Here is a 258,155-nt window from a genome sequence, read left to right on the forward strand (position 1 = left end):
ACATTCAAAAGAATATTCCAGCAATCTAAAACACTGTTCTAACTTCAAGATGCATGATATTTACCTATGAGATATTTGGGTCTTATTTCCATGGTCTCTATGAAAAAAACTTATTGTTCCTCTCCTCTATGCCAAGAGTTTAATCTCAGAGGGTCCTGGGAAGTGGGGTCATTACTCTCACCTAGCAAGTGGTGTACCTGTGAGGAGGCTAAAAGGCTAATTCCAATGTAACCCTGATATTTGGGGTGGGGGAAGGGGAGTTAGCAATCTGAATCCATGCCAGCAAGCCCAGTGTACATTCTTGAAAACCTATAATTAAGTCACTACCTCTTTCCCAGAAACTGGTCTTGCAGAACCTGTTACAGAGGTCATAAAACTGTGAACAGTCCACTGCCCCGGAGGGAGGGTTATTAACGCTGGCGCCAGGCCAGACCATCAGATATGGCCTGGAGACCCCCAACACCTGGGGGCCTTCTTGCAAGGCCTGCAAAAAGGACTGGAAGCATAATCCATATTTGTGGGTCAAAGACCACAGGGAGATATAAAAGAGAAGCCCCCTTCATGTTACTTTACTCAGATTTGGAAAGTTATTCCTCTGGGTCTGCCGGTGTAAATAAACAGTGTAACTCCCAGCCCTGGCCGGCTTGGCTCAGTGGAGAGAGCATCAGCCTGCAGACTGAAGGGTCCCAGGTTCGATTCCGGCCAAGGGCACATGCCTGGGTTGCGGGCTTGATCCCCAGTGGGGGGTGTGCAGGAGGCGGCCAATCAATGAGTCTCTCTCACCATTGATGTTTCTATCTCTCCTTCTCCCTTCCTCTCTGAAATCAATAAAGAAATATATTTAAAAAAACAAAAACAAACAAACTGTGTAACTCCTTTTCTCTAAAAGCATTGCTTGGTTTTTCTTTGGTCTTCTGCAACACCTGAAGCCCACAAAGGTTGAGATTTTTGCCTCATTTAATACAAAAATGCCGGGAGAATGATTAAACCTTGCTCTTCAAATCCCAAGTCCTTAGCAAATTATGTTTCTCCAAAATACAGGAGACAGTAAGTCAAACATCCAAGTGGTATCTAACCTCTCTGCATTTGCCTTATATCCCAAGTCCTCCAAAAACTACATCAGAAAAGGGAACATCGGGGCAATGGGACAATGACGTTACCTCTGCTGGCCTTCTGACGGCAAGGCCCCTGATTCATGTTCTTCCAGATAGTCAAGGGAGGGGCAGAAGTTTCTCTTGAGCCTGACACTAAAATTGCTTGTAGCTCAAAACAATCCATATACCACATGAGCACATCTAAGGGGTGTCTTATTCTGATACCCCTCAGTACCCAGTGCTCACTAACAAGAAATCTGCGTTCCAGTCCTGGTCTTCTGCTAATGAGCTCTATGTTCTTGGATGACTTGCTTCATCTTTCCAGACTGATTAAATCTCAGTCTGCTCTTTATCTATCACCACATGCTAGCAACTCTAAAAGATACCATTGATGAAATATTCCTCCTCTAAAAATCTTGTATTAGTCTATGTTCCAAACAAATGCTCAAGTTACTATTGAATTTTAATAATGCATATGTATACTTCCAATTAGTACATTTTTATTATTTATTTTAATAGATATTGTGTCCCGCATAGAACTTAATTCAGAGAATGTTTAGCTAAATAGTTAACCTTGGACAAGCGAGGACTCAGCTACACACATACACTTGAAAGTTAGTGTTCAGGCTCTAAAGGTAATGGTTCAGGCTCACTCTGGCACATTTGTTTCTCCAGTCTCTGTAATCCAGGATTTAAACAGTAGATTCAAAATAAGCATGGGGTTATAAAAATGAGAAAACAAAATTTGAATTTCATCAATTCTGTAATTTCCTGTGACCACGTGGAGTTTTCATTTGTATTTTAAATTTTTCATTGGAACAGACATATGAAAGATGTTAAACTCAATCCAAAAGAAACAAACATATATAGCATTGTTATTTCTGCAATTGACATAAAATGAGATTTTCTTTATGACTCTGACAAGCTTATTCTTAAGTTTAAGACTTCTCCTGACTATTTGTATATTTTTTTGCTCCATGTGAAAGAAACTTTTCAAAATTAAAATGAACAAAAATGTGCTTCAATTAACCATGACAAATTTTAACATGAATATACAAAGATCAATTATGATAGAGTTCTGGCTCAAAAACAAAAACTGTAACATTATTCGCTATTATGATAGGTTATTAGGGGGAATAAAGGTGTTTTTTCTCTTTTCAACATTAATGTAATATTCTCTTTTTTCTGCTTTTGTAAATAGTGTTATTGAAACACAGCCACATCCATCTGTATATGTATTGTCTATGCTTTCATGCGACAATGGAACAGCTGAATAGTTGCAACAGAGACCACCTACATGGCCACAAAGCCTAAAATATCTTTTTCTCTGGCCCTTTACCAGAAAAGTGTGCTGGCTCCTCTACTAGACTCCTTAAAAGTGAGAACCCTGTCTTATTTTGCTTTGAAATAAAAAAGGCAGATTAGCATAATGGTTATGATGCAGGCTTAAGGATAGACTAACAAGATTTACCTCTGGTTCTGCTATTTCCTTGCAAGTGACTATGGTCAAATCACATATTCAAATATCTGTTTTATTTTTTAATATATTTTATTGATTATTTTACAGAGAGGAAGGGAGAGGGATAGAGAGTTAGAAACATTGATGAGAGAGAAACATCAATCAGCTGCCTCCTGCACACCCCCTACTAGGGATGTGCCCGCAACCAAAGTACATGCCCTTAACCAGAATCGAACCTGGGACCCTTGAGTCTGCAGGCCGACGTTCTATCCACTGAGCCAAACCGGTTAGGGCTTTGTTTTATTTTTTATTTGTTTTCCTGGCATCATTAAATATAAAATATTCAGTAACTGACAATTTTTCTTACTGCATTTCTTTCATTTCTTAATTATAATTGAAAGGAGAAAGAGGATTTAAAAAAATGACTCACTCATGGGCCATATACATTAGGTTTGCTCTGGTCTCTGGTTTGGCACTTGGAAAGGGTGGCCCACAGATGAAATCTAACTAAAAGGCATGTTTTAGTTAAAGTGCATGGTGTCCACCCTATATAATAAAAGGCTAATATGCAAATCGTCCAAACAGCGAAACTACCAGTTGCTATGATGTGCACTGACCACCAGGGGCAGATGCTCAACACAGGAGCTGCCCCCTGGTGGTCAGCGTGCTCCCACAAGGGGAGCACTGCTGAGCCAGAAGCCAGGCTCATTGCTTGCGAGTACAGAGATGGTGGCGGGAGCCTCTCCAACCTCCGTGGCAGTGCTAAGGATGTCCAACTATGGCTTAGGCCCGCATAAGGCCAAAAATAATTGAATGCAGGAAGCAGGCCTAAGCCATCAGTCAGACATCCCCCAAGGGCTAACGGACTGCAAGAGGGTGCAGGCTGGGCTGAGGTACCCTCCCCCCCCCCCAGTGCATTAATTTCGTGCATCAGGCCTCCCATTTACTTATATTAGTTAAGACTTAAAAAATCGGGATTTTCATGTAGGTTTAAGATGTTCTGGCATCTCTGGAGAAACTAGAAAGTCAGGTGGCAATGAGCTGCAGCTGAGCAGCAGTCCCGCTGCTCGGATGCCTGGGGGCTCTCCAGTCCATGTAGTCACCAGTTCCCGTGGCACCATCCTAACCCTGAGGCTGAGTTTTGTTTGGCAGTTAACACTGTTTGGCAATGCACTACAAGTTGAAAGTGTCCTCATACAACATAATTTTTGAATATGTGCTGCCTCTTAACTTGAGGATCAAAGAGGTTAAGTAATTTCCCTACAGGTTAGTGGAACCAGCATGCCAGATCTCTTGACTAGAACTCCCAGGCTTTCTACAGTGTGCTACCTTCCGTGTGTGTGTGTGTGTGTGTGTGTGTGTGTGTGTGTGTGTGTGTGATGGGGCGGACTCCTTTTATGCAAGGAAGTAGGAAAATCTCCAAGACAGTGGAATTTGCTGCTAGAGGTTTGGAGAAGCAGGCAGGAGTAGTGGCACATGTGCAGGCGCACATAAGAGAAAGAATGCAGCATGGCAGGTGTCAATACAAGGGGCAGAAGGGGTCCAGAGAGGACTGTTTATAGAGGGTAATTTATTTCCAGGAGGACTAATTACTGGATCAAGTTCTGGGCCTTATTTCCTCTCTCCTTCCCTCAACAAGCACATGTCTGCAGCTGCACGTACTGAGCACCTGTGATGTCCCAGGCACTGCACTCACTATTACCTTCATCCCTCTAACATTTCTGCCCTTAAAGTCTCCCAACATTAGGGTTCCCAAACTTCATGTCAATGGACCTCAAGGTGCACAAGCGGACTCCAAGGAGAGTTTAACTTTTCCAGGGAGATGCAGTGACCCTTGACATTGTTTGGAGACTGCATGAAGTAGCAGCTCCAGCTAATTTTCAGTTTCACCATGAGATCGCGCTACCTTGCTACCTTCCTTTAGAGGTCATCAAACTTTGCAAAAATGGGTTTTCCACAATAGCTGTGAAAAAAGCAAGTGCTATATGAAAATTAATATGGATTGATTTTCAAAAACTGAGAAGTTGTGCAGTTTCCAACAGGTGCACACATTCCACTAGCAAGAAATCATGGTTATTTAAGAATAAAATTAAAATATCATTTTTTTCTTCCCATGTCTGTGTATTCTTTTCTCAAATAGCTTCTAAGTTGTTGGGAAATAAATAATTATTAAGGTGATTTGGACCTAACTCAAGTCCCTAAGGAAAAAGACTATCCCCTACACAAAATAACATGGATGGAGGTATGATGTCAGCTTAGGCCAGAATGAGGGCTGGACATGGGTTGTGGGAAATTCAGTGATGAAAAGAGAACTGGTGGAGTTTTATATTAACCAAGGGGAATGCCTTGGGAAATTCTCAGACTAGAATGACCAGGATAAGACATGATGCTAAAGTTACTTCCAAAGGATATAATAAAATTAGAGAAGTCTTTTTTTTTTAATATAAGTGAAAGCAGCTTCATGAAAACAAAGAAGTAGGCAAAAGAAAATCCTGATAGCAAAAGTATTGCATTTATTACCAAATGTCACTTTGCATTTAGTACCAAAAATAGTAGTGGCATGATTTCTAATTTAATCATGATTTACATCAAGAGAAAAAAAGGCCAAAAATAATTGAATGCAAATTATCAAAAAGCACCAGCTATTATACTTAAGGAAAGATCGGGGACTTTTCACATGCATTGTTGAGCCCCAAGGCCTACTTCTCTGCAGGTGCTTAATTGTGAGCTGGGTGAACTAAACCAAATTATTGGACATTCAACTAAATACCAGAGTAAGTTTGAAAATTCTACCATGAGCTAAAACAAAACTCTAAGACTTCTCTGTTTAAAAAAATAAAACTACAATTAACAGGTGAATTTTATGGTATGTAAATTATATCTCATTAATGCTGTGTTGTTTTTTTAAAACCTATAAGGCTCTCCTAAAAATTGTATAGGTGGTAGTTAAAAATTATTTCTTCATCTTGTAGGAAACTACTGATTTTCCATTCATATTTCTTACCACAGTTTTAATTTCTACAAGATACATAACTAGCATGTGCCTTCATATGCATACTTATAATAAATTCAATAATGCAGGAAAATTGAGAAGGCAGTTGGACTAAATAATTAAGAGCATAAGTTTTAGTGTCACACTAGCAAGTTACTTAAAACATCTGTGCCTCACTTGCCTCATCTGTAAAATGGAGGAGATGACGATGATGATGATGATGATGAGATGATGATGATGATGATAAAGCAATTTCATGAGTGATTACCATGTGTTAAGGGCTGTTCTAAAAACTTTATATTTATATCTCTTTTAATCCTCACAACATCCTTGTTATTTAGGTATCACTTTTATTTCCATTTTACAGATGAGGAAACTAAGGCACAGAGGATTTAAGTAATTTGTTTTAAGCTGACAGCCACACAGCTAGTCTGTTTCTAAGATGAGGGAAATAGTTTAAACTCTGAAATATCTATAAGCAGAAAGAGCCCATACTCTTAACCACCAGTGTCTTCCTCATGGGGATGTGATGAGTAAGTGAAATAAAACAGGAAAAGCTTTAGAACAGGGCCTGGAACATGCAATAAATGTTAGCTTTTATTAATTACTAGAGGCCCGGTGCACGAAATTCGTGCACTGGGGGAGGGTGTCCCTCAGCCCAACCTGCACAGTCTCCAATCTGGGACCCCTCGGGGGATGTCTGACTGCCTCTTTAGGCCCGACAGGGATCGGGCCTAAAGAGGCAGTCAGACATCCCTTTCACAATCCGGGACTGCTGGCTCCCAACTGCTCGCCTGCCTGCCTGATTGCCCCTAACCACTTCTGCCTGCCAGCCTGATCACCCCCTAACCCAGTGATGGGCAACCTTTAGAGCTTAGTGTGTCAAACTTTGCCAAAAAACTGAGCATAACTCGGGTAGTGTGTCACTTTGAGGAAAAAACTAACTCCAAGACTCTAGTCGCAAATGTTTCATCCTCAGGAGCAGCAAATGTTTCATCCTCGACATGCTGCCGCATGTCATCAGAAATGGCTACGTGTGTCAGTGCTGACACGCGTGTCATAGGTTCGCCATCACTGCCCTAACCACTCCCCTGCCAGCCTGATCGACACCTAACTGCTCCCCTGCCAGCCAGATCATCTCCAACTGTTCTCCCCTGACAGCCTGGTCACCCCCGAATGCCCTCCCCTGCATATTCTCTCTTTATTAGATAGGGTTTTTTCTTTAACATATTGGACTGCTCTAACTGGTTTGGCTCAGTGGATGGAGTGTCGGCCTGCAGACTCAGGGTCCCGGGTTCGATTCTGGTCAAGGGCATGTACCTTGGTTGGGGGCACATACTGCAGGAGGCAGCTGATCGATGTTTCTCTCTCATAGATGTTTCTAGTCTCTATCCTTTTCCCTTCCTCTCTGTAAAAAATCAATAAAATTTATTTAAAAAAAACATATTGGACAGTGTACCTGCTGTGGTCTTGACAAAAGAGTAAAAATGTAAACCCAAACTAAAAGAATCATAAAATAAACTCCTTAAACAGGAATTTCATGAGACTTGGAAAGGTGATATCCTGTGGTTGTTTCTTCCTTTTTTTCTTCTCTTTTTTTTTCTTGATGTTTCATCTTTTGTCCTTTCTTACTTTTCTCCTTCTATTCCTTTTCTATCCTCTCTTTCTCTAAACTTTTCCTTTGGAAGAATCATCAGTACTTGACTTGCTCCCTGGGGGGCGTGGGTGCCTCCCAGCCAGATACCTAGGGCTGCCTCTGGGAGGGGTTGGCGGGGTGGGGTTGAGGGCGCCTCCCATCCAGACACCCCGGGCTGCCTCTGGGAGGGGATGGCAGTGTGGGGTCCTGGGCGCCTCCTATCCAGACACCCCGTGCTGCCTCTGGGAGGGGATGGCAGTGTGGGATCATGGGCGCCTCCCATCCAGACACCCCGGGTTGCCTCCAGGAGGGGATGGCAGTGTGGGGTCCTGGGCGCCTCCTATCCAGACACCCCAGGCTGTCTCTGGGAGGCATTGGTGGTGTGGGGTCACGGACGCCTCCCAGCCAGACACACCCAGCTGCCTCCAGGAGGGGATGGCAGTGTGGGGTCCTGGGCGCCTCCTATCCAGACACCCCAGGCTGCCTATGGGAGGGGATGGCGGCATGGGGTCCTGGGCGCCTCCCAGCCGGACACCCCGGGTGGCCTCCGGGCGGCGATAGCGGCGTGGGGGCGTGGACGCCTCCCATCCGGACACCCCGGGCTGCCTCCCGGAGGGGTTGGCGGCGTGGGGGCGCGGACGCCTCCCATCCGGACACCCCGGGCTGCCTCCCGGAGGGGATGGCGGCGTGGGGGCGCGGACGCCTCCCATCCGGACACCCCGGGCTGCCTCCGGGAGGGGTTGGCGGCGTGGGGGCGCGGACGCCTCCCAGCCGGACACCCCGGGCGGCCTCCCGGAGGGGTTGGCGGCGTGGGGGCGCGGACACCTCCCATCCGGACACCCCGGGCGGCCTCCCGGAGGGGTTGGTGGCGTGGGGGCGCGGACGCCTCCCATCCGGACACCCCGGCGGCCTCCCAGGGGTTGGCGGCGTGGGGGCGCGGACGCCTCCCATCCGGACACCCCGGGCTGCCTCCCGGAGGGGTTGGCGGCGTGGGGGCGCGGACGCCTCCCATCCGGACACCCCGGGCTGCCTCCGGGAGGGGTTGGCGGCGTGGGGGCGTGGACGCCTCCCATCCGGACACCCCGGGCTGCCTCCCGGAGGGGTTGGCGGCGTGGGGGCGCGGACGCCTCCCATCCGGACACCCCGGGCGGCCTCCCGGAGGGGTTGGCGGCGTGGGGGCGCGGACGCCTCCCATCCGGACACCCCGGGCTGCCTCCGGGAGGGGTTGGCGGCGTGGGGGCGAGGACGCCTCCCATCCGGACACCCCGGGCGGCCTCCCGGAGGGGTTGGCGGCGTGGGGGCGCGGACGTCTCCCATCCGGACACCCCGGGCGGTCTCCGGGCTGCGATGGCGGCGTGGGGGCGCGGACACCTCCCATCCGGACACCCCGGGCGGCCTCCCGGAGGGGTTGGCGGCGTGGGGGCGCGGACGTCTCCCATCCGGACACCCCGGGCGGCCTCCGGGCTGCGATGGCGGCGTGGGGGCGCGGACGCCTCCCATCCGGACACCCTGGGCGGCCTCCCGGAGGGGTTGGCGGCATGGGGGGCGCGGACGCCTCCCAGCCGGACACCCCGAGCTGCCCGGCTCTCAGCGGCATTCCTCCCTGGAACTGGGGAACTCCGGCGGGATGAGCGTACTGGTCGCCGCCATCTTGTGGCTATGGGGGCCACCATTTTTGTCGCGGAGGTACGGTTAATTTGCATACTACTCTATTATTAGATAGGATTATAAAGTGAAAATTTCCCTTTATCTGTATTGTCCTGCCCTCCTCTCCCCCAAAAGATATCACCATTACCCATATATTTTACTTTTAAATATACATTCATGTAAATAGAATAATGTTAAGCATATTATTCAGATACTTGCTTTTAATTTGTCCATATGCCTTTGGATAGTTGGAGACATTTACATGACAGTGCATAAAGGTCATTTAATTTAGGGTAAAGTTGATGGTTAAATTAGGTGGGGAGGATGAATTAGTTAATTAATGGTATAGTATTACCTTATCTGTTTCCTTTTCTTCCGATGAATATTGGCTCCAATGGTCTGGGGCCTACAAAGTATCCTCTCCCAGGTGAAGGACAGCCTACTGCATCTTCTACCTCCCACCACTAAGAAATAGGCACAAGGATCCTAGACTATGGTGACGGCAGATATCATTCTGGCCTAGTTACTGAATTAATTACAAGGCTGCCAAATGTAAATAGGACCCTGATCCAGAGAGGTAATTTTATTGCAGGTTCAAACAATAAGCAAGCCCCAAAAAGAGTCACAAGGCACACAGATTCTAGATTCAGACCGCCCGGATTCTAGGATTCTGTAGCACAGAACTATTCACTGCATGAAAAACACACGTGCTGGAAAGGGTACATTCAGACCAGAGCTGGTCCCGAGAGTACGTGTTACTTGAATAGGTGGCCAAAACCTCTATGTCACCTACATATTTTGCACTGATGTCTCTCCCCCAGATCATAATTACCCTGTGGTGTTCTCTATGACTAGAGTAAAGGGGAAAGGAAAACATTTTTCCTCTACCCTCCTAGGTTCTCTAGCTGGGGCTCATAAATTAGACTGACAAAAGACAAATTAACAGAAGAAAAACAAACAGTTTTATTAACACACATGCATTGTGTTAATAGCTCAGTATCCTACACAGATAGTTAGAAGTTGGGTTTATATAGCATCTGAACAAAAGAACAATCATTTTTTAGACAGGTGACAAGACACAGGAAAAGAACTTTAAATTTCTAAGGAAGGCAAATATATTGGGGAACTGATGGAAGTTAAAGACTAGTTAGTAAAACTTTTTATATAAATTCCTCTGGTGGTATCTCTGGGCTGATACAGGTCTAGAGTTGTCTCTAGTAATGAACTTCTGTCCTTCCTAGTAGAAAGAGGAAGAAAAACACCTTTGCAAATTTATGTCCTGTTTTTAGGCAAACAGGGAGAGGGCAGAGAGTTTTTCTTGTCTCTATTTCTCCTCAATTGCCTTCAGCTCAAAATACTCTTTACATAAAAGTGGCATATTCTGCTCCTTCCCACTGATAAAGAGGGAAAATGCATGCCTCGCTCACTGCCTCTGAACTATAGCCTCACAGAGGGTAATGCTTCCAGTAAAGACAGTAGAGAGGGTAATGCTTCCAGTAAGGAGACATCAAACATCGAGTAGTACATTTTATGTTGATGGGGATGATGATAAGCAGTCATCAGCTCAGTCCGGAGAGGGAAGTAACCTTAAGTAAGAAGAATATGCAAAAATTCCTGGGTAATCACAAGTCACTTGACTGGTTTATCAGGGTCTGGAGGGAACAAGATGGGAAGATTATGAGGTCAGGGGAAGTAGCACCCGAATAAACTTGTGCAAATAAGCACGAAATGTGTGGATTTTTGTGTCTCAGATCAATTCCCAAAAGAAAACATCTGCTGAGGAGGCAGCACCGAATGCCTGTATGGATGGGATGATGCACATCCAATGATGGTCAGCCAGTCCCTGTCCTCACCTACCTCATGAACATAATGGGCCCATGAACAACATGGCATGATAATGGCCATGACGGCTATTCATGAGCCCAACTGCAGTTGATCTGCTGCTGCTGCTGCTGCTGCTGCTATGACTTGTCAGTATTAAGGACTGATTCTGAGTTCTCAAAAGGGTACCATTCCTCAAAGGGATCAACTAATCACTTATGAAAAGTTCATTAAATCAGATATTACATATATAAGGCTGTCTTCACTGCCATCAGTACATCAGCCTGCACCTCCTCTATAGTCCTCCATTACACAGCAAACACCTTTATCATTGCACAGACCATATTGCGCTCTAATTTGGTATGTCTATTTCAATCAAGCTGCCAACTTCTTGAAGGCAGATTCTCATGAGTTCCCTAGCCCTACCACAGGGCTGGACCACACACCATATGCGTATAAATATTTGGTAAGTAAATGGGAGGTAGAGAACTCATGCAAACAACCAAATGAGGGCTATAAAGAACCATAGTAGCGGTGGGTTTGGAGACTCTCTGCCCTTTGTCTCCGAGTGCATGCCCCTCTCACAGTCACCACACCACAATCAGCCTTTTATTACTATACTGGGATCAGGGTAAAGGAAGAATCAGACTAGACAGTAATTCAGTGAGTGAAAAACATTTTTATATTTTCATTATTAATAACCTTGATTATCACAATGACACAAAAACCTAGTATTATAAGTCAGTCACGTGTCTCTAAAGCCCTAGCATCTAGCATGTGTGTCTGTAGAATGAATGACTAAATGTCTGAATTAGCCTGCTCGATGTAATCCAGTTTGAGCATCACCCATAAACTAAGAGGTCACTGGTTTGATTTCTGGTCAGGGCACATGCCCAGGTTGTGGGCTCAATCCCCAGTAGAGGGCATGCAGGAGGCAGATGATGGATGTTTCTCTCTCATCCATGTTTCTATCTCTCTATCCCTCTCCTGTCCTCTCTCTCTAAAATCAATAAACATTTTAAATGTCTGAATCAATAAATGAGAGGTAGCTTGGAATATTGAAAGGACTATGGGCTTAATAGACACACTATATTATCTCTATTTTAGCTTCAAAGTTACCTAGGTAATAAGTGGCTGAGCTGGATTCTCAGCTCAGCCACTTATTACTTAGATAACTTTGAAGCTAAAATAGAGATAATAATACTTTTGTGAATTATTTAGTTGACAGGGTCAGAAAATTGGCCCAATTACAATAAAAAAAAACAAGCAAACAAACAAATATATGGGGAATTCTGTTGGCTTGCTTAATTGGAAAATCCAAGTACTTAGAATCCCTTCAGCTCTGGTGGAATCCAAGAAACAAATGATATGATTGGAAATCTGAAGACCTCTGCTTAGTTTTATTCTCGAACAACCTTTCTCCATGTGGTAGCAAGATGGCCACTAGATGCTCCAAGCTCACATGGTTCTTATAACTCATGTTCCAAAAAATGATCAAGACCTTCTCTCAGCAAACCCAGAAAAGGCGTCTGACTGGTACTTCTGGAGTCCCCCCGCCCACTCCTGGACTAATCACTGTATCCAAACACTGGCGAGGGGTGTGGGGGCCAGTGAAAGCACATGAAGAATTACTGAAGTTGGAGAGGGATGGTTCACAAAAGGAAAAATTGCCAAGCAAACAAAAAGTAACTACCTTTCAGCAATGATGTGATGAATAACTGTAAAATCACATATAAATCACTTAATAAACAGTAACAGGCTTTTAATAAATAGTAGCTATTATTACTAACAAAGCTTTTAAGGGGGGTGGAGCTCAATGTAATTATAAGAATTACACATTCAGTTAGATTTTTATTCATTCAAATTAAAGAACAACTATTTCTTCCCCAGCCGGTTTGGCTCAGTGAATAGAGCGTCAGCCTGCGGACCAAAGGGTCCCGGGTTTGATTCCAGTCAAGGGTAGGTACCTTGGTTGCAGGCTCCTCCCCGGCCCTGGCCCTGGTCAGGCCTCATGCAGGAGGCAACCAATCAATGTGTTTCTCTCACATTGATATTACATATAAAAGTCATATCAATATTACATATATAAGTCGATGTTTTTCTCTGTCTTTTCATCTCTCTTCCATTCTCCCTAAACATCAATGGAAAATATCCTCAGGTGAGGATTAACAAACAAACAAACAAAAAAAAACAGCAACAACTATTTTTTTTTTAAATGTTGGATTTTGTGTGTAATACTACCCTAATTTAAAGAATAGAAAATTACACTGGTATCACTAAAAACTAGAGAGGAGACCGGCCAGTGTTGCTCAGTGGTTGAGTGTCAACCAATAAACCAAGAGGTCACAAGATTGATTCCCAGTCAGGGCACATGCCTGGGTTGCAGTCTCAATCCCCAGTAGGTGTTGTGTAGGAGGCAGCTAATTCATGATTCTCTCTCATCATTGATGTTTCTCTCTCTCCCCCTTCCTCTCTCTAAAAATCAATTTAAATTTTTTTTAATTTTTTAAAAACTAAAGAGGAGAATCTGGATGTTACAAACTCTAAATTTTTACGGTTAGGCCATTATACCTTATGAAAATAGTCCCTGAGAAATTTGATATTATTATCAAATTGGCTCATATAGTTAGTTTTCTTCTTTTGCTTATTTTCTGCTTTTTTTTTTTATAATTTTTTAAAAAGGATACTGAATACAATTTGGTATATAGGTTTGGACCCAGGGCCAGAAAAGGACATTAGTACAAAAACTAGTGAAATCCAAAATGGCAAAACAATGGGGAAATTTTTGAGAAGTCTTGATGACTTCAAATGATAAGAAGAAAGAAAAAGTTAAGGAAACCTGCTGACCAAGTAAAGCGGGATGAGTGACACTCTACCCCCAATGGAGTTTCACCTTGTGAAAACTGAGAAAAAGAAATAGCCTTGGTCAGCAGGAAGTGTTCACACTTCCCCAAACTGTCTTCAGCGGATCATAATGTTCTGGATATGCCTAAATACTAAAAGGGTGTCCTGGGTCAAATAAGTTTGGGAAACACAAAAGAAAAAAATCTGAAATCACAGATTCTGAATATATATTTGCATACTGAAAGTGCTAAGACTTCCTGCAAAACTGAACACATTTTCCCCCAAAATTGTTTTGTCATATTGTGTTTCCATAAACATCCCTTCGTGTCTCACATCTTTATGTTCTTGGAAAATACGTATAGGTAAGGTTATAAGTTTGGTAGAAAGCTGTGGAAGCTTGGCAAGTATGTAACAAAATAATAAGGCATAAAATAAAGCATAAGGCACCAGAGAAATTTCCCCACCCATGGTGAGCTACTTTGGACCACACCTTTAGAATCCCAAAGGGTACCTGAAAAAAGAGGTTTGAGAAGCACAGTTATAGGCCATCAGAAACTAGTGACAAAACTCTTTCCAGTGATAAAGGCCCAGAAACAGACATTGACAAAGTAGGGAATGTGTGATGACGGCAGGGGCAGTGAAGAAGGGCTCCCTTCCCTCAAAAATGGCACTTACTTAATCACTGATGTCTGCAATTCCTTGAAAAGGGAAATGACTGTTCTCAGTTATAGACATGGGATTAAAATGACAGTAACCTTGGGGCTGCTGATGGAGGTTAAAGGTCATACTAATGGTCTACACTAATAAAAGAGAAACATGCAAATTGACCACCACTCTGCTACACCCACCAGCCAATCAGGAGCGAGTATGCAAATTAACCCAAGAAAAATGGCAGCAGCCATGGAGCTGGAATGAGCAGGAGGCTTGGGTTGCCCCCAGTGATGGAGGAAGCCAAGTTTCCTGCCGCCCTGGCCTGCCCTGGCCTCTGCTCAAGGCTACAAAGTTTCAAGTATAGAAGATAAATAAATCCCAGATACCTGCTTCCAGCCGGTCCTGCCCTCCGCTCAAGGAGGCGCTGAAAAAAAATTTTTAAAAAAGGAGAGGCTGGGAGCTTGGGTCACCGTGGTATGTGGTCAGCCTCCAAACAGCCATTAGCCCTTCACCCAGACTGGCCAGGCACCCCAGTGGGGACCTCCACCCTAAAGGGGGTGTGGCCAGCCTGAAAATAGTCCTCAGCCCTTCACCCAAGCTGGCCACACCCCCATGGGGTGAGGGTCCCTGCTGGAGGGCTTGGCCAGCCTGAAAACAGCCATCAGCCCCTCACCCAGGCTGGCCAGGCACCCCAGTGGGGACCTCCACCCTAAAGGGGGTGTGGCCAGCCTGAAAATAGTCCTCAGCCCTTCACCCAAGCTGGCCACACCCCCATGGGGTGAGGGTCCCTGCTGGAGGGCTTGGCCAGCCTGAAAACAGCCATCAGCCCCTCACCCAGGCTGGCCAAGCACCCCAGTGGGGACCCCCACCCTGAAGGGATTGTGGCCAACTTGCAAACAGCCATCAGCCCCTCACCCAGGCTGGCCACACCCCCATCGCCCAATCCCTGTAAAAGGGCAGTCAAACATCACTCGAGGGGTCCCAGATTGGAGAGGGTGCAGGCTGGGCTGAGGGACACTCCCCTGCCCCCATGCACGAATTTCATGCACCAGGCCTCTAGTATATATATATATAAAATCCTAAAAGTTGATGAAGGAAGAAGTGGTAGGGAGCTCTGTGGTTGAAGAGAATGGAGGTGGCGGCAATGAACTGGAGGGAAGGGGCTGAAAGAAGAGATAAACCCCCAGGTGATCATGGAACTGGCTCTAATCTGAATTGAGATTTAAAAGAACAAATTTCCTTAGCCCTAACTACAAGAGAAAACTGAGGGAAGATGCCACCCTTGGAGAGCCATAGATTTGGCCTCAAAATCATTAGAAGGTATGGTCCAGCCAGAACCCAGGTGCTGCCCAATGGGCAGAGTAGCCAAGGCAAGCTAATTCAGAGAGGTGGGTGTTGCCATCCCTCCTCTTGCTGGGGTCATTCTAAGCCCTAAGGTGCTTGGCTTTCTTCAAAAATTATTGCTGATTTATGTTTGCAAACTGCTTGAAACTATGGATATAAAACAATGCATGTTGTTTAGTAGCATATCCCAATAACTGTTCAGGCCCTAAGCGTCAATCTAATTAATTAACGTGGGTGGAGAGGGGTCTGAACAGGGCAAATATTCCCAGAGTAATCGATTAAAAACCAAAAATGTCCCCACCAAAAATTATATTTAGAGTAATTTATGCCATTGCAGTTATAGAAGCAATCTGAGGTCAATTCTTTGCTTCTATTTTTTAATCACAAAAATCCATATAAGCATAAATATCAATTACGTCTACAGAAACTCTAAGTGTAGTTCATGTTATTTATGATATAGTTGAGGAGGTAAGTTCTTGTTTTACCTGGTTCCTCTAGAGAAACTACTGTCTTTATTTAGACAAATACCTTGATGAGCCTCTTAATAACGGAAAGGGAGACCCTGAGAGCTTGGATTGTAAGGAGACAACCTGGAGATAACTAAGAGGCCCCCTAATTAAAAAATAATAATAAAACAAAAGTTTGGGGTTAGAAGTCAGTAGAGGTAGGAAAAGCCCCGCAGCAGGGCAGGAAGCAGATCTAGTTGTTGAGAGAGTTTTATTCAGAACTGGGAAGACTAGCACTAAATTTTAAATTATCTACAGTACAGTGCTAGGCTGTAACTCTTCCTCCGCTACCCCTTATTCTCCAGTCAAATCTGTTGTACAGTGCTACCCGGTAAGTCCACTAGGGGAGGTCAACCATGCCAAGCTATCTCCTGCCCCAGTTTTGGGCTGGGACGAGGACAACCACTGCCCTTTCTTTCTGATGTATACCTTGTAAAGATTGGCACTGGTGGGAATAATACCTAGCTCTGTTTAAGCATTCCCCTGCCCTTCCTTTTGCAAGTGGAACAGATGGGCTTGCTTCAGCGAGGTCCAGCCCTTACCAGTTAGGGTTTAAAGGGGAAGTAAGGGATAGACAAAAAGGAAGAGTAAATGGTGTTGGTTTTGCTTTCTCTCTTGGGTGGTGGAGGAAAAACACTTAAAGAAACATGGGACCTGAGCAGAGGCTATAGTCACTCCGCTCACCCTCTCTCACTGTCTTCTCACTCACCTTCCCTCTGTGTCCTCCTTCCTCCTCCCTCCCCGCACACCCCCCCCTCCCGCCCCCCACCTCCGCCGGGCCTACAGCTCCCCTCCCATTGGCTGGCGCGTGCTTCAGGAAAGTGTCAGCGGCACTGAGAGCCAACACTGCTGCACTGACTCAGATGTCAACAGCCTCTCACCCAGATGCAGAGGGAGGGCTGCTCAGAGCATCAGCTACATCCGCTGCCTTTTCTTTCCTCAGTACAAGCCCATCTCCTGAATGTAAAATGTTCCCATGCATTTAAAATTAAAGTTGTCCTAACATCTGATTTACCTGACTTCTATTTTGGAGACCTTTTCTTCTGTGGATATATTCTGTTGTTCATACTATCCACCCAAAGATCGTGTTGATAAGTACTACAAATGCTTTCCTTGTTCAAAGGTCAGTGGTGCCTATGATAAGATTTCCTTGGTTGATTATTATAACACACTACATTGTAATATTTAAGAGAGTTACTTCCTTCTTTTTCAGAGAGCATTGGCGTTATCAATACAATAATATTATTGGAACAAAACCATTTAAACCTCCTATTTTCTTTTATACTTAATTATCTGATTACCATGCTAGATTCATATAAGTGACAGAAAGGGACATTATAGTACATGAAAACTCCTAGCATATAATGACAATGACAATGATACAAACTAGCATTTATACAACTCTTACCATGCTCCAAAAACAATGATAAGACTTTGTTAAATTTAATTCTCTTATTTAATTCTCACTTCAACCTAAAGAGAAAGGTATTATCTCCATTTTTTCAGATAAGGAATCTGAAGTACAGAGAGGTTAAGTATTTTCTCTATGACTCAGAAGGTGACTGACCAGAGCTGAATGACTCCCCTTTAACATGATAACAAGTTAAATCACCATGGTTCAGAATACCAAAGCACAAAATCACACTGCAGCAAGGGAGAATCAAAAATAGAAAAAGAAAGCTATAAAAAATAAAGCATATTTAGTTCTTAAATATATGAACTAAAAATATAAAATTCTTAGAAGAAAACAGGCATAAATCTTGAAGACTTTGATTTGGCAGTGAATTCTTAGTATGACACCAAAAGCATGAACAACCAAAAAAAAAGAAAGAAAGAAATTGGACTTCATCAAAATTAGAAACTTCTGTATATCAAAGGACACTATCAAGAAAGTGAAAAGACAACCTAGAGAAAGGGAGAATATATTTGCATATCATACATCTGATAAGGGTCTAACATTCAGAATATATAAGGAACTCCTACAACTCAACAACAAAAAGCAAACAACCCAATTATAAATATGAGCTAAAGACTTGAATAGCCATTTCTCCAAAGAAGACTTACAAATGCTCAACATCATACATTAGTCATTAGAAATACAAATCAAACCCATAACAAAATACCCCTCACACCTACTAGAATGGTTATAAAAACATTTTTTAAACACAGAAAGTAACAAATGTTGACAAAAGATGTGGAGAAATTTAAACCTTCAGACATTGCTAGTGGAAATGCAAATGGTACAAGCTTTATGAAAGTTTGGTAGTTCTCGAATAAGTTAAATCTAGAGTTAATATGACCCAGCAAACCAACTCATAGGCATGCACCCAAAATAATTAAAAATGGGGATTCAAACAGATATTTGTATACTAATAATCACTGCACAATTATTCACAATAGCCAAAAAGTGAAAACAACCATGTCATTGACTGATAAGTGGATAAACAAAGTATAGTATATTTTATTGCATAGAATATTATTCAGCCATAAAAAAGAATGATGTTCTGCCGAAACCGGTTTGGCTCAGTGGATAGAGCATCAGCCTGCAGACTGAAAGGTCCCAGGTTTGATTCCAGTCAAGGGCATGTACATTGGTTGCGGGCACATCCCCAATAGGAGGTGCGCAGGAGGCAGCTGATCGATGTTTCTCTCTCATCGATGTTTCTAACTCTCTGTCCCTCTCCCTTCCTCTCTGTAAAAAATCAATAAAATGTATTTAAAAAAAAAAAGAATGATGTTCTGATACATGCTGCAATATGGATGACTCTTGAAACCATTATGCTAAGTGAAATACTTCATATACAAAAGGACAATTATTCTATGAATGCACTTAAGTGAAGTGCCTAGAATAGTCAAATTTATAGAGACAGGATGTAGACTAGAGATTATCATTGGTTAGTGGGAGGAGGAAGGCAAGAGTTATTTTTTAACTAGAGGCCCAGTGCACAAATTCATGCACAAGTGGGGTCCCTCGGCCTGCCCAGAGGCCCATTAGGGGGGACTAGCCGGCTGGGGAGAGGGGCCACAGGAGATTGGCTGTGGGAGTGCACTGACCACCAGGGGGCAGCTCCTGAAATAAGCGTCTGCCCCTTGGTGGTCAATGCACGTTATAGTGACTGGTCGACCAGTTGTTCTGGTCATTCTGGTCATTTGGTCATAACGGTTGCTTAGGCTTTTATATATATAGATGAGTACAGAGTTTCTGTTTGGGATGATGAAATAGTTCTGAAAACAGGTATTGGTGATGGTTGCACAACATTGTGAATGTACTTAATGCAACTGAATTGTACACTTAAAATTATTAAAATGGTAAGTTTTATATTATGCATATTTTACCACAATAAAAAAGCATGTTTTTTTCTTCTTTAGAAATAAGTTCCTCACGACCTAAATCTACAAATCAGATCACGCTGATAAGCTCCAGGTCTGATTTCCCAGCTGAAAATGTACAAACTCAATATTCAAAATTGATGTTATTGTTTAACCAAAACCAAATCCCTGTTTCCTCAAAAATTTATTTCTTGTTTCTTCTTCTATAAGCCTTGTCTCTGTAATAACTGCACTAAATCCATTAAATTTAGATCTTCTTTAATTCTCTCTTCCTCATTCCTGCAACCAATCAGCTCTTAAAGGTTTGTTTTGTTTTTATCAATCATAACTTCTATATAGATCTTTAATTTCCTTCCTCTTTTCTATCCCTCCAGTCAGCCTTAGCTGGGTTATAGTAATAACTTTTCCTTGATCTGCTGCCTCTCTAATATCCCTCTACAGAGAGTCTTCTCTACTTCTACAATCCATCTCTGAAATAGCCACCAAAATGTTCTTACAACATTTCAAATCTGATAAAGCTATGTCTTCCTTTAACACATTCCTTGATAACCCTTTAGGATCTAGTCCAAACTTCCTAACATACAAAGCTCACTTTTCACAACTTGACCATACCTGCTTTTCCAGACAATCACACATACCCACCAGCAACAGTGACTGCTCACTCTTCTCTACCCATGCTCCTATCTTCCCAGGCACTCTTGCTGTAATTGCTTATCCCAAGGGAATTCCTAGTTACCCTCCAAAATCCAGCTAAAACGCCACCTCCAATATAAATCATTCCTCAGTTCCCATTGGAAGGATTAGCTGTTCCCTTCTGCTTGGCAGCATTGCATATTATAAGCATTTGCCACATTGTTTTAAGAGCATTTGCATCCCTATATCCCCACCCCAGAGCATACATTTCTAAAGGCAGAGACTGAGGCTTGATCCCTCTGGCTTGCTTTCTGTGGGTTTGTTTGTTTGTTTGTTGTTTTGGCTAATTATAATTTAGATGAACAAGAGACAACTTCAAGAGAGTTACTAATTTATTTAAGCCCTGGCAGATGTAGCTCAGTGGTTAGAGTGTCGGCCCATGCACTTCAGGGTCTCAGATTCAATTCCCAGTCAAGGGCATATACCTGGATTGCAGGTTTGATGCCAGTGCCAGAGGCAACCAATCAATGCACCTCTCTCACATTGAGGTCTCTCTCTCCTCTCTTTCTCTCTCTCTCTCTTTCCCTCCCTCCCTTGTTCTTTTTCTGAAAAATCAATGGAAAAAATATCTTCACTTTCAACAATAAAGAATTTTTAAAAAGAAAAAGAAAGAATATCTTTGGATGAGGGTTTTAAAAAAGTATTTAAAATATTTGTAATGCTGAATGCTCTTTGAACTACTAGAAATAAACAAAAATATAAAACCTGGGAATTTCTTCTAACTTTAATTCAATGCAAAGATCATGGAAAACCTCATATAACTTCCAAATTAACTGATCCAAGTTCATAAATATTCATTTATTCTGTAAACACTTACTGTGCATCCATTACATACCAGACATTGACTAAAGGTAACAAGTCCTCAAGTATAGTTGAACTGCGATTAGGCAGAATTAAAGCAGCTATGTAAAGAAAGCAAATTTAATTAATTGATCTAGAAAATGTACCTTTGCTAACACATAGCACCCAATCACCGAATGGTTTCAAAGATGTCTGAATAATTAAATTTTGCAGCTCCAGCATATAGGTTGTATTTTCCATGATGCATTATAGTCCAGAGCCATGGTATAATATAATGACAAAATGTACAGGCGGTGTGATATGCTAGAAAAAGCACTGAATGGGAGTCAGGACCAATATTAACTAGCTGTGTGACCTTGGGGAATCAATTAATCTTGTCATCTTAGCTTCAATTTTATCTATGGTAAAAATGAAGTAGTTGGACTAGAATCTCCAGAACATGGTTCCTTAATTGCTGTACATAGCATAACCATTATGTGTATCAAAGACCAAACCAGCCCTCCCAATTGCTGGTTAGGAGCTACAGTCAGGGTGATTGGAAGAGAAAGTGTATAAAGTGATTTCCAAGTTGAAGGTTTAGCTTAGGATAAACTTGTTTCTATAGAATGTAAAGCATGTGAAGTATCCTATATAATAAAAGGCTAATATGCAAATTGTCCCCTTGACCGGGAGTTCCACTGGGAGTTCAACTAGGAGTTCGACGAGGGGGCGGGGCTGGCTAGCCAACCACCCATGGCCCCTCCCCCCTGGCCAGCCCCACTCCCAATCAGTCCCCCCACCCCAATCAGGGGCCAGGCCAGCTGGACCCCACCTATACATGAATTCATGCACTGGGCCTCTAGTAGTATATAAACAGTTAAGCCCGTGCATAAAGCTTTATTTATTTGATATTTTTCTCATGTAATTGAAGAGAATTTCTGGGTAACATTGACCACTAAGAAAAGAAATAATATGATTAAAAGGAAACTTAGAGAAGAGAATTCTCAGTGCTTCAGTGGGGTCCCTGGAAGGTGTGGGAATGGAGCATGGGCTCCATGGTGGCCACTGGCCCAGTCACACACACATCTCCACCCGCCACCTCTCCTCATGTACAGAACCGCAGGATGCTAGCCGTGTTCTATTTCTTTTCTTTTCTTTTCTTTTCTTTTTGTATAATTTTTTTAATCTTTATTGTTTAAAGTATTACATAGGTCCTCTTTTTACCCCCATTGGCCTCCTCCAGCCCACCCCCGCCCCCCACCCCATGACTGTTACAGAATGTTCAGTTAATAATTACTTGATTATTTGCATGTTTTACATTCTGTTCTATGCATTTCAATGTTTTTAATTCTTTTAAGATATGTGGTAATATCCTGAAGGATACTCCCCAAATTTTTAAATTAAGAAGATATGCCACATATGTAATACCTTAATCAATAAAGAAAAAATAAATAAAATAAATTTAAAAAAAAAAGAAGATATGCCTGAGTCACAATTGATTCTGGCAAATAAAATGTGTTTTCTCATGGATTAAATTTATACAGCAGAAAGGAGGGGGGGGGAATCCAAGGACAAATACATTGTGTGCTTCCTGCCAATAAAAATATAATACTTCCTCGTTGTCATTAATGAAAAATAGCACACACTTCAAAGTTCTGTAGACACCAAAAAAGAAAGAAAACACTCAAATGAGTCACCTGTTTTCACATTCAGGGCTGAGAAACTATATAAATCTCTCCAGCCTTTGAAAGAAAACACCAAACCAACCATAGGCCTGCAAACCATCCCTGGACCCAGCCATGCAGCTGGCCGTGCTGTGCACTGTGTGTCTGCTGCCCGGCAGCCTGGCTCTGCCACTTCCCCCCGAGGCAGGAGGCGTGAGCGAGCCACAGTGGGAACAGGCGCAGGTATGTCATTGGCCCACTCACCGGGGGCTCCACGGTCTTGTTATCAGCATTAGGGAGTATGCTCTTCAATTTGAGTCATGATTCTATTGTAAAGGCAATATATGTTTTAATCAAGTAGCTATTACAAGCAGGCTTTAGTGCCTCCCCAAACTGGGTTCAAGTCCCACCTCCACTCACTATGCAGAGGAATATTATTAGCATAGGAATGTTATTAAATTCCTCTGAGCTTCCGTTTACTAATTTGGAAATCGGATATTATAATGCTATCAACCAAATGGGGGTTTCGTGACGCACTTAGCACAGTACCTGAAACATTGTCCCTAGTCAAGAAATCGAAGTAATTATTTATTGTAACTTGAAATTCTTTTCATAAAGACCAGAGAGCTGCCTCTTACAATGAGGACTACTTGCAATGGAGAGACTTGAAATCAGAAAACACGGGTAGAAATGACAGCTCTAACACCTTCAAGCGTGATGATGGGCAAGATATAAACTTTTGACTTTGTTTTCTCATGTGTCTAATGGAAATAATTGTACTATGAATAGTCGTACTATGTGTTTTACAGCTCACAGGATTATTATAATGAATAAATGAAGTAATAACAATACCAACTATCATGTAACAATTACAAAGTGCTTCGTATATGTTATGTCATTTAATCCTTAGCTCACTCCTGGGAAAAGTAAGGAACCAAAGTTAAGTTGGTTCACATACTTGGTGAATACTGGTGAAGAATCAAAGATGAGTTTTGATAGGAGTCAAGGACAAGTTTTTCTGGTTCAAATCATGTTCTCTCCAATATACTACTACTTCATAAGCAGCCTCATAAGTGTAAATAATTATTATTTGGTAAAATAATGGGATGTTTACTCTTAAGTACTATTTACAAATTTAAGCCATAAGCATAAGAAACGTTAGGTTTTATTTCACATTAACTTTGACTTTTATAAGTCTCACTAATATGGTAGTTTGAACCATAAGAAATTACTGATATTTTATTGTGGTGGGTTTTTTTTTACTTCCAAAAGAGCCATTTCATATGGTTTCACCCAGTGGACTATTTAGAAGGTGTACATTTGCAAGTGTATTGAATCCCTAAGCTTTATTTAGTGTATAGATTACCAATAAACCAGAGTGGGGTTAGCTAGATTTAACAGAAGGCAGAAACATTCACATCAAGGATGCAGAGAAATTTCCTCCAGAGGGTGTCTTGGCAAAGCCTGTAGATCTGGAATGGATAAAATAAGTTGTTTGTTTTCAAACGAGATTAAATCCTAACTGTCATGGATGAACATGCAATCATTGGTAACAGGAAGAGAGAGTACAATATTGAATGACATGCAATCATTGGTAACAGGAAGAGAGAACACAATATTACTAAGGTTACTCACATAAAGTGTATACTCCTGAGAGATTCTGAGACAGGTAACCATTTCACCTACTCCAAATTAGACTGTCAATGAGTGAGCCAATGTTTAAATCATTTCAACAATACTTTCATGCATTAGAAAGCCCAGTGCCTTTTTCTAAGGAAGTGGGCTTTGGAATCAGGTCACAAGTTCAAATACTGGCTCCTTCAGTTACTCAAGGGGTGAACTTGCTTCTCTGAGACAGGATTCTTCATGTAAATTAGGAATAACAGTTCGGTACCTACTTCACAGGGTGGTTATGAGGTTTAAATGAGATAAGTATGTAAAGCTCCTAGGGTAGTCCCTGCCACTAGTAAGCACTTAATAAGCGTTCTTGTGAGGCCACAGCTGCCTCTGTTGTTATTGCATTCACTTTTTTATTTCTTCCTAGTTAGTCCAGCAGCTGTCCTCATATCCAGACACTAGGGTCCCTTAAGAAATGCCCAGAGACCAACTGTGTGTGGAATACACCGGGAGACCTGCTCAATCCTGCAGGCTCACCGTGGGTCTTACCGGAGATTTAACAGTGGAAAGGACACAGGACTGGCAGTCAGGAAACTCAGTGCCAGTTCTGCTACTAGTTGCTTTTTTAATTCTGCTGCTAATTCAATATGTGACGCCGAGCAAGTCATTTAGTTGCTATGAGCTTTTGATTTCTTCACCTGGAGAATATGTACATTAAACTAAATAATTTTACAATGTCCTTTCCCAGGATTAAAACTTTAATACCCTTTAACATAGTTGAGACCAAATCTCCAGAGAATCTTAGAAGGGGGTGGTTGACTTGGTCTCTGATGCTAGGGAAGGTACCTTGAGGACATAGTCACTCTTCCTGATTGGCTATTACAGACGAGTCTATGTTCTATAAAGTGTACAGAGGGCTTCCCTTCAGAGCAGTTTATGGGATGAAAGAGAAATGGAGGTACTTTTTCCTTTTGCTCATGAAATAGAATGACAATGCTTCATTATTGATATTAAATTTTATTTTCATTAATGCACAGTTATTTTACTTGGTGACTCTGTAACTATTGTGTTTTCAAACCACTGTTGGAGTCCATAGGTATCAAGGCAAAGACGTGCAGACTTCTAAGATAAAAGACAATAAACAAGAATTACAAATCAATTACTCTCTTTCCAACAGAACTATCTCAAGAGATTTTATCCATACGACTCAAAAACAAGGGATGCCAACAGTTTAAGAGCCAAACTCAAGGAGATGCAAAAATTCTTTCACCTGCCTATAACTGGGATGTTAAGCTCTGACATCATAAAAATCATTCAGAAGCCCAGATGTGGAGTGCCAGATGTTGCAGAATACTCACTATTCCCAAATAGGCCAAAATGGACTTCCAAAGTAGTCACCTACAGGTTAGTATTGCTTTGGTCATTTAAACGAAAACAGTAAAGCCCTTCCTAAGAGGTCAAACATTGTTTTCTTGTTTGCTACCAGGGTCATATCATATACTCGAGACTTACCCCATTTCAAAGTGAATCAGCTAGTGGAAAAGGCCTTTGAAATGTGGAGCAAAGAGATCCCTCTGCAATTCAGGAGAATTAGATTGGGAATTGCTGATATCATGATTGGCTTTGCAAGAGGAGGTAAGGAAGATTCCTGTAGCTAATCCGCAGTGCTATTTTACTCGTTATTTATACCAGTGTCCTCCTCTGTTCAGAATTAAAAATCTTTAAATAAGTAAATATATATATATATATATATATATATATATATATATAGAGAGAGAGAGAGAGAGAGAGAGAGAGAGAGAGAGAGAGAGAGAGAGAGAGAAGCTAGTACAGCTCTTTTGGTACATTTAAAGCCACTTGCTATGGCAGAGGAAGGTAAACTATGGCCCATGAGCCAAATCCAGCCCACCACCTACTTTTGTAAATACATTTTTATTACAACACAGCCATAATCCTTCATTGACCTTTTGTCTATGACTGCTTTGGGGCTACAATGGCAGAGTTTAGTAATTGTGACAGAGACCATCAATCCTAAATTACTGATTGTCTAGCCATCACAGAAAAAGTTTACCAACCCCGTTTTGTAGCATTAATCATCACACACACACACACACACACACACACACACACACACACACCCCACACATTTATGGAACAGTTTAAAACATATTGAAAGCTTACTGGAAATGGGAATTTAAATACATTCACATCTAATTTATGGTTGCTTCTAAGTTTTTTCACTTTGTTTGGCCAGATGGTAGCAGGATGACAAATGAGTGTGAGAACTACATTCAACAAGTAACTTGTGTACCTCTTAGTATAACTTTTCTTAAAAACCTAGCTTAATCTTTGTGTAAACCATTTCCTGGAGAACCATGCTCAAGGTGTCTTAAATGGATTTGAATGTGATGCAGATGTATTTATTTTCAAATTGGTATCGGGCCATATCCAGTTTATCTGTTCTTGAAAAAAATGGAATGCCATGATCAGTGCTTTCTGCACATTCTCTTCAGTGTTATCAGTATTGTGGCTGATGTTCAATGTCAGCTAAATTCACAGCAGCCAGGCATTTCAATAGTAGAACAGAATGAAAAGAGAAATATTTTGGGGAGGGGGGGACAGCCCAATGTGTTTCTCTCACATTGATGTTTCTCGTTCTCTCTCTCTCTCTCTCTCTCTCTCTCTCTCTCTCTCTCTCTCTCTCTCCCCCCCTTACCTCCCTCCTTCCTCCATCCCTTCCATGCTCTCTAAAAAATCAGTGGGAAAATATCCTCAGGTGAGAATTAAAAATAAATTAAATAAATAAACAAATAAAACGAGTGGAGATATATTCCGTCACTAAGGGCGATCGCTCTATTTTCTTTCAGCTCACGGGGACGCCTACCCATTTGATGGACCAGGAAACATACTGGCTCATGCCTTCTCACCTGGACTAGGCCTAGGAGGAGATGCCCACTTTGATGAGGATGAACGCTGGACTGATGGTACCAGTATAGGTACAGCATCCCATCCCTCTTCTACTACATCCTTTTTAAAATCCAGAACTTCTTATACTAACTTTAATTTAATATTTGCTTTGATTAGTAATAATTCTTGAGCCCTTGATAAATGCCAACCACTGTACTATGTGACTTAGATGTGTAATTTTATTTATTGTGCCCATAATGTTACATATACTAAAGACAGAAGCTCAGGCTATGAGTCAAGCAAATTGGGGTCACTTGACTGTACCTCTCCCAACAACTCTCTTGTGTCTATTGGCAAGTTATTCATTCCCTGAGCCTGTTTCCTCATCTATGAAATGGGACTATAAATAATTCCCATCTCACCGAATTTTAATTTGAATTAAGTGAGATAATGCTTATACACGGCTTGGGTAATATTAATAATTCAATAAATTATAGCTCTTTCTTTATGTTCCCTCCAAATTTAAGTTTTTTAACTGAAGGAAAAAGAGGAGCAGTGACTATGATATTTTAGAATTATATACAATTCTGAGTATTTGCTATGGTTTAGAAAGAACCCACACCATAACCCAGCCCATCATATTCATCATCTTACAAAATAGAAAATCAGACATATCAGAAAACTAATGGAGAGCAGCTCTGGCATAAATAATTCTAATTGGAGACAACTTTAAAAAAATATTCTACTAACTGGCTCTGAAAGGGAAATCACTACTTGTGTTTGGCAGTGGTAATTCACCACTTAAGTGATGCTTTGCTGTGGAAAGCTAACCTATGTGAAATTATGACTCTCTTCACTTCATATCTTGCATATCCTTTTCATTCTCCTTTCTTTCCACTCAAGGTAGGCTAAAGGCAGCTTCCTTCAATCTAATGCACCACAGTGGAACTATGGCCACTCACACTCTCAGGCTCACACACTCCCCCTTATTTGAAAAGCCTTTCTATGAGTCTGAGAGAGAGAAAAGCCTATATATAATACAATTTAATAAATAAAAGCAAAACCCAGCATTTCCTAGAGATCCTGCCTTCCAGTCTCGCTTTTGCAAAGCCAACTTTCTTTCTCCTGCTATTCAAAGCCACTACCACTTATTGAGTAGCCATTGTTTTTCAGATACTGGGAAACTCTAATTATTTTGATAAATCTACAAGGCAGGAATTATTATCTCTGTTCAAAAAAATGAGGAAGTGAGACTCAGTAATATCAATTAATGTGTCCAGAGTCGTCCTGCTAATAAGCAGCAGAGCTGGGTTGCAAAACCAAATCTTTTTTAAAAAATATATTTTATTGATTTTTTAGAGAGAGGAAGGGAGAGGGATAGACAGTTAGAAACATCAATGAGAGAGAAACATCAATCAGCTGCCTCCTGTACACCCCCTACTGGGGATGTGCCCACAACCAAGGTACATGCCCTTGACCAGAATCGAACTTGGGACCCTTGAGTCCGCAGGCCGACGCTCTATCCACTGAGCCAAACCAGTTAGGGCTCAAACCCAAATCTTAATGCTTCTAAAGCCTTTGCTTTCCTCTATAGAATACTGCCATTTGAGTAATGATATAAGAAGCAAATAGACAGAAAAACATTACTTTAAAAAAAAACACACACAGAAGTAGTGATGAGATTAAAACACTACTCTTCTATTCTTTTTCTAAACCCTCCCCCTCCTTATGAAAGCCTTGAAACAAATAAGTAAACTTTGGAGGTAGGTATTTTTATAACGGCCTTATTTATTATTACATATTATATTATATATCTAGTTATTTTCATAGTTATTGTTTGTTGCTCTTTGGTTGTAGGAATTAACTTCCTGTATGCTGTCACTCATGAACTTGGCCATTCTTTGGGCCTGGGTCATTCGTCTGATCCTAATGCCGTGATGTATCCAACCTATGAAGACAGAGATGCCAAGGATTTCAAACTTTCACAGGATGATATCGAAGGAATTCAGAAATTATATGGTAATATCTATGATTTCAAATAAGGAGGATTTCACATTGTCTCCTTAGAGTAGGCTTGAGTGAGAAAGACTGGGAAATGGGTATTTACTTGGTAAAACACACTGGAACTTACACTAAAAGCCCATTGAGGAAAGAAATTTGAGACCTTAGATACTCAAAATTTAACCAGACTGTTTTATACTATGAGGATATTGATTTTTAAGTTTTCAGTAATATTGTTTTGAGAGAGAGAAACAGCAATTTACTCTTCCACTTACTTATGCATTCAGTCATTACTTGCTTCTTATATGTGCCCTGACCAGGAGTGAAACCAGCAGCCTTGGCTTATGGGGACCATGCTCCAACCAAATGATTTACCTGGCCAGAGCTATTTAGTATGTTTCCAAAAGCAATTTGGAAAGAAGAATACAGAATGGTATATTTACAGATATAATCAAACCTTTCCAGAAAATATCACGATGATAAAAATACAGTGCAAAGAGTTCCCTAAGTATCTCTGAATGATCAGAAGAGCAATGAATGTGCTTCCACACAAGAATGTCCTTAGGGGAAAATTATTCCAATAAAATAATGGAGTAAGCTGTCCATTGACACTAGAATTTACTACCAACCAGCATTTCCCAATTTTTTTTTCCTAGAATGCTAGTCTACAAGACAATTTTTTTAAAAAAATGCTATTGAGAAACAAATTTAAAAACCCTACCTACTGTATTTAAGGTGCACAGGATATTAAAAGAGTACCTAACAAACTCTTGCTTAACACAGTGCTTCCTAAATTATAATCTTCTTTTACGGAACACCATTTGTGCCCTCACAGAATAGCATTTCAGAGAACATATTTTGAAAAATACCATGGAACTGTACCTTCAAGTTGTGACTCAAAGAGCTGCTGCTCTCTAAAAAGTTCATAAAACACTGACAATTGCTAGTAAGGTTATCGCCAACAAAACAGAATAAAGTACCTCCCCTTATATAAACCTCATGTGGAACTCATGGAATACTCTATGGCAGTGGTCGGCAAACTGTGGCTCGCGAGCCATGTGTGGCGCTTTGGCCCCTTGAGTGTGGCTCTTCCACAAAATACCACGTGCGGGCGCGCACATAGAGTGCGATTGAAACTTCGTGGCCCATGCGCAGAAGTCGGTTTTCGGCTCTCTAAAGAAATTTCAATCGTTGTACTGTTGATATTTGGCTCTGTTGACTAATCAGTTTGCCGACCACTGCTCTATGGCATGTATAACTGTTTTAGAACCCAAAGAAAATTAGAAAGGGACTTAAAAAGATTCTGAGGGGGGAGATCAACCAAAGGACTTGTGTGCAGGCATATGAGCCTAACCGGCGGTTAAGGACAACAGGGGGGTGGGGGCATGTGTGGGGAGAGGGGTGGGATGGGAATGGGGGGACGAGGACAAATATATGATACCTTAATCAATAAAGAAATTAAAAAAAAATAAAAGAAAGAAAAAGAAAAACTGGTAATAAAAATAAAAAAATAAAAATAAAAAGATTCTGAGGCAGACTAATTAGAAGAAAACAGACTAGTGCATTAAATCCTTAAGTATTAGAGACAATGAGGTGCCTGCCCCTAGGCAAAGTTGAGAAGCGGTAACTTGGTGAGTGAGGGGGGAGAGACAGGTGCAGGTTAGAGGGGGTCAATGGGGAGACGGGGACATCTGTAATACTTTCAATAATAAAGATAAATTTAAGCATAACTATTATTGCTTGTCTCACATTCAGTTCTTATAAGTATATATCTAGTGACATATGATCTCGCTCATCTAGGGGAAATGATGAACAACATAGACTGAGGAACAAGAACAGAACCAGAAACAAGGAGGCATCGATCAGACTATCGGGCCTCAGAGGGAGAATAAGGGAGGGTGGGGGGAGAGGGGAGAGATCAACCAAAGGACTTGTGTGCATGCATATGAGCCTATCCAATGGTTAAGTTCAACAGGGGGTTGGGGCATCCGTGGGGAGGGGTGTGGGATGGGAATGGGGGGATGAAGACAAATATGTGACACCTTAATCAATAAAGAAATTAAAAAAATAATAATAAAAAATAAAGATAAATTTAAAAAAAGAAAAGATGTAACTTCTGGACAAATGAAAGTAATATTTAATTATATAGGTTTTAAATTTAGGGAATTCATTAATTTAAAAAGTGATATAAACAGAAAATATAAATTCAAAAGTATGTGATTAAACTCATAAATGTTAAATTATCCAATGCTTTTCTCAGAATAGTGAAAATAATAGCTGAAATGCACCGAGTATTTACAGTGTACCAAGCACTCATGTGCATTAACTCATTTAATCCAAAAATTCAAGGAGTTGTTATAATCCTCATTTTACAGATTGGTAATCTAGCATTAAAGGAAGCTAAATAGTGATTTGCCCAACATTATACAGCTGGCAAAATCGCAGAGATACCTGACCCCCAGGCCTATATCCTACACAAAATTGCCTTTTTAGCCTTTGGGGGTTGTTCAAAACCTTTGTCCCAGGCACAGAAAACTGGGTTGGGTGAATGATAAATTATACACAATTATGACATTTCTTGAGTTTTTATAGTCTTAGGATGGTTTTTATGTGTTTTATACCATGTCAAAAATATTTTTATTTTCTCTCTTAACAGGTAAGAGAAGTGACTGAAGAATTAGAAACTTCAGGGAGAACACACATTCATTCATTGGATTCTATATCATTGTTCCTCAACCAGAATTAAGGACCACTGTTCCTGCACTCCATTTAGCACTTATTTCATCTTTCCTTCTATTGTGGTTGACTTTTGCATGTCTCTCTCCCTCTGGAGATAAGCTCTTTTATAGCACAATTGTATCTTATTTAGCTAAGCAACTTATACTTAGAAGATGTCAATGAATGTTAAAGAAACAAATAAATATAATTTTCATTTCATAGTAAAATGATTTATATTTGGGAGCACTGTTTCTATGTCAAGAGAAGACATGCTATGCAATGAAACCAAAGAATAAGACTAAAAAAATATCCCACCACATTATTGTGGGCGTTCAGCTGCACCTCACCCTATCACCAGGTAGGTAAGGAGAGAGCTCCAACCCTTTGTTGTTCTTTAGTGTAGCCCAAAGTTACACTCAGAGCCCCTTATCCTTAGGCCCAAGCTCTCACTCCAAGTATTCTGGAAAAACTAATTCTTCCCACAAAATGTATGTGAATTTCCAAGGTTTTACATTCCCACAGTCACTTCTGGCTCCATGTTCCTACCCCTGACCTCCTGATTTCATGGCCTCTCTCCTGCCACAGCTGCTCTGTGTTCCCTTTCCTCTGCCTCATACCAACCAAGATATCAGTTTCACCGTCTTCTCTTTAACTTTCTCCAAATAAGTCCCACAGGCTTTGTGAGACTACTGACATTGTTGGAGATTTGCATCAACAGTGATATTTTATATTGCACAAGTACAATTAATTTAATGAAAATAAAACCAGATATTATCCCCATCCTTCAAATCCCTTATCTATCCCAGCATCGGAAATCTCTCACTGGCCACGTACCTCTGCAGGCTCCAAAGTCCTACCACATCTCTCCCTAATCCTCAAGTCTCTGGACTCCATTCATTCTGACTTCCCCCACAAACTTGTTTTCCTAAGGTCCACTCCGCTCCAGCACCCCTTTCCATACACAGAGACTCACTAATGTGCTTCTCTGGAAGAATCACTCTCTATGCAGGGCTAAACTCTTTAGCAGGACACATAGCTAGCAAAGGTTTTGCCATTTCAGCCGTTCTTCCTCTTCTGCATTTCCCACACCCATGCATAGTTTTCTCTATAAGTAGAGGGATAAAGAACTGGAAATTACTTTCTTACTAATATAAATTACACACACACACACACACACACACACACACACACACACACACACTACCACCAAAGCCATTAGAAAACCATTCTAGGGATAGATCCAATGAAGGGGCAAGTCTATAATTTAGGCAAAATATGAAGTATATATAAATAGGAATTCAAAGACCCTTTGACAACCTAAGGTAGTAAGTCTATAATGGCAGAATGAAAAGGAAGTTGGAAGTCATTGAATTCAAGTTCCTCATTTTATAGATGTCAAAACAGATGAAGAGAGGTTAAATGATTCCAATCAGGTTTATGTAATCAAATGTAGAAGTGATTAAAGCATATTCTTTTGTTTGTTTGCCTGTTTGCACTTTGGTTTGGGGCAGCCTAAGGCACTATATATCTTGCAGTTGAAATGGATATTATTGTTTTTCCCTACCCAGCATCCTTTCATTCTACCTTGGAGGACAGGGACTGTATGCAGGGACATCACTTGGGATGCCACACGCTGCCTGGCCTGTTAGGGGAATACAGAACCCAAGTTTGGCCTATCAGACACTCCACTGAAAACATTGAAGCGAATCCATCCTGGCAGTGGGTTCTGGAGACACTACCTATTCATTCCTGCACCCAAATAGATCCCTGAAGCTGCCCTGGTGCTGTCCTACAGACAGCTTAGGTGCAAGGCATCTCTTCCAGATTTTGCAATGGACTGCATTACCTCCTAATACATTTTTCTCTTTTTAAGTTAGCCAGCATTTGTCTATGCCCATTGTTTACAGATCCCTAACATGGTAGCTAGACTGGCTCTCCTATGGTATCTGAGATATGAGCTCTGTGATATATCTCAGCCCATACTCCAATCTTAACAATGAGGTGAGCTCTAACTGAAGCAAAGACGTTACATTTTTATTTATATCAAAATAGTATAAAGTTGACTTGTAAATAGTACTTTTCCCTAGACTATCATGACCCATGTTATTTTTTTTTTAAAAAAGTGCTAAAATACACATATCATAGAATTTACCATCTTAATCATTTTTAACATACAGTACTGTACTGTTAAGTATGTGCACATTGTTATGCATAAGTAAAGGTTCTTACGCATAACACTGTTGGCATGACCAACTGGATAATTATTTACTAGAGGCTGTCCTGTGCATTTTTGAATACTAAGCAGTATCCCTGTCCTCTCCCCACCAGATACCAGTAGGACATCCTCAGTCGTGGCAACCAGAGACGTCTTCAGATATGCCAAATAAATGTCAGTGCCCCAATGTTCTAAATGACACTAATCCATGAAATCCCAACATCTGGAAACCACTTCAACAGGCTACAAAGACAGGGAAGGGTAAGGAACTCTCAAGATGAGATTTTTTTTCTAGGAAGTCAATTAAAATGTCAGTCTTATGAATTATGAATTCTCCCTTCAGAAAAGGACCGGAGGCCAGTACTAGTTGACAAGACTATAAAAAAATATTGACCAAGTTACCAAGGTAGGAATAGCAAAGTACAACCAGTGGTTAAGGACAACAGGGGGGTTGGGGCATGTGTGGGGAGGGGTGTGGGCTGGGAATGGGGTGATGAGGACAAATATGTGATACCTTAATCAATAAAGAAATTTTTTAAAAAAAGGAATAGCAAAGTACAAAAAGAAAAATTCCGAGGTTACATGGGTTTTTCTTTACCATGATTATCTGGAAGTGTATTTGAAACATATTTTTAAAAAGTAATAAGCATTCAGATATGTCATCAACAATGAATCTTTGTAAATAAGTCAGATAATTACAATTTATTCTTAGAACTACACAGAAAACATAATTTAACCACTTTTCTCAGTTAGCCACTCTACAATCATTCATTGAATCAGGAACTGGGGGAGTGAGAATGCAAAGGTGAAAGGTACATAGAACCCACCTTCAAGAACCTCAAAGTCTGATGAATAAAGCAGATACTCAAGAAGTTATTATAATACAACATTTTAATTGCTATAATAAAAATTATGCAATGTGAGGGGGAGAAAGCTCTAATATTGGGATTCTAAGTTAATGGGATTTTAATGAGTTTCTGAACTGCATTCTACAAATTCTAGAATACCACATATAACACACAAGTCCAAAACTCCAGCTTGATAGTTAAGTATTCTGGATGAGTAAGGACTCTCTAACAGGCTTGAGACGCCTATCTGCCTGTTCAAAACTTTCTCAGAGCTGTGATATATCCTAAGATTTCACAGTCTCCAGATCTGCACCGTGGTCTAGAGGCCCTCCCCACCTGCTCTACTCCTTCCCCTTATCGCCTTCTAGGTCTAGTGAAGGATCCTGAGGAATAAATTTCTCCTATGTCTAATCTCGTCGTGGCATCTGCTTTTTTTAGAGGACCTGAACTAACGCAAGGTGTGTTCCAATTATCTATCAATGCATTAGAAGCTACCCTAAATAGTGGCTTAACATAATCATTTTCTTAAATATCATTATTTTGTGGGTCAGAATGCAGGCAAGGCTTTTGTTTCATGGGGCAGGTAACTGGTTTGGAGGATCCAAGCTGGCTTCACTCACATCTGCCTCCTGGTGTAGATGGCTGGCAACCTAGGCTCAGCTGGGACTGTCAACCGTACTGCCTGCATGTGGTCCTTCCAGCATGGAGATCTTAAGGTGATCAGACTTCATACATGGTGACTCAGGGCTGCAAGAGCGTGTGTTACCACATGCAAGGAGAAGCAGTATAGCCTTTTCCAGCTGGCCTCAGAAGTCACAGAGCATCCCTTGTGCTGTACTCTACTGTCAGAGGAATCACAAGCCACCCAGAGTAAAGATCCTGAGGGGATACACAATCACCTCCATACAAGTGCCCAAGATTTTCCAGTCATGCTTTCAAACTGCCACAGGGGGTCACTCTTTCTCCTAAAAAAAAAAATCTACGTTTAAACTAGAGGACATATGTTCTAACTGAACATACAGTTGCTATAATAAAAATGTTGTTTGGATCAACAAAAATAAGTTCTAGTTTGCACCCTCTTTGCCATCACAAGCCCAGAAGTCAGTGCCCCAACCAACAGAACGGGAATTCAGAGTTAGTGCTGTACTGTTCAGGTGACAGGTGGAGTTATAGACCGTGACCCTGGTGACCACAGCTGTTATTTTGGGAGTAAATTTTATAATTTCTGCAAGAATAGAAAGCTGTCATGCATCATGAGCCCTGCCATCTTATTCATTGATCATTCTAGTGTGTGGAAGAGTAACTCAATTACTAGTGAGGATAAAGAGGATGGGAAATTGCACTTTGGCCTGACTTCCAGCTAAGGCGCAGCTATGATCGGCTGTTGCAGCTTTTACTGGTGAGGAAGAAACTCAGCCTTATGATTGGGCAGTGCATTAAACTTGAAGGAACGACACTTTCTTTTATATGTTATCTTTTGCTGAGAATTTTCCTAGGGTTACAGACTTTAGGACCAAGAACCTATGATTCTCCTTGATTACAAAGTAAGGGTACACTCATCTCCTTGGTGATTATCAAGTTCTTGTGTGTGTGCATATGTATGGGCTAAACATTTACTTAAAAAGAAAACTTGTGAACTACCTTGACATCATATAAATGCATCTGAGAGTCTTCTTTTCTTGACTCTCAAATTAGTAAATGCACCTAGCCCTGAATAAAAACAAACAACTATATTAGAGAAGTTTGGGAACCTTAAATAATAAATTGAAATTCTGTTCAAACTTAATACCTAATTCTATTTTCTCAGTCATCTATAACTAGATCACATTCAGGGAAGAATCTACCTCAGAGTAAGTAGATTGCAACCTCTTAATTGAAGGAATCATTCTGGTATAGAAAACATGATTGATCTGATACTTTTTTTAAAAAGCTTCTCTTCTGCTGTGATATTATTATAAAAAGTAGAGTTCTTAACAGAAAATGCAAAGTCTATGTCTGAATTGTTCAAAGTTAGACACAATGATTATCACAGTCACTGGCACATAAAAGATGCCCAATAAATATTTGTTGAATTATTGAATGAATAAATATTGGAGTTCACTTGCTCAATTAGAATTTTTGTTTCAGATATACTCTAGAAGATGATGGTATAAATCAAGAAAAATAGGTAATATAGAGGCTAATTTAATTTTCAAATAGTTAAATGGTTTCTATTCAGCTTGTTTAGGATTAATACTTAGAAAGATGCTAATTATAACTTGCTTAGAACAGATTTCCTTTTATGTTCATAGCAAACAATTAGGCCTTTTTAGTTAAACCCTAATATTCTGGTTATCTCAATACAAAGACTAGAGGGTATAATCTTAATTATTTCTAGACAGGGAATTTAGCTGTTTTGTACCTAGAAGATTATGTAACATAGAGTAGGCACCCATTTAATATTTGAAGAATAAAGGAATTAACTAACTGATGTATAAATTAGTAGCCTGGAAAAGCATTGACTAGAAATTGTCTTTTTCCTGAATGATTTTTCCATATGCTGGGCTCACTGGGATAATAATTGCTAGCATAAATGTTTGGAATAATTGCTTAGAATACTCTATATGCCAAGCACTCTGATGGTTGCTTAATGCACCCTTTGGTTGCCTATGGCTACACAGCAAATAAACATAAAACTTGGTGTCTTGAAACTATTGCAACCATTCTCATCACTCAATTCTGTGGGTTGACCAGGTGGTTCCTCTGTTGGTCTTGTTTAGGGTCTCTCATAAGCCTTCAGTCAGCTGGTGGCTGGGCTGAAGGTCAGGTTGACTTTACTCATATGTCTGGTGCCTTGGCATGGATGACTGGAGAGCTGGAACCCCCCCCTCTCTCTCTTCAAATGTTCTCTTCTTTACACGGTGGCTGAATCCCCAGACCTACTGTTTCCAAGAAGGAAGAAGCAGAAGTATCACTTCTTCCAAGCTCTATTGATTAAAGCAGACACAGTGCCAGTCAACCAGATTCAAAGAGAAGGAATATAAACTCCTTGTTTCTATGCCAGTGGTCGGCAAACTCATTAATCAACAGAGCCAAATATCAACAGTACAACAACTGTTGAAATTTCTTTTGAGAGCCGAATTTTTTAAACTTAAACTTCTTCCAACGCCACTTCTTCAAAATAGACTCGCCCAGGCCGTGGTATTTTGTGGAAGAGCCACACTCAAGGGGCCAAAGAGCCGCATATGGCTCGCGAGCCGCGGTTTGCCTACCACTGCTCTATGGGATAACATGACAAAGAATTAGTAACCACTGTCAGTCCACCCTATATACTTGCATTCTAATCATTAGCACAGTCCTGAAACGTGCGTATAATTTCATCTATTTCATTAAAGGAAATTCTCACAGCTTGTATGTGAGGGCAGTTGGATTTGAAGCCATGCCCATGTTTCCAGTCTTTTTTAGTACCTCCACAATAAGACAACATCAAGGTTATCTACAAAATAAAAACACAGAATATACAACTCCGTGTCTAGACTTGGTCATTTGCTTCATTTCGTCCTTGATATTGTTTATAGAAACACCAGGCAGAGCCTCATTCTGCTTTTCGGCTCCACATTCTGGCCCTTCAGTGTTCCCATCGTTGTTGTCAACACAAAAACCACTCATCCCCGGCTCAGTCTGGCCTTCCTTTCTTTTCACAGCCCTGACAATTGTTTGGCCACCAGGACATGGACAGTCCTTGGTTCTTTGAATGATACTATGCACACAGATATATATCAGCTCCAGGCTAACTTGCTTTTATAACACAATCACTTTCTCTGCTGGTGTGTCTTCTGAGAATGCAAAATAGTTTCATAATGGCCTAACAACCATAATTCTTCCCTCCACAAAGTCCTACAGATATTACATATTTTCTTCTAGAAATTTAAACTTTAATATTTACCAGTAGCTCTTTACTTATTTTTATATTTGGGGGTTTATTTTTGAATTTTGCCTGAGGTAGGAATCTAATTTATTTTTTTCCATGTAATGAACCAATTTTTCCTACAAAATGTTTCAATAACCCAAATGCTCATATGCCTCTTTCAGTGTTCTGTTCTGTTCCATGGCCCATCATCGTATGTTCCTATAATAGTACCACATTGTTTTACCTACTATGCCTAAGTGATATGTCTGAATATCTAGTACAGTGGTCGGCAAACTCATTAGTCAACAGAGCCAAATATCAACAGTACAACGATTGAAATTTCTTTTGAGAGCCAAATTTTTTAAATATAAACTTCTTCTAATGCCACTTCTTCAAAATAGACTCGCCCAGGCCATGGTATTTTGTGGAAGAGCCACACTCAAGGGGCCAAAGAGCCGCATATGGCTCGCGAGCCGCGGTTTGCCTACCACTGCTCTATGGGATAACATGACAAAGAATTAGTAACCACTGTCAGTCCACCCTATATACTTGCATTCTAATCATTAGCACAGTCCTGAAACGTGCGTATAATTTCATCTATTTCATTAAAGGAAATTCTCACAGCTTGTATGTGAGGGCAGTTGGATTTGAAGTCATGCCCATGTTTCCAGTCTTTTTTAGTACCTCCACAATAAGATAACATCAAGGTTATCTACAAAATAAAAACACAGAATATACAACTCCGTGTCTAGACTTGGTCATTTGCTTCATTTCGTCCTTGATATTGTTTATAGAAACACCAGGCAGAGCCTCATTCTGCTTTTCGGCTCCACATTCTGGCCCTTCAATATTCCCATCGTTGTTGTCAACACAAAAACCACTCATCCCCGGCTCAGTCTGGCCTTCCTTTCTTTTCACAGCCCTGACAATTGTTTGGCCACCAGGACATGGACAGTCCTTGGTTCTTTAAATAATACTATGCACACAGATATATATCAGCTCCAGGCTAACTTGCTTTTATAACACAATCATTTTCTCTGCTGGTGTGTCCTCTTAGAATGCAAAATAGTTTCATATTGGCCTAACAACCATAATTCTTCCCTTCTCAAAGTCCTATAGATATTACATATTTTCTTCTAGAAATTTAAACTTTAATATTTACTAGTAGCTCTTTACTTATTTTTATATTTGGGGGGTTATTTTTTAATTTTGCCTGAGGTAGGAATCTAATTTATTTATTTCCATGTAATGAACCAATTTTTCCTATAAAATGTTTCAATAACCCAAGTGCTCATCTGCCTCTTTCTGGGTTCTGTTCTGTTCCATGGCCCATCATCGTATGTTCCTATAACAGTAACACATTGTTTTACCTACTATGCCTAAGTGATATGTCTGAATATCTAGTAGATTAAGTCTGTCTCCTCTTTAATTTTCTTACTCATGATTGTCTTAATCAGGGACCAGGGAACTACAGCCCATAGGCCAAACCTTGCCCTTTGACTATTTTTGTAAAAAAAAGTTTTATTGGAATACAACCATGCCCATTTGCTTACATACTATCTATGGCTGCTTTTGAGCAATATAACAACAGAGTTGAGTAGTTGTAGCCAGCCACCAACGCCTAAAATGCTCAGTATCTGGCCTTTTACAGAAAAAGTTGGCTGACCCCTGGTCTTCATTACTCATAGACTTGTATTCTTCCACATAAATTTGAGACTCATTTTGGCAAGGTTCCCAGTTCCAAGTTCAAACTTGCAAGCAACAGAAACTAGTTATTTCTAATTTAATGCAGAAGTAAATGTATTGGAGAAGATAGAGCACTCATAGGAGTTCTCTTGAAGGGTCCTAAAGAAACAGGCTCAAAAAATGGGCAAAAACCAAGGAAATCTTAATAGCAGAACGAAAGGCAAGGTTACATTGCAGGTATCCCCTGGTAGGATGCCACCATGAATGCTGCCACAGTGAAAAGCCTTCCGAATTCTCCTTGCATCGCTGTATGACTACTCATTCAAGATTCAGAGTCATGGGAAAGACAACTCTATGTCCCAGTTAAGATCATACACTCATGTGCTGACTTGAGCAAGAAGGAGTGTCTGGCCTTTCTCCACTCCCACAGATGGAGGTAGGGCCCTGCCTTCTACCAAGACTCACTCAATGGAGGGTTCATACAAAGTATGAGGGAGGCAGGATTTCCCCCAAAGGTGGCTGTGACTTTGCTTAAAATTGCATTAAATTGGGGGGAAATCGTTATCTTTAAATACTGCATCCTCATTCAAAGATGATTTATCTCACTATTAATTCAGCTTTCTCTGTTTTGGGCAGAGTTTTAAAATGTTCTTCTATAATGGTCTTATGAAATTTTGTCTATTAAATCCTTGAGATTTTATAGTTCTGTTGGAAGGTGTCTTATTACCTGTTATCTTCTTGATTTTATTATTGCTACTAATTCTTGTATATTGATTTTATAATCAGCAAATTCTTGAATTTGTATATTGATTTTATAATTAGCAAACTCTTGAATTTTCTTATTCTGACTCTGTTGATTTTCTTTAATCTATTTAAGTCATACACACTTACAAACGAAAATTTAATCTGTTTACATCCAATTCTGCTATTTCTTAGTGTTCTTCCCTATCTTCTTACATTGGCCTGAACCTCCAATATTATGTAGAATACTAGGGGCCCGGTGCACATCAGCCTGGCCTGCATGGATTGGGAAAGGGGCCCTAGCTGGTTTGGCTCAGTGGATAGAGTGTCAGCCTGTGGACCGAAGGGTCCCAGGTTCAATTCCCATCAAGGGCATGTACCTTGTCAAGAGCATGTACCTTGGTTGCAGGTTCGATCCCCAGTAGGGGGCGTGCAGGAGGCAGCTGACTGATGTTTCTCTCTCATAGATGTTTCTAACTCTCTATCCCTCTCCCTCTCTGTAAAGTCAATAAAAACATATCTTTTAAAAAAGAAAGAAAGAAAAGGGAGAGGGGCCAGAAATAGAGTTAACACAAGATGGGGACACAAGGCTGCTAGAGTTAACGATTAATCATGCCTACTTGATGAAGCATCCCTAAAGTAAGGATTTGGAGAGGTTCTAGATTGAACGCATCCAAGTGGCAGGTGGTAATGAACCCCAACTCCACAGGGATAGAAACTGCTGCACTCGGATCCTTCCAGACCTTACCCTACATACCGCTTTATTTGGCTGTTCATCTGTATCCTTTAATAAACTGGTAAATGTGTTTCCCTGAGTTCTGTGAGCTGTTCTAGCAAATGACCTAATCCGAGGAGGAGGATCATGGGAACTTCTGATTTGTAGTCAAGTTTGACAAAAAGTATGGGTAACCTGGGGACTTACTATTTGTGATTGGCATCTAAAGTCTCCTGGGACTGAACTCTTAATCTGAGATCTGATACTATTTCTAGGTAGATAGTGTCAGAATTGAGTTAAATTGTAGGATACCCAGCAGGTGTTGCAGAGATTTGCTGGTTGTGGAAAAATCCCACACTTAACGTCTGGTGCCAGAAGTGTTGTGAGTGTGGTGTCAGTGTGAGAGTAAAGCAGAAACACAGGAGGGAGGTTAGGTGTTTTACCTACACAACCACCAATGCCCAGTGCCCCTTCCCTCTCCCCTTTCTGAACATCATCCCCATCACCTGCCCCACAATTGTCTCATTCACCCAGTCACTCAGAGCACTGGATTCTTCCTCAAACTTGCCAATCTCCTCTCCACCAACATGTGGCAGGATGTAAATGTTCACACTATTTAAATGCATAGTCTTACCTGGTTTTGTTTTTCTTCCTCTCCTTTGAGACACTAGAAAGTTAAATGCAAATATCTTTCCACATCTTTGGCAAAGTAAGCCCTTCCTTCCCTGGAGCAAAGAGAAACATGTTTTTCAAGTAATGGATTTAATAAACATAAGGTGTATGGTGAGAGAGCAAGAGGAAAGTATTTCCACCCAGACCAGAGATTACTTGGAGGTGGTAGGAAAAAGAGGTTTGCAGGTCTAAAAGCCGGGGAAGGATGGGCCAGGGGTTGGGGGCCAGACTTTGCTCCTAGTCAGCACCCTGAGAAGCAACAAGATTCCAGACAGGAGATATAGGGTTCATCTGGAGGAGCAGAGCCCTAGGCACTGGGTTTCAAAGCTTTGTCAGAGTCTAGTGTCCTCAGTGTGTCAGGGAAACTGCCAGAAGCTGCCAGACCTGACAGGATTGTGCTGACACAGGCAAGGGGTAGAAAGCAGTAACTGGAGTGGAGAGATGATGCAGGACTCAGAAAGGCCTCCTGAAGCTCTGGAACTGGTGCAGTGAGGAAGCATGGTTGGGTGGGGACACAAGGCTGCTAGAATGATTCACCGTCACCTTCCTACCAGCCCAGTGGAATAGCAGCCTGGAGTCAAAATTAGGCTGATTCGTGGGTCACAAGGATCCTGAATTCAAACCTGTTCCAATGCAGTAGATTCCCAACTTGGGGGATAAACCCAATAGCTGAAGGACTATCCCCTGGAGGAAAGATCTCTCTGTTGACCACTCCGAGCTCACACTTACTTTTGCCACATTCTAACACCACACTGCTCACCAGCCTCACCATCTATGGTCAGCCCCAGAAGCTGGGCCAGGTGTCCAGGGCGAGGCTTCAGTATCTTCTCTCCCTCCTTGTCTTGACATGGTTTATCTCAGAAAAGAGATACTTGTAGGATGGAAGGAGTTTCTCTTCTTCAATTTTACTTTGCAAATTTCTTTAGTTGGCCTTCTGTCCCTGGTGACTCCCAAATCTCTCCAGCCCTGTCCTCACTACAGAATAATAGCGTGTATGTGTGACAACCTGCTGGCTTCCCCTCCAGTACCCAACATAGAACTCAAGTTCCAGATGCTAAAAATAGAACCCATTAGTTCATGCCACCCCTGCCCTTTACCCTGCCACCCAGTTCCTATCTCAGTGATTACACCCCCATCCAGCTGCCTTAATCAGAAACCCAAAGTCGCCAAGTCTTTTAAAATATTCTGAATTCTTCACCCTCTCCAATGCCATTACTTTTGATTTCATTCAGGATTATCCATCCCTTGCTTGGATTATTACAACTGCCTCCTAGCTTGTCCAATTCCAGTATACTCTCCACAAAGCCAGACTGACCTTTCTAAAACAAAGTGACTGTCACTCCTCTCCAGTTACCATGTAAAGCTACCTTAGTAGAATGAATACACCATTGGAGCAAGAGTTTTTGTGTTTGTTCACTAACAAACCCCCAGAACCTAGATCAGTGCCCGGCACATAGTAGGTACTCAACAAATATTTGGTAATGCTTGAATGAAAAGCTGAAAAGTTTTTCCTGAAGTTGAACTAAAATTTCTCTCCCTGTCATTTCCACCTATTGATCTTGGAATACATGTCTGCCTTTGTCACATGATGGATTTCACATATTTTTCAGAGAAATCTTATATGCCTCCCACCCTGATATTCCTCTTTTCCAAGCTCAACTACCTCAGATCCTTCACCTCTCTCTAATGTCTTCTCAGACCCTTTGCCATATTCATACATGCCCTTATTGTCCACATTTGTTTAATATTGAAAAATTATTTAGAAAGAGTTGTGAAAGAGATGAGTACAACATAGTTAAAACTTACATCACCAGACCAAGTATAACAACCTGAACATTCAAGAGTTCAGAGACTCTTTAGAGATTACCTAGTCTACACTCTTCACTTCACAAATGGAGAAACTGAAATTAAATTACTCATCTGATCAAGACCTGTTCCTCATCCTGTAGCCAATCAGGGGTAGACCCACCTTAACCCAAGGTTAATCATTATATTCTATTTGAGTTCTTATTCTAATGCAAAACTGAAAAGCTCCTATTAGATTTGCAGAAACTAGCTCCCCACCAAAAACTATTCTCTCTAGAGCAGTGGTTCTCAACCTTTCTAATGCCGCGACCCTTTAATACAGTTCCTCATGTTGTGGTGACCCACAACCATAAAATTATTTTCGTTGCTACTTCATAACTGTAATTTTGCTACAGTTAATGAATCGTAAATATTTGTGTTTTCCGATGGTCTTAGGCGACCCTACTAGCCGTTCTCAAAATAAATATATATTTTATATATATAGATTATGTGTAACAGGATATTGTAAAAATTAAGTTACAAAAGTTTTATTAAAATGTTTCTTACACAAAAAGGGGGGAGAGTAGAAGAATATCATGTAAGGAAAAATATCCTGTAAATAAATTACACCTAGAAAATTTTTACTTTAGAAAATTAACTTTCATTTGTAATGCTAATAGCAAGACACCCAGGTAAAACGTACATGGTGTCAAAACAAGCCAAAGGAAAATCGTTTGGGCAAAAAAAATGAAAAAGGATCGCAAGTCAAATTTATAGAAAATATTCCTTTATTAACTTTTGGTCGAGAATATGTTTGTATATTTTCAGAAAACAACTCCGAGACCATGTGGATTCCTGCAACAGAGAGGAATTGACAGGAGTGCTCCAGCCATGAAGTCAGAAGAGAAGCAGTCCAGAGATGGAAGACGCTGACCATGCCTTGCCATACTAGCAGTCAGCAGATGTGCGTCACTGCAGATTGCCCAGGACCAAACCAGAGAGGGTCAGACCTGCATTACCACCATTTGTCCACCATCCAGAACTGAAATATCATTGCTGTTATGAACACATAAACAACTGTTGAACATAGAAACCGGGACTCAAAAGAACTGTTGGCCCAGAAAGAAACTCACTATAGACTGATTCATTTGCCTCTCAGCATAACTATTATTGTTTGTCTCATTTTCGGTTCCTATAAGTATATTCCTAGTATCACATGAGCTCACTCATCTAGGGGAAAAGATGAACAACATAGACTGAAGAACAAAAACAGCATTGATCAGACTGTCAGACCTCAGAGGGAAGGTAGGGGAGGGTGGGGACAAGGGAGATAGATCAACCAAAGGACTTATGTGCTTGCATATGAGCCTAACCAGTGATTACGGACAACAGGGGGAGGGGGACATGCATGTGGGGGGGTTTGGAAAGGGAATGGGGGGGGGTGATGACAAATATGTGATACCTTAATCAATAAAGTAATTTAAAAAAATGTTTCTTACATACCGTTATATTGGCTGGGCCACAAAAATATTCATTGTGGGCCACATGTGGCCTACGGGCCACGAGTTTGACATACTTGCTCTAGAGAGATGATGATATTATTTTTAAAATAAAGCTGAGTTTTCTACTTCTGTAGCAATGCTTTACAATCATTTGAGCTATCTTTTATGAATTACCAGTGTCTTGGTTGCCTTTTAAAGAGAGAGTTAATAAAATAGTTTATGTTGTTAAAAGAGGTACAGAAAACCATACCAATAAGTTCTTATGTAGATTCCTTATTCGATACTTTAAAATTTTTAGGTCAAGAATTAACTGAATCGTGGTATAAATTATAAGACAGTGACAATTCAGCTGAACAAGACTCATGTCAACTTTTCTCATCCTATATTCAGGCAAAAGTAGAGGAAATTAAATTAAAACCATTTTTTACAAAACAAGCAAGGATCACCCATCCCTTCCCTTATTTACCACTTCCTCTTTTCACCAAATGTCCCAGAAAATAAACAAAATCAAATAGAAAATGTCAAATGTTTAATAAAGACATTTAAATATTTCAAAATTGGAGGTAGTTACATACCTTTTAAGGTATTCTGTCTTAATATTGATGAAGTAAAATAAAAGGAGGATTGTAAGGGTTACTTTGCATTTACTAAGTACAATGTCTATTTGCAAATAAGCCAATTTTCAAATACAGTAAAACCTCAATATAACAGACTAATTCAGGTGAGGGGGTGTCTGTTAAAGCTGAAAGTCTGTTATATAATAAAGCAGTTTTCCAAATGCTTATGTTTAAAAATTGACAAATTAGTTTACCTGTTTTTACTTATGTAGACATGTTTGTGTAATTAAAATTAAGTATGGATGAAAAGTTTAATTTCACAGAAAAGTTTTCTGTGTGTATTACTGTAATTTTAAATTTATACCAAATAGGTCTAGTCAATACATGCATTCACCAGTTACCTCAAACAAATGCACATGGCTGGGGCGTGGCTTAGCGCATGTGGGAATATCTGGAGTTAAAACTGCTGCACAAAGTCACACCAGGCAACAGCAGCAAAATGAGGTGTGATCACATGTTACTTGAGTAACATGTGATCACACCGAATTGTGCTGGTAGTGACTCTATTTTTTTTTTTCTTTTTGGCTTTTAAGGTAACAGTTATCTTTTAAAGTTAACATATACATATATAGGAAACTGAAAAACACAAGCAAAAAACAAAGCCATCCATAATCACAAGCAGTTTACAGTCTGACGTGTCCTTCTAAGTCCTGTGTATCTACACAACTAAGCTTTCATTTTTATGTAATTAGGATGATACAGTTATGTATCATGCTTTCTCACACATCATGAATATTTACCATTTCGAAGTCCCAAAACTATGAATAATTTGATAACCAAGAATACCCTACATCAACTCAAACTGGAAGAAAATGTAAATCCTGCCTTACGTGGTGACAAAAATTTCATAAAGGACAAAAATAGCAACAGACCTCTAGATAAAAGATATTCACAAAGTTATAATGGTGGTGACTCTTATAATATTTATTTATGTCAGCGAAATTACCACAGTGTTTTTTCCAACATATGGCCTATTTGCTAAATTTTGTTAAAAATAATAATGAATTCACATTCGGTTCTTATAAGTATATTTCTAGTAACACATGATCTCACTCATCTAGGGGAAATGATGAACAACATAGACTGATGAACAAGAACAGAACCAGAAACAAGGAGGCATCGATCGGACTGTCGGGCCTCAGAGGGAGGGTAGGGGAGGGTGGGGGTAGGGGGGAGAGATCAACCAAAGGTCTTGTGTGCAAGCATATGAGCCTAACCAATGGTTAAGGACAACAGGGGGGTGGGGGCATCCGTGGGGAGGGGTGGGGGATGGGAATGGGGGGATGAGGACAAATATGTGACACCTTAATCAATAAAGAAATTTAAAAAAATAATGAATTAATAACAAAAAAAACACCTGTTGACTTAATTATAAGCAAATCTTGGTTAAAAGCATTTAAAATTAACAGTATTAATTTTCACATAGGACATACAGATCAGAAGTTTTGTCCATTAAATCCAAAGTCTACAAAATTGAGGGTTTACTATAACCCAGCTGAAGAGCTGTTTTTCTAACCAAATTTCCTAAAATGGATTTGCCTCTTTGTATTTGGGAACTTCCTGGAATGTGGACAATAAACACATAAATTGTATTTTATGTTAATTACAAACAATTTGTACAAATTATTTTGGAGAGAGTCTTCCTATGAGAACTTCCTCCTCCAAGACTGGTGGATGTAAAATGGGAAAATGCAGGGTGTCATCCAGTATTAGAATTGCATCCAAGTGTCACCAGAAGAATGCACTGGATTTTTTTTACCTTGGGAAGTGCAGCTAACTTTAATAGATCTTTCTTTCCCTGTAATCATCTGCACCTTTGATACCTCATTTAAGTCAATAGTATTCAAAGTGTGGCCTGACTGCCTCAGCAATACCTGGGAACTAGTTAGAAAGGCAAATTCTTCAGCCCCACCCAAGACCTAATGAATCAGAAACTTTGGGGGTGGGGCCCAGCACTCTGTGTCTTAATTAGCCAGTGAGGTGATTCTGCTGCACATTACAGTTTAAGGATAGACGCTGAATTGTGGGAGCAACTCACCACACCCTGTTTCTTTCTTTCAAATGTTTTTACCAAATGTTCTCACCTCTCTAAGGCCTGTGCCACCTTAGAGAGGTGAGAAAGAGAAAAGTGGCCTCAGATCTGGGAGCTGTTCTGGCATTCACAGCTCGGCTTGGTGTAGACCAGGCGTCCTCAAACTACGGCCCGTGGGCCACATGCGGGTGTTTTTTGCCGTTTTGTTTTTTTACTTCAAAATAAGATATGTGCAGTGTGCATAGGAATTTGTTCATAGTTTTTTTTTAAACTATAGTCCGGCCCTCCAACGGTCTGAGGGACAGTGAACTGGCCCCCTGTTTAAAAAGTTTGAGGACCCCTGGTAGACCATAATACCACAGAACATCCTCAGTCCAGGCCATTGTGCGATGACAAAAAAAACAAGACCACTCTGTAATCATGTCTGAACACAGACAAAAACAGGAACTTACCCAAACCACAAAAATAACCGAGATATTTTCCAACCTAGCTAATGAGTGAATGGCTATTGCTCTTTGCCAAATAAAACTTTACACTCCGTTTATTCCTGGCCGTTTCCAATAAGATTTATCAAAATACCCAACCGTAGAATTGCCCCGGCTTCTTGACAATATCCAATCCCAGAAAAAAAAGCCTCATGACTCAATATTTACCTGACGTAAGCTCAACTCCTAAAATAAGTCCTTTCTAATTAGTTCTTACTAAGATGTTGTAGGGTGTGCGGACTCCCTTGCTTCAGTGAGTAACAACCCAACTTGCTCAGGAACAGGTGTCCCTGGCGGTCATTGACACGGGAATTACTGCATACCCTCCCAGTCAGTGGGGACCAGTGCCTTTCCACAAAAAGCTTGTTCGCCATCCACCCCAGGAAAGTGCAGAAATTGAGAGTTATCATTTAGAAACATCTACAACAACTTGAGAGAGTAATTATGTTTGCTGGATATAAAAATAGACATTAGGCTTGTATTTTGTATACCAGTTGTTTAAATTTTATTTCTCTAGTGATTTGTAATTGTCTCTTACAAATTATCTGCAATGGATTTAAAAAAAAAAAAAGAAATTGCTTGAGATGCATCATCCTAAAGGACTTCTCTAATACTTTTCTTCTTCAACACTTCTCTCACATTAATCTTCTTAAAATTCTGCTTTCGATATATTATGTGCTTTCTCAAGTATCTTCAATATTACAACTCCTCTGTTTTCCAGTTCGAAGAGGGAGGAAACTTAACATATTTTGAGTGTCTACCATATGCTATTCATCGTGCAAATTTAAGTACACCAATACCCAGGAAATAATTTTAAATAAATATTAGCACCCTACTTCAAGACCAACTCCACAAAGAGTACAAGGTCCCAATGTTTCTGTGGGTGATTTTTTTAGTCATCAAGGAACATATATGTCAAATGTTATTTAGACAAGAATCAAATAGAGCAGGCTTCCTAATTAACTTTTTTAGAGGCCATCCTAGTAGAACAAACCTGGTCAACATAGCATTTGAAAATTAGAGTGCAATCTCATTAGTAAATATTGGTGCAGAGGTGCTATACTGGACACATTAGAATTTGTTCTTCGGTTAATATTTATCAGGTACAGTAGGTCCTTGAATAACGTCATTTCGTTCAACATCATTTCCTTATATTGATGAGATGCCATAGTAATTTAACTGATTAATATAAATTAGCCTATGGTAAAATTGGTTTTGTTATAAGTTGTTTCACTTAAAGTTGCAGACCCTATCGATGATGTTGAGTGAGGACTCACTGTACTTACTGTTATGTGTCAGTACTATTTATGGTCCTTTCAGTGGTCGAATTTGTGCCACTTCCCCTTGTTTTGATAATAGTCTTTGTCATGCTTGGCTATAGAAGAAGGTATATGACACAGGTGAAGCCAATCAGAACACCTTACCCCTTTGGCCTCAATGACAAATATACAAGTGTGCTCATGACCCATGTAGAATAAATCAGTTTTCCCCAAAGTTGTTCTATCTATCAGTACCAGGGAAGTTGCCCTTTTTCCTTTTTTGTGAGTCATTAGGGCATGGTACAGGCTGCCAGTAGCTGTATTCCTCAGTACATGGAGAAAAATCTATCTGACGTGGGGGGGAAAAAGCTATCCAAAACGCAAATAAGAATGAGAACAAGAGACGTCCAAGGAAGAAACTCTCAACACTGTGGGATTCCCTGGGACTAAGTCATCCCTGAAGCAAACACCTTCTCTTCCGTGTCTAGGACTTGCTTTCATAAACCAACAAAATTCTCTTTTTGGTTTAAGGTACTTTTTCTTTTCTATTATGTGCAACCCAAAAGCCCTCAAAAACACAAATCTTCAGTAAGTAGAAAGAGCATGGGCTAAAGATTGAGAGGAATGTAGTTTTTCCACTTAGTAATTGTCTGACCATTAGTTATTCAGCCTCTCTCAGCTTCATTTGCCTTGTTTGCAATCTGGGAATAAAAAAGGCCCACACTTAAGAGTTACACTATAAGCTTTGTAAGGAAAGGAAATATGTCTATCTTCCTTGTTATGTCTTCAGCACTTAGCCAATTATCACAAATGAAGCACTTAATAAACATGTATTGACTAAAATAACATATGAAAGAATGAATTGGAAGGTTAAATGGAATTGCTGTAATGTTCTTAGTACAACGGATAGCACATGGTTGGTGCTCACCTTTCTCTTTCATGGGAAGACAGAGAAGAATCTATCTCTATCCAGGATTTGTTTGTCAATTACCTCTATTAGAAACTGTCTTATTTACCATTTTTCCCACTAGCACAGTGCCTTGAATGAGGCTGCTTAATAAATAAACAATGAATATGTTAAGTCAAGGGAGATATCATGGAAGAGGAAACATTTGAGCTGAACTCTAAGGACAGAAGTGGTAAGATCGTCACAGGCAGGAGACTAACTAATACGGCCAGAGTTCTGGGAACATGGATGGCAGAGAGAGAGAGAGAGAGAGAGAGAGAGAGAGAGAGAGAGAGAGAAAAGAGAGAGAGAGAGAGAGAGAAAGAGAGAGAGAGAGAGAGAGAGAGAGAGAGAGAGAGAGAGAGAGAGAGAGAAGAGGCTGCTGCACGGAGTCAGCTAGAGGGAAGGAGAACCAAGGCTCTTAAAAGATTTGAGTGACTTGATTATTCGAGTGACAAAGTCAATGGCTGGAGGATTGAAGGCCAGGAGCAATGACTAGGATATAGAATGGATAGGACTTGGTGAATGATTGGCTTCCAGAAGGAAAGGAAGAAATCTAAGAAGGCATCAAGATTTCCAGCCCTTTGGTCTCCCAGATTTGACAGGAGTCTGCTATTAGCCTTTCACTGAGGTGAACCCTGGCACCTGGTCACCCAGGTCAAGGACTTGTGTAGGGGAGGAAAAAAAGTTTTCCTCAGCCTGCTTAGGGTCCCTTGTTGGATCTAGACATTAAACTGACCAACAGATTAACAGGAACAAAGCATACAAATTTATTTAATACAAGTTTTACATTACATGAGAGCTTTCATACAGAAATGAAGACCAGGAGACATGGTTGAACCTGAGTGTTTTTATGCCAGGTTGGATGAAGAGTGGACAGTCATGGAGAAGTCTGATAGGACAAAGGGAATGTGGTAAGTGTGGTGAACTGGAGGAAACTTAGCAAGACTTGCTTATTCGGAGTCTTCTCCTTCCATCCAGAAAATGAGGATGCTCCTCTCCTCAGGATATAGAGAGGGCACCTCTCAGGTCTCATGACCTGCTTCAGGGGAGAAGAGCCAGGCGAAGGCGAGAGACCTTCCTGCTTCTGCCATTTTCTCTAACTCCTTCAGCTGGAAATATTTGGTTTGGCAAATGTCTCCACGGTGAAAGCCAACTCTTTGACCTTTTTGTGATCACGCTTTCACTTACTTTTTAGCCTCTGAAAATTCCTAACTTCTTCATCAGTTATCAACATCTTGTTTTCTAAATGTCTTTTTCTCCTTTATCCAGCATTTTTATGTATGTTCACTGAGTAAACCAAGATATATAAGTTGCCAGAGATATAAGTCTGTGACCAGTAGTTCTATTTACTATACTTTTAATATTTTCATTATTTAATGTTTTCTTTGTTTTGTCTCTATCTATATTATTGTAGAATATTTTAATATTTTACTCTATTTGATATTTTTTATCATATTTCATAATTAAATTGTGTAAGGTTTCCCAGACTTTTTTAAACTTTCTAATCTTTTATTAGAGCAAAGGAGTATAGCAATTTTCACAAACTAATCAATAAAGCAGAGTAGTGAAGAGCATGAGTTCTGGACCCAAACTTTCTGGGTTCAAACACACATTGCTATTTAGCTGTGTGCCCTATTTCTTGAACTTCCTCATGTATAAAATGGGGGTGATAATAATAGTACCCTCCTCGTTAGGGACTGAATTCGTTAATATATGTAACATTCATAGAACACAGCCTACCACATAGTAAGTGCAATATTGTGTTTATACCATTACAATTATAATTGTGATTAAATTGTTAAAATGATTATTGCTACCTGGCATCTGTCACTGGCAACATTTATAAATCAGTAAGCCTTTCACATAATCCTAGCGGCTTGTGCTTCATTGGCTAGAGAAATGGTATGAAAGCCATGCCCATATGAACCTTCGGGAAACTAGACCTAAGAATTTTATATAAGAAGAGAATTAACACTGAACTTACTGTGCCAGGCACAACAGTAAGGATTTTCTATGAATTATCTGATTTCTTCTTTTAATGTCACTATGACATAGGTACTATCATTATCTTCACATTACAATAGAAGAAATGGAAGTTCTGAGAAGCTACGGGACTTACTTATGCTTGGAGATGGAGGAAAGAACACATTTAGTTGGTTGGGCTTCGTCCCATGCACCAAAAGTTTGCCAGTTTGATTCCCAGTCAGGGCACATGCCCAGGTAGTGGGCGTACAGGAGGCAGCTGATTGATGTATTGCTCTCACACTGAGGTTTCTCTGTCTTTCTACCTCTCACTTCCTCTCTCTCTCTCTCAAAAAAAAAATACAAAATCGTTTTTAAAATAGGAAGGAACACATTCAAAGTCAGGCTGTCAGGCGGCACAGTGAGTATGTTTAGCCAGAAAAGTGGGCAGTCATACGTCTCTGGGGTCAGCACATACTTGTGTCCCTTGACTTCATGGATTTCATTCCATGTTGCTGTTATTGTTTACTAGAGGCCAGGTGCACGAAAATTGTGCACTCGAGGGTGTGGGGGGGTCTCAGCCCGGCCTGTGCCCTCTCACAGTCCGGGAGCCCTTGGAGGATGTCTGACAGCCACCGAGGCAAGAGGCTCCGGCTACCGCCGCTACACTTGCCAACCGTGATCCCAGCTTCTGGTTGAGTGGTGCTCCCCCTGTGGGAGCACACTGACCACCAGGGGGCAGCTCCTGCATTGAGTGTCTGCCCCCTGGTGCTCAGTGCACGTCATAGCAACCAGTCATTCTGCTGTTCAGTCGATTTGCATATTAGCCTTTTATTATATAGGATGGCAGCTGTTGCTGTTATTGTTTATGGACATGAAAGACTCCTTTGTCAAATGAATGCTCCCCATTTTACCCAGGAGGAAACGGGCTATGTTTGTGACTAGGGCTCCACCGTTATAAATGGCAGAGATGAGGCCAGAAGACCTACCTTCTAACACTTAACAGTGTTCATTCACTGTATCTTCCTTAATCCTGAAGTCAGACTTTTTAAAATTTGGTGTTTTATAAATAAACTCTCTGAATTAATTGATATGGAGAAATGCAAATTGCTTTTTATTAATATATAGAAACCCAGTGAGTGGAAATGTTTTCACCTAGATAAGGTTGTTACAGTTACATGTCTAATTTGCAGCTAGTAATAAAACAAGGAAAAGCAACTCCAAGCAATTTGCACACAGGTAACTTCAAAGAAGTAACAGGTGTTGAACAGGTGTGGCTCTAGTGATGCCACCATCATTAGAGCCCACCACCTTTCTAATATGTTAGAGAATCGTGTGAGCCAACTGGTATTAAGAAGAAAAGGATATTGAAAGGCCAGTAAACTTCCGTCTGCTGCTGAAGCATAGTTATCTTCTGTAAACACATGGAGCAAAATACAATGTAAATCACAGCCAGCGCTGCCCTGAATGGGAATGTTAGTTACCACCTCGCCAGTCCCTGTCTCGGCACCAGTGGGCCGCTTGGCAGTCGCTCCCACAAGGCTAGACCTCGTTAACAAGAGTGAAGATCAGATCTGGACATGCTGTCTCTGACATTGGTATGCTCATGTGTTCTAGCCAGCTAAGTAACTAAGAACTTCCCTTATTCCAACCGTGATAAACTTGACGTTCTACAAGGAAGGGAACCGGGCATGTCACTCTGTGTCTCCCCAGCACCTAGCATGGTCCGAATGCACAGGGGTGGGCAATCCCTGTCTTTGGAATGTAGTAACAGTTAGGTGAATGAAGGAATCAATGAGTTAATGGATGTCACTGTGACTGAAAGTCAGGGACAGGATGGTTCAGATGAGGCATCTCCCTTCTGTGGTCACAGACGAGGTCTACGTGAAAATATCAGATTTAACTTCACCCCAACTCAATACAAACCAGAAGTGAGAATGTGGCTGATAAAAAGAATCATGATATAACCTTGAGACTGAGTTAACAGGAGTATGGTGTTCAGAAGAATTAAGATTAATATGGGATTTTCACTCCTGTGGTCACTCCCCAAGCATTCTGAATGTTGCGCTCAATCCAAAAGGAAATTATCTTCCTTTCCAAGATAGAATCTCACCCTTTTGTCCTGTCTCTTCACAGGGTTTTCTTCCACTCATAAAAACTCTTGCATCTCATTTTTCATTTCTCCATTATCCTTTTTGGAATTCTCTCCTGTTTCACACCAGTTTCCATTCTCCCAACTTATTTCTATTTCCTCCAAAAACCCCTATTACAGTTTATGTTCATGTGTTCTTTATCAAAGGATATAAACTTCAAAACACTGATCAAAGGCAAATGATTTTCATAATTTTTATTGTACATATAATATCTATTTGATTAAGATCTTCTAAAGGCCAGTAATAGACCCCTGCCATTTATTTTATTTTATTTCTTTTAAAATTGCATAGGACACCTAGCTAGCTAGTTGTTCTGAACAAAAAACAAATGTTGCTTGTTTGATGGTTGACTCAGATATCTATCTACAAGTCACAACAAGAAGAAGCTGACATACTAGCAAGGAACAAGAGCATACACCCACTCTGAGCAGGAGTTAGCTTTTGAAACATTGCTTCGTATTATAAATATGCAGATACGTTTTCTGATAACATATTTTCACTTACATAGCTCAAATAAGAGTTACGCAACTAAGGACGTGAACAGATAATTCCCAGAAGAGGAAATACAGATGGCTAATAAAGTAGGCAAAGATATGTCATCTCAGTTAATAAAAAGGGAAAATGAGACACCGCCATTTGCCTATCACATTAGCAAAAGCCAAAGAAAAATGTTCAGTGTCAACAATAGTGGGAATGTAAATTTTAAAGGGCACTTTATGATACTAATAAAAAATGTAAAACTCATACCCCTTGACTAAATAATTCCACTTCTAAGATTCTACTCTTCAGAATTACTTTTCTCCTATTGCCAGGAGCTTGGCTAAAGAATGCTCACAGTGCCATAAAATTATATTAGTAAAAGTTAGAAATAACCTAACCAGCTGTCAAAAGTGAAATATTTAAATAAATTACATATAAAAATGAAGCATATCTATATGTGCAGATATGAAAAATGGTCACAAGATATTGCCAAATTTTTTAAAAAGTTGCTCACATGGCCGTAAAAAAGAATGAAATCTTACCATTTGTAACAACATGAATGAACCTAGAGGGCATTATGCTGAGTGAAATAAGTCAGATAGAGAAAAACAAATACCATATAATTTCACTTATATGTGGAATCTAAAGAACAAACAAAATAAAAAGATTCACAGATACAGAGAACAAACAAAGGATTATCAGATGAGGGGGCGGTTAGGGAGTTGGGTGAAAAAGATGAAAGTATTAGGAAGTACAAATTGGTAGTTACAAAATAGTCAAGGGGATATAAAGTACAGAATAGGGAATATAGTGAATAATATTGTAATAAATATGTATGGTACCAGATGGGTACTAGAAATATTGAGGGAAACATTTTGTAAACTATATGATTGTCTAAACATTATGCTGTATACCAGAATCCTACCTAATAAAAGAGTAATATGCAAATTGACCCCAACTCCGCTAACTCACAAGCCACTCCCACAAGCCATGCCCACCAGCCAATCAGAGTGGGTATGCAAATTAACCCAATCATGATTTCTACAGCCACAGAGAAAGTAGGAGGGAGGCTTGGGTTTCCAAGGCGATAGAAGAAGCCAAGCTTTCTCCTGCCCTGGCTGGCCTAAGCCTCCACTCAAGGCTACAAAGTTTCAATTATAGAAGGTAAACAAATCCAAACAGAAATGGCTGCTGGCCACAGAGTGAGCAGGAGGCTTGGCTCCACTCCAGGATACAAAGTTTCAATTGTAGAAGGTAAATAAATTCCAGATACCAGGGCCTCCGCTTGGGTCGCCAGGGGGCGTGGCCCGCCTGCAAACCACCACAGGCCCCTCACTCAGGCCACCCCACACCCCAAGGCAACCCCCACCTGATCTGGGATGCCCTTCAGGGCAAACCAGCTGGCCCCCACCCCTGTATCAGGCCTCTATCCTATCTAATAAAAGAGTAATATGCAGATTGATCATCACTGCAACACACAATATAGCTGCCCCCATGTGATCAAAGATCCTGCCCCCATGTGGACACAAGATGGCCACTACAAGATGGCCAGCAGGAGAGGGCAGTTGGGAGGCACCCGGCCTGCAAGGGAGGGCAGTTGAGAAGGACCAGGCCTGCAAGGGAGGGCAGTTGGAGGTGATCAACCCTGCAGGAGAGGGTAGTTAGGGGTGACCAGGCCAGCAGAGGAGGGAAGTTGGGGGCAAACAGGCTGGCAGCAGAGTGGTTAGGGGGTGATCAGGCTGGCAGGCAGAAGCAGTTAGGGGCAACAAGGAAGGCAGGCAGGCAAGCAGTTGGGAGCCAGCAGTCCTGGATTGTGAGAGGGATCCCAGATTGGAGAGGGTACAGGCTGGGCTGAGGGACAACCCCCCTCCGTGCACGAATTTTGTGCACCAGGCCTCTAGTTTATTATAAATCACAATATTACAACATACAGTGGAATATTATTCAGCCAGAAACAGGAATGAAGTTCTGATACATGTTATGACATGGGTGAGCCTTGAAAACATTATGCTAAGTAAAATAAGCCAGACACAAAAGAAAAAATATTTTTCTATTTAATGTATACATAAGAGGTACCTAGAATAGACAAATCATAGAGTAAGAAAACATATTGGAGATTACTAGGGACTGGAGGAGGAAGGACTGGTAAGTTATTGTTTAATGAGTACAGAATTTCTGTTTTGGGTGATTAAAAAATTTTTGGAATTAGCTAGCGGTGATGTCTGTACAGCACTGTAAATGTAATGCCACTGATTGGTTAGCATGGCAAGTTTTATGTTATATATATTATACTGCGATACAAAATGAGAAATTTTAATGGGGTACTTTTAAAATGTCTTCAAACTCTAAAGTCCTGTATGGGCTAATGGAAGAAGAGGAAACTGATCTGGGTCCTGGAGGACGTGTTAGAATCAGTCCACTAGAACTCTAAGAAGACAGTAAAACCCAAAGATCAAAAATGGGAACCTCCGGGCCAAATCCAGCTGAGAGATGTGATTTGTCTGGTTTTTGTACTGTTTACAGCACTTAAGATTTTAAAAAATTAGTTGTTAAAATGTAAAATCTAGGGAATTGCTATGAAAAATTCTGATTTCTTAAAATATTGAAAGATCTAGTAACAGCAGCCCCATTCTGTCCTCTGGCTGCGGTTATGAAACAGCGGCTCCCTTCAGGCAGTCCACACTCTCCCCACAGGCCCTCTCGTCCCATGGTCTTATTCCTGGCTGACCTCCTTCACCTGTGTTCCCTGCCCCTCCTGGGCATTTGGGTTTGTGGCCCCTAGCATAAGTCAATGAGCAGGTGAATTCTTTCTGAGAGCTCTATGCCTCGGTTGTCAATTTCTATAGAGAAATTTGTTAAGGAAATTTAGTTTTCTTTTGGTTCCTTTCTTACCTCATTTACAACATGGAAATGACTATTCTAAGCTACCATGTAGGGTTTCTGTAGCCCACAGGAATATGTGTGAATAATGTGAACACAGAGTTCTAAAGAATACTTAAAACAAAGAGCTTGAAACTGGCATCTGAAGGGTGGGGTGGCTGTCTTACAGGACTGGACCCTTAACCCGGGAAATCCAGGTAGGAAGTGTCAGAATTGAATTAAATTGTAGGACACCCAGCTGGTGTCAGAGCATTGCTTGTTGGTGTGGGAAACCGCTACCTGGTGGTGGAAATGGGTGCAGAGCCTTTTATATGTGTGTACATATTATCCATCCCCCTATTGATGGACATTTGGGTTGTTTCTACCTTGTGGATATTGTCAATAATGCTGTTATGAACATTAGTGTAAAAATATCTGTTTGGGTCCAACTTTTATTCTTTTATTCTTCCCCTATACCTAGGAGTAGAATTGCTGGGTAATATGATAATTTTATCTTTGTTTACATTCCCACCAGTAATACATGTAAATCCCTCATTTTTAAGATGAAGAAATGAATGGTAAAACTGGTTAGATAGCTTGACTATATACCCATTCAGTCAATTGTCAAGCTGATGTCAGAAATAACTATCTTGACTCCCAATACAGCCCTCTTTCCAAGGTTAACTCCACTAAGGTTTAATTCAGATGATCAGGCAAATTGCAGCCATGTCTACACAAAGACGAGGCCATTGGAAATAGATCACTTGATATTTGGAAGAGAGAATATGAATAAGTTCTGGATTTTGCTCTCCATCATGGAGAAAATATTGCTTTATTTTTTTTTTCTTCCTCAGGTTTAAGCTCTAGAATATTAAGTCAGATTTGTTTTTAGCCTCATATTTAATTGTGGAATAATCATAGAATTTTTTAACCACTGTTCTAAAATTGGGGCTTTCAAAAAATATTTGAAAGGCAATAAATATTCATTTTAGAAAAACTGGAAAATTCAGAAAAGTGGAAAAGATAAAGGGAATTAGATCACCTAGAGAACTATCAACCAGAAAACTAACCGTTAATCTTCCAGTACGTTTTTCCCAGGCATTTTTTTTTCTAAGAATTGTGGTTTTGTTTGTTATATATCATTGGAATCATAGAATCATAAAGCTTAAGAAAATTATTACAATTTGGTGAGGCAAGCTTAAGACATAGTATAAGGAAAATAGACATTAACTTCTAGGAAAGCCCCTAACATACAGTTAGTGCTCCTTCGTACCAACTCACAGCCCACATAGTCTTATGACATCCCTTACCTGTCACATGGAAATGTTTTGCTTATATAAGAGCTTCAGTGGCTTGGCCACATATTATACTATTTGGTTTCTTCCTCCACGCCTCATAGATTGCTACAAACTCAGTAGGCACTCAGTAAAGACTTTTGGGTGATTTTTACTGATTTTATGTCATCTTCAAGGTTAACACTCCTCTGGGTCTCCATAAGGAGTAACCCAACCCAGGCCCTCCACGGTGGTCTTGGCTGGGCTTCATGTTCTAAGCAATTGGTTCCGTAACCAAAGGCAATTTAACAGTCATTTGAATCTTTATTTCCATTACTTGAAGAATAGGAAAGGAAATTCAACTTGTAACCCATAACAGCACTTCTTAAAACACCCCGTTTCTCTCACTTCAATATGTCTCAAGTTCACAGCTGACTCAAAGCCTCAGTCTCAAAATCATCACCAAAAATTCTCCCTAAACTTTGTTCTTTATGGTTCTTGGTTTTGCTTTTCTTTCCCTTCTTTTGCTTTTGCTTTTCTATTCCTACTAGAGGCCCAGTGCATAAAAATTCATGCACTGGAGGGGGGGTCCCTCAGCCCGGCCTGCCCCCTCTCACAGTCTGGGAGCCCTCAGGGGCGGGAGGCGACCCAGCGATCAGGGGAAGGCGATGCCCCATCACACCTCTGCTGCTGCCACTGACAGCAGCGCAAGCCTCAGGCGGCCCTGGTTACCTGAGCCTCGGGCGGCCCTGGGCGGCTGGGGGCTGAGGGGACTGGGGGACTCCAGAAGCAGGCGCACAGGGTGGGCCCGGCCTTGCTGCATGCCTGCCGCCCCAGCAGGGCTGAAGGGACTGGGCACCACCATCTTATGGCTGTGGGTGCTGCCATCTTTGAGGGCATGACAGTCAATTAGCATATTCCCTCCTTATTGGCTATGGGTGCTGCCATATTTGAGGGTGGGGCAGTCAATTAGCATATTCCCTCCTTATTGGCTGTGGGTGCTGCCATCTTTGAGGGTGAGGCAGTCAATTAGCATATTCCCTCCTTATTGGCTGTGGGCACCGCCATCTTTTCCAATGGCGTGAGGGTCAATTAGCATATTCCCTCTTTAGTAGATAGGATTCCTTCCAGCTAATAAATTACAGCCCTTTGCATCATCTTGGCATTCATTCTTACTTCTTCAGCTCACCCCCTCTCCTCAGTCTCTAATTCTGCATCATTTTCATTGATGAATGATGAATGGAGTTAGCACACTTAGCCCCTCTCTTGGAAGGGGACACAGGAGTTAGGACTGAGGGCAGAAGAGAAGGGAGGAGGCAGAAGAAATCACAAATGCTTGTAATGTATGGTCCTTTCTTTTATTGTTATTACACAATGAAATTCTCACATATTATTTATGCAGGGCTATGTGGAAGGTCTTTGGGAAAAAATATGTGACAAATTGTAAAGGTAAATTAATGAAAAAATTTTAAGGAAGGAGATCATTGCCTCTCTACCTTCTCCTCTTTATGGTGTCATCCTGAGGACATAAGAGGCCTGATATAAATGACCTTTGTTTTTAATACATATTTTTAATTGTGATTTTAGAGAGAGAGGAAGGGAAAAGGAGAGAAACATTGTTTGCTTCCTGTACACAAAGCTCGTAACCTGGGAATGTGCCCTGATTAGAATTGAATGGGGGAGCCACACTGGCCAGGGCAGTCTGACCTTTTGATCTTACAAAGTCATAGGCCTTCTGACCCTCGAAGCTGTAAACACTTAACTCGATTTAGCTCAGACATCTTTCATGGGTATAATGAGACAAACACAAAGTACATCCTCCTGTCTCTTATGGAGATAAGTTTTCATTGATCTCTTCTACCCTTTTGTATAAATTTGTGTGAAAATCTCTCCAGACTGTGTAGTCACTTTTGTGTTACCTTGCAGGCATGTTATCACTGATAATGCTTACCCAATTAAAATGATGTTCTTTCTCTCTTCTATATTGGTACAGAAGGATCTTTTGTTGGAGTCTTTCTATTTTATTTTCCCAACACTTAGGATCACCCTACAAAAATTGTTTCACTTATCTAACTAGTTTTGTTTTAACTAGCTCTCTCCCCTCAGCTCAGGTAATACACAAAGTGCACTACTCCTGGGTGACGGTAGCCTTAGGTAACACCTAGTACTGCTCGTTACCTCCTTACTCCATGTAGATACCAACAGATGATTATTGAAACGTGCTGTTCTACTTTGGCTATCTCTGTATGCATTCTTGATAGAGGCTACTAGAAGGGTCTCAGAAAATGACAGAAGGACAGTGGAACAGAGTTTGGAAAGTGTGTGAGTATTCCGTAATATGGGATGTGGAGTTGCCACTCATCCAGTTACTCAAGCCACAAACCTAGGAGTCAGCCTTAATATCACTTTCCTTCAACCATCACATCCAATAATTCCACACTCAATCCACATCTCAAATCCATTCACTTCTTCCATTCTCGCTACTTCTACCCAAGTTCAAGCCACTAAACAACAGCCTCCTAAATGGACTCTCTGTTTCTCTTCTTGTTCCTCACTATAGCCGCTGATGTAATCTTTTAACAATATATAAATCATAATATGTCACTCACTAACTCTTGAATGGCTTTCAATCATACTTAAATTAAATTCCAAACTCCTGACCTTAAAAGCCCCAGACTTCATTTTGTACTTCTCTGCCCTTAGTCACTAAGCCTCAGCCACACTGGCTGTCTTTCAGTTCCCACCAAGTGGTTGAAATGTACTTCCCCCTGGTTTTTACATGGCTCCTCTTAAAGACTCAGTTTATCTGTTACCTTCTTACAGAGGACTTCCTTGATTAGTTATGCTAAAGTAACTACTCAGCTGTTCTCCATCACCTTGCTGTTTTCCCTGCACAACATTTATTTCTAATTGTTTTTTACGTGTATATTTTCAATGACTCAATTGTTCAAAATTTTGTTAAATGAATAAATGGTAAGTTCTACTCCTTAATTCTAGATGGAAGATAAGAAATACTGAGTAGGCAAGGAGACTATAAGAACTTTATTTAGATTATTTTTTAACTTCCTCACAATAGCTGTTTTATCTTTTTTTAATTTCTCTGGCATGATTAGCCATGTAACTCTTTCTATAGAACGTACTTATGTTCTGAGGCAGCTAGGAAGAATGGCCTGAGGACTTGCAACATATATGAAGGCTTGAAGAAATATACCAAATGATGGAACTGGTGGTGGTGACTTTAAACAGGAAAGGAAGGTAGGCTGAATCCACGTAGCCTCCTACAGAAAAAAAAAAAAGAGTCAAAGTAGGTGATAAATATCCTGGGACTTAACAATGGAAAGGCCCATGGGGCTTCCCTGAGCCCACCCACAGCCTCTGAATCCATATTCATCTTCTTACCGTCTTCCTAGCACAACATAGTCCTGCCTTGGACTCATACTGAAAACTCACCATCACTACCTCTCTCCCAACCAGATCCTTGGGATTCAGACACAGCTCCCACTCCCTTTTGGAGACGTTATTCCTTAAAAACGTTAGTCTACTCAGGACCCTTTCTCCTCTGGTCTCCTTGATTCAGGAGAAAAATTGTGTAGGAGCTCATTGTTCTCTATTCACTTTTGTTTGTTTATCCTTTACTATTACTTGTTTTATTTTCACACTAGAGGCCTGGTACACGAAATTTGTGCACTGGATGGGGGTCCCTCAGCCCGGCCCGTGCCCTCTTGCAGTCCGGGAGCTCTCACTCCTCACCGCCCACCTGTTCGCTGCTCCTCAGCGCTGCCGTGAAGGCGGGAGAGGCTCCTGCCACCTCCGCTGCTCTCACCAGCCATGAGCCCGGCTTCTGGCTGAGCGGTGCTCCCCCTGTGGGAGCGCACTGACCACTAGGGGGAAGCTCCTGCATTGAGCGTCTGCCCCCTGGTAGTCAGTGCACATCATAGCGACCAGTCATTCTGGTCATTCCGCCATAATGGTCACTTAGGCTTTTATTATATAGAAGATTTGTTCTTGTCTTTTTTTTTTTTTTTACTAAATATTTGGTTTTTATATCAATAAAGGTCATAACCACTCTGCTGACATATAATACTGTTATGATACAACAGTTAAACTTGTGAGTCTACAACAGAAGTTGTTGGTATTTCAACAGGAAACACAGTTGAAAAGTCCATGTTAAAACAAAACTACTGCGACTAATGGGACTAACAGGTCAGAATTGGAAGTAGCAATAAACATATTCTCTCCACTCCTGCGTATTTCAAGTTTTACAGTACACATAAAGAATTATTTCTTCCAGCCCTAGCCTGTTTTGCTCAGTGTTTAGAGTGTCAGCTCTCAGACTGAAGAGTCTCAGGTTCAATTCCAGTCAAGGGCATGTACCTCGGTTGCAAGCTCGACCCGGGCCCCATTTGGGGTGCGTGGGGGAGGCAACCAATCTATGTGTCTCTCTTACATTTATGTTTCTCTCTCTGTCTCCCCCCCTCCCTTCCACTTTATTTAAAAATCAATGGAAAAAATATCCTTGGGCGAAGATTAACAACAGCAAAATGATTTCTTCCATCAACACTATAAATTCAAACTGTTGGATGTTTATGCATTTTTCAAGTTACACCTATTCGAATGCTTATATGGGAGTAGGGGTCGGAACGTCTCCCAATTTGAAGTTTACTTTTGCTTTTGTCTTGAGCTAAGAATCCTATATAGCATTGAACACAAAATAGATACTCCATAAATTTTTTTGACTAATTGAATAGATTCACACTCTGAGGGAAGAAACATGAAGTAAAAACTAAAAGGAGAGAGAAGAAGATGCAAGAAAAACGGGACCTAGCATGTAGGCAAAAGAAACAGAGATTGGAAGAGGGGCTGGGGGGAAAAAATCCAATAAATCAACTTTCATTGTAAAGACTAAATCACACTTCATAACACGTTGTTAATCAGCTAAAATGAAACTTGACAGGAAATGGGCAGAAACGAAAATGACCACAGGCCAACTTATGCTCGTGTGTTAAATCTTTCCACTGCCTTGCCCTATTTGCGGCTACCTCACAGGCTCAAAGTCAGCCAGGTTATGTTTTGTTCCTCATGCATATATTGAGTTATCAACAGACTAATTTATACCCAGCTGTGGACATCAAGCCAGATGGGCCTTCCTCTATCACCTCTTTCTTTCTAAATGAATCAAAATTTACTATGGGGTATAAGTAAGTGGGAAAAGATGAAACCTCAGTATCTTTTGTACAGTCCTATCGGAAGCCGCTTCTAACATTCTTCTCTAGAAACCAACTGATTTTTAAAACATTCACTGGGGGTCTGCCATTTTATGAGGCAAATAGATCTGTCTTATTCCCAGCACCTACCATAATACCTGGTACATGTCATGTGTTTAATAAATTTTTGGATATTGACTGGTTGAATGAATGAATGAATGAATGAATGAATGAATGAGTCATGGTTCTAACCTTTGATCTACCCTCAGTTGACCTTAAGTCAAAGACACAGACATATGGGAAATAGAGGACAGATGAAAAGAGAACATTGTTAAGGGAGTAGAGTACCAGAAGTTTTCTGTCTGTTTATCTCCATCCAAATTTATAGAAAATTATTTCAATATGATGGGAAGTGTAGACCCTCGAATACAAACACGAAGACCCAGATCCTGGCTCCAATGTGTGCTTTTCCATGATCACGTCTTAGCGTCTCTCACACTGGACTGTAAGTGTCTGTCTTGCCTCTAAACTGTGAGCTCTGTGAGGACATTTTCCACCACATAGTAAGCACTCAAGAATAGTAAATCGCCTAATGGAGATTGTAGCCTCCTGGAGGGAAAGACATAGTCAGCTGTATAAAGTCAGGATCCTTAGTTGTGAGAAAGAAGAGCTGACTCTTGCTGATGTAGTAGAAAAGGAGTATGTTGTAGCAGAAAAGATCCTGGGTAGCTCTTAGATTTGTTGGAGGGTGTAGAGAATCATGTTTAGCTAAACTTCCAAGAATAATGCAAAACAAACAAACAAACCACTGCAGAACGAGGCCAGTGGGGAAACTGTCTCCATTGCAGCTCCCTACCAATGCCACTTCTGCATCGGCAACCCAGCCTTGCAACCACAGAGAAACTGCCGGTGCTGCTGCCAGCGCCAGCCGACTCTGCTGTTATTCATTTCAGAAAAACTGGAAGTGCCGCACCGAGCCTGTTCCCTCTGGTTGCTCATACCTGCATTTAAGTTTCACATGAGGGAGCCTGACTGGCAGAACCTCAGTCACATTGTTTAGCCCAATTGCAAGGGAGGCTGGGGACTTGAGTTCTAAATAAAGGAAAGCTGTTCAAAAGATGATGGGTTATCCATAGATATGAGATGTCCACTGGCCCATAGCAATCTGTGATAGGAGCTAAACCTGAATTATGCATTCAGGCATAGGTTTTTGGGCTCATGGAACTTAAATCCTTGAAGGAGAGACAAACAATAAATATAAATGAGCATAATGATGGATAGCACTAGTTGCTACAAAGATAAATAAAGCTCTGAGGTAGGGTATTCAAGGAAAGCTTTTCTGAGATGAGCAGAGACCTAAATGATGCAAGGGAGCAGCAAGCACAAAGGCTCTGGGATGGAAACTGATCAGCAGCCGAGGACCATGTCCTGTAGGCCCGTGCAGGCCATGAAGACACAGACCCTGGCTTTGGACTTGGAAAGGTGGCAGGGGAATGGCCTGATCTGACGTTTGTAGAAGGATCACACTGGCTGCCGTGTGAAGAACAGATTAGAAGGGAAGCGGGTGGAAGCAGGGAGACCAAGCTGACCAAAGTATGAGCTGAGAGATTAGAGCACAAAAATCTGCCCAGGTATCCCGGCTGGTGTTGCTCAGTGGTTGAGCATCAGCCTATGAATCAGGAGGTCACAGTTGGATTCTTGGTCAGGGCACATGCCCAGGTTGCATGTAGGGAGTGGCTATAGGGTTAAGCCTCGGACCTGTTGGCAAAGCCACAAACAAGTCCCAGCTTAGAGGGCACAGCCCGCTTAGCATAATTATGTTTGACCTTATGACACTCCCTATCCTTCCTGGGTAGCTAATGGGCTGTGGGAGGTGCAGCAAGTGCTGCCAAAACAAGTGAAACTCACAAGAACATTGTAACTATGGTGACCACTACCTTGTTTACCTCTGACTATAAAATAAAGGCTCAGCTTGCCGCCTGGATCTTTTCTCTGTGGCCTCAGCCACGCACAGGAAGATCCACCTAGACCCGCGGTCGGCAAACTGCGGCTCGCGAGCCACATGCGGCTCTTTGGCCCCTTGAGTGTGGCTCTTCCACAAAATACCATGGCCTGGGCGAGTCTATTTTGAAGAAGTGGCGTTAGAAGAAGTTTAAGCTTAAAAAATTTGGCTCTCAAAAGAAATTTCAATCGTTGTACTGTTGATATTTGGCTCTGTTGACTAATGAGTTTGCCGACCACTGACCTAGACCCAGCTTGTTCTCTTTGTCTGTCTTTTCTACGTCCTTCGCTGCCCTCCCTCAGGCTCGCCGAACCCTTGGCTGTACTGGCACAGCACAGTTGCGGGATTGATCAGTGCGGGGCATGCAGGAGGCCGCCGATCAGTGATTCTCTCTCATCACTGATGTATCTGTCTCCCTCTCCCTTCTCTCTGAAATCAATTTTATATCTATATTAATCTGCCCAGGTGGGGAGAAGATAATATAAGAAAGAAGTCTTGGGAGATGAGTGAAAATTGCCCAGGAGAAGAGGTCAGAAGGCCTCTGGGACAAAGGGAGGAAGAGGAGCAAAGACACAGGAGCATGGAAAGACCTGGCATTTTTGCAGAACTTCCAGTAGCCTGGTGAGGTTACAGAGAGGGATCCAGACACGCGGCTGGAAAAGCAGGGGACAGCAGACTGCCAAGGGCTTCCATGCCACTTTTTTAGCCTTTCATGTCACCAAAGTAAAGTGTTGCTGCAGTGATGCGGGCAGAGCCTGAGACAAAACTGAGGCTAGGTTTTCCCTGGGGAGGTCAGACCTCTCACAGGAGTTCCTAAGAGGGCAGAAAGGACACAGCTCCTTGCCCTTTTCACCTCTCCTCAGACTTGAGCAAACACGGCCAACCCACAGGTCTATGCGATGATCAAAGTGAAGCTGGGCACACCCACTCCTATCTGAGGTACAGAAATCAGACAGCAGAGAAGGTCTGAGAGCTTCTCCGTAGCCATCAGTCCCAGGAGAAATTGTCAAGTAGACATCTTGTCCTCCATACTTTCTCATTTCTCTTCTGTGGGCATCTCATATTCCACTCCAGATCCCAGACAGATGTACACTGAGCCCTACAGGAAGTGTTAGATGTGGGTTGGTGAAGAGAATGGACGAGGAGGAGGGCTTTTCAGAAAGAGAGAACAATGCGTGCCAATGCCAGGAAGCACGGTTGTCCATGGGCAAACCAAGGCTGGACAGATCATTGGAGCCTGGATTGTGAAATGCTTGGACAATGCGGTAAGCAGTCACCAGGACAATTTATTCTTAAAGCAGACCCCCCAATGAAATGGGTGACCAAAAGTTAAATGTGCAGTACTTGCTTTTTGCCCAGGGTGGATGCCAGGGAGTATTTACAGGTTTGGTTGAATCAACAGGTGGAAGTTTATAAAGTTAGGATAAAATTAATTTATGCCCAAGTTAATCTCCATGACAGGTCATCTCCATATTGATAGACTTGCCTCAGAACAGAAAGTACTCTCTCTCATAACACATTTTTTGGGAATTGCAATGCAATGTGGCCTTTCTTTCATAAAATCTGGGTCAGATACCAAAGATCAGCAACATTTAGAGCTTTGCGGGTGAGGGGTTCTCCTTGATTTTAAGTGCCCTGGATCCTTCTGTCTTCCACCTCAGCTGAGTCCCAAACCAGGACTCAATCTTTGTCTTTCTCCTGTATCAGCCACGGTTGCTACAGGTCCATTCACAATTCTGAGCGGAAACAAGATGCAGATTTTAGAAGCATTGCAAGTCAAAACAAGGTGAGTAGAATTGGCACAAAGGGCTTAGCCAAAAACTATTCAAAGCATGTTATTCCATCTGAACCGGGACAGCTGACACCAAAGCGAGAAGACTAGGTTAGATTTGTGCAACCTCAGCCTTGGTGGCTATACTGGCCTGCGAAACGCTATCCACTCTTCTGTTCCCCTCATCCCTGCCCACTCCACTAATCACTTTTTGCACAAAATGTATCTTTATTGCAATGATACAGCAAATGCAGGGGACCTGTGGAAGAGGATGGGGTACAATTTGGGGTACAGAGATCATGTGTTTTACGTAGGAACTTAAGCAATGGATTTGTCCATCACCATCCCATCCCTTCCCCGCCCAACTTAGGCTGGGTCAAGAAAGAAAAGCGCTGATGGCCAGGACCTCGCAGAGGGAATCCCATCCACTCTGAGTCTCTCCCTTCACCTCCTGGCTTTGCTGCCCTCGCCTGCAACTGCCCGCCCCGCCCCCAACTCCCCCAACTCCCCCGTGCTTCACGCGAAAGCTGCTCTTCAAAGACATCCTTCCGGGCTCAGCGAAGCCCGGCGTGCTCTGCATCCGGAGGGGCCGCGGTGCTCGCTTTTATCGGGGAGAACAAAACTGCCATTTCCGAAAACAAAGGAAACTGCTCGAGCGTTTTCGGGCTCACTGGCGCACATCAGAGGGGGAGGTGGGAAGGAGTCCAGGCGCGGAGCACCGCAAACCCCGCCCCCCGTGCCGGCCCCGCCCCTGGCCCCGCCTCCCCCCCGGCCCCGCCCCTTCCCGCCGCCCGGGCTCCGTACGCAGCGCGCGCTCCAGCCCGGCTCCCGCGCCCGATTTGGTCTTTGGGGGGCAGGTGGCGGGAGGGAGGCGTGCGCCGCGGAAGAGGACGAGGAACGGGCTCGCGTGCGGAAGGGCCGTTCTCGCTCGTGCCGCCGCCACCTCGGCTGGGGACCCTCGAGGCCGTCCCGTCCCGCCCGGAGAACAATGGGGCTCGGCGCGCGCGGTGGCTGGGCCGTGTTCATCGTGGGGGCGCTGCTGGTGCTCGCGCTGCTGAAGACCGTCGTGGACAGCGACGTCCCGGCGGGTGAGTGGTTGCGGGGGTGCCGGCCGCGTCTCGGGGAAGGGGTGGGCGGAGGGGAAGGCGCGCTGCCCTTGCGGGAGTTTCCAAGTTGGGATCTGCTTGTGAGGAAAGTTCTGCGCGTCCGATGCCGAGCGCGCGAGGCCAGTCTGGAGGTGCCGGGAGGTGCCTGGCGAGGTCTCGGGGAAACTGAGGCCCCGGCCGGCTCCCACTTGGCCCGGGGCCGCCTGCTGAAGACATTGCCCGGTCCTCCCCCCGGGTTTTTGTGCGGGCGGCGCTGGCGCACCTGTAGGAGTGCGTGTAACCTGTTGAGCTACCCGAGGACGGGCCTTCAGCGGAGGGCTCAAGTTAGCTGTACCCGCCTTTCCCTGGAGTTCAGCTCCAGCCTCTCCCTTTATCTGAGGCTCCCTTTTTTGGGGGGGCAGGGGGGCTGACAATATGTCCACCGGTTCCTGCGGAAGCAGGTCCACGAGTTCGTTGGGGAACCTCTCAGGAGTCTCCCCGGCGTTTGATCGGCTGATGGTGTAGTAGCAAACAAATGATGGATATTCTCAAGGTCTCACGTTTCCAGTTAAGACTTTGGGGCTAATGGTGGGAGCTTTTGGGAAGCGCATCCGGCCCTCCCGGAGCAGGTGAGGCTTAGGCCCCCTCGGGAAGGGCGCCCCCTGCCCCTTGTGTGGCGTTAACCGGCCGAGGCGCGCATCAGCTAAGATCACAGCGGACGGTCGCCTGGAGCCCAGGACATGGTCACTAGGTCAGAACAAAATAAGTTTTACTTTCCTCTTTTTGAGAAAAGGGGGTTTTGCTTTAGGGACTTGAAAACGTCCTGTTTGGATAAGGCCAGGAAACTGGGATTTGCCATATATATATATATATATATATATATATATATATATATATATATTACATTTTATTTGTAAACTATTCTAGAAGTAGGGTAATGGTCAGTAAACTAGGATAAGTTGCTTTAAGGGACTAAAGTTTTTCATGGATTAAATTATATCCACCTGTTGTATATTTTAGCCTTAGATTCGTTTTATCCAGATAAAGAGGCACAACACCTGCTTTTGCTAGAATAATCTGAGTGAGACAATAACTTTTGTTTGTTTTGCTGAATTTTTTGTTTGTTTTGTTGAATTGCGCGTGTGACAAACTGGCTTTGCAGACCCAATTTTGAGATCATTTAACGAAAGGTTCAGTAAATCATGATCGTCATATTTTCAATATTATTAGATGTCTTATTGTAAAAGTGAACAATCTAGAATGAAACAGTGTGTGTTGGTGCTAATTTTATGCCAGTAATTTTTGTTTGTTACTTTGTGAGCGTGAACTTCTTTATTGATTCTCTAATGCATTGCTGATTAGAGAAATGGAGTGTCCTTGTTTTTTTTCCTTTTGCCTTCATAAAAGACTTTTTGCCCTATTTTAATATTTACTACATGTTTATTAATGTTTCACTAGAGGTTAGTGCTATTTGAAAAACTTAGGATGAATGCTCTACTATACAAAAGCCTTTTTCATGAACTATAAGCTGGAATCCATTTCGACAAGATGACAGTGTTACCTGGAAACTAAAGTAAAGGGAGACTCTATAGAGGATTTCTTTAAAAAGCAAGTAAAGGCCCTAGTCTTAATAGACAGTGTGTAATCTGTGTAAAGTGTCACTATGGCCCTAGCTGGTTTGGCTCAGTGGATCGTGCGTCGGCCTGAGGACTGAAAGGTCCCAGGTTCGATTCCAGTCAAGGGCATGTACCTTGGTTGCGGGCACATCCCCAGTAAGAGGTGTGCAAGAGGCAGCTGATCGATGTTTCTCTCTCATCGATGTTTCTAACTCTTTATCCCTCTCCCTTCCTCTCTGTAAAAAAAATCAATAAAATATATTTTAAAAAAATAAAGTGTCATTATGAAGTAGAGTGACATAGCTAATTTTTACTAGACATTTTTTCCTATTTACCTATGAAAATTGAGGTCCGTACCACATCCCATCAAATCCTCACAGTATTATCCCCATTATATAAATGAACGGAGGCTTAGAAATTACCTAACTTATTCTAAGTAGAACAGCTGATACATTTTTGATTTCAGAAACCAGAATCCAAACTCTCAGCCATTTTGCCTCATTGGGTGATGTTGGCTTTTCAAGTAGATAATGCTTAAAATCCACAATATGGCTATTGCCCAAAATATTGTGGGAGAAGATAAAAACATTGAAATTCCTCTTTTAAAATATCCTTCGCAGTCTGTTGCAAAGTTTCATAAATATCCTCAGTTGGAGGAGGTGGGGAGACTGAACAAGTTAGCCAGCTGATAGAATGTGGGAGTGCAATGAGAGACAAGGGAGGGCAGGAGGGAGAGGCTATTACTTAGGATTCTTTAAAAAAAAAAAATTTTTTTAATGTTTTTCATTTCTTTTATTTTTATTTCTTTATTGGTTATGGTATCACATAATTGTCCTCATCCCCCATTCCCATCCCAAACCCCTCCCCACGCATGCCCCCACCCCCCTGTTGTCCATGACCACTGGTTAGGCTTATATGCATGCATACAAGTCCTTTGGTTGATCTCTCCCCCTTTCCCCCACCCTCCCCTACCATCCCTCTGAGGTTTGACAGTCTGATCGATGCTTCCCTGTCTCCGGGTCTGTTTTTGTTCTTCAGTTTATGTTGTTCATCATTTCCCTTAGATGCGTGAGATCATGTGATAACAAGAAATGCACTTATAAGAACCGAAAATGAGAAAAGCCATAATGGTTATGCTGAGAGGCAAATGAATCAGTCTGTAGTGAGTTTCGCTGTGCGCCGCTGAAGGATGCCCAGGACCAAACCAGAGACGGTCGGACCTGCATCACTACCATTTGTCCACCACCCAGAACTGAAATATCATTGCTGACATGTACACATAAGGAACTGTTCGACATTGAAATTGGGACTCAAAAGAACTGTTGGCCCAAAAAGAAACTCACTACAGACTGATTTATTACTTAGGATTCTTGATGGCAAGTGACAGAAACCCACCTTGAACCAGCCTTAGGGCCAAGAAGGGACTTGATTAACTCTTCAACGAAAAAGCCCAAGCATTCAGGTGACTTCAGAAATGCTGTATTCAAGAGTTCACATAGGTTGCCAGGAGATGGCTCTTTCCAGTTCTTGATTACATTTATCAAATCTCAGGCAAACCCTAGTCCAGTGATGGCGAACCTATGACACGCGTGTCAGCACTGACACGCGTAGCCATTTCTCATGACACGCGGCCGCATGCCGAGGATGAAACATTTGCTACTCCTGAGGATGAAACATTTGCGAAATAATGTTTTTTTCCTCAAAGTGACACACTACCCGAGTTATGCTCAGTTTTTTGGCGAAGTTTGACACACCAAGCTCAAAAGGTTGCCCATCACTGCCCTAGTCAAACTGTCCTCAGACTGCTGGGGAGTGGGAGAACATGACACTTCACATAACGGGGACATTCTAAAGTGAGCCGCAGGTTTCACAGGCCACCATGATGGGTACCCAGTCAGGAAATGAAATAAATCCATACTGAGTCTATACCACTTCATGAACTTAAGTCCCCCCACTCCAGCACCTCCAGTTCAGTGTATTACTCAAGTGAATACTTGTTCTTTCTGTCAAGTCTTCAGCCTTCTTGTACTTATGGTTGTCCATGAGTCTCTCAGGATATAAAAAGAGTGCCTGCCCACGTAGATACTTCTTTTAAAAGTGGATTACCAGGAAATCATCCTTCCTAAGAGTGACAATAGCTGGGAGACAGAAACAGGAGATTCCTGCCGCAGTCCAGACAAAAGAGGGTGGCACCTGATAGTGGAGGTGAGTGGGTGGGTTCTAGGCCTTTTCAGGGGGTGGAACTGAAGTCATAATGGATTGGATGGAAGTGGATGGTGGGATGAGGAAGAGGGAGGAACCACATTGGGACCTCTTGGTTTGGGGTTGAACAACGGGTGATACATTGACTGGGAAGACTGGGGGAGAGCGGGTTTGTAGTAGAAAATCAACAGTTCCATTTTGGCACTCACACGCACAGGCTTTGGAATTCAACAGCCTGGTCCGCATCCAGACTCTGCCCCTTGTTAGCTGGGCGGCCTTTTCTGGGCCTCAGTTCCCGTCACTGCAAAACAGTATTCCTACCTCAGAATTGTTGGGAGGGGTGGATGAGCTAATGCACGTGACATGCTCCCCAGGAGGCCTGGCATGTACCAAGCTCTTCATAACATTGACATTTGTTTGATACCTACTGCTGAATACATCTGTATGGTCTACTGACCTTGATCTTTTTCAAGTTTAATCTTCACGCCAGATTTTTGTGTGTGTGGATTATAGTTCTATCAAGAGGAAGACATTTGCACATGCAATTAAGATAGATCCTTCAAACTTGTTATTGCCTACCTTTCGTTGTACTCTGAGTACTCTGAGGTTTTGTTTTGTGTGTTTTTTTGTGGGGGAAGGCTACCTTGGTGAAAAGTAGACAATAGCACACTTACTCTCTTCCCAGGTGGTATATATATATACTTACACAAAGACTCAAGATGAATAAACCAACTGAAAAAATGCGTAATGCTCGTTAAAAATTTAGAGTCATAACCCCCTGGCAGTGGACAAGGAGACACCTGATTGGTGGTGTTGCTCTTCTATTGGTCAAGGGCAAAGCAGACATGCAGTCCTTAGTTCATCCTAGCTTGATGCCTGTGTGTGTGGGTGGCCGGAGCTGTTTCATGCCTGGGGCACATAAAAAAAATTAAGAATCATACTGAGAAGGCTTTCAATTAAAAGTGAAGTTATCTTCTCTAAATTGTATGAAGTTAGGAGTGTTGGTGGTGCAAGGCCTTGGAGCACCCATGAATACAAAGGGACCCTCCCATGCTAGTCCACTCCACTCAGAAGAGCAGGGTTGTAGTGGCAGAAATCAGTTTCTCTCTCACCAGTCACGGTGTCCTCATGTGGGTGAATGAATTTTGGAAAAGCTATTACATAATTATCCAGTGGCTGGCACATACTGTTGTAAGTACTATGTAAGTGTTTGTTACATAAACTATATGTTTTCTTCTTGAAAAAAAACAATAATACAGTTACATATTTACTGACAGTATGTTTCATAGCAACAGTGGCAAAAGTAGACCTTAGAACTTCTTGTGGGATAATCGACCCTCCCCACACCTCCACCACAATATATTGCCAGTGTTCTTAGTTAACTATTGTATGCTCATTAATCACAAGCTATTTATTTTTATAGGCTCTTCAAGCAGACAACCTTCCACATTTTCCCATACCTCTACTACTGAGCCAACAGGTATGTGTAGAAAGGTTCAAGAAAGGGATTTTTTTCTGTCTAGAATACATAAAGTAGTATCAGCAGGAAAGTCTATGAAAGCCGGTATACTCACCTGTTTTAACCATCATTTATTCATGAATCCCTAAAGCCTATCCCAAGGGCTGCCCTTAGCAGGCATCAATAAATGATGTAGTCCACTGGATGAATCATCTTTCTCAGTCTAGCAAAGATGTGAATATAGTCTAAAACATATTAGAACTTCATACTGTGTTTTAAAGCACATTTTTAGGTGTGAAGGTTTTGCACTCTGCCTGTACACATGAAATATGAATATATATAAGGCTGCTGGTCTTGCTGGGGGAAAAGTCACTTTAAGCTGGCCGGCCATGACAGCCTTACGTTGCCTTGGCGGACTCTTAAGTAGACCCTGCTTACATTGCAACCATCGGACTTCAGTCCTCCCAACCCCCATCTTGCTTCCCTGTTGACACACTTGTTGAGACACTTTCCCTGTGCTTTTAGTTTGGGACAAATGGATTTCTCCTTGGAATTCTGAGTTCACTAGCTGGGAAGATGCTATAGGAACCAGGTTGATGTCTTAAGTATCAGTAGTAAACCAGCAGGGCATGTTTCTTGTAAGCAGTATTTAGGTTATCTTTTTATTATCCTTATTCTTCAAAGTTGACTGAGGTAGAAACTAGGAAAAAGGTAAACAGATCCTATTGCTAGACCCTAGTTTTATTCACCAAATATTTATTGAATGTCTCTAATGTGCTGACATGTTCTAGATGCTAAGAATACAAAATGGACCAAGCCCTGGATTGTTGTTGTTGTTGTTGGTTTGAGTGGGGGGGGGTTGTTTTCACTGTGGAAAAATTTATATAACAATATTTATGATGTCAGCCATTTTTAAGTATAGAATTCAGTGGCAATAGGTACATTCACATTGTTGTCAACTTTGTAGAGTTTTATTCTCGGGGATGTACAAGTGCTCCAGGGAGTTCATATTGTTAGTTTACCTCTGTGTTTTTTCATTATCTATGCCTTTTCCTACTGGTTGCTGGCTGAACATAGTCAGGGTATACTTTTATTTCCGTTTCAGTAATTCTACGGAGTCATTTTTATTGGAGGGGAAGACTAGATAGATTACCCCAAAATGTAATAATGGTTATTGTTGGGCAGCTGTGGGAGGGTTTTCTTAAAATAGTTTATTAAATTCTTAGGTGTCTTTTCCTGTTGACCTTTATTAACTCTAATTCTGTACTGCTGAATATCCTGAAAACTGTGGTGTGGCCTTAGCTCTAAAAAACACTTTTCAGCCAAGATAGACCACTGCTGACATCAGCTGTGAAGCTGTTAGTGATCCGCACAGTGCTGTGAGGACAGCTTCAGAGTTGGTGGGAGGATTTTGAATGTCCCTGTAGTTCAGGGAAATTTATTGAGGGGGGAAAAAAGAAAGCATAGCTTCAAATTACTTTTTCTAACAAGATCAGATAATACAGGTTTTATAAACAATTGTTGTGCAGTGTGTAACACTTCCCATAACTGTGATACTATAACAGTTATGGGGAAATGTTTGAATCTTCTTTGAATCTTGAAAACCCTTATGTAACAAGTTGAATTTGTGTAGGACATGATGCTTAATATTTTCTGTTAGAGTAGCACAGATGTTTCTAATTGTTGAAACACTGTTTTTTGAACATACTGTTTACCAGTTTGTTTGGTGCTATTTAGCCCAGTTTAATTGGCACCAATCCCAAAAGGAAAATAACAGCTTCCTTTGGCAAACTCCTGTATGATGTGTATTTCAGGGAGCAGTGGAGGCTGCCAGCAATATTACTTCCCACATGAGGTGCCTATCACTTTTATAGGACTTACCACATTGGATTCAGTATATCTTCCTTCTCTACTTTTTTTAGTCTCCATCTGAGTTCCTTGGAAGTGGTATAATGATTTATTCATCCTAGCTCCTAACACTGTGCCCGATACATGGCAGATATGCACACATGTTGGTTGAACTGAATTATGGAACCGAAGACATATTTTATAATTGCTGACTTAACTTTATTGAAGAACCGCTGCATGCATTTTGCAGACATGACTGGTCCATGCTCTAACCTTACCCATTATTATAGCGTGGTGGGGGTAGAGGGGGTTTCTTCTTGTTTATAGAGTAAGATAGATACCTGAGGTCAAAGAAACTGGAATTAAGGTTACTTTCCAATGATACCACTGAATTACATGTAGCAGTTCGTTTATTTTTTGAATGCCCTCATCGTTATTCGAGAACAGCCATACCTTTGACATTCTTTTCTGCAGGGACTTGTTCGTGTTTTCAGATTATGGAGAAAATGGTCTCCCCTGTTTCATCTAAAGTTAGGCGGTTTATATTTTAGAGTCTGTGGGTGGGTGAATGTATTCTTTATGGTGCAAGGAAGACACATGCCCAGATGATTTTCAGAAATGGGAGTTTGGGCAAGAATGCAAGAGAATGTGGCATGGTTCAGGATACCAGGTCTCATCTGTGGCCAGAACAACGGCTCACTGTCATTCAGGATACAGCCTTCTCTCATTACTTAGCACTGATGCTTCCCCAAAAAGAGGAATCTGAGGGGTTCAGGGTACTTACATCCAGTTTGAAGCTCCTTTCTTGGGCATAGTTTGTACCAAACCAGTTTCAAAGCAATTTCTCCCTTAATGTTCCATCTGTACATGATTGCCTTTGGCTTGGTAACCCATCCCAAGTTGGTTCAGTCACGTGGCCTATTCTAATAGGGTTGGCCTTCTCCAGAGACCTGGCAGGGCCATAACAGATTTGAGCAGATAAACATGGGTTGGGCTTAGATTTCTGCAGAAGAGGGCATTGGAAATTTGGGAACAACTTACTCAGATAATTTTGTAGTCCAATTTTTACCCCCAATGGAAACACTACAGGTCTTACTAAAGTGGAAAGAACCCATCATGTACATAACTCCATGTTTCATACTACCTTTTTCTACTTATTTTAGGTAAAATGTTTTGTGTATGAAAGAAATATTAGATGGAAACTTGCTGCTTGGTTGTAAGCTGCTATAACACAAGAACAGTGGCCTGATCGGTTGCTTTAGATGCAGGTGGTGATAGACAGACAGGGAAACAGTCAGACCTATAGATGCTGATATTTGTTTTTAACTGGAGATTGATAAAGGAGAACATTTAACATTTTAAGGGTTAGAGATACGGGGCTAAGGAACCAGCACTAGGAAAGAATTTCCCCAACTACTATGAAGAACTTGTTTGTACTTAACTGCCTCAGCTCCTCAAAGACTTGATTGTGTTCAGCTCATGTTTTTTGAGATTACATGTGAAAATTGCTAGTAATTTTTAACATCATCAGATGTTGTCTCAAGGAATGTAGAGCAGGGAAATCATGCAATATTATGTGCACTTATTCAGTGAGCCGATGTTTGTTTTGACTGCCCACACTGCCGGTCACTGTTTTAGGCAGAGGCATCTAGTCTAGTGACAAATAAGACGGATGAATCCCTGCTCGCATGAAGTTTATATCCAGGTGGGGAGATCCAGACTATAAGGAGAGAAGCAACAAAGGAAGATGGTTTGGGATCGTGATTTAAAAAAAAACAATGAACAGGCCGAAACCGGTTTGGCTCAGTGGATAGAGCGTCGGCCTGCGGACTCAAGGGTCCCAGGTTCGATTCCGGTCAAGGGCATGTACCTTGGTTGCGGGCACATCCCCAGTAGGGGGTGTGCAAGAGGCAGCTGATCGATGTTTCTCTCTCATCGATGTTTCTAACTCTCTATCCCTCTCTCTTCCTCTCTGTAACAAATCAATAAAATATATTAAAAAAAAAAAAAACAATGAACAGGATAAAATGAATAAATATACCGATACATGAATGTGGTAGAGAATTACCAGGGAGCAGAGGCAGGCGGGTCACTGCGGCTGGCACGCAGTGGTGCGTCTGTACTGTGTAGTTACGTGATTACATCGAGGGAGTTAGGAAACAGAATCAGTATTTAAGGTAGAAGATTTATATTTCGAAACAGTAGGAGAGGCTCCAGAAGAGAAGGCAGGAAATGTGGATTCTGGCAACTTTCATTGACTTCTCCGGGTCTTTTTTTTTTTTTTTTTCCTTTATTGGGGGAGGGTGTAGCCCTGAAAGCATTAAAATGCGATAGTGATTCTGAGCCACTGTGCGCCTTCATACTCTCCACATCCCCGGGGCAGCAGGTGTAATAATAAAATGGGCCAGTCCTGATGTGTTTTCCTGAAACATGCCCCTGTCCTAAAGCTGCAGTTAGGGGCCCAACAAAATGCTTCCAGTTCAGGCCAAGACCTGCTGCTGTGCTCAATCTGGTGAGGACTCTTAAAGGAGGACATTTAACCTGTTAACGGTTAGAGGGATAGGGCTGAGTAACCAGCCTGTTGAATGAGTTCTGGGAAAACCCAGGAAATGGTGAATGTTGGCTTGGGTTTGTGAGGGCGGGGAGGGGGAGGGGGAGGAGGTCTGATAAACCAGGGTTAGGAGAGATAGTGTAAGTGCTGCCGAAGCGAGCTCTCGGGTTCGGAGAGATAAACAGTGGGGGAAGTACGTGAACTGAGGAAACATGCAAAATTCCCAGAAATGCTGAAAAAGACTAAGCAGCCACAGAAATAAGAGGAAAATAAAAGCTTGAGCCATTCTTCAAATATTTTTTTTTTCAAAAGCAGGAAGAACTAAAGATGGTTATAGATGATGAAACATAGCCACCCCTCACTTCCCTCCCAAAAAGTGGGCCTGGGGCAGAAAAGCCCACCACCTGCCTCCTGCCTCCTTTGGTCTTCCGATGAAGCCTGTGCCGGGTCCGGCACACCCCGGCTGCACAGTAGGTCCTTGTGGAATCTGAATTCTGGTTTGCGTAGGAGAAGGGCCCAGCTGGGATTGAATGCGTGGCACTTCCTTTTGTATCTTTTCTGTTAGACTCTTTTTTCAGAGAAAGCTGGCAGGCTGGCTCTGCCCCCTCGTGACTTCTCTCAGACAAAACTTCAGGCTTACCCTCCGTGTTGAGTAATACATAAAGATTCCTCGAGTAACGTTCCCACGTGTATAAAGTTCTTTTTTTTATTATTATTAATTTTTTACAGAGAGGAAGGGAGAGGGAGAGAGATAGAAACATCGATGAGAGAGAAACATCGATCAGCTGCCTCCTGCACGCCCCCCACTGGGGATGTGCCCGCAACCAAGGCACATGCCCCTTGACCAGAATCGAACCTGGGACCTTTCAGTCCGAAGGCCAGTGCTCTAGTCTATCCACTGAGCCAGACTGGTTAGGGCATGTGTATCAAGTTCTTAAGAAGAGACTGTATGATGTACCGGTTAGAGTTCAGCAGTAATTGGTAGCAGACGTTAACTTTTTGGCTCCTCCTCTTTTTGCTTGTCTGTGTCTTTTTTTAATGTGTCGTTTTGCTTAAAATTTATTGTAGAATAAAACTAGGACATGTACATGATTTCTAAAAGTCTGAACATTATGTATATAATACTAGTCTTACTTTCCCCGTGGAGCCCAGCAGTCCTTTTCCCAAATGTACTTAACAGTCAAAAGCCAGACTCCTCCTTTCCACCCGAAGAGCTGATGTTGTGTTTCTCACCTCCCTTGGTGGGACAACCATTCGTCTAGTGTCTCAGACAGAAATGGTTACCAGGTTCACATGCTTCCTTCCAAAAAGTAACTTAAGCATAATCTGTATATAGCATGTAAGTTTTTTATTAGCATAAATGGAGGATGCTAAGCACTGTTCTCTACCTAGTTGGTCTCACACCTCGTCCTTCCTAATGGCCGCATAGCATTCCCCAATGCGGATGCAGCAGAACCCGTTCACCCAGATCTCTGTGGATGGACATTTAGGTTCTTTGCCGTCTGCTGTTTTCAAGCAGTGCTACAGTGAGCATCCTTCCGGGTCAGTCTTGGTATGCTTCTGTGGTGCTCTTTCCTAGTAGTGGAATCGCTGAGTGAGTGGTGTGTGCGTTTTAATTGGTGACATATTGCTAAATCGTCTTCCAAGAAGTTACACCAGTTTACTCCCACTGGCTGAGATGTGATTAATAACGTGTCGTCATTTAGACTTACATTCCTTTAACTATGAGTAAATTTGAGAATATTTTCATACTGATTTTGGGTGTGTGTGTTTTTTCTGAACAGCTTTATTGGCTATAATTCACATACCATACAATTCACTCCTTTCAGCTGTACAATTCAGTGGTTTTTAGTATAGTCACAGGTATGTGCACCCACTGTCAATTTTAGGACATTGTCATTACCCCATAAAGAAACCCAGTGCCCTTTAGCTGCCATCCCCTAATTCCCTACCCCACTTCCACCCTCAGCCCTAAGCAGTACTAATCTACTTTCTGACCCTGTAGATGTCCTTGTTCTGGACTTTGACATGAATGGAGTCATGTAGTATATTGTATTTTGTGACTGGCTTCTTTCACTTAATGTAATGTTTTCAATGTTCATCCAAGTTGTAGCTTGCACCAGTACTTCATTCATTCCCTCTTATGGCTGAATAATATTCCATACATTTTGGTTATCTACTCATCATTGAAGGACATTTGGGTTGTTTCCACCTCTTGGCCAGTTATAAATAATGCTGCAATAAACACTTATTTGGATGTATGTATTTATTTTCCTTGGGTATATACCTAGGAGTGGAATTGCTGGCTCATAGTAACTCTGTTTAATGAACTGCTGAAGACTGTTGGCTGCAGTTTTTCATTCCCGCAAGCAGTGTCTGAGCATCCTGATTTCTCCACATCCTTACCAGCACTTGTTATTATGTAACTTTTTAATTCCAGCCATCCTAGTGGGTGTGAAACAGTATCTCATTGTGGTTTTGATTTGCATTTCTTGGATGACTAAAGAAAGATGTTGAGCATCTTTGCATGATCATTTGTACGTCATCTTTTGAGAAATGTCTATTCAGGTCCTTTGCTCATTTTTGAATTAGGTTGTTGGTCACTTATTAGCTTATTTTGTTAGCTTGTCTGTGTCTTTATTCATTTATTTTCTGAGTATAAATATAGAAATTTTGGACACTGCAGCAAAGCATTTTTTAATCATTATTCAAATTACTTTCACCAACTATTTCTAAGTTGTTTTTAATCTCAAACTTGATTACATAGGTACAGTTTCTTAAGATGAGAACTGACCTACTCTTACAAAACATTTTCATTATGGTTACATCTTATGACATGAAAACAACTAGTTGAAAAGTGACAATTTTAAGTGTATCACCTGACTGTTCACTGAGAAACTCCACAGTGAATTTGATTCACTAGCTCTAGTAGCTTCCCTCCAGTAGTATATGTACTTGGTTGAGTTTGGGGGAAGATACAAAGGGGAGACGAATGGCCTTGCTGTTAAGTGAACTTGGGCGAGTTACTGAACCTCACTGTGCCTCACTGTTCCCTTGGTAAAACTGAGCTGATGAAAGCCATAGCTATCTTACAGGATAAATGAGATACACGTGAAGCACTTGGCTTTAAAATAGCATTTGGCGCAAATAAAAATCGAATGTGTTCCTCTTTGTTCTCCGGCCATAGCGCCCCTTTTTTGGATCGCCTCCAGTGGCCTCTCTGCTGCAGGGCCTTTGCACAGACAGGCGTACCTTGTTTTATTGTGCTTCACTTATTGTGCTTCACAGGTGTTACTTCATTTTACACATTGAAGGCCAAAGACCCTCCACCAGCAAAAGGATTATGACTCACTGTATTGCGGTCTGAACCTGAACCCCCCAGTATCTCCAAGACATGCCTGTACTGTGTCCCTAGACAGCTCTGTTTTCTTTTTATCTGTTCAGATAAAGCCCCTCCAGCCAGGCCTTAATGCCCGGGGTGGGGGGGGGGGGGGGGGGGGAGCTGTGGAAGGGGGTGAACAGGGCATTCAGATCTGAGAGGACACAGAGGACCTTGCCTGGCTCGCCAGGCCTGTGCTGTGGCCAGTCTTCCTGTTGAGGCGATGCCTGGGTGGTTTGGGCCACGTGACGTTTGGGTAAGGCGGGAACCTGTGTGCTCTGCAGGGACATAAAGAGGTAATGAAGGTCCGTGGAGAAAGGGGTGTTGGAGATTGCAGAAGTCCTTCAGTGAGTTTGGGTTTGATAGAAATGCAGTGGGAAGCCATGGAAGGTTTTAAATAAATCAGTCCACATGGACAGTGGGCCAAGCTGGTAGCCGTGGAGATAAAGAGAGATTTTGCTGGTGGACTGGGTGTGGCTGTGTATTTACGTTTGAACTCAAATGTTTTATTGTCCCAGTTAAAACTAGAGTCAGAGAAGCATCCATCAGACTGTCAAACCTCAGAGGGAAGGTAGGGGAGGGTGGGGGAAAGGGGGAGAGATCAACCAAAGGACTTGTATGCATGCATATAAGCCTAACCAATGGACACAGACAACAGGGGGGTGAGGGCATGAGTGGGGGTAAGGGGGTTAAGGGGATAATGGGGGGATAAGGACACATATGTAATACCTTAATCAATAAAGAAATTTAAAAAAATAACTAAATACCTGGCCACCCTATATCTGGAAGATTATTATTGGGGGGATAAGGGAGAAGTAAGAATGAGAACAGCTGAGAGCTCACAGCAGGCTGGAGGGAGAGAGTGGATTGATCTATATCTGAAGTGGGAAAGCCTCAGGAAAGACAAGAAAAGAGGAAGAACGAAGAAGTGGAGGTTAGATCAAAGTAGAGGGAGAAGAGAATCTCACTTTATATGCTTCCTTGTCTTTGAGAAAGATTGGGTTGGGGGAGCATTGAAATGCTAAAATTAGGTGGTTTTAACTTCCTGCATAATCCAGATATTAAAGGGGTTTCTTGTGGGATAAATCTTAGTAGTTACAGCATTCATTTTAATTTAAAAATTATTAAAGCCTTAGCACTGGGAGAAACCTTACAGCAATGTTTCTCAATTTGTTCAATTGATTTATTTCTGTTTCTAGTATCTTATGATGCTTTTCGTTTCTATGGTGTCAGCTATAATGACTTCTTTTTCATTTATAATTTGTTAATTTGGGTCCTCTCTCTCTTTTTTTTTTTATTAGTCTATTTAAAGGTTTGTCAAATTTGTTTATCCTTGCAAAGAACCAACTCTTAGTTTTGTTCATCTTTTTATTGTTTTCCTGTCCTCTATTTTATTTATTTCTGCTCTGGTCTTTATTACTGCTGTCCTCTGCTCATTTGGGGCTCAGAGTTCTTCTTTTCATAGTCACTGAAGGTGTAGACTTAAGTTGTTTATTTGAGATCTTGTTTCTTAATGAAAGCCTTTATTGCTATGAACTTCCATCCTGGTGCTCCTTTTGCTGCATCCTATACTTTGTGGGTATGTTGTGTTTCCATTTTCATTTGACTTAGATACTTTCACATTTCCCCTTCAGTTTGTTGTTTGACCCATTGGATGTTAAGGAGAGCAGTTGTTTAATTTCTATGTATTTTATGTATGTCATCTCCATGAATTTTTGAGTTTCACTCCAGTTATTGAATTCTCATTTCATAGCATTGCAGTCAGAGAAGATACTTGGTATGATGTCAGTCTTCTGGAATTTGCTAAGATTTGTTTTGTGGCCTAACATATGGTCTAATCTAGAAAAATGTTCTGTATATGTCTGAGAAGTTGTATTCGCTGTTGCTGATAGAATGTTCTCTTTTTTCCTTAAATCTTTATTGTTGAAAGTATTACAAGGATGTTCTTTATGTTGGAGTGTTCTGTGTATGTCTGTTACGTCTATTTGGTTTATTGTGTTTAAATCTGCTGTTGCCTTAATGATCCTCTCTGTCACGATGATCTATCCATGGTTGAGAGCAGGGGATATTGAAGTTTCCAACAAAATTGTATTGCTGTTTATTTCTTTATTTTGTTTTAGTTCTATATATTGGATGCTCCAAAGTTGAGTACATAAATACTTGCAATTACAATTTATTGATGAATTGAACCCTTTATTATTTTATGATGCCCTTGGTCTCTTTTTATCATTTTTAAAAGTTTAAAATCAATTTTGTCTGATATAAATTTGGCTACCCCTGGAGGTTTTTGGATACAATTTGCTTAAAACATATTTTCCCATTCCTTCACTCTCAGGTTGTGTGTCTTTGAGGCTAAAGTGAGTCTCTTGTGGGCATCATATCATTGGATCTTGTTTTTATACCTATTCAGCCATTCTACTGAAGAGAGAATTTGATTGGAGAATTTTGTCTATTTACATTTAAAATAATTATTAACAAGTAAGGACTTACTATTGCCATTTTGTTAATATTTTTCTGGCTTTTTTGTATACCCATTGTTCCTTGTTTTGCATCCTGCTGTGTTTCTCTGTGCGTGTGTGTGTGTGTGTGTGTGTGTGTGTGTGTGTGTGGTGTCTTTTGGTACAGCATGCTTTGACTTCTTTATCATATTCTTTTGTGTACTATAGGTTTTTCCCTTGTGGTTACCATGAGACTTAACATTATAACATCCTATTTGCAACTGGTAACAACTTAACTCCAAAAGAATTCTAAACTTTACACTTCTCTATTCTCTCTCACATTTCAGTCTGTTCATGTTACAGTTAACATATTTTTATATTGTTTAATTAAAAACAGATTATCATAGCTTGGGTTATTTTTACTATATCTGTTTTTTAACTTTTAAACTAGAGTTCTAAGTGAATTGTGCACCACCAGTACCATATTACAGAATCTTACTTTGACTATATATTTACCATTACCAGTGACTTTTATATTACCTTCTTAGGTTTTTACTAGTAGCCCATTTGCAGGAAGAATCCTGCAAGCGGCTGCTGCTGTTGCAGCCGATGCGCCTGCACCTGCGGGCCGCTGCTGCCCGTCCCGCTCCGCCCGGGCTTTCCCTCTGGCAGCCACCTTGCTTTCCGCTTTTCCTCCCTCTTCCTTCTAAGTTGTCTTCAGTCTTCACTCCTCCCTCCCTCAGTGTATGCAAATTAACCACCATCTTTGTTGGGTAATTTGCATACTCGCCCTGATTGGCTGGTGGGCGTGGCTTTGGCTGGTGGGCGTGGCTTGGGTGTAGCAAAGGTGCGGTCAATTTGCATATTACTATTTTATTAGGATGATGTTAATTAGCATTCTTTTACTCAAATAACTTCCTTTGGCATTTCTTATAAGGCAGGTCTACTGGTGACGAGCTCCTTCAGTTCCTGTTTGGGAAAGCCTATTTCTCTAAAGGACAGCTTTGCCACGTATAGAATTCGTGGTTGGCAGGTTTTGTTTTCCCCCAATATTTGGAGTATAACATCCCATTGTCTCCTGGCTTGAAACATTCCTGTTGAGAAATCCTTTGATAGTCTTATGAGGAGGGTTCCCTTGTAGGTAATTTTTCTCCTTTCTCTTACTGCTTTCGAAATTCTTTGTTTTTGACTTTTGAAAACTTAGACAGTTATACACCACATGATGACAACAGTGAACATGTAACAGTGAATAAAAACTTTATACTACTTTGCCCAACCATAAAATGGAATTAGAATAAAATATACTAACAAACTGATAAAAGGAACTCACATATTGGCAGTTTCTTTATAAGTGTATTGCAGGTATCAGCAGTTCGATCCTGCTTGTACACACGACTTTGGTGGACGCAGCTCACCCAGCTGCAGAATCTGGCTAGCTCTGACCAGTTCCCGTATGCTGGCACTAACAGTCCTTATTGGGGCCAGCAAGGACACTGCCTGCTCGCTCACAGCCCCTCCTCCTGATCTCTTTGTTCTGCTCTTCCTCTCCCTCCCTTTAAAAACCACTGCTTGCACTGAGATGCTAAGATGAGCTTTGGACAGTAGTCCCCCATCTTCTTGAGATGCTGGCACTCGAATAAACCTTTTTCACCAGCATCTGTCTCATGAGTTTGGTTTTCATGGTGATAGGCAGTCAAAGCCTGGTTCTGTCACAAATAGTATTTCCCTGATTTGGGTCCCCAAACAACAAGCTGTGCAGGCCCTGGGCCCATCCTGCTGCCCCACCAGGGCAGAGAAGCTAATTCCTAGCCCCGCCTACTGCCAAGTAGAGTACTCAGTCCCAGCCACCAGGAAACCCTGACCAAAGAACCCAACCAACCATAGAGCCCCTCCTACAGCCTCATGTAGCGCTGTGTTTCCTTTGGCGGCGTCATTGTTACCAGCTTTTTGGTGACCTGTGATTCCTTCTGTTGGTATCTGCACATCTGAATAAGCCGTCTCCTCTTCCAGACGTTATAGCCTTTGCTTTGGGGGAGAAAGTTCTTCATCGATCAGCTGAGTTTGGGTTTCTGAACATGTCTGCTGGTAACACCTTTGGGCAGGCGGGGCTTGCTCGCAGGGTCTGTTTTGGGTGAGGTCACTGTCTGGGCTTTGAAGTCCATGGAAGAAGAAGGGTACTGCTGGCTGGGAACAGTTGGTTAGGATTGCCCCGACTTGGATGTCCACCCTGGGCTCTCTCTCCCCCCTGAGTGAACTTTAGGCACAGGAGAGACCTCTCAGCCTGGTTCTGTGCCATCCTGGAGGAGAGCGACTTCCTGCTCTTCGTGTAGTCTGTCTTGGTCTCTGGGATGCAGGGAGTACTTCAGACACACACACACACACACACTCACACACACACACCACCCTCTTACCCCTGTGTTCTAGGATTCTCTCAGTGGTGTCTTGCGCATGAATACTTGTTAGTTGATCTTATGAGGGACCAAAGTCAGGAATGTCCTTTGTCACTGAAAAGGAATTTTTGGACTGGAACCCGGATTCTTTGTCCCCCGGAATCGAAGAACGAATCCACGGACAGAAGATGGTATAGCAAAGGTGGAAATTTATTGAAGAACAAGTTCAGACTCCCATGTGGGGAGAGGGAAAAGGGTCCCACAGAATGGATTCCCATGTGGGGAGGGGGAATAGGGTCCCACTGAGTTCTTTTTCCCTAGGGCTTATAAAGGCTTCAGATCCTGGTGCCTTGATATCCCTCCACTATTCCCTGAGACTGGTTACTATAGTAACTCCTGGGCTCAAAGGTCAAACACCACAGGGGACATGTGATGCCCTCCTCCCTCATTGTTTTTTCTTTCTGGCTTTCTTCCTTCTTCTTTATTTTGTAAATATAGACCTTTTTGGCTACTTCCAGCTCCCCTGTCTTAGGTAAATGCAACTGTTGCTGCTCCCTGCACCTGGCTTCCTTGTGTGATGGAGATGTACCTGTTGCTGCTTCCTTGTCTTATGGAAATGTAACTGCACCAGGCTTCCTTGTGTTGTGGAGATGTACCTTCTCCCAGTCTGTAGCCCTGTGTTTTTCCATGGACCCCAATCCTAAAAATTCCCTAAGCCTGCCTGTATTCCCCTAAAATTCCTGTTTCATCATCATTTGGTGACATCAGTCCCAATAACTTCTTAACATATGCAGATATGCAGTCAGTGCTTTTTAAATTACTTTTCATCACCAGACACCGGCATACCTTGGAGATATTGTGGGTTCAGTTCCAGACCACAGCAAAAGAGTGAGTCACATGAACTCACACTGACTATGGTCAGTACGTGTGCAATAAGCATTGTCTAAAAAAAAGTACCTACGTTCATTTAAAAATACTTCATTGCTTAAAAAAATGCCAACCATGCTGAAACCGGTTTGGCTCAGTGGATAGAGCGTCGGCCTGCGGACTCAAGGGTCCCAGGTTCGATTCCGGTCAAGGGCATGTACCTTGGTTGCGGGCACATCCCCAGTAGGGGGTGTGCAAGAGGCAGCTAATCGATGTTTCTCTCTCATCAATGTTTCTAACTCTCTATCCTCTCTTCCTCTCTGTAAAAAATCAATAAAATATATTTTTTTAAAAAAATGCCAGCCATCATCTGAGCCTTCAGCACATCGTAATCTTTTTCTGGTGGAGGGCCTTGCTCCAGTGTTGATGGCCCCTGGCTGATCCACGTGGTGGTTGCTGAAGGTTGGGGTGTAGCTGTGGTAATTTCTTAAAATAAGACAACAATGAGATGTGCCACGTCGGTTGACTCTTCCTTTCACAAATGATTTCTCTGTAGCATGAGTTGTTGTTTGACAGTAGAATTTATTCCAAAATTGGAGTCAGTGCTCTCAAACCCTGCCATTACTCTGTCAACTAAATTTATGTAATAATTCTACATCCTTTGTTGTCATTTCAACAGTCTTCACAGCCTCTACACCAGGAGGAGATTCCCTCTAAAGAAACCACTTTTTTTTTTTTTTGCTCACCCATAAGAAGTGTTAACCAGAGAATAGATTAGGTTTCCAGTGGTCGGCAAACTCATTAGTCAGCAGAGCCAAATATCAACAGTACGATTGAAATTTCTTTTGAGAGCCAAATTTTTTAAACTTAAACTATGTAGGTAGGTACATTGTTATTAACTTAATTAGGGTATTCCTAAGCTGGCTTTTGCTAAAAACTCAAGGGGCTAAAGAGCCGCATGTGGCTTGCGAGCCGCAGTTTGTCGACCACTGGTTTAGGCCTTACTGAAGAAAATAAAAAAGCATTTATTTGAGCAAAACGGATTGCAGTCCAGGAGGTGCAGATTTAGGTGGCAACCCAAATTGAACTCCAAAGAGAACAAAGGCAGCGTTTATAAAATCACAGGCGCAGTGCCATTCAGGTTCTTCATGCAAATGAAGGGTGCTGGCCAGGTGAGCGGGGATTGGTTAGTTCCAATATGCAAACGAGGGAGGTGAAAACTACAAGGAGGAAGAAAAGTCCCTATATGTCCACAAGGCAGTTGTTCCACAATGTTTTTGGCTCAGCCTTGAGCAAAGTTTAGCAACAGGTTAGCATCTTAGAAGCAGCTCTGAGAACCTAGGCCCCCCTTCCTCAGGGCCTCCCAGCTCCATATTAAGTGACTCTTAGCAATGCTAATTCTATTTTACTTTCTCCATTACCAGAAGCAAATCCTCACTCATTAACGTTTTATGCTGAGATTGTAGCAATGCGAAGTTCTTTGGGGATCTCACAGAATTCTAATCTGGGAGACGCATATTCAGGTAGGAACTCGATTTGCACTCCAGCGAGAACAAAGAAAGGCAGAGTTTATAAAGGCAAAACCACACATTTTGTAATACAGTAAAGAAAACTTTTCCTGTTGACTGTCTTAACGTGATGACTAGTTAAAAAGGATTGGTTAGGTTCAGGTAGTGAGGTCCTGAGGTGAGCAAGTTCCAGGATGTTCCTCTATGGCAGTGATTTTCAACCTTTTTCATCTCATGGCACACATGAACTAAAATTCTGTGGGACACCAAAAATACATATTTTTTGCCTATCTGACAAAAAATAGGGGTAATTTTGATTCATTTATACCAAGCAGTTATTGTGTTAGCTGTTTTCATCTTTTTCATTTGAAAGTCTTAAGGAAAAAGATGTCCGTGCCCCTGACTAAATAGTCAGATGTTGTAACTGGACAACCAAGGGGTCCGGGCTGCCTGTCACTACTTCAGCCAATGAAGCAGAGACGGGGTTGAGTCATATATGAGCGTTTATTCCAGTGATGCCGGCAGTTTGGGGGAGCAGCAGGTCATCCACAAAAATCTGCTCTGCACCCCACCAGAAGCCAGCTGCTTATATTGGGTAGAAGGATCAAGATTACTTGGGAAAGTAGGAATTACAGGCATGGGGAAGTGGGCATGTGATAATCATTACAGGTTACAAGTCATGTGGGCTTGAGGGGAGGGGGTGCGTCCCGGAGGGCAGGCGCCCCGGGACCAGATTATAGGTAATAGGGGCTGGGGGTCGTAAAGAGCAGGTGCCTCTAGGACTCGATTGTCTCAGCCATGAGTTTGTGAATCTTTCCGTAATGATAGGCAGTTCTCGGGACAGGAGGATGGACTGCACTCTGACATTAGCTCCCATGTCCCACGGCGTACAACTCCCAGCCAAGTGAAAACGTGCTTTCTAATCAGAACAGAACCGTCATGGTTAACAGAGCATGATTAATAGTTCTTATCATTAGTTTCCGATATTTTATTTCTGCCCCCAACAGTTGTGTTTTAAAAATTCTTGCAGCACAGCAGTGAAAATCACTGCTCTTTGTAAGTGTGGAAGTCCAAGAATTCAAACCTCATTTAGGTCCTCTGTGCAAATGAAAGATACAGAGATTGGATTGGCTCTTGACAGGATGGAGACTTTAGATGGTCTCGTTGCCATGGTGAAAAGGAAGTAATGTTCAGGATATGATCTCATACCTGGTTCAAAAGTTCATGGGAGGGATGAGCATAAGGCAACCTCTTCATGACCTCCTGGCTCCATTTTAGTTCCCATGATAAGTGACTCTCTCGTGACAATTTCCATTCACATTCCAATGACGTTGAGAATGGTGAATCCTTTCAGAAGGTTTTCAATTCACTTTGCCCAGATCCACCAGAGGAATCCATGGCGGCAATAGCCTTATGGGGTATATATTTCTTAATAAAACCTGAAAGACAAAATTACTCCTTGATCCATGGGCTGCAGATCCGTGTTAGCAGGCACGAAAACAGCATGGATCTCATTGTGCACCTCATCGGAGCTCTGGGGTAACCATGTGCTTTGTCAATGAACAGTAATATTTTGAAAGGAATCTTTTTTGCTGAGCAGTAGGTGTCAACAGGGGGTCTAAAGTACTCAGTAAACCATGTTGTTCACAGATGGGCTGTTACCCAGGCTTTGTTCCGTTTTTATGGATCACAGACAGAGTAGAGAGCGTCAGCCTGTCCTTGGAGGCTCTGAAGCCAGCCACTGGCTTCTCCTCTCTAGCTGTGAAAGTCCTTGAGGGCTGTTCCACCTGCACTGAATAGCTGTTGTTTAGTGTCGCCGCCTCCATTCATTATCTTGGCTAGATCTTCAGGATAACTTTCTGCAGCTTCTCCATCAGCCCTTGGCTTCACCTTGCACTTTTGTTTTGGAGATGGCTTCTTTCCTTAAAGCTCATGAACCAACTTCTAGCTTCCAACTTTGCCTTCTGCAGCTTCCTCACCTCTCTCTGCCTTCGTAGAACTGAAGAGAGTTAGGGTGTTGCACTCGATCAGGCTTCTGTCTGATTTGATCCTCTGTCCAGACCACTAAAACTTTGTCCATATCAGCAATAGTCTGTTTCAGTTTCTTATCATTTGTGTGCTCACTGGAGTAGCACTTTAATTTCCTTAAAGAACTTTTCCTTTGCAGTCACAATTAGGCTAACTAGTGCAAGAGGCCTAGTTTTTGGCCTGTCTCCGCTTTTGACATGCCTTCCTCACTAAGCTTAATCATATCTAGCTTTTGATTTAAAGTGACGTCCCTACTACAATAGAATATCCAATAACTGATGTATATGCCCAGATACAAAATTTTATCCACAACTGGCTATTCAGTTTTGTGTCAGGGCACTTACATCAGTTGGTTATTTCGATATTCTGTGGTAGTTGGGATGTCACCAAATCAAGTAGAAGTTTTCTAATTGTGAATGTAATAGCCAGTCATGGATTTTGAACAGTAAGTGGGGAATCAAACAGCCTTTTTAACATTAAGCCACATGCTTATTCAATCGTTATCTTTCATATTCTACTAAGTAAATTTGCTTTCACTGTTAATAGCAACGAAAGGCATACCAAAATCCTTGCATACCTTATTTGTTTGTAACCTTTCTGGGATTTTCTAGTATGAAGTCAAAGACAATTTTTATAACTTCCTCGAGATTGTTAAAACTTATATAGCAACCTCATTACGTGGAGATAAGTTACAGTAAAGAAATTGATCCCAGGTAATTTTCCACTCAAGGGTTTTATTTAGAAAATGTTTTATTTTAAAAACACTTGTTATACATGCTTTGTCAATCTACTGATTAGTTGCAATGCAGTTGACCTCCGGCAAAGTAAGTTCCTATGCAAATCTAAGGCTCCACAGTCAGGGAGATAATTCTACTTAACTTTTACACTAATTAGCTGAAGGTAACTAAGTGTTCCCGGAGAACGGTGGAAATTGATTATAGATGATAGATAGTAAAACTTCTTTTACTTTGGGGGAGAAAGCATAGACATTAATATCCACTAAAATATGAATAGGGAAAGAATGGAAAGTGAAACATACAACTGATTCCAACCCCCACAGGGTTTTGTGAAGACTGATTGAGGTAAACTGTGTAGAGTGTTGCAATGCTTAATCAATTTTTTTTGGCCATTATAACTTCTAAAAATTGTTGGCTCCTATTTTGACTGATTTGCATTTTCATTGGCCTTTCTTTCTCTTATACAGTTGGAGGGACTATGATGTGAATCTCTGTGCCTAGCCCTAGCTGGTTAGGCTCAGTGGATAGAGCGTCGGCCTGCAGACTGAAGGGTCCCGGGTTCGATTCTGATCAAGGGTACATGCCCGGGTTGCTGGCTCAATCCCCAGTAGGGGTGCGTGCAGGAGGCAGTTGATTAATGATTCTCTCTTATCATTGATTTTTCTATCTCTCCCCCTTCCTCTCTGAAATCAATAAAAATATATCTAAAAAATAATCTTTGTGCCTTAGTTTACTCCTAGTACTACTTTACAGCGTTGTGTGAGGATGCAATGAGTAAATATTAGTATATATAAAGAACTTAAAACAGTGCATGTCACATATTAAGTGCTATGTACATGTTAACTATTACTGTTAATAATGATCCAAGTACAGTAGTCAGAAGTGGAGAAATCAGAGTTCTAATAGGTTACTATAGTTAGATTCAAAGTTACAAAAACCCTGCTGATCTTCCTATTGAAGTTTAGTGATAATTCTGCTATATAAGCCTCTGATATTTTTTTGCTATATTCACTCAGCAAAGGTTCATTTTGAACTTAATGTGTTTTGGGAGTTTGCCAGGTACTACGGGAGTTGCGGAGAATTAGCTGGACATAGATACTGCCCTTAGGGTGCTTATAATTGAATTGGAAAGGTAATAAAAACAAAAACAGCTATTATGAAAGACCAGTATGCTAAGTGTAGTGATAAAAGTGCAAAAAAACATAAGTGAACACTCAAGAAGGAGAGGTTACTTTCATTTTGGGAAGTCTTAGAGGAACTAGCATGAACTAGGTCTGAGTGGATGTGACCTTCAGAGGTGGAGTGAGGAAAAACAGGCATGTCATTGGAGACGTGAAGAAAGGTGTGGGGGAAGGAACCGGTCTGTGCTGGAAAGAAGGCCCAGGCCATCTTTGCACGTTTACCCTGTTGTAAAATGATGGTAGTGGTGGTAACCATGGTAACCACTGCTGAACATAATGCTGTTGCCAAGCATTAAATAGGTGTTTCACCCTTGTTATTGAATTCCACAAAATAACCAAATGAATAAATTATTGTTTTCCCTATTTTAGAGATGAGGAAAAGTTGTACAGAAAGAAAGTGACTTTGTAACCATTTAAGGACAGGACTGGTTGACCCTGCCTTTCTTTTTTAAAATATATTTTTATTAATTTCAGAGAGAGGAAGGGAGAGCGAGAGAGGGATAAATGCATCAATGATGAGAGAAAATCATTGATTGTTTGCTTCCTTATGCCCCCTACTGGGGATCGAGCCTGCAATCTGGATGTGTGCCCTGACCTGGAATCGAATCGTGACCTCCTGGTTCGTGGGTGGACACTCAACCACTGAGCCATACGATTTGGGCATTTAAAAAAAAAATTTTATTTTGTTAATCCACACCCGAGGATATTTTTCCATTGACCTGTTTTTTAGAGAGAGTGCAAGGGACTGGGAGAGACAGAGAGAGAGAGAGAGAGAGAGAGAGAGACAGAGAGAGAGAGAGAGAGACAGAGAGACAGAGAGAGAGAGAGACAGAGAGAGAGAGAGAGAGACAGAGAGAGAGAGAGAGACATCGGTACGCACCCTGACGAGTTCCAGGAATTGAGCCTGCAACCAAGGTACATGACCTTGACTGGAATTGAACCCGGGACCCTTCAGTCCTCAGGCCAACATGCTATCCACTGAGCAAAACTGGCTAGGGCCCTGCCTTTCTTTCTAATGTACCTGGTGACCTCTTCAGAATCTCAAGTGATTGACAGATAATTAGACATATGCTGTTAACTGGAGAATAGAAATTGACACAAATTAGAATTTTCTGCATTCCCACTTCGACTTTTTCAACAATGACTTCCTGCCGCCTCCAGCATTTCCCTTAGCCCCCTGAGAAGAACATGTGTTTGCCTTGTACCAAGACTGTTTCTGGAAAGGTTGCTTCTGACCCTACAGTCACGCAGAGTTGGGTGTCGTGGAGGGAGCACTCATTCTGGCTGTAGCATGTCATGACCCACATCTATAAGCTTCACCCTCTCTCTTTTTGGTATCAGATAACTGGCGTTATTATATAATCAAGTTTGAATTTTTAGAATGGAATTCTGGGTGTTTTTGTGCCCTGGCTCCACTCCCTGGGTTTGTTTCCAAATCAGTAAAATGGCAGTAAAAATACTTCTATATACCTCAAGGTTTATTATGGGATAAAATAAAATTCTGTATGTGGAATACTTTGTAAACTACTTACTGCTATATAAATACTAGAGGCCCGGTGCACAAAATTTGTGCACACAGGAGAGCAGAGTCCCTCAGCCCGGCCTGTGCCCTCTCGCAGTCCGGTAGCCATCAGTAGGACATCCTTAGAAGTTCCCGCCATCGCCACTGCGCTCGCCAGCCATGAGCCCAGCTTAGGGCTTCTGGCTGAGCGACGCTCCCCCTGTGGGAGCACACTGACCACCAGGGGGCAGCTCATAGTCACCAGTCATTCCGCTGTTCAGTCGATTTGCATATTAGCCTTTTATATATAGGATTGCTTTTTATAATTATAGTCCTGTGAGGTAGTTACACCCTCAGAGGCTTCTAGATACATAGCAGTCGTTGTTTCTGCGCTTGAGTGGCTTCAGATGGTTTATTTTAGCTTCTGTCTCCTGTTTCTAACAGACTCAACTGTCATGTCTTTGTACTGGCAATATGCCTCCCTCTAATAGCTCACTCCTCCCTCAATTTACAGCTTTTAATCAGCAGTCAACTAGGAAACCACACAATAGAACTTGGTAGCAATGTGTCTAAAATTAAGGTAATTTTGTTCTTTGCTTTTACAAAGGGTGAGATATTTTTTTTAATCTTTATTGGTTTTTATCTTCATTGGAAGTTAATAATGGATGCACTTAATCTTTCAAGCAATGCAAAAACATATAAAACAAAATAAAAAGACTCTGTCCCCTCCCTTTCTCTTCCCCAAACTCCCTAGATATAATCACTGTTTGCTGGTATGAATATCCAAAATAGGCAGATGCCCAACGTTCTACAAGTTGACATTTTTGACTGGAATACGGACTATTGATCTTTTTGTCTTAGGACCTTATTGGTTATGCTACATAACAGAACTTAGTGGTTTATTTATTATCTCACTGTTCCTGTGGACTAGGAGTTAAGTAGTGACTCAGCTCAGGTCAGATTTGAGGTTGCAGTCATGAAGGCTTGAGCGAGGCTGAAGGGGACTCACTTCGGAGGTGAACTAACATAATGATAGGCTGGCTGTTGGCGGCTTCAGTTCCTCCCCTGATGTAGGATGCGGCTGCTTGCGTATCCTCACAGCATGGTGGCAGGCTTCCCCCAGAGCGAGCATTCCTGGAGATGCCTAGATGGTGGAGAGGCAGATAGAAGCTGGCTTTTTTATGACCTAGCCTCAGAAGTCACACACCATTACTTTTGCCGCATTCTGTTAAAAGCAAGATTCTAACTTACAAGGGAAGTGGAATTAGACTTCAGCTTTTGAAGGGAGGAATCTCAAAGAATTTGTGGGCATATTTTAAAACCCCCACAGTATGCATAGCTCTGTCTGATTCATTTCCATGTTTGTGTTATGTTTCCTAATATGGATGTGCATAATTTCCTTGACCGGGCCCCCCATTCGTGGATATTGTTACTCTTCTAAACAGTGCTGCAGTGAACGTACATACATACCTTTACCAACTTGAGCTAGCATTTAGCTAGATTCTTAGAAGTGGAATTGCTGGGTCAGTAGTTGCTAGGGTTTTGCATGAGGGCACAAGGGGATGGATCTCTTACAACTAAAGAGCCTGCGTGTAGACAGTGTTTTGCCTTTCAGCTGTGTTCTGGGTAGATTATTCAGAAAGGTATTTGAGCTAGTCATTGCATGCAATCGGTCTCATAGAAACAGAAAACATTTCCAAACATAATTCTCAGTATTGGAGAAATTTAAATACTATGAGGAATGAGTGAACATAAGTCTCAGTATTAAAGAAACTTAAAAACAATGAGGAATGAGTGAAATGCATAGAGGAGTCGATGTTAACATGAATGAAATTCGTTAATGTAATGTTGAGTACAAAAAGCAGGAACAGAAAAGTACCTATAACATGATGCTAGTTATATAAAATTTAAACATGTGACAAACAGGACTATACTGCTTAGAAATGGTGTGAAGTAAAAATAGAATGAATTTTATAATAAACTCAGGATAGTAGTTCTTCTTGACAGAATTACAATTGGGGAGGAGCACACCTTTTGGGGATTTCTTAATTGGCAAAGTTTGATTTCTTAATCACGTTGGTGAGAACACAGATGCTTGTATTATTCTTTGTACCTTTTGTAAGTCTTCAGTATTGCTTAATAAAAATTATATGAAGCTCTTGATTTTTAAATTTAAATTTTAAAAAATCTGCCCTGGCCATTGTTGCACAGTGGTTAGAGTGTTGGCCCATGCACCAAAGGGTTGCGGGTTCGATTCCTGGTCAAGGGCACGTACCTGGGTTGCAGGTTCATCCCCTGCCCCTGGTTGGGGCACATTTGGGAGGCAACCAGTCGATGTGTTTTCTCACATCCGTTTCTCTCTCTCTCTTACCCCCCTCCCATTTCTCCCTCCCTCCCTCCTTCATTTCTCTCTCTCTCTCTTCCACTCTCTCTGAAAAGCAATGGAAAAGTATCTTCAACAACAACAAAAAATCTAATAATCTCTTGTTTTAGCTTCAGCTTTTGGTATTATGTATGTACATTTGTTTATTGAAGGTGATTTTAGTGCAATGAAGAGAGTCAGTGATAAAATTAGTACCTAAAGTAAATGCAGCAGGCTCTGGAATTAGGATGGATTCTCATCAGGAAAAAGGACCAAAGCAGTGAAAAGATCGTCCGTTCCGGAGAAGTCGGATGGCCTGTGTTAAGGTCTGCTTCCACTCCATCTGACAGTGAGCAATGTAGGGCATTTACCTTACCTCCTGAGTCACAGTTGTGAGGAGCAAACCCCGTCTTGACTCTGGTCCCATTTCTAGCATTTAATAAAGTATATATTTTTAATATCAAAATTTATATTTTTCTTCTGCTGGGCAAGAAAAAATATGCAATGGTAAATATTACATTTCCTAGTGCCTCTACACAATGAATTGAAATTATGTACTAGTGGATACTAACCTGCACAGTTGTCCTTTCTAGGGATTTCTTTCTGCTGACATTGGAGCAGACTCTGTTTTTGCTGACTGAATATCCCTTTGTTGTGGTGCTTTGAGCTCGTTAATGACCAAATTCTTCTGTGGCAGCTGCACATTACGCACGCTTATTCTCCATGGCTGGGCCATGGATCTTCTGCCACCGACTGACAGCACCACCTGCACAGCCTTTGGAGGCTGCAGTTACAGTTCTAACGATGTTATTTCCAAATATTTCAGACCTGTTCTCTCACACGTTACAGCGCTGCCGGGGAAAAGGAAATCTTTCAGGAGATGAGAAGTTGTTCCTGTGTTATGTGTGTTTTACAATGCAGACGGACCGGTGGTGTTTTCTGTACGTAGGTCTGTGGAACATGGAACATGAAGAGTGTTTGTTACATGCCCAGCTGAGGTTTACTAAAGACTTAAGAGTAATTCTGAGAATGTTTATGTTGTTATTTTTTCTACCTAAAATCCATGACCAGCTTATTCTTAGTGAAGGTCAACGGTGGGGCAAGGACACACTCACTCACCCATCCCAACCAAAGCTTTTCAGCGTGGTGGCCAGACTGCCTAAGTTCAAATCTTGGCTCTTCCCCTTACTAGTTTGTGCTCAAGTTAACCGCTCCGTGACTCAGTTTCATCTGTAAAATGCAAGGGACCATAGCAGCTGCCTCCTAGGGTAATTATGAAAATTGGAGTATTTTTAAGACATTTAGAACAGTGTCTGGCTCAGAATGAAGACTGTTTAAATATTGATTAAATAAACAGCATGTGGACAGACGGATAGCTTTAGTGCACACAGGACTGGACTTGAGACTGTGAACTTGTTCCTGGTTGGATCTAATGCCGAACAGTAAAATACACCGTGTTTCCAGTTAAGTTAGTTATACAAGCTAATAAAAATGAGGAACATAAAGCATTAACAAATGATGCTTTCTCTTTGGCCGAACCAAACCAGAAGCCTAGGTGGCAAGGGAGCGTATCAGTGCAATTCGAAATGGCTCTTTCCCAGGTCAGAGAGCGGGCGGGACAAGAGAGGGAGGGATCTGGAGGGACCCACAGGAAGTGTCCATCACAGTTTCTAAGGTTTGTTGATGGTTTCCTTCACTGTGCAAAAACATTTTCGTTTGAGTAGTCCCATTTGCTTTTTTCTTTTGTTGCCCTTGGCCAAAGAGACCTATTTAAAAAGAAATTGCTAAGACGGATTGATCAAAGAGTTTACTCCTTATTTTTTCTTCTAGTTTTATGGTTTCAGGTCTTATATTTAAGACTTTAATCCATTTTTGTTGTTGTTTATTTTGGTACTAGAGGCCCGGTGCACGAAATTCATGTACGGGTAGGGTCCCTAGGCCTGGCTGGCGATCAGGGCCGATCTGTGGGGCGACAGGCAGGGGCACCCGCCTTGACTGGCCTGACGCTGCCCACTTACCGGCCCACCCCTTGCTGCCGTCGCTGCTGGTCACCTCCCTCTACAGGCGACCAGTGGGGTGATCAGGGGGGCCCCCGCTGGCACCTGCCTTGGCCGGCCTGGCGCCACCTGCTCGCCAGCCCCGCCACCCGCCGCCGCTGCCTGTCACCTCCCTCTGTGGGGCAATCGGGAGGCCCCCACTGGCACCCGCCTTGGCTGACCTGGGGGCAGCTCCTGCGTTGAGCATGGTCAGTGCACGTCATAGCGACCTGACGTTCCGCCATTCTGCCGGTCGGTCGATTTGCATATTACATATTAGGCTTTTATTATATAGGACTAGAGGCCCGGTGCATAAAAATTCATGCACTGAAGTGGGGGGTGTCCCTCAGCCTGGCCTGCCCCCTCTCACAGTCCAGGAGCCCTCACATGCGGGAGGCGACCTGGCGATCAGGGGAAGGCTATGCCCCCATCACACCTCTGCTGCTGCCACTGCTGGCAGCGCAAGCCTCAGCCAGCCCTGGTTACCTGAGCCTCAGGCAACCCTGGGTGGCTGGGCAGCCGCCATCCGAGGCTTGCCTGCACCTCGGGCCGACCCTGGGCAGCTGGGGGGCTGAGGGGACTGGGGGACTCTGGAGGTAGGTGCGCGGCAAGACTGGCGGGGCTGAGGGGACTGGGCGCCAACATCTTGTGGCTGTGGGTGCTGCCATCTTTGAGGGTGTGAAAGTCAATTAGCATATTCCCTCTTGATTGGCTGTGGGCACTGCCATCTTTGAGGGCGGGGCAGTAATTAGCATATTGGCTGTGGGCGCCACCATCTTTTCGATGGCATAAGGGTCAATTAGCATATTCCCTCTTTATTAGATAGGATGTGGTGTAAGAAAGTGATCCAGTTTCAATTTTTTGCATGTACCGTATTTTCCGGCATATAAGACGACTGGGTGTATAAGATTTTCCTGGGTTAAAAAGTCATTTTATACGCCGGAAAATACAGTAGTCCAATATATCTAATCCATTATATCTAATCCCATCAGTATAGTCCAATATACTGTATTTTCCGGCATATAAAATGACTTTTTAACCCAGGAAAATATTATACGCCCAGTCGTCTTATACGCCGGAAAATACGGTATCTGTACAGTTTTCCCACCACCACTTATTGAAAAGACTGTCGTTACCCAATTGTATATCCTCTGCCTACTTTGTCTCAGATTAACTGACCATATTTATTCTCTTTCATTGCTCTACACACCTGTTTCTATATATCTGTTTTTATGCCAGTGCTGTACTGTTTTGATTATTGTAGCTTTGTAGTATAGTGAGTGTAATATCTCCCACTTTGTTCTCTCTCAAGGTTTCTTTGGCTATTTAGGGTCTTCTGTGGTTCCATAAAAATTTTAGAATTACTTGTTCAAGTTCGGAGAAGAATGTCATTGGTATTTTGATAGGGATTGCGTTGAATCTGTATATTGCTTTAGGTAGTAAGAACATTTTAGCAATATTAATCTTTCCAATCTATGAGCATGGTATATCCTTTCATTTATTTGTACACTCTTCAATTTCTTTCTTCAGAGTTTTATCATTTTCAGAGTACCGGTCTTTCACCTCTATGGTTAAATTTCTAGGTATTTTTTGCTTTTTTATGCAATTGTAAATGGGATTGTTTTCTTAATTTCTCCTCATCATTCATTATTGGTGTATGGAAAGGCAACATATTTCTGTATATTGATTTTGTATCCTTCAACTTTACTGAATTAAATTGTTAGTTCTAATGTTCTTTTTCTGTTTTTTGTTTTTTGTTTGTTTATTTGTTAATCCTCACCTGAGGATATTTTTCCATTGATTTTTAGGGTGAGTGGAAGAGAGAGGGAAAGATAAAAACATCGATGTGAGAGAAACACATCGATTGGTTGCCTCCTGCACGAACCCTGACCAGGGCCCAGGTCGGGGAGGAGCCTGCAACCAAGGTATGTGCCCTTGACCGGAATTGAACCCAGGACCCTTCGGTCCACAGGCTGATGCTCTATCCACTGAGCAAACTGGCTAGGGCAGTTCTGATAGTTTTTTATCAGGTGCTGTGCAAATGGTGAGAGTTTTACTTCTTTTTCTTTGGTTGCTGTGGCTCGGGTTTACAATACTATGTTGAATAGAAATGGTGATAGTGGGCATCTTTTTGTATTATTGATCTTAGAGGAAAAGCTTTCAGCTTTTTACCATTCAGTATATTAGCTTTGGGTTTGTCATATGTATCCTTTATTATGTTGAGATATCTTCCTTCTATACCTATTTTGTTGAGAATTTTTATCATAAATTGAGGTTGAATTTTTTCCACCTATTGAGATGATCACGTGCTTTTAATCCTTCATTGTCTTAATGTAATATATAACATTGATTGATTTGTGGATGTTGAACCATTCTTACATCCTGGAATAAGTCCCACTTGATCATGGTGAATGATTCTTTTAATGTGCTGCTGAATTTGGTTTGCCAGTATTCTGTGGAAGTTCATGTGCATCAATGATATTTGCTGTAATTTTTCTTTTTTGGTGTGGTATTCTGTCTGGTTTTGATATCTGAGTAATGCTAGCCTCGTGAAATAAGTTCGGAGGCATTTCTTCCTCTTCAACTTTTGAAAGAGTTTGAGGAGCATTGACATTACTTCTTTGAATGTTTGGTATGCTCTATTTCCATTTTCATTTGCTTCAAGGTATTTTTTTATTTCTTTGTTGACCAATTGGCTGTTCAGGAGCATGTTGTTTAATCTCCACATACTGGTGGATTTTCCAGTTTTCTTCTTACAATTAATCTGTAGTTTCATAACATATACAGAAAATATGCTAGATATGATTTCAATCTTCTAAATTTAAGGCTTGTTTTGTGACCTAATATATCATCTAGCCTAAAGAATGTTCATGAATACTTGAGAAGAATGTGTATTTTGTTACTTTTGTATGAAATTTTTATATTTTAAGTCCATCATCTAACATGGTTTAAGGCCGATATTTCCTTATTGATTTTTTTTGGTCTGGGTGATCTATCCATTGATACAAGTGAGATATTAATTACCTTTACAGAGATTGTATTGCTGTCTATTTTTCTATTTAGGTCTGTTAATATTTGCTTTATATATTTAGGTGCTCCTATGTTGGGTGTATAAATATACACAAATGTTATATCTTTTTGTTAGATTGATCCCTTTATCATTATGTAATACCCATCTTTGTCTCTTATTACAGTCTTTGTTTTACAGTCTGTTTTGTCTGATATAAGTTTAGCTACTCTCTTCTTTTGGTTTCCATTTAATGTGGAATATCTTTTTCCATCCCCTTATTTTCAGTCTGTGTGTGTCCTTCCTTACATCTGAAGTAGGGAGAGTATGGATGGGCCTTTTTTTTTTTTTTCAATTCATTCAATCACTCTGATGAAAAAATTTAGTCGTTTACATTTAATGTAATTGTTGATGATTGCTATGGACTTTTTGCCATTATGTTGTTTTGTAATTCCTCTCTTCCTTTTTTTCTTCTCATGTTGCTGTGATTTGGTAACATTCTTTAATGGTATGCTTAGATTCCTTTATCTTTTATCTACTATAGGTTTTTGTTTTTTGGTTACTATGAGATTTACATATAACAACCTATATTTAAACCATCTATTCAAAGTTGATAACAAGTTAAGTTTGCATGTATTCTAAAGCTCTGCATTTTTTACTCTCCACTGCCCCCACATTTTGTTTTTGATGTTACATCTTTTTATCTTTTGTAATTCTCAACTAATTATTGTGTTTACATTTTTACTAGTTTTGTTTTCTAACTTTCATACTAGATTTATAAGTGATTAAACCATCACCTTTACAATATTAGGTTATTAGTGGATAGAGCATCAACCTGTGGACCGAAGGGTCCCAGGTTCGATTGCAGTCAAGGACACATGCCTGGATTTCGGTTTCAGTCCAACACGCAGGAGGTAGCCAATCAATGATTCCCTCTCATCATTGATGTTTCTCTCTCTCTCTTCCTCTCCCTTCCTCTCTGAAATCAATAAAAATATATTTAAAAAAAAGTCTTTGAACACTTCTTGTAAGGCCAGTCTAGTGGTAATGAACTCCTTTAGCTTATGCTTTTCTGGAAAACTATCTCTTCGTTAATTCTGAACAACTTTGCCAGGTAGAGTATTCTGGTTGGAAGTTTTTCTTTCAGCACTTTAAATGTATCATGCCATTTCTTTCTGGCCAGCAAAGTTTCTGCTGAAAAATCTGCTGATAGTATTACTGCCAGGGAAATGGGGAAGAGGGGAAAGTTTGTATAAAACAGGTTGTTTTTCTCTTGGTGCTTTTAAGTTTCTCTCCTTGTGTTTAACCTTTGACACATTAATTACATTGTGTCTTTGTGTAGGTCTCTCTGGGTTCATCTTTTTTGGAACTCTAAGCTTTCTGTATCTGGATGCCTGTTCCTCCCTGGGTAGGGAAGTTTTTAGCCATTATTTCTTCCAATAATTTTTCTGCCCCTTTCTTCTCTTTCTGAGATCCCTGTAATGCAAATGTTTGGTCCAGCTAGTTTTTGAGGGTTGTTTTTCCCCACAATTCACCATATTGTGGCTATAGATTTGGTGTATCAATGGAAGGAGGTGAGTGTAGTATCTTCCTACACCACCATCTCGAACCAGAACCACTCATCACCTTTTTCCAGATCAGTAATTTTGTCATATAACTTCTATATTTTTACTTTCAGTACTTTTCAGCTTTTCTGGATCTTATGTTTGAGATATATCACTTGTAAAAAGTTCATGTTTTCTTCTTAATCCAGTCTGATAATCTTTGTATTTTAAGTGACCTGTTTAGTACATTTAATAAAACTTTAATGTGACTTCTAGACGTGGCCTTGAACATTAATAGGATTTCACCAGACTGAGAATGTGTGGAAAACATTTCAGGCAGAGGAATTAATATGAAAAAGCAATAAAGAAACATAAAAATGAACTTCATGCCAGGATAAAGGTCAGTAGTTAGACCTCTTGGGGCAGACAGAAGTGGCAGAGCATTAAGCAGCCGAGGAGACATGGGCCGTTCTGTCATGGTGAAGAGTTTAGACAGGTCTTTGGTCTTCCCTGTAGTTCCTTACACAGTCTGGAACAAATGCAAAAAAAAAAAAATAAAAATAAAATTCTTCTAAAACTGCGCCTGGTACTTTTGTAGAGCAAAATGAAAATACAAGATTCAGTTGTTGCAGTTATTAACCAGGTAATGCCCTTGAAAAGATCAAGCAAGTTATCAGTTTTAATGGTAATAATGATACAATTAAGAGTACAGAAAAATGAAAAATAAATCGGCCTTCAGTAAAAAGGGAGATTCCTGAGGTGAAAATGGAACTGGTGTCTGACACAGCATATTGTAATGGTATTGTTTCCTGTCTTCCTTACTAGCCCATGACCTCCTTCAGGTAAGGATTGCATCTTTTCTGTGTCTTCAGAGCCTGCAAGCGTAGTTCTTGCAATGGAGTAGGTACTAAACAAGTGTTGGGAGGAGTGATCACGGCTGGTTCTTGAGTAGTGAGAAGCCAGGCTAACTGGAGTGTGTTTGTAAACATAGCAAATAGTGGATTCTGTTGCATGGAGAGTGAGGATGGTCAGGATGAGAGGCTTGGAAGGTTTTGAGCAGGAACAGAGAGAAAATAATACCGGCCATGCCCGATGCCCTTGTGACTGTGATTCATGTTCTTTTGGTAATTAGCCAGGGTTACTAAGTGTGGGTATGGAATAGAAGGAATGAAACCTATGGCAAAAACTTAACAAAGCCTGGACATTGTCTCATAGCCCCAGCCAACTCAGGCCTTGTCTCGTGGCCGTCTGACCGCCTTGAAAAGCCTTCCTGCTTTTGACCCTCGCTGCTCAGCCACTTTATTCCGTACAGCCCTGGGAATATCAGACTGAATTTCCTTTAACAAATCCGGACTGTGTCCCACAGTTTTTAGTTCTCACTGTCCTTAAGGCAGATAATTACTTTGAAAATACCTCTTTCAGTTCTTTCCAGAGTAAACAAACATCCTGTTTATATTAATAAGATTTAGTTTAAGCAAATAATAGTGTAACTAAAATGTGGAAATAAAATGCATTGCCGATATACTATAACTTATTTAAAGCACCCCAGTTATTTTTCTGTGTTCATATATAGTTATTTTTCCTTTGGGGGATATTAATTTTTTAATTTATAAATTTAGGAGCTTGTGCCTAAGCGCTTTGGCTTAGTGGATAGAGCGTCGGCCTGCGAACTCAAGGGTCCCGGGCTCGATTCCCGTCAAGGACATGTACCTTGGTTGCGGGCATATACCCAGTAGGGAGTGTGCGGGAGGCGGCTGATCGATGTTTCTCTCTGATCGATGTTTCTAGCTCTCTATCCCTCTCCCTTCCTCTCTGTAAAAAAGCAATAAAATATATATAAAAAATAAAATAAAATAAATTTAGGAGCTTGTAAAATATATTTGATTTTCAGAAAATGGACAGTTCTCTATAAGGATACTTTTTTCAAAAGCCTCGTTTCCTTATTCGGTTATTTTTTTTTAATCTGCAATTTTTTCAATTCTATAGATTTTTGGTCCTCAGGTAATTTGAATTCAGAAGAATTTTTGGAATGAGTCCATTGACATTGTGCAGTGGCCTCTTTGCTTTCTAAATAATGAACATTTTGGGGATTGCACTAGTGTTTAGTTTCTCTATAGGAACGAGGTTCTCAGTGTTTAAAAATATTCTCAGAGCCATGCACTGAGCTAGTTATTTTTTTAAATTTCCTCAAGCTGCAGACTGCTGTGCTTAGAATCACAGACTTTAAAATAACTCTGGCATCAGAAATTTATGGTCCGTGCCTTAAATAGCTCAGTATTTTTGACAACTGTAATAGGAAATATAAAGCTACTACTATGTCATTTTTAAATAACTGAAAAAATTTTTAAATTGGATATGTATTTTCAACTTTGAACTAAGTGTGTATTTGATGCCCTGCTGAAAACAAATTGTCATCCTTAAGTTTGAAACATTTAGGTTCAAGGGGAAAGTGACACTTAAATATTTTTGGACACGAGGTTATAAGAATAAGGAAAGTTATTTCAACACAGCAGAGTTATACAAAGACAGTTGGCATAAATTCACACTTTGGAAAGGATGAGTACTTTTACTTGGTACTAGGAAAAAAACAACAGGCTGCTTACAGAGTGCCCTGGCCTTGCTGTAAGAAGAAGGTGGCCAGCTGGCGTTAATAGGAAAAGTCCTGGGGTGGCACTTTTTTTCTTTTTGGATATTTACATCGATGAACTGAAAATATCCCCAACAGCATCCTCTTCAATATAATGTTATTCAGATATGATGTTATTCCAGTGATGACAACCATAGAAAGAGGAGATCTGACCATGCCTACTCTTCAGCTTTCTATAGGGAACTGTACAGTGTTGCTCTGTAAGAGAGATGTCCTATATAATAAAAGCCTAATACGCTAAGTGTCACGTGTCCAGTCATCCATTCAACCAATCAAAGCGTAATATGCTAAGGCTGCTCAACCGCTTGCTGTGACGTGCACTGACTGACCACCAGGGGGCTGACAGTTGACCGGTGGACCAGTCGCTATGATGTGCACTGACCACCAGGGGGCAGATGCTCTGGACCAGTAGGTTAGCTTGCTGCTGGGATCCGGCCAATCAGGACTGGGCGAGATGGGCCGGACACACCCTGGAACCCCTCCTTTGGTCCCTCCCCAGCCTCCTGCCCTGATCAGCCCCGATTCCTGACCAGGCGGAGGGACCCCACCCGTACACAAATTCATGCACTAGGCCTCTAGTATTTAACCCTTTGCACTCGCTTGCTTTTTTCTCGATTCCTTTATTCTAATGCTAACCGTGTTGAGTCACACTCGACATCCGAGTGCAAAAGGTTAATAAAACGGAACATTCATTGTTCATGTCCTCTAGCAGGCACTGTACTCAAGTGCTCAACACAAATGATCTCAGTTAATTCTTCCAAATATTTGTGACTTCCCTTTCCTAAGTAGATGGGGAAGGAGAGTGGATCTCAGGTTAAGTAACCTGTCTGTGGTAACCCAGCTGAGCTGATCCAGAGCTTGAGCTTGTACCCACCATGCCTGGAAAACATCACCAGCATTTGATAAAGAGAAGAGCTCAATAAATGGAAGCTCTCGTTCTACCATAGAAAATTGTGTACAGAGAATAGTTCTCATCACAAAACAGAAGTGGAGAGCTGATTGGACCGTTTTGAGTATTTTCACAGCAGCGACAAAACATCACTCAGGTCCAGGCGTACATTCTTTATCTTGTTCCTCTTTTCCTCCTGAACCCTGCACTATGGGGAAGGATGGTGCACAGATACTTCATTACAGCCCTTTCGTTTTCCTGTGATGGTTCGTTGAAACCAGGGGTTAAGATTGAGAAATTGTCTAACTGAAATCTATAGGTGACTTCAAGTTTTATCTAAACACATTTTGGCAATGATTTGGCAAGTATTGGCTGACTTACTTCATCTCACAGTGATTCGTTTCAAAGATCTGTAAAGGGAACCAGCTCAGCACAACCACTAGGGAGTACAGCTGCCGAGAGACATGTCTGTAAGAAATGAAAAACCGAACCTGAGCGGACTGGTTTCCTAGGGCTGCCACAGCAAAGGGCCACAAGCCAGGTGGCTTACACCACAGGAATGTGTTGTCTGCAGCGCTGGAGCTGGACTGTCGGCAGGGCGGCTTCCCCCGAGGGCCCTGAGAGAATCTCCTCTGTGCCCCTTGCCTAGTTCTGGTGGTTTGCTGGGCATCTTGGGTGTTCCTTGGCTTATGGAAGCATCCCCTGATCTCTGCCTTCATCATCACATGGTCTTCTTCCTGTGTGTGTGTCTACTTCCAGATTTCCCCATTTGATATGGGCACCAGTTTCTTAACCCCCACTTCCCCATTTATAAGGACCATCCTAATGACATCTTTTTAACTTGATTGCCTGGTAAAGATCCTGTCTCCAAATAAGGTCCGATCCTAAGGTTAGGACTTCAGCATATGAATTTGAGGGGGACACAGTTCAACCCATAACACTAAGCATCAACAACTATGTGTTGCATATGCCCCTTTCCTGGCAGCTCCACCCTCCACCTTACACTAGCCAAGGTATTATCCATAGTGTGTCCACTTTGCTGAATGAGTTGTATTCAGTAGCATGTCTCTCATTTCCAGAATAATACCAAACTAATAAAACTCTACACTGATTCAAAGTTGGAATTTCTTCTTTCTGCCAGCCCGGCCTACTTAAGGATTGGAAGCCTGCAGTGGGAAAGTTGACATCGTACGCTTCCTTCCTCGCTCTGCCTTTCTTCCCCTCCCTTCTGCTCTTTTAATGTTGTTTTTATATCCTTCCAGGGAATACTGCATTTGTGTCTCCCATCAATAAAAATGAGTCTTCCATCAGCACTGTGAAACCATCTACAAATCCAGTTTCCCCAGTGACAAACGCCACCTCGAAATCCTCAGCAAAGCCATCAACAACTCCAGTTTCAAAAAATGTGACAGCTGTCACCGTGAAACCCATAGCAACTTCTCAGATGACAACACAAGGGGTCTCAGCAAATATGACTTCCACCACCTTAAAGCCTACGCCCAAAATAACAAGTGTTTCACAACACACATCCCAGATGTCGACATCCACGATGGCCACAACCCACAATAGTTCAGCGACATCTGTTTCTTCATCGGTAACAAGTATGTATTAAAAATGATCTATTTCTCCTGCAAAAATAAATGCAGAAATTTAGACAATGATTTCCTATTAAATAAATTAGTTGTAGAGATCAGGAATAGAGTTGACTTAGTGCTCTTGTCCCTTTTTTTTTTTAAATGGGTTTCTAACATAATCATACCAAATAAGACCTATCTGTGAATAAGTAATTTATACTAATGATTTCATTTTATGATGTGAGAACTTATCATACCTTTAACTCTCTGCCTCATTGTAGGAAGGAATTAGGCAGGCTCAATCTACATGATTTCAAAATCATGGTGAACTTTGTTTTTAATTAATTTGTGCCAAAAAGTTATTTAAGATGGTATTAGATATAATCATGTATGTAGTATCAGAGTCTCAGCACACTTTAATTTTTGCCTTTTTTAAAAATATAATGCCTGTGAAACCGTGAATTCAAAAACCTTAAGAAGTTCCTCTTTTTAAGTTATCCAATGTTGAAGTTCTCTTTAAAAGCTAGTGATTACACTTATCGGAACAAATAGCAGGCTTTCTAGTTTCTTTTATGTGTTTTTATATATTTTATTTTCTTTATTACTACAATTTATGTATTGAAATCAACTTTAATATATTGGGCTCTTGTCATGATTAAAACAAAATAGTTTAGATTCCCAATTTATTTAAAGGAGAAATTTCACTTAGAAACATTTATTCAGATTGGATCCAGTTTCAGATTATAGCTGTGTTCCCCAGACATATTTTGTTAAGGCATGAACTCTTTAGAGCAGCGGTCGCCAACTGGTGGTCCGTGAGGTCCGAAAGGTTGGCGACCGCTGTTTTAGAGGATTCATAAAATAAAATAAAAACTCCCCAAGTCTTGCTGCTGCCACTGAGGTTTTGGTAGACCATCCAAGTCCAGTGCTATCAAAAACCTTAAGATACTGGGGTTGCAGGCACTAGGGGTTTTTCATTAAGAGACTAGAGGCCCAGTGCATGAAATTCATGCACTTGGGGGGGGGGGTGTCCCTCAGCCCAGCCTGCACCCTCTCTGATCTGGGACCCCTTGGGGGATGTCCTACTGCCGGTTTAGGCCGGATCCCAAACCAGCAGTCAGACATCCCTCTCACGATCGGGGACTGCTGGCTTCTAACCGCTCACCTGCCTGCTTGCCCCTAACCACTTCTGCCTGCCAGCCTGATCACCCCCTAACCGTTCCCCTGCCAGCCTGATTGATGCCTAACTGCTCCCCTGCTGGCCCAATCGCCCCCAACTGCCCACCCCTGCCGGCCTGATCACCCCCAACTGCCCTCCCCTGATCTTGTGATGACATGGGGGTGGCCACCTTGTGATGCCGTGAGGGTGAGACGCCTCCTAGGCTTTTAGTAGTATAGATGTGTTAGATAAAATGAAGAAAGCTAAAGCCAGGCAACTCGCTAGACACACTGGAAAGCAACGTTCTATGTTTAGATTCCCCCTTGTCCCCAATTCAGTGTTCAATTATATAGAGATTCAGAAAGTTTTAGTTTATTATGTTTTTTAAAAGCTCTAAAGCCTATTTTGTTTTGTTTTCTTCTAGTCACAGCAACTATAAATTCTAAAGAAAATAAAGGATCAAAATTTGATATTGGCAGCTTTGTTGGTGGTATTGCATTAACACTGGGACTTTTATCTATTCTTTACGTTGGATGCAGAATGTATTATTCAAGAAGAGGCATTCAGTATAGAACCATGTGAGTTTTGGTTGCCCAGGACTTTTTAATATTATTTCTGTATTTCTTTATTTAAATATCATGACAAAATGTCAGTAATAGGGGAATGTTCATCTCTGATATTAGAAATTCATAGTTTTATAAATTATATTCCCATTAATCCTCTATGCCCAAAGTAAATTATTTGTGTACAGCTTCTAATTACAATTTTTTTACCCCAACAAATGGATATATATACCTATAAAATATACTTTATTAATGTCATACATTTGTTATCAGAGACCCAAGTTAAGCCAACGCTTTCTATTTCCTTATAGCTCTAATTGTAAGAAGTCCTATATCAGGTTTCATATGACTGTTGACCTAGCATGTCTTGTGTTTGTCAGTAGCACTAAAATAACATACTTGATAAAAACATGGTTTTTGCTTTCAATGACAAAGGCAAAGCAACTGAAGAAATTCTTCTGACAGGCACATCTCCCCTGCTAAATTACTATATCAAATGAGTTGTTAGCATAATGTATTTTATCATTTTATCTGTAGTAAAACTATTTTCCAGGTGAGTTTTATCAAGTCCTGATCACGAAACCATGTTCACCCTTCATATAATTGTACAGGTCTTAGGATTTTTGGAGGTATTATCTCCCATCTTTCATTATGCCAACAAAGTCCTTCTGGTTTTTTCTTTTGAGTGTTATATGTGAAGTACCAATTCATTCTTCTGAAGTTAATGTATATAAATACCATAGAATAGATGATCATTTCCCAAAATTCGTTCTTCTTAAGTTGTAAGCATATGCATCCCACACAGACTTTCCACTTAAGAGACAGTTGGGAAATACGGATTGAGCCTTGAAATTTGCAATAATTTTTAAAAGCACTAAGTGTTTCTAGAAATATTTATCATGTTTTCTTGATAAATTTAAGCAGTTAAAGAGAAAGCACATTTGATGATAGCAAATCAAAAGCCACTTATTTTTATAGTATCAATATTTATTCATATAGTTGAGGTTAATAAAATAGTAAAGCAATTAAATTACAATGTACAGTTTCCCTTTTAAGTTGATTTAACTACAAAGTACACAATTTCGGCTTTATGGGCTAAATTTTCCTCACACATACATGACCACATGATGCTGCGTGCCCTGTGGAGTAAGTCAGAGTCCAGAATCCGCACTCCACAAAGGGCACTATGCTGGCAGGAGCAGAGCTGGACTCTAAAAGGGTCTTATCTTCGTGTAGGAACTAATAATGAAAATACCATATTTAGTTGAGTTCAAGTACACATTTCTTGTTTTTTTCCCCCCCACATTTTAACACCTCTGAAATTAGGCTATATCTTACAGTCTATGGCATGAGAAAGCATTGTGTTTTAGTTTAATGGGCTGTATTTTTCTTAGTGCTATGTAAAAAATAAATAAATAAATAGTGCATTTTAAAGCCAGTAATTCCTTTGAAGTTATAAAAAAAACAAAAAAACATTACATAAGGACTTCATGTTTGTCCCATTAAAGAAATTCTATGTCCAGTACTAATGAGCATTTCTAGTTTTCATTTATTGGGTAATAATTGATTAAAACACGGATTAAAGTGTTAGCTCCTATGTTTCTTAGAGTTGGGTGGCGAGACCGTGGAGTGAAATAGGGAGACATGGGGCTTGGGGCAGACAGCCTTCGTTTGCGTCTGGTTGACTGCGGACTAACAGGGTGCCTTCCCGTGCTTGTATAAAGGAGGCAGCCCAGTGCACAGTGGTCAAGACCAGTGTTCACGTGCCTGCTTAGCTACTGACCCCCTGCAGAATGGGGTAGTGAATAAAGTAAATAAAAGTATCCTCTGCACAGAGTTACTATGAGGATCAACTGAGTGATGGATGTAATGTCTGCAGTATAACATCTGGAACATAAATGCTCAAGAAATATGGTGGTTTCCTTTTCTAAAGAAGGCAGTAATAGCTAACTGGTGAAAAGGCACACAGCCCTAAGAGGCCGAGCAGAGATTTAAGTTTAGGCTTGTTTGACCACCTGAACCCCCGCTTGCATCCTTAAACACTACAGTACACCAGGTACTTTTACTTAAAGGAATCACAATTCACTTTGATTCTGAAACTTGAAATTGTTACTTTACTTAAAAATATGAATATATAAGTAGATTTGATACAAAACAAAGTAATTTTAACTTCTGATATATTACAGTGATGAACATGATGCCATCATTTAAGGAAATCTAAGGAGCAACGGAAAGAAGATTGATGCAACCCTATGGATTAGTTTAAGCCAATATTCTCTTTTTTAAAATAGTATAAACATGTCATGCACATAATGTACAATGTATCACATAAATATGTGAAAATTCCTCATGATTACTAAAGGTAAAAAAGGTTTGTTTGGGGTTTTTAATGAACATTGGGAGCGTACAGTTAGTTAATACAATGGTTATATTCACTTTTAGAAAATATGTAAGACAAGTCCTGTTGCATTTTCTTGTGGCATTGGTCACGTAGGGCCAGTACCTGGAAGACATATCAAATAGGAGCTTGTCACAACACTCAGGATGTTGACTGTCTTTATTGCTCACACAAAGAACTTAGTGCTACTCAGAGCTGGATATATCTCACTAATGCCACACAGCAGAAATGTTATGAGTAAACCAGGTCTTAAGCATGATTTTAGTTTATGTCTCTTTAGAAAGCATCAATATTTTATGTTTTAAAGCACAATACTTGGTTTAGAAACAAAACGCACACACACACACAGAAAAAAAAAATCAAATAAAAGCAGAAACCTTACTGGGGCTTAACCCTGTTAGCCTGTATATTTTTTAAAAAACTCCTTTTGAGTTTTCAATGGCAGTTGATATAATTACCTTTTTTCCCTCTGTGATTTCAGCAAACTGCAGTGTTTAACGTGATAGTGTTTTATAGACTTAATTGTGAGTATTAAATAAGTTAGATTATTTGCTACTGTGAGAATAGCCTCACCACTGGAAATTGCCTTTTTTCATATTCAGCTATTAATTATATGTTTAGTGAATATTTAAAGCTGCTTTCAATATATAGAAATGTTTAATGCAGCATAAACACACGTAACTTTAAAATAAAAGTCCCTTACATGATTTCCAAATAACATTTAGCACTCTGTCTAGTCAGAACTATAGATTAATCTGTTCCTCAAGTCAAGGATTGTAGAGCCCCACTGTAGCTATTAAACCTGTAAGATGAAAATATTATATTTTTCTGCACTGTAAAAAGTTTGGGAAAACTGCATTTTTATATTAAAACCAATGTATTTTGGAATAATTTTAAAACAGGAATTCCTTATTGGGGTATTTTTCCCACCACTCTTCTTTTGCTGAAGAGGAGGCACTTTTAGATGTATTGTTAATGGAGAGAAAAAGCATAGTACTGTGGGGACACTAATATTAGCCAACATTTTTTTGAGTGTTTTCACTTTTCCAGTTTTTTATATTTCCAGCACTCAAAACTCAGGGTCAAGACAAAAGAGGTATTTAGTCATACTAAGATAGTACTTCTATCTTAGATCAGTCAAAGTGAACCATACCAATTTCTAACAGTCTAAAAATGAGCTAAGATGTCCTAATAAACATGAACCTGCCTTTAATAGAAATTAAATATAACTTTTGTGGTCAGCTTTTGCTTTATGGAGAATGTCATATACAAATTTTTATACAAAAGGGTCATTTCTGCTCACTGCAGTACGGCCAGTTAATGTGATGAATGTGGATAAATATTATCCAAAGTATGGATATGACAGGATGTATGCAACACATGCAGTATGGAAGAAATATTATGAAAAGCATGTGTTTATATTAGTTTGAAAAAATATGGGCTGATAGGTAAGTTGTATGTGACTTGTATGTGACTAACTCATCTTTAATAGTAATAGGGGCCTTTTAGATTTAAGTTGTTTTGTCCCCTTTGTTCTTGATATTTCAGTACTGAAATCAGCCAGAACTTTGTAGACAGGCCTGGAATTTTCTTGAGTACTTCTTTCTTTAGCACTTTGAAGATATAAAACCACTTTTTAAGTACTAAATGTTACTAGTATATGCCTTTAGTTCCCTGTGCTTTGGGTTTGAAATAATTTAGTTGAATTTTCTCTGTATATAAGTTGTATAATTTGTTTTGTTACTTTTAAATACCAGTACTTCAGTACAGTCAGGTGTTGTTGTGTTTTGTTTTTTTTTTTTTGGTTATGTGCAAAAAATTGAAACGGTGATACAAGCCAATAGTTTGCTTTAGAGCACATTTCCTAATTATTTTCCTAATTACGTTTACTTAAAGCAAATGTTCAATTTTGTTTGCATTCTTTGAGAATGTATTTAATTTGAAAATAAAAGCAATCCAGATGTATATATTAGGCAGAATCCAGTCAATGATTTAAAAATTTCATTAGGTAATCCTTAAAATAAATAAATTCAAATACAGATAAATGAGAGTTGGCAGTATATTATAGTGATAATTTTGTATTTTTCAGAAGAAACATTTAAATTGAATTCCTCTTATTTCTTTTTATTATGATGACCAGCTTTGGGTATTTCATTGTTACTAAGATCTATTTTTAGAATAAAATTTTGTTCACTAAGAGTTTTATATGTGTGGTTTTGTTCATTTTATCAAACTCAAGAGAAATTAACAATAAGAAAAGCCCCAAGTAAAAAATCAGATTGTTGGGGCTAAACTGACACTGTAAGTGAAGTTATCTGGAGCAGCAGTCACCAACCAGTGGTCCACGGACCGAGGTCCGAAAGGTTGGCAACCGCTGGTTTAAGGAAACCTTTGGATTCTGGACCATCAGCATTGCCTGAAAACTTGTTAGGAGTGCCCGTTTTTGAGCCTCCACTGAAACTCGACTGAACCTCTGGGGTGGAGCCCAGCAGTCAATGGTTTAACAATCCGACCAGGTGATTCTGATGAACACCAAAGTTTGAGAAGCACTGCTCAAAGAACTTTCATTTGAAGCCACTTCTGTATTCTGCTGGGTAAATTCAAAAAGGTATGTTCCTATCAGAAATAAAAAACTACCATTCCCTATATAAATCAACTGCAAATGAATTAATGTAGAGTATTCAGGTCTTTATTTTTCCCTTTAAAATTGGATATAATTTAACTATCTGAGAATAACAAATGTTTGTTATAAGGTAATCAAGGGGAAAGGGTACAGTTCTCAGGAAATCCTTTAGCTAAAAAAAGTACCCTGTTATAATATTTGTACACAATTCCTCCTTCCTCCCTACCCTTGCTTGGTTCTGTCAGGCAAGAAGAAGAAATAAAAGTCATCAGACTTGGAAAGGAAGAAATAAAAATTGTTTCTGTTTGCAGATGACATGGTTTTACATATAGTATATCCTGAAGATTCCACCAAAAAACTGTTGGGTGGAACCAAATTCACTAAAGTTGCAGGATGCAAAATTAATGTACAAAAAGCAGTAGCATTTCTATGCACTAACAATTATCTGAAAAAAGATAATGGTTCCATTTATAATACCATCAAAAACAAAACGCATAGGAATAACATAAGAGGTGGATGACCTCTACTCTGAAAACCACAATCAATCCCAAATAGCCAAAGCAATCCCGAGAAAGGAACAGTGGGAGGTATCCCACTTCCTGATTTCAAGCTATTCTATAAAGCTATGTGGGCTTGCCAAAGGTGGTGGGGGGATGGTGAAAAGATCAATTTAACTCTAAATAAAATAGACACTATACTAATCAGAATTGTATGGTACTAGCATAAGAACAGATACACGGACCAATGGAAAAGAATCAAGAGCCCAGAAATAATGCATACAGAATCAACTAATATTTGACAAGTGTGTCAATACTCAATAGAGAAAAAAACAATCTCTTCGGTAAATAGTACTGAGAAAATTGGGTATTCACATATAAAATAATGAAACTAGGCCCCTATCCTACACCTCTCACAAAAATTAACTCTAAATGGACTAAAGACTTAAAAGTAAGAACAGAAACCATAAAACTCTTAGAGGAAAACAGGAAAAAAGTTCCTTGGCAGTAAATTTTTTGATATGACACCTCAAGCAACAAAATAAAAAGGACTACATTAAACAAATACACATAATAAGAAAATACAAACATGTCTACTCTTCTGTTATGTGATCTTACAAATTCATTGGCAGGTTGGTAGTAAAGAGAAAATAATTTAATAGACCTCTCTGGATATAAATAGCTAACAAGTAAGTAAAAAATTAGTTGGAGAGCTGAGATTAAGTCCTGTAAGATTTCTACAGTGAATAGAAAGTACTCAGCATTCTGGCTCTTTTCTGCCTTCCTATCGAGGAAGAGATGGGTGGGCTTCTGTCCCAAAATATCTAGATGTATCATTTCCAACTACTCAAGAGGCCTTGCCTATTATTATTAAAACATCATAATCATTTTTAACTATCACTTAAAAACTAACTGAAGTACCACCTCTTATGGAGAATTTTTCCTATGCCTCCAAGCTTGCTCTCTCCTATTTTGTGTTGCTGCTGTTGCTTCAAAAAGTTGAGAAAGGGGCACGTAAAAGGCTTCTCAGAACATGTCATCCTGTCCTAATAGCTATGGGATCAGGCAAGAAATTTCTGGGACCTGCATATGCTCTGTACCCAAAGGATATAAAAAACATATATATATCAACTGGGATGGAACACTTCTTTTTTTTTTTTTTCAATTTCTCAACTTTGTTCCTTTTAATCAAAGCTGCAAACAGGAGTCCCACTTTGTGGAGAGAAATCTCATTTGTGTCTCTGGGCACTGCTTTAAGAATCAGAATTTAGGTTCTTAAGATTCATGACTGACTGATGCTGTGAAATCAGTTGTTTCTGGCTGCAAATCATGAAATCAGCACCAAGTTGATCATAAAAAATGAAGGCTTTATGGTAAGTGGTTTAAGAAAAATGCAGAATATGAGTCCTTTGCGATGTATATGTTTTATAGCAGCAATTCCCTATTTTTAATTTTTTTGTTTTTTTGTTTTTTAATTTCTTTATTGATTAAGGTGTCACATATTTGTCCTCATCCCCCCATTCCCATCCCACCCCTCTCCCCACGCATGCCCCAACCCCCTGTTGAACTTAACCGTTGGATAGGCTCATATGCTTGCATACAGGTCCTTTGGTTGAATTCTCCCCCTCCCCCCCACCCTCCCCTATCCTCCCTCTGAGGCCCGATAGTCCGATCGATGCCTCCTTGCTTCTGGTTCTGTTCTTGTTCCTCAGTCTATGTTGTTCATCATTTCCCCTAGATGAGCGAGATCATATGTCACTAGATATATACTTATAAGAACTGAATGTGAGACGAGCAATAATAGTTATGCTGACAGGCAAATGAATCAGTCTGTAGCGAGCTTCCCCCTGGACCAACAGTTCTTTTGAGATGGAACACTTCTTAACTCACTCTGTGAGGCTAGCATTGCCCTGATACCAAAACCAAACACACCACAAGAAAACTGCAAGCTGCCCTTACCAGTTTGGCTCAGAGGATAGAGCATCGGCCTGCAGATTGAAGGGTCCCAGGTTTGATTCCTGTCAAGGGCATGTACCTTGGTTGCAGGCACATCCCAAGTGGGGGGTGTGCAGGAGGCAGCTGATCGATGTTTCTCTCTCGTTGATGTTTCTAACTCTATCCCTCTCCCTTACTCTCTGTAAAAAGCCAATAAAATATATTTTAAAAAAAAAAAACACTTAAAACATTTTTAAAATGCAAACCAATATCTCTTACGAATAAAAATGCAAAAATCCTCAAAACATTAGCAAACTGAATCCAATAACATTAAAAGCATTAGGAGGTGGGGGGGGGGGGGGTAGGGGGGTAAATGGGAAACATCTGTAATACTATCAACAATAAAAAAATATACATTAAAAAAATAAAAGCATTATACACCATAACAAAATGGGATCTATCCCAGGAATGCAAGGCAAGTTCATCATAGCAAAGATCAATGTATATAAAACAAAGGGGGATATGACCATCTTGGTGCAGAAAACGTATTTGGTATCCAACATCCTTTCATGGTAATACTCAAAAAAACTAGAAATAGAAGTGACTTCCCCACACTGGCAAATGGCATTTATTTAAAACACACACACACACACACACACACACACACACACACACACACACACCCCTGGCCAGTTTTGCTCAGTGGTTAGAGCATATGCCCGCAGACCAAAGGGTCACAGGTTTGATTGCTGGTCAAGGGCATTGTACCTCAGTTGCAGGTTCTATCCCCTGCCCTGGTCGAGGCACATGTGGGAAGCAACCAATTGATGTGTCTCATTAATGTTTCCTCTCTCTGTCTCTCCCCACCCCTTCCTTCCACTCTGAAAATCAATGGAAAAATTATCCTTGGGTAAGGATTAATAAAAAAAAAAGAAAAAGAAAAGATACAATGAATGTACTGGATGGTAAAAGACAAAGATTTCCCTCTAAGATCAGGCACATGACAAAGAAGCCCACTTCCATCATTGCTGTTCAACTTGCTTATTGTCCCACTTATTTTTACTTCTGTTGCCTAAACTTTGGGTGTTATATTGGTTAGGGTTAGGTGGTACAGAACTTTTCTCCTATTTCTTTTAGGAATTTTACAATTTCAGGTCTTATGTTTGCCTCTAATCCATTTTGAGTTATTTTCATATATGGTTTTTGATAAAGGTTTAATTTCATTTTTTTGCATGTTGCTGTCCAGTTTTCCCAACACTATTTCTTTCCATTATGTATTCTTTATTTTTAATTATTTTTTAAATCTTTATTGTTGAGAGTATTACAGGTGTCCCTCTTTTTTCTCCCCATGTCCCCTCCACCCAGTTCCTTCCCCACCCCAGGTCTTTGCCACCCTAATTGTGTCTATAGGTACATAAGATTTTGTTTAATCTCTTCCCACCCCCCACCTTCCCTCTGAGGTTCGAAAGTTTATGCCATGTGTCCATGCCTCTGATTCCATTTTATTCATCAGTTTATTTTGTTCATTAGATTCCTTGTTTGTATATTTTGATTTTTAAATTCAATTGTTGATATATATTTATTGTCATTTTATTGTTCACATTTTTTATCTTTTTTTTTCTTCACATTTATTGATTTGCAGATATTGTACCAAACTTGCATCTCCGGAATGAATTCCACTTGATCACAGTCTATGATCTTTTTAATGTTTTGCTGGATTCGGTTGCTAATATTTTGTTGAGGATTTTAGCATTTATGTTCATCAGGGATATTGGCCTATAATTTTCTTTCTTTGTAATTTCTTTTTCTGGTTTTAGAATTAGGATAATGCTGGTCTCATAAAATGAGCTTGGGAGTCTTCCCTCCTCTTGAATTTTCTGAATAATTGGAGGGTAGGTGTTAGTTCTTTGAATGTTTGGTAAAATTCGCCTGGGAAGTCCCTAGTGCGATTCCATCCTGCGCGTCTGTTCTGCAGCACAGAAGCCGTTTATCTCCATCTGCCTTCTCTCTCACCTAAGTGCGTGCTACCACCCCATGGAAGATTCTATGGACATGGACATGAGCCCTCTGAGGCCCCAGAACTACCTTTTTGGTTGTGGACTAAAGGCCGACAAAGATGATCTCTTTAAAGTGGATAATGATGAAAATGAGCACCAGTTATCTTTACAAACAGTCAGTCTAGGGGCTGGAGCAAAGGATGAGCTGCACACTGTCGAAGCAGAGGCAATGAATTACGAAGACAGTCCAACTAAAGTAACACTGGCAACTTTGAAAATGTCTGTACAGCCAACGGTTTCCCTTGGTGGCTTTGAAATAACACCACCTGTGGTCTTACGGTTGAAGTGTGGTTCAGGGCCTGTGCATATTAGTGGACAGCACTTAGTAGCTGTGGAGGAAGATGCAGTCAGAAGATTAGGAGGAGGAGGATGTGAAACTCCTAAGTATGTCTGGAAAGCGGTCAGCCCCTGGAGGTGGTAACAAGGTTCCGCAGAAAAAAGTAAAACTTACTGCTGATGAAGATGAAGAGGATGAGGATGAGGATGAAGATGATGATGATTTTGATGATGAAGCAGAAGAAAAAGCTCCAGTAAAGAAATCCATGTGAGATACTCCAGCCAAAAATGCACAAAAATCAAATCAGAATGGAAAAGACTCAAAACCATCAACAGCAAGATCAAAAGGTCAAGAATCCTTCAAAAAACAGGAAAAAACTCTGAAAACACGGAAAGGACGTAGTTCTGTAGGAGACATTAAAGCAAAAATGCAAGCAGGTATAGAAAGGCGCATTGAACAATCCTGGGCACTACTGGTAAATTAAGCCCAAAGATGGGGAAAAGGAAAAGGAGAGACAAATATAGTCCATACTGAGTATCATCAACAATCCAGACTGAAGTCTTCTATTTTAATCTCAATGCCCTTTCCTGGTTTATCACTCACCCAGGCCCCCTTCCAGTCTGGAAGCAATCTCACTTAGTCTCCTAATGCACCTTTCTTTTGCTGTGATTCAGTGAACTTTTCTTGACTTGTTCATTTATCTCTCCTCATTGACCATGTTTTAAATACCTTTGTATCTCCCTAGCTGCTCAATAAATATTTGAATGAATGAAAAAAAAAATTCGCCTGGGAAGCAATTCAGTCCAGGACTTTGGTTTGTTAGGTTTTTAAATTACTGCTTCAATTTCACTAGTTGTAATCTGTCTATTCAGAATAGATTCTGTGATTATTCCTGATTTGGTTTTGGAAGATTTTTGCTTCCAGGAATTTATTTCATCCAGATGTCCAATTTGTTGGCATATACTGTATTTGTTTGTAATATTTCCTTACAATCCTTTATATTTCTTTGGTGTCAGTTGTTACTTCTCTTTCATTTCTGATTTTATTTATTTGGGTCCTCTCTTTTTTCTTGATGAGTCTGGTTAAAGGTTTGTCAATCTTGTTTATCTTTTCAAAGAACCAGTTCTAGGGTTCATTGATCTTGAATTCCTCCTTTTTCACTGCAGCGTAGTATTCCATTGTGTAGATGTATCAGTTTTTTAATTTACTCATCTGCTGATGGGCACTTAGGCTGTTTCCCAATGCTGTAAGCTTTATTATTTCCTTTACTTGCTTTGGGCTTTGCTGTTCTTTTTCAAGTTCCTTTAAGTGTAAAGTTAGATTGTTTATTTGAGAATATTCTAGATGAAGCAGTAAAATTACTTTTAGTAAATCTGATCTTGGGTAGATAATTAGTTTAACAGTATGTAACAAAATTGCAAGTACACATATGGTGCTTACGCTACATACAAAAGTGCCATGTTTCAAACAAAAGCAATTTGTGTGATTGAACTGCAAGCTGAAATAGCTGCTTTGTTCATGAAATAGCAATTTTATTTAAAAGAATAACTGATAAAAAATAATACTGACAGATCCCATGTACGGTGCCAGGTGGATACTAAACTTATTGGGGACCACCTTCTTAGTTATATAAATGTCTAACCATTATGTTGTACACCTCAAAATAATATATTCAATGTCATCTGTAATTAAAAAAAAATTTAAGTATTTTAACTCGGATAAAATAATACTGACAGACTTAAGTATTTGGCAGTTATTCTGTTGAAATGAGTCTGAGAAAACAACTGACAGTGTTTGTAGCTGATGATAAAAATCAAGCTTTTCAGCAAAAATTAAAATTTTAGAAACTTGTATGTACCACTATCAGCTTGAGAGCGTCCCAATACCTGGACTTGCCCTAATGATATGAGAAGTAAGAACAAATGTGATTTTTAGATACTGAGTAATGAAATGTGTCAACATGTAGGAGCTCTTGCATAATTCAGTAAACAATTATTTTCCAAATGACCAACACATGTTACAAGATTATGCATGAATAAGACCCATTCCAAGTGAAAAATTCACCAGTGGATCCTACCTAATAAAAAGGTAATATGCAAATTGACCGTACCATCGACACACCCACAAGACACGCCCACAAGCCAATCAGAGCAATTATGCAAATTAACCCAACCAAGATGGCTACAGCCACAGAGAGCAAGGTTTCCTAGGTAACAGAGCAAGCCAAGCTTTCCGCAAGCCGTTGCAGGCCTAAGCCTCCACTCAAGCTACAAAGCTTCAATTATAGAAGGTAAACAAATTCAAACAGAAATGGCAGCAGAATGGAGCTTGAGAGAGCAAGCCAGGGTTGCCGGTGGCAACAGGGGAAGCAAAGCTTTCTGCACACCCTGTCCTGGCCCAGCCTCCGCTTAAGGCTACAAAGTTTCAATTGTAGAAGGTGAATTAACAGCCACAGAAATGGCTGCCGGCCACGGAGGGAGCAGCAGGCTTGGCTCTGCTCCAGGCTACAAAGTTTCAATTGTAGAAGGAAAATAAATTCCATATACCAGGGCCTCCGCTTGGGTTGCCAGGGGGCGTGGCTGGCCTGCAAACCACCACAGGCCCCTCACTCAGGCCACCCCACACCCCAAGGGAACCCCACCCTGATCAGGGACACCCTTCAGGGCAAAGCAGCTGGCCCCCACCCCTGTACCAGGCCTCTATCCTATCTAATAAAAGAGTAATATGCAGATTGACCATCACTCCAACACACAATATGTCTGCCCCCATGTAGTCAAAGATCCTGCCCCCATGTGGACACAAGATGGCCACTACAAGATGGCCAGCAGGAGAGGGCAGTTGGGAGGCACCCGGCCTGCAAGGGAGGGCAGTTGAGAGGGATCAGCCCGCAAGGGAGGGCAGTTGGAGGTGATCAACCCTGCAGGAGAGGGCAGTTAGGGGTGACCAGGCCGGCAGAGGAGGGAAGTTGGGGGCAAACAGGCTGGCAGGGGAGCAGTTAAGCATCAACCAGGCTGGCAGCGGAGTGGTTAGGGGGTGATCAGGCTGGCAGGCAGAAGCGGTTAGGGGCAATCAGGAAGGCAGGTAGGCAAGCAGTTGGGAGCCAGCAGTCCTGGATTGTGAGAGGGATGTCCGACTGCCCTCCAGGGGTCCCAGATTGGAGAGGGAACAGGCTGGGCTGAGGGACACCCCCCACCTTCCATGCACGAATTTCGTCACCGGGCCTCTAGTCTTAATATAACAGAAAACAAAGAGATCACTGAACAGTAAAAAGATCAGTGGTTACCAGGGCCTAGCTGGGAGGGAGGGATTAAAAGGAGGAGCATAAAGAATTTTTAGAGCAATGGAACTATTCTATATATTACAATGATGGATACATGTCATTATTATATATCTGTCAAAACACCAAGAGTGAACCCAAATGTAAGTTAACTGTGGGTTATAATGATGTGTCAATGAAGGTTCATCAACTGTAACAGATGTACTGTTCTGATGAAGGATGCTGACAGTGGGGGAGGTTGTGCATATGTAGGGGCAGAGGGTAGAGGGGAACTCTGTACTTTCCCCTCAATTTTGGTATGAACTTAAAATTATTCTAAACTATGAAATATAAAAATAAATTTTTAAGTTTTAATGTAAATTAAAAAAATTTAAAGACCATTAATATGATTTCACATTCCACATTCCAACTACCTTTAAGGAACTACCTGACACTTGTCAAGTTCTGGGGTAGCATCAATAAAGAATAATTTAAAAAAAAAAGAATACCCACAATTATCTGAAAAATTCTTCCTTTTCCAAATACATACACTGAAATTTTCTTCATATACTTCAACCAAAATAAAATACATATTACAAAAGATTACTAAGCCAGACATCAAAGAGCTTTGCCAAAATGTAAAATAAGGCCATTCTTCTCACTAAATATCTTATTTTTCATAAGAAGTGCTACCTTAACATGCAATGTGTAGTGCTTTATTTTAAAAATATGTAATGAATTTATTTTTAAATGAATTCATAAATATTTTTAAATTGTGTTTAATTTCTAATATGGTAAATATCAATATGTACAACTCACATAAACACAAGCTCTTTGGGGTCCTTCAAAATTTTTTAGGACTGTAAAAACCAGATCCGAGACGAGACCAAAACGTTTAAGAACTGCTACCATGCACAATAGATTTACTTTACATATAGTAGGGGATACTGGATGAAATGTTACACTTCTAGTAAAAAAACTTAGGTCTGTCTTCAAAGCAGACAGCCAGCTGTCCATTGTCTCAAGGAATGGCAATCAACAAGTAGAGGACCTCTATATACATACATATATATATTTTTATTGTTGACAGTATTACAGATGCCTACCGTTTTCTCCCCCTTTACCTACTTCCTCCAAGCCCCTACCCACCCACCATAGGTCTTCACCCCACTATTGCCTGTGTCCATGGGCCTCCTAATTGGTTAGTGGGGAACAGAAGAGAAAACTCTGTTCAGCCCCAGTCCCTGTGCTGCCTTCAGACAGAACATTGGAAACACCCAGGTGAAAATAAGAAGGCTAACAAATGATAAATTACTCAATTCCCCCAATTTATATTAAGAAGGTAAAGAAATAAAGACACATTATTTTCAAACATAAGTAGGAAAGTAAAAAACTTAAGTGTGGTTTAACAGACTAAAATTGTAAAAGGTAAAAGTTCTGGAGTCATTCCCACCTAGACCATATACAATTCACAGTCCACCATCTATTATCTCCATCAATCTACATCATTTCACTAATCCTAAATTCCTACATATACAAAAAAGGGATAACATGTTTCCTAGGATTTTAAGGATTAAATAAGGCAATAAATAAACCTAACAAAACATTCATCTATTTGTTCAACATAATGAATACCTGTTATGACACCGATTATTATGAGGGCAAAAAGATAAAGAATTCAAATCCTACATTCTAATCTAGATACAAAGAATTCAGCAAGTGGATAAAATATTACATTACCATTCACTTCTATTTTATGCTACACACACACATATAAAGAAATAATATGAGTAAGTTCTTGTACATTATTAAAACTTGAGTAGCTAAATAAAACTAAGATAAACTCTCAAATCCATAGAACTCACAGTTATAGTTCTTATGCTGGATAGCAGCCCACGCAATTTTTACAAATATTAGTACCGCTTAATAGGACAATTGTTCCAAAAGTACAAGCTAAGGAGTCAAGTAGATCCCTGTTCAAATTTGACTTTGCAACTGTTGAAAGTAGAATTAATACGCTCTGAAGTATCTAGCACCTTGTATTAGTTTGCTAAAGCTACCATAACAAAGTACCAGGTTAGGTGGCTTAAACAACAGAAATGTATTTTCTCACAGTTCTGGTGGCTAGAAGTCCAAGATCAAGATGTTGGAAGATTTGGGTCCTTCTGGTTTCTCACCTTGACTAGTTGATGGTCCTCTTCTTCCAGTATCTTCACATGGGCCTCTCTCTGAGTGCGTCTGTGTCCTAATTTCTTCTTATAAGGACAATTTATATTGGATTAGGGCTCATATAATCTTATTTTACCTTATTTATCTCTTTAAAGGCACAATCTCCAAATATAGTCACCTTCTGAGTTACCAGGAATTAGGGTTTCAACATAGGAATTTTGTGTGGGCACAATTCAGCCCCTAACACATCTTAATTGTTTAAAGAATCTATCACTATGCCTGGCACACAGCAAATCCTAATATACAGTAGCTATTATTAAGCAAAAGGTAGAACAGTTTCTAAAAGGATTTAATTCCCTCTGTATATTCCTTCTATAATGGCAAGAAGAAACTTTCCCTCACTGACATGAAATCGTATACCTATCAAGATGGAAATAAAGGCAAGAGAAGAGACTGAAGGATAAATGGTTGCTCTTTCCACTGCAGTCTTTATTTAAAGGGATCTAAAGTAGTTGTAGCCGGAACCAGTTTGGCTCAGTGGATGGAGCGTCGGCCTTCGGACTCAAGGGCCCTGGGTTCGATTCCTATCAAGGGCATGTACCTTGGTGGCGGACACATCCCCAGTAGGGGGTGTGCAGGAGGCAGCTGATTGGTGTTTCTCTCTCATCGTTGTTTCTGACTCTCTATCCCTCTCTTCCTCTCTGTAAAAAATCAATAAAAAAAAATATATATATATATATAAAAAAAGAAAAAATAAAGTAGTTGTAGGGTAAGAAGAAAAAAAAAAGTAGCTTTTAATATTATACCTCCTTTCTACTTGGCCTCAAGTCTGCTATAGACCCAGATCTGGGAAAGGTCAAATATGATTGGGCTCTAAAAGGAGATAGCTACTTACGATTATCTGTATTCCACCTCTTCATCCCACTAACACCTATGCAACAAAGCAACTACACTATTTTTTTAAAATCCATTGCAGATTGATCTAATTTTAGTTGAGAATTTTTATATACATTTTAATTCCAATTGTATCTATACTAGAAGCCCGATGCACGAAACTCATGCACGGGGCAGGGGAAGGGGTCACTCAGCCCGGCCTGTGCCCTCTTGCAATCCAGGACCCCTTGCTCCTAACCACCCGCCTGCTCACTCCTTACCTCTTGGCTCGCCACTCAGCACTGCCATGGAGGCGGAGAGGTTCCTGCCAGCTGTGAACCCAGCTTCTGGTTGAGCGGTGCTCCTGCTGTGGGAGTGCACTGACCACCAGGGGGCAGCAGCTCCTGTGTTGAGCATCTGTCCCCTGGTGGTCAGTGCGCATCATAGCAACCAGTTGTTCTGGTCGTTCCGCTGTAACAGTTGCTGGGCTTTTATAGAGATAGATTATACAAAACAACTAGACGAATAACTTTATCTAAAGAAATTTTAAATTATTTAAATTTTTAAAAATATATTTTATTGATTTTTTACAGAGAGGAAGGGAGAGGGATAGACAGCCAGAAACATCAATGAGAGAGAAACATCGACCAGCTGCCTCCTGCACACCCCCTACTGGGGATGTGCGCGCAACCAGGGTACATGCCCTTAACTGGAATCGAACCCGGGACCCCTCAGTCCGCAGGCCGAAGCTCTATCCACTGAGCCAGTGGTCGGCAAACTCATTAGTCAAAAGAGCCAAATATCAACAGTACAAGGATTGAAATTTCTTTTGAGAGCCAAATTTTTTAAACTTAGACTTCTTCTAACGCCACTTCTTCAAAATAGACTCGCCCAGGCCATGGTCTTTTGTGGAAGAGCCACACTCAAGGGGCCAAAGAGCCGCATGTGGCTCACGAGCCGCAGTTTGCTGACCACGGCACTGAGCCAAACCAGTTAGGGCTAAATTTTTCTTAGTAATTTCTTTCGTGAGTTCAACCTTTTATCTAATTTATCTAAATGCTAAGTTAGCATATGAGTGCTTACAATATGACAGGAACAATGTTTAGATATATTATCCCATTTAATCCTTATAACACTTTGAAGACATATAAAAATTATTTTTTAAGTCAAGAGAAAAAATTTTTGATCATGTAATCTTTTCAAAGAACTTTATTAGGATGTTTTTCACATATTAGGAAAAAGCTTATTTGCCAGTAAAAGAAATATATTTAACAACACAAATTAAAAACACCAAAGAGAATTTGGCATCATAACTTGGATAAACTCCAGAGTTCCTGGTTTCCAGTTCTTTTAAACTACACTCTCATGTAGTGCTCAAAGCTTTCAGAAATACCAAATTTAGTCACTCCTGAAATGATACATAATATCACTGAGACTACTTACTCCTTAATTTCTCCTATATGCACACTTATACACTAATAAAGTCCACCAAGCATAAATCTCCCTTTTGATATAAGAGAGATTAAATTAAATATGATATACAATACTTTATTTTTTTGGAAACCACATTACTGGTACCAAAGCAGGGGAGAACACATATGTTACTAATGAAAGAACCAGTAACTCCTTTTCTACTTCAGATGGCTTCAAATGTTCAACAATTATTTGAAGAATTTTACATACAGGCTAACATATAGCCCATATTTCTTTTATGAGAGAAATGTGCGAACAGTTCCCTTAATTATACCCCTGCAAATAGGGCATTTTCTTAGGGAAGGGGCACATTCCTGGCATACTACTAGATGACCACAAGGAATGAATACAATAGAAACTTCTTTGTCCATGCACACTTTACAAGTTCTTTCTTCTTGCAACCTCCTCAATTGTTCTTCCAGAGACAGACCTAGTAACGAAAAAAAAAACTTTAGCGAAATTGAATTTCTATTTTAGTTCCCATTAAATAAATGAGTAATAATTCATGTTGGTCTTAAGTCTTCATTTTGTTTTACCTGAAACATCTTCTGTTGGAATATACTTCATATTCTTTTCCACTAAGGAAAGAAAATATACAAAAAACATCATTACCAAATACAGCACTGCTTAACCTACTACCTATCTGTTTTACCTACTATCTAATGAATAACATAGATTCTAAATATATATTATCAGAAAAGATTTAGCCATACTACTTGGGCAGTAAAAGACCAGTTTTTTAGAACATGTTAAATTATGGAGCATAGTTTGCTAATTGGATTTGTTTACTTTTTTGTCAAATACAAAGATGAACATAATCCCAAGTATTTCTAAAACAATTTTACCAAAAAACTCACCAAATAAGTTCTTATATAATGTAGAGTCAATTTCTTTTAGACAGTTTTTGAAGATGTTGGCTGCAGCATTTCCTTTAACTAAAACAGTATCAATCAGTTCTCTTGCTTGTAAAGGTATCTGTGTTTTTTGTTTAATTATATCATGTTCTTGTTTATTAATTATATTGGCCTTTAGAAGATTATCCAGGATGGGAAGCACACAAGTCAACTGTTGAAAGAGAGCCATTCTATTCTTCCGAATTAATGACAAATCATCTTCATTTTAGAAAAAAGAAAGAAAAAAAATCCATTAGATTTTATACTGCTCCAACTAAACCTATACCAACCCTATAAGCAATTTAGGCACTAAATAAATAGGAACTTGAAAAAGAAGGGCAAATTTACTTGTTTGCACATTAATGTCTCTCCCTTGAAAAACTCCCAGAAGATGTTGCTAAGGCACATTATATAGTGTACACAGAGTCTTTGTTTGTGTCCCTTTCTTAAGTCAATACATTTATATGTTTAGAAGCCTGCTTTTCCTTTATTCTGTTGAAAGCAAGCAGAGAATGTGAGAGGATAGTAAAAATTTCCCACTTCTGTACTTTCCCACATGGAATTAATAATACACGCTAACTTCTACTTGTATTATATCACTTCACTTTTTTAAGTTTTTAAATTTTAAGAATAGTTGGTATATAATCTTATATTTGTTATATTAGTTTTAGGTGTACAACATAGTGATCTGACAGTTTTATACCTTAAAATGTGATTACCCCACTAAATATGGACAGAGAACATAAAAAGACATTTCTCCAGAGAAGACATAGAGATGGCCCTAAACATCACTAATCATCAGGGAAATGCAAGTCAAAACCACAACGAGATACCACCTCACACCAGTAGGATGGACATTCCAAAAAGTCAACAAAGAACACATGCTGGCGAGGATGTGAAGAAAAGGGAACCCTTCTGTCCTAGTGGTGGGACTGCAAATTGGTGTAGAACCCATGGAAAACAGTATGGAGAGTCCTCAAAAAATTAAAGATATTGCATTTGACCCAGTAATTCCACTTCTGGTATTTATGAAAACGAAAACACTAATTCAAAAAACATATATCACTTTTACAAGCACTTTTATATAAATTGTCTTATTTGATACAAAGATTCTGTCAATTAAACAATGTAGGTATGGTTGCTTCTCATTTTAAAATAGGAAGACTCAGAAAAAAATGAGAACCTGTCCAAGGTTACAGAAACAATCAGCTGCAGACCACGGTCTCCTAGTATTCTTTTCAACTCCATGCTTATGAAGCAGTACTGTAGACCTCCTTTATCTGTGGTCTCATTTGCCACTGTTTCAGTTACCCACAGTCAACCATGGTCCAAAAATAGTGAATGGGAAATTCCAAAAATAAAAAATTTTTAAGCTTTAAATTGTGCATCATTCTGAATAGTGTGATAAATCTCACTTTGTCTCAGCTGGGAGGTGAAAAATCCCTTTGTCCAGTATATCCACACTGTATTCTCTACCCACATGTCAGCCACGAGGTTACCAGGTTGACTGTCATGGTATTGCAGTGCTTTCAAGTAACCATTATTTTACTTAAAAATGGCCCCAAAGTCATTCACATAACTTTTATTATAGTATATTGTTATAATTGTTTTATTATATTATTAGCTAATGCTCTTAATCTCTTAAGTGCCTAATTTAAAAATTAGACTTTGTCATAAAAATTAGACTTTATGTATAGGAAAGAAACATAGTATATATGGTTCAGCACTATCTGCAGTTTCAGGCATCCACACTGGGGGTCTTCAAACATATAGCCTGCAGATAAGGCAGGGACTATTGTACTGCATTGTTAAAGAGTCTGAGCTGTAAAGTCAGGACAGATATAGATCCCAGTGCTGGCCTAGCCACTTACTAGCTATGTGCCCTAACCTCCAGATTCGTTGGTTTCCTTATCTGTAAAATATAACTGTACCTCCCTCAACAGGGTGTGAGAATTAAATGAGATAATATACATACAATATTCAGCATAATATCTGGTACATAGTTAGCTACCAACATCCTATCTAATAAAGAGGGAATATACTAATTGACCATCACACCCTCACAAAGATGACGACGCCCATAGCCAATAAGAAGGGAATATGCTAATTGACTGCCACACCCTCAAAGATAGCGGCACCCAGTCCCCTTAGCCCCACCGGGGCAACAGGTGTGCAGCACAGCCAGGCCCGCCCCCAGGAGTCCCTCCAGAGTCCTGCCACCAGAGTCCCCCAGTCCCCTCAGCGCCTCCAGGGCCAGCCCAAGGCACAGGCAAGCCTCGGATGGCGGCTGCCCAGCCGCCCAGGGCCACCCAAGGCTCAGGTAACCAGGGCCGGCCGAGGCTTGTGCTGCCAGCAGTGGCAGCAGCAGAGGTATGATGGGGGCATCGCCTTCCTCTGATCGCCGGGTCGCCTCCCACCCCTGAGGGCTCCTGGACTGTGAGAGGGGGCAGGCCGGGCTGAGGGAACCCCCTTCAGTGCATGAATTTTCATGCACTGGGCCTCTAGTTATTTTATAAATGTCTATATCAAGTTTTTAAAAACTGCATATGAACCAAGTCTAATCTTTTTGTTTAAATAATGTTTTCTCCTTTAACCTCAAATCAAATAAAATCCAGTTAAATTTTCTAAATTTATGGAATATGAGCATGAATTCCTGAGGTATTTTTCAAGAAGTTCCTTCTTCTAGTGTTCCAATCACCATATTTAACTGCCTATTTTCAGCCTTCAAAAAAAAAAAAAAATACATCTCTTCATTTATAAGTTTAATGAGAAATAAGTATGAAAAGTGAATTCTATTTTCCTTTCTTTAGAAATAAACAGAAAAAGGGTCTTCCAATCCAAATACCCCAAGTTATACTATATATGCAACCTTCACCTCTGCTAGCTCTTTAACCCTATTTTTTGCATCCTAGTCTCCACAGCTAGTCTATAAACTCCTTGAGAATGAGCACCATGACTCCTATAGGTGTTCATGTTCAAGAAGAATTTGTTGAAGAAATGATTACTCAAGACTTGTTTTGGGAGTCTGAGACTTAACATAATCTGATGAATACCAAAATCAGTTCCCTATCTTTGGGTTGGACAGGGGCTTCTCACCAAGCCCTAGGATTTTATCATCAGTTCTATTCGTTGTATAAGTATCGCTTACAGGATTACAGAGTCAAATATCATATAAGACTATGATTTGAAGGAACTTAAAAGAAGAGAAATAAGACCTGCATTCAACTTTAAAAATTTGCTTTTTCAGAACAACTTAAACTTGTTATAACAAGTAAATAGAACTGAAGAAGGGTTAAGCTAAAATCCTCTGATTAGCATATATCAAGGAATCTTACTGGAAAATAAACATAGAAAAAAGGTATAGTTGATAGTTGTTAAGTAGTGTAGTCCACAGTCCCCACTGGAGAAGGGGATGTGCAGTTTGGAAATGACTGGAGGCTGCTACCAGCAGGTAGTGGATAGATGAGGATACTAACTTTCCCGTGACATGTGAGACAATCCTGTGAGCCCCACTGGGAAATAATGCAGTTTTCTAGCATTCCCAAATACCTGATGCCATTTCTTCCGTTTGTCTTTCTTTTTCTTCTTGTCTGTTTTCATCTTCAGCATTAAGAAGTGCTGACACAATATCATTAACTGTTTTGTAATTCTCTCCAGTTGTTAGGATTTTACTCTGAACTGTCTGTTTTACCAAGCTTCTACTGAAGCCCATTTCCAAGGCAGCTTTCACCACTGGTGTATCCATCATGACTGCATCTTCTGAAGAACTTTCTCCAGGTCCAAAATGAACAACTATTTGAAATGACATGTACCAATGTTAAATTCCACAAATATAAAAGTATGTAGGAAAACGTCTATGACACAAACTTTACTCTCACATTACTTATATCCTGGTAAGAGAGATGAACTAGATGCACTCATTGCCTATAACTCCAACAAAAGTTTAACTTGATCAGGATCAAATGAGTGTATATGATATGCTGTACTTTTTAAGAAATACCACTTCCACTTCCCAGGCTACATTCCAGACCTACTTAAAGAGAAAATAGGGATGGGGCTTACAAATCTGTATGTTTTTAAAATTCCCCAAGTGATTCTGAGGTACAGTCATATTTAGAAACCAATATGCTACACAAATTTAGAAGTGAGAAATTATCTCACTTCACCCAGGGAAGTTGGGGAAATCAACGAAGACTTCATGGAAAAGTGGCATTAGAGCTCTGATTTAAAGAAACAGAATCTCAAGATATGAATAGATGAAGCAGAGAGAATAACAAGTGAAGACAGGAAGTATAGTAAAATGGAATGCTGGTTCACCCAAATTATGTCTAAAGACATAAGTAAATATGATAAAAGAAGTAAACAGTCATATGATTTCAGAAGTGACAGATGCTCTGAAGAAAAAGCAATGTAAGGTGATTAAAACAAACTAGGAGGCAGGAGGACACTTCAAATAAGGTAATCAGGGAAGCATTTTCTGATAACAGGATCAATGCTAGCCAACATGACACATTATGAAAATTACAGCCCTCGCCAGTTTGGCTCAGTGGATAGAGCGTTGGTTTGCAGACGGAAGGGTCCCAGGTTCAATTCCGGTCAAGGGCACATGCCTGGGTTGCGGGCTCGGTCCAACATGCAGGAGGCAGCCAATCAATGATTCCCTCACATCATTGATGTTTCTACCTCTCTCTTCCTCTCCCTTGCTCTCTGAAATCAATATAAATATATATATTTTTTAAATCTTAAAAAAAAAGAAAATTACAAAAACATTAATTCTTCAAGGTGCTTTACTGCCATCTGCTGGAAAACTGTTATAATATGCACTAGAGGCCTGGTGCACGAATTCGTGCACATTGAAAGGAAATTAGAAGGTGGCCGGCAGGGCAGGACTGGGCGAGACAGGCCAGACACACCCTGGAGCCAACATTCTTGGCCAGCCGCACTTGGGGCAGCGTTGGGGCTCAAAGGGCGTCTGTGGAGTGAGCAGGGTCCCTCCAGCAGGGGGGGGTCCCTCGGCCTGGCCTGGAGGGATCGGGGCAAAACCAGCAGTCTGACATCCCCTGAGGGCTCCTGGAGTGGAAGAGGGCACTCTGCAAAGTTGCTGTAGCTCGGCAGCTCCTGCATTAAGCATCTGCCCCTTGGTGGTCAGTGCGCGTCATACCTACCGGCCAGTTGGCCGGTCATTTGTTTAGCTTTTTATATATCCTATATAATAAAAGGGTAATATGCAAATTGACCTTAACGGCAGAACAACCACTGGACCAGTCACGATGAGGCACACTGACCACCTTTAGGTCCCTTTCCATGGCCTGCAGGCTCCGATCGCCTGGGGGTGGGGCCGGCAAGCAGGCGGGAACAGCTGACCTCTCAGTACTTTCCCCCAGGTTCCCGATCACATGCGATCGGGAACCTGGGGGTGGGTGGCGGTGGGGAGGCGGGGTTACTGCAGGCAGCTGGGGAAGATTGCCAGGCCTAGGGACCATACCCGCACATGAATTTCATGTGCCGGGCCTTTAGTATAGATATAAATATACAATGGCTACCATGTATGCTGTGCTCCCTTGCTCAAACATATGTGGAAGCCCTGTCTGAAGAGGTAACACCAGAACAAATACTTTAGTGATAAAAAGGAGTAAGCTATGGGAATATCTGAAGAAGTCTTCCAGGCAAAGAGAAAAGCAAGTATAAAACCTTAAGTCAAGAGTAAAGCTTGATACAAGGTATATTCAAGAAACAGAAAGAAGGTGGTGAAAGTCAAGGAGGAGGAGGAGGCCCAGATTATAGAGCCTTGTGAGAAGTTTATATTTTCTTCTATGTTTGCCAGAATATTCTAGAAGGGTTTTAAGCAGAGGAGTGATAAAACCTGATTATTTTTTTTCCCCAAAAGATAATTCTGGCAGTTTGGTGATAAACTTAAATGAGGTAAAATGGAATCAGGGAGATCTGTTTGGATATTATAAAAGAAGATGATGGCAGTCTGGATTAGGTTGATAGGGATGGAAATGGTGAAAAGTGGTAAGATTAGGGACATATTATAAAGGTAGAGATGAAAGGACTTCTAATTAAACATATAAGGTAAAGAGAAGAATCAGGAATAATGCCTAAGTTAACTTTTTTTAAATTTTCACCCCACAATTCGTTTTGCATTGATTTCAGAGAGAGAAAGGAAGGAAGAAGAAGGGAGGGAGGGAGAGAAAGGAGGGAAACATCAATGTGAGAAACATCGATCAGGAGCCTCCCATACACATCCTAATTAGGAATCGAACCTGAAACCTGGGTATGTGCCCTGAGCAGGAATCAAACCCAAGACCCTTCGGTACATGGGACGACACTCTAACCAATTGAGCCATACCAGTCAGGGCAGTTTTCTGAGTCAACTTTTGACCTTAGTAAATGGGTGCCGTTAACTGAGATGGAGACAACCAGAATAGGAGCAAATTCACAGGACGAAAGAAGGGAGCAAATGTTATAGCTGAGTAGAGATTTAAATACGTAGTTGGACAAAATAGCCTGAGTGTTGAGAGGTATTCCATCACTTGAAGGTTTGAAAAAGGAGTAGTTATCACAGGAGATTGTCCATGATCAACCAGGGAAAAACCAAGAATGTGGTGTCTGGGAAGTCAAGAGTCATGTCTTAAGGAAGATGAAGGACAGTGATGTTAGCAAGACTGCCAAATAAGATGTCTCTCACTCATATTCCCCCACCCCACCCCTACCCCATCAACAACAGGAATCCATCTATGAACTAGATGTGGGAGCTCTGAGATCCTGTTCCAGCCCCTCTCAGCTATGTTCCAGGGCCAGATTATGAAATCTTCTAATAGTCTAAGACCAAGGAGAACTGTTTTGAGAAAACAAGCTTGGACCAAGACAGCTGACTCACTGACCACTATCCCATCTACAGACTCAAAACCATTTTCATACTGCTCAGGACTTGGCTACAATCCAACTTAACTTGATCCTGTCCCCACCATACACCAAGAAAATGGAGAGGAGCCATGCCCACCGATGCTTTGGTCTCAGCTGTGGACACTGAAGCTGCCTATGAACCAGATCCAGCCATGGTCCAGGAACCACTGCAGGTAAGCCTGTCAAACTATAGATTCTGAAAGGGCCTTTCAACTAGGTACCAACCCATCCCAGCTGCAGTCCACAAATATTCCTGCTGCCACAGGGACCCAGCAAGCTACATTCCCAACTGAGCAGCTGGGGATACTCAAAGGGCCTGACACTCAGCTCCAGTCTCTCTCAGGCACAGTCCACAGCAGTACTGCTAGCGCAGGGACCTGGTGGGAGACACTCATGTCTGCATTCCAGGAGACCCTGAAACAACTCCCAACTCTCTACCTATGTTAGAGAGCAGTCTAATCCACCAAGGGACCTGGTAGGAGACAAGTCCATCTGTGCTTCCAGGACCAGGTCTACAGACCTCTATCTTCTTTGAGCCTGATAACAGCTCTCGGGCTCACTTCCAGCCCCTCTCAGCTATGTTCCAGAGCCAGTCTTGTCCATCAAGAGGCAAATCCAGTCACCAGACAAGAGCCCCTTCCTCCCTGCAAGGACCTGAAGGGAGCCACATTCAACTGTACATCTGATAACAGGCCCACTATCAACAGCCCAACTGTGGCACTGAAGCAGAACTTGTCCCAACAACATCCTACTAAACAATGTACTAGAGTCAGTCCTATCCACCAAGGGACCAGATAAGATCTACACCAGCCTTAGCCTGTAGCAACAAGTCCACCAACCATGGATAGCACCACAGAGCCAGCAACAGCCTCATAACAGCTCCAACCAAGCATGATCGCAATCCAGAGGCAATCCCATCAGCCAGGGGACCCTAGAGAAGAAAGTCTTTACCTGCCAAGAGCAGTCTATAAAGAGTTGTTTGCTCCTTCAAGTGCACAGACACCAAGGAAAGGTTATATGTATACCATCCTAATCAGGCAAGTATCACACCACCAAAGGAAACTAATAAAGTTCCACTAATCAACTCTAAGAAATGGAAAGCTATGGTTCATCTGACAATTATGATTTGCCTGACAATTAATTTAAAATAATCAATTAAAGAAAAAGAAATTCAAGAGAACAAAGACAGACAACTAAATGAAATGAGGAAAACAACACATGAACAAAAATTAGTTTAATAAAGAAATAGAAACCATAAAAAAAGAACCAAAAAGAAATCCTTCAGCTGAAGAATAAGACGGAACTGAAAAATTCAACAGAGAGATTCAACAACAGACTTGATCATGCAGAAGAATCAGAGAACTGGAAGGCAGATCATTTTAAATTAGCCAGTTATAGGAACAAAAAACAAAACAAACAAAAAAGAGAAATTAAAAAGACTAAAGAAGGACTATGTGAATTATGGGACACTATCAAACACATGAACATTCACATCATGGGTGTCGCAGAAGAAGAGAAAGGAGGAAAAAACGTACTTAAAGAAATACTAAGTGCTGTCGAGGATGTGGAGAAAAAGGAACCCTCGTGCACTGCTGGTGGGAATGCAGACTGGTGCAGCCACTGTGGAAAACAGTATGGAGTTTCCTCAAAAAATTAAAAAGGGAACTCCCATTTGATCTAGTAATTCCACTTCTAGGAATATATCCCAAGAAATCAGAAACAGCAATCAGAAAGGATATATGCACCCCTATGTTCATAGCAGCACAATTTACGATAGCTAAGATTTGGAAACAGCCTAAGTGCCCATCAGCAGATGAGTGGATTAAAAACCTGTGGTACATCTACACAATGGAATGCTATGCTGCTGTAAAAAAGAAGGAACTCCTACCATTTATAACAGCATGCTAAGCGAAATAAGCCAGTTGGAGAAAGATAAATATCACATGATCTTACTCATTTGTGGAATATAAAGAACAACATAAACTGATGAACAAAAACAGATCCAGAGACAGAGAAGCATCGAACAGACGGTCAAACCTCACAGGGAAGGTAGGGGAGGGTGGCGGGGGAGTAATACATCAACCAAAGGACTTGTATGCATGCATATAAGCATAACCAATGGACATAGACACTGGGGCAGTAGGGGTGTGTCCTGGAGGGTGTGGGAGTGGCCGGGGAGAGGTCGATGGGGGGAAAAGGAGATATAAGTAATACTTTAAACAATAAAGAATAAAAAAAATACTAATTTTTTTAAAAAAAGAATGAACAGCTGAAAACTTATCAAATCTTGGGAGAGTTATGGATATCCAAGAACAGTAAGCTTAAAAAACTCTAAGCAAGATCAACCCAAAGATTACTCCAAGGCACATATTCAAAATATTAAAGGTCAAAGACAAACTTATTCTTTCAAAGAAGCAAGAGAAAAACAATTTCTCACACAGAAGGAATCCCATAAGGATATCAGATTTTTCTGCTGAAATCATGCAGGCCAGAGAGTGACGTGATATATCAAAGTGCTTAAAGATAAAAACTGTCAACCACACAAAACAGTCCTTCAGAAATGAAGAGGTAAAGACATTCAGACAAACAAAAGTTGAGGTAGTTCAACAACATTAGACATGCCTTAAAAGAACTGCTAAAAGGATTTCTTCAAGTTAAAATGAAGGGACACTAAGTAACAGCATAAGACATATAAAAGTAAAACACTTAACTGGTAAAGATAGACATATAGTCAAAATCAGAACACCCTGAACTGTAACAATTGTGTATAATTCACTTTTATCTCTAGTATAAAAGTTAAAAAACAATCATATCTATGGCTACAATGATTTGCTAATGTGTTAATATAAAAAGATGTAAAAGTATAGTATCAATAGTGTAAAATGTGGGGTGAGAAGAAGTAAAAGTGTAGTTTTTGTATATGGTTGAAAGTAAATTGTTAGCAGCTCAAAACAGTCTTATGTTTCATGTAAGCCTCATGGTAAACATAAAGAAAATTAATCAAAAAGGAAGATAGCAATGAACTAAGGAACTTGTAAAAAAAAAAAAAACCTGTTAAAAATTATAACAGTAAGTCCTTAACTATCAATAATTACGTTAGCATGGCCGGTTTGGCTCAGGGGTCAACCTATATGAACCAGGAGATCCCAGTTCGATTCTTGGTTAGGGCATATGCCCAGGATGTGGCCTCAATCCCTAGTAGGGGGCGTGCAGGAGGCAGCCAATCAATGATTCTCTTTCATCACTGATGTTTCTCTCTCTCTCTTCCACTCCTTTCCTCTCTGAAATCAATAAAAATATATTAATAATAATAATTACTTTAAATGTAAACGGACCATTCTCTGATCAAGATACACAATAGTTGAATAGCGTTAAAAAACCAGGATCCAACAATATACTACCTATCAGAGACTCACTTCACCTTTAAAGAAACAGATAGGCTGAGAGTGATGGTACGTAAAGAGATATTCATGCAAATGGTAACTAAAAAAGATGAGGAGTAGCTGTACTTACATCAAATAAAATAAGACTTTCAGTCAAAATCAGTAACAAGACAAAGAAAGTCATTATAGAGGGGTCAATTCATCAAGAAGCTATAACAATTGTAAATATATGTGTACCAACATTGGCGTACATACATATTTAAAGCAAATATTAACAGAACTAAAGCGAGAAATAACAATAGCAGGGGGCTTCAATACCCCACTTTCAACATTGGATAGGTCATCCAGACACAAAATTAACAAAAAAATAGTGAACCTGAGTAACACTATATACCAAGTGGCCCTAACAGAAATACACAGAACACTCTATCCAATAGCACCAAAAACATTATTCTCAAACTCACATGGAACATTTTCCATGATAGATCATATCTCAGGCCACAAAACAAGCCTTAACAAATTTAAGAATATTGAAATCATATCAAGTATCTTTTCTAAACACAATGGTATAAAACTAGAAATCATTAACAGGAAGAAAATGGAAAAATTCACAAATACAAGGAAATTAAACAACACACTCCTGAACAACCAATGGATCAGGGAAATTAGAAAATATCTTGAAACAAAAACACAACATACCCAAAACTTAGAGGATGCAGCAAAAACAGTTCTAAGAGGGAAGTTTATAGCAATAAATGCCTGCATTAAAAAAGGTCTCAAGCCCAGCCGGCATGGCTTAGTGGTTGAGCGTCGACCTGTGAACCAGGAGGTCATGGTACAATTCCCAGTCAGGGTACATGCTCAGGTTGCGGGCTCAGGTGTACTGGAGGCAGCTGATTAGTGATTATCTCTTGTAATTGATGTTTTGGGCTCTTTCTCCCTCTCTCTTCCTCTCTGAAATCAATAAAAATATATTTTTTTAAAGTCTCAAATAAACAACCCAACTTGAAACATCATGAAATTAGTAAAAGAAACTAAGCCCTACTTTGCAGAAAGAAGGAAATAACAAAGAGTAGAACAGAAAAAAAATGATATAGAGACTATAATGAAAATAGAAGAAAAGAAACTAAAGTTGGTTTTTTGGAAAGATAAACAAAATGGAAAAACCATAGCTCAGCTCATACAGACAGAAAGAGAAGGCTTAAACTATAAACAAAAGAGAAGACATCACAAGAGCAACACCAGAAACCCAAAGGATCCTGAGAGACTACTACGAACAACTAACACTAACAAACTCAATCGTCTGGATGAAATGGATCAATTCCTAGAAACATACATCTTACTAACAATGAATCACAAAGAAATAGAAAATGTGAACAGACCAAGAACAACTAAAATGACTGAAGCAGTAATCAAAAACCTCCCAACAAAGAAAGACTGAGAGCAGATGATTTCACTGGTGAATTCTACCAAAGATTTAAAAAAGATTAATGCCAATCTTTCTTAAACTCTTCCAAAAAGTTAAAGAGGGAAAACCCCAAATTCATTTATGAGGCTAGCATTACCCTGATACTAAAGCCAGATAAGGACACTAAATGAAAGAAAACTACAGGCCAATATCCTTGATGAATACAGATGCAAATGTTCTCAACAAAATACTAGCAAGCAATTAAACAATGCATTAAAAGAATCTTATATCTTTTTATATAAGGATGCAAGGATGGTTCAACATACAAATCAATAAACATGTTAAACCACTTTAACAAAATAAATAAAAAACATGATCCTCTCAATAGAGTCAGAAAAAGTATTTGAGAAAATTCAACCCCTTTCATTTATCATGAAAGCTCTCCTGACAATACCTAACATCTAGCCCAGCCTGTGTGGCTCAGTGGTTGAGAGTCGACTCATCAATCAGGAGGTAGAGATTCGATTCCTGGTCAGGGCACATGTCCGGGTTGTGGACTCAGTCCAGAGTGGGGGAGGGAAGAGGGACAGGAGGCAGCTGATCAATAATTCTCTCTCATCATTGATGTTTCTATCCCTCTCTCCCTCTCCCTTCCTCTCTCTGAAATCAATAAAAACGTATTAAAAAAAGAAAAGAAAAAAAAAAAAAAAACGACAAACCTAACATCTAGCCCAATTTCTAAATCAGATATGAACTAGGTCTTTTCAAATATGCTAGCTTTTAATAAACAACTTTTCCTCCTTGGAGGGCTTATTATTTGCACATTTCCTTGGTATTCCTTTAGCTATTTGTTATGGTTGTTTTTCTTTTACATGTGTCTTATCTCCCCACTTGGAATGTCAGTTCTTTAAGAAAGATTAGTATACTTCTAAAAATCCTGACAATGTCATGAATCTTAGTACACTCATTATTTATAATTAACTTCCAGCCTTTTTTTTCTATAACTCCAAAAATCCTTTGTTTACATACTTTCATTCCCAACATTCTTATAAAAATTCCTATTCCATATTTAAAGTATTTTCATACATACTGGGTGGATCAGCATTTTCATCTCCAGGAGTGTCTGAAGTTGACAACAGCTATGAAACATAAGAAAAATTAATAGGTAAAATAAAAAATTTCAAACAGCCTGCACAAAGCAACATTAAAATAAGTTTTCTGTAAATAATGTACATACTCTTTGAAAACTGGAAAATTTACATAATACTTTGCTTGCCGTGGCCAGTGTGGCTCAGTTGGTTGGAGCACTGTCCTATGCACCAAAAGATCGCTGGTTCGATTCCCAATTAGGGTGCATTCCCAGGTCACAGGTTCAATCCCCAGTCGGGGTGCATGTGGGGGGCAACTAACATATGTTTCACTTTACATTGATGTTTCTATCTCTCTCTCTCCCCCTTCCTCTCTCTCTAATATCAGTAACATATTAAAAAATAATTCTTCACTTTGCTTTGTTTTACCTTAATCATCATAAAAATGTCCTTAAACTTCACCTACTTCCAAATTAGAAGTCAAGTATTGCTCTAGTTTCAGGAAAATAAGAAAAAGTATTAATGATTTATCATTCCTTTTAGAAAGTCATATTTAAAATTGACCACTCTCAGAGGTTCCAAACTCCAGACAATTATATTTTCTTTTCTGGAAAAGATGGAGGAGACATTGAGGATCCTCCTCCAACTTACTACAAATTGTACAGTAGTATGTTGAGTGATTTCCAAAAAACTAAAAACAAAAGACAACCTTCTTTATAACCCCTTAACAAGGTAGTTAAAAAAATAAAAATTAAAGGTATTAATATGAATAGAAAACCAGAAAAACAAAGGTAACAATTACTTCTAAAATTATTTTTGCAATTATTATTTAGGAGAATTTAATGTTGTCAATTATAAAAATGTATTTACCTGTTCAAGAAGATGAGGATATCTGGCTTGAATCTCATCAACGAATCCCTGTCCTTTCATGCGTATTAAGAACTCACACCTAAAACATAGAGACAACATTTTTTTAATTGTTTTAGATCAAATATATAACCTGATCATTCCAGAAAAGAGGCTTTCATACTTTTTGTACCCCATAATAGAAACACTTTACATCACAATGTAGCATACATACATATCTAACAGAAACAAAATTCTCAAATATTAGACTCTTACTATGTGCTGATGCATTCTGATATTTTCTATTTAGATCCTTTAACACAACAATAAAAGGGTATAGATCTACAAAGGAACACAAACTGAGGCTTGAAAAATGCTGTTCTAGACAATTTGACAGTTTAACATAGTTTCAGAAACTGTAATACAGAATTCCTAAAATGTGATCTTTCATAATATAATAACAGCTAATCTTTCTCTAGTATCCACTCTTCCATTCATTTAAAGCACATACTCACCATCCAAAAAAAATACTGAACCAAATATTTTCATCTATAATGTGACAGTGTTTTCCAAGTACTCATTTTTCAAATTACTAAGATTTCTCAAAGATGTTCCAGGAAGTTCACATAACATCTGTTTCCATTTCATTTCTTTTGTTTTTCAACAAATAGTGCTAGACAACTAGATATCCATATGCAAAGAACAATAAACTTCAACCTATTCCCATACTATTTACAAAAATAAACAAAATAAATCATATATGTAAATGTAAAACAGAAGAAAACGTAAGAGAAAATCTTTTTGTCCTCATGTTAGGTACCGAATTCTTAGATAAGAAACTAACAGCATAATCCACAAAAGAGAAAACTGATAAACTGACATCATCAAAATTAAAAATGTCTGTTCATCACTGTTAAGAAAATGAAAATCCATGGACTGAAAGTTTGCAAAACACATCTAATAAAGCATTGTATCCAGAGTATATTATGAACTAGCAAAACTTAATTTAAAAAAAAGAAAACTTAAAAATGGGCAAAAGATTTGAACAAACACTTCACCAAAGAAGATGTATAGATGGTAAATAATCAAGTAAGAAGCTCGTCACCATTAATCGATAGGAAACGCTAATTAAAATGACAGTGAAATGTCACTATGTACATATCTATTAGAATGGCTAACATAAAAAGACTGACAATACCAAATGTTGTTAAGGATGTGGAACACCTGGAGGTCTCATACCATGCCAGTGGAAATTTAACATTTAACAATTTAGCAGTTTCTTATAAAGTTAAAACAAAACTTGCCATACAACTCATCAATACACTTGGACATGTTTACCCAAGAAAAATGAAAACATGTGTCCACAAATGTTTTATTAATGTTTAGAGTGGCCTCATTCATTATTGCTCCAAACTAGAAACAACTCTAATGTCCTTCAATTCTGGGTAGAATGAGTAAAGATCATATGCATGCTCAGTATTCAAGGAAGTTTATCAACCAAATAACAGACTTAGTTGTTACTGTGTTTTGATCTTTGTATAGTTTTAAATTATTTTCATCCTGGGACTGATTAATTTATATTCATAACGATTAAAGATAGGAAGTATACCCCTAGCCGGTTTGGCTCAGTGGATAGAGCATTAGCCTGAAGGGTCCCGCATTCGATTTGGGTCAAGGTCACGTACCTTGGTTGCAAGTTTAATGCCCGGCTCCAACCCGGCCCTTGTTGGGGCACATGTGGGAGGCAACTATTCAATGTATCTCATATCAATGTTTCTCTCTGTCTCTCCCTCTCCCTTCCACTCTCTCTAAAAATCAATGGAAAAATATCCTCAGGTGAGGATTAACCAAAAAAATAAATTAAAAAAAATAAAGATAGGAAGTATAATAAACTCTGCCCCATATTTTCCACTTCTCCAATGAACTTGATAAGGACAATTTTTGGGTGTCTTATTCACTGTTATATCCCCAGCATCCGAAGAGTATCCACTAAGCACCCAAATATTTGATAAATAAGTAAACTGTTAAAATATAGTGATAACAATTATTTATTTTGGTTTTTCATTTACGAAGATTGAAGATTACCCACAATAGAAATTTGCTGTTTTCAGAAGTGTTTACAAAAAAGCATTGCTAAGTTCTTTCCGTTATTTAACTATTTAAAGCAAAACACAAGTTACAGAAATAAACCAAGACTTTGTTTTGTTTTGTTTTATAAAGAATCAAATGTAGCAATTCAAACACTGGAATTAGAAAGCTGTTCATGTCTTTTTCATACAGTATAGTCAAATTTCAAGTTATATGTACACAATCCCATAGAGTTGAACATAATTATTTAAATTTCTGACAAAACATGCTTTTTCCTACATAAATTACCGTATTTTCTGGCATATAAGACGACTTTTTAACCCAGGAAAATCTTCCCAAAAGTCGGGAGTCTTATATGCCGGAAAATACGGTAACCCACCCATCATTTGGCAATAACTCACTTTAATTCTAAATTGTAAATACCGTATTTTCTGGCGTATAAGACCCCCGACTTTTGAGAAGATTTTCCTGGGTTAAAAAGTCGTCTTATACGCTGGAAAATACAGCATTTAAACAAAATATATGTCACTTTTTAGAGCTGGAAAGTCAAAATTTATCTTGACATATTATGATATCCTACCTAATAAAAGGGTAATATTCAAATTGACCGCACCTTCGCTATGCCCAAGCCACGCCCACCAGCCAATCAGGGCGAGTATGCAAATAAACCCAACCAAGATGGCTATAGCCACAGAGAGCAAGGTTTCCCAGGCAAGAGAGGAAGCCAAGCTTTCCGCATGCCCTTGCCAGGCCTAAGCCTCCACTCAAGCTACAAAGTTTCAATTATAGAAGGTAAACAAATTCAAACAGAATGGCGGCAGCCACAGAGCTGGAGAGACCAGGCCAGGGTTGCCCGCGGCAACAGAGAAAGCAAAGCTTTCTGCACACCCTCGCCAGGGCCAGGCCTCTGCTTAAGGCTACAAAGTTTCAATTATAGAAGGTGAATTAACTCAAACAGAAATGGCTGCCGGCCTCGGAGGGAGCCCCAGGCTTGGCTCCGCTCCAGGCTACAAAGTTTCAATTGTAGAAGGTAAATAAATTCCAGATACCAGGGCCTCCGCTTGGGTCGCCAGGGGGCGTGGCCGGCCTGCAAACCACCACAGGCCCCTTGCTCAGGCCGCCCCATGCCCCAAGGGAACCCCCACCCTGATCTGGGACACCCTTCAGGGCAAAGCAGCTGGCCCCCACCCATGCACCAGGCCTCTATCCTATCTAATAAAAGAGTAATATGCAGATTGACTATCACTCCAACACACAATATGGCTTCCCCCATGTGGTCAAAGATCCTGCCCCCATGCGAACACAAGATGGCCACCACAAGATGGCCAGCAGGGGTGGTCAGTTGGGAGGCACCCGGCCTGCAAGGGAAGGCAGTTGGAGGCAATGAACCCTGCAGGGGAGTGCAGTTAGGGGTGACCGGGCCGGCAGAGGAGGGAAGTTGGGGGCAAACAGGCTGGCAGGGGAGCAGTTAGGCATCAATCAGACTGGCAGCAGAGTGGGTAGGGGGTGATCGGGCTGGCAGGCAGAAGCGGTTAGGGGCAATCAAGAAGGCAGGCATGTGAGCAATTGGGAGCCAGCAGTCCTGGATTGTGAGAGGGATCCCAGATTGGAGAGGGTACAGGCTGGCTGAGGAACAACTCCCCCCTCTGTGCACGAATTTCGTGCACCGGGCCTCTAGTCCTATATAATAAAACCCTAATATGCAAATCGACTGAAAGGTGGAACAACTGGTCACTATGACGTGCACTGACCACCAGGGGGCAGATGCTCAATGCAGGAGCTGCCCCCCTGGTGGTCAGTGCACTCCCACAAGGGGAGCGCTACTTGGCCAGAAGCCGGGCTCACGGCTGGCGAGCACAGCGGCGGTGGCAGGAGCCTCTCCCATCTCCCTAGCAGCGCTAAGGACCCTAAGGGGGATGTCCGACTGCCAGCTTAGGGGAACAGGCCTAAGCCGGCAGTCGGACATCCCCATTGGGGTCCTGGACTGTGAGAGGGCATAGGCCAGGCTGAGGGACACCTCCCCACCCCCCGAGTGCATGAATGTCATGCACCGGGCCTCTAGTTAAAGATAAAATTTTAAACACAACTTTTAACAATGTATTGGGCCATACTAAAATATTTCTCCAATTTTTTTTAACTTTACATAACAGTGACAAAAGGACTTTTTAATTTCCTGAAGAGATTCCAAAGATTCCTCATATGGTGAAAGGCACTCACAGGTCAAAACATTATCTATAGTATACAATTCCATTTATAAGAGGTATCTACAGTAGTCAAATTCATAGAGAAAGAAAAGTAGAATGGTGGTTGCCAGAGGCTAGGGGCCAGGTAAATGCTGAGTTAGTGTAATGAGTACAACTTTCAGTTTAAGAAGATGAAAAAGTTTTGAAAATGATGGTGGTAATGATTGAGAAACAATGTCAATGTTCTTAATGCCACAGAAAGGTATATTTAAAAATGGTTAAAATGATAAATTTTATGTTATGTATATTTTACCACAATTTTTTTAAAAAAATCATTTAGTCCAACTCCCTCATTTTACAGAAGAGGAGAGAAGCTCAAAGGCATCACACAATTTGTTCAAGTTCACATGGTTACTCAATAATACAAACAGAATAAATTTCTAATTCTATTTCCACTAACAACAATGCCTCTAAATTCTTTCTAAAAATAGGAGATACTGCTAGAGACAGTGACCAAAGGAGATATGTCACATATCACAAGATGAAATTGTGCAGAAAAAAGTTATTTACAATTATAACCAGACTTAACAATCAGATTTTATTATATGCACTATTATGAAATATTTTATTCATAAATCCATTTTATGTCACTTGTTTTCCTTCCCCCTTCTTACCTTTTTCTAACTTATGTTCTTATTGTTCTATTTTATATATCTTTAATCCTTAAGTTTCCTTTAAAGCAAAATAGGAAATAAAGAAATGAAATGTATGGCCGCCATAATTGTAAATGAGTCAAGTTGAACTATACCATGAATACATGACTTACAAAAGAAAAATGCACAGAACATTCTACAACATTTCAATCAAAATAATTAAAGTTCAAATTGGAAGTTTTAAAAGGCTCCTTCCCCAATAGCATAAGAGAAGCTTTGCTATATTGAGATGTAAATTTAACCATGCCAGGATTCCTACTTCTTTAAGCAGTTTTGCGTAGAAATACCTTTAAAAACAATTACCTTGGAAACCACTTGGCATGTTCTACCCATGGGTCATCTCCAGATTCCCAACACCTTAAGCCGCCATCACAACAAAAGCATTTGACATCGTCGTTTCGACCTAAGGAAACAAAAGACTAAAATTAAACACACACATGTTCTCATATGTCAATTAAAATGAACTAGATAAAACGTAGAGCTATGTAAGTTTCTTACCCACATAATAGAAACCGGCACTTGCAAGCTGCTCAGGTTGAACTGGAACATTAGAAGGCCAGTACATAAATGTTCTCAGCCGGGCTGCATGTGTCTGCATGCTCAAATTTGAAATGCTAAACCTCAGTGTGTCTAGAGAATTCTCCAAAAACGGGCAGTTGGGGAAATGTCTTCGGTGTTCTGACATAGCATCATCCTTTGGCTCCCAGTTACTCAGTTTCCCACCACAAGCAAAGCAGGCTACCCTATCTCCAGGGCCTATGTAATAAAAACCAGCTCTTGCCAATTCTGATGGTGACAAAAAAGTTAATGGCCACAGGTGGTAAGTAAGCAATCTGGCTTGTTCAGTGCTCATTGCATAACTGTACGGGTTAGTCCTCAACGGGGAGAAGTCTTCAACTGCTCTAGAATGAAGAGGGTTTGATGAAAGGTTGGGATAAGAACCACTGAATGATCCACGTTGTTCCAAAGTAGGAGATAACGAATGTGTAAAACTGTTTCTCATTGGAGAAGTATTCTTAAAGGTGGATTCCAAACCAGTAACAGAAACCAGATTCTGAATAAAGCTACAGCTGGGATAGAGCTGTTTATGCTTTTCAATAGGTTTGTCCCCTTGTTTCCAGTTATCCAGCATCAGGCCACAACAGAAGCATTTGACCTTGTCATTCACACCAGTGTAATAAAAACCAGCGCGAGCAAGACTCCTCTCTGACACAGGAACACCAGCGGGGAAAGTCGAGTACGTAGACATTCTGTAGAGTTCACATGAAAAGTCGTATTTCATTTTGTGTTTGTTGTCAATTGTCCAATTTGATAAGACCGTACTATCTTCCATTATAATCTTTTTTGATATGAGTGACTTGGGACAAGTCGTTGGGAGGTAGTTTTGTGCATGAGTGATTTTACTTTTGGATGGGCAAAAACTTTCACATGAAATTTCTCATCTCTTCACACTAAATTAGATTTTTACTATAAAAAAGAATCAAATGATAGGCGCCTACTTAAAATTCACTACACCTAGTTTAGTGGATTTACACCTACGTTTACACTTGGGTAGGATGAATATCCCTCTATATTACCAAGATACTTTGTAGTACTCTTTGGGATTATATTAACTCTTTTAGGTAACTCAGATGCTATTAAGTCATTATTTAGTGTAATACTAATATAATGACCTGAAAGAAGTTGATACACTTCTGAAAATATTTAAAACTAATTGACTTTTAAAGGAGGTTTATATTCCCAAAGTTCTAAACAACTACAGAATACCTAAATTTGCTTTTGGTTGTAACTACAAAGTCTGGTTATCAAGCCAATTACTGATTATGCTATAAAAAGAAAAAACTTTATGCAGGCTTCTTTCTCTACAAGCACGTTAATATAATTTCCAAAAATAAAAAAATCTTATTTTAGTCTAGTAAACAAGAATTAAAGTCTTCATATGGTCACATTATCTAAAGGCTAATTCACACAACTTATTATCATAGTATTTACTTAAGTGGATTATATTAGTTTCAGATAGTTTTGGGGGACATCAATACCCACAAGCTTTGTTGAACTTACTCCTGTTATATTGTATATGATGTCAAATGAAATTAATTTTGCTTAAAGCTCACAAACTGCTAATTTTTCCTTTGTTAATTATTGTCTATATGTTTCCATTTCCTGCAGCATCATTATGTTGTTTTTCTTCCTAACTCTGCATACCACCTTATTATTATGCTTGATCAATTGAAGGTATTTTCTCTATAAACTTTACTAGTTAACCATAAAATTTCCACAGCAGAAACTTTCCACTCTGCATTTAAAAATTAACCTGTCTTTCATTTAAGGATCATGCACCTATATCATTCATTTTGTAATTACAGATAAATACATTTATCAAGGTAACAGCTTGTCCTTTGTAGTATTATCATAAATGCCTAATAAAATACTGTATTACATAATGTACCAGTAATTAACTTTACTATTATTTCTGAAAACCCTTCATATTTAAAAAATATAATTCATACACAAAATTACACTCCACAGAGTTCAAGCTATATCCCTTTATAAAGTTTCTGGGTCTCCATAATGGGATTTATTACTGCAGCGGAAAAAAATGAGGGGGAAAAAGTAGTCTCTTCAAAGCTGTAAATCTGAAAAAAAAAAAAAAAAAAGCTATTTTAGAAAACTATTTTCATAGTAAAGAGCATTTATACACTAGCATTCAATTTACTCAATAAAGTCTAAAAATGATTTACACTTTAGAAAATACATGTTAATTCCAGCAATTTGTCACAAAAACTTTCTAACTGGGAAAGCTTTAATGAAAATAAATGCAATACAGATAGGCCCCTTAGCACTGAGTACAGATCTATATTTTAAACATACAACTTTAAAGACAGATGGACATTTACTTAGATCAAAATATTTTGTCCTTGGTCTCCTCCCTTTTTCTGGTGACAACTTTTAATAGTTTAAGAATTTCCCTGGCAAAAGGAGGCAGTGGCGAAAGAGAGACACCCATCAGCAACAGTGGAGCAGTCATTAAGACAGTAACGTGTGTTTTTTTTAATGCCGAGTCTCTCCAGGACTAGGCAAACTGACCAGTGAAGAGTGAAATGCACCAGGAATTCACGAATACAAACCTGTAATTAAACTCCACCAATTCCCTCCCAATCCTAACGCAACAGCGACAGACAGCACCCCGAAACCAGAACGTGGCACAATGGCCTGGGAAGCCCTGGCCTCGGGGCTGGGACCACTGGCGCGAATGCTTCCGTTACGGCGGGACTTGAGAGCACGCCGTTAAACTATGAACTTTCACCCACCAGCACCGTCCCGTGAATCCTGACCACTTTCATGCAAACTGCAGCTGGGTGGGGGGACAGACTGGGAGGAAAAAAGAGCAACTCTGGGATTTACCCATCAGTTTCCCGGAGCTGTTCTCACCGCACACAAAAGACCAGCCAAGCGGCGGGGCGCAGCGGAGACGAGGCGAAAGGTACCGTCTCGCCGCCAACAACTGTCTTGGTTCCAACAAATTTAAAAAGGTTACGTTTAAAACCCTGCAAACGCTCTGGGAGAAAACGTCTTTTCTTGCTCAACGTCTAAGGGCCGGAAAAGTGGGCGGCGCCCAGAGCAGGCAGGCAACCAGGTCCGTTTTTAAACCTTATTTTCGACTGCGGGTCTTGGGAGTCCGAGCTTCCGAATTAAAGGAGAGCCTGCGGCGAGAGCAGGGAGCGCCCGGGACGCCCCGCCGCCAGGCTGTCTGCCCTCGGGCCGCCGCGGTTCGGGGAAGTGGGGGCCCCGCGCCCCAACCCGCCTCGCGCGGTCCCCGCGACGGGCGCACTCACCTCGGTGCCGGCGGCGCCCACGGAGACGGCGCGGCTGCCCTCCGGCCTCCACACCCGCAGCAGCGGCGCCCACGCGACGTTGCAGCCCTACCGGCTCCGGTAGGCTCCCCCGAAGCCCACCCCCGCCCAGGCCGGGCCCACACCGACGCACGGTGACGTCAGCGCGCCCGGCGGGGTTGCGTCACCGCCGGGCGCCGGGGAGTCTGCGGTCGGAGGGCGGGAGTCCGCGCGCGTTCCGCTGCGGTCAGTGGGTCAGCCGGCGGCGAGGAGGGGGCACCGCGCCCGGCAGCCGGTGTTTCGGTTGTTACCTCGAGGTTTGAACGCTGTTGACCTTTCCTTCTCGCCGGGTCCCCAACATTCTCCCGAGGGGGGACGTGACACACCGTGACCCGGCGCGTTTGAATCTTGGGAAATCCTGTGGAAACGCCCCAGCGCGGGGGGTGGTTTTGCGCCTTTTCCCCGCGTCACCCCGCAGTTATGCGGTCCAGCTCCGGGCCAAATACCGCCGGTGTGACGCCCGCACTCGTGAGCCGCTGCCTCTGAGAATAGAGTCAACCCGGTGGCGTTTTTGCTTCGATGAAGTAAACAATTGTAACCGTTTCAAGCAGGTTGTAGCCGTTTCCATCCGCTTGCAACAGCTCGCCGTGGAAATGGAAAGAAAGCAGAAGTGCTGGAAAGGAGAACAGCGCCAGCTCAATTTTGGAGGCTTGGTTTTTATAATCGTTTGGGGGATAATATTATAATTATATCTGCGTTATAATTAACCGGTGGACCTTTTTTGCTTTTAAACTTTTGTTTTTAAACTCTTGGTTTTCTGTTCTAGAGATGGCACTAACGAAAGCGTGTCCTTATTTCAAAAATCTTGGCGTTGCTAGCCATGGGCACGTTCGCCCCACCCCCGCCCCCGTCCCCACGAATGCCACGAACGGTGTCGCGGAGTAAATGTTTGCCGTATCGCAGCGAGCAAATGTCTTGATGTGTGTTCTGTGAAGACACTGTCTGTCAGTGATTAGCAGACGCCCTCTTTCAGGGGAACTCCGGGGGCAAACATTTCAAAAACTTCCAAATAGCAAGCCACTTAGTTAGGCAGCCGGGAATTCCAGGATCCTGAGCCATTTCCCATTTTCTGCCCCTGTCATTTCTGTCTGCCAGTCAGTCACAGAACAGAAGGGTTTTTTGTTCCAGTGTTAATGGCATAAAGAAAGTATTGGTAAGTTTGTGACACACAGGAAAGAAATGCCATGGCCCCAAATGACTAAAAACTTCCTAATATGGCACATGAGTTTTGGTAGTAGTTCAGTATTTAGTTCAAGTCACTGTTTCTCGGAAAGTTACAGAATCTTCCTTACATATGGGGGAAATATATATAGCAAGAATTGTTCATTCTGAATTCAAGGTTATTTCTCTTTTTCAGTTCTTGTCCCGACCAAAAAAGATAATGAACATACTTCAGTATAGGGGAAAATTCGAATTTCAAACACTCAAAAGCCTTAGATATTTTCCCCCAAAAAAAGTATGTAATAACTTTCAGTTATAATAAATACTACTTTGTAACTTTAATCTTGTATAAGCTGTAGTTTGGTGTTAAATTTATTCAGTTAATCTTTTTCATATTTTCAGTGTAGAGTTGCTGGTGATTTTGTTTTATTTTTAATATATTTTTATTGATTTCAGAGAGGAAGGGAGAGGAAGAGAAAGACAGAAACATCAATGATGAGAGACAATCATTGATCAACTGCCTCTGCATGCCCTCTACTGGGGATCGAGCCTGCAACCCAGGCATGTGCCCTTGACCAGAATTGAACCCAGGACCCTTCAGTCTGCAGGCCTATGCTCTATCTACTGAGCCAAACCGGCTCGAACGAGTTGCTGGTGATTTTAAAAAATAAGTTGTATATTTCTGTTGAAGTTGCCATCTTAATATTTTTCACATTTATGTAGAAAAGATATTTATAGGATTCAAAACAATTTTAAGGACGAAAATAAGATTGAAGGGATTTGTCTACCAGATAATGAGTTGTATAATAAAGCCACAGTAATTAAGACAGTATTGTAGTAGCACAAGAATGGACAAATAAACAAAAGAACAAGATAAGGAGCCCCAAAAAAGTATGTGTTGTGTGTGTGTGTACAGATAGGTAGGTAGATAGATATAGATATAAAGATACAGAATATATATATACATCCATGTAATACATATTTATGAATTTGATATATAACATTGATATTAGTGATAAGAATATTAACTATTCAATAAGTAATGCTAAATGAATGAATATTTTAATAGAAAAGTTAGATCTTGCCCAGCCATCATGGCTCGGTGGTTGAGCATCGAACTATGAACCAGGAGGTCACGGTTCAATTCCCAGTCAGGGCACATGCCCAGGTTGTGGGCTTGATCATCAGTGTGGAGTGTGCAGGAAGCAGCCGATCAATGATTCTCTCTCATCATTGATGTTTCTATCTGTCTCTTCCTCTCTGAAATCAATAAAAATACATTTTTTTTAAAAAAAGCTAGATCTTGACCTAAACCGTTAAAGACATTCCTGGTAGATTAAAAACTCTAAAAGTGAATAGTTATTAATCTGGGGCTTTAAATGTATTTTGTGAGTTGTAATCCATTATAGTTACTGCCATTATTGGTGTTCAAGTATTTTTAATCTTAGGCTAATAGGAGTATACACATTAGTTTCTGAGTCCTTTGACATGGTCCTAATAGTCTTTGATTGATTTCCAGGCTGATGTTGTACATTTCTATAATGTACCATTTACTCAGGGTGCCCTGGTTCCTTTAATGGGAAATGGTATTTAAAAACTATAATCTGAATGTTTGTGGTGCTCACTGTTATTGAGTTGTATTTTTTTTATAACTTAATCCATGGACAGAGCTGGGTAATGTGGTCTTACTTTGTGTAGATGTACCAATAATATATTCAACTAGAACATATGTATTCAACTACTTCCCTAATGGATATACTTCTGAGTGGTTTCCAATCTCTTACTATTACAAATAGTGCAGTAATGAATAGTTATGAACATGTCTTATTTTAGGACATATTCCCAGCAGTTAGATTGTTAGATCTAATGATAAATTCATAACTTTGCTAGATATGGTCAAATATCAGCAGTGTTAGCATTTTGCAATCCACCCAGCAATGTATGTAAATTCCATTTTAGCTCCAATATGGCTTTTTATTTTCTTGCATAAAACTAGGGAAAAATAAAAGGTAATTTTTTAAAATATATATTTTATTGCTTTTTTACAGAGAGGAAGGGAGAGGGATAAAGAATTAGAAACATCGATGAGAGAGAAACATCGATCAGCTGCCTCTTGCACACCCCCTACTGGGGATGTGCCCGCAACCAAGGTACATGCCCTTGACCGGAATCGAACCTGGGACCCTTCAGTCCGGAGGCTGATGCTCTATCCACTGAGCCAAACCGGTCAGGGCAAAAGGTAATTTTTATTTGGAGAAAATAAAACATGCATTTAAGGACAAAGTTTTTGTCAGCTTAGAAGCTGTCAGAATAATGCCGTCATAACATTTTTCATTCTTGCATATGGGTCTGTATGCATATGTGAAAAAGATGTACATATACATTATCTGTCCCAGAATGCATCATGCTCTGTCTTGAGGCTATCAATAGGTAGACATTGATTTTAAATGGATGTCCTTACCTTTATTATGAACAAAGAAAAACCACTTTCACAAAAAGACTTGGAAAGGGGGTGGGAGGAAATGCCCTTACCATATTTAACAATCCTTGTTTTTTAAGACAGTGAGAAATTTTGTAGGTGGGAAGTGGTACTAGGTTTTTTTTCCCTTCTGTTTTTCCTTTCTCCCTACTGAAGAAAAGAACTAGGTAATATAGTAAATGTATTCAGAATATATATTTTTTACTTTGAATACTTTTTTGTATTTCAATTACATTTGACAATATTAGTTTCAGTTGTACAATCCAGTGGTTAGACATTATATAACTTACTAAGTGGTCATCCTGCTAAATCTCGTACCCACCTGATACCATAATAGTTATTACAGTATTATTAGCTATGCTCGCTATGCTGTACTTTACATCCCTATGACTATTCTGTAACTACCAATTTTGCATCTCCACCCCTCATACCAGTCTCATGTGGCTTCTTCTTTATATCCTTAGTTATAGGACTTCTGTTCAGCCAGGTTTAACCTTTTGCACTTGGATGTCGAGTGTGACTCGACACGGTTAGCATCGGTAGCAGCTCGTATGTCGAATTGTATTGAATGCATCAATAATTTGAAATATAAAAAATTCCAAATAAATAAGTTTGTATGAAAAGAAACTCCAGTGTTTTATTCTACTGCCGTGCTTTGTAAAATCTGGGGTATTCAAAAAAATTAAATCCCGAGTAGGAATCGAGAAAAAAGCAAGCGAGTGCAGAGGGTTAAGGCAGTTCTGAATGATGATTATTCTGTAGCTTAGTTGTAATTTTGATGTGGTTGTGGAAGGAAGCGAGTATCTATGCCACCACTTGACTAGAAATCCCTATTTCAGTATAGTTTTAATTTCTTTGCTCTATTATGAATGACATCAAAAATATTTTCATATGCATCAATTACATATGTAAAGCTTTATTTAAATAAGTATAAAGAATGTTGGGATTGATTGTGTGGTATTGTTAAAGAATAAAATATTCTGACACTTAAGATGTCAACAAGAAAAGGTAAGGTTATTCAGGACAGAGAGATAAGGCTCAAATTTGAATACAGCAGACAGCTGAGGATGTATATATAGCCAACCAGTAGAATAAGGGGGTCAGTGGGTGTAAAACTACTTAGGAGGGACATCAAGTGCAGGGGGGAGGGGGCTTCCTTGCTAAACTTCGGTTTTTTTCCTCTTGTTAATCTGTCTTTTATTACAGTGATCTCAGCCAAGAACTCAGAAGGGTTTGGGGAAAATTATTTTTTCCTTCCCTACATCAGTATATACTGTAGGAAAGGAAAAATCTTTACCTCTGCCCATCTTAGGTTCTTCACCTGGGGCGCTGAAAATTAAACTGGCCAAAGCTAGATCCTCAGGTGAGGATTAACAAAACAAAACAAAAGTTTTTGCCCAGCCCTTGTGGCTCAGTCATTGAGCGTTGACCCATGAACCAAGAGGTCCCTGGTTTGATTCCCAGTAGGGGGCGTGCAGGAGGCAGCCAGTCAGTGATTCTCTGTCTTCATTGATGTTTCTCTCTCTCCCTTTCCCCTTCTTCTCTCTGAAATCAATAAAACATATTTAAAAAAACAAAATAAGAATAGTATTTGAGCATTCTCAGCACCATACATACATATATATGTGTATATATATACATACATATGTATATGTGTGTGTATGTATATATATATATATATGTATATATGTATATATATTCCAACTTTTTAAATCCTCACAATCCTATGAGATGTTGCTATATTATCCTCCCTCCACAGAGATGCACACATTTATAGAGATGTTAAATAATTTTCCCAAGACTACTCAGCCCTAATCTGAACCCAACATGTGCACTTTTTAAAAAATATATATGTTTTTTTTTTTTTTTACAGAGAGGGATAGAGAGAAATATTGATGAGCTGCCTCCTGCACACCCCCTACTGGGGATGTGCCCGCAACCAAGGTACGTGCCCTTGACCGGAATCGAACCTGGGACCCTTCAGTCGGCAGGCCCACACTCTATCCACTGAGCCAAACCAGTGAAGGCATCACGTGCACTTTTAATCCCTGTGCTGTACTGCCTTTTCAAAATTTCAATGAGTCTAAAATAAGATAATGTATACAGACACCTAGTTCATACATGTTTAATAAATGTCAGTTTATTATTAATATTCTAATGTCTATATTTTGCCTTTTTAAAATGTCCTTTCCTAAATTGAAATACCTTGCTTCATTATTCAGAAAACAGTTCCAAGTCCCACCATCTACATAAGTCGTCTTTTTTAACTGGGTTGATCTTCTTAAAAATTCCTTTTGATATCTAAATTTGGCCCTTGATTCTCAACAGTGGTAATTAAGGAAGAAGAAATCTCTATCACATCCAACCCCACTCACAGAAAGTCATTCATTCATTTATTCAATAAGGTCCTATTTGGGGACTCTTTCCCCTTCCCCACATGGGAGAATGCTGTGAGATCTTTCCCCCTCCCCTCGTGGGAGTCTATACTTGTTCTTCCTTTACTATAAAAAAAAAAATTAAAAAATAAGTGCCTATTCTATGCCAGGCTCTGTGTCACATGCTAGACTATACTGGTGAACAAAACAGATGGTTCTCTTTCTCATGGAAGATTTGATGATAGAATATGACGTTAAGCAAGTGTATAGCCACAAACTCTGATGTGTTATGAGTAATAAAAAGGCCATTTGAAAGACAGTCTAAGGCAGTGGTCAGCAAACTATGGCTCGCGAGCCGCGGTTTGCCACTCTGTTGACGAATGAGTTTGCCGACCACTGCGTAAGGCATTACCCTTACCCAGAAGTTTTGACTTCAAGTTAAAGACATTAGTACATTATTAAAATGTTTTTTAAGTGTTTTTCCCTAAGGCAGTGGTTCAGCAAACTCATTAGTCAACAGAGCAGCAAACCACGGCTCGCAAGCCGCATGTGGCTCCCGAGCCGCAGTTTGCCGACCACTGGTCTAAGGGATGTAATTTAGGTGGGAGAAGTCAGAGAAAGCTTCTCTGAGGAAGTAACATCTAGGCTAAGTGAGACCTGAAGAATGAGTAGGACTTTGTCATGGAAAGAGTGACTGAAAGAACATTCCAGTCAAAAACCCTGAAGCAAAAGAGCTTGTCATGTTTAGAAACTCAAGCCAAGATAGCTGGGAAATAGTGAGCAAGGGGAAAGTGACAGGAAATGAGGTTAAATACTATACAGGGCCATGTCAAAGCTGATAAGGAGCAGGTATATAGTTTTGCCTGGAATTTAGTAACATCCACACTGTCTGCTATGATGTGCAAGATGTCAGAAGCAGGTGAATGTGGTTGAATGACATTGCTTGTGGCCACAAAGGAACTTAGCTAATATTGTCAAGTAACATAAGGAAATGAATAAAAAGTGTGGGTGGAAGTTATAATGAGCATGACCTAAGTATGACATTAAGCCTGCTGCAAAGTTGTGAATTATAACATATACTAGAGGCCTGGTGCATGAATTCGTGCATGGGTGGGGTCCAGCCGGCCCACCCTGATGGGGACTCATCGGGCCAGGCTGGTGGGAGGAGGGGCCGCGGGCAGTTGGCTGGCCAGCCCCGCCCCCGACGGAGTGTTGGGGGCCGACTGGGGGCCAGGCAGTGAGGGGGGGCCCATCGGGGCCCAGATCAGGCTGGTTGGCTGCCACAGTGAGCGTCATAGCCACCAGTCGTTCCGCCATTCCAGTCGCTGGGCTTTTATATATATAGATTGTATATTGAGGTTTAAATTATCTACCCAATTCTGAGACCTGAAGGCCAGGTTGGATGGGGAGTGAAGTTGGAGAGAGTCAAATGAATTACCACACACCAATCAGCCAAAAATGGAACTACCAGTATTAGCTATAGTGATTTATTTTTTCCAAAACAAAATTTCAATTTAACTAATACTTAGGGAAATAACAAAATGTTTGAATAAGTAAGTTCGTTATGTTAGCTATAGATTACTACAATGAGAAATGAACAAGAGTTTTACAAAATGGAGATAGAAAAGTTCAAATACTATGTGAAGTATGCAATAAGAACGGGATTTTAAAAAAATAGGTGTTGCAAAAAAGGCACGTACTATCTATATATCCTTTAGCTGAGTTACAGATAACCTAAGCAATATTACAATACAGGCTAGTACCCCAAGAGAACCATTTGGTTAGCATGTGGCTAACCAACTGAGCCTTTGAACAGAGAGGCAAAATCAGTGATATCCCAAAGAAATCGTCTCCTAGTGTCAGAATAAGGAGATGGATTCTCTCCCCCTTGCTTGGTTCCTAATCTTCCTCTGCGCAACCCTAGCATACATCTAGAACTGGCCTTTGCTTATCCCCCCAAAAGTATTCCCCACTATAGAGTTACTTCTGGTTTTAAAGACCTGATAACTCTATAGGAAACAAAGGATAGAGAATTATCCTTTGAATGTGTTACCAAAAAGTAATGCATATGAGGAAATTTTGCTGCACTGGCAGTATAGAACATATTTATTTACCTGTTGGTTCCAGGGGCTGCTACCCAGTGTACTTTCTAAGTCCCAGAATTAATACCAAAGTAGTGAGAATAAAACGGACTTTTCCCAATGGATAGGTTTGGCACAAGACTTCCTGACTGAATCAATAGACAAATGAATAAACAAACACTGAAAGGATTGTTTGATTTCATATCAGACATCCCATTGAAGTCCATAAATTAAAGCCAGGTGTGCTCTACAAGTGTAAATGATGGAACATCTTAAAGAAACTATCCTATATAATACAAGGCTAATATGTAAATCGACCGAACAGCTAAATGACCCGTCACTATGATATGCACTGACCACCAGGGGGCATACGCTCAATGCAGGAGCTGCCCCCTAGTGGTCAGTGTGCTCTATGATATGCACTGACCACCAGGGGGCATACGCTCAATGCAGGAGCTGCCCCCTAGTGGTCAGTGTGCTCCCACAGGGGGAGCGCCACTCAGCCAGGAGCTGGGCTGGCGAGCACAGTGGCTGGCGAGAGCAGTGGCAGTGACGGGAGCCTCTTCTGCCTATGCGGCAGTGCTAAGGATGTCTGGCTGATGGCTTAGGTGGGCCTAAGCCATCAGTCAGACATCCCCCGAGGGCTCCTGGACTGTGAGAGGGTGCAGGCTGGGCTGAGGGACACCACCCCCCACCGAGTTCATGAATTTCGTGCACTGGGCCTCTAGTAGTTCAATATTGAAGAGGTTTTAAGTTGGTAAAGAAGGAGCTAGGAATGCCTAAGTTATCCGATATCATAGAAATAAAAATACTAAGAATAAGAGTAATTCTGATTGCTTTATTAAAACATTTCTCACATAATTCTTTACAAAAACACCATGTCCATAAAAAGTCACTCAACAAATATCAAGATCTTCTATGTATAGGACACTTATCAAAAAAGACAGAGGATCCATGTTCTTGGTTCTTAATACAACTCCAAAATATTTAAAATTCTGAAAGGTTAATTAACAAATCTTAAATTTTACTTCACTTACAATTTCAATAGCGCTGAAATTTTGATTTAGTATTGTACTTGTAGTGCTATCCCTATTTTTTGTTCACAAGAACAAAAGCATATTCTCTTGCTGTTTGAAATATGTTTATTTGGTTTAGCTGTATGTTTACATAAATATATTTATACTTGTGTAAAACAAAATTTTCTGAGTTGTAAATAAATTTTTTTAAAAATAAGGAAACTAAAGCAATATAAAAGTTAAAATTACAATACATTTAACCCATAATGCTAAAATTTTGGATCATCTTCATGAAAGAAATGTACGAACTGTACCCTTGATTGTACCTCTGCAAATAGGACATTTTCTTAGAGAAGGGGCACAATCTTTGCATACTACTAGATGACCGCATGGAATAAACACTATGGAAACCTCTTTGTCCATACACACTTTGCATGTTCTTTCTTCTTGTAGTCTCCTCAGTTGTTCTTCTATTGGTAAATCTAAGAAGAGAAATAAATTTTTAATAAAAGGCAATTAGGTGCTTCTCTCCCAATGAAAAGCCAAGAAAATAAAGTTTTCAATTGGTTTAAAACATTAATACTATTTTACCTGAAACATTTTCTGTGGGAACATACTTTATGTCCTGTTGCACTAAGGGGGAAAAAGAAAAAAGCATCACTAGGGCAAATAAGGTTAATATTTAGTCACAGAATATACATTTTTAAAGTAACAATTTAGACTCCAGCCAAATGCTATAAATAATTGTCATCAAGTCAAGGCAACAAAAGTCTTTAGTCTTCTGTAAAATTATTAGTTTATACATTTGATTGGATATTTTCAATAATCGCAATTATTAATAAGCATATTTTCAATTGATCTAGAAAGTTCTCAAAAGTAATTTTCTAGCACTCACCAAATAAACGCTTGTATAAGGTGGGGTCATTTTCTTGTAGAGAGTTTCTAAATATGGTTGCTGCAAAATTTCCTTTTACTATAATAGTATCAATCAGTTCTCTTGCTTGCAGAGGTGTCTGCGTTTTCAGTCTAATAATATCATGTTCTTGTTCATGAATCACTCCAGCAATTAGTAGACTATCCAGGATTGGAACCACACAAGTCAAATGTTGAGAAAGTGCCATTCTATTCTTCCGGATATAGGACAGATCATCTTTATGAAAAAGAACACAAACATGTTCAATCTCTGTTCACAAACTTCCTTCCAGACCTACACATATAACTGAATGGGGGGGAAAATGACCATAATTCATAATCAGGCATTAAAGTTGATTGCTAGGTTTGGGGGTACCCACTCCCCTGTGCCTAATAACAATGTTACTTATAATACAGACTAACACTGAGCATTGTGGTAAGCACTGAGCGTGTATTTACTCATTTCATCTTCACAACAGCCCTTTGAGGTAGATACTAGTATCTTAATTTAACAGATGAGAAAACAGAGGCACAATGTGGCAAGTAAATTACACACAACTAGCAAAAGTCAAACCAAGGCAGTTTGGCATCATAATCTGTGCTCTCGACCATTTGGCAATACTGCTATAAAATAGAATTTAGAACTAATAAAATTGAAATTTCTATTTAGTGAAACTGGGAAAAAATAGTAAAGATATTTAAATGATAGAATATTTTTATTAAATTACCAATTACCATTTTAAGATGGAATTTTTAATTATTTTCCTAAATTAGACATGATATTGCCATTACCTAAATATTTTGCAGTAAAAGGGGAAAGACACTAAGAGCATTTTGAAAACTAAATGCTACTTGTCAATGACACATTCCTGTCATTTAGGATCATTGTATTCTCTGAGATCTAGATTTTTTTATCTACTGGTGAAATGTTTCCTGTTTTGAAGCTCTGAAATTTTATTATCTCTTATTCTAAATTTAATAATTATCATATAGTTTTACCATGATCCATAAAGCTATTTCTATGAAGTAACTAATAACAGAAGCTAGGTTGTCTAAAGACGTATTTGGGAGAGATTTCTAGATTTTAGAAGCACTGACTTTGTCAAGTAATAGAACACAAAAATAGAACCATTTAATAAATAATAAAATACAGGGTTTAGTAAAAAAGTCAAGGTTAGAGAGATACATTTTCAAGATAATTGAAGCTCTGAGAATAAATGAGAAAAGGACCAGAACCTAGAACAGTATCTGGCACAAGATCAATGCTCCAAAAATATAGATTGAACAAATGAACAACCAAGCCTTAGTAATTTAAAGAGCAATGGGAACAAAGAAGTAATAGAGGGAGAGAATTAGAACTTAATTTATTCTGTTAAATTATCTATGTTAGAGAAATAGTGATATATTAGAAAATTAAGATATAATTTATAACTTGATGTTGAAATATATTAGTTTTTCAATCTAAGATTAATTTTTCTAATTACATGTTAGTTAACTTAATGTAATCAATTTTCTGAAATTGTTTAAGATGTCTAAAATTGGATTGCTAGTGGCTGTATGAAAAAGTCTTATTTCAAAGTCACAGACTATATTCTGGCTTCTAAGAGGTGAAAATACCTTAGAGGCATTTTATTCTTTTATTCTGGAAAAATACCCTTAATTTCCTCTTTATTTACACACCTGTCAAGAAATTACCCACTGTTCTTGGAAAACTTTAAAATAATCAGTAACCTAAATGGAAGTATTTTCATTCACTCATTCAAAAAACATTTCTTGAATGCAGACACTTTGTGGGTAGTGTGGATATAATGTTGAACTTGAGAAGGGATATTTTTAGAAAATTATATTTTATTGATTTTTTACAGAGAGGAGGAGAGGGATAGAGAGTTAGAAACATCGATGAGAGAGAAACATTGATTCAGCTGCCTCCTGCACACTCCCTACTGGGGATGTGCCTGCAACCAAGGTACATGCCCTTGATCAGAATTGAACCTGGGACCCTTCAGTCTGCTGGCCGACGCTCTATCCACTGAGCCAAACCAGTTAGGGCAAAGGGATCTTTTTGACAATGCATATTATTATATACTAGAGGCTCGGTGCACGAAATTTGTGCACAGGTTGGGTCCCTAGGCCTGGCCAGCGATTAGGGCTGATCAGGGCCTTCTGGCTGTTGGCCGGAGCCTCCCTTCCCCAGCTGCCAGCTGCCAGCTGGGGCCTTCCTTCACTCCACACCGCCCCCTGGTGGTCAATGCATGTCATAGCAAATGATATAACTCCCAGTCGAACTCCCACAGGGACACTTTGCATATTAGCCTTTTATATATATATATAGGTTGTTGACTTGGAGTTATATCTGGAGACTTCATTGATTTTCTTCAGAGGAAACAAATATTTTATAGCTGGAGAGCTTTAGACTTCATGGAGTCTATAAACAATTGTGGAGATGGATGTTCTCTTCTTTGAGCAATTGTTCACTGATGACCAATGGCCAAAACTGAGAAGGCTGTATACAAGGAAAGACTTGCAGCCTGATCTTCACTTCACAGTGAAAAAGAGAACTGGAGTAGGGTGGGCAGAGATGAACTTGTACTATTTTGCCGCTGAATTTGGTGGTGTGTAAGGCTATAACTCACACTTTGGTAAATAAATAATGCTGTATTACTGTAGTCTGATATGTTTGCCTGGGTTGGTCAGAAGGCAAAGCCACCTTAGTGGGCAAGAGTAGGTTTACTCAGGAATGGAGCAAACAATCTCACTGTCAATCATCCTGGGAAGAAATAGATCCCAGATGGCCTTGGGAATAAGAATAAGGGGCAACCTCTTTTCTCCTTCTGGGCTTAGTGGATATTTGGGGACCTGAACCTTGATTAGGGAAAACATGCTTTCCTGGTCATTAGTATAAATGGCCAGAGCCATGCAGAGATAAACCAAAAGCTAGGAAGAGAGATTTGTGAGGATGGGCTTCAGGGAACCAAGAGCTGTTTGTGCCATAGTGCTTCTTCTGTTATCCCTAAATCTCCAGGAAGAGCTTGTAACAGTTACAGTCTGTTTTCAGCTATGTTGAAAGGACTCTCAGAACTGGTCTGTGCTTGGGGAAGAGTGGCAAAAGGAGAGATCATCTCTTTGTCTAGGCACGTGGTCGGCAAACTGTGGCTCGCGAGCCACATGCGGCTCTTTGGCCCCTTGAGTGTGGCTCTTCCACAAAATACCACGGCCTGGGCAAGTCTATTTTGAAGAAGTGGTGTTAGAAGAAGTTTAAGTTTAAAAAATTTGGCTCTCAAAAGAAATTTCAATCGTACTGTTGATATTTGGCTCTGTTGACTAATGAGTTTGCCTGCTACGGGTCTAGGCCACAGTGATGGGAGCAGTGAGAGCAACCAGTTGAGACCGGACATGCTCTGAGGAAGAGTTTTGGTGAAAGGCATTATAGTAAAGACAATAGAGTAGCAGACAAAGCTAGTATGGAAGGACATGGGTAAGTTGTCTCGAGAGAATGTGAAACAGTACTATCTTAGGACTCCCCTAAATACTAGACGGACACTAGGAAGGGAAACTCAGCTCTTGTATAGGCAGGTAGGAGACTTCATCATAATTTGTACATTAATTTATAGTCGCAAGCTAAGACATACTATTATGCCGATATTAAAATTAATAATTGTTACTGATCCCATCTCAATTTAAAGCAAGCAACTGGCCTGAGGTTAAAAACATGCCAAGAATTACATGCATAATCAACTACCCAGAATAAAAATATAAATTAAGAAAAAGCAGGGGGGAAAATGCTCTCATTAAGTATATACATTTCAATTTACTAAGCAATTCAAATATATTTTAATGTGAAGAAATTCTTCAGAATACTAATCGTAAGACAAATCTGATTGAATTGACTATGAGTTTATTTTCAATAACTTATATATATGCAGTGACATCAAATTCTTATGGAAATAGAGACTGTACTAACAAATATGTGTACCTGATTCTTCTTCCTCAGTTGCTCTTTCTTTCTCCTCTTCCCTTATTTCATCTTCAGCATAAAGTAAATCTAATACAAGATCACTGACGATTTTATAATTCTCTCCAGTTGTTAGAATTTTACTCTGAACTGTCTGTTTTACCAGCCTTCTACTGAAGCCCATGTCCAAAGCAGCTTTAACCACAGGTGTATTCATCATGACCGCATCTTCCGAATGGTTTTCTCCAGGTCCATAATGAATAACTATATGGAATAAAGAATTTAACACATATTGGGATAATCTCTATATTTTTTAAATTAAAAGTTATTACAATTTTCAAAAACATAGAGCCCAAGAAACATAAAGTTACTGTTTTGTATTAACTTCATTAAATTTAAAATAATGATAAGTACATTCAGTCACTAGAATAAGAATATGGAATCTTGTATTCAGATACAAAATATGGTTTATCCGGCATAACTACGAGTATGAGAAGGAATGTCAGGGATCACCCCCAGCAGAACAGAGGTCCTTTTTTTCCCATGTTGAATGAACAAATGAGCTTTCTAAATCAAATATGCTTCACATATTTCCAAAAGAGGCCATTGTCATCACTCACCTTTATTACCACAATGGCCTCTTTCAGTATTGCTCCCACCTAGTTTGTTCTCAACGTTGCAGCCGGAGTGACATTTCAAAAACAGAAATCTGATTATGTCACACTCCTTAAATTCCACCAACAATTCTATTGTCCTTAGGATTGTGGCGTGTAAGATCTCACACCATCTCTGGACCCTGTTTACTTCTTCATCCTCATCTCTCGCCACTTGTTCATTTGTGCAGTACACTCTAGCCCCGGAGTTGCAAACTGATGGATTTCTCACCATTTACTCATTTGTATTCTATACTCTAGTCCAGAAGTCACAAATTCTGCCTACAGTGCTGGCTACTCTTACTGCTGACCTGATTCATTCATGTATCTGTTTGCAAGTCCTACTTCTGGCCATACAGAGTTTTGTTCAGTTCTTCAAATGTGCCTGTTCTCTTTTGTCACTGAAGTCTTTCATGTGCTGTTCTTCCTGCCTGGAATATCCTTTCTTCCCTTTGTCACTTGGTTAACTCCTATTGGTCCCTGTGATTCTATGATAAGACCAATACTTCCTCTAATCTGAAGCCTTTTTGATCTTTCCTCATGCACTCAGAGCACACTTACCTTTCCCACCACATCCCACTCTCCTACCTATGTATTTGTCTGTATCCCTTTGCCTATTAGCTCATGAGAACAAGAGTTATGTTTATCCTGTTCTCTAGCCTATCCTCAGAAGAACAGATACACAATAAATATTCATTGACTTTAACTGAACACTAGATAATAGAATAGAAGCGCTTGTTCCAATATAGGCTCTATCACCTTTTAGGTTTAAGGTGATGGACAGATCACTTCACCTCTCTGAGCCTCGGAGTCTCTATTTGAAAATAATATTTTCTACCCTCTCCATTTCATGGAAAGAATATGTGAGCAAGCTAATGTTACAGTACATCTGTTCCCACACTGGTCTGAGAACAAGGGTTAGGCTGGATGTATGTAGTTTGTTAAAACAACAGATGCTCAAGCCCTGCCCTTAGATAACTATGATTTAATTCAGTAGGTTTGAAATGGAGACTAGAAATCTGTAATATTTTTTAAAGTTCCTTAGGCAATTATGATATGCCCTAAAGTTTGAGAAATACCAACTTAATGTATTTGAAAATGTACTGTAAATTATAAATCATACCACAAATATTTATACTAATAAAAGGGTAATATGCTAATTAGACCAGATAGACCAGGCATCTTCCTGACGTCCTTCCTGACAAAGCTGGGGGTGGTGCCGCCCGGGGTCCCAGGTGCCTGCGGCTGGCCAGAGGGAGGGAAGCCCGGGTTCCGGGTGCGGGGGCTGAGGCAGAGGCAGTTAGGGGTGATCAGGCAGGCAGGCGAGCAGTTAGGGGCATCAGGCAGGCAGGCAAAGTGGTTAGGGGTGATCAAGCAGGCAGGTGAGTGGTTAGGAGCCAGTGGTCATGGATTGCAAGAGGGATGTCCGGCTGCCAGTTTAGGCCCAATCCCTACTAGCAGTCAGACATCCCCTGAAGGGCCCCAGATTACAAGAGGGTGCAGGCTCGGCTGAGGGACTCCCCCATCCCCTGTGCATGAATTTCGTGCACCGGACCTCTAGTATATTATAACTATTATCAAATTTCTATCTTAACAGTACCAAGTGGTTCTATTTAAATGTGGCAATTATTATCATTGTACATACTTGGTGACTCTGCATTTTCATCTTCTTGATTGTCTGAAGTAGATAACAGCTACAGGGGAGAAAAGGTATAAAATTAAAATATAAATCTTATCCTATCCATTGCAACAAAAATAAATCAAGAAGCCTATTTTATTCAACTTACTGACTTGTTTATTGGCAAAATAATTTTTTATGTCAAAAGCACTATTTTCAGCAGTAATTTCCTAAGCCATAAACTAATAGCATTTCTTTGTGTATGTGTGTGTATATATATATTAACATATAAATTCTATTTTTATTAAGGCAGGAGAAGGGCTAGATCTTTTCAGCGATCTATGAAAATCATTGTTTGCCTTTCATCCCAAATATCTTACATTTCCTGGATCACCCTTTGGGATAAGTTGGACCCTATATGAGTTCCATATGCTATCCTTAGAAAGTGTTCCTCAAACTATTATATAAATTCTTATTTGCTTTTCCAGGAAGATTAGAAAGAGCAATAGAATTCTCTTTCTCAAATCTTTTAAAGAAAAATTAATATAGTAAACCATTATAATTCTACTATCCCCTCCACCCAATTTTTTTCCTCAAATAATTTTATTGCAACTTCCTTAGAAAAATACTTAGAGAGAAATATAACTTAAATATTATTTTTCAGGAGGTTTCTAATTCTGAATCTGTTTTTATCCTAAAAATAGTACTCTAAGATCATGCTGGGTGTTGTAAAAAAGAAAACTTTTTCGGGGGGTGGGGGCGTATTTCTTACCCAAGGACATTTTTTCCATTTATTTTTAGAGAGTGGATGGGATGGAGGGAGGGGAAGAAAGAAGAAGAGAGAGGAGGAGAGAAGGAGAGAGAGAGAGAAACATCGATGTCGACTGACGGGGCCAGGGATTGAACTTGCAACTTAGGTACATGCCCTTCCCTGGGAATCCAACTGGAGACCCTTAGATGGGCAGGCTGACACTCTAACCACTGAGCACACCAGCCAGGGCAGAAAACATATTTTTAAAGCAAGTCTTGCCTTTGTAGTAAAATACTACTCTCTATTATAAAATAATTTATCTGTTGTTAACCAACAATTTAAAAAAGTCCCTACCTGTTCAAGTAGATGAGGGTAATTGGCTTGAACTCGACTGATGAACTCTTGTCCTTTAACTCGTATCAAGTACTCACACCTAAAATGTAAACAAAATTAAGTTTGAGGAGTTATTTGAATCTGGCCATTTGTAGGCTGCTAAACATTTTAAATTAACACAAATATGCATATAACCATTTGACTATTCATGTAGCATATGGGAAGTGTTGTTAAGAGACACTGAAGTCAAAGGCAAGAGGATGTAAGCAAGAAGGCTGTACCTGGTAATACTGTTCATAAATTAGCTTTATCTGCTTAAAAGATGAAAATATATACAAAGGGGGACAAGAAAGAATGGGGAAGCTAAACATATCTTCTATTAAGTCAGATATTCACAAGTTTGACATTGCCTCGATAATACACATCCATTGTCAAATTTAAGTACAAAATTAATTCATGACACTACCAAAGCAAATTTACCATTCTTTTTACACATTCACAAAAAGCAGCACTTTTTAAGACATCTATGTAAAGTATTCTTTATCCCTTCATAATTTTTGAAATGTGAAATATTTGGGGAGCACTATGTTGCTGCAAATGAAGATACAGTTTTATATTTTAAAAAGCCGATGTAATGAAAAGAAGTTAGGATGCCAAGTTTAGTAATCAACATTAAAAATACTAAAAGTTTTGACCATGAAAAATATAATTATAGGCCACCTGATTTTAATAAAAAAGGAGAGTGTAAACCAGTATGGAATAATCAAAAGTATATAAGACATGATAATAAAAAGCGAGGTAGTGATCAAAAAGCTAAATGAGATGGGTCTATATGTACCCTGATCACCCCATTTAATATTGCAACCTGTCTGGCACTTCTGATCTCCCTTACCCTGCTCTGTTTTCTTTTTATCCATAGTACTTATTACCTTCCAGCATGCTACAGAACTTCTTTATTAAGGTTATATTGTCTGCCCTCTCCTGCTGTAAAATCAGTATGAAACCATAAGTCTTGGTTTTGTCCCACTGAGTATTTTAAGTGCCTGGAACAATGCCTGGCAATAGATGGCCGATTAATATTATTGAATGTTGTATGAATGGAAATACGTCCAAGATATGAAATTGATTGAAAAAGAGCCTCAAAACAATATATAATATATAATTCATGTAGAGAAATTATATACATTTATCTATATACAGTGTCCCAAAACACTTCAATAGTTGATAGCTCAATTTTGAAAATGAAATGTGTTTTAATATACACTGCCTTTATAATTATTCAAAGTGTATACATTTTGGGGGGACACCCTATATGTACATATGCATAAAGAGATTTTGGAGGATGTTCACTAAAATGGTAGCTGTAGCCATCTTTAGGTTGAGTTCTGGACATTTTAATTTTTTTTTTTGTCTCTGTACTTGTTTACAACATGTGATTTTGGTTTTATAATGAGCATATATTATTTTAAAATATATATTAATTATACAAAAAATTCTAAACTTATTTATTCTTTGTCTTAAATTTCCATCAAAATATTTTAAGTAATTATTTTTCTAAGCAATGCATCCTAAATTTATTCACAAATGTATGTTTGAAATAAAGAATCAACTAACAGATGACTACAGGGTAAACACATATAACCCATCTCATAATAATGGCACACATTTGCAAAGAGAATTTCAGAACAATTACCTTGGAAACCATTTGGCATGTTGTACCCATGGGTCATCTCCAGATTCCCAACACCTCAGTCCACCATCACAGCAAAAGCATTTGACATCATCATTGTGACCTAAAATTGATGTTGGACCAAAACTTATAATTTGCCCACTAAAATGTATAAAACATTTTGAATTTTTTAGATTGATTTTCTTACCCATATAATAAAAACCTGCACTTGCAAGCTGCTTAGGATGAACTCCAACACTCGCGGGCCAGTTACAGAACGTTCTGAAACGGGCGGCCTGCGTCTGCATGCTCAGATTAGAAACACTGTATCTTGAAGTGTCCTGAGGCCGACTTTCTAAAAACGGGCATTGGGGGAAATGTCTCAGGTGTTCCGACATAGCATCATCCTTTGGCTCCCAATTGCTCAATTTCCCACCACAGGCAAAGCAAGCCACTCTGTCTCCAGGTCCTATGTAGTAAAAACCTGCTTTTGCCAGATCTGTCGGCGACAGGAAGGTCAATGGCCACGTCCGGAAAGTAAGTAACCTGGCGTTTTCCGTATTCATGATACAGTGGTTGGGACTTCTCAAGGCAGACAGATCTTGATTTGGTTCGGCGTTTACAGGACTTGAGGGAAAGCTTGAATAAGAGCCACTGAAATAACCACTGTTTTCCGAACTTGGAAATACTGAATGTGTGGAATTTGTTCCCGAGGAGGAAGGCAAATGAAGCGGAGAGGTGGCTCCCAAAATGTTACCTGAATTTAGTTTCTGAACAAAGCCACAGCTAGGGTACAACTTCTTATGCTTTTCAATGGGTTTGTCCCCTTGTTTCCAGTTATCCAGCATCAGGCCACAACAGAAGCATTTGACCTTGTCATTCACACCAGTGTAATAAAAACCAGCGCGAGCAAGACTCCTCTCTGACACAGGAACACCAGCGGGGAAAGTCGAGTATGTAGACATTCGGTAGAGTTCACATGAAAAGTCGTATTTCATTTCAGACATGTTGGCGCTTTTCATCAACTTTGATAAGAATTCGCTATTTTCTACTATGTTCATAAAGAAATGGATGGGGAGGAAAAGGGACTAGTCTTTCTCTAGGGAGGTAGTTTTGTGCATGGCTTTGATTTTTCTAGTTTTGGTTCCAGGTTGAACACCTAGAACGGAAATATTTTGTCCTTTTTTCTCCTGTGTCTTCAGGGTTTCAGCACAGCGAGATCAAAATCCTGCGTTGATACATCTTAAGGAACAATTATGCATAGCAGCACCTTTGTACGATCATACAATGTAAGCATGACGCTCTATAGTACCTTGTGATGAAAATGCAAACCCTTGGTAAGTGTAGAGAGCTTTAGGTCAGCAAGATGCCCTTTAGTGTCAACAGGCAGGTCAATGGAAGAACGCTTCAGTGACGTTCAGCCAGTCTAACGATAAAATGTCTGACTCACACAGCTAGCTTGCTCCCATGGTGGAAAGTTATGCTTGATAAGTACTCTACAGAAAATAAATACTCTATGTTTGTTTTGCTTTATTTAGATTGTGAAATTTGGTAGTGGGGGGGGGGGGACGGTAGAAGGCATAAGAGAAAAAGAATGCAGTACCATAGTTCACTGATTCTAAGATGCATGTTTTAATATCTGTTATCAAGAGGTATCTTAAAATTAATGCCATATTATATTTTAATTAGCAGCATTTTTATTTCTTAGAGGTACATAAAATTATGGTATACCTTATAATTGACTAGAGGCCTGGTGCACGAAATTCGTGCACTCGGGGGGGGGTGTCCCTCAGGCTGGTCTGCACCCTCTCCCAATCTGGGAGCCCTCAGGGGATGTCCGACTAAGCTGGCAGTCGGACGTCCTTAGTGCTGCTGTGGAGGCAGGAGAGGCTCCCGCTACCACCGCTGCACTTGCCAGCTGTGAGCCCAGCTTCTGGCTGAGTGGCACTCCCCTTGTGGGAGCGCACTGACCACCAGGGGGAAGCTCCTGCATTGAGTGTCTGCCCCCTGGTGGTCAGTGTGCATCCTAGTGACCAGTCGTTCTGCCATTCAGTCAATTTGCATATTAGCCCTTTATTATATAGCATGACATCTTAGATTCAATGAAATATAGTATATCCCAAACCTTGCTCAGATTAAGTAATTTTTCTTCCTACAATCATTTTAATAAGGAGAACAAAGCAATCCAAACTTTTCTTCCAGATAGAGCTTAAGTAGTAACAGAATTAACTGATAAGACATCTTAAGTCCTGATTTTAAAATTTATTAAAGAATAATTATTTCTCATAAATAGTCACGAACCTGGTTGCTTTGCAATAGTGATTCCATTAGATATTACTTAGCAAATTAGACATTCTATTTTATTTGCTCAGTGGGTCTCCGAAACTCAGCTTCATGCTGTTGGGAGCTGACATCAAATCTTCCACTCTGATAGTGGGTTTAGTTTTAAGACAATCAAAAATGCCAAGTCTATAGGCTAAGATGGATAGCCAAATGGTACAAATATGGCTTGGTCAGAACATATTCCACAGACAGCACATCTTGAACTGGAAATTATCAAGACAAAATAATAATAAATTTACTTTGTGACAATCCACTCCTTTTGAACAGCAGAGACCTAAAAACTCAGAATATCTCAATTATGACTAGCTACTAGTGAATAGGTTCTGCATCAATAATATCAGCAATGACCAATAAACAAGTCATCATGGTTTTTCTAGCAGTAATTTGTAAGCACGGTTTCCTGTTGGGATCTTTCTTTTCTTTCTTTTGTTTTTTTTTTGTTTTTATACTGGGATTTTTCACTGCAGACTTTAATGCTTTATTTCCAGGTGGCAAAACAAAAAACAAAAAACAACAAAAAAAAACACCCATATCTCAAAGGTAAGTTATTGTATCTAATTTCAGTTTTTCACTGGTCAAAAATTTTACACATTGTTATATCACCTTCTTGGGGTTTATTTTTGTCTCTGTGTAAATTTTACTTCTGAATAAGGTTGTTCCTTTATCAAAATGTAACCATCTAGCCATCATTCTTATTATTATCAATCTCAGAGATAATAGCCCATTTGAACAAACTAAAATACCAATAGTCTTATCAATGGTTAGATAATTTATTCACCAATCATCAAGTTCATCTTTCCTACTCTGTCTAAATTTCTTGTACTTAACAAAAAGTTTTGTTCTTGACATTTCTTTGTCATTGTAGAAATCTTTAAACATGTCAAAGGTCTTGTTTGCATATATCTCTAATTTAACAGAGGGTTGAATATTAACTCTTTGTTCTAGATAACTGTCATTCATTTCTAAATCTTTAACAAACATAGGTACTTGTTTTTCTAGTCTACACAGTAGCCAGATTGCTCAGCCAATTTTGAAGAGTATTTCAACAATGTGTCCCAAGTAAAATCACTTCTCCACAAATTAAAAAAACTCAATATTACTTTATTGTTATACTTCACATAACTAGATCATATTTTTTAAATGATAACATTCTTTGGATGCCACAAACTCTAATTAACTACTTAATTTGTTTATTCATGCACAAAACTACCTCCCGGAGATTAGACTAAGTCCCTTTAAGGATTTTAGGCCTCCATGTTGAGCTGTTTTGATTTATAGAAAAAAAAAAATGGAAAAAAATCTAAAAGAAGTAAAACAGTTTGCTTCCTTTGTAAAACCTGTTTAAAAAGAGAGAGAGAGAGACAGTTTTAAAAGTCAAATAATTCATAGAATACAATGATATTTTTAAAAAATATTTTCTCTAAAATAGAGCACCAGTATTTACTGATTGTCCACTGTGTACAAGGTGCTATACTACACATGGCAGAGGCCAAGAAATCACAGACAAAAACCAGAGAGCTCAAATGGGAAGCCAGTAGAGGTATTATGTTTGGCTTACACACAATTAACTATAATGTTTTACTAATTTTTTAACTTTTTTATTTTAAAACTAGAGGCCCGGTGCACGAAATTCGTGCATGGAGGGGGTTGTCCCTCAGCCCAGCCTGTACCCTATCCAATCTGGGACCCCTGGAGGGATGTCTGACTGCCCGTTTAGGCCCTCTCACAATCCAGGACTGCCGGCTCCCAACTGCTTGCCTGCCTGCTTTCCTGATTGCCCCTAACCGCTTCTGCCTGCCAGCCTGCTCACCCCCTAACCACTCTGCTGCCAGCCTGTTTGCCCCCAACTTCCCTCCTCTGCCGGCCTGGTCACCCCTAACTGCCCTCTCCTGCAGGGTTGATCACCTCCAACTGCCCTCCCTTGCAGGCCTGGTCCCTCTCAACTGCCCTCCCTTGCAGGCAGGGTGCCTCCCAACTGCCCTCTCCTGCTGGCCATCTTGTGTTGGCCATCTTGTGTCCACATGGGGGCAGGATCTTTGACCACATGGGGGCAGCTATATTGTGTGTTGCAGTGATGATCAATCTGCATATTACTCTTTTATTAGATAGGATTAACTTATACTTAGAGAAACCTTACAAAAATAACAGTTCCCACATACCATGTACTCAACTTCCCCAAAGTTAACATCTTACATAACCATAGTACAATTATAGGAACCAGGAAATTAGCATTGATACAATGCTGTTAATTAATCTGTATGCCTTGTTTGAATGTCACCAGTTTTCTAAATAAGTACATTTTTGGACCACAGTATTTTTATTTGTTAAATTTTTATATCTTTTTAAAAATATATTTTATTGATTTTTTACAGAGAGGAAGGGAGAGGGATAGAGAGTTAGAAACATTGATGAGAGAGAAAAATCAATCAGCTGCCTCCTGCATACTTCCTACTGGGGATGTGCCCGCAACCAAGGTACATGCCCTTGATCAGAATGGAACCTGGGACCCTTCAGTCCGCAGGCCGACGCTCTATTCACTGAGCCAGACTGGTTAGGGCTTTATATCTTTTTAATGATTAGAGAGAGAAAAAAAAAATCAATATGAGAGTGAAACATTGATCAGTTGCCTCCCACCCACACCTCAACTGAGGATCAAACCGGCAACCTGGGCATGTGCCCTGACCAGGAATCTGACCAGCAACCTTTACGGGACAATGCTCAACCAACTGAGCCACACTGGCCAGGGTGGGACCACGGTATTTTTACATGTTTTAGTTAATTACCAACATCTTTTAAAAGAGACTTCCCATAACACTCCCTAGTTTAGAATGTTAGAAAAATTAGAAGATCTGGCCACACGGGGTCTACATTCCTGCATGGCAACAACCAGCCAGCTCTGAGCAGGACTGCCGCTTGCAGAGAGGGCACGTGCTCTCCAGCTTGGCACCGCACTTTCACTCCTCGGTATGGAGACTGACCGTCAGATGCCGTTTGTCACGGAGCTGGCTCCCCTGATTTCTTATAGTAGAATTATGAGGAAAGTGCAACTGTCCTAATGCCTGTCTCTATCAAAAGTAACAAAATGAAAGGGAGACAAAGAGGAACACGTGTTTAGAGAAAAATGAGAATACCATCTTTCTTTGTGGAAAGGAAGAGCATTCCTTCATGTTTACATATGCGTTTTTGTTTAAAAGAGACACCCACAGTTTTGTTCATTCATATCACTTGCCTGGCCCCTGTGTGTTTGAGATCGCAAGTCCCTTACACGAGGGGCGGGGGACGTCTGGCCCACGGGCTGTCTAAGGCCCTTGAAATCGTTGGGCCTGGCCCTGCCAAGGCATCAGGGGCGAGTTAATTAAATGTTTGACCAAATATACTGGGCTAATTTTTAAACTGATCATTTTGTATGGCCTGTGAATGATGTTATCCAAATGGCCCTTGGCAGAAAAAAAAGTCCCCTACCCCAGACCTTACCTAAAGACACTTTGGTGTGGAAGGAAGGCATATGTTTATGGAAAATGACAATATATACACAAAAAATCTGCCAAGATGCCAACCCTGGATCGGTTCAAACTGTCTTAACCATCTCCAACCCCTAGACTTCCACATGTCGCTGGGGGAGATCTGCAGCCGTGCAGACTGGGACCAGCACGACTTCAGGCACCACCGTGGCTGGCCCGGCACCGTTCCTAACCATTCTCCTTACCCCGGGTCAGCTCCCATCCCACTGCCCTACGCTACTCTTCTAAACCTTCAGTGTGCTCACACTTCTCCTCCACTGCTCTCCATCCTGCTTTCAGGAGACAGCCTTGCCTTCTATCGCTCACGACCTCAGGTAACAACGCTTGCCCCGTTACATCCCCCTCCCCACAGCCACCGACCACCGCCTCAGAAATCTTGCTCTTCACCTCATCCCCCTCGTTTGTTTAACTCTCACTCTCTACTGGCTCTTTCCCTTCAATATAACAAGCATGCTTAAGTCTGTCCCAGCTTTCAAATAAAAACAAACCAAAAAATCCTCTTTGAACCCCCCCACTTTCCACTCCAGCAACTATCCTGTCATCTCACCTTCTTTTCACAGCCAAGTGCATTGAACAAGTACGTGTCTATGGTTAAGGTCTCCCACTATAATTGGCTTTAGCCAGCACCACTTAAAACTAATCTCAACGTTTATAAAACCAACTTCTTTGCCCAAACCAATGGAAATTGTGTTTTACACTGGAGCCCACTTCCTCTTAAAACACTCTGTTCCCCTGGATTCTGATACCTCTCCATTGGATTTCCTCTTTCCCTCTCGGTTTGGCTCAAGTCCCCAACCGCTTCCCTTTCCACTCTTGTCATTTCCAGTGAGCAACCTCTCTGAGCCCAGAGCTGCTGGGTGTCTCTCCCCTCTGGGGCACTTAGTATATCCATATCTCCGACACTGTAGGATGAATTTGCCTTTTTTTCCTGCCTCTCCCTAGACTGTTCACATCAGAACTATGTTTCAACTTTGTACCAGCTCTCCCAACCACAATATCCACCCAGCCTGGCATATAATGCAGACACTAAGACTTTTTGTTGAAGAAGTGAATGTTGGCAAACTTGACTGAGCCCCCCATAACCACAACACCCTCATTTGCATCGTGTTAAGGATATCAATTTTACATTAATGACCACAAAGTCTGCACAGTGATCGTTCAATACCAGGCTTTGCAGTCAAACATCTTGGGTTTCCAATACCATTCAGTCTCCCCTGACCAGGGTGTGTAACCTTGGGCAATTAAATCTCCCTGAGCCCGAGTTTCCTCCCTGTCAATAGGGCTAATTATGGTAACTGCTGCTTAAGATTGTGAGAACACCTGTCAAGTCTTCAGAGGAGGTGCTAGCATATACTAGGTATTAGCAACATCTAATGTTAGCAATAAATAACAGCAAACCAAGTTAATATTATTGTTAGCATAAGGCAAATGCCTCCAGCCCTTTACTAAAGTTAAGAGCACTACAGAATTTCCATACTGATCACCAGGAAAACTATCAAAAATCGGCTTCCTGCCACCACTTGGGAACATTCCTCCATTTATTCGTTAAATATTTTACTGAGACCTTACGATGGTCTGAGGCTTAGTCGGCATACTCAAAGGCCTGGTGATACCTCCTGGCGAGCAAAGTAAACCAAACAGCAAAGCTTCCCCAGCCCACGGGCTCGCCCCAAAAGGAAGAGAGAACTGAGCACCCGGCAGGCAGGCGGACGGAAAGTGAGTGCGGCTGCAGCAGCGCGGGCCGCCGGCACCCCTCGCGCCCGGGAACCCTGCGGCCCGCGCCCAGCGCCTCCCGTGGGTTGACAGCGAAGAGAAAAGACGCCCGGCTCGCGGGGGACCCACTCTTTTGCGTGTCCCTGGCCCGCCGACCTGGCGCGGACCCCTGGGCCCTGCAGCGGTGTTTGATGACCGCGCCACCCCGCTGACCCTCGGCCGCCTCCGCGGCCCCGCGCGCCTCTAAGCGGAGCACCCCGGGCGGGGGCGGGGGCCGGGGCGGGGGAGAGGGTTCGCGCACACGCGCACGCACGGCCTCGCTGCAGCCCGTGCCACCCACCTGCTGCCCGGGCCGAGGTGCGCCGGCGGGACCTGGGCCTCCTCGGTGACACCTGTCGGCCGGCGGCTCCGTGCGGGCTGCCGTCTCCGCCGCCTTTTAAGGGTCCCCGCCCTCCACGCCCGCCCCCGCCCCCGCCGCGCTCCCCACGCCCCCGGCGGCGGGTGCTTTCCTCCCGGCCAGGGGAACTCCAGGGCGCTAACCGCGGCCACTTCCCCTTCCTCGGGGATTTCCATGACCCAAAAGCACGGCTGTTTCTCCACCTGAGCGTGTTCGGGGGGCGTTTACGGAGAGGACCTTTTTGCTTCGTTGGTCGTGGATCAGAGGAAATATTGATAACCCGGGGAGAGAAGATGATCGCTGATCAGCCTGATTGGAAAAGGTCCACCTCGCATGTCTGTTTACACACACACACACACACACACACACACACACACACACACACGGAATTTTGTGAACCCTTCATGATAATGTTTAACTGTTTGTTCTAATGGAGAAAGGAAGGCATGCGTGGGAACGCAGTGGCATGCAAAAAGGTGGCATGATGCTCCTTTTCAGTTTATTTTTCACTCCTTTGAAGACGGAGACCACCTGACTAGTTTCCTGCACTGAAACTTCTGTTGGTTGGCCGGTGGGTTGTTTTTCTACCTGGGGTGGAGCTGTCTGTAAAGAAGGCCGCCTCCTGTCTCACCGGGGAGATCTCCGAGCGAAGGCGGTATTTGTTCCCCCGAAACTGGGCCTCCCGGTCTCAGGGCGCGGCCGCCTTCCCCGGCCTCCCTGTCGGTCCCAGCAGGGAGTGGGCGCCACCTTTCCTAGGACAGAGGGAGGGGGCGGGGAACCCTGAACTGGGAGAGCCCCCTGGGCTTGCCTGCCTTCCAGGAGAGCCAAGGAAATCGGGAAGCAGAAGCAGAGCCCACAGTAGAACTCCTGATGAAGTTGGTCTTATACCACGGTGGAGAGCAGTGATGGGCAACCTTTTGAGCTTGGTGTGTCAAACTTCGCCAAAAACCTGAGCATAACTCGGGTAGTGTGTCACTCTGAGGAAAAAAACATTATTTCGCAAATGTTTCATCCTCAGGAGCAGCAAATGTTTCATCCTCGGCATGCGGCCGCGTGTCATCAGAAATGGCTACGCGTGTCAGTGCTGACACGCGTGTCCTAGGTTCGCCATCACTGGTGTAGAGATTTCACTCCACCTTGGAGCCTGCGGAGCTCAAAGCTATAAGCCATTTCGATTCAGCTTTGAGATGATGGAAACATGGTGCGGGCCTTATACGCCTTTGATCATGTACCCACCAAACGTATTTTGAAAAACTCTTATTTCCCCGGGACGTTTTTAAGTTGATATTAAAACATAAAAGTTGTCATGATTGCTAAGGAACTACAAAATGTAGACATAGGTATTTTAGAATAAAATGGATCCAGCTCTATTTTACACGTATTCGATGGACTGCAAATACCATAGCCATTTGATTCCTACCGCCATCCCTTGATAATTAACATCTCAGTTCATCTTTAATAATTGAAAACTTTAAACAATAAAGGATTAAAAATATATAAATAAATAAAAGCTAATACTGTAAAAAATAATTGAAAAAATTTATATTATTGCCTTTTGTACTTGAACATTCTACTTCTCCCACAGAATATTAATATATATTCATAATGGACATCTTTGTGATCACTCTGGCACATATTTCTGAAACAATATGTGTTTAAATTAAATTTAATATTTTTCCCTGTGATCTAAACCTCTAAGTGTTAGAGAAAATTTTCTCCTTGATTGCATTATCATGTATATTACTTTTGGTACTTATTACACAATTGGTCAAAACAATATAAATATATTATAAATATTAATAATTACTAAAGATAAGATGTAAAATTCTATTATAAATGCAATCTTAACGGGGTTGCAGGTTATATTTTAACAACTTATTCACGTGTGTGTTCATGAATATTACCAATTACTAGAATATGATACGGTTCACCACAGATTCTGTTCCTTTTTCTCACTTCTAAAGATTATAAGTGTGGAAAAATCTTTTTCACATATATACGTAGATAGGTCCAGGAGAAATGTTATCATATCAATCTTCTCACAATTTTTTGAACATTTGTTTTATAGACCAAAAGTCACTTACTGACCTTTAATCCAAAAATTTATCAGTAGACAGCTCAATTTTGCTTAAATTAGTGACTTAGAAAATAGATTTTTGCTCTTGAGATTGGGTTGCAAGAGTTAGCAAACTAAAATATAGGACACCTAGTTAAATTTAAAATTGATATAAACAATCATGTAATACATTACTCATTGAATATATTGATTATCTGAAATTCAAATTTAACTGGGTGTGCCTATATTTTATCTGGCAACTCTATACTCAGGGATTAGAGTCATTCATTTTCTCAACACCAACAAGGAATATTTTACAGCCAAGGTCAATACACCATTGTAAAACCCAAGGTGGGTGAGAGGTGAGCCAGTGTTTTTTTAAGAGAGAACCATTATGAGAAGGTTGGTGAGAAGACAGAAGAGACCTGGCAACCATTATCTTGTTTTCAAGCAGATCAATTTTAGGAAAAACCACATATAGAAAAACTACCTCTGCAAATATAACATCAGATTAATTCTCTTACACCTATTTGAGTTCCCACTGACGCACGGCTAAATCTTTGTAAACAACTGGTAAATTCACTAAAAAAAAAAACACATCCCAATTTCAAGACCAGGAAATCCTGAAGTGATTAGAATTCCCAAGTTCTTCCAATTAATAATGATTGTTGTGATCAGACCTGTCAGGTCCTGAAGTGGATCAATATGTCTCCTTTGCAACATTTTGCACAACTTTAATTGCTGATTTTTAAAAAAGTAATTGTTTACCTGTAACAATTCTAAGTTGTGTCTGAGCGAGGACTGTGTATATTTTGTTCACAGCATTTTGCTAGTGCTAGCAGGGCACCTGCAAATAGTAGGTGCTCAATAAATCATTGTTGACTCACAACAATGGAGCCCATCTGTCCAGTTGGGCCTACTTTATTCAAACAACTGCATCCAAATTTTTAATAGTATTCTATACCTTACTTACATTTCCCCTCTAACCCTTTGAATATCCGGAATATGTTATATAAAAACTCCCCGCTTCTTTCCAGCAATATATTTAAAAATAAATAAATGTTCCCTCCAAATACTCTTTTAGAGATAGAAATAAGGAAGGAAATGTTTGAGAAAAGTGGCAAAGTAGACACATAGGGCCATTACTTTCTCCAGTTATCCAGTTTTCTTCTGCTGCCAATGTGTAAGCAAGATACAAGTGTGTGAGAGGGTTTTTCACTCCATTCCTGGTTTGGAGTTTGGATAACTCTGACCAGTGGTACATTCTCAATATTCTATTATTAAATAATCAACTTTAAAGTATTTTTTTCCCTGAGGGTGATCATGCTAAAAAATTTTTTCTCTGGAAGGAATTTCACATATTAATAATGTGGTAACAACTTTAATACCAGCCTAATGCTATTGCACTGTACGTTTCTAACATTTTTAATTAAAGAAATACATAAGCTAGAGATACAGGAACATGGAACAGACTTATAAATCTCAGAGGGACGCGAAGGTGGGTGGGTGGGAAGAGAGTAACCAAAGAATTTATATGCATATATGCATAACCATGGACATAGACAATAGTGGGGTGAAGGCCTGGGGCAGGGCATGGGGGTGGGCTGGAAGGTGTCAATGGGGGGGGGAGGGTAAATCTGTATTATTTTCAACAATAAAGATAAATTTAAAATAAAATAAAACAGCCATTGCCGGTTTTTCTCAGTGGTTAGAGCATTAGCCCGAGAACTGAAGGGTACTGGGTTTGATTCTGGTCAAGGTCATGTACCTTGCTCAGAGTGTGTGCGGGAGGCAACCACTTGATGTAAATCGATGTTTCTCTCTCTCTGTCCCTACTCCTCCCTTCCACTCTCTCTAAAAATCAATGGAAAAAAATATCCTGGGTGAGGAATAACAATAAAATAAAATAAAATACAAAAGAAATACATAAGGACTCTACCCAGGAATCTAGAAATGAAAGTAAAAGTGAAATCTAACAAAGGGAACATACTGTTCTGATTCCAAGGTAAATATGAGAGTAAATGCTGGGAATTTCCTAATGTGATAACAACTTTATATCTTGCAAATAAAATACAGCTAGATCAGCCTTGAACAAATGCTAATGTGGAAATCTACAAATAAAAAATTTTAAATATAGACAGACCTGTTCTCAATGAAGTTTGCCTTATAAATGGTGGCTTACTTTTCATTTTTATCTTGACAGTACTTTAATAGCATATAATTTAGATAACATATAATTTAGATAGTCAAGAGTATACATATCCTCAGTGTACAGCTCATGAATTTTAACAACTGTATGTACTTGGGTGATCATCAACCAGACCAAGATCAAGAAAATTTTCCATCACCTGAGAAAACTCCTTTCTGACTCTTTCCAGTCAATACCTATCAGATCACCATCTCCCTACCTCAACCACTATTCTGATTTCTATCAGTATAGATGTTTTTTCGGTTCTTGAAGTTCATATGACTAGAATCATGCTGTGTGCTCATAAAGACTTCCTCCCTTAACATATTTTTAGTTTCATCCACATTGTAGCGTGCAGCAGTAGTTTGCACGTTGTATTGCCATGTAGTATTCCACTGAATGAATATGTCATAGTGTGCTTACCCATTCTCCTGCTGATGGACATTTGGATTACCTGGTTTGATTCCTTGTGAAAAGAGAAGCTATAAACATTTCAGGCTTTTTGTGAATCTATAGATCCATTTTTATTGTGTAAATACTTGGACATATAATTGCCATTGAATAGCTATATATTTATTTTTATAAGAAACTGCCAAAAACTTTTACAAAATGTTTGCACCATTTTATACTCTCACCAGCAATATATAAGAATTTTAGTTTCTGAACATTCTTCCTAAGACCTAGAATTGTCAACTTTTTAAATGTGAGCTCTGCCCTAGCCGATTTGGCTAAGTAGAAAGAGTGTCGGCCTGCAGACTGAAGGGTCCCGGGTTTGATTCTGGTCAAGGGCATGTACCTCGGTTGCAGGCTCCAGTCCTGGTTGGAGCATGTGCAAAGGCAACCAATCAATGTGTCTCTCTCACATCGATGTTTCTGTCTCTCTCTCTCCCTCCCACTCTCTCTAAAAATCAATGGAAAACTATCCTCAGGTTAGGATTAACAAAAATAAATAAATAAAAGAACAAATGTGAGCTTTTCTTTTGAGTATGTAGTGATATCTCATTATGTTTTTAATTTTTATTACCTTCATGTTTAATAATATCTAATATATTTTGTATGCTTTCTGATGATTTATATATCATCTTTTGTGAAGTGCCCATTCAAATCTTCTGTCCATTTTTAAACTGAATTGATTGACTACTTTATTATTGATTTAAGGGAGTACTTTATATATTCTGGATATGAGTCCCTTGATATGTGCATTGTGAATATTTTCTCCAACTTGGTGACTTGACTTTGCCTTTATTAAGTTTCTTTTAATGAGTAGGATATTTTAATTCTGAATTCCAATTTAACAATTTTTTCTTTTATGCATAGTGCATCTTATATGCTATTTAAGAAATCATTACCTACTCCAGGATCATAAATATTTTCTTCTACATTTTCTTTTAGAAGCTTTGTGGTATTAGCTTTTACACTTAAGACTATGGTTTATCTCAAATTAATTTTGCAATGGGTGTGAATTGAGGATCAAGGTTCATTTTTTTCTCTAAATATTATATTCCACCACAATATATTGAAAAGTCCCAATTCCCCATTGAATTGCTTTAGTGTTTTTGTCAAAAATCAATTGAGAGGAGAAACCAAGATGGCGGCATAGGTAAACATCTAAACTGCAGCCTCGCACAACAATTTCAAAATTACAACTAAAAGACAAAATGGACATCATCCAGAACCACAGGAAAGCTGACTGACTGGAAATTCTACAACTAGAAGGAAAGAGAAAACCACAAGGAAAATCAGAGGAGCTGTAAAAGCCTGAGGTACAGAGATATGGGCGCGCACGTGCAGAGAGGATGGAGCCAGAGAGGATAGGGCTGCTGAGTGCCTGGCTGGCGTTCTCTAGCGGGAAGGAGATAAAAGCTCCATACTGCGCTGAACCCCACTCCGACTGCACTGAACCCCAGTTCTGGGCGAGACCCTGGGGACCCAGGCTCATACGGGGGGAATCTGGGCTGTAAGGTGGAAACTCAGGGGAGCGGTGAAAGGCAGAGCTCCAGAGGCGCGCACGTGAATGAGCGCAGAGGACGGACTGTTGACTGTGCCGCTGGATTGCCCTAGTGGGAAGGAGACAAAAGCTCCAGACTGCGCTGAACCCCAGTTCCGACTGCACTGAACCCCAGTTCCGGGTGAGAATCTGGGAATCCAGATTCATTGGGGGAGAGACTAGACTGTCTGGCAGTGGGCGAAACTCGAGGATGCCTTTCTCTCAGAGTTGCTTGCAGCAAGTGCCGAGGGACACTGAGGAACACTGAGACCCAGGAACCTAATAGGGTGGGGCTGACGGGAAGCCAAGGCTGTAGGCTCCACCCTGAAACTCTGCCCCATCCAAGCTGAGCACAGAGGCTTTTGCAATTTTGCAAGTCTAGTTGAATAAGGCTGTCTACCAGGCATAGACACAGCTGATCCTCACAGCCAATTGGCCTGGAGGTCAACTCCTCCCATTGATACCAACAATATTCAAGACTTAACTACAACAAGGCTGTACACAGAGTCCACAAAGAGGTGCACCAAGAGTGTCCACCTCAGGTAATTGGGGAGGCCGAGCCATTGGCCCATATAGGACACCTAGCACACAAAGCTACCCTACCAACTCAGGGAAGCAGCAAAAATGCGGAGACAAAGAAACAGATCACAAACAAAATAAATGGAGGAAAACAAACGGCTGGAGATAAAGTTCAAAACCACGGTTATAAGGTTTTTCAAGAATTTCCTAGAAAAGGCCGATAAATTTAGCGAGACCCTCAAGGATATGAGAGAGACCCTCGAGGATATGGAAAAGGACCAACTAGAAATTAAACATACACTGACTGAAATAAAAAATATTATACAGACACCCAACAGCAAACTAGAGGAACGCAAGAATCAAGCCAAAGATTTGAAATACAAAGAAGCAAAAATCACTCAACTGGAAAAGCTAAAAGAAAAAAGAATCCAAAAATTTGAAGATAGTGTAAGAAGCCTCTGGGACAACTTCAATCATACCAACATCAGAATTATGGGGGTGCCAGAAGAAGAGAGAGAGCAAGATACTGAAAACCTATTTGAAGAAATAATGACTGAAAACTTCCTCCACCTGGTGAAAGAAATAGACTTACAAGTCCAGGAAGCACACAGAACCCCAAACAAAAGGAATCCAAAGAGGACCACACCAAGACACATCATAATTGAAATGCCAAGAGCAAAAGACAAAGAGAGAATATTAAAAGCAGCAAGAGAAGCCGAAACTGGTTTGGCTCAGTGGATAAAGCGTCGGCCTGCGGACTGAAAGGTCCCAGGTTCGATTCCGGTCAAGGGCATGTACCTTGGTTGCGGGCACAGGGGGTGTGCAAGAGGCAGCTAATCAATGTTTCTCTCTCATCGATGTTTCTAGCTCTCTATCCCTCTCTCTTCCTCTCTGTAAAAAATCAATAAAATATATTTTTAAAAAAAAAGCAGCAAGAGAAAAACAGTTAATTACCTACAAGGGAGCACCCATACGATTGTCAGCTGATTTCTCAACAAAAACTATGCAGGCCAGATGGGAGTGGCAAGAAATAGTCAAAGTGATGAATAGCAAGAACCTACAACCAAGATTACTCTACCCAGCCAAGCTGACATTCAGAATGGAAGGTCAGCTAAAGAGCTTCACAGATAAGAAAAAGATAAAGGAGTTCATAAACACCAAACCAGTATTATATGAAATGCTGAAAGGTATTCTTTAAGAAGAGGAAGAAGAAGAAAAAGGTAAAGATAAAAATTATGAACAACAAATACATATCTATCAACAAGTGAATCTAAAAATCAAGTGAATTAAAAGTCTGATGTACAGAATAAACTGGTGAATATAATAGAATCAGGGGCATAGAAAGGGAGTGGACTGACAACTTTCAGGGGAAAGGGGTCTGGGGGGTTTGGGAAGAGACTGGACAAAAATCATACACCTATGGATATGGACAGTGGGGGTGAGGTAAGGGAAGAGGGTGGGATGGGAACCAGGTGGAGGGGAGCTATTGGGGAAAAAAGAGGAACAACTGTAATAATCTGAACAATAAAGATTTATTTTTAAAAAAATCAATTGAACTTGCCCTGGCTGGTATGGCTCAGTTGGTTGAGCAACATCCCATGCACTGAAGGGCTGCTGATTTGATTCACGGTCAGGGCACATGCCCAGATTTTGGGTTCATTCTCCAGGCAGGGTACTGACATAAGACAAATGATCACCTGATCACTATTTATATATTTTTAAATATATTTTTTTATTGATTTCATAGAGGAAGAGAGAGGGAGAGAGAGATAGAAACATCAATGATGAGAATCATTGATTGGCTGCCTCCTGCACGCCCCCTACTGGGGATTGAGCCTGCAACCCAGGCATGTGCCCTTGACTGGAATCAAACCCGGGAGGGACCCTTCAGTCAGCAGGCCAACACTCTATCCACTGAGCCAAACTAGCTAGGGCCTGATTGCTATTTATCTCTCATATCAAATAATGTTTCTCTCTTCTCCCTTCCTCTCTCTCTAAAAGTCAATACTAAGAACATATTTTTAAAAAATAAATTGAATTTATTTCTGGTAGTTCCTTTTTGGACTCTAATCTGTTTTAGGAATCTATTTGTCTATCTTTATGCCAATACTGTAAATAAAATAAAATACCTAGGAATAAATTTAACCAAGGATGTAAAAAACCTATACTTACATAATTATAAGACACTAAAAAAAGAAATTGAAGATGCCCTAGCCGGTTTGGCTCAGTGGATAGAGCGTTGGCCTGCGGACCAAAGAGTCCCAGGTTCGATTCCAGTCGAGGGCACATGCCTGGGTTGCAGGCTCAGTCCAACGTGCAGGAGGCAGCCAATCAATGATTCCCTCTTGACATTGATGTTTCTATCTCTTCCTCTCCTTTCCTCTCTTAAATAAAAATATATTTAAAAAATAAATTGAAGAAGATACAAATAAGTGGAAGCATATATTGTATTCATGGATGGAAAGCATTAACATAATTAAATTGTCCATACTATCCAAAGCAATTTATAGATTCAATGCAATTCCTATCAAAATACCAATGGCGGCCTGACTAGCATGGCTCAGTGGTTGAGAGTTGACCTATGAACCAGGAGGTCACGGTTCAAGTCCCCGTCGGGGCACATGCTCAGATTGCAGGCCCAATCCCCAGTGAGGGCATACAGGAGGTAGCTGATCAGTGATTCTCTCTCGTCATTAATGTTGCTATCTATCCCTCTCCCTTCCTCTCTGAAAGAAATAAAAAATACATATTTTAAAAAATAAAAGTATATACCAATGGTGTATTTCATAGAACTAAAATGAATACTCCAAAAATGTATATGGAAAGCACAAAATACCATGCATAGCAACAGTGATCTTAAGACAGAAGAACAAAAATGATGGAGAAATCACAGGCTACTGGATATCAAACTATATTATAAGACCATAGTAATCAAAACAGCATGATACTATTATAAATAAAAAACAGATATATAGGCAATGGAACATAATGAAGAGCCCAGAAATAATCCCACACCTTTAAGGTCAATTAATATTTGACAAAGGAGGCAAAAACATACAATGGGGTAAAGATAATCTATTCAATAAATGGTATTGGGACTATTGGACAGATACATGTAAAAAATGAAACTAGACCACTTTCTTACACCATACACAAGAATAAACAAAAAAATGCATTAAAGACTTAAATGTTAGACTCAAAACCATAAAATTGCTAGAATAAAACATAGGCAATAAAATCTCGGACATTTCTCATAGCAATATTTTTTTGATATATCACCTTAGGCAAGGAAAACAAAAGAAAAAATAAACAAATGGGACTACATCAAACTAAAAAGTTTTTGCATAGCAAAAGAAACCAGCAACAAAATGAAAAGACAACCCATTGAATGGGAGAACATATTCACTGATAAATTTGGTAAGGGGTTAATATCCAAAATTTATAAAGAATTTATAAAACTCAACACCAAAAACAAACAAACAATCCAATTAAAAATGGGCAAAGGACCTGAATAGACACTTCTCCAAGGAGGACATACAGATGGTTAATACGCACATGAAAAGATGCTCAACATCATTAATCATCAGAGAGATGCAAAGTTAAACCACAATGAGATATCCCCTCACACCTGTCAAGATTATTATCATCAATAAATCAACAAACAAATGTTGTCAAGGATGTAGAGAAACTGGAACGCTCATGCACTGTTAGTGGGAATGCAAACTGGTGCAGCCACTATGGAAACCAATATGGAGTAACCTCAAAAAATTAAAAATGGAATTGCCCAATAACCCAACTATTTCACTTCTGGGAATATATCAGAAGAAACCTGAAATAATGTCGGGGGTCTAGATCCAACATCTAGAAGGGTTCAGCGATCTAGAGAAGCACTGTGCGTAAATTAAATAAGAGTCCAGAGACAAAACATAATTTTGGAAGGCATTATGGGGGCCAGAGGAGCTTGGCTAAAGAAACCAAGTTTTCCTTGTCTCAGGACCCCTTGCTTTTTTTTTTTTTTTTTAATGAATCTTTATTGTTCAGATTACAATTGTTTCTCCTTTTTCCCCACATATCTCCCCACCACCCAGTTCCCACCCCCCTCTGCCCTTACCCCCCTCTCCCCCCCACTGTCCTTATCCATAGGTGTATGATTTTTGTCCAGTCTCTTCCCATACTCCCCACACAGACACCCCTTTCCCCCTGAGAATTATCAATCCACTCCCATTCTAGGCCTCTGATTCTATTAAGTTCACCAGTTTATTTTGTTCCTCAGATTTCTAATTCACTTGACTTTTAGATTCACTTGTTGATAGATATGTATTTGTTGTTCATAATTTTTATCTTTCTTCTTCTTTTTCCTCTTTTTAAAGAATACCTTTCAGCATTTCATATAATGCTGGTTTGGTGGTGATGAACTCCTTTAGCTTTTTCTTATCTGTGAAGCTCTTTATCTGCCCTTCAATTCTGAATGATAACTTTGCTGGGTAGAGTAGTCTTGGTTGTAGGTTCTTGCTATTCATCACTTTGAATATTTCTTGCCACTCCCGTCTGGCCTGCATGGTTTCTGTTGAGAAATTAGCTGATAATCGTATGGGAGCTCCCTTGTAGGTAACGAACTGTTTTTCTCTTGCTGCTTGTAAGATTCTCTCTTTGTCTTTTGCTCTTGGCATTTTAATTATGATGTGTCTTGGTGTGGTCCTCTTTGGATTCCTTTTGTTTGGGGTTCTGTGTGCTTCCTGGACTTGTAAGTCTATTTCTTTCACCAGGTGGGGGAAGTTTTTGGTCATTATTTCTTTAAATAGGTTTTCAGTATCTCGCTCTGTCTCTTCTTCTGGCACCCCCATAATTCTGATGTTGGTACGCTTGAAGTTGTCCCAGAGGCTTCTTACACTATCTTCAACTTTCTGAATTCTCTTCTCTTCATGCTTCTCTGGAGGAGTGTCCTTGGCCTCTTTGTATTCCAAATCTTTGAGTTGATTCTTGCAATCCTCTAGTCTGCTTTTGGGTCTCTGTATAATATTTTTTATCTCAGTCAGTGTATGTTTAATTTCTAGTTGGTCCTCATGGAATTTATCGGCCTTTTCCATGAAATTCTTGAAAAACCTTATAACCGTGGTTTTGAACTCTATGTCCGGTCGCTTGTTCTCCTCCATTTCTTTGGTTTGGGATCTGTTTCCTTGCCTTCTCATTTTCGCTGCTTCCCTGAGTTGGTAGGGTAGCTTTGTGTACTAGGTGTCCTATTGGTTCAACGGGTCAGCCTCCCAGTTACTTGAGGTGGACACTCTTGGTGTACCCTTGTGTACTGTGTGTCCCCCAGCAGGAGCTACAGCAAGGGCTAGTTTTCTCCTCCTTTGCTTGGGCGGATTTGGAGCAGTCTGACTAGAGCTACAGTTAATTTGGTTGAGCTGTCACAGAACAGACCATTTATATGCAAAAGCCGCTGTGTGGAGCCTGGGTGGGTTTGTAGAATGTGTGGGGCGGGGCCTCAGGGCTGGGCAGGGTCTCAGGGCGTCACTAGGCTGGGGCGTGGCCAACGGCGATGGCTGCCGTCAGCCCTCTCTGCCTTTCCACGTTTCCAAGTCCCTGCGCCCCACGCTTCAGCGCAGCAAACAATGATTGCTGGGCGCACCACTGCAAAAAAGTCACTCTCACTTTCCGACCCGATGGCCGAGAGTCCAGCTTCTCCCCGTAGATGTCTGGGTCCCCCGAGTGTCCCCAGAAACTGGATTTCAGAGTGATCGGGAGCTTGTCTCCCTGCGGGTTGAAGAAAAGCCGCGCACCCAACCGCCCACCGCCGGCCCGATTCGCGTGCCTCCGTACCTCAGCTTTTCAGCGTTTGTGCTCCTTTCTCTTCTTAGCTGTATATCTTCCACTCAGCCAGCTTTCCCGTGGTTCTGGGTGGTAGATGTTTTGTCTTTTAGTTGTATTTTTGAAATTGTTGTGTGAGGCAGCAGATTAGTTGTTTAACTATGCCGCCATCTTGGTTCCTCCACCCCTTGCTTTTTATTAACACAATTTGTCCTAAGGCAAGGTAGAGATATAAACATCTAAGAATAGGGTTTCCTATACAGAGCCCATTGTCAGATTATCAGGTTTGGGAGAAACTGCCTTCGGCTATTCAGGTTTTTGGCCAGGAGGAGGCAATAACATGTAGATTAAGATGCACTGTGCTGTCTGGCAGCAAGCAGTCATTCTTTTCAGGTGTGGGGAAATGCCTTTAGCCATTCCCAACAGGCAATAACATATGTGACTCAGCCTTTGTTGAGTCCCCAAGTTCCATCAACCTTTTGATGAAACTCTTGCAATTATGACATGCTGGAATTGGCTTCCGGCACCAAAACACTAATGCTAAAGAATATATGCACCCCTGTTTTCACTGCAGTGTTATTTATAATAGTAAAGATTTGGAAGCATCCCAAGTGTCCATCAGTAGATGGGTGCATAAAAAAGCTGTGGTACATTTACACAATGAAATACTACTTGGCATTATCTCATGCACTGAGGGGTCATCAGTTTGATTTCTGGTCAGGGCACATGCTCTGGTTGCAGGCTTGATCCCTAGTTGGGGTGTATATGGGAGGCAGCTGATGGATGTTACTCTCTCAGTTCGATATTTCTCTCTCGCCCTTGGATATTTCTCTCTCTCTCTCTCTCTCTCTCTCTCTCTCTCTCTCTCTCTCTCTCTTTTCATCTCTCTAAAATCAATAAAAACATTAAAAAAAAAAAAAAAGGAAATCTTACCTTTCACAAAGGCATGAATAAACCTGGAGAGCATTTTGCTAAGTGAAATAAGCCAGTAAGAGAAAGACAAGTACCTTATGATTTCACTCATATGTGGAATCTAATGAATAAAATGAACTAAGAAATAGTGACAGACTCATAGAGAGCAGGCTGACAGCCTAAGGGTGTGTGTGTGTGTGTGTGTGTGTGTGTGTGTGTGTGTGTGTGTGTAGGAACTGGGTTGGGGAAGTGATTAAGCAAAAATTAAAACAACTTATGGACAATAGCGTGGTGATTGCTGGGGGGAGGGGTAAAGGGAGGTGGAGGAGGGTATAGAGGGAATAATGGTGATGGACACACAGCACAGTGTACAGAGGATGTGCTGTAGAATCATGCACCTGAAACCCGTATAATTTTGTTAACCAGTCACCCCCATAAACTCAATAAAAAGGGGGGGAATAACTGGAAGAAGTTACAAGAGAGAGAGAGAGAGAGAGAGAGATCCACAGAGTGCTTTACATATAGGAGGACTCTAGTGATGGCCTGTTTTTCCACTCTCAAAGCTTTGCAGCCTTCCGTTGCTCACTCCGGGCCTGTGTAGGTTTGAGTACTTTCCTCAGACCAGAAGCCTTAAAAGCTGAAGCCGTTAATTCCAGATGCCGACTTCCCTCCTCCTACCAGTTCCCCACTGATAAGGTACAGAAAGAGAAAGAGAAAGACTGGGAATACTTCTCACCAAGCAGATTCCCTGCTGTCTGAAGGGCGGGTGTAGGGTCCTAGCCCCTCTCCCAGGGGCTCGTAGGGCACACCACTTAAGGAGGTGCTCACCCTCGGGCTGTGCACCCTAGCTCTGGCCCTGGGCACGTGCAAAATTGCATTGAATAGGCCTCTCTGAATTGGGGGCACTGGAAACAAGGGAGTTCTTGTTGAACTGATATTGCAACCTCTGAATTAAATGGGTACAAAATTTTCTCCAGACAAAAAGATCTAATCTCTCTACAAATCTGGGTGCGGTGCTTGGTTTGGCATTCAGGGGTTTCCTGGTAGACGGTGCTTGCAGTGTCTGAGAGCAGCAGTGGGAGAGTTCGAGGCAGGCCTGCAGCGGCAGCAGGGCGACTCTGGGACCAGGTGATCTGGCTTTGAACCCCCCTCGCCCTTCCTCCCTCTGTGAGTGCAGCAGACACTGTTGGTACTGGCCCAGATCCCCCTGACCCCCCTGTACACTCAAATCTCAGATGGTTCAGAGCTGCTAACAGATTACACCCGGGACCCACTCTGGAGAATTACCCTTGGTTGACGTGAGATGGAGGCCACTCCCACAGCTGTTGCCATTGCAGTGCCCTGCCTTTCCTCCCGCCGATCAGGCTGAGACTGGACTCCTCCTTGCACAGCTCATTCCCGCTGCTGTGCATTGCTGCCCCCCTGGCTGCAGGCTTTGCCGCCGAGCCGAGCTGTACACTCTCCATTGATCACGCGCCTCTGAATCCCTGCGCCAGCTTCTGCTCCCGGAGAGGCTAATACAGTGGCACCTGGAGCAAGTGACCCATTGGGTATCGATCTGCACTTCAGCTGCAACATGGGGATAATAATAGCACACGCCTTTGAAGAGTGTTGTGAGAATTAAATGAGTTGATACTTGGGAGGTACTTTGAAAGTGTCTGAGACATAGAGTCAGTAAGTTTAGTTCTTAATATGAGAGGCTGGTACCATCTTCTATGAAGATATGGCAGTTCTTTAAAATGAATTTCAGAATGGCTAATCATTACAGTTGTTTTAGCAATGGTGCTTCTCAGGCCGAGTTAGTTCTTGCTTACACCATAAATCCCAAGGAACGAGCTGAATTGTGTCAATGCTTCGCAGCAACCCAGCAGCACAACTGAAAAAACAAACTCAGAGTGTAATCTATATATGTAAAAGCCTAACATGCAAATTGTCCCCACGGGAGTTTGCTCACTTGCTATGATGTGTGCTGACCACCCGGAGGTGGCGCGGAACGAAGGAAGGCCACAGCTGGTAGCCCAAAGGCCCCGATCAGCCCTGATTGCCTGCCAGGCCTAGGGACTGTACCCATGCACAAATTTCATGCACTGGGCCTCTAGTTCATATAATAATAGGAAATACACAATCCCTTTCTGCCCCCTCCCAATATCTCTGTCTGTGGCGAAGTAATTGAATATATTGAATTGAATGTTTAGACCATGAAATGTTATACAGCTATAAAAAATTAATAAGTTCCCTGACAAAGCAAATTCAAATTCTCTCTGGAAGAATGTATCCTCACACTGGGTCTCCCAAACCTCAATAAATATGAGTTTACACATAAAACTCACAGGACATATTAGAATCATCAAATGTAAAATAAGTACATCTAACATGTTTACATAATAAAAGAGGGAATTGAAAACATGGGTAAGGAGCAAGAGATTATTAAAAATGAGCACGCAGCCCTGACTGGTGTGGCTCAGTGGTAGAGCATTGGCCTGTGGTCTCAGGTTCAATTCTGGTCAAGAGCACATACCTGGGTTGCAGGTTCGTTCCCCGATCCTGGTCGGGGTGCATGCGGGAGGCAACAAATCTATTTGTCTCTCTCACATAGATCTCTCTCTCTCTCTCTCTCTCTCTCTCCCTTTCCTTCCTTCCCTCCCTCCATCACTTCCACTCTCTCTAGAAAGTCAATGGAAAAAATATCCTCAGGTGAGGATTTTTTAAATAAAATGAGTGCGCAGATTTGTAAAAAAACAAAATGGATCATTTAAAAACTGAAAAATAATCAGTGAAATTGAAACCTTAATGAAATAATTAAACTACTAATGAAGATATAATTGGTGAATTTGATAGACAACTTATAGAAACTACTGGATTGCAGCAAAGAGATGAAGAAATTAAAAAATGAAAATGTTGGTGGACATGGAGGACAGGTCTTATATTTGCCTAATTCAAGATCCAGAAGAGATAATAAAGAGACAGGGGAAAATCCGATATAAAGAGGCTGAGACTTTCTCAGAAATTACTAAGCCTCAGGCTTAGTAATTTAAGGTGGCAACTGCTTCATTTCGCCGCAAGCGATCAGCAGTGAATATGCAAGAACAGATTATCTCTTAGACTCATTTGAAAAGTCATTTACAACTACCAATAAGAACTCTGATTTCTCTAGAAGTATATTATGGAAATGAGAATAAATGTCAGATTTGGTGATGATAAAATGAGTTTACGGAGAACATTTTTACATATTTTATTCAATTGTATTCTCATATCAAGTACTATGAAAAAAACCTTATAATAAGTAAGAGATATTCCTCTGGATGTCTGGCAAATATATTGAAAAAAGATTTTTATGTGTTTTGATGGTAATATTAGTTTACCTTCTAAATGAATAAAGATCAGGAAAAAAACCCACGAATTCTTACTATTTCATTTAATATAATTTCCTTTTATTTTAGTCTGCAGGTCAATTTAGAAAAATAACAATTTAATCTAATTTGTGGCAAAAGGAATTGTTAAAGAAAAAAAAATTCTAGGCTCATGCACTGGACTTTTCCAAAATGGTCTGTAGAATTTTATACAGCAATTGAATAGATCTACCTGACATTATGCTATCCTATTTTTATACTTGAGAATTCAAGTATAAAAGAACAGGAATTTGGAAAGGAAAAAGTCAATATATTTGCTTTTTGGAGATATTGAGAAACATTTTCTCTTAAAATTTAAGCATTCATTTCTACAAATGAAAAGTACAGCATGTTGACTCAGAAACAGATTCCTTGAGGTGCCCGGTTTTGTGAGGAAGGGAGTTTTGAAAATTGCCCTCATCTGCTAAGGTTAGGAATGCTTCAGTTTCGCGCAGTCATTCCTGTTCCGGTGTGTGGGGAAAAAATTTAAATGTGGCTAAGTACGTATTTACTACAATGACATAATAAAAATCAAAACATTCCAAGTAGCAAGCCAAAAAAGTAGTAAGACATACTAGTTTATGAGAGTTTCACCTCATGCTGTTAAATGCATCCACAATGAAAATTCTTAGGATATCCTCAAAGATAACTTCTTGACTTACCTTGCTGATAAATGTATCTCTTGTGATCCTTATTGCAACCAACAGGGAAGAACTGTTTATGAAGTAAAAAATAACAAGGATCGTGAGAGAAAGAAGAAATGTGGTCTCTGATTTTCTAAAAATAACTGCTGTAGATTTTATTTTCTGGTAAACAGACCCTAAGATGGGATTGCATGCAGGTGGGTCATGGGGCACTGCTTTCAGAGACAACGCCCGTGAAGGAATCAAAGAAGCAAGATTGAGCAGAGTTGTGAACGGAGTTGTAGTGCAGTTGCAACAGAGGTCTGGGGAGATCTCCCATGGAACTCTGAAACTAGGACAGCACTCAGGAATGTCTGTAATTGAAGAGGCCAGCCCTTGTACTCCAACATCAACCAGTCATTGGATGCAGGATGCTGCCTGGGAAACCATGGGGGAGGCAGCTCCTTGCAGCTCAATTCAAAGCCTCGGGAGACTCAGCTCTCAGCTGAGCGCCATCAGCAGACAAGACTCCGACAGCTGGGGTCCTGCGTGACTCAAGGCTAACGGGGAATCTGGGCGTGCATGACCATGGCCAAGGAAGAGAATGCTTGTTGCTTGTTGTCGTCATACATCTACCCTCAACTTTAGGAACGCACATTTCCGAAAGGTTAAAGGATTAGGAAAAAACTGAAACTACAGATGTGTAGGTGTCAGAAACATTCATTCACTGAACAAATACTTAAAATGGATTGACTCCTTGCTGATCTTGTGCAAGATCCTGCAGAAACAATGAAGAAGACTAGTCCCCACTAGTGGTACCGAAGCCGGCTGCTGCCTGCTCGTGAGGGCCACTTATCAGTATTTCTTCCCAGCTCCCTGTGACGTCAAGTGGGTGACTTGAAATGGCCCATGGTAGGTGTATTTACACCACAGAAATTGGATAATACTACGAAATAAAGCTTTTCCCCCAGAGCCAGTTGTTAAACATGTACCAGCACAATACTGCACCCCACTTTTGAGCTGACCATCCAGTAGAACTGGGAAGGTTTAAATTTGTCTGCTCTGGCTCTGGTCATACCCACGTAGGTATGAAAAGGTGAGTTCTAGATTCTGTCAAGAGCCTTAGACTCATGCTGTACGATGTAAATATAATGTGAGCCATATATGTAACTTGAAACTTTCTAGTAACCATATTATTTAGACAGTAAAAAGCAGTGAAATTGTCATATATTTTACTTAACTCAATATATCCAGAACATTAACATTTCAAGATGTAATCAATATAGAAATATTTTGCTGTTTTTGGTACTACATTTTTAATATTCATGTGTATTCTACACTTACAGCACATCTCAATTCAGATGCTAAATTTACATCAAAACACTTGAACTGTATTAGATTTCTAAAAATTCCAAGTTGAAAAAGTAGACAGACATACCCAAGTTGTTCCAAACATGTTTAACATTGCTACACATACTAACAGATGACAGACTTGGGCATGTCCCAGCAGTGCGTCCACTTCAGAGGAACTACCGATTCTAGCATGACCTTTACACCGTTGGTCTGGGTGAACATACTCAAGCTCGGGGAATGAGGAAAAACTGCCTTCCTGCTCTCGGGGGCGTTGTATTTCTGGTGGATTGTGCAGATCACGAAAGGCCATTAGAATCAGAAGAACCTGATTCACAATAACAGATAAGCCCACTTTTAATGTGGGAATAAGGTCTTACAGACCTGAAGCCATCAGTGAGGAGCGGTCACGAGAGATGTTTGGTTTATATTGTCGGACAACAGGAAAGGGCAGTGTATGTGTCTCTGAGAAACGGAATGCCACCCCTTCAGTTTTCCTGTGCGCTGTGCTCCAAGGGCAATGCTCCCGAGAAGGCTTCCGCTGTGAGGCCCAGAACACTAACGCCAACCAGCGTGGGCTCCGGGCCTCCCCATTCAGGCCTGCTCGGATATCTGGTTATTCCACATGCATAACTACCATTCAATCGACTTTCATTGGTTATAAAACAGATCGCTTAGATTTTATTATATCAACTCAATCTGAGTGAGAATTCAAAACTAATTGAAGTTTGACTATCTCAGTGTTAGCATTCTAATTCCATAAAAATAATTAGTTTTTTACTTTGTGATGTTATAACCACCAGCACCATTACAAAGAGCAACTTTCCAGCAGTACATTGGAAGCACTTTTTAATAACATAAAGCTACAAATATAGCCCTCCCTGGTTTGGCTCAGTAGAGCGTTGGCCTGCGGACTGAAGGGTCCCAGGTTCGATTCCAGTCAAGGGCATATGCCCGGGTTGCAGGCTCAATCCCCAGTAGGGGGCGTGCAGGAGGTAGCCAATCAATGATCCACTCATTATAGATGTTTCTCTCTCTCTCTCTCCTCCCTCTCCCTTCCTCTCTAAAATCAATAAAAAATATGTATTTTAAAAAACTACAAATATAAGCCATATTTAAAAGCTCATCATGCTACTTTTTTGGAACTCATTTTTAAATTTGAGATTATATATCTACCTACCTACCTACCTTAAGTATAAAGTTAATAATTAAGTTATTGATGATTGTATGATGCTTTACAGTTTTCAATAATATTTTTCTTATGCAAACATCATGCAGTAAAACAAACTCTGTTTGGCATTCTTTCATATTTCCCCCCAAGAACAGCTTTTTACTTAATTTAACCCTTTGCACTCGCTTGCTTTTTTCTCGATTCCTTTATTCTAATGCTAACCGTGTCGAGTCACACTCGACATCCGAGTGCAAAAGGTTAATTATTTATTTATTTGTGATGCAATATGGGCTTATCAAGTTTGGCATTCTTAAAAAAAGTATATCAATTTCAAAACTATGTCCATCAAAGTCTAATAAATTCACTAACTTAAGACAAATTAGTATTAATTTCAAATTCAAAGGGGTATTGTATAATTTGAAAAGTAACTATATGTTGTTCAAAGAGTATAAACTTCCAGTGATAAAACGATTAAGTTCTGAGGATCTAATATACAGTGTGGTGAGTATAAGTAACAATACTGTATTGTGTACTGGAAAGTTGCCAAAAGAGTAGATCATAAATGTTTTCAACACTCCTTGTCCCAGTAAAAAAAAAAAGTAGTTATGTGAAGTGATGGATGTGTTAACTAACCTTATTGTGGTAAATGACACAATCGTCACATTGCACACTTTAAACTTATATAATGTTATATGTCAATTATCCTATATAATAAAAGCCTAATGTGCTAAGTGTCCGGTCGTCTGGTCGTCCAGTCAACCAATCAAAGCGTAATATGCTAATAATATGCTAAGGCTGCTCAACCACTTGCTATGATGTGCACTGACTACCAGGAGGCAAATGCTCCAACTGGTAGGTTAGCTTGCTGCTGGGATCTGGCCGCTGAGGACTGAGTGAGATGGGCCAGACACACCCTGGAGCTCTCCCGAGGTCCCTCCCCAGCCCCAATCATGCATTGGTGGGGTCCTTCGGCCTGGCCTGCGCCCTCTCGCAACCTGGGACCCCTCAGGGGATGTCAGAGAGCCGGTTTTGGCTTGATCCTGCTCAACGCAGGAGCTGCCCCCTGGTGGTCAGTGCGCTCCCACAGGGGGAGCGCCACTCAACCAGAAGCGGGCTCACAGCTGGCGAGCACAGTGGCAGTGGTGGGAGCCTCTCCCACCTCCATGGCAGTGCTAAAGCCATCAGTCAGACATCCCTCAAGGACTTCCAGACTGCGAGAGGGCACAGGCGGGGCTGAGGGATCCTCCCCCACCCCTGAGTGCACAAATTTTGTGCACTGGGCCTCTAGTCTATATCTATACTAATAAAAGAGAAACATGCAAATTAACCATCACTCTGCTACGCCCACCAGCCAATCAGGAGGGAATATCAAATTACCAATGACATATCCAATAAAGAATTAATATACAAAATATATAAGGAACTCATACAACTTAACACTAAAAAAAATCCGATTAAAAAATGGGTAGAGGGCCTAAATAGACATTTTTCCAACGAGTACATACAATGGCCAATAGATATATGGAAAGAGCCTCAACACCACTAATCATCCGGTAAATGAAAACTAAAACCACAATGAGATATCACTTCACACCTGTTAGAATGGCTACCATTAAACCAATAAACAAGTATTGATGAGAAAATGGAGAATCTTGAAGCACTATTGGTGAAATATAAATTGGTGCAGCCACTATGGAAAACTGTTTGGAGGTGCCTCAAAAATTAAAAATAGAACTACCATCTGACCCAGCAATTCTACTTTGGGCATTTATTGGAAGAAACTAATTCAAAAGTACATATTCACCCCTATGTTCACTCTAGCATTATTTACACTAGCCAAGATATGGAAGCAACCAAAGTGCCCAATGACAGATGATTGGGTAAAGAAGATATTGTACATATATACACTGGAATATTACTCAGCCATAAGAAAGAATGAAATCTTGCCATTTGAGACAATGGATGGACCTGGAGGTATTATGCTAAGTGAAATAAGTCAGGGAAACACAACTACCATATTATTTTGCTCATGTGGGGAGTCTAAAAAACAACATAAACAAGCAAACAAAACAGAAAGAAACTCATAAATACAGAGAACATTTTGATTGTTGCCAGATGGGAGGGGGGTGAGGGGAATGAGTAAAAATGGAGAAGGGATTAAGAAGTACAAATTGCCAGTTATAAAAACAGTCACAGGAATGTAAATTACAGCTTAGGGAATATAGTCAGTGATACTGTAGTATCTACCTATGGTGTCAGGTGAGTACTAGAGTTATTGAGGTAATCACTTTGTAAGTTATATAAATGTCTAATCACTGAGCTGTAAGCCTGAAACTAATATAATATTGAATGTCAATTGTTATTGAAAAAGGTAAAAAAGCCCAGCTGGCATGTCTCAGTGGTTGAACTTTGACCAGGAGGTCACGGTTCAATTCCCAGTCAGGGCACATGTGTGGGGCATGCAGGAGGCAGCTGGTCAATGATTCTCTCTCATCACTGATGTTTCTATCTCTCTCTCCCTCTCCCTTCCTCTCTGAAACCAATAAAAATATATTTAAAAATAAAAAATAATTTAAAAAAGGAAGAAAAAAAAACAAAAAACATCAGACAAAACCAAATTGGGAGGCATTCTACAAAATACCTAGTCAGTACTTCTCAAAAGTGTCAAGGTGGCCTGGCCGGTGTGGCTCAGTGGTTGAGCCTTGACCTAGGAACCAGGAGGTCACAGTTCAATTCCTGGTCAGGGCACATGCTTGGGTTGGTGGCTCAGTCCCCAGTGGGGGGCGTGCAGGAGGCAGGCGATCGATGATTCTCTCTCATCATTGACATTTCTATCTCTCTCTCCCTCCCCCTCCTCTTTGAAATCAATAAAAAAAGTACCAAGGTGGAAAAAGACAAGGAATGACAGAGAAACTATCACAGACTAGGGGAGACAAAGGAAATCCAACAATTAAATACAGTGTGGTGTCCTGGATTAGATGCTGAAACAACAAAAAGGGACATCAGTGGAGAAACTGCTGGAATCCAGATGAAGTCTGTAGTTTAGTTAATTTACTGTACAAATGTTAACTACCTGTGATTAATGGTTGTACCGCAGTCATGCAGAGAAAGCTGGGTGAAGAGTAGATAGATGAAGTCTGTAGTTTAGTTAATTTACTGTACAAATGTTAACTACCTGTGATTAATGGTTGTACCGCAGTCATGCAGAGAAAGCTGGGTGAAGAGTAGACAGAAACTCTTTGTACTGTACTGGTAACTCCTCTGTACGTCTAAAGTTTTTTGAATTTGTGTTAAAAATAAAATAAGTAAAAAAAATTATATCTATATGTTTTAAAATGGGGTTGCATTTCTCAGAAAAGTATTTCACATGGATTCACTTCTAAAATTTCAATGTAAGTTAGTTAAAACTGAAATTAAAAATCCAGTTTCCCAGAGGTGCTACCCACCTTCCAGCTGCCCAGGAGCCCGGGTGGTTAGCGGCCACCGAGTTTAACACAATAGCCTTATCCTCTACTTGCTTGGTCCTGACTTGCTTTCCAAGCCCAACTCTGACCTTCTGTTTGCTGTGCATTAGACTCTTTATCCTTCCTGCTAGACATTAGCTTCGACTCCTCTTGCAGTCCCTCACTGCTGCCCACTTAACAAGTCAGCCTCCGCGTCAGCTCTTTAGTCCCATCCTCTGGCCACAGTTACTTGGTCAGTGCTCCTCCCAGTCCAGCCGAATCCCCTGCAAGAGGCGGAATAGGATGGGCAAACATGAGTAAGAAGGAAGCAGAGGTCAAGATGAATGAGGAGGCTGTGAAAAGCAAGTAGCCACTCTAAATAATTCTTATTTCTCATTTTGGACAAATGACTTCAAAAAAAAAAAACCTACAGGAAATATTATTTAACCATTGACAATTATTTTTGAAAATCGCACAAATAACGGAAGAACTGGAAATGGTTTTCAAAAAAGAGAGGGATTTCTGTAGACAGTTTAGGGTAAATACATTTAATCACCATCTTAACCAAGACTCTGTTACGAATTAGTCGAAGGGGAGTTTGTAAGCTCTTGGGAAACAGTGACCGTTGTGACATAGTTTGCCATCATAAGGGAAAATCTGGGCCTGACACACCCACTTCCTGTCTGATAAGCTTGTGAGACGAGAGTAAAGTAGCCAACGCAGCAGGTGCTTGCGTTTCCTCAAAGCCCTTGGTAAGGACTCCAACGACATCTTTGTGGCAAAGTGGATGGAAACTGACGGGATGATGGCATCAATGGCACTGATTTGTATCTGATGTTCGACGCAACTTGGTATCTGTCAGACAGGTTCTCTTCTCCCTGCAGATCTGATGATATGTCTAACGAGATGGTGCCTCGGAGTCTGACCTCAAATTTGCCCTTTACAATATTTTAGTGAATATCATTACGAATAGATTGGATTATTAAATGTCAACTTTAATTGAAAAAAATACTAATAAAAAGCATAGCTTGGATGAAGACACTGCTCATCGTTTTTGCAAGTGGCAGAAATCTGGGGTTGACAGCTGGCAGAATAGATAATAGTCTTAGAGGTCTGAACGGGTGAGATTTGCGTTTTGAACTGACCTCAACAAGGCATGGTAGCTCAAGAATAGAATGGCAGGGATGTGTTTTGCAGTGTAAGCTGTGCTAGCCTGGCCGTGCCCGGGTGGGGTGGGGCGGGGCGGGGTGTGAGGAGTACATATAGTTCCAGGACAGTGGATCATGGTAACAGCAGTCTCTAGTCACTCTAATTACGGGAACTCTGGACCCATGCAAATCCCTCTCCCTGGGTGGTTTCCCTTCTTCCAGTGGCCAGTAAAGGTTTCTTCAGCAACTGGCATTGCTGCCTTGTGGCCTCTGCCCCTGCTGGTGGCTGCTGCCACTGCCACCCCAGCCTGGGCACAGTCCCAGCAGCTCCTCTGTGGCACCACCTGACTGCACCCCCGTTGTGGGAGGAAATCTGCTCCCACTGCACCATGCAGAGTAGTGATCTTCAAATACAAAACCATTCCCTTCCTAAGGAAGAGTTTCTACTCCAGTGAACAGAAACGGAAGTTACAGGAATCTGCAACTTGCTGCTTTACCAGTCCCTTCACATCGCCCAAAATGCTAACGCCTCAGGCTCTTCTCAGCACCACTGACACTCCTCATCTAAAGACAGTTATGAGCTGACAGCTCACTCATTTGTATCTCCAGTCCATACACTCCCGAGATGTATTTGTTTTCCGTTTCAGTACTTGCCAGTATGGTAGACTTAGCATATGCCATCACACCGCCTGATACAGTATATACCTTTTATTCACTTACTCTTTGCACCCACTACCAAGTAAGTCTGATGAAAGCAAGGGCCTTATATCCCCAATGCACAGAACAGTGCCTAGCACATAGTCGACACTTAATAAATATTTTTTAGGTGAATGAATAAATGACATTTTTAGTTCAATATGAAGAACTTTCTAAACACAAAAGTTTTCAAATATAGAAAGGACCTCCCGCAATGGCTGGAGATATTTGCTTGTTAAGGATATTGGGCAATCCATTCAACTACTAATCGGAAGCAAGGAGGAAACCAGAAGAGAGTCATTTGCATGAAATATGACTATTACAGGATTAAGGATATACACTGAGTGGCCAGATTATTATGATCTCTGAACGCATAATAATCTGGCCACTCAGTATATATATATTAGAGGCCCATGCATGAATTCGTGCATGGGTGGGGTCCGGCCAGCCTGGCTAGGTGGAGGGAACATGGGCGGTTGGCTGGCCTGCCTGCTGGTCGAACTCCTGGTCGAGGGGACAATTTGCATATTAGCCTTTTATTATATAGGATATACACTGAGTGGTCAGATTATTATGCGTTCAGAGATCATAATAATCTGGCCACTCAGTGCAAATGTAGTTGAATTTTTCATAAGCACAACTGATTTCTGTCTCCATTCCTCAATTCTCTTCCCAGACCTGTGATATTTCTCTCTACCCCCTTCCTCTCTCACTGTCTTCCTGTCTTCATCTCTCTCTTCTCTCTCCCTCGCCCTCTCCCTTTCTCTCTCTCTCTTTCTCACATACATGCACACACCACACACATCTTTATGGAACCTGGGTGCTGGAGCCCTCGCTCCCTTGTCCCTTAAGATCTAGATGGCCTTGAGCCCAAGTTTCATGGCCTTGGTTTGTCCAAGATGTCTATGCATTTCTAGAAATGTATGTATTCTCATGATCCCCTATGCCTCAAGAATCCTGCATCTACACCTGTCATCTCTGTCCGAACAGTACCAACATACATGTGAAATCTAGCTTTTCACCATTTTCCACCAACCAAAGTACATAGACTTTACAGAATCGCTGGGGCCCATTCCATCACCTACTGCCCATATGGCTTGGACATTTCTATGGAGTCCTGTGCAGACTCCCTTCCTCCAGCCCTCTGTCCAGGTTCCCTCTCCCACTGCTTCCCTTTTCTCCCCTCCCTGCATCCATTTCCCTTGATTTCCTGTCCCTCTCATTCCCTCCCTTCTTCTCCTCCCCTCAACTTTCCCCTTTCTCAGTTTCCCTTCACACTGAAGAGCACCAATCCTTTCTTCTGTAAAGCACTGATGCAGTGGACAACCAGGCTCTGGTATCCACCATTTACCCAAACATTTCCCTAGCTAAGTGTCTTTGTTCCAAACAAAAATGATCTCTTACCGAGGAAGAGCTATGGGGTAAAGTGTCAATATGATTTATCACACCTACAACATAGTTTGAGTTCTTACTGTATGGCAGACCTTAATAATGTTTAATTTTTGCCCGTTAGCTGTATTAACACCATGGAGACTAATGCTGGAATTATATAGGGTAAGAGAATTCTTATTTAGAAAGTTAGACATTAAAAATATCTAATCCTTTAACTTTCTAGGTAAACAGGAAATGACTCACTATTCTTATAGATGGGAATAAAATCAATAACCCCTTTCCCATGTGAACCATAATTTTTTTAAAAACTGTTTATTATCTTTTCTGATTATAACATTAACACATAAAGCTCCTAAAATCAGAAAATACAGACAATTAGGTAGTTATTATGAAAGCTAATATATATATATATATATATATATTCATCTGAGGATATGTTTTTATTGATTGGAGAGGGGGAGAAAGGGAGTGGGAGAGAAAAAGAGAGAAACATCCATTCAAGAGAGAAACATTCATCAGTTGCCTCCCATACGGACTCTGACCAGAAATTGAACCTGAAGAAACCTAGGTATGTGCCTAACCTTTTGGTGTACAGGATGACACTCCAGCCAACTGACCCACTCGGCCAGGGCACAAACTAATATTTTCTGAGTACCCAGTGCTTGACACAGTTCTAAGTGCTTTACATATCCTATACAATAAAAGCCCAATATGCTAAGTGTCCAACCATTCATTCAACCGTTCGACCAGTCACTATGATGCACACTGACCACCAGGGGGCAGACGCTCTGACTGGTAGGTTAGCTTGCTGCTGGGGTCCAGCCGATTGGGACTGGGTGAGATGGGCTGGACACACCCTGGTGCCCTCCCCCGGTCCCTCCCTGCTCTAATTGTGCACCAGTGGGGTCCCTCAGCCTGGCCTGCACCCTCTTGCAATCCGGGACCCCTCGGGGGATGTCGATGAGCTGGTTTTGGCCAGACCCCACAGGCCAGGCCAAGGGACCCCACCGGTGCACGAATCCGTGCACCGGGCCTCTAGTATTACTATAAAGCATTGTGCCTCCAGGTGCCACTGATGAATCTGAGAGGTACAGAGAAGTTACAATTATTTCTCAAGATCACACAACCAGAAAATAAAGAATCACGCCATCTAGTGAATGTTGTCCCGCTTTCCCTATCATTTAATTCTTTAAATAAAATATTAGCTCACTATTTTGTAAGCTGCGTTTTTAATTTAATAATATTATGTGATAGCTTCCCATGACAATAAACACAGATCTACACCACTGTTTTCTTATTACACACGGTTCCACTATGTGAAGATGCCATAATAGAGCCATTCTATAGTATTTTAAACAATGTTGAGATAAACATTTTATTCACTCATTTCCTGTTCACTTGTCTGATATTTTATCTTGGTACAAATTTCAAGAATTGTCACTGAGTCCAAGAATACAACTCAGGTTACTTCAATATATTTTCGAGACGAAGGCATAGTTTTTTTGTATACATTCCTTCTTTATTACTTTTCTAGATTGAACATTAAAAACAAAATATATGATTAGGTGTTTTTCCATTACAGCAAAAAAACGACTTTTTAATGTAGTATTTTCAAATCAAACTATTATGGGTTGAATTTTCAAAAATAAACACGTAACTGTATTTCCTTGTGGGCTCACTTGGCACCTTCACGTAGTTGCTCGCACTTGAACAGTGAACTCTCTTTAACAGTGTTGTTAGCACCGTCTAGTGGTAGGAAAGCAAAACCTGGCCATGGTGGTTCAGGTGTGTTGGTTGTTTTTTTAAGTAAAAAAAAAAAACAAAAAAAACCCATAAACATAATTTATAGCTTTGTGGTATTTCATTTTCTTTCCTTTTGTTAATATAGCCACAAAGACTATGAAACTTCAAAGAAGAAACTAAAATACTTTAAAGTCAATTCAGAGCATGATTTCATCCTAAATATGAAACCATGAATAGTAGTTTTTTTAAAAAAAGGTCAAGATATTTCAGGAAATTTTAGGTTGTTGTTTTTTTTTTTTTTTTTTTAATGGTAACTTTTCACAATATCTTAGATTTTTAAACAGCTACTTAAACTGTACTTGTCCTCCTGGTTAATTACTTTTTATATAGCTTCCAGCTCAGCATTACACTGACTTACGTTTAGACAGAAATGCTAATAGGATGGTATTGTGCTCATTCACATCCATCTGGCAACAAGAGTAGAAGACATGACATTGCATACTTAGTAACAGAAGAGAGACAATGCGGCCCTATTGGGACTGGACGGAACTGAAGAAGAATGAACCTCCTGTTCCTTCCAGCAGCATTCTGTCCTGCGTGATGGTGAGACGGTGACACACCATCATGAAGACGCTCTTCTCCACGCGTCAGAACTCTGGACATAATCAATCTGGCATTTCCCTTGTATGGGAAGCCTTCCAGTGTTTAGTTTAGTCGTTTAGGACATTAAAAATGCTGTAGAGGGTCTTACTGTCCTGAACTAGAGGAAGCCCACGGCCCGAAGTGGCATTGAGTATGAGACAACTTCTGTTTTCAGGATATTCCTCCCCCAGAGGCTCAGGCGCCCTCTCTCCCTCCTCCTGCCACAAGCGGAGGCGCTGAGAGGCACCACAGGACAGTGAGAAGTCCATCTGAGGTTTGGCTCAAAACACACTCTTCGTAGCAGAGTGCACGGTGGCTGCATATATGGAGGGAGTGGTGCGATCTGCCCCTTCCTTCGGGAAGGCGGCTTTTAGAGAAAGGACAGTTGCTGCTTCCCAGCGGTACTGAGTATCCTTCTCTGATCCCAGAACTCAGATACTCGCCTATCCATTCAACGGTATTTACTAAGGGGACTTCAGGGACCAGGATGCAGCGTGAGCAGGCCGTGTTGGGAGGTCTAGGGAAGGGGGCCCGGCAGAGGGGGAGCAGGTGGAGAGGCCCACGGGGTGAGCCCAGGGCCCGGGAGGCACGGGAGACTGCGTGGCGTGCAGCCAGGGCTAAGTGAGCACGGGATGGGTGGGGGCAAGGAAGGCCATGAAAAGATGGATGTTTACATTTTGTTTCTATTTCGTTTATAACTCACTTTTATCATGAGATAGTCTACATTAGAAATATTATACGACAATCTCCAAAAGGAACTTGATGACTAAAAATTTGCGACAACCCGTAATAAAATAAATGACGAACACCTCGCTGTAACTAAACTGCCATTAAATTAACCCTATAAATACACCTGGGATTTAGACTCCCCCCAAACCAAGGCATCTTTCGGATCATGGCATTCACTCCCTCAACAAGTCCATTTTGAGCACGTGCAGAACACCCGGCACGTTGCTAGCTGAACGGGGTATGGTGTGTGCAGTTCATAGCGTGAGGAGAAAGACAAAAACAAATCCCTGAAATGAACCTGGATGTGCACGCTGTGGGGAGGGCTGTGGACAGGGACGACGACAGGAGAGTTTGGGAGGGACACGCCTGGGGCCCTTGTCAGTGTGCTCTCTGACCAATTTGCAGCTGAGCGGAGACCTGAGGGAGGACTACGGCAGGCGGAGCTGGAAGACAAGCTTCTAGGAAGAGGGAACAACACTGCTGAGCCCTGGAGTGGGAAAGGCCTCGGTGTGTCAGAGGAGGTGTGGTTGGAGGGCCGTGAACGTAGGAGCAGAAGGGGTTGTTGACATTTTGGCTGGATAATTTTTTCTTTAAAAAAAAAAAAAAAAAACCTTACCCGAGGACATGTTTATTGATTTTAGAGAGATAGATAGATAGATAATTAGAGAGAAACATCTATTAGTTGGTTGCCTCCTATATGCACCCCAACCAGGGATCGAACCCACAACCTAAGTAGGTGCCCTGACGGAAGGACACTCCAACCAACTGAGCCGCACCAGCCAGGGCTGGGTGGCTGCTTGTTGGGCTGTCCTGTGCATTATAGGATGTTTAGCAGCATCACTGGCCTCTGCCCACTAGATATCGGTCACGCTCTCTCCTCACCCCAGTTGTGACGAACTCCAGGCATTGCCAAATGTCCCCTGGGGGACAGCATGGCCCCCCGGTTGAGAAGGACTGGGCTGGAGCCTCAGGCAGGGCCGGGGAGGCCGTGGTGAGTAAGGTGCCTGCATGTCGTTCTGAGCCAGTGAGAAGGCATGGAAAGCTTCACACAGAAGAATCACATGATTCCAATTACAGTGGACGCTCTCTTTGAACTTTCCTTTCCAAGGTTATCCAGTGACCATGGTCTCTACTGTTTTGACCAGAACCTGCCAGTTCCAGTTTATGCTCAGCTTGTGCTCCTGCGTCCATGTCTCCCCCTGGCTCCGGCCCTGGGGTACCTTCTGCCGACTCAGACAACAGCCGCCCCTGGCCTTGCTTTAAGCGGGCGGCTTGGCAAGACCATGGGCTGAAACACACTGTGCTCACCTGTGACGTGGGAATTACCCACCTCGTAGGGCTGCTGAGAATAACCAAGTACCCACTTGACCGGGCACAGTGGCACTCTGTGACCCTAGGAGGAAGGAGAGCAGCATGCCTCTTGTGACAGACACGCAGGTGTGCCTCTCAGATCTCGCTCCAGGAAAAACCTTGCTGTTCAGCTGCCAAGAGTGAGGTTACTGCCTCCGGGCTCTGTGGCGTTTTAGCAGAGGTCATGCTGTTCCGGGGAGAGCATGGCTCTTTCTGCCACGCGCAGGGCTCCTCCCTTAGGCAGCCTGGTCCCAGTGCCCCCTGGTGGTGGCCAGAGGCAGACCTGCAGTGGCCTGAGGCCCTCCTGCCCACTACCCGAACCCAGTCTCTTTCAGGTCTCACAGACATCACTTCCAAGTAAGCCTCCTGCACGCCTCACTCGGCCTCAGCACCTGCTGAGACAGGAGAGGCTGGGAGATGGACCTCTCTACCTATTTGCTTTGCCCTCTGCCGGGAACTTTCTCCTCTTTCCGCGCCTCCCAATCCCCATTCATCCTCCAGTCCCAACGCCAATGCCACTTCCTTTGCAGAGTTTTCAGGACATTCTTTTTTTTTTTCTCTAATATTTTATTGATTTTTTACAGAGAGGAAGGGAGAGGGATAGAGAGCTAGAAACATCAACAAGAGAGAAACACCGATCAGCCGCCTCCTGCACACCCCGCACTGGGGATGTGCCCGCAACCAAGGTACATGCCCCCAACCGGAATCGAACCCGGGACCCCCCAGTCTGCAGGCCGACGCTCTATCCACTGAGCCAAACCGGTTTTGGCTCAGGAAATTCTTATATTTATCGCTCCTTCCTCGGTGTTGCTACAAAATCTTGTTTATGCCTCCATTACAGAGACGGGAAGGAACTAGTATTTATCGAACTTACTGCAGGCCGGGAACTGTACTAGATCACCCTGATTTCACACCAGCCTGCGAGGTGGCACTGGCATTCGTGTTTTGTAGACAAAGGCTCATCTGCAGTGGTCTGTATTCCAGCGTAATTTCTCATTTCTGTTTGGCCAAAGACCCATTTATTTTTACTCTACGACAATATGCAGCTCGTGCATTTTATTGTACTTTATCTGATTGCACTTCTGATTTTTGAGAGTAGACATGCCCTCTTTGTTGTTTTTATAGACAAATATAGAGTCTGGTTTAATGTAATATTATGTAGTAAGTGTTTAACTAATTAACGAATGATGGCTCGATTGGACTTGCGTTACGTCTATGGTAAAAGATGCGGTTTTTTTTGTTGTTTTGTTTTGTTTTTTTCTTTTAACCCTACAACATGAGAATTTCCCCCAGGTTCTTTTTTTTTTTTTTTTTAGGGGGTTTTATTTTTTTATTTATTTTATTTTTATTTTTATTTTTATTGAGTTATTATATGTGTACATATCTTACCATTACCCCCCCCACCCCACATCCATACATGCCCTCACCCCCCATAGTTTTGCGTCCATTGGTTATGCTTATATGCATGCATACAAGTCCTTCGTTTGATTTCATATCTCCCCCACCTCTCCATAACTTTCCCCCTGTAATTTGAAAGTCTGTTTGATGCTTTACTGTCTCTGTATTTATGGATAGTAAAGAACATTATAAAGTGATGAACAAAAAGATGCGTTTTGAATAATGGATAAAAAGCATGGGAATGGGACTAACGGAACCATGCAGAGCAGAGCTGCTCTGGTGCTGTTAAACGCTAGGATTCGAAAAAGTGAAAACCTCTGGGCTCCATGGAGGCCATGGGGAAAGCCAGGTCAGCTGGGCCCGAGGCCAAATGGAGAAACAGATCAGGCTTAAGGACCGAAATGCCAGAGCGAGGTGATCTGCAGGAAACTGCTCCAGGAGGAAACAGTAAATACGACTGCAGAGCTGGCACAGAACGGGAAATGGGGTGACTGCAGAGGTGGAGGTGTGAAGTCTCCGCTACAGGAAACTCTGCTGGTCTTTTTCTGTCAGTGAGCCCGGAGCCCAGTGTGTTACCTTTATTTTGGCTCCCAGGTTTGAGACATCCGACATAAATTAATTGCTGAGGGCTCGACTGCCACTGTGCGCTTCGGGCCTGGCAGCCCCGATGGGAATGAAAAATTGGAGAGCTAGAACAATGGTATCTGTGATTCCTTACCAAGAGGAAATCTTGTGATTCTCTAACCCATAGCATGGGGGAGGTTGGTGGGAACGAAGAGGCACCCCTGCGGGGGGCGGGGGGTGGGGGGGGTGGATCTGGGAGGTTCTGGCTTGTATGGTTGATGCGATCCTGCTGCAACCATTTGATGCTGTGCAGATTTGCAGCACGGATCCAGGTAAACATTGCCACCTAGTGGCAAGTGATTGAACTTTCCATCCATCCATCCATCCATCCATCCATCCATCCATCCATCCATCCATCCATCCAATACTTACCACGTGTCTACTATGTGACAAGTACTATTTAACTGCAGTGAACAAGAGAGACTGTAATTCTAAGCCCCGGTGAGCTTTACATTCTCATGGGGGCCAGACGAACCTTAGGCCTCACCGTGGTGCTGTAGCCCCCAGCCATTGATTTAGTTCAGAGGTCTCAAACTTGGAAGCCAAATATAAAGATAATACACTGAGCTACTAGCTCACCTTTTTTTTTTAAAGGTGAAATTTTCTTTTAATAAAGAAAATATAAGTACATTATAATGGGTAAAGGAACTTCTGAATGAGCCAACTTGAAAGTCCCTTTGTATTTGTTAACTACTTTCTACTATCTCAAGTTCTTCCCTTTTCCTCAATTCTTAAAATTTCTCAGGCCAGCTACTGATTGTTTAATGTACTTGCGTATTTTTCTTATATTATTGAACATCATGGGGAAAATATTAAAAATTTCAAATTAAACATTTTATTATTAATGAACACGAGACTTTAAAAGTTTTCATTCTTACCATCGTCTGGCTCCATTTTGGATGTTTGCTGAGAGGTCTGGCTCAGGGTTCCCCCTTAGATCAGTCAGCTCCGGACTCAAGGCAATCCTGTCAGACTGGCCACTGCCGGCAGGTCCGGAACGGGCAGGTCCAACCCCAAAGGCACCTGCCTGCCACATGCACTTCCACGAATTTTCCTAAATCTCTTCACACAGTCCAGATGAATGTTATTTCTCAAGTCCAACAGCTAATTTTCCCCAGGTTTAAATCTTAGGATAACTCCGTTATCAAACTAAATGCCTGTGATATGTGCATGAAAACAAATATAAACAAGGATAACAAACACAAAAAATAAAGGCAGAGAGGTATCCCCTCTTCCTACTATAAGTCCCAAGAAGAGTTTTGTGATGTGTATAGTTTCACACCCACTTCTCAGTAAAAAGATCTATTTTCCTCATTTGATAGCCAATGCCAGCACTATATGCCCCTACTCTTTAATGATCACAATGACTATGTGGTGCATTGAATAGTATCCTCCAAAAATGTCATGTCCACCTGGAACTCAGGATGTGACCTTCCCCGTGAGACAGGCCAGGAAGCCAGGACAAGTGGAACAGGGAAACCGCGACAGACAGGTGGACAAACTGGACGAGCGATTTACAGCAGATACAGAAGGCCACCTCCCTAAAGAGAACAACCAGGCCTCGGTTGTATTTCAGCTTCAGGCCCAGAAAAGCAGCCACACCACGTGGGCGACACCAGGACCAGCTGCAATGACTAAGGACCCCTGCCCTGGCGCTGACCCATCAGTAGAGACCACAGCCCTGAAAGAGCACACCTGGAAAACTAATAACTATGCTGCTGGAACCCTCCCCGAGACTCCCCTAAGATTCCTGCGTGCAAGAGAGAGAGAAAAGCCTCAAGACAAAGGACCCAGCACCCAGCACCCTAACTCCCTCTGGGAAGCAGCGCCATCCCCTTCCCTCTCTTCTTCCCCCTCAGGCACACAGCTCCCAAATTCTAAGGGTCCCCACGAGACTTGCAACCAGGGGAACAATGGGCAGTGATTGCAACCAGGGGAACAATGGGCAGTGACAGCTCGGCCCAGGCTAATCCCCTGAAGCTGCCCCCAAGGCCGCCTTTCCCTGACTCCCCAGCGAGCCAAAGCAGCCCAGCCTAGGCTCTTGTTGCGTCTATGCTAAGCCCTTCCTTGTTTTACTGTCGCCAGCTTTAATAAATGTTCCCTCACAGTCACCTGGACTCAGGCTGTGAAATGTTTCCTACCTGAAGTAGGCTCAGGGCCAGGTCCCCTGTCCAGGAACTTTTGGAAATAGGGTCTTTGCAGAGCTAATCAAAGTAAGGGTTGAAATAACATCATACGGATTAGAGTGGACCCTACCTTCAGCGACAGTGTCCTTACAAGACAAGAACAAGACACAGAGATTGGAGCAATGGGCCTGTCAGCCAAGGAAGGCCGAGGACTGCCTGTGACTACTCTAAAATACGGCACCCGGCACAGTGAACATTGTAAGCTAAAGGCGTTTCAGAAAAATAAGAGAAACAAGCCGGTCACTCTGAACTCTCACCTACCCCGAACCCCCGCCCTTCTGCCCTGGAGCAGGTCACAAAATCCTCCTGTGAGAGGGGCCTTGCCTGTACTTAGAGGAAAGGCGTGTCCTTATCTCTGAAGACAAAGGGACACCAAGAATCCAAACAAGCCTGGCTTTGCTCAGCTTCCCCAGTTCACTACACGCACGGCAAGTCCTCCTTGCCCTATTGTACCTTTCCACTCTTCGTCAGAACTGACCTAAAAAATGCACAAGTGTGCCCGGCCGGCGTGTCTCAGTGGTTGAGCACTGACCTATGAACCAGGAGGTCACGGTTTAATTCCTAGTCAGGGCACATGCCCGGTTGTGGGCTGGATTCCCGGTAGGGGGCATGCAGGAGGCAGCCAATCAATGATTCTCTCTCATCATTGATGTTTCTATCTCTCTCTCCCTCTCCCTTCCTCTCTGAAATAAATAAAAACACATATTTTTTTAAATGCACAAGTTTAACCATGTCTTCAGGTCTTCATTTCCTTATGAAGGCTCCTGTATCACATAAAGCTTACGTGAAATAAATGTGTGTGCTTTCCTCCTGTTGATCCGTCTGTCAGTTTAATTTTCAGACCCAGCCAGGGACCCTACAAGGGCTGAGAAAAACTTTTTGTTCCCCTCACCGGCAACCCCCAGAAGCTCGGAGAGAGGCATGGGACCGTTCCTCCCTCAGAGCCTCCAGCAAGCAGTCAATCCGACTGTCACTTTGATGTCAGCCTTCTGGCCTCCTGTGTGGCCAGAGGATACACTGATGTTTCTTTGAGCCATCCATTTTGTAGTACTCCGTCATGTCAGCTGTAGGAAAATAACATACACTACAAGGTAGATATTAAGTCGTTTGCCCAGACTTACACAGCTACTGTGTCAGGGACCACTGGTGACCTATCTGGATCCATCCTCTCCTTGTTCTCTACCAACAGGGCCAAGTGGTATTGGGGTTGGCAATGTGTCTGTTGTGCGGTGGTGAGAATGGCACCAGGCGTGGGCCAGCTTGCAAGAGGGAGAGGGCACCGGGTCCTCATCCTAAGGGTTTAAGGGTGGAGAGGTAGGAGAGGCCCCGGGGAAGATCTCAATAGAATATTCAGCAGCTTTCCAGGAGTGTCCTTTAGGGCCGGGGTCTCCACTGATTGGTCAGCGCCAGGGCAGGGGGCATTAATCAATGCAGCTGGTCCTGGGATCAGCCTCGGTGTGTCGCTTGTCTGGTTTTGCTGCTTTTCTTGGCCTGGAGCCGAAAGACAGCTGAGGCCTAGATGTTATCTCTGGGGAGGAAAGGTCAGGGGATCCAAACCCAAACCGCATGACCAGCCATGTGCTAGGGAGGAAAGGTCACCTGGGGAAGAGGTCCCACCCTACAACTGTCCTTTGCTGGTGACCTGTACCTGGCCCATCCTTGGTGTGCTCATGTCTGTCTAACTGCCTACCCCTCGTCCATCCTAAACACTACATTCCCCAGCCATGGACGGTCAATGAGAGAAAAGCAGAAGTCACTGGGAAGACTCTTTAGAGCAGTGGTTCTCAACCTTCCTCATGCCGCGACCCTTTAAGACAGCTCCTCATGTTGTGGTGACCCCCAACCATAAAATTATTTTCGTTGCTACTTCATAACTGTAGTCTTGCTACTGTTGATGAATCGTAATGTAAATATCTGGACCATCGGAAAACACAGATATTTACATTACGATTCATCAACAGTAGCAAAACTACAGTTATGAAGTAGCAACGAAAATAATTTTATGGTTGGGGGTCACCACAACATGAGGAACTGTCTTAAAGGGTCGCGGCATGAGGAAGGTTGAGAACCACTGCTTTAGAGGAAACGGAATTTCCCTGCGGCCAGCCTCCTGGATGTCACGACTGGAGCTCCCACAGCCGCAGAACGTGGGGATGGGCACCTCGCTCTACAGAGGGTGGAGCAAACTGATGGAAGGAGCTTGGGCCCCCGATGGCTGTACAGTTGCCAAATCGACCCTGGGCCTCTTCATCACAGGAGAATCATAACAACAATCGTGCTTTGTTTATGACGCCTGTGTCTAGGTGAAACCCAGGCCGAATTACAATGCCACTGAGTGCCAGAACTAGGACCTGAATTAAACATACACGACGCCGAATCTTACATTCATTCCGTTACCTCCTGGAGGACCAGGAGGTCTGGGAACAAGCCCTGGCTCCGCCCCTAATCCATAGAACAATGCGTCCTGAGTCATAGGTCTGACCATGTGGGTGAGTCATGCGCTAGTCCAGGCCCTGGGATACAACCCAACAGACACAAAGCCAAGGGGGGTTTATGGTCCAACGAAGGGTGGAATATGATTTTTAAGAGCTTATGTCCATGGAGGGGGTGTTAGGTAGCGATAAGTGCTAGGAAACAAAACCACACAGTGAAGTCGGCGAGGGAGTGCCGGGAAGGGGGGTTCAGTTTTTGTTAGGGTAGTCGGGGGAAGCCCCAGCGAGGAAGGTGGCATCTGAGCCAACGCCTGCAGGAGGCAGAGATTAAGACAAGGGGGGGCCAAAAATATTAATACTTTTCCTCCCACCTTCTAAGTTCTTCTGGGCTGGGCTAATAACCAAACGCCCAGAGGAACAGGAGAAAATCAAAATTGAATACAGGCACATGAGGAATTCTCATAGGCATGATAATTCCATGAAAAGCCCAAAGACTTGGAAGGTAACATTGGGTATATAAGACATTTATAAGACATTTTTGGACAAAGAAGAAAAGGGGGGTGGTGTTTTAGATTTCAGAGGTGAGAATGGGTGATTTACAGGTCGTTGAGGAATTGGGGTGCACACAAAGCAGGGACATCCTTCCTGGGTAAGCTCAGGGGGTGTGCAGCTAACAAGCCCTGCCTGAAGCCCTCTGATGAACCACACTTAATTCAAATCAGGCGAAGGCGGCATCCCAAAATCTCCCTCCTGAAGCAGGTTTCTCTGTCTGTATCTGCTGGGCAGGAAAGGGGGGAAGGGGGCGTTAAACTTTATTTCTGAGTCTTATTTCTTAATAGACAGCTTGAAATCAATATCCCAAAAGGGCAGCCCCGGCGTGGCAACACTGTGGTCCCTTTGAGACACGTGGATCACAAGGGGCAGTTTTCCAGGCAGAAGAAATCCCGAGCTCCAGAACCGCGATCAGCCTCCATCTGGGAAATGCGATAATCAGACAAAAGGATCCCGAACATTCCTTAGAAACGTACCGAGTCCAGCGGCAGCATGTCCAATCAAAGGACTGGCCATAACCTGCCTGAAAATCCCTCCCACCTGTCAGGAGGTCCCAACACAAAACTCCTAGGCAAGAATGTCTCTCAGTCCCCTGGAGGCTTAGAGGTGTGATGGGAAAGAGAGAGGAGCGGAGAGAAGAGTGTTCTGAGATCAAATAAGCTTAAGAAAGCGGCTAAAAAAAAAAAAGACAAACAGGATTTACTTACAGCGGCCCTTCTCGGATCCTTTCACACGCAGTGTAGACGATGATGGTCTGAAAGTGAGCTGTGGCATGCACACTCGCCATGTTTGGCCAGGGCAGCCTTTCTTGATGCAGAGCACCTGGTGAGGTCACAGGACACAGTTTGAGAACTGGCGAACTTCTGGAAGGACCAAATAGTAAATACTGTAGGCTCTGGGGGCCACATGGTCTGTTGCATCTATATCAGTGGTCGGCAAACTCATTAGTCAACAGAGCCAAATATCAACAGGACAACGATTGAAATTTCTTTTGAGAGCCGAAAACCGACTTCTGCGCATGGGCCACGAAGTTTCAATCGCGCTGTACGTGCGCGCCCGCATGTGGTATTTTGTGGAAGAGCCACACTCAAGGGGCCAAAGAGCCGCATGTGGCTCGTGAGCCACAGTTTGCCGACCACTGATCTATATGATTCTGCCATTCTGCCCTGAAGGCAGCCACAGGCAATATGTGCCAGGAAATAAAAGGCATGGCTGTGTCCTAATAAAACTTTGTTTCTGGATACTGAAATGTAAGTGTAATGCAATTTTTACTTGTTGTAAAATGTTATTCTTCTTTTGATTTTTTAAAAAATATATTTTATTGATCTTTTACAGAGAGGAAGGGAGAGGGATAGAGAGTTAGAAACATTGATGAGAGAGAGACATCAATCAGCTGCCTCCTGCACACCTCCTACTGGGGATGTGCCCGCAACCAACTACATGCCCTTGACCAGAATCGAACCTGGGACCTTTCAGTCCGAAGGCCGATGCTCTATCCACTGAGCCAAACCGGTTAGGGCCTTTTGATTTATTTTATTTTTTTAACCATTTGTAAATATAACAGGCACTCTTAACTCACTGGCCATGCAAAAACAGGAAGTGGGCCGGATCTGACCTGCAGGCAGTGTGTACCAGTACTTTGCCAGCCCTGCTTTAGAGAGATGTACTATTATCCTATTCTTTTCTTAATTGGTATTTTTTAAAAAATGCATGCTAATGATACACTGCTTAAAGTCACAGTGCTGGTGCCTTGACCAAAAATAAAATAAAATAAATAAAATAAGCTGGTTGCAAAGCATATTCCCAAATGTGCAGCAGAAGGTTATTCAGAAAAAAACCCACATTTTTAGACATAGCTTCCTTCATAATTACTTCTTGATAGAAAAATGGAGTTTAACTCTGCACTTGTATTCTAATTATACATTGATAACAAAACCACTGGGGAAAAATTGGCATATATTTTTCTAGTATTGGTTTTTATTTTTGCCTCTGAATAATTTCTAAAAATCTAATGATCATTTCTCTCGAGAAAGCACTCAATAAATGCTTGTTGAATGAATCCCTTCTGTTAAAAGGGGAACATTTGCAATCAGCCTGGACTTAGGCAAAATTGTCATAAAACTTAACCTTGAACATTATTATTTTTTTAATAAAAGAGAATAACAACCCTAACCGGTTTGACTCAGTGGATAGAGCGTCGGCCTGCAGACTGAAGGGTCCCAGGTTTGATTCCGGTCAAGGGCATGTACCTTGGTTGCAGGCACATCCCCAATGGGGGGTGTGCAGGAGGCAGCTGATCGATGTTTCTCTCTCACTGATGTTTCTAACTCTCTCCCTTCCTCTCTGTAAAAAAAAAAAAAAAAAATAAAAAAAAAAAAAAAAAAAAAATCAATAAAATATTTTTTTAAAAAGAGAAAAACAAACAGAAGTTTATATGCTACATATATAAACTTCATGTATACATGGGAGAGACCCAAGGGAAACTGTAACTCCCTGAGATGGGCTAAGCCACTGGCTTAAATACCATCTTTGGCTGAAGACAAAAGGAATAAAAAGGACCCTGGCCAGTGCGGCTCAGTTGGTTGGACATCATTCCATGCACCGAAGGTTTCGTTGGCAGTTCAATTCCCAGTCAGGGCACAGGACCAGGTTGGGGGTTTGATCCCTGGTGGGGAGCTGGGGTGGGAGCAGCCAATCGATATTCAGCTCTCTCACATTGGTGTGTCTGTGTTTCTCTCTCTCTCCCTCTCCCTTCCTGTCTCTCTAAAATTCAATAAAAATCTCTTTTAAAAGAAGGGCAGAAAAAGGTGTGGGAGAGGGAGCCAGTTATGGGAGGTTACCAGGGGAAGGTAAAGTTTGTTATAAGATCTAAGTTGGGGCCTTCTGCACCGATAAGACCCTCTTCTGATTCAGTCACCCTCTGCCTGGTGCAGAGGGAGAGAGAGACCCCCTTACAAATGATTTCCTTTATCGATGTAAATGCTCCTTCCCGAAAGGTAACTCCTACTGGTTTCAGAGCTTCTCCTGTAGCTGTTGTTTCTCAAAATAATCCTTATGCCGAAGAAGCACATTTTGGGGTGGCATATTCTGCTCCCCTTCACCCCAACACACTGAGACCTGTCTTAGGAAAAAAGCGTCTTACAAGAATGCTTACCACTCCAACCACCTCTCCCTGCTGAAATTCGAAGCCCATCCCATAAAGGGAAAGACTCGAGGTGGCTGGATAGCAATTGACCATTCAAACAGAATACCAACTTTTATGTCACCAGTATTTACTTTGCCTTCCTTTTCTAAGGGACATAAAATAAACGAGTGCGTATTCAACCTACCATGAGATGGCAGCTCTGTATACTCTCACTGGCTTTGGATCATTGCTCGGAAAGAGAAACATAATGATTTAGAGCACAGACAGACTCCCAAGCCCAGCCAGGGCGTATAAAGTTCTTATCCAGGACAGAGTAACCCGACTGCAAATATAATGGAGAACGTGCGTGGCCCCGCATTTCTCCCGCTCCCTGCGTGCATCTGCTCCCCGCTAGGGGATGTGATTCCGAAACTGTGCGCTTTCTGTTGATGGTTTGCAGGGAACTGAGGGAGAGTCAGGGCTGAAAAAGAAACTAGACCTTCGTGTTCTCACATTACATTATACTTTCCAACCGTTTGAAGTCGGTGTAACCCTTCACTAAGTACTTGGCAAACTTTAAACCATACATCTGTGAAGCTGGGGTGTGTGTGTTTTTTTTCCCTTCACATTACCTTTCACCTACTTTAAAATAAGCCACTCATTGTTCAAGAGGGAAAACTCAAATTTGTTTTTCCAAAGTAACCTATAATGGAGTAAAACATTGCTGGAAGGTTTGCAATTAACTAATTTACTGTGCAATAAATCTCAAAGGGAATGCAAGTTAATGAGGGATTCATTTTTCAACCTTCAATATTTAGACCTCTATTTGCTTTTTTAAATTCACAAAATGTAAACTCTTCTTAAATTAGAAAAGCATATGAACCTGATTTTCTAAATGTTTAAACTATACAGAAACATGCACAATTAAAGGGGGAAAGTAATAGCGGACTTTCTTGTGTATCTTGATTTGTTTTAGTATTAAAATAATGGAAGCAAAGTATGGATATAAGAAGTTTGTTTGCAATTTTTATTAGATTTAACTCTTAGTTTTGCCTCTATTTTCCCAGATTTCATCACTAAGAGATAACGAAAACTATTTTAAATATGATTAAAGAAGTATAAATATGAGGCCTACTATGTGCCTCATTGGTGCTAGAAGCTAGAGGTGATACAAGATGAATAACCCACTATCTTTAACTTTGTCATAGACATTTGTATAGAATAAAATAGAAACATTCCATTTGGGCTGCTTGGGCCTTTAATGATCTAACTTGGCTTGCTTTCCAACGCTCTGTCTTGCAGTGAAGGGAACCAAAGTTTTGCCACCCTGACAATACCGTTTTGGGATATCGATTTTAAGCTGTTTATTAAGAAACAAGACTCGGCCCAGGCCAGTGTGGCTCAGTGGGTTGGGCATCGTCCCAGGCACCAAAAACGTTGCTGGTTTGATTCCTTGTCAGGACACGTGCCTGGGTTTCAGGCTCAGTCCCCAGTAGGGGCGTGCAGGAGACAGCACATGGATGTTATGCTCTCACATCGATGTTTCTCTCTCTCTCCCTCACCCTTTCCTCACTCTAAAAATCAATTTTAAAAACTTAAAAAAAAGAAATAAGACTCAGAAAAACTCTTTGACCCTCCCCCCTCTTCTGCCCAAGAGATTCAGACAGAGAAACCTGGTTCAGGAAGGAGATTCTAGGATGCTGCCTTCGTCTAATGTGAATTATATATGGTAAATATGGAGGAGCCTGTTAGCTGGATATCCCGTGTCCCATTGTTTCTGAGCAAGGATTTTCCTGCTTCCCTGTTCCCTTTTTCCTCAGCTACCTGGAAATTGCCCATTCACACTTCTGAACTCTAATACCCCGTTCCCCCTCCCCATTTTCCTTTGTCCAAAAATGTCACATATACCCAACGTTGCCTCACTGTCTTGGGAATTTTCATGCTTATGTGAATTCACCATGCACGTGTATTAAACAGTTTCTTTTCTCCTGTTAATATGCCTCTGTTAATTTGATTATTTGGCCCAACTAGAAGAATTTAGAAGCTGAGAGGAAGGGTGTTCATTTTCTTTGAGCCTTCACACACACCTTGCCCTGGAACCATATGAAACTATTTGCAACTCTTCCAACATGCTAACCCTTCTTATGCTTTTATGCCTTTACAAACACTAATCTCTCTACTCGTAATGCCCTTTCCCCCTTGGAATACTTCATGAAGTTTTAGAAATCCTTCAAATTTCAACTCAAATATCATCTCCTCCTTAATTACTTCCAGACCCCCGGTTAAATAAAAGTTAGTTGCCTTTTATCCTTGAATCTACAGCACCCTAAACACATTTATATAAGGAGAATGATTAGTAATTATCGATTTCTGTTTCTGTCTAGGGCAGTGATGGGCAACCTTTTGAGCTTGGTGTGTCAAACTTCGCCAAAAAACTGAGCATAACTCGGGTAGTGTGTCACTTTGAGGAGAAAACTAACTCCAAGACTCTAGTCGCAAATGTTTCATTCTCAGGAGCAGCAAATGTTTCATCCTCGGCATGCGGCCGCGTGTCATCAGAAATGGCTACGCGTGTCAGTGCTGACACGCGTGTCATAGGTTCGCCATCACTGGTGTAGGGTGAGCTTCTTGAGAGCAAGGGGTGGACATCCGTCATCTTTACACTCTCCTCGGTGATCCTTCACGCATGGGACAGGCCGCAATGAAAGTGCAAGGGGAGCACTGAGGAATGAATGACGCTCTCTTTCTGATTGTTGGGGGAAGACTTCCCAGGGGAGGTGACACTCGGCTTTGACCAGGAATTTCTCAGGGATTCCAAGTAAAGAAAATAGCTTGTGTGGAAGCATGTGACTGGACATGGAAGCCGATGAGGCTTTTCAAGTGGTTGTGACAAGACTGAAAGGTCCCACGTGACCTGCTCCAGAGTTTGGCAGCAGCGTAGTGGACAATCAGAAAGGTGATGCGGCTGGATGTAGGGGGACCCATCAGGAGACCGTTCTCAGAGTCTAGGTAAGGATAGGTCACAACCTGAAATAAGATTTTAGCAATGGGGGTGGAGAACAACATGAAGGTTAGAGAAATATGTAGGGCAGTGATGGCGAACCTATGACTCGCGTGTCAGCACTGACACGCGTAGTCATTTCTGATGACAAGCGGCCGCATGCCGAGGATGAAACATTTGCTGCTCCTTTTTTTTTTTTAAATATATTTTATTGATTTTTTACAGAGAGGAAGGGAGAGGGATAGAGAGTTAGAAACATCGATGAGAGAGAGACATCGATCAGCTGCCTCCTGTACACCCCCTACGGGGGATGTGCCCACAACCAAGGTACATGCCCTTGACCGGAATCGAACCTGGGACCTTTCAGTCCGCAGGCCGACGCTCTATCCACTGAGCCAAACCGGTTTCGGCTTGCTGCTCCTGAGGATGAAACATTTGCGACTAGAGTCTTGGAGTTAGTTTTTTCCTCAAAGTGATACACTACTCAAGTTATGCTCAGTTTTTTGGCGAAGTGTGACACACCAAGCTCAAAAGGTTGCCCATCACTGATGTAGGGGAATAGAGTTGAGCCTTGATTTGATATGGGGCTCGGGGTCAAAGGTAGGGTTTTAAGCGCTGAGTTGTATGATGAGATTTATACTTGAGAAAGATCACTAGCCGCTGCTGTGTGAAGAGCAGATGGGATTAGGGGTGCAGGCAGAAGAGGAGGGCCATTTAGATTGGGACTATTACTAGCCCAGTTTCAGCTACATTGTGTGTTCAATAGATTTTGGGGGGCAGCCCATTGACTCAACTTTTACTCATTACATTGTTTCCATGGGGAAGTTATCTGAGTCCTACACTGATTTTCAAACACATTTTTGGATCATGACCCATATGTAGTATGGGACTGGCTGTTCTGAGAGCTGTGGACAGGAAGCCAGGGCTTGAAGCAACTTGAGTACCAGTCCTAGTGAACTTCACAATAAAGATAAACAAACAAGCAATGCCGTGTAGCTGAAGAAATTACCACTTTGCTCATCAAATGAAATGTACACCATTCTACTTCTATTAAGTGATTACTACCAATTTGCTCATTGGTAGAAACAGATCAACGCTCACAATGCTTTAGCTGCCTGCCAATAAGTCCAGAAGCTATCCATTTCTAGTAAAGAATGAAAAGTATCTGATGACAGGAAATCACAGCATTTGTGCTGTGCAAACAAATGGATGATGATATGGGAAATGAAAGTCAGGGAGAAACAGGTAAAAACAGAGGTTACAACCTGAAGAAAATGCCTTCCATTGTCTTTAGGTTAAAAATTTTAAAAAGAGTGTTTGACATCACTGCACAAAACAGTATCAGAAGAAGGAATTGTAATTATATACACTGTTTACAGTTAAACTCTTCCCTGTTCTCTGTGCGATAGATCTTGGCTTCATTGTATAGTAATTTATACTTACAAGGCTTTACGGATGGCAAAAGGAGCAGGTTCCTAGGCAGTTATCCATCTTCCAGGAACGCTGGAGATGAAATGGGCTGTGCTCCAGAAGGAAATAATGATGATTGGGTCTAAGAGATGGTTTCTAGACTCCAGAGCCTCCCCTGGATCTTTTCAGCCCTTTATTGTCAAAGCTTATCTTTCAAGGCAAGCAGGAGCCATACAGGGTGTGAGGCTGATTAGTTTTGCTCCTGAGCTACAGAGTTTAGATCCAGAAAACCCAGAAAGACAACATCCAGAAGCTGAAGTTGAAAACTGAGCCGTTCAAAGGATCCTGAACCGCTGGAAGTCAAGGCAGGCCCATTGGTACTGGGTTCTCCGTCGTGGCACGGGGCAAGTTTGAGCATGGATGGCATGATGTCCCCGCGGCAGTCCATAACGGAGGAGGCTGCAAATGAACAAAGTCCAGGAGGGAGAAGTAGCGTATAACGGGGCCGGGCGGGGAAAGTGGTCTGTGGTTGCTAACTGACCGCGGGAGTGAGGCTCCATCCCCCTGAAGAGACAGAGCTGGCAGGCTGTGGACTGCAGGGCCATTTGGGGCACGAATGCAGAGAGGCCACAAAGAGAGACAAATACCTAAGAACAGCAGAACTCAGCTCCCAGGGCAATGTTTATGAATTTAGAAAATGTTTTTTGAGTAGTTATTGTGCTCCAGCCACCGGACAAAACCTTGGGAATGCAAACATGAACACCAACCATATGTGGGTGCTGCACTGTGCCACCTCGTTCTGTGTTCAGGAACGAAGGGCTTACTCCCCAGCTGCTGGGAGTGCTGTCCGCAGCCAGGTCCCCATCAGGACGGCCTGAACATAGAGGATCCCACATTGCATGGCTGATCAGAGTGGGGCCCAGGATCCTCACCCCAACTTGGGACAATTCGGAAGTCATTCCCACTTCAGGACTGCCCAGAGGTTTGACCAAGGCCTCCGTTCAAACTGCATTGCTGTGCAACTTCTCCCTCTTCCCAAGCCTTCTTCCTATCCTTCACTTCCCTTCCATGGGAACTGACCCCAAAAGCACTCAACCAGAGGAACAGGTTCTTCAGCGGTGTCACAGGAAAGGAGTTTGGTGAGAGTGGCGAGATCTATTGGAGGGAAAGTGACAAATGACAGTACATTCCCGGAGAGGCAGCAAGAGCGGCAGGCTATAGGGCAGTGGCTGTGTGGACTCAGGAAAGGAAGTCACAGAGGAAAAAGGAGAGACCTCTGCCGCTGCTCACTGCTCCCCTGGTTGCAAGTCTCATGGGGAACCGTAGAACTTAGGAGAAAAGAAGGCAAGAAGTACCTGCCTGAAAGAAGGAAGGGCATGGGTGTGCTCCAAGGAGGGTGCAGGCTGGGCTCCTTGTCCAGCTCCCACATATTTCCTTGGGTTAAGCTTTCTTTCAGACTACCAGTCTCTTTCCTGGCTCTTCCCGAGGCTACGCTGGTGCCTCCCCCATCCAATTCCTTTCCTGGATCTTCCGGGTTCCATGCCTTTATCCTATATGGTCTTTCCTCCAGACTTTCCCAGGCTAGTCTCCTTCCCCTTGTAGGGTCACCATTTGGGCTCTTACTGTGCATGCCTCATAGTTCGCTTGGTCATTTGGCTCCCACTGTGCATGCACTTAGGAAAAGGAATTCCCCTCACCATTTTCTCCCTCCCCCATTAATCCAGCAGAATGATGCCAGTTACCCTGCCCCCCTCCCATCCCCCATGGCTGTAAAGCTACCTTTCCTGCCCAGTCAACTAGGCAGGATGTTTTGCTCCACTTGGCGGAACGATGCCGGTTCCTCCCTGGAACAACTGAAAAGTTAATCAGGCTTAATCAGATGCGTCTGGTTCCATTCGTTCCCTTCTCTTTTGTTAATGCCTAACTAATTGCCTACTCTAACAAATCTACTGTAGACTCTGCATCTGGAGAATGCAACCCAGTTGACACCAGAAGTACCGACAACCTGAGCTGGGGTTTGGAGCTGGATCAGCCACCACTCAGGTGGAAATGAGGACCCCGTCACTGGTGGTTGATGGAGCACAGATGGCCCCACCCCAGCACAGGTAGCAGTGCAATTGTGAAAACTGGCACCAGCAATGAAATGGAATGGTATTTTTGTAGATGATATGCACGAGGTGTGATACATCAGGTGTTTGAGAAAAATGAGGGGGGGGGGTGGGCAGTAACTTATGGGCATCTCTTGTTAAGCAAAGTGACATTTTGAAAAAAAGAAAAGAAAACAAAAGAAAAGAAAACAAAGGCCAAGAGCGATTGAAGCTTAGTGTAAAGACTAGAGGGCCTTCTTTGTGGCATATAAATAGGTTCTCAGTTGCCTGTGGTGGGACAGCAGAGAGCGCCAAGGACCAGACTCAGGACTTAACCATAAGAGGGACTGAGCTAGAAAAGAAGCTGGTCTGCTATACCAAGATAGAGGCCCTGATTGGGAAAGGGTAGGTCCCTCAGATGGGATGGGATTCATCTGAGTTGATGACCCCAAAATCTGAAATCCCTAAATTCCTCAAACCGGAGCCTGCAGAAGAAGCCCACCCATCCTATTAGGAGTGAGTTCTCCTTACTTTCTTGAGGAGAGTGCAGAGGTCTCTCCCCTGAAGGCAGCCCTCTCTCCCTTCCCCCTCCCCCAAAGCTATACCTACCTAACATCTGGCTGGAAGGATAATAGCTAGATTGAGTCACAGGTGGAATCATGCTGACAAGGAAGGACAGGAACTGTCACAAAGAAGCTGCAAGTCCTAGGCAGCATGTACTTGCAGGAGCCAGGAGACTGCTTGAGACTGAGTTAAGGAGTTTATCAACCTGGATCAAAATATAGAATTTAACCCCCTGGAAAAGACCTCAGGAGGTGTTACTGATATGCTAATGGGATGGCTCCTGGATACAGGGAAAAAGTGAAGGCCACACTAAGTGAGGTAGACATGCCAAAAAGTGGAAGGAGAGATTAAGAGGCTCAGAGACATGGGCATGCTGGTGAGGATATGCCATGGAAGGCTGAAAAAGCCATCAGAGCATTATGTTCCATGGAAGAGCCAAAGGTATATCACTTACTAAAGCAAGGCGGAATGCACTGGCAATGGGGGCCCCAGCAAAACTGAGAAGGTCAAAGGTGGCTCTTCTCTCTAGGCCAGGGCTGATGCTGGAAGAGGTCATCATAGAATAGGGATCACTAACAGCCATGGAAATGTTAGGACCGCCCCCAACAATAGAGGCCAGGTGAAAGGACTTAGCTATTGAAAGGCAGGGGGATGCAGTTATTGTCATAAGTGCAAGATCAGAGGGGCAGCCAGGGAAGCCAGACCCACAAGAGTTATGGAGATGGCCCTAGACTGTTTGGCTCAATGAATAGAGCGTCAGCCTTTAGACTGAAAGGTCTCAGGTTCGATTCCGGTCAAGGGCACATGCCTGGGTTGTGGGCTTGATCCCCAGTAGGGGGCATGCAGGAGGCAGCCAATCAATGATTCTCTATCATCATTGATGCTTCTATCTTTCTCTTCCTCTCCCTTCCTCTCTGAAATCAATAAAAAAAATATATATATTTTTTTAAAGAGTATGGAGATAGTTAAAAGAACACAGCCTCCCTAGAGGCAAAAGATGGGTAGCCAACAAGAAATCAAGGATGGATAAATGGGAGGCTGAAGACAGCTCAATAAAAAATTACAATTCTTTGCCAAGTTTCTGAACCTGAACTAGTTTTCCAACTTGGAACCCACTGATTGAAAGCGAGGGCAGGTCCCCAAGAAGAAGGGCCCAGCAATACCACGGTACATATGCGTGGTAAAGATTCTCCCAGCCCAACAAACCAGTGACCATGGACTCAAGTGGCTGCACACGAGGGGGAGGGTATCACCAGCTTTTTCAAGAACCACTGGACATTGGGTCTGATTTGAAATTGGTACTCAGAGACCTGAAACGATAGCATGGATCCCTGGAAAGCGAGGCATATGGGGATGAAGTAAGAAATGGAGTTCAACTCACAGTGTGTCTCTCTTCCCTAAATATCACTCTAGTAGACATACGTGGCAAAACCCAAGTCCTTGGCTTCTGGAGTAAAACTACCACAGCGGGGAAAAGACTTAGTACAAGCCCCCAAAACTGCCCTCCCTTCACTCCCAACCAAGATGCAAAGTTAAAAACAGTATCTCATCCATAGGAAAATGGCATCCATCAGAGATGGGTGGCATGGAGAATAAATCAGGTCAGGGTGGTGGCAGTTTAAAATACTACCGGTAGTCTGGAAAGGATTCAGTGAGATGATTGACATTGGAGCAAAGACTTGAGCAATGTGAGGGCTTGATGTGCAAGGAAGAAATGGACTCCAACGTTTTTGGTCTGAGATTCTGGAAGGATGGCATTGTTATTCACTGAGATGTAGAGGAGAGAGGATGGGGGTTTGGCGAGCAGCTAGCTATACATGTGTGTATCCAACAGATAATTGGGGACTAGATATAGGAAGTTAGAAGATGAAAATGAAAGGGCAGAGCAGGACAGCACAAAATGTACTGTACCCTCCATCCTGTGTAACTATGTATATGACTCCTTTTTCTGAGAAAACTGCGAGAATGTAACAGTTGCATAAACCTGCCAATAGGAATGTAGAGAAGTGGACTCAGTCCAAATTAGGCAAGCTGCACAGTACCCCCGTGTAACCAGACCCCTGCCCCTGCCCCCTGACCAATCAACAGGGCCATGAACGTTCCCCCCACCCACTGCTTTGGACCCACTTTAAGGCCTTTGTTCTCCCAAAGCGCGCTCGCTCTCTCTCTCTCTCTCTCTCTCTCTCTCTCTCTCTCTCTCTCTCTCGGTGATTGCTGGAGAGGAGAGCTCGTGCTAGCACGAATAAAGGTTCTCTTGCTTTTACAACGGGCTTGGCTCCTTCCTAGTGGGTTTTTGGGGATTCTGAACTCTGGTAGGTAGAACTCATTATCAATAAGAGATTGAGTGTTCATGAGTCAAGAGGACCAAAGGCTGAATCTTTATAATAAAGCAAGGAATTTGGGAAAGAGAAACCAAGGAGGCAGGAGGGAATCAGAAACCTTGCAGTGTTTGGAAATGAAGTAGGGAAAGTCTTTCAAGGAGCTGAATCATTGATTGGCTGCCTCCTGCCCGCCCCCTACTGGGGATCGAGCCCGCAACCCAGGCATGTGACCTTGACCCGAATCGAACCTGGAACCCTTCAGTCCAAGGGCTGACGCTCTATCCACTGAGCCAAACCGGCTAGAGCTATTTTCTTATCTTATCATTGGGCATTTAGGTGGCTTTGAACATTTTGTTTTTGTCTTTTTAAGATGAAACAGGAATTTTAGGGGTAAAATAGGACAGGCTTAGAATTTTTAGAAATTTTGGAAATTAAGAGGACCATAGAAGAAGCACAGGGCCGCAGAGCAGCAGAAGGTATATTTTCATAGAATAGGGGAGCTGAAAAGCTGCAAGAGGAACTTTTCCCTAGAATGAGGGAGCTGGGAACAGCAAAATGTCTATATTTACAAAATAAAGAGAAGGAAGCCCTTCATCCAGAAAGAGAAGAAGAAAGCCCAAAGGGAATAGAAAAACAATAAGGAAGGAGGGGGGAGAACCTCACATGAGGCTCAACCTTTGAGCCCAGGAGTTACTATAGTAACAGGTCTAAGGGAATAGTGACCAATCAGAGGGGATATCAAGGCACCAGGATCTGCAGCCTTTATAAGCCAGAGGGTAAAGAACTCAGTGGGACCCTTTCCCCCTCCCCACGTGGGAGTCTGTTCTGTGGGACTCTTTCCCTCTCTCCCTATGTGGGAGTCTGTACTTGTTCTTCAATCAATCTCTACCTTTGCTATACCATCTTCTGTCCTTGGATTCATTCTTTGACTCCAGCGGACAAAGTATCTGGGTTCCAGCCCAGGGGAACACTGCGTGTTCCAGTCCAAAAATTCCGTATCAAAGATATGGGTGTTTTGTGTTTTTTTAAGATTCAGAGAGAGAAGAAGGGAGAGGGAGAGGGAGAGAGAGAGAGAAAAACATTGATGAAAGAGTCATCGATTGGCTGCCTTTTCACATCCACTACCTGGGATCAAGCCTGCAACCCAGGCAGGTGCCCAGACTGGGAATTGAATGGTGACCTCCTAGGGCATACCAGCCAGGGATAAGATATTGCTTTTGTGTGTGTGTGTGTGTGTGTGTGTAAAGTTTTACATATGTCTCCTTTTTCCCCAAGATATTGCTTTTATGGACTTTTAAAGTATATTGTTTCTTCTGGACTTAAGATGAGGGAGAAAAAAATTTTTTTTATTAATTTAGTCAGTCAACAAAAACTATCCAATTAAGACACTATGTTAGGTACCACCAATAAAAGGTTTCTCCAAAACAGGCCCCTTTGTTCCTTGGTCACAGCCCAAGTAACTGCCAGATCATTTTTAAACTTATTCCCATGAATGACAATGTCAGTTACCATACTTCTGAAAACCAGAGTTAGTGCTAGAGTCAGCCAATTAGCTATAGTCTCACGCCAGTAACCACACTTTCACAGCTAAACGTCAGCCTATCCTTATATACATTTCCATTTCTGAAAGTCTGGCAGTCCCTGAAGTTCACACTTCCCAAAAATCTATGTAAGATGAACTCTAAAATAAAATAAAAATTTTTTTAATGGTAACTATATAGGTAATAGTTATGTTAATTACTTGATTGTGGTGATTATTTCACAATGTATACATATATTAATTATATATATATATATATATATATATATATATAGTCCTGGCCGGGTTGCTCAGTTGGTTGGAGCGTCATTCTGTGCACCAAAAGTGTTGTGGGTTTGATTCCGGGTCAGGAAACATAACTAGATTGCAGATTCAATCCCCAGTTGAAGCACGTGCAGGAGGCAACCAATTGATGTTTCTCTCTCTGTCTGTCTCTCTCCCTACTTCTCTCTCTAAAAATCAATTAAATCATATCCTCAGGTGAGGATTTAAAAAATAGTGCGTATTAAAGAATACATACTATTTGTCAATCATACCTTAATAAAGCAAAAAATTTTTTAATATTTTAAAAAATTTATTTCAGAGAGAGAAAGGGAGGAGAGATAGAAACATCTATGAGAGTGAATCCTTGACCAGGTGCCTCCTGCACACCCCCTAGTGGAGATTGAGCCAGTAACCCGGGCTTCTGTCCTATCTGGGAATTGAACCGTGACCTCCTGGTTCATAGGTTGGCACTGGCTGGGCAGCATTAAAAAAAAAAATTAATTCTAGGTCTCTGTTTTTTGTTGTTGTTTGTTTGTTTTTCCAACATTACTTTTCCTCAACTTTATATTATCCTGTATATTAGACAAGATTTGCAATTTCACTTAGAAATCAGTTTGCAAAGACAGGCAAAGGTGTAGACCCAGAGGGGTGCTTGAGGAGTTTATTACAGTTTCATGCTTTGCCCTTATATGCAGTGATGCGATATTACTGACCACTCTGATGACCAGACCCTCAGAGAGCCAGAAGGAAACTTCCAACAGTTAGTCAAATTTTCTCACTTTATAACTAAGCCTCAGAGAATGGAAGAAGTAATCCCAGATCATGAAACAAATTAGGAGCAGCTCAAAGCTAAATTGCAGATCTGCATGGTATACCATATAATCAACCGGGGGGGAGGGGGGAGTTGTTGACAAGACATTCTCTTACCCCCACACCTGGAGGATCTGTCATCCTCCCCGGGCACAGCTGGAGCTAGGCGGAGAGAGAACCTGAAGCCTGCATTGAGCAATCTGAGATTAAATCACTGTTCACTGGGTTTGAACAAGGACTACAGCATGGTTATTAGCTAATCCTGCAAACGGCTGTTTTCAAAAGCAATGTTCACCGGAGAGTCTCTGAAATACAAACAAAACCAACGCACGTATCACCTAACAGGAAACACAGGGAGGGGATCAACTCCACCAACTCGTTTGGGGCTTCTAATTCCCAAGCCAGCCTGCAAGCCTGAGCCTGAAGCCAGCCGCAGCCCTGCCCAGCTCCACCTCATTTGGCTTGGTCTCCAGAACATCTTCAGGGAGGGGCTGGTCTTATGCAAGTCCGATAACACTTTTCCAGCACGCCTCTGGCCTCCGGATCCCAGCAGCGAGGCACGTGGAGGTGAGTGGAAACGTTTATAAAAAGGCTGTTGAGTAATGTAGGTACAAAAGTTTTAATTTTTTTCCCGAACCGAGCAATAAAGTTGGCCATGGAACCGAGCCTCCTTCAAAGAGGGGATATATTAACACCCAACTCAATCTCACTGGAGAAAGAACTAACACATCTTTCTACTCTTTTCTGAGAACTCAGGATTACTTGGCCTGACCTGAAAAATCTCAAAGAGTTTATTAGACTCAAGAAGATTCAACCTTCCAATGAAACTGCTAACGGTAAGGAACTTGTAAGTTAAATTGTACCTTGCTTCTAAGCGATCTTTACTCAAAGGAATCTTTCTAAAATTCACATCAGGTCATGTAACTCTCTTACTTCGGTGATAGGCAGTTAGACAGCCGTGAGCAGAGCAAGGACCACGGCCCGGTGCAGAAGGTCACCAGGTGGAAAGCCCCGGGTGCCTAGCAAAGGACAGTTGCAGGGTGGGACCTCGCCCCCAGGGTGACCTTTCCTCCCTAGCATATGGCTGGTCATGCGTTTGGACCCTCTGCCCTTTCCTCCCTAGAGATAACATCTAGGCCTCAGTTGTATTTCAGCTCCAGGCCCAGAAAAGCAGCAAAACCAGACAAGCAACACTCCTCCAGGGCTGACCTCAGGAGCAGCAGCACTGAATAATGACTCTACCCTGGACCAGCCAATCCTGGAGACACCTGGTTAGCTGTTGCATATTCTATTGAGGTCTTCCCCTGGGACCTCCCCTAAAACCCTTCAACCCTTCGGACTGAGGACCCAGCCGGCTCTCCCTCCCTGAGCGCCCCTCACCTCCACCCCCACCCCCCAGGCGCATAACCTTGACCTTCCTCACTTCTAAGCTCCCTGGACCCTTCCTTTGCCTCTATAACTTGTTTCCTAAGTCCCTTTCTACAAATCACGTTTTCTACCTCCGTGACTTTCCAAACAAATGTTCTCTTCTATTTGGAGTCTTGGCTCTGAATTCTTTCCTAGCCAGAATCCAAGCGTTGAGGCTGCGGAACCCAGGTCCTGTCTGACCCCACTCCCACTCGTCTAGCACTGGGGCCCTTCTCGCTGCCCCCAACACGGGAATGTTTTCTCTTCGCTTCAAGATAAAAATCTAGTCACCAAAGTGTTATAACAGGGTGGATTTCTTTCATGCTCTGACCCTCCAGCTTCACTTTCCCAGGCGGTCTGCTCTCTCCCCACCTCTGGTCCCCGCCACCTCTTCCCCCTCCACAGCCCCCTCTGCCTGGCCAGCACCTGCCCAGGTGTTTCCTGCGGGAAGGCCCCCCTGACCTCGGGAATGGGCTGTCTCCCGGGGCGTCCAGAGGAGACCCCCCTCCGCCCCGCACTGCCCGTTTTCACTTGCTCATCTTCGCCACCAGACAGTAAGTTTCCTGACGGTTGTTTCTGGTTGTACCCCGGGTCGCTAGGAGCTGAATTAGATTGGAAATTCAGAATGTGGAAAGACAGGAACGCTGAGGAGCAGCTACCAGAGCTGGGCACGCAGGACATTTGGATTCATCTTCCTTTAATCCTCCCACATCCCTAACCTGTAAGGGCCGTTACCCTCCTCCCGTGGATGGGGACATGAGGTCCCAGGAGTCCGGTCGCCGCAGCAGGGCACACACCTGGCGGGAGCGCACCCCCCGCGGCTGGTGCAGCGCCCTCTCCCGAGGCGGGGTGGCGCTGGAGCCCCAGGGACCCCCCAGCAGGACCCCTCCCCAGGAGCGGGCAGGAGTTGGGGTGCAGGCCCCGCCCACCCGGTGGGAGGCACTGGCCCCACGGGGCTTTGTCCCTTGGACTTGCGGTGGGAAACAGTGACCCTTCCGTTCAGGGAAAGAAAAGTGATCACAAAACAGACAAGGCGTCGCCCACAAACCCGAGGCCTACGGTTCCCCCTCCACCACCGGACGCGGGGACGCCAGCTCGCCTCCAGCTGCAGCCGGAGGGTGGTTTGCAGCCCCAGCCGTCACGGCCACTTGTTTTGCCTGCTCGCCTCCAGCTCCGCCAGGCGGTACACAGTGACTTCGCCTTAGAAGTGGCCGTCGAGTAGGAAGAGCTTGGAAGAGCCTTTTGAATTGAATTGCCAAGTCCGAGCTTTTGAAGCTCCTCGGAGTTTACTTGAATCGCAGCCCGAAATACATCTTTTCCACAAGGGCTGGCCCCGGCTCAGGAATCTGGGGCTGCCTTGGAGACGTTCCCTCTCCCCGAGCTGGAGGCTGCTCTCCCTGCTCTGCCCCTCCCGGCTCCTTCCCCTCGGTTGGAGCTGACCTGGTCCCGGCCAGGCGAGCCCACCCTGCGAGGAGCGATCCCGCGTGCGCCCGTGGCCAAAGCCACACACGCCTTCCCGGCGGCAGCTCCAGATCGCGCCGGACCCTCACCAGGGCCTGGAAGCCAAGGCCTTGGTTCTGTAGCTGCTCTGAGTTTGCCTTCTTGGGCAGCTACCATTTGGGCTTCATGTCCTTTTCTGTGCCCCCAAATACCCTGTACATTTCTTTTTATTTTATTTTATTATTTATGAGAGAGCGAGACTGAGAGTGAGAGATAGATTAATGTGTTGTTCCACTTATTTGTGCATTCACTGGTTGATTCTTTTAAAATGTTTTCATTGATTTATTTTTTTTTTGAGCGAGAGAGAGGAAAGGAGAGGGAGAGAAAAACATCCATCTGCTGCCTCCCGCACGCCCCCTACTGGAGATTGATCCCCACAACCCAGGCATGTGCCTTGACCCAGAATCCAACCAGCGACCTCTAGGTTCAGAGGACATCACTCAACCAACTGAACCACACCGGACAGGGCTCCTTGGTTGATTCTTGCATGTGCCCTGACCGGGGATGACATATGGGGCCTACGCTCTAATGATTAGTAATCAACTGAGCTACTCTGCAGCACTTATCCTGTACATTGCTACCTGGGACAAAGAACTGACATTTTAAACTTATCTGTTTATTGATCCAGCTCAGACACTCTGTGGTCGCTGTAGCACAGCCTCTGCCCTCAGAAGCGTGGCTGTGGGATGAGTAAGTTCCTTGCGTCAGGGAGGAAAGCTTTCCAGACTTCTCCCTGGCTGTGCAGAACTGCGGAGAACAGATTAGAAGGGAAGGTCGGCCCAGATAAAGGAGGCGGCATGGAAATAAGCACGTATCACTTTCGTGGCTTATCTTTTATACATTGAAGCCACCCCGCTAGATTTTTCAGGCGAATAACAACAAATTACTGTAATTTTACATCTACCATCCTTTCCTCCCCCATCTAACCCACACACCTGTAGATATATACAAGGGTGTCCCAAAAAAATGTGTACACACTTTGAATAATTATAAAGGCAGTGTTTACTAAAATATACAGTATTTCACTTTCAATATGTAATAGAATCTACTGTTAAAGTGTGTGTACATTTTTTTGGGACACTCTGTATTACTCTGGGTATTCTGGAGTTGTTTAGTTATATTCAATTAAGAGATTTGTATCTTTATCAACTTTCCCTTGTTGGGTAGTATAGAGATGTTAATGTTGGGTAGTACAGGGATATTAGTGTTGGGTAGTGTGGCTTTCATGATCGTAGAGGCTTGAGTATGACTTTTCATTTTTCAAAGGAAGCAATTCAAGGCCTTACCTCTTCTCTTGAGATTCATTCAATTATGGGTGATTTTAAAATTGTAATTTAAATTATTCAAATAAGTGTTGCCTTTTCTTGGGAGGTCTTATGTTTATTTAACAGTGCTGCCTGTCATTTCTCAAAACGTCTTTTGACATGTTTTAGGCCATAAGAAAGCAGACTTGGTTTCTTATTGTCGCGTGTCAAATACCCCAGAATTCTGACGGCAAGATGAGCAGGCACGCCCATGCAGCCGTAGGGCCCCCCTGCCCTCCACGTTTCTTCAATTCACAGTTAGTATTTTTTCAACACGAGCCGACTAAAATACCTCAGTTTTCTGAAGCAAAAAGGAACACAGTTTATTGACCTTCTTTAACCAGAGGAAACACATGGTGTCGTTTAACACTAACTCCAGATTTGGATGAAATTTTCAGAGTGAGCAGCGCCTCTGATTGAACTAAGTGTCTCTTGCCAGGAAGGAGTCATGCAAAGCTCCGTTTGTTCGGCGGAGAGCAGAGCAGGCCAACGTTTAAAATTATATTCCCTGGGTTTCTACGGGTTATTAAAATATTTGGCTAAATGGTGGAATACCCTTTGAAAGTCACAATATTTTCAGATACAATATTTGGAATTGAGCTCATTGCTGTTCATCTGTGTCTCAAACGGAGGGAGCAGCCCCCTCGGAGGCCCCCATGGCAACGGGCTATGGGCTCTGCAAAACCATGGACTAAGCGGGACGCGACTTGCTGAATGGTCATCGGCCTAAAACATCTTCTATTAAAAAAACACACCTTATGCATAGAATGCAACACTTGTACAATCTTTTAGGATGAAACAGGAAATGTTTTTAAAGTGTTATTTGCAGTGCCAGCCTCAGCTCTCCAGGTGCCTGAGGGTATGTGATCACTTTTCTTTCCCTCAAGATTGTTTGGAGAACTTTGAGATGCTCCAACCTGGTATGTTGATCTCAGTGACAGCTCACTAAATGACCTTGAGGAACGCTAGCTATCCTTGACCTTGGCTGTGTTTTGGTCTTTATCATTAAAAAGAAAAATGTTTTCTATTGATGAGAGAGAGAGAGAGAGAGAGAGAGAGAGAGAGAGAGAGAGAGAGAGAGAGAGAAACATCTATGAGAGAGAAACATGGATCAGCTGCCTCCGGCACACCCCCTACGGGGGATCAAGCCACAAACCCAGGCTTGTGCCTTGACTGAATCAAACCGGGCGACCTATGCTCAACCAACTGAGCCATGCTAGCTGGGAGGTCTTTATCATTTTAATTTCTCTCTCTCTCTCTCTTCTCTCCCCCCCCCTCTTTTTTATTTCCCTTCCTTTCTTTTTCTGTCTCCTACACATGCTTCCTTAAAAGGAGCTTGTTACACTAGCTTTTAAAGGGTGCCTCCTTTCTTAGGCTGTACTTGAGGACTAAAAGAAGAGGCCAAACTGTTATGAACTCTCTTTTCTTTGCTTTAGAAAGTTGTCTATAAATACCTCAGTGCTGGGCGCGAGGCTCAGGGTCTCAGACCGTGCTGGCTATCTGGGGTGCCAGTTCCCTCCCATCCACACCAGTTTCTCCCGGGGGGGCATCTTTACCTCGGACCCAGACCTGTTCACAGAACTACGCCCTCCGTAGCCCCTGCGGTGACTCCTTCGCTTTCCTCCTATGAATGCCCAGCTGCTTCTCCGCCTTTCCGACAAAGACAAGAGATGACAGCATCGGTTATTTTGTGCTAAAATCTGATGCACCATTGCTGCAGTTTCCAAGTTGGCTAGAGGTAAAAATAGTTCATGATGCCCTTTTATTTAAATTTTTTATTTTTTTAAATATATTTTTATGGATTTCACAGAGTAAGGGAGAAGGGGGAGAGAGAGAGAGAGAGATACATCAATGATGAGAGAGACCCAGGCATGTGCCCTTGACCACAATCGAACCGAAGACCCTTCAAGTCCGCAGGCTGATGCTCTATCCACTGAGCCAAACCGGCTAGGGCTTATTTAAAATGTTTAAAATGTGTTTATTTTGCCAACACTTTTAAAAAATTGATTTTAGAGAAAGGAAGGGAGGGGGGGAGAGAGAGAGAATTCTGTTGTTTCACTTATTTATGCATTCACTGGTTGCTTCTTGTATGTATCCTGACCAGGGATTGAACCCCGAAACCTTGGTGTATCAGGACGACATTCTGACTAACTGAGCCCCCCAGCCAGGGCTTATTTAACTTTTAAAACCCTGTGTCTTCTTTAATTTTTTTTTTCAATTATTTCAACTCCGCCAGTTTTTGCACAAAGCTTGACAAAATGTTTCTATAACCAAAAAACAGGACCATGCTCTAAAAATACTTGGAATATGGAGAGATGAGAGTCTGGATGACAGATATGTTTCAAAGATAAAGTTTAAAACCTAACAACTGTTCACACTCCCCGCTGCCGCCCCCCCTCAAACACACACACACACACACACACACACACACACACACACACACGAGACAGAGTAACAGGGAGGAGAGGACCAGCCTGCTGAGAAAGAGAGAACAGCCTTCTCATTGTTCTCCAGGGAACCAAACGGCAGAGTCGGGGAGGAGAGCAGGACAGGGCGAAGAGGCCCATCTTTGGGCAGATTGATGGTCCCCTCACGCAGTGAAGGCCTGATTTATGAGGAACATGCAGTCAGGCCAGGGCCGAGTACGGGAACGCATGACTATGGACTTGGCCCTAAACCTCATCATTAACTAGGACACAAATCACGTTTCCCATCCGAGTCCACAGGAACTTAATGCTGGGTCTCAAAGGTGTGCAATTAAGTCAGACCAGCACTGGGCAGGAGGCTGACGATAAACAGATGTGGTGTGTATTAATGGCCTAATGTGACATCAAAGAAGCAGTCTGGGATTATTTTCTTTCTCTCTCCCAGGGGCTTTGATCTGCCTCTCTCTCGCATTGCCAGGATTAGTGTGATGTCAGGGGCTCCGCGTTAGAAATGGACTGCCACTTAAGGACTCACTGTGTGGCTGCGGCTGCCACTCACAGAATCCAATTTCCTGCGTAGAGATGGGACCATCATCAATTCTACTTAAAACAAAGCAAGCAAAACAAACTCGGGAAGGCTTAGGCTATTGTAACAACAAACATCAGGAATAAAACTTTCTTTAGGGATTCTGCTTCTGTTATTTTATGACTGGATATTTTTCACACATTTTAACATAAAAGAAAATTAAAAATGGAATTCATCTGCATGAAAGCTGATATTTGAAAATGGAATGGATTCAGTATACAGTATCAGTAAAGTAGAGAGATAAAACAAGATATATAATAATTTGATTTTAAAAATTCTCCTAAGCTTTACTGTCCTTCTCAGTGCAAATAAGGAAAGATGAGCAAACATACATTCTAGACCAGTCAGTAAAATGGAGACCTTGAATGCCCCTTTTTAATGTTGAGGAGTTTGAAAGAGAAATTTACTTTGTTTGTAAAAGTCAATTGATAAGCTGAACTAGCATTTGTCATTCCTTTAGCTTCCTAGCATCCAAACACCACTTCCTGTATTTGTAGGAACCCCGCCTCCATGACAGAAGCTGGAAATGTTGGATGCTTGCTTCCCCTGTCAGCTTTGCATAGAGTCCTCTGCACTAGATGCCCCTCTCGAGCACTTTGAATTGGAGGCCAGTGATACAAAAGGCAGACTCCATACTGACTCTGTTCTGGCACAGGGGGCCACAGTGCTGGCTCCTGAAGCCACTTCCCAGAGGTACAGGGACACATGGAGGGTCCTTGTTCAAGACTGATGGTAGTGGTGCAAGTGGCAGTTGTGCGCCCAACAGACTCCCTCTGTAGCATGAGTTCGGGCAGGGTTCCCAGCTCAGCTGCGACCTCTAAATCTGATTCTCTGGCTCCCGCAGAGTCTATGATTACTCAACATATACAAACGAATCTGTTTTCTGCCTAAAATAGCTTGAGTTTGCTTCTGTTGCGTATCACAGGAACCTTGATTCGTGTAGAAATCAATGACAGGAGTGATTTCACACAGCAGCCTCTCAAGGAATAATCAGAACCTGGGATTCATCATTTGGACTCTGTGGTGACAGCCATAAAAATCCATCTGGTTTTAAAGGACAGAACTCTGGGAGCCCATGCCACACAGTGTCAAAACGGTGAACCAGAAAAACATCTGAAGTGCTCACGAAAGGCAAGGCCCGGAGAAACGAGGGGTAACGGACACAGAACCCTCTGTAAGCCACGAGGGACCGAAGAACTCCAGGAGGGTGGTGACTGCTGCACAGCCGAAAGGAAGAGAATGTCCAGCTCGGAGTACGAATTGTTGGCAAGGACCAGCTAAACACAAAGGATGGTACTTAAAGGAAAACGTGTCACTTGCAGTTATTAGGGAAATACCCTAATTGAAATGAGCACTCTGATTTCTGTAGGGGAAAAAACAGTCCAAATTGGATTTGATTGATGGCTAAAGGATATTCGATGAATTCACAGGTTCTCCAGTTCTAAAAAATGAGTTCTGTCTGTGAGAGAATGGTGCCCAATAATTGCACAAAGAATGGACATAGCTCATGCCTGGACTCCCCAACATATTTTGAGCCTCTTTTGCTGGAGGAAGTTGCCACACTTCTCTTCTCATGAATGAATCCATCTGGCCTTCCTTGAAGACCCCACAACAGTGAGCCTGCTTTTAAGAGTAAGCCAGTTCTTCGCTTGCCCTCTCCCCTCCATTTTTGCCAAAGCATAACTAGAGCCGTCAGAGCCCGTGCCCCGAGTGGCCAATTACAAAGTCAAATTGAGGGGAAATATTTTGCTAATTTATTTTAGGGGAAAAATCAGATGGACTGCCTAAGTGGTATTCTGATGGTGCTAGATCAAGTAGGAAATAAGAAAAATTAAATTAAACTGAAATGATCAGTGGGGGCCAGATTACCAGCCATTCTGAAATCACTGGGCTGGTTCACACAGCTGGGAGCAATTCTAATCGTGGGCTCCACTTTTATTTTATTTTTTAAAATATATTTTATTGATTTTTTTTTTTTTTTTTACAGAGAGGAAGGGAGAGAGATAGAGAGTTAGAAACATCGATGAGAGAGAAACATCGATCAGTTGTCTCCTGCACACCCCCTACTGGGGATGTGCCCGCAACCAAGGTACATGCCCTTGACCAGAATCGAACCTGGGACCCTTCAGTCCACAGGCCGACACTCTATCCACTGAGCCAACCGGTTAGGGCATGTGTGCTCCACTTTTATATTAAGGCCCACTTTTGTATGTGAGGGGCCCACTCTGGCAAACTGTGGCCCAGACCAGCTACAACAAGGCTTCACGTAGGCCTGATGATGCAGAAGACAACAGGAACCAGATTATCTGCAGTTGATGAAGAAATCTTTTTAGGGAAATAGATGGAGTCCTGATTAATGACATGCACTATCCTTCTTTCAGCCTAAAGCGATGTGAAAGCCAGTCAGCCATGTTTCTAAGCACTACCGACCTGCTGAATTCATTACTCTATGAGGGCACTGAGACCACCAAACGTAGAGTACACTTCGGTGATTAACAGTGAAGATGCTGAGGTGTTTGTCTACTCACACCAAGCTGTGTTTTTAATCATCTGTGTGTATTTTGAAGCAATTGTACAACCAAGTGAGAGGACTCTTAGCCAAGTCTGAGTTGTCATTCTCACCAGTGTACAAACACAGCCCCGCCTTTGTGGTCTGCCCTAGCTTAGCCATGCTAATTGAAGCTGAGATGCTAGAAATTCCTTGGTATAATGTGAAGGAAATAATTCAAAGACTGAGGGAGGGAGGAATGCTGGGGTACATTTTTAGTGGGGAACTGCACACGCACCTCCTAGCTGTGCTCCTTGAACAGCTAGAAGACGCTCCGTTCACCAAGTGTCTTGAGAAAACACCAAGTCCTTGAGAAACGCTGGGAAGGGGAGCACAGCACCTTTGAACACTGCTGGAGGAGTTGTCAGGAAATACCCTAATTGAAATGAGCGCTCTGCCTTCTGTGGGGAGAAGATCTATGATCCAGGGGGTGGCAGAGGTTAGGTCGAAGCCATTAATTAACAGATGCAAAGTGGGTGTCATGACAAAAATAGGCAGCAGGGTCAGGGTCCTTTGCAGAATAGCCCAACCTACAAAACCAGGCAGTGGCTGATAATTATGAGTTCCCCAAGGTCAGATTATAGGGCAGCCCACGCAGGTCCTGCCTGATCTTTATAGTAATAACAAACCAAACAAACAAAACAAAAAAAAAAACACACACAAAATCTCTAGGTTTGGTGAACAGAGAGACCTGAATCACTCTCCAGTGATTTACAGATTCACAGTGACAGGGCCTGACGAGCAGGACGTGGCAGATGACCTAGATGCCTTAGTAAGACCCTGCATCCCAGAGGGGGAGGCAAATCCCACAAAAATACAGGGGCCTGATGCCACGTGATGCTTCTAAGGGTCTAGAGGTCTGCAGCAGGTTGAGGTATTTTCTAAGTAAAGGTTAAAATGACACACAGATACAACCATAAAAAGATATAGCCACATGGCAGCATATTATTTTAAGCAAAGTCAAAAGATTATGCTGGATTACAGAGGTTTATTCCAAAAAGGGGAGGTTCTTCAAGCAAGCCAGCTCCCTTCCGATTCCCAGTCCTGACCAGTTCCTCCTGGGGACAGAGCCTCCACTGCTGACCCTGGAGCCAGGCTGGGGTGAAAACCAGTGCCTGGCTCCATGGGGGGAAGCTTGACCCTCAGGGCTGCTGGTTTGACTCTAACTGGCTCAGACTCTTTATGACTAGAAGGTTCCATCTGGGACAGGGCCACCTGGGTAGTGTGAGTCACAGAACCGTGATGGGAACAGAAACTCCCCTGGAACACACCTTGATGGTGACAGGCCTGGAGCGACCCTTCCTCACATTTCAGGTGTAGTGGGACTCTCTTCCTGACCCTTCATCTCCGGGTCAGGGGTTCTACCTCTGGTCCCCCTTGACAAGCAGGGCACACTCACCTGCCACTGCCAGTCCACCTGTCGGCCTCCTTTCCCCTGGCTCCGTGGTTCTCAATCCTGGCTGCACATACAAGTTATCTAGAAAGCTGGGGGAAACCCCTGATGCTCAGGCCGGGCCCTATCCCATTAAAGCCAGACCTCCGGATTGAGCCCACACAGCAGGGTGTTTGAACAGCTCCCCAAGAGATTCTACTGGTCAGCCGGGATTTGGAGCCACGTCCCTGAACAAGGAGCTCTTGGAGCAGGGCACGTGTTTGCTTATTCATCGCTGGCATTAAATGAGTTAATAAGCCTCTTAGAATAGCGCCTGGCATACATTTAGCTCTTAATAGTTTGTAATTTCATTATTATTATTAGTAGTAGTCAAAACTACTGCTGGCCAGTCCTGGCCAGGTGGATCAGTTGGATGGAATGTTGTCTGTACACTGAAAAGGTTGCTGATGTGATTCCCGGTCAGGGCACATACCCAGGGAATGTGCATATAGGGTCAGGGTGCATATAGGGTCAACCAACCAATCTCTCTCTCTCTCTCTCTCTCTCTCTCTCTCTCTCTCTCTCTCTGAAAAATCAATGGAAACATATCCTCAGGTGAGGATTAGAAAACAAACTACTACTGGCCAGTACAGTTCCGGATAAGTAGGCACCTTACCACCCATTTCAACTTACATAAACTGTGTATGCTGAAGACAAAGAGAAGAGGCAGGAAGAGAGAAATACCATGTTACAAGCCTGGGTGAGTTCCATGCACCCTTCTACTTAGTAAGCATAGGCCCCAGAATAATCCTGAAACAGGTGATCTGGATCTGCTTTTCCTTCCATTGGGCTTAGTTCTAAGTGCCTTCCAAAGTGTGAGTGTCTTGCTGTGCTATATACAATACAGTTAACCCTTGAACAATACTGGGACTAGGGGTGCCCACTGCGTAATAGAAAACCACATAAACTTAAATATATATATATATGTTTATTGACTTCAGAGAGGAAGGGAGAGGGACAGAGAGATAGAAACATCAATGATGAGAGAGAATCATTGATCGGCTGCCTCCTGTACGCCCCCTACTGGGAATTGAGCCCCCAAACTAGGCATGTGCCCTGACCAAGAATTGAACCATGACCTCCTGGGTCATAGGTTGACACTCAACCACTAAGCCATGCCAGCTGGGCTCCACATAAACTTTTTTAAAAATATATTTTTATTGATTTCAGAGAGGAAAGGAAAGGGAGAGAGAGAGATAGAAACATCATTGATGATGAGAGAGAATCATTGATGAGAGAGAATCATTGATTGGCTGACTCCTGCACACCCCCATTAGGGATCAAGCCCACAACCTGAGCATGTGCCCTTGACCGGAATCGAACTGGGGACCCTTCAGTCTGGAGGCCGACACTCTATCCTCTGAGCCAAACCAGCTAGGGCTCCCCATAAACTTTTGAGTCCCCCAAAACTTAACTACTAATAGCCTACTGTTGACCAAAAGCTTTATCGATAACATAAACAATTGACACATATTTGGTGTTATATGTATTATATACTGTGTTTTTACAAAGTAAGCTAGAGAAAAAGTGTTATTCAGAAAAATCATAAAAGAGAAAATACATTTACAGCACTACCTATATTTATGGAAAAATGTCTGTGTATAAGTGAGACCAGTGCAGTTCAAACTCATGTTGTTCTAGGGTCAAGTATACAGGCAATTTAAGTTTTTGAGAGTGATTTTGACTCTGTGATTTTTTACTAAGGTGGTTATAGGATAAGTCCACTGGGAGTAAAGAGTCTAAGTTTCTGTTCCTGGCTCTTTGAGAAGTCTTCTTCCACCTTCTGGGCTCATTCTTCTCTTGAGAGTTCTTCCATCTCTGACTTTGAAATCTGGGATGATCCCTGTCTTATGTCCTCTTGTCTGCCTCCGTGACCCTGATAGATCAGGCTCCCTAGTCATGACTGTGTGGGCCTCACTCCTGGCTGCCCCGCCCAGCTGCCCCTCAAGGCTCTGGCCCCACCAAGGCCCCAGGAAGCCTCCCCTTGCCTGGATGGTGCAGGGGAGGTTGTTACATCAGCCGGAAGAGCTCAGCAGCTGTGTGTGTTGAATAACTGGTCTGGGAAACCAGTTGCCATTTACACCTTAGTCCAAAGGAACAAGGTGGCTGGGGGGGGTGGGGGGGGAAGGTAGCTCCGTAAACAAGCATTCTCTTTCTTGGATGCTGGATCTGCAGAATTAGGAGAGCTCTAGGTGTCCAGCTCAGGCTTTAGGGTGGGTCTTTAAAAAAAAAAAAAAAAAAAGGACCATCTGACATTTCACTCAGTCAGCCTGGCCTTGGGCCCAATGGTCAGCCTGACAGCTCATCAGAAACAGCCTCCCTCCCCCACATTGTGAACAAGGTGTGAAGTGCTAATCATACGAACATAGCAGTCCGGTCCATTTAAAAATGCACAAAACCAATTGGAGAAATGAGGTCAATTCCTGTTAGGGATAAGATGACAGAATTGCCAGCATTCTGATGTAGAGGGCCGCCTAGGAAGACACATGGGCATTTTCCTTAATTATCGTCAGCTGAACTCAGGGCATAGGCCGAGCCACGCCCTGGGAACATGCTTCCCCAATGAGGCTGGACATGTTAATCAGTTCTGACTTCATAGCAGCCCAGGTATCGGCAGGGGAGGGACTAGATATGTAAATCTAGGCCTTTAAAATAAACACACTGCGTGGCTTGGGTCGATGTCCATTGCAGCCTCTCCATCAGGGAGGAAAGATGGCGTCCCACCCAGCCCCAGCTTCATGAATCTATTTCTGCCTCTTGGTCTCTTTCTTTCTTTCTTTAATTTCTTAATCCCCAGCTCCTCCACTCAGCAACCGGACCAGTACCTTTTCCGTGATGACGCGGAAAAGAGAGAAATACCACTACATTCTGATGTACTTATTTTATTTCTATTTAAAATTTTAAAATATGTTTATTGATTTCAGAGAGGAAGAGAGAGGGAGAGAGAGAGAAATGTCAAGGATGAGAGGTAATCATTGATTGGCTGCTTCCCGCACGCCCCACACTAATTGTGATTAAACCCACAACCCGGGCATGTACCTGCCTGGGAATCAAACCATAACCTCCTGGTTCATAGGTCCATGCTCAACCACTGAGCCACGCCGGCCGGACTCTTACATTATTTTAAATGAGTTTTTGGGCAGGACTAGGGATTTTTATTTTAACCATATGCAGATAGGTTCTAATGAGATTTGACCTGCATTTGGAAATAATGAGGTGACAAATCTTTTAAATCCAGGTTGTGCATTCGGGATTGTATGTTAATTTTGGTTTGTTTTTAATTTTAAAGGCGTCACACACAGACTGGTCGTGTCCTTGTGGAGTTTCCTGGGTGTCGTGTTCGAGTTGAAAGAGATCAACATGCTCAAGAGTTGCCCGTTAACATCACCACCGAAATCTGTTGCCCTTCCTGACAGCACCGGATTGACCGAGCAGCAGCCCCCCTGTGGGCCAGGCAGCAACCTTTCACTTGGATATGCACTTAGCCAACACATTTTTGACAGTGGTATTTCCCTCCCCGGCCTCCTCCTCCTCTACTGTTTTACATCGCTCTCTTCTCTCTGACACCTGTTCAGTTACCCGGCCTGTTGCTTTGATCTGCTCCCTACATAGCCACAACCCTGGTGCTAGCCACCAGCGCTTCTCCTGGGGGACTACCATGTAGTTTCCAACTGGTCCCCCCTGTGCCTACCCGCCCCCCCCCCACCGCCATAGTGCAGTGTTACACAGCAGCTAGAGCAATCTTCCAAGCACACTAGTGTGATCAATTATCCCCGTTTGTAAAACTTCAATGACTTTCTTTTTTCATTTTAATTTTGTTTTTCAATTATAGTTGATCTTCAATGTCATTTTATAATAGCTTCGGGTGTACAGCATAGTGGCTAGACAAAGTGATCCCCTGATAATTCAAGTACCCACCTGGCACCATACATAGTTGTTACAACATTACTGACTATTCCCTGTGCTGAACTTGACATCCCCGTGACTAGTTGGTAACTTTCAATTTGTACTTCTTAATCCCTTCACCTTTCCCACCTAGCCTCCCCAAACCCCCACCCCTCTGGCAACCATCACTTTGTTCTCTGCATCTATGAGTCTGTTTCTGTTATGTTTGCTCATTTATTTGGTTCTTTAGATTCCACATATGACTAAAACTATATGGTATTTGTCTTTGTCTAACACTTCACGTAGCATAATACCCTCTAGATCCATTCATGAATGTTGTTGCAACTGGTAAGATTTCATTCTTTTTTTTTTTATGGCCAAATAATATTCCATTGTATATATCTACCACAACTTTTGATCCACTCATCTATTGATGGGCACTAGGCTTGCAACCATGTCTTAGCTATCTATACTAATAAAAGAGTAATATGCTAATTAGACCGGACATCCCTCCAGACAAAGCCACGGTGGCGAGGGCTGAGGCAGAGGTGGTTAGGGGCGACCAGGCCGGCAGGGAAGGGCAGTTAGGGGCGACCAGCCCAGCAGGGGAGGGTGGTTAGGGGCGATCAGGCTAGCAGGCAGAGGCGGTTAGGGGCAATCAGGCAGGCAGGGGAGCAGTTAGGGGCATCTGGCAGGCAGGAAGAGTGGTTAGGGATGATCAGGCAGGCAGTCAGGTGATCAGTTAGGAGCTAGCAGTCCCGGATTGTGAGAGGGAGGGATGTCCAGCAGTCGGACATCCCCCAAGGGGTCCCGGATTGGAAAGGGTGCAGGCCGGGATGAGGGACCCCCCCCCCCATGCATGAGTTTCATGCACCGGGCCTCTAGTTGTAAATAATGCTGTAATCAGGCAAGGGAAACAAAAGAAAAATAAACAAATAGGACTACATCAAATTAAGAAGGTTTTGCACAGCAAAGAAAACCATTAACAAAGGGAAAATAAAACCTATTGAATGGGAGAACGTATTTGTCAGTGACATATCTGATAAGGGATTAATATCCAAAATTTATATAGAGCTCATACAAGTTAACACCAAAAAACAAAAAAATCCAATTTAAAAATGGGCAGAGGACCTGAATAGACACTTCTCCAAAGAGGACATACAGATGGCCAACAGACATGAAAAGATTCTCAACAGTACTAATAATGAGAGAAATGCAAATGAAAACCACAATGAGATATTACCTCACACCTGTCAGAATGGTTGTCATCAATAAATCAACAAACAACAGGTGTTGGTGAGGATGTGGAGAAAAGGGAACCCTCATGCACTGTTGGTGGCAATGCAGATTGGTGCAGTCATTGTGGAAAGCAGTATAAGGTTTCCTCAAAAAATTAAGAATGGAACTGCCTTAACAACCCAGCAATTCCACTTCTGAGAATATATCTGAAGAAACCTGAAACACTAATTCCAAAAGATATGTGCACCCCTCTGTTCATTGCACCTTCAGTGACTTTCCATTGCTGTTAGGATTGAATTGCAAGCCGTCAGCATGGCTGAAAAGCCGGCTGAGCCAGCTCTGCTACCCCATGCTCCTCTCACATCAGCCTGTGGTTTGTTTTTGTTTGTAGTTTCTCCAGGGTTGATAGAAGCTTCTTTCCCTCTTAAGACTGTGGGGACATGCTGTTCCACCGGCCTGGCATGACGAGCTCCCGTCTCAGCTCCCAACCAGCCTTCTTCCCCTCTCCTCCAGGTCTTGATTGATGTGTATCCTCCTCAGAGAAGCCTCCCTTAACTCCCCAGACCAGGTTAGGTCTCTTTACACATTCTCATGGCTCTCAAACATGTTGAGTGAACAATGATCACATTCATAGTTAGGGAACTAAAACACCAGGCTGGCCTCTCCCAGAGGTAGTAAGCTCCATGAGGGCAGGAAGGTTGTCCTGTTCATTGCTCTAACTCCACTCCCAGCAGAATGCCTTATACCTAATAGGCCTTCTGTACATTGACTAAGTAATAGTTTCTTCTATGTGGGTTGGCTTACTCTCTGGTATTTGTTTTATCCTCCCTCTACAAATTCATTGATCTTCTTCTTTTTAAAAATATTTTTATTGATTATTATTATTATTATTATTATTATTTTTTTAGAGAGAGAGAGAGGGTGAGGGAGAGAGAGAAACATCAATGATGAGAATCATTGATCGGCTGCCTCCTGCACGCCCCCAACTGGGGATTGAGCCTGCAGCCATGTGCCCTTGACCAGAATCAAACCCTGGACCCTTCAGTCTGCAAGCCAATGCTCTATCCACTGAGCCAAACCAGCTAGGGCAATTGATCTTCTTTATGACATGATTCAGTCTCCTCCTAAATGGATAGGCCAGTGATGGCGAACCTATGACATGCGTGTCAGCACTGACACGCGTAGCCATTTCTGATGACACGCGACCTCATGCCGAGGATGAAACATTTGCTGCTCCTGAGGATGAAACATTTGCGACTAGAGTCTTGGAGTTAGTTTTTTCCTCAAAGTGACACACTACCCAAGTTACGCTCAGTTTTTTGGCGAAGTTTGACACACCAAGCTCAAAAGGTTGCCCATCACTGGGATAGGCTGAGACAAGAACTGTGAATGGCACTAGGAACTCGTCAACACTGCTCCACTGAGGTCCTTCCTTTGTGATTCTGCCATAGGCAGCCATTGAGGTCTTCTTTTGTTATTATTTAATATGTTTTTATTGATTTCAAAGAGGAAGGGAGAGGGAGAGGGAGAGAGAAACATCAATGATGAGAATCATTGATCAGCTGCCTCCTGCATGCCCCCTACTGGGGATCGAGCCCACAACTTGGGCATGTGCCCTGACCGGAATCAAACTGTGACCTACTGGTTCATAGGTCAACACTCAACCATCCGAGCCACACCAGCAGGGCCCATTGTCTTCTAAAACAACCTGCCTTCTCATGACACACTGACTCATTGTCTTTCTGCTGCCACTGGTCTCCAGTGAGCCACACAGAGGCAGGGTGACACTGAAGAAATACTTTCCAAGTGTCACTTCTGCTCATACTGGCTTGTGATGACTGCACACCAGCTGAGGTTGGCACATCACTCAAGTACTGATATCACATCTTCTCATGGGCAGTGCAGAGGAGTTTAAACTGGGTTTTTGCTTTAGCACACATGGAGGTACTACCCTTGGTGAGATGAACCAGGCTATGACTTCACTTCAACAATCACCCCCTCCTATGCCCCCAAATGGGCTCACAGACTTTGACCTTTGAGTAGCTGTTCTTTTTTTGTTGTTCTTTTTTTAAAAATATATTTTATTGATTTTTTTACAGAGAGGAAGGGAGAGGGATAGAGAGCTAGAAACATCAATGAGAGAGAAACATCGATCAGTTGCCTCCTGCACACCCCCCACTGGGGATGTGCCCACAACCAAGGCACATGCCCTTGACTGGAATCGAACCCGGGACCCTGCAGTCCGCAGGCCGACGCTCTATCCACTGAGCCAAACCGGTCCTGGCATGAGTAGCTGTTCTTGATGGACTCATGAGATTTAGATTTTCCATAGTTTTTCCTTGCTTGACATAATTTCACAAGTCGGGAATCTGCTCAGATACCAGTTCTATCTCTGTATGATAAATAGAATTATTTCTATTCTACAGCAATTCACTGCCTGAGCAGGCAAGCTTGATTGTAATATTGGGGAAACCGATTTGGTTGCCTTTGAAATAATCACCTCCCTTTCCTGTCTTCCATTTGCCAGGTAAAGAAAAAAACTGACCCATAGTATTTTAGGAACAAATCAAAGGTGCCCTGAGTTCACTGTTAATGTCTTGAAATGTGAATGTAGATATCTCTATATTTTTCTCTCTCCACCTGTGTGCCCAGCCCATTTTTGTTTCCCTTTAGGTAAGTTCAATCAATTTCCTTAAACTTTGATAGCATATTCTTTGAATAATTTTTGATAATATTGTCCTCTTCTTTAAAAGACCTTCAAAGGCCCTGGCTGGCATTGCTCAGTGGTTAGAGCATTGGCCTGTGCATCAAAAGGTCTTGGGTTTGATTCTTGTCAAGGGCACATACCTGGATTGCAGGTTCGATTCCTGACCTGTTCCTCCTACTCTCACTCCTCAGGGTGCCTGTGGGAGACAAGCAGTTAATGTGTCTCTCTCACATCAATGTTTCTCTCTCTCTCCCCTGCCCTCCTCTCCACTCTCTTTAAAAATCAATGGGGAAAAAAATAAAGGAAAAAAAATAATAATAAAAGCCCTTCAAAAGTCTATTGCTCATTAGGTATTCAAATTTCTCAATCAGGAATTCAAGCCAAAGGCACCCCATTGGTAGTAAGAGGTCTGGTTCTGGAGCCAGACTGCCCATATCCACTCTTCAGAGATGTGTAACCTCTATGCCAGTTTTCTTTTTTAATATTTTTGATTTCAGAGAGGAAGGGAGAGGGAGAGATAGAAACATCAATGAGAGAGAATCATTGATTGGCTGCCTCCTGAACACCCCCTACTGGGGGTAGAGCCTGCAACGCAGGGATGTGACCTTGGCTGGAATCGAACTTGGGACCCTTCAGTCCACAGGCTAATGGTCTATCCACTTAGCCAAGCCAGCTAGGGCTATGCCAGTTTTCTTATCTGCAAAACTATGATAGTACTTCCCTCACTGTGTTTTCGCCAGGATTAAATGAGTTAATCTATGGAAAGTGTGTGGCATATAGCGAGTGCTCTGTACCTATTAACTATTATCATCTGGACCTCAGTGCCTATTAACTATTATCATCGAGTGTACTAAGCTCCACAGGGCAGGGATCTGTGTGTATTTTGCTCATTACTGTATTCCCAGGGCCTGGAATAGTGCCTGGCACATTAAGACACTGAATATTTGTTGAATGGGTTAATCCATTGCATGTTTACAGCCCAACCGAGTTGAAATATTCCCCATTCCCACATACTGTTTTCCTGTTTTGTGATTTTCCCTCCTCTAACACCAGTGCTATTGGTTGTCATAACCATTCAATGCCCAGATGGCTTTCCTAACCATCCCAGGAGGAAACCTTCTGTAGACGATGCTCTCATGGTACATTGTATTGACTACTCTTCAGCACGTAACAGTCTTACCTCTTTAATAAAGGGACAGATTTAATAACCTATCAGAGCACAGTCATTGTGGCAGTCTTTCTAGGATTACCTCTTCATGAAGAGCAAAAGTCCCACCTGCTGTAGGGCAAGGGGGAGCGAAGCTAAGAACCAATACGTAAATACCCCCATGGAGATGGCTAGCCTTGTTGTACATGTTTCCCAGGTATAGGCTACACCCTCAAATTCTATTAATTACTTCACAACTACAGTGTGGGATTTGGACCTAGATTTGAGGCACATAGTTAGAATAGTAATAATAACACCTACATCTTATAGAATTTGGTATGATCAAATAAGATAGTAAGTGGAAGTGTTTTAATATTATTAAATACTAGAGGCCCAGTGCAAGAAATTTGTGCACTGGGGAGGGGGGGTCCCTCAGCCCAGCCTGCGCCCTCTTGCAGTCCGGGACCCCTTGCTCCTTACCGCCTGCCTGCTCACTGCTCCTTACCATTCGGCTCACTGCTCCTTAGCGCTGCCATGGAGGCAGGAAAGGCTCCCGCCACCACCACTGCACTTGCCAGCTGTGAGCTCAGCTTCTGGCTGAGCGGCACTCCCCTTGTGGAAGCGCACTGACCACCAGGGAGCAGCTCCTGCGTTGAACGCCAGCCCCCTAGAGGTGAGTGCGCATCATAGCAACTGGTCATTCTGGTCGTTGCACCGTAACAGTCGCTTAGGCTTTTATTATATAGACTAGGGGCCCGGTGCACAAAATTCGTGCACTGGAGTTGGGGGGTCCCTCAGCCCAACCTGCCCCCTCTCACATACTGGGTGCCCTCAGGGGATGTCCTACTGATGGCTTAGGCCCGATCCCCACAGGGAGCGGGCCTAAGCCGCAGTCTGGCCTCCCTTTGTGGGAGGCAACCGGGCTGATCAGGAGAAGGCACCAGCCCTATCACCCCGCTGCTGCAGCCACTTCCAGTCACCACAGCCACCAAGGTGTTTTCATCAACACGGACTCCAGTCCCTTCACCAAGAAAAAATGAAAACTTTCTTTAGACATTTTCAAGATGTGTCTTTCATAGGATATGCATTTCTTCTTCTTTTTTTTAATCCTTACCTGAGGATATGTTCCCATTGATTTTTAGAGATTGTGTAAATTACAGTATTTTTCCTTTACCCTCGATGGAATAAGTCTTAGTCTTCAGGTCACACAATAAATGATGGCAGTGGAACATCAACCTGACTGGAATAATTTGCTGCAGTTAGCAGGCTACAACTATGAAACTGTTGAGAATTTTGTTTTAATGACTTTGGAAGAACGATAGGAATTTGATCTACAGTTATTTTCTTTAGTTCAAATCAGTGTTACATTTCCTAAACAATATTCCAAATTTGGCCAGGGCTTACCACTCCACTCCAGATCAACAATGTACCTTCAACGGGGAGTTCTGAACTGATGCACACACACATGCCTGGTGAGCCACCAGCTGTTTTTTGATTGGACAATTTATGGGCTCATGCTGTTCTTCTGAAAACCCACTGCAGACTTCTGTAGAAATTCCTCCGGCCTAGAATGCAGAAGAACTACATTGTTTATGGTTTGAGTTGTAAAAGACAACTAAATCTCAAGCCCACATTCTCCTTTGGCCACTCCCGTGAGATTATTTTAGAGGGATCAAGAGACTTCCTGGTGCCCGGAGAAAACACTTCAGCAAATGGTTTTCTTCGTAAGATATTGTTCAAGTGGTTTTGCAGTGTGATTTCAAGCTGCTCGTGTGTAATTTTTTTTTTTTTTTTCCTCTCTCACAAAATCTAAGGTCTTGATTTATGGTCACCCCAGAAATCAGAGTCCTACAGTTGTGATATTCTTACTCAGCATTTAGATCCTGCCAACCTACAGCCAGAGATGCCTCTCTTGAACCCTGGCTGCAGATATGCTTAGCTTTTAATCAGTAGAAAGAAGTGCCTAAATACAAGTTGCTATAAGGTTCTCTTGTCTACACAGAGCATCATTACAACCTTGTGTAAATCCACTATAACACAATAATTTATTTGTAACTGAACAAATGGAATACTGAGGTGTGGTTTCTATAACATCCCACAAAGCAAATTATACCAAAAGGTGATGTTTAACTAATAGAGTATTAAATATAGATTCTGTGAAGATCATGGAAACTATAGTCTCATCATAAAATAAACTTGGGATAATACATGAAGGAATATGGGTAAAGGTGTGTCATAACACTAACAAATAAGTTAGCAGCCTTAACACATTAAGCACCATGTCAATCACCGGTGACTGACACTATACTTTCTGTCCAGACTGGTCAGTCACTGGTGCTGCCAGCATATCGGTGAAATCGGGTATCGCAGGCTAAATGGAAAGGAAGACAAAACAGGCTTGGCACTTAACGTGTTAAATATGCTAAGGACATCCTCCTGGTTTCGATCCTATTTGTTTTTTTGGTGATTTCTTGAGAGGTTCCTTTGACTAAGAATCTAGCCCTGTCCACTCATTTACTTTTAAAAACCGTATCAATTTTACAAAGTTATAGTAACTTTTTAAAAATAGTTTTACATTAAAAACAAACATTACAATTACCAGATTAGCAGTTTAGGAATTTTACAGAGGTAGACTAAGAGACTTTTTGCTCAGTTATCTCCAAATACTGCTTTGAATAGCACACAGATACCAGTTTTTTGTTTTTTAACTCCTACAGGGTTTAACTAGTCACTGCGTTTGTAAGTTTTCTGTTAAAATATGGCAGATTAAAAAATTCAGAGTACCTTTTCAATATCATCTTGTTTTGCTAGTATCTTGATTCTGCAACTCTTTTCATATGTGGTAGCTTTGAGTCTGCCAGTCTAAGGCTATGTTTATGGCTGGGAAATTATCAATTTTACTTATATCAGAGCTCTTATATCCAGGCAATATGGCAAAAAAATATTCTATAGGTGATTTGGAAAAACAACAGTTACTAAATGTCACAGGACTCTCATCTGATTTCTAATTCAGTAATAAAACTTTAATCAGAATACTTTATCAAGTTTCTCATGGTGATTAGAATAAAGCGAGTAAATGCCAATAGTTGAAAGTGAGACAACTTGGCACATACCCTGCCAGAGACATGTCTGAATCCAGCAGCACAGGAACCGACTCAGAACTACCAAGTAAAGCCAGATTCTCAGTGTAACTGAACATGAACCTGATATAATTTACGGCTGCCGGGATCAGGGATGGTCTGGTTGCCATCACGGAAGAAAATATGATGGGGTCCTTGGGGCTGCTCTTCTGCACCCTCAGCGACAAGATGGAAACCAGGGGGAATTAAACAACTCAAGTCCTGCAGTTACCACCTGGGTTTCCTTTGATTACTAGTTGTTATTCTTCCCCCCGCTCTGAAGTAAACAACACGCAAACATCTGTCTGCTTATGCTAGCTGGGCGGTTCATTTTCTGAGCTATTTTAGTTTTGGGTTTGTCTTCTAAGAAAACCATTATGTAAATTACTCAATATCAGGCTCTAAGTAAGATTACTATACTTCTAAATATTTAGAATGCCCCTCCTTGTTCTCTCTAGAAACTTCTTCTCAAATCCACATTAATGACCCACCCCTATAAGCTTCCGAGTATTCTGCTGAACTAGACTAAACCAGTTACCTAAAGGTTGTACAATTCTGGTTCACATAATCCAGAATGAAGGTAACTGGGCTTCAAGCCATCCAACATAGGTACAGCCTGCAGGCACAGGTATAGTTTTGAGCTAAGATGTATAATCAGACATTTTGCACAAGGCAAGGCAAACGATAATTTTCAAGCTCCATGATATTAGTGTTCTTCTATTGTAAAGAAATAACAAAATATGAAGTTTTTAGATTAGCCTCACTAAAACTGATCTGTCATCCTATATAATAAAACCCTAATATGCAAATCAACCAAACAGCAGAACGACCAGTTGTATGACGTGCACTGACCACCGGGGGCAGACACTAAACGCAGGCGCTTCCTGCAGGTGGTCAGTCAGTGTGCTTCCACAGGGGGAATGCCGCTCAGCCAGAAGCCGGGCTCACGGCTGGCAAGTGCAGTGGCAGTGGCAGGAGCCTCTCCCGCCTCTGCTGCAGGTGGGCGGTAAGGAGTGATGGGTCCCAGACTGCGAGAGGGATGTCCAACTGCTGGCTTACGCCCGCTCCCCAGGCAGTAAGACATCCCCCAAGGGGTCCAGGACTGTGAGATGGCACAGGCCGGGCTGAGCGACCCCCTGCTCCAGTGCACGAAATTTTCACGCACCAGGCCTCTAGTTGAAGATAAAGCCCTAACTGATTTGGCTCAGTGGATAAAGTGTTGGCCTGCAGACTGAAGGGTCCTGGGTTCGATTCTGGTCAAGGGCACATACCTTGGTTGCAGGCTCCTCCCTGGCCCAGGTCCTGGTCAGGGCTTGTGCAGGAGGCAACCAATTGACGTGTTTCTGTCTTTTCCCTCTCTTCCACTCTCCTTAAAGAATCAATGGAAAAATATCCGCGGGTGAGGATTAACAAAACAAAAAAATAAATAATTGAAGATATGGCAGGTGTTGCCCATTGGTTGGGTGTTGGCCCATGCAATGAAAGGTTACAGGTTCAGTTCCTAGTCAGGGCACATGCCCAGACTGCAGGCTTGATCCTCGATAGGAGAAATGCAGGAGGCAGCCAATTGATGTTTCACTCTCTCATTGATGTTTCTCTCTCTCCCGTCCTCTCTAAAAATCAATACATATTTTTTAAAAACCATTAAAAAAAGAAATAATTTTCAGACAATCAAATTAACTTCTTTTTTTTTTTTAAAAATATATTTTATTGATTTTTTACAGAGAGGAAGGGAGAGGGATAGAGAGCTAGAAACATCGATGAGAGAGAATCATCGACCAGCTGCCTCCTGCACACCCCCCACCAGGGATGTGCCCGCAGCCAATGCACATGCCCTTGACCGGAATCGAACCCGGGACCCTTCAGTCCGCAGACCGACGCTCTATCCACTCAGCCAAACTGGTTTCAGCCAAATTAACTTCTTAAAAGTTCAGAACCTACCACTTAAATTTGTGAGTTTTTTATTTATTTATAAAAGTGACTAATAATTTTCACTATTATAAGTGTTATATTTTGGATACCATGAGCCAATATTTTGGAGAAATAAAACCAAAGGCTATTTTGAAAGACTGTGTCAAGTTCTTC

The 258,155-nt window shown here is 41.6% G+C and overlaps 5 protein-coding genes and 2 pseudogenes across 5 annotated transcripts; 5 read left to right on the forward strand and 2 right to left on the reverse strand.

The window, feature by feature from the left end:
• Positions 1-22,566: 22,566 nt before the first annotated feature.
• On the forward strand, positions 22,567-31,951 carry MMP7 (matrix metallopeptidase 7). The gene is made up of 6 exons (XM_008149235.3): positions 22,567-22,704; positions 25,256-25,482; positions 25,565-25,713; positions 26,946-27,074; positions 28,843-29,004; positions 31,643-31,951. The coding sequence occupies exons 1-6, from the start codon at positions 22,597-22,599 to the stop codon at positions 31,657-31,659; spliced, it is 792 nt and encodes a 263-aa protein (XP_008147457.2). The 5' UTR covers positions 22,567-22,596; the 3' UTR covers positions 31,660-31,951.
• A 37,641-nt stretch (positions 31,952-69,592) lies between these two features.
• TMEM123 (transmembrane protein 123) lies at positions 69,593-115,972 on the forward strand. Its single transcript, XM_054724569.1, has 4 exons — positions 69,593-69,892; positions 109,342-109,680; positions 111,237-111,390; positions 113,562-115,972. The coding sequence occupies exons 1-4, from the start codon at positions 69,793-69,795 to the stop codon at positions 113,584-113,586; spliced, it is 618 nt and encodes a 205-aa protein (XP_054580544.1). The 5' UTR covers positions 69,593-69,792; the 3' UTR covers positions 113,587-115,972.
• LOC114234355 (small nucleolar RNA SNORA48) lies at positions 74,481-74,629 on the forward strand (annotated as a pseudogene).
• A 4,853-nt stretch (positions 115,973-120,825) lies between the features above and the next one.
• On the forward strand, positions 120,826-121,889 carry LOC129151056 (nucleophosmin-like; annotated as a pseudogene).
• A 6,762-nt stretch (positions 121,890-128,651) lies between these two features.
• BIRC2 (baculoviral IAP repeat containing 2) lies at positions 128,652-152,345 on the reverse strand. The gene is made up of 9 exons (XM_008149201.3): positions 152,281-152,345; positions 148,943-151,080; positions 148,748-148,847; positions 143,485-143,563; positions 142,617-142,665; positions 133,376-133,618; positions 129,791-130,045; positions 129,470-129,511; positions 128,652-129,363 (listed from the first exon to the last, which is right to left on the reverse strand). Exons 2-9 carry the CDS (start codon positions 149,775-149,777, stop codon positions 129,170-129,172), a joined length of 1,797 nt encoding a protein of 598 aa, XP_008147423.2. The 5' UTR covers positions 149,778-151,080; positions 152,281-152,345; the 3' UTR covers positions 128,652-129,169.
• Positions 151,653-156,898, forward strand: LOC129151151 (uncharacterized). Its single transcript, XM_054725069.1, has 4 exons — positions 151,653-151,711; positions 151,800-152,379; positions 155,547-155,737; positions 156,448-156,898. The coding sequence occupies exons 1-4, from the start codon at positions 151,653-151,655 to the stop codon at positions 156,509-156,511; spliced, it is 894 nt and encodes a 297-aa protein (XP_054581044.1). The 3' UTR covers positions 156,512-156,898.
• A 4,353-nt stretch (positions 156,899-161,251) lies between these two features.
• On the reverse strand, positions 161,252-179,340 carry BIRC3 (baculoviral IAP repeat containing 3). Its single transcript, XM_008149200.3, has 9 exons — positions 179,255-179,340; positions 171,546-175,017; positions 171,362-171,461; positions 169,690-169,768; positions 168,612-168,660; positions 166,335-166,577; positions 162,345-162,599; positions 162,041-162,082; positions 161,252-161,931 (listed from the first exon to the last, which is right to left on the reverse strand). The coding sequence occupies exons 2-9, from the start codon at positions 172,396-172,398 to the stop codon at positions 161,738-161,740; spliced, it is 1,815 nt and encodes a 604-aa protein (XP_008147422.2). The 5' UTR covers positions 172,399-175,017; positions 179,255-179,340; the 3' UTR covers positions 161,252-161,737.
• Positions 179,341-258,155: the final 78,815 nt, after the last annotated feature.

Source organism: Eptesicus fuscus, chromosome 13 (genome assembly GCF_027574615.1).
Source record: "Eptesicus fuscus isolate TK198812 chromosome 13, DD_ASM_mEF_20220401, whole genome shotgun sequence".
NCBI classification, from domain to species: domain Eukaryota; kingdom Metazoa; phylum Chordata; class Mammalia; order Chiroptera; family Vespertilionidae; genus Eptesicus; species Eptesicus fuscus.

Coding starts and splice junctions, on each gene's coding strand:
- BIRC3 (XM_008149200.3), bottom strand. CDS start 172,398: ATGAACATAGTAGAAAATAGCGAATTCTTATCAAAGTTGATGAAAAGC. Junction 162,083..162,344: donor CTTATACAAGCGTTTATTTG/GTGAGTGCTAGA, acceptor TTTCCCCCTTAG/TGCAACAGGACATAAAGTAT. Junction 161,932..162,040: donor TCCCACAGAAAATGTTTCAG/GTAAAATAGTAT, acceptor TTCTCTTCTTAG/ATTTACCAATAGAAGAACAA.
- LOC129151151 (XM_054725069.1), top strand. CDS start 151,653: ATGGCCTGGGAAGCCCTGGCCTCGGGGCTGGGACCACTGGCGCGAATG. Junction 151,712..151,799: donor GCGCGAATGCTTCCGTTACG/GCGGGACTTGAG, acceptor TGCAAACTGCAG/CTGGGTGGGGGGACAGACTG. Junction 152,380..155,546: donor TTGCAGCCCTACCGGCTCCG/GTAGGCTCCCCC, acceptor GCTTTTTTACAG/AGAGGAAGGGAGAGGGATAA.
- BIRC2 (XM_008149201.3), bottom strand. CDS start 149,777: ATGGAAGATAGTACGGTCTTATCAAATTGGACAATTGACAACAAACAC. Junction 133,619..142,616: donor TGAAAATGCTGATCCACCCA/GTATGTATGAAA, acceptor CATTTCAAATAG/TTGTTCATTTTGGACCTGGA. Junction 130,046..133,375: donor AACGGAAGAAATGGCATCAG/GTATTTGGGAAT, acceptor TCTAAAATGAAG/ATGATTTGTCATTAATTCGG.
- TMEM123 (XM_054724569.1), top strand. CDS start 69,793: ATGGGGCTCGGCGCGCGCGGTGGCTGGGCCGTGTTCATCGTGGGGGCG. Junction 69,893..109,341: donor GGACAGCGACGTCCCGGCGG/GTGAGTGGTTGC, acceptor ATATCCTTCCAG/GGAATACTGCATTTGTGTCT. Junction 111,391..113,561: donor GGCATTCAGTATAGAACCAT/GTGAGTTTTGGT, acceptor GATATATTACAG/TGATGAACATGATGCCATCA.
- MMP7 (XM_008149235.3), top strand. CDS start 22,597: ATGCAGCTGGCCGTGCTGTGCACTGTGTGTCTGCTGCCCGGCAGCCTG. Junction 25,714..26,945: donor GATTGGCTTTGCAAGAGGAG/GTAAGGAAGATT, acceptor ATTTTCTTTCAG/CTCACGGGGACGCCTACCCA. Junction 27,075..28,842: donor GACTGATGGTACCAGTATAG/GTACAGCATCCC, acceptor CTTTGGTTGTAG/GAATTAACTTCCTGTATGCT.